General features: G+C 41.3%; 2 protein-coding genes across 2 annotated transcripts; both read left to right on the forward strand.

Moving 5' to 3' along the window:
- The first annotated feature begins 10,361 nt into the window (after positions 1-10,361).
- LOC109427444 (allatostatin-A receptor) lies at positions 10,362-220,859 on the forward strand. Its single transcript, XM_062854364.1, has 6 exons — positions 10,362-11,872; positions 63,310-63,918; positions 172,418-173,236; positions 173,301-173,414; positions 189,727-189,925; positions 220,404-220,859. The coding sequence occupies exons 3-6, from the start codon at positions 172,608-172,610 to the stop codon at positions 220,857-220,859; spliced, it is 1,398 nt and encodes a 465-aa protein (XP_062710348.1). The 5' UTR covers positions 10,362-11,872; positions 63,310-63,918; positions 172,418-172,607.
- LOC134288705 (uncharacterized) lies at positions 144,837-146,400 on the forward strand. Its single transcript, XM_062854353.1, has 2 exons — positions 144,837-145,906; positions 145,965-146,400. The coding sequence occupies exons 1-2, from the start codon at positions 144,837-144,839 to the stop codon at positions 146,398-146,400; spliced, it is 1,506 nt and encodes a 501-aa protein (XP_062710337.1).
- Positions 220,860-288,358: the final 67,499 nt, after the last annotated feature.

Consider the following 288,358-nt stretch of genomic DNA (forward strand, 5'->3'; position numbering starts at 1 on the left):
TCTTCCAGGAATTCCTCCAGAAATAACTACAGGAACTCCTACAGAAATTGCTGTAGGAATTATTATAGTATTTCCCCCAGAAATTCCTCCAGGAATACATGAATTGTTCCAGAAAGTTCTCTAGGAATTCCTCCAAGATTTCCTCCAGAAATTTCTTCAAGAAATTCTTGGAGGTATTGTTGTAGGACTTCTTGGAGAAATTCCTGAAAGGATTCGTCAAGGAATTCCTGAAGAAATTCGTGGAGAGATTCTTGGTAGAATTCTTGGAAGAAGTCTTGGGGGTATTAATGAGGAAATTCTTTGAAGGGAATTCAGGAAGGGATTGTTGAAGGAATTCTTGGCGGATTTTCTGAAGGAATTCTTGGAGAAATTCCCTGGAGGGATTCCTGTTGATATTTCTAGAGGAACTTCTGAAGGATTTCCTGGAAAAATCCTGAATATGTTTACAGAAAAATCCCTGATGGTATTCCTTACGAAGTTTATAAAGGAATCCCTGGCCAAATTCCTGGAGGAATTCTTGGGGGAATTTTTGACAGAAGTATTCGAGCAGGTCATGGAGAAATTCTTATAAGTGTTCATGTAGGAACACTCATAGATAGACCTGGAAAAGTAGTTGCCATAATTGTGTTTTTCGTGCAACGCACAATACATTGCAACCTGTACTTGTTTTCGATATTCTAACCGGTGCTACATATTGACTGCCCTGAACTTCTGGAAATTCAATTTTACGTTCCTTTGTAACAACTTCGATATGCCCCCATGCTCACCATTCTAACTATGGTTATAACAATCCCATTGTTTCGTGTATTCGCGCGTTTAATATTGTTTGTGAAGAACTTGATTTCGATATGTCCAAAAGTGTATTCAAAAACCGAATAAGAAGACCGCAGAACTCCGAGATCTCACAGAAATTTACATTACGGAGATGCTCGACACCCACGTACAGCGGTTGAGTGCTCTTGCGAAACTATTGTGGCGTTATGGAGAATGCTCGAAGCGGAAAGAACAAAACTGGATGTTCAACTTTAACGAAAGGGAGTTCTACAACTGCATCCGAAACAACAAGCCTGATTATGGACAAGGCCTTCCAGAGATTGGTGACGTCACACAGTTCTGGGCCAATCTATGGGAGAACCCTGTCCAGCACAGCGACGATGGGATGTGGTTGGCAGAAGAAGAGCGACAGTAGTGTAATGGAGTTGGAGACACGACCGCGGTAGTAGTAACCGCCCGGCATATACGTGAGGATACCCGGTAAGTGTACCAGAAATTTTTGATAATAATATTCACGACAATTCACGGGCGGATGGTGGAATGCTAGAAGACTCCACGCAGCTACCAGAGCTCATTACCATCTTCTGCCGAAGAACCAAAACACAGCTGATCGAGCAAAGTACAGACCAATAACGTACCTTTCGAATATGTACAAAGTGCTGTCGTCGGTAATAGCGAGGAGGATACAAGACCACTGCGATGCCAACAACGTGATGACCGAGGAACAAAAAGCTAGGTCACCATAGATGCAGTCATTGTGGGTCAAGTTACCGAAAAGCAGAGATAACCTGAGCATGGCGTACATCGACTGCAAGAATTCGTACGACTCAGTATCGCACTCGTACCTTCTTAGGTACAGCAGTTGTAACAGTGCGATGTTCAGGTGGCCGCCACAGCCGTCAGGCTGCGGAAGGGGCCAGCAGGGACACAGATAGCTCTGGTTCAGCTACCTGTGGCGGATGTTAAAAAATCCGTTAAAGTAGGGAGTATTAAGGTGGGCTGGTGTGTTTGTCACCTGACATTCCACGAGCCACCTGAGGTTTGCTTCAGGTGTCTGGAACCAGGACACAAGTCGTGGGACTGCAAAGGCCCCGACAGGCGCAAACTGTGTAGGCGATGCGGCGCTGAAGGTCATAAGGCCCAAAGCTGCACGAGTCCGCCCATATGCATGATCTGTACCGGGAAAACCTCGAAAAACAGACATGCGATGGGTGGTCCAGGGTGCCCGGCCTTTAAGAAAGCCGCAGTGAGCAACAAATCACAGTGCAGGTAACGCAGCTGAACCTGAACCACTGTGATGCGGCTCAGCAACTGCTTTGTCAGGCGGTTTCTGAGTGGGAGACGGATATCGCCATCATTTCGGACCCATACCGAGTACCCGCCGGCAACGGCAACTGGGCCTCGGATGGGACCAGGAAAATGGCGGCGATATGGACGACGGGTAAATACCCCGTGCAGGAGTTGGTGTCTACTACCTATGAGGGCTTCGTGGTCGCCAAAGTAAACGGGGTCTTCTTCTGTAGCTGTTATGCGCCTCCGCGGTGGCCGATCGAGCGGTTCACGCAGATGCTGGACCGCTTAACGACCGTGCTAACAGGGCGAAGGCCGGTGGTAATAGCGGGTGACTTTAATGCCTGGGCTGTGGAATGGGGAAGCCGTTTCACGAACCAGCGGGGTCAGATCCTGCTAGAAACACTGGCCATCTTAGATGTCGACTTGGCTAACGTCGGTACCAAGAGTACCTATAGTCGAAACGGAGCGGAGTCAATTATTGACGTGACCTTTTGTAGTCCTGGCCTAACAAGTAGTTCGAACTGGAGAGTAGATGATGGCTACACTCACAGCGACCACCTGGCGGTTCGCTACAGTATCGACTACAACAACAGCAGACAGCGGATAGAAGAAGAGGCGGCTAGGCCAAGGCCAAGCCCTCGTAGGTGGAAGACATCATACTTCGACGAAGAGGTATTTAGGGAAGCGCTCCGCCGTGAGCGAAACTTACTCGGTTTAGACGGCGATGAGCTGGTAGCGGTGCTCTCACGTGCGTGTGATGCGACCATGCCTAGGAGAGTCCACCCTAGAAATGGGAGGCCACCGGCTTACTGGTGGACCGACGCGATTGCGGACCTGCGCCGCGCCTGCCTACGGGCTAGGCGGCGGATGCAGCGAGCACGATCAGAGGAAGAGCGAAACGAACGGCGGGTGGTGTTCGCCGCTGCAAAAGCCGCGCTCAAGACCGAGATAAGAGCAAGCAAGAAGGCCTGCTTTGAGGGTCTCTGTCAGAGTGCCAATACGACCCCGTGGGGTGATGCCTACAGGATCGTTATGGCCAAGACGAGAGGTGCGATGGCTCCTACAGAGCAATCTCCAGAGATGTTGGAGGGGATCATTGGAGGACTTTTTCCGCGTCATGATCCTAGTCCTTGGCCTCCTTTCGTAGGACAGCCGGGGACTGGGGCTGGCGATGAGGAAAGGGTCACCGATGTGGAACTTGCGGGGATAGCTAAGTCCCTTAGCGTAGGTAAGGCCCCAGGTCCGGACGGAGTACCGAACCTGGCCTTAAAAGTAGCTATTGCAGAAGCTCCCGAGATGTTCAGGTCTGCTATGCAGAAATGCCTGGACGAGGGAGTTTTCCCAGAAGCTTGGAAGAGGCAGAGCCTGGTACTATTGCCAAAGGCGGGGAAACCACCCGGAGACCCGTCGGCATATAGACCAATATGCTTGATTGACACGGCGGGGAAGGTGCTCGAAAAGATCATCCTCAATAGAATGTTAAAGTTCACTGAGGGCGTAAATGGTCTCTCGAGCAACCAGTATGGCTTCCGGAAGGGGAGGTCCACCGTAGACGCTATCTTGTCGGTTACAAAAACCGCCGAGAAAGCACTCGAGCCTAAGAGGAGGGGAATTCGCTTTTGCGGGGTAGTGACTCTGGATGTAAGGAATGCATTTAATAGCGCCAGTTGGGCTGCTATTGCTGATGCGCTCTTGCGTCTGGGGATACCGGAGTACTTGTACAAGATTCTCGGAAGCTACTTCCAGAATCGCGTACTAGTATACGACACGGAGGTGGGTCGGAAGTGCTTTCACATAACCTCAGGAGTCCCGCAAGGTTCCATCCTGGGTCCGGTGTTATGGAATGTCATATACGACGAGGTGTTGAGGTTAGAGTACCCAGTGGGAGTGGTGATTGTCGGATTTGCCGACGATATTACGCTCGAAGTCTACGGTGAAACGATCGAGGAGGTGAAGTTGACTACCGACCACTCGATCAAGGTTGTGGAGGCGTGGATGCGGTCCAGAAAACTGGAGCTGGCTCACCACAAGACAGAGGTGACGGTTGTGAACAACATGCAGTCGGCGCAGCAGACGGAGATCAGTGTAGGAGAGTGCACTATCCTGTCGAAGCGCTCTGTCAAGCACTTGGGCGTGATGATCGACGATAAGCTTACCTTCGGTAGCCACGTCGATTATGCCTGTAAAAGAGCCTCCACAGCTATTGCGGCACTGTCCCGGATGATGTCCAATAGCTCAGCGGTGTACGCCAGTAAGCGCAAGCTTCTGGCTAGTGTTGCTACGTCCATACTTAGGTATGGCGGCCCGGCGTGGGGTACCGCGCTAAGTACTGAATGCTACCGACGGAAGCTGGAAAGTACTTACAGGCTTATGTGTCTGAGGGTTGCAAGCGCGTACCGTACCGTGTCACACGACGCTCTCTGTGTCATTACTGGTATGGTGCCCATCAGCATTCTTATCAGTGAGGATATGGAGTGCTTCGAAATGCGCGGCACAAGAGGCATACGCAAGACTGTCAGGATGGCCTCTATGGTCAAATGGCAGCGCGCGTGGGACAGTTCCACCAAAGGAAGGTGGACCCATAGGTTGATACCGAGGGTAGATAGTTGGATTAATAGGCGCCATGGGGAAGTTTCATTCCACCTGACACAGGTCCTTACAGGTCATGGTTGCTTCCGACAGTATCTACACCGTTTCGGGCATGCGGATTCTCCCGAATGCCCAGTGTGCAATGGTTTAGAGGAAACGGCGGAACACGTTTTGTTCGTGTGCCCGCGTTTTCGCACAATGCGTGACCGCATGCTTGCCACATGCGGGGAGGACACAACTCCGGACAACTTGGTCCAGAGAATGTGTAGGGATGAGATTAGCTGGAATGCCGTTTCAACGGCTATCACCCATATCGTCTGGGAGCTACAAAGGAGGTGGCGCGTGGACTCGGAGAATGGCTAGTCCAGATGCAGTACAAGAGGTGGTCCAGGGGTTCGAAGTCGGCTTCGTAGGTCATACCGGTGCCCTGCGGTCGAGATCGACCCTTACAGCGATTAAGTGGCCGCGGAGAGGAAGTCCCGGTAGCGGTGCTGTCGTGGCGTCAGTCTACTGGGTTGGATCTGAGCCCGCGGTTGGAAAGGGGTCCCCGGCAAGGGTCGGGGTAGGTGAGACCCTGCTGTCTGCAACCTACGGATGCAGCTGATAAGGCCTGAAGGGTAGTGATACCCTTGCCTTCAGCAGGTCAGATCGGGTTGCATGTGGGCATCAGTTCTTGATGTCCGCTCAGCAGTAGGGCGCGGGCGGGGTTGACCCTGCCCGCCTTCCGAGGACAAAGGGAGTGGCGAGGACCGCTCGGGAAACTGGCTAAGCGCCAGCATGCTATCGTGATGGACTCTCCAGTGCGAGTCATCGATGTTCGTTGCTGCTAGGCTACGGCAGCTAACCTTGAGGGTGCGATATGCACTAGCCCCTCTCTGAAGCAATACCTTCTTGGTGGTTCCGGAGAGACGTAGGGTTTGGCGACCATAGGAATGTGTTTTAGTGGGTCGAGGAGAGAGTAGTCCTGGCTTCTACCGGCATTGTAGAAGACGGCCTCATCCCCACACTACCCTAACCTTCCTGTTAGGGTGTCTGATGAGCAGATTTATCCCCCTATGGTTTAGAAGGAAAAAAAAAAAAAAAAAGGTACAGCAGTTGTACAAGGTAGACGGGAACGTCATCAGTAGGGACAATGGGAATTCGCGGCAAAATTTCTTAAATTTCGCGGCTCCCTATTTTTGACCGTATCGTTGAAGAAAACGCCAATTTTGCATGCGAAATGAAGAAGTTGGTTGGTTTTTGTGAGGCGTAAACGTAAATTCACAGAAAAAGTAACAAGTTTGATGAAAAATCGAAAAAAAGATGTAAAATTGTTCAAACTTTTATTATGCCGAGCTTGGAATCGTCAATTGGTCTACACTGTTAAAAATTACCAGCTAATTTATGCTTTAAAACTAATAAGTTGTGGAATTTTCAGTTTATTTTCTAATTATTGTCAAAACTCGCGGCATTTCGCGGAATTTCTTAAATTTCGCGACCGTTGCCCAATTTCGTGGATTTCGCGGCTTCCAAGAAATCGCAATTTTCCATTGTTCCTAGTCATCAGCCTGATGCAACACGCGATGGGGATGGGGATCACGAGTTGCCGTCCAGAACTTTCAGCATAAGGAGAGGGATATTTCAAGGCGATACCCTTAGTCCACTATGGTTCTGCCTTTCGATGAACCCCCTCAGCAGAGCACTCAACCAATGCGACTATGGTCATCCATCGAGAGAGTCAACCTGCCACACGCAGCGAGAGGAAGAAGCGTCACCAATATCCAGGCACTATGGGTCTCCCAGATCCAGCAGTTGCGGACATATTTCGTAGAATGCCAGAACCGTCATGTAATGTACCGAACTGTATGTGAACCTGACCACGGTTACAGCACAGACACACAGACATACTACGGTTTATCAACAACTACCTTCAATACAACGAATATGTATTGCCAATTCTTTATATTTATATAGAGTAATTTTGGTTGCTTCGACAAGTAATAAAAGACTGACCGGGGTTGATCACCGTGAACGATTATTATGCGGTTTTATTAGCAATTATCGGTGAAAAATATATATTTTTCACCGATAATTGCCAATAAAACCGCATAATAAGTAATAAAAGAGATCAATCTATATTTCAACCTAAGCTCGAACGAGCATATATGAAGTCGTTGAAACGAGATTGATAAAAAGCAGTTCAAATTTTACGCAGTTTACTATATGAAACTATCTATGTTACAATAGATCAACAATTGGTCGCAGTGGAAATGTACGACAAAACAGGAAAAAAATGAGACTATCTGACCCCATTTTAAATCGTTAATTCACCTCCGTGTATCTACCGTAGAACGTCTCGTGGTCTATGGAGGGTCCCTGAGAATAGACCAAGTCTTATCAGCCAACATTATGTGTATCTGAATTGATCCATTGAAAGAAAACGTAGGTAATCCAAGAGGTAATCGAATTTTTCAAATGATTTATGTAGTTTTAAAGATTTTGGACCACCCTAACAGCAAGTTATAGGTAATTTCAATGCCAATACATTGATTGTAAGGGCCCATATAGCCGAGGCGGTAAACGCACGGGTATTAAGCATGACCATGCTGAGGGTGACGGGTTCGATTCCCGGTCGGTCCAGGATCTTTTCGTGAAGGAAATTTCCTTGACTTCCTTGGGTATAGAGTATCTTCGTGCCTGCCACACGATATACACATGCAAAATGGTCATTGGCAGCGGAAGCTCTCAGTTAAAAACTGTGGAAGTGCTCATTGAACACTAAGCTGAGAAGCAGGCTTTGTCCCAGTGAGGACGTTACGCCAAGAAGAGGAGAGAGGAGAGGAGGTAAAGGGCTCCAGGGAGGAATCACCGCGCCCGCCACCTCGAATTTATATCAACGGCTCCTTTTTGAGAGATGACTCTTTAAAAAAAGTTATTTTTCGAAGAAAACAAGCTAATATCTTTTTTAACTATGAGAGATAGAACAATGAGCTCTTTCGAAAAAATATGCGTCATTGATAGTTCCAGAAGTGCTCGGATCAAAGTTTTCACGAGAAACGGAATGGAACGGAATCGACGAAACGAATGGTTCGACGAAGAGTGCAGAACGGTTTTGGAGGAGAAGGACGCAGCGCGGGCGGTAATGCTGCAGCATGGAACCCGACAGAATGTGGAGCGATAGAGACAGAAGCGGAAGCAACAGAGCCGTCTCTTCCGGGAGAAAAAGCGCCGCCTGGAAGAAGCGGAGTGCGAAGAAATGGAACTGCTGTGCCGTTCTCAAGAAACACGGAAGCTCTATCGAAGCTCAACGCATCTCGCAACGGCTTCGTGCCGCGAGCCGAAATGTGCAGAGATAAGGGTGATCGAAAGGTGGAAGCAACACTTCGATCAGCACCCGAATGGCGTGGAGAACGTAGGCAAGGGAGACCATGGCAACGAAGGAAACGACGATGCCAGTGCAGCGGAGGACGCAAATCAACCAGCTCCCACGCTGAGGGAAGTTAAGGATGCCATTCATCAGCTCAAAACCAACAAAGCAGCTGGTAAGGACGGTATCGCAGCAGAACTCATCAAGATGGGCCCAGAAAAGTTGGCCACCTGTCTGCACCGGCTGATAATCAGGATCTGGGAAACCGAACAGCTTCCGGAGGAGTGGAAGGAAGGTGTAATCAGCCCCATTCACAAGAAAAGCAACCATTTGGAATGTGAGAATTTCAGAGCGATAACTATTTTGAATGCTGTTTACAAAGTGCTATCCCAGATCATCTTCCATCGTCTGCCACCTAAAACTAATGAGTTCGTGGGAAGTTGACGGCCGGTCAACAATGCAACGGACCAGATCTTTACCGTACGGCAAATCCTCCAGAATATTGCCGTGAATACCAGGTCCCAATGCATCACCTGTTAATCGACTTCAAAGTGGCATACGACAGTATCGACCGCGCAGAGCTATGGCGAATCATGGAACGGCTTTCTTGGAAAGCTGGCTAGACTGATTAAAGCAACGATGGACGGTGTGCAAAACTGCGTAAGGGTTTTGGGTGAACTATCCAGTTCATTCGAATCTCGCCGGGGACTGCGACAAGATGACGGACTCTCATGGCTACTCTTCAACATCGCTCTGGAAGGTGCCATGCGACGAGCCGAACTCAACAGCCGGGAAATGATTTTCTCAAAACCGGCTAATTTGTGTGCTTTGCGGACGACATGGACATTATCGCCAGAACATTTGGAACGGTGGCAGAGCTGTACAGTGTACACCCGCCTGAAACGCGAAGCAGCAAAGGTCGGACTGGTGGTGAATGCCTCAAAAACAAAGTACATGCTGGTAGGCGGAACCGAAAACGACCGGATCCGTCTGGGTAGTAATGTTACGATAGACGGGGATACTTTCAAGGTGGTGGAGGAATTCGTCTGCCTCGGATCCTTACTGACGGCTGACAACAACGTGAGTCGTGAAATTCGGAGGCGCATCATCAGCGGAAGTCGGGCCTACTACGGGCTCCAGAAGAAACTGCGGTCTAAAAAGATTCACCCATGCACCAAATGCACCATGTACAAAACGCTAATTAGATCAGTGCCCAAGTAACAAAACTAGTTGAATAACAGTTTCTTAAGCTAAAGTTTGCTTAAGAGTTGTTTGTTCCACTCTTATACAACAAAAATGTTTGTTGGGTGGTCCTCTGCGGACACGAGACATGGACCATGCTCGAGGAGGACCTGCAAGCACTCGGAGTTTTCGAGCGACGCGTGCTAAGGACGATCTTCGGCGGTTGCAGGAGAACGATGTGTGGCGGAGAAGGATGAACCACGAGCTCGCTGCACTTTACGGCGAACCCAGCATCCAGAAGGTGACCAAAGACGGAACGATACGGTGGGCAGGCCATGTTGCAAGAATGCCTGACAACAACCCTGCAAAGCTGGTGTTTGCAACTTATCCGGTTGGCACAAGAAGGCGTGGAGCGCAGAGAGTACGATGGGTGGGCCAGGTGCAGCGTGATCTGGCAAGCGTTAGGCATGATCGACGTTGGAGAGCTGCAGCTGCAAATCTAGTATTATGGCGTTGTCGCTGAAGGGCGCTACTAACGATCAATTCGGTGGAAGAACTTCTACCGATTGTTACTCCATTGAATGTGCTTCGTAAGGTCGTAAATGGAGCTTGATATGATGCATTGGAAATTGAAACAACGATCGGCAGGTGATCCCTACCATGGGGAATTTGGAGAACCCTCCATGTACACTCCAGCGAAAGTGAGTTCGAAAAGATTGAAAGGTATAATCAGCTGTCTTTAGGACAGCCAATCCGGCAATATTCATGCAACAGGTTGAACGTGGTCTAAATAGCTAACGTGGTCATTGCCGAAACTGAGAAGTTATAGCCGTAAACTGAACAGATTAGGGCGATACTGTTGACGTCTACAAAGTATTTCCGTTACACCTGTCGACCATGAAAACTCAAATCAAACATCATCTGGTGCCCGTAGATGAATGGCATGAAAGCCAATCACCCATAAGCAAACAACTTTCGACGGAGGGCCCATACCAAACCTAGCTCCCGGCCGTCGGATCGATTAGCCGTCTAAATCGGGGTAATTTACAGCAAACAGCGCGACCGAAATCAATCATCGCATTCGCGTGGTCGGCCATAAAATCAAACGCTTCCGAATCCGTTCCGCGGCCGGCTTATAGGTATCCTACTCCGTTTGATTGGTTTATGACCAGCTTTATTTGACTAAGAGTGTAGGTATCGTTTCGCGCCGTTGACTGATACCTGACTGCTGACGATAGGAACATTCCCATTAAAATGCAATTATAATCTAATCGGATGAGCGACGCCCGGCAACCGATTAATGGCTCAGCAGAAGCCAGAAGGTATTTGAGGATGAATGAAATTTTCCGCGGCGATTGTCAGTGTCAGCGAAGTAGCTTCGACGCTTCGACTGCCCACGTGCTCGGCGAGTTCACAATACGCTACCGGCTTCGAAAAACGGCCGATTTTTGGTGTAAACAATGCGGTGCGAAAGGAATGGTCTCACCCGAAGAGCGGTACAACCGGAGGTTCCGTTCGACGCATGCGCTTCCGGTGGCCCGGCTGACAGCAGCACCCGAACTTCGACCGTTGGTCGCCTGTTGGAATGTGGAAATGCTGTCGGTTCGGTTGGCGCCGTTTCTGATGCAGATCCCGGAGCGCGGGATTTTGCCAAACAGCCGTCCACAACGCTCTGCCGGAATGCGGATTCGGAAGACGGTTTCAGTTTATGTTTGAACGTTGACCGGTTCTGTCGCGAATTGTTAGAAAGCCGCCGTGGATTGCCCCGGAAGTATCCCCGTTCGGAAAGGGTAGACAGACACTTCAATCAGTCAGTGTAGTGCAGTGGTGGTGGGCGTTCTCCAGAAATAGCCCTTTTCCTGTCGGGCGCCGTGCCGTTCGTCAAGTGCGTGATCTTCGGGGTCAGTGTCAATCACAAGGATTCATAGCCCATAGCCATAGCCATACAGGAATGCAAATTTCTCACGGTCAGTTGCGAATCGACTCGTGGTGAGAGACCGTCCGTCCATTCGTTTATCCTAGCGCAAGTTACAACAGGTTCTGATGGCCTTCCAAAGGATGACGACGATAGAAATGTAGAGTTTTATCACAAAGGGAAATCTTGCCATTTGTCACGACACGGACGGCTACCGTTGCTTGTCATCGTCATTGTGGCCCCAGCGCAGTTGCCGCTAGGAATATAAATATCCGGTCCGGTGTCCCCGGATTGTGACTTGTGAGGATAGTGACGTGTTGATGTTGATGTGACTTTCTCGTGGGGTGAAATGGATCCAACGGAACATGCAAACACGTTGGATTAAGAAGAAAGGCTAATTAGTTTTGACGTGACCAACTGGTGCGCTATTCAGTCCAGTCCAGTCGGTGGATGGACCGGACATCCATCGGTGGGATCAGGAATCACACTGTACGGAATATTGGGTTTAGGTGTTGGTTGTGACAAGACCGGACGGAAGTGCTTCAGACGTGGGTGGTGTTATAGAATTTTGTACCGTTTTGTAGACGCAAATGAAGGCAAAACAAGTGTGGAAAGAGTGTTTGTGAAGTGAGACATTTTGTCGAAAATATTGTTCTACAAAAATATTAAATGAAAAGGTGCAATCGTTAAGAAGACATCTTTAAAAGTAAGAGAAAATTAGCAACTTTACGGAGATTTCAACGGATGTGATTACAATCTACGTGAAGCTTGAAGTAAGTAGAAAAAGCATATTACTTTGAAAATACACAATTTTACAAAGTACAATAATAACAAGAAAGACTTAAGTAATTCACAAATTAGTTAAGCAAATGTCTGTCGATTCTGTAACTATACAACTGAGACTTCTCACCATTTGTTATGTGACTGTCCAGCACTTTTTGTACGTAGAAGACAATATTTCAACAAGGGTATTCTAAATCCTTTTGAAATTTGGTTGAAAAATCCGAATTTGATGGTTGATTTTATCCTAAAAATCATCCCAGATTGGGGTAGGTACTTCGCATATTCAGCAAACGGCGTCAACCCTAAATGGTGATTCGTCGTCCTGAACAAATGCGAAACTAAACAGGGGTATGCCACAATAGATCAAAGTAATGGTCGCAGTGGATTGAATTCCAAACAAAATAAATCTCAAATTTCTTCTTCGGCTTGTATTTTGAGAAATTATCCTTTGGGAAGTTCTCGAGAATTTCCTAGTAAATTTCTTTTTTGGCAACTTTTCTGACAACTCTTTTAGAATTCCTTCGGAAATTCCTGCGTTTATTTTTCTGGGAGTTCGTCCAGTAATGCTTTTGGAGATTCCTTGGGCAATATTTTATTTATTTCTTTCAGTAAATGATTCAGAATCTCCTTCGGTAATTGTGGTTATTTCCTTCGGGATTTTTTTTCGGAAATTCCTTTGATAAGGCTGATACAAATTACATTATGACTAAATGCTAATTTCGTTTGATCGGCCATTTCATTATAAATTTACGAAAATTTTAATTTTTGCGAGATAATATTTTAGGGGTTATTTTTTATTTTTATTTTTTATTTCTGTTCGGGTTTGTCACTGCGACCAGTTTTTAGATCTATTGTGACATTACCCGTATAATTAGTGTAGTACATGTCCCATTACTCAAGTCCCATTGAAGGGCAATCAAGTATCGATTTTGATACAGTTTTTGTTTTGTTTTCTTAGAAATTTAATCCTTGCTTATAGAAAACAAACAAGTGCACTGGTTACTGGTCATGCATTCGGATTCCTAGCATCACCCTTGTTTTAGTGCTGAATTCTCCCCAGTGGGACCCGAGTTTTAACATTAGCAGCACTATCATTCCAATGATCGAACATGTGTTCAGGGATAAGGATTCTGGAAGGTTCCTTGCATATTCCAATATTTAAAGAGTTAGTGCATACATTGATCTCTCCTATTTGATATTTTAAACCCCTCCAACCATTTATCCATCACCACGGGTCGCCTGACACCTTGGATTGGGATTCCCTGTTTGGTGGACTTTTGCTTCCGAAACAGGGGAAAGGGTTAACATATCTTGCTGGGATAAAAAATAAATCGAACTTTTTTATTGTACAATCTAGTTTTTATTTAATATTCTGCCATGATTCGCATATTTGTCCCATTTGCATAGGAAATCCAGCAAACATGGAACTGATACAGGGGATGGCCAAAATGTTTGGGATAGGCAACTTTTTTTCTCTCACAAAAAAGTTCAACATGCTGTAACTTTTCATAGAGTGCATCGAATATTCTCAAATTTTGACTGTTTGTCCACCTATTATATGTGCATCATTGGTACAAATTTGAGCTCGATTGGTTAATCTTTCGCGAAGTTATAACCTTTCTGGTAAAAACCTATTTTTTAGACTACTAATTTTTGAGCTGTCATATCTCGGAGACCAGTGAACCGAATTGAATAAAATTTTGAACTTTTATCCACAATATATTAATGCTTGAAAAGCATTTGAAACATGGGTACTTTTTAAATGTTGAAAAAAGTTGTGATGGATTGACACTTTTTGGATATCTTTCGAAAAAATGCATATTTTTTACATCAATGTCATAAAATTTTGTTTTTGATAACTAAAGATTTTCTACTTCTGTTCATAAGATATCTATAAAAAGGTATATTAGAGTCTATTTGGATTAAAGGAAGAACACTGTTAAACGCACAGTAACTTTTAACCGACCCCGAATCCACACGGCGGAGATTCGCGGACCGGCCTTCGATGGTCAAGGTGGACTGGAACAACGGCAGCAGACACTGAGGGGGGTTCACACGCGTTCTCTGGGGTTTTCGGATGCGCACTTAGACGTTCGTTGTACTCGGGTGGTAGGTTTAGCAAGACTGTCCTTTATTCATGGATGGGGTATCGTATTTATAGTGGACAACGTGTTAGTATTAGTTCTTATGTGTATATTACGATTATCAAAGCATATAGACCAGTAAATAAAATACAATACAATATTATACAATAGAGACTGGAATTCAAGGCCGAAAGAACTTTCTATTTAGAGGCTCATGAAGCAATTTACAGTTATGTTCAATAATTATGACGTGTTCTTAGGCTAGGGTGATTCAAAAATTCATTTTCATTTATTGGCATTTAACAAACACATTTAGTAATTTTTGTGCAGTATAGTAAATTTGATCCATTTTCCTCTAAATCGATGAAAATGTCAAACCATCATAACTTTTTTCAACGTTTAAAAAGTATCTATGTTCTGATGAATTTTCAAGCTTTATTATATTGTTGATAATCGCTCAAAATTTCATTCAATTCGGTTCACTGGTCTCCGAGATATGACAGCTCAAAAATTGATAGTCTTACAAATAGTGTTTTACCAGATTAGTTATAACTTCGCGAAAGATTAACCAATCGAGCTCAAAATTGTACCACTGATGCACATATAATAGGTTAATAAACAGTCGAAATATGAGAATATTCGATGCACTCTATGAAAAGTTACATCATGTTGAACTTTTTTGTGAGAGAAAAAAAGTTGCCTATCCCAAACATTTTGGCCACCCCCTGTATGTGGTTCAGAACAGTATTGTGATCACCGTAATGGCCTTTTTTGAAAACATCATTTTAAGTTTCGCGTTTTGCCTTGTCCTTATGAAGGGAGCGCGCTACAACGAGCTGTAGCTTTGGTTCTAGTTGTAACAAATAAAGTTATGCTGAACACTACAAATGCATCGTGCCCTATGTTGGACGACACAATAGGGACAACTGTTAGCAGAACCAAACAAATGCACATTTTTCCGTACCGGGCCCTACATTTGTGAACTAATAGGGTACGAAAAGTAAAATGGAACATTACAAATGCATAAAACACAAACATGCAGAACATAACAAAAATTGTGCCCAGTTATCTAAATATTGTTATCTCCAATCCCAGAATGACGAGGTTTCATTTTTGTTCTAGGTCCATCAGTTAATCCTGTGATTGTATTTCTTCTGGCAATCCGCCTTTTTGTTTGCAGCGTTACTTGCTTACATAGCTTGTGTTTGGTCTAGGAATTTCTAATCCTAAGGGAACATTCTGATTCGGGCAGCAACACAAGGCCGTCTGTCGTTTAATGTCCGTGTTAGGGATGGCTGCGTATTTTGTACTTGATCGCTGCCCGGATGGCTGAAGCGCTACAAATGCGCATTAAAGTCAGGGACAGATTACAAACCACTATAAAACATACAAAATAAACTGACGAAATGTTCACAACAACTTACAAACGTAACATAGTGTTCCAATCCTTATAAAATTTTGAATTTGTATTGTCTAGCTAGTATACTTTCAGATTATGCAATAAAAAACACCTGTTGTCACCGAAACTCTTTTAGCGTTCTCAATTAACTCAAACACGGATGTTTTATGGGATGTGCTTTAGCTGTAAGTTTATTTAGTTAATTTAGATTTGCATGTGCATGAACCATTAATACTTACAAATTTTCGGTAATTCTTCCCTTTTGGTCTTCCAATTTAGGTTATCAAATTACTAAAATAACAAATTAGCATGAACTTTATCCATAGGTAACAAACAATTACTATCCTCACTTCCAAATTAACCTTTAGTTACAAAAAGTAGGTTTTTATCAAATTTTAATAACTAGTTTAGGAATTACTATTGAAATAATCAACTTTCAGCAGAGTAAATTCTGGCACGTTTCTATGCGAGCACGAAGTTTGTTGTTTTTCTTTGTGCAATAGTGCAATAATGCCACCTCATCCCGTATCATTCATTCGATCGCAATAGTTGTCAACAATAGACACGATCGAAATAGAACGGCGACTCACGTGTTAGGCCATCTCCATCGCAGGGAGGGTTTCGTCGTAACACCACCGCAAGGTATACAGGTCGGACTCGATTATCCGGAGTCGGGTTCACATGCTTCTCAATCACATATCTGGGTAACGGAACGCTCTATAAAGCTGAAATTTTGACAGTTTGTCAAGCCAACATTGATTAGTGATCAGTCAAAATTTCGGCTTCTTACAGCAGTCCGTTTGTGAGATTCTATTATGGGAAGCGCCAGAACCCGACTCCGGATAATCGAGTCCGACCTGTATAACCCCTTGATGGACTTTTCAAAGTAATAACTAATAACAGATAAAATTCCAATAGAAACTGTCGAAGGAAATTGAGGGAAATTACCGAGAAATTTCCAAAAAACTGCCAGAGAAATTTACGAATTAATTGACAAAGGAATTGAAATGTTCCTGACGAATGAATTTAGAAAGGATTATGATTGCCAACGAAACTTCCAAAATAGTAGCTGAATGAAATAATATGGACAACTCCGTAGAAGTTGCCTGATTATTCTCCAAAGCAATCGCCTAAAAACTGTCCAAGGAAGAAATACCGCTGGTATTTTCAAAAATAATAATCTAAATCAATTCTCAACATAGTTTCCGAAGAAGTTTTTAAGAAAGTTAATTACCGAAACAGTTCTTAGAATAATGCTACATGAACTGTTGGATCAACTCCATTAAAAATAGCTGAAAGAATTTCCAAAGTAACTACCTAAGGTAATTCCTGGTAATCTGGTGAAGACTGCACCCCAAATTAGACTGACACAATAGTGTGCACAGACCTTCAAAGTGTGATTGCAGCGCAGGGCCACGTCGGATCGAGTTGAGGTCTTCAGTGCACTTATTCCTTGTAAATGGAGGAATAAGTGCACCGAAGACGTTGAGACGATCCGAGGCAAATGTGCACTTTTATCACACTTTTTAGGCGTACCAAAAAAAGTGTGATAGTCCAATTTGGGATGTAGTCTGTACACGCAACCTGAGATTGGCAGATTCTAATACAGTTGGGTATGAAACATATACAAATATTGTATTAGGGCCTTGCAAATACAAAAATTGGTAGGTGGCAGTATACCAAAAATTGTATTGGCTTCCTAGAATCTGGAAAAGGAAAATTTCGCATGTGTGCGTGTGCTCTGTCGCACTGGTTTCTCATTATTTGTTCTATTTTTAGACTGATCATGGCAGCAGCGGTGGCATCAAATACCAATACATGTTTAAAAAGAAATACGGGCGGCGGCGGGAATCGAACCAAGGCACTGTAATGGTGATTCACAGTACCCTGCGCTCTAACCCAGGGAGGGTGCAGGCACGTCAAACTCGAACAAACTACGCCTACCTAACATGCATCGAGCGGGCCTTCCCAAACAACACAAGGCGATTTCGCGGGCCATCCCCATCGACAAAACAAACCGATTTCCAAGCAGGATTCGACTAGGCTTCTGGTCGCGTCGCCAGTCACACTAACACACTCGCAAAAGATGAGCAGTAGGCCTACCTCGCCGCATGCGAGTCCCCTGCTCTAACCAGCACGGCTACAACTGCACATGGATAGACACGAGGCTGAAAGCCATCATCATCAACACAAACGTGGCTTGGTGATGGAAGTGATACAGCCGCCACACTGCACAATGGGTCCAGAGCCGTATTTGCGAAGACAAAACTGTTTAAGCTTCAGCTTTAAGTTTTAAGACACATATTGTGTTTTAGAAAGTTTATTTTCAATTGTTGACGCTATTCCCTATTATTGTTATGTTAGGGTGGTTCGTCTGGTTAAACTGATTCAAAAATCTGTTTGCTAATAATTTTATGTGCGATGCCATGATGGATGGTGATGGATCGTTTAATTAGAAATTCCACCAATAAACGGCAAATTTTAAATTTCATATATCTCAGAACTCTCACCACTTAGAAAGTTGGTGTCTTCGACAACGTTGTTAAGTGAGTCAAGGGCTTACAGTTATAATGGTCCACTAGGCGGCGCTAGTTACACATTTGCTAAATCATTCAAATGATTGATATTTTTTCGTGAAGTAATCAACAAGCTGTAAGTTTGTTTTCTTTGAACGTGTCTAAGTCAAGTCAAAGGTTTTTCAAAGAGCTATGTATTAGTCATAATTGTGCAATGTCGCATTTCATTCGGTTCACTTGATCCAGAGATATAGCAATTAAACGAAGAACACTCAAATATGAACTACTTTATTAGAGTTGCTCCAATTTTATGTAAAGTTATCCAATCGAGCCCAAATTTGTACCGTTTATAGCTTACTAGTTGTGCAACTAGCAGGAAAAATTTGAGAATATTTGGTGCATTTTTGAAAAAGTTACAGCTTGTTGAATATATTTGAAATAATAAATAAAAGTTGCATGCTTCAATTAATTCGTAACTAGCGCCGCCTACTGACAGAACCTTGAACCAATCAGCTAATCAACTGAGCGGCCGTAACCAACCTAACAACATCGCCGAAGACATCAAATTTCTAAGTGATCTGAGTCCTGAGATATATGGAATATATTATTTGTTTGCTCACTAGCGCTGCCTTGTGGTGGAATTTTGAATCAAACGGCCCATCATTTGTTAGTTCTTGACCAGCCAAATAATATTGCCGAAGACACCAACTCTCTAAGTAACCAGGATGATGAGATATTTGGTATAAACATTTCATCAGTGTTACGTCTGTTTGTCTCTGGTATGACAGATATCACAGACAGCAAGACGTAGCACTGGCGAAATTTCCGTACCGTACATCTTAGCACCATGATTACTTAAATATTCGGTATACTTGGCAAAGTTGTTAGGCCAGCCAAGGTTTTACTGGTGATGGGCCGTTTGATTCAAAATTCCACCACTAGGTAGCGCTGACGATAAATTAATTATTATATTCCATATATCTCAGAACTCTGATTACTTAGAAAATTGGTTTCTTCGGCAATGTTGTTTGGTTTATTAAGGCGTTTCAGTTGATTAGCTGATTGGTTCAGGATTCTGCCAGTAGACGGCGCTAGTTGCAAATTAGAAGAAGCGTGTATCTTTTACTTATTATCTCGAATATATTCAGCAACCTGTAACTTTCTATAATATGTAGGGAATATTCTCAAATTTTATCTGCTAGTTGCACAACTAATTAGCTATAAATGGTACAAATTTGAGCTCGATTGGATAGTTTTACATGAAGTTGGAGCGACTCTAGTAAAATGTTTCATATTTGAGTGTTCTTCGTTAAAGTGCTATATCTCTGGATTAAGTGAACCGAATGAAATTAAATTTTGCACATTTATGACTAATATATAGCTCTTTGAAAAACCTGTGACTTGACTTAAATATGTTCAAAGAAAACTAAATTACAGCTTTTTGATTGCTTTACAAAAAAAAAAAACATTCATTTCCATAATTTTGCCAATGTGTAACTTGCGCTTCCTTGTGGCAAAATTTCGAAACAAGTGGACCATTAACTGTAAGCCCTTGACCACCAAACAACATTGTAAGTGACCAGAATTCTGAGATATATTATAAATTTAAAATTTGCTTCACCTCTAGCACCGCCTAGTGGTATATACAAAAGCATGCTAAGTTTTAAAAATTGCCTAAAACATTTTGAGCAAGTTGTATCCTTTTATAAAGTCAACCAAAAATATTTTGATTACTTGTTCCTCAACGAGTTTGATTTAATTGGTGCAAATTTGGGCTTGATTAATTATTCAACTTTACACTAAATTAGAGCCCTTCTATCTATATCTAGTTTTTGACTTCCGTTTATCAAATTACTGTACCTTAGGACTAAGCGAACCGAATTAAATTAAATTTTGAAAGTTTATGACTAATGAAGACCAATTCATGTATGACTCGACTAAAATATGACCAAAGGCAAAAAAGTTGCAATTTATTGAAAACTTTTCGAAAAGTTGTAATGATTCGAATGTTTTATCCAAGGGCTGAAAGTCTCTTTAATAAAGACAAATCAATCAAATCAATCGAATGTTTTATTTTTGTAAATTTGCTATAACTTTGTAAAACATTCTGATATTGTATAGAGAATAATTAATCAGCAGATTTTTGGATAAGCCACACTTGATTGATCGTAATCATTTCACAATAATGAAAAAAAAAGAAATGGCAGAACTTGGCAGAAACATTTTTGTCTTCGTAAATACGACTCTAGACCCATTGTGCACTGAAAAGCCCGCATCCAGCAGGTTGCTGTTTGCAAGTGGAAAATTCCATGTAGACAATAGGACGCGAAGCTCAGCAGCGAAGCGAAAGTTATTTTTAGACGCAACCCGGTTCAACTTCTCGGGTTTGAATGGAGGTGTTTGTGTGTAGTGGTATGGAAGCTATGAAACCGTGTAGCGCATCTTAATACAACGAATGGATTATGATTTATCACATTTTCTGTACGTTTTTAATACATAAATTGGTAGAAAAGGCATAACTCAATTTTTGGTAGCTTTTCTTGTTTTGCGTGTAATAATTATATTCATATGAAATTTGTCGAATCAGTTTCCAACGTAAATGCCGCAGAAGTTGCCTTATTTAATTTACGGTAGGTATTGGAGAAAAAGTTTATTTCTTTATTTATTTATTTATTTCGAAGAAATTGCCAAATTTAATGTCGCAGAAATTGCCAAAGTAAATATTTACCAAAGAATTGAGGAGTGGACCTGGTGTGACACGTGACCCTCAAGCCGAGGACCTGGGATCGAATCCCACTCCCGACGAACTCACAAAATGTGAGTTCTTCTTTCGGAAGGGAAGTAAAGCGTTTGTCCCGAGATGTGAACTACACGGTAAAAATTCTGCTCGCTCGATTCAAGGGAAAAATCCCTCAACTATCCAACACCCCAATCAATATGATCAGAAATACATGCTGTCAGTGTTGACTTGAGAACCAAAATAAACCCACCGGAGAAATCAACTGAAAATCACCTCGATTTGCACTAATGTACAACGCAGTACGATCCAAAGAGAAAAGCTGTTGATTTGATATTATGACTGCTTTGGGCATGAAAGTAAATAGGATTAAAGACTAGTCTTCGCCCCCTCCATACAAATTCCATTTTTCATGTATGAAGTGGCGAAGATTAGAGCACAATTGAGGGGGGGGGGGTGGGGGTGGGGGGCGAAGTTTAGTGTTTTTACCGTACAGATGACAGGGTGTAGAAAGTGTTTTGCTTTGATTCGCATCTCCCTAACAGATGTGAAGAAGTGTAGTGGTAGAATAGATGATCATGACTCCCATGGACTTGGTATCGAATCTGGGTGTGGGCGGACTTGTTTTTATTTTAATTCTTGTTTTGAAATCAAAACATTCTCACCAACGAATTGAAGTGAAGTTCCATTAATATTGAACAGGCATTGGATGTTCTTTTCGCACTGATATTCAATTGATATCGAATGTATGGAACAGTAGTGCGAATCCAAGTGCCATTAAGTTTATATAGGCGTGCAGATTTTTCACCGTGTAGCCTAGAATTAAAAAGCTTGTTAATACAGATAAAAAAATTTCCAAAGGAATTGTCAAAAGAAATCCGAAAAAAAGATTGCAAAAGGAATTCCCAAAGAAACTGCAGAAGTTCCCAAAGCCGTTGCCGCAAATTTTTTTTTGTAGAATCAATCAAAGGAACTTCCAAAAGTATTGTGAAATCAATTTACAAAACAATAGCAGAGACAGTTTCCAAAGAAATTGTCAAAAAAGTTTCCAAAAATAATTACTGGAAGTAACGAAATTGCTTACGTAATTCCCAAAGAATTGGGTTGTTTAATGATAAAAAATGTTGATATTTTTGCCAGCTTAATCAAAAGAGCACTTTTTTTGAGTTTAACACAATTGGCACGAAAATTGATAGTCAAATAAACAAAACAGTTTAATTTTCGTGGATAAAATGACAATTCAATTGATAGAATGATTTCTCAGTGCTCAATGTTCGTTTGTGTTGAAAACCCGTACTTACTAGTTATCTCATTAATAAAGGGCACTTCCATAAAAGTTTCGTTTATAAAATTCATCTGTGGGATACAATATTGAGTTTATATAGTGATGTTGAGCCTATAACTGTAACAAGTGTTCATGCCACGCATAAAAGTTGAATAATGTATCTAATTGCGTAGCGAAAGACAATTAAGAAAACATCAATTATTATCAATATTTAAAGGTTAATGAAACTCAATTTGCATAAATTTCATGTAATTAAGTAGCCGAAAAATAACAAATTACGAAATATCATACGCATGAGCATGAGCATAGATGACCGCACAATTCGTAGTTGCTACTCCGTGATTGACCGGAGCAAGCGAAATTGCACAGAGAAGCAATGAATGGGGCTTGGGACTAGCACAGCATTCTCAATGTGTACAGTTCGAAAACTAAGGTTAATAACGGCGCCGGCCACGTCCTCACGTTCATCGTGGATGGGAAGGAATGCTAGTAAGTAGTAATATACTCAAACCACCTTTCACAACCGACCACTTACCCACGCGAAAACAACCCAAAACGAAAGAATTAGGGAGCAGAAACCTTTAGTCTATTTTAGTCCATTTTAGTCTATTTTAGTCTACACTAGAAGCGACGCCTAGACTTACATAGAAATGCTTGAATCGAGTGTAGATAGAGTTGCTTGTTAGGGTAAGTGTACCAATTATGGCTATAGTACCAATTATTCGCCATAGTTAATTTTCACCCTTTAACGATGTAAATCAACAAGAAAAATTTTGTGAACAACAGATCACGTTCACAAAAGATCGTCGCACTCATTTAAACTCCACATTTTTCTCAAATCATGGAAGAAATAAATCATTTTCCTTAAAATTTCGACTTCCTTGCACCCTTTTTCGCCATAGTGTACCAGTTATGGCTAACCCCATAAGGAATGCATGCAAATAGTGCGAAAAGGAACCGAAGTTAGAAAATGTAACCATAACTGGTACAGGGTTCCTATCATTGGCACACGCTGTAATCAATACTAAAAGTAGTTTTGGCTCCGTTTCTATATTTTTGCTGTAAAGTATGGAAACTAAGCTGTCTTTTAACCTATTGATGACATTCGTTGGTCTTCTCGTTATTTTTGTATAAATAGTTTTACTTAGGTAGTGCCATAATTGGTACACGCACCCTATTAGGGATGATATCGTTGGGCCAAGATTTACCCCGGAAAGTGGTCTGATTTAGAAAAACGTCATACACACCGCCACGCCATTATTTACTTAACGTGGAAAGTAAGCAATCATCATGAGAAGGCCTAATATTGAGCATGAGCATGAGCATTGGGGACCGTACACTTTGTAGTTGCTATTCCACAGAGAACCAATAGGCTTGGAACTTGGGATTTGCCACCAACCTCAATGTACACGTTTCGAGAACTCAAACTTTATTGGGTCAATAACGGCGCTGACCACGTCGTTATGGTCTACCGGGGAAGGAAAGGAATGTTAGTTCTTCAACCGTTGCTACTAGAGGTTGTATGTACTACTGGATCCTCCCCAGTTGTCACGGGAAGGAGTTTTGTTAGTAGGGAGGGATTGATAGTTGCATAGATCAAGGATACACTTTGGTAAGCGATGTGACTCATGCAACCGTACGACCGTACAGTATACTCACAGATGTGTCACCTCACAAAGTGGAAGAATGTTGAGTCCATTAAAATTTATGGAATGAACAAGATTTTGCGTCACCTCGCAATTGGGAAGACTGGTGAACCAATATGCTACTTGCCATGAAATCGATATATTAAAATGAAACATTGTGCCGATACTAACAGTGACGGACCGCACAAACTTAGGCGAAATACTGACGCATAATTACGGATCAAATCAGTGTGACCAGCACCGTAAGCTGGCGGACTGTACAAAAATACAGGGGAATTTAATTAATATTAAACAACATTAATGAAAAATTTGGCCGACACTTGAAGTGACGAACTTTGCAGATCTTGTTGAGTAAATATACATAAAAAATAAACATCCATGCGTGTATTGGTTTTGTTTTCGTACGAGACAATAACGAACGCGATCGATTATGCGATACTGAACTGAACGCGACGCCTTGCTTATGTTTACTGAAGAAAGTATCGTAGGATCATGATTCACTTCGGTCATATAATTTTTTGATTTTGAATCATGCCATGAAGACTTTTGCGCTATTGTTTGCTTCTCGCAGAGAGCAAACAATGGATCATCCACGTCAGATGATCGGTCAATTTTCTTCCCAAAACGTAATCTAGACCGCAAAAAAAAGTCAGCGCCGTTACTTGAAGTGACGGACGGACTATACAAAGTGTGCTTTAGAGAATACAAAAAAAAAAGTCTACGACTGTCTTAGTAATGTTATTTTACAGCGAACATTCACAATAAAATAATAGCTTGAAACGAGCTCACCCATTTATGTGTCTCCATTGCTGGTTGTCTGTGTCTCTCGACGTCGAACAAAGCACAAAAACAAGCGCGCACTAATTTGGATCATTAGCTGCAAAGCTACTGCACAACTCCGATCTTTGGCTTCCACACGACCGAACCACCCCAACGGAACGGAACGGAAAAAAGCGCCATTTTTCTGCTGACTGGAATCGCCACCTGGAAAGCACTGATTCCCTTTCGATTTTTTTTTGTGTTAAAGTGCTTCGGTGATTCCTTTAGGGTTGCTTTAGATATTTCTATGCGAGTTAGGAAATTGCTGTGTAAAATTTTTTGATTATTTTTTTAGGCACTTCTCTGGTAAATAGATAAATCTTTTGATAAATGCTTTGAGATTTCCCTTGGGCATTCCACTTTAATTCATGGATGTTTTTATTTTTGCAAGAGAATATATCGGCACTAACATTTCAAAAGGGCGTAACTGCATTTTGAAACAAACCCCTCTTTCACATCTGTGGATCGTATTTCAATGCTGCCATGCAAATCACCGCCAGTATAGGAAAGAAGAGCAATTTCTCTGTCTAGTAATGTTTGTGAATTTCGTGGGAAACTTAAATGACCCACAGATGTGAAAGAGTGGTTTGTTTCAAAATGCAGTTACGCCCTTTTGAAATGTTGGTGCCGATATAGTGGACTTTTCGAAATAATAAAAGATAGGTTTCCAAATTATCGAAGCTGATGATAGAGAAATTAGCGGAGAAATGTAAAAAAAAATGTCCGGAAAAGTTTACGAATGAAATGACAAAGGAATTGAAAAGTTCCTGTCGAATTAAGGCCTTTTCTTGTGTCATCACAAAATGGCTTCTTCAGAATCATCATCCAAATTCAGTTTTTACACTAATACACTTACGTAAAAAAATCGACGCTTACCTTTTCTCTAAAATTCTCCACTTCACGCAAAATATTTGGAAAAGAAATATAGAACACACTATTCCAATTAAAATTCTCTTTCGAACTATCTATGCCACAAAGAAATATTTTCATTCAAACTTGAAAATTACATAAATTTGTCTCAACCGCACCAAGAGTTCGATGGCAATGTTTACCACCCACCACAGTACAACGACGACGGCAGCAGCGCGACGCGACGGTGCCGTCTGGCGCACAATCATCGATCATTGAAAGCAGTGATGTCGATCTTGCGGGCCAATTCATCGATAAAATCAATCAAAATCATTGAAATGGTCAACTCAAATTTATCGATTATACGTCTTAAAATCGAAAGCTATTCTTCGAATAGTTATTGTTGTACTTCGAAGCACATATGATAGTAATAAAAGCAAATAATTTTTATTTGTGAAATCTCCTCCGCACTGTCCGCCAACACTGCTGCTGCTTGCAAACATCAACAGCCGAAGAGCATACTAAGAGAATTCGATCATTTTTAGCTTATTACACATAAAATTCGGTGTTTTTCGTAATATTGAGACATATTTCATTGTTATTTAGCAAAACAGATAAGTCCAGTGCCGGATTTAGGCCTCGGGGGGCCCGGGGCAAACCCTAAAAAGTGGGCCCCCAGAATAAAAATTTCGAAAAAAAATGAACCATACAATTACGTTTTTTTTCTTAATCTTATGTATTATTTTAGACCTAATATTGAAAGCTTCTGATTTCTGAACTTCTCCAAAATTCCGACAAATAGAAAATTATTCGAACATTTAATTTGATATTTGACTCAAATGTCAAAATGTTAGCTGACATCTCGTTCAGATAGTACATATATTTTAAACTTTCATACGAATTGAAAACATTTATACAAGTTTAAGAACTTAGCGTTCAGTTAAAAATCTACTAAAACATGCAGCAACTTTATTTGAAATTGCACGGGATCGACGAGTATTTCAAAATTCAGATTATATAAAGATTAGTCTCTTGGGAGCAACTGTAGCAATAAATCTTAATATCTTCAGTAAAACCAAACATAAAGATATGGAATGTAACAGTTTCCAGGACACTCGGTTTTCAAAACTGGCCTTAACTCCCAAACATCTCCAGAATTCATCATCTTCTCTTTTTCATGATAGCAGCGAGCTGATGCAAATAAGTATAAGGCATTTGTTTTCAAAATATAATCATAATCAACAAACGTATGTATAATTGTATAACCATTGTGAAATAATAGATAAATTTGTGAAACTTTGATGTACAATTACTCAAAAGCTTAATCTTTCTTGCACTCTGCTTAGAGACACTTTTTGTAGCAACTTGAAGTCACGGAAAAGTGTTTCCACTCGATAAGAACCTTCAAAAGTTTTTAGAGAAAATCGCATATTTTCAAATACTGCACCAAAAATTATGAAACTTTTTATTTCGAATTATTATTTGTGGGCCGTGCGGTTAGCGGTTAGCGGCGTCAGTCGTCTAGGCGTTTCGTAAGCCTCGGAGTGCGGGTTCGATTCCCGCTCCAGTCGGGGAAAACTTTTCGTCGAACGGAAATTTCTCCATTGGGCCTCTGGGTGTTATGTGTGTTGTCCGTTGTCTCGTGTTAGTAAATGTTCAGTCTGTGCAGCCTCTGGCTGAAGACGGTGTAGTGTCTTTTTTTTTTGAGAGAAAATCTAGATAAATGGCCAAAAATAGTTTAAATACCTTTAGGAACTCTATTATTAGTTCTTTTTTTAGTGTAACGTCCTCACTGGGACATTGCTTCTTATCTTAGTGTTTCATGAGCACTTCCACAGTAACTGTGGAACTGTTATTAACAAAGAGTTTCCTTTGCCAATGACCATTTCGTATGTGCATACCGTGTGGCAGACACGAAGACACTCTTTTCCTAAGGAAGTCAAGGATTTTCCTTTACGAAAAGTTCTTCACCCTTCACCCTTAGTATGGTCATGCTGAATATCCACACCTTAACAGCTGTGGCTATAGGGGCTTTGTATAAAATATGAACGCTCATTCACGTGAATTTCATATGGTTTCGTTGAAAAATATAAATTGTATTTCGGATTCTTGGGGGCCCCCTTCATCGGGGGGCCCGGGGCACTTGCCCCCTTTGCCCCCCCTTAAATCCGGGCCTGGATAAGTCTACTGCTTGAATTGCTTTTAAATGATAATTAATCTTGAAATGTTCACATTGGCGGAAGCGAGACAAAGAGTTGCTTTTTTTGTTTGTTTGTTTATAGAACAAATGTAGAAAGGCAACACCACTACTGTTGCGCTCGATGATTGTTAGAAATAAGAATCGAAAAAGAAGAGCTGAAATCTGAGTGATGCGAATAGAAACAGTTTTATTTTTCAAGCTAGCCAACACACACATACACACACCCAGCCTCGTTTTCCCAAATTGAAAGACTGCGTAGCCGTTTAAATCGTAGAACAATTTTAATTATATCCGCAGCACCTAGATAACAATACTCTTCAATCAATCACACAGGTTCAACAAGGTTTAACCTAACCTCAATGTTTGGCTCCCGATGTTTGGCTGCCGCTGAGAGAGCATATTGAGTCAGTCCGCGAGACTCAGGTTGAAATAGGAGTGATACAGAGAGTCACCTTAACCTTCATCCAGCCGACGTACATTTTCCACCTTCGGAAAAGCACAAAAATGGCCATAACTTTTTTGTTTTTCTATGGTTTTTGATGAAATTTTCCCAATTTCCCGAAAAACTCTTCTAGTTTATTATGCCGGGGACATGGGTGCCTGGTCCTCATGGTTCCGGAGTCATTCCGGATTGTCTTGGGGTACCAAAATTGGCCACATACTTTGCGCAACATATATCTCAAGATCCCGATGAGATAGAAGTAAAGTGTCTTCGGCGAATTTGTTCAGCAGGTTAAGAACTAACTGGCAACGGCGACTTTGGTTCGCGATTCGGCCGCTAGGCGGCGTTAGTGGCAAAAATGTTCAAACCCTCATATCTCAGAAACCTGATAAGATAGAATGATGCTGTCTTCGGCAAAATACTTCAACAAGCTCCGAACTATCTGATAGTAAAGTATTTGGTTTGGGATTAATCCGCTAGGTGGCGCATTGTGTCTGAAAAATTCAAACACGTTTATCTTGATACCCTAATGAGGTACAAGCATGCCGTTTTCAGCAAAGTTGTTCAGCAAGCTAAGAACTATCTGGCAATGGCGTCTTTGGTTCGAAAATCGTCCGCTAGGTGGCGCCAGGGTAAAAAATCTTCAAACTTCTATATCTCAGAATCCTGATAAGATAGAATGATGCCGTCTTCAACAAAGTTCTTCAGCAAGCTAAAAACTGTCTGATAGTTGAGTATTTGATTCGTGATTTACTTGCTAGGTTATTCACTACACCGTCTTTGACACCCTGCAGACAAATTTTGTCACCCCACAATATTGCTCCGTTTTTTCTTCCGGGAATGTCTCCGGGAACTTCTACAGGAACTCTTCCGGGAGTTTTTAAAGGAATTTCTCCGGGAATTTCTCTAGAAATCCCTCTGGAAATGTCTCCGGGAACTTCTTCGCAATTTTTTCCAGGATTTCCTCTAGGACCCACATCAGGAACTCCTGCGAAGATTCCTTCACAAATTCCTTCGGTTATTTCCCCAGGAATTCTTCTGGGAATTTCTCCAGGCTGAATTTCTCCAAGATTTTTTTCTAGGAGTTCCTCCAGGAATATCTCCGGGAATGTCTCCGGGAATTCCCGCGGGAATGTCTCCGGGAATTCCCGCGGGAATGTCTCCGGGAATTCCCGCGGGAATTCCTTCGGGAATTTCTTCAGGAAATCCGCCAGAAATTGCTTCGGAAATTTCTTCAAGAAATTTTCCGGGAAATCCTCCAGAAATTCTTCCAGGAATTCCTCCGGGAATTCCCCCAGAAATTCCTCCGGGAATTCCCCCAGAAATTCCTCCGGGAATTCCCCTAGAAATTCCTCCGGAAATTTCCTCAGGAAAATTTCCAGATTTTTTATTTTCAAAAAAGTCCACTGGGAATTTCATCAGGAAGTCTTCCGTGACTTCTTTTATTCAGAAAACCCTCTGGGAATTTCTCTAAGTATTCCTCCTTTGTTTTCTCCAGGGGACATTCCGTCGGGAATGTCTCTGGAAATTCTCCCTGGAATTTCTCCAGAAATTCCACTAAAAAATTTCCGGAGAAATTCCTAGAGAAATTCTTGGAGAAATTCCTGTAGAACATCCCGGAAAAGTTCCTGAAGAAATTTCCGGAGGAAATCCCGGAGGCACTCATGGACGAATTCCTGAAAAAATTCCCAGTGAAATTCTCGAAGAAAATCTTGGAAAAAAAGTCCGGAGGAATTTCTGGAAAAAATTCCCTGAAGAATTTCCGCAGAAATTACCGAAGGAATTCCTGAAGGAGTTCCTGATGGGAGTCCTAGAGGAAATCCTGGGGAAATTTCCGGCGGAACTTCTGAAGGATTCTCGGCAGATTTCCTGAAGAAATTCCTGAAGGAAGTTCTTGAGGAATTCCCAGTGGAATTCTTGGATAAATTCCCGGTGAAATTCCCGGAGAAATTCCTGTAAAAAATCCCAGAAGAGTTCCTGTGGAAATTCCCGGAGACATACCCGAAAAAGAAGACGGAGTAAAAGAAGCAATATTGTAGGGCGACAAAATTTGTCTGCAGGGTGTCAAAGACGGTGTTAAAGTATTGCCTCTTGTACCACCGTACTCGACAGTCTACTATCCTGCCAAATGGCTCTTAGCTTGCTGAACAACTATGCTGAAAATGGAATACTTTTTGGTAATTAGGGATTTCATACAAATATGTTCTTAATACTACACGGAACCTATCGAATAATATCAGAACCAAAGACACCAGATACGTCTTACTTCCTTTTAACTTTCGGAAAAGTTTGCTGGACGTTTTCCGATTTTTAAGATAAAGAGTTTTTAGTTTGCTGAAGAACTTTGTTGAAGACGGCATCATTTTATCTTATCAGGATTCTGAGAAATGGAAGTTTGAAGATGTTTGTCCCTGACGCCATCTAGCGGACGATTTTCGAACCGAAGACGCCATTGCCAGATAGTTCTTAGCCTGCTGAACAACTTTGCTGAAAATGGCATGCTTGTACCTCATTAGGGTATCAAGATAAACGTGTTTGAATTTTTCAGACACAATGCGCCACCTAGCGGATAAATCCCAAACCAAATACTTTACTATCAGATAGTTCGGAGCTTGTTGAAGTATTTTGCCGAAGACAGCATCATTCTATCTTATCAGGTTTCTGAGATATGAGGGTTTGAACATTTTTGCCACTGGCGCCGCCTAGCGGCCGAATCGCGAATCAAAGTCGCCGTTGCCAGTTAGTTCTTAATCTGCTGAACAAATTCGCCGAAGACACTATACTTCTATCTCATCGGGATCTTGAGATATATGTTGCGCAAAGTATGTGGCCAATTTTGGTACCCCAAGACAATCCGGAATAACTCCGCAACCATGTGGACCAGGCACCCATGTTCCCAGCATAATAAACTAGAAGAGTTTTTCGGGAAGTTGTGAAAATTTCATCAAAATCCATCGAAAAACAAAAAAGTTATGACCACTTTTGTGCTTTTCCGAAGGTGGAAAATGTACGTCGGCTGGATGAAGGTTAATTTCGACAGAACTATAAAAAAATTACCAAAGTAATTTTCAAAAAATGACTAGAGCGGTTTGGAGCAACTCTTGTACCTACTGCATCTCCGATGTTTTACAAGCATTGATAATGACAAGAAAAATGATGAAACTATGTTCGATTCTATCATTTTTCGAGATTCTTACAATTAGGGTAATTCGCCAATTATTGAACGGTTAGTACAGGCATTTTGTTTTTCGTTTGTTTTTCCGTGCATAATTACACTTTAGTTGAAGAATATCCAGTGAACGTCTAAATCTACTTAGTCCTTATACTGCCCATTGAATTTGTATTCCCTTAAATTCCATTTTCTAAGAGAAAATAGAACATTTGTATGGGAAGTCTGTAACCCAAATGTTGAACGCTTCCTTAACCCTTTCGTGACGGACCATAAAAGAATGATTATCTCAAATTTTCTCTTATAAACTTAACGTCCTCTAGAATAAAACTTTCTTTACTTCGGCTACTTTATCCACCTATGCACTTTTTGGGGTCAAATTAGGACCAGCACAATTGTGCTGGTCCGTCCTCAAGCCGGTCGATGTTCTCTAAGTAATTGCTAAAAATTGCCTACTTTTGGGCGTTTTTTGGTACAGAAGATTTATTGTAATTATTGAATCACTGCAAAGTATTAGTTTGTAGAAATTTAGACGTATAATTTTAAATATAGGAGCACGAGATCAACTTGACAGGGTATTCAAATCATAGAAGTGAATAAAAAGAAGATAATAAGAACAGCAAATCCCTGTTCCAATCTAATTCATGATTTCGATAATATGGAGTAATATTTTTCACCCAAGTATTCAAAGTTCCTTAAATAACTCGTACAAGCTGATATCGTGTTCCTTGAGTTGAAATTATACGTCTAAGTTTTTACAAACTAACACTTTGTCGTGATTTAATAATTAAAACCAATCTTCTATACCATAAAACGCCTAAGAATAGGCAAAAGGGCAATAAAATCATTGTCAATAGGCAATTAACGATGGAACTTGGACCGCCTTGGGGACGGAACAGCACAATTGTGCTGGTCCCACTTTGACCACCCAGAAATCTTGCGCTTTTCAACAAAGCACCACTTTTTCTTCGCCGTTTTGCAGAACTACTCTTTCTCTATCGATTTTTATCTCTGCATACCTGGACTAAACAAATATTTATATAAATACGACGGATAAAATTTTTTCAACTTCTAGGGTGATTGTTTACTTTTTGTTTAACTTATCGTGGCTTTTTTATAAACAGTTCCAATCAAAGCTGAGGCTCAGAAATACAAGTTAGAGTAATAATTCGATCATAAAAATTATTTACATCACATATTTTGAGGAAAAAACAATTGAAAAAAATGTGTAAAACCAATGCCGAAAAACAGCACAATTGTGCTGGTTCGTCACGAAAGGGTTAAGCTAGTTCATCCTTATGTTGGACGGTTGAAGCTTCGTTCGTAATTGATGACGTATAATCCGACATAAACCTATCATCTACCTGTTCTTATGTTGGGCACCAAACCCAACATAGACCCAACAGTTATCCGATGTGGGTCCAACAGTGGTCCAACATTTGATAAAATTTGACCCGAAATCCTATATTTCACTCTGGCGGAATTGTTTCCGGGTTTTTCGTGTTTTGTGTTCAGCTAGTCCCAGCTAGTGACAAATCTTTTAAATGATAAGGGATCGCTCATTTGAAGAGAGCTCTAGTGGACTGAAATCGTTTTAAACATGACTGGATGCAAAAATGGCTGAAAAGATTTGATTAGAAGCGAAAACGACAGAAGAAAAGTACGCCTATAAAAGCCCCTGAAACACTCCTGGAAACCCATAGGACCCACTCAACCCCCAAGAACATTCATGGAACGATCCTGAAATCCCTTGAAAACCCGTGGGTTGCTCCTGAACCTCCTCGAACGCCTTGAAATACTCCTGGACCCCCTTAAGGCGAAACTGGAAGCATTTCCTCACTTTTTTGTTTTTGATTTTTTATTAAATAACGAAGCAATATTTTCAAAATCGGTTTTCGTGCACATGTAGAGTATGGATCAAGGTATCTTCTGATTTTTTTTGTAGTGGAAAATATTTTTCGTTTTTGCAGAAACCATTTCTGAACAAAATTCTACACAAAAATGGTTTCTGCAAAAATGGAAAACATTTTCCACCTCAAAAAAATTCAGAAGATACCTTGATCCATACTCTACATGCGCACGAAAACCGATTTTGAAAATATTGCTTCGTTATTTATTAAAAAATCAAAAACCGAAAAAATGAGAAAATGCTTCCAGTTTCGCCTTAACACTCTGAATCCCTCTTGAACACCTCTGGAACGCTCTTGAAACCGATCGAAATCCACTGGAAACTTTCGGAAGCCCGCTGGAACACCCCTGGAACATCCCTGGAACGCCCTTGAAACCCCAGGAAATGCACGGTTAGGTAAAGTGAAAAATAAATTATGGCAGTGTTCAACAATTGGATCATGGTTGCATAATGATAGTGTGATATAAAAAAAAATCAAATTGAATTACAATGAAAATGTGATTTTAAACAATGTTGAACTGCTAAGGCATCCTTCCAGTTCTTGTAACTATGGTGTGTCTTTGATATTTGTGGTCGATTTGCCCGCAAAGCTCATTTCGGAACAGCAATGTCTTAAAATTAATCTTAAGAATTGTGCAGTTTTCGTGTCATGAGCGGTACAAAATTTTTAATCAATATTTTTTAGGTAAAATATGTATAATTTTGTAACTTAATTGGAGCAATATCGTGACACACAGGTATATGCATCTACATCATACGTTTACGTTGAGCGAAAACAACTTAAATAAGATTTATAATAACATTTTCAGAAACTGTTCAACATTTGGGTAGTGTTCAACAATTACCGAATTACCCTAATGGCTGTGTAGACTAGACTAGACTAGACTAAATGTGAAATGGACCGTCCATAAATGACTCAGGATATCAGGGGGAGGAGGGAACCTCTAATTTTTCTGTGAACCATGTATTTAGTATGAGAATATAGGTTACGAAGGGGAGGCATATCGGTCATTAATGAATGATCCCTAATTCGCATGCTTCAAAGACGCAAATCCAAGCACATATATCATTATAAGCAGTGTCAGTGGAATTAGTGACATTTAGATAGCCTTGCTTTGGTTGCATTCGTCAACAACTCGTTGATAACTATGTGAATCGGTGTACATATTACACGCATTGAAGTAAAGCTAATTTTGCCATTTTCTGCATTGCGCCATACACAAGCTTGATAATTTCACCCTTAAGTGAAAGCCCAACTGCTGAAATCTGTAAGTGGAAGGCCACCCTTCACAGACAGATATGAATGTATGTAATTTTGACAACGTGAGCGTAGGCGAGCTCATCTTGAAAAGCGGTTGAAATTGCTGTAGATCTATGGAATGTCTGAAATGCTCTCCCATGCTTCTACAGTTGAAAGGTGAGGATAAAGGTATCAACATGCCAAAGTTAACCGTCGCTCCATATGAAATCCTGAATTGTTTGGGTTGTGAATGGGAGTTGGTTTGGTCTGAAAAATTAATTTGCACGTTTACATTACACAAGATGGAAGTTTTCCTGGGTGACTTGAATGTTTAAAATGAAGTTACTTCAATATTTTGTGGCTCGACGTCTCAGCTGGATCACAGCTTGCTTTTCAGTGCAGTTACAAAAGATGGTAATGTATCTGCTGGTTCTCTGCTAATATACTACTTCGTTTCTATACCCAAATAACTATTAGCATAACTTCCCCCTCCCCGTTACAGACGCTTCATACCCTAGGAGCTCCTCCGCCTTTTGCCGAAATTGGACAAAACCCCTCCATTGGCGCCACTTCTGTGCACGGGCCTACATTAGCACTGCATTTCGCCTTGTTTGGCTCACATGGCTATTAACCGGCCAATATAGAGCGCGTCAGCTCCTTATTAGCATTATATTAGTTGCTAGATGAATTATACTGCCTCATGGTTACTTGGGTACGTACATCTATTTCCATTATATTACAATTATTATTAGGATTAGGAAGACATTATCAATAATAGTTTAAAGATTTAAATTTGAATTGCGAAAAAAATCCATGTGCTCTGGTGGAAATCGTGCCCACAACTGTGCATTCGCTGGACGGGCACTTCTATTAAAGCCTGTATCCGCAATAATCGGGACACAGAAATATACCTGTAACTCTGCAATAGATACATTAAAATTGCTCAAATTTGGCCTAATAACATCTTGAGATGTGTTCATTTCACCTACAAAATTTCATGTGAATCGTTGCAGTACTTTTTGTTGTAGCAATGAAAGAGTAGAATGTGTGCCATTCAATTTTGTACAGACCCTAGTTTTGCTTGTCAGCGCTGTAACTTAAGAATTTGGCGAAGAAAATGGCTGAAATTTTGAACACAAACCTCTCAATCTACATTTGTTGCATAGGAAAAATTTCAAGAAAATCGATGCCCTATTAACAATTTTATAGTCGAAACATATATTGGGACTGAACGTGATTTTAGCCCCTCGGACAGAATTTAGTCAGCACCCTTTATTGTTTCGAATGTACTGTTGAAAGTACTATATCAATAATGATCAAATTCTGCAGGGCTAATATACTCAATATAGAATAGCTTCTGTGAAAATTTCATGATAATTGACAGAGAAATTAAAAAGTTATGAATAGGCAAACATCTCATATGAAAAACACGAAAAATTTTCACTAACACTCACTCCTATCAACACCAGTAACTTTCAAACCAATCGATCAAAGTTGATGAAATTTTGCAAGAAAGTGCCTCTATAAGTATCACAACTGCTAACGAAATTAGATTAATATCATCACAGAATTTAGAACTGTAGCGTAAAAGAACCATCTATTATGCGAATGAAAATTTGTCATGATTGTACAAAATGCTTAAAACCACGTCTGTTTGTTTTTCATCCACAGTTAAAAGTAATGCATCGATTTTTATGAAATTTGGCACAAATAATAAACATACACCAAAGAGTTCTTGGTTAATTATTTGGCCAATTTTACCGATTCATTACAGAACTACAGCCGCACTTCTGTGTCCCGATTATTGCGGATACAGGCTTTACTTCAACCTATGGAACCACATGACTATCTAAGTCCCCTGAAAGCATAGTTCAAGAATGCTTTAGATGGAAAGTATATCGCAGGTGGCAAAACAGGAATTCAGAAAAAAACATTTTACCAGAATTTATAAAGAAAATTTATTTCAGCCTACTGACCCATTTGGCCTTATTACGCGGGAAATATCTGAATCTTCGGAAGCATTGTCTGTCTAATTTTGAACAACATTCTCAATAGCCACCAGCAACATCGCTGAAATGTGATAACTCAAGAGCCAGCTGATATTCTTGTGCAGATGGGTGTGGTGAGGTATGAAGTTGCGGCTACGAGTTAATTACAAAGTGATAAAGAAGCCACCAAGGCAGCAAGCGACAGCTCTCTCTCTCTCAGCCAAGTGTTTGATGACATTGTCGCATTGTAAATGAAAGGATGTACAATAATTGTATGTGTGTATGTTTTCATTGTGCTACTTGTATGTGGAGACACAGCTCTAGCTTAAATATAGTATACTCCTATAGAAACACATATGCTGGAGAATTCAATTACTCACGCTTCTGCAAACACTAGATTTCTGTACACGTATGGGCGAATGGTGTAAATTGCGTCACTTTTTAAATGGTTAGAAATATTTCAGTTAAACTTCATTTCAACATTTGAGGGCTTTATTACAGACAAACAGACGTAACACTTGCGAAATTTCCATCGACCACGCTTTTAACGATCATTTTAAATTTTCATAGTTGTGGCTTTCACAACCAGAGGCGCGCGCATCGTTTTTCTATGCGTTTGACGTTTCACACTAGCGCCTACTGTTGACGATATTGTATAACACAGTGATTCGTGCAACTTTTCCACCAGGTGATGGTAGTGTGAACTGGGCGATGGATTTCCATGAAAATCGTTCAAGGTGTTACGTCTGTTTGTCTGTGACTTTATCGACTTTATGGAAAAATATAGCTGAAGATAAAGATAGAAGATGTTATACACCTCGTCCTTTTTTTACGTCCATGCTTGGCTAAGCGACAAAAAAATTTACCGCCAAGACAAAGAGCAAACTCAATATTTTTATATTTTTTAAAACATCTCCGTGATTAGGAGAAGTGCACAAAAATATAAAAATTTCTATTTTGATTATAATTTTGGCAGTAGAATTTTATTTCGCCAAGCCAATAGTGGACGTAAAATAAGGTTTGGGTGTAGCACAGTTCGCGGGTTGCTGATTTATAGGCGATATATGATACATTTAACATAAGGCCTCTAACAGACATAACTAAATAAGTTACTTAATATTTATTGAAGTTGTAATGGTCCAAGTCTCAACTTCAAAATCATTGTTGGCTTTTAAGCAACTAATGTGACGAATTTCGCTCAATTTTAAGATTAGAGCTTAGTATTTCTTCAGTGAATGCCATCTACCCCACTCTCACCCACATGTAGCATGAAGGTGATGGCTGAATGAGGACGTGTTGTAACTGTAGCAGAGGATAATTGATGGAAACAGCAGCTGCAGCCTGCTGTTGCTGCTGCTGCTGCTCACAGGCTACGATAACAAACATGGTTCATCAAGAAGTGCTTTGTTGAAGGATAAATAGCTCCTGACACGTTGCTGTTGTGGGAGAAGTGGTTTCCTATCGCTATAGGGTATGCTGTGCTGCACCTCTACCTACTAGGTATAGGATCGTAACACCCCGATGATAGCAAAAGGAAGCAAGTGTTGAACCCGGAACAACGGTACTTGAGGTAATGATGATGTATGTTGCTTGAAAAAAAAAAAAGTGGTACCTTCTATATCCGTATCTCAATCTGGAACATTGTTTGTTCATGATAATTGACCACGCGATGCGCGCATTTGTAGTTCGGGTCGCAGTACAAGTGTCTTATGACTTTATCATCATGTATGGGCAATCAACTGATGGATGGTGTAGGATAAGTGGATAGGTCTCTGTTCCTGTAGCCAGGATTAGCTTTACAAATTATACGCACAGTTGTAATAAAATCCTAGGCAATGAACAGATGAGAGGTCCAGATGCAGATGGACGTAAATAGCATTTTTCTCATATTTATATTATGCATTTCAGTGCCATTATTTTAATTTCAATATATCATATAATTTTTCAGCAAAACTTTCTTTAAGAATTTCCTTTAGAGTCTAGACTAGCGGATCCTTCTAAAAAATTTCCAATAATTTCATTAGAAAAGCTTCCACAGGTTTTCTCGGAAATTCCTCCTTAGGTTCTTTCAGAAATCCGTAGGAAATTTTTTTCAGAAAACCATCCTCGGATTCCTTCAGAAAGATGAACCAGTCACGGGCTGAAAGTCTCTTTAATAAAGATAATAAAAAAAATCCTTCAGAACATCAAAAGTTCCATCCATTTTTCCAGGGATTCCTTTGAGAAATCTTCTATGGATTTCTTCCAAAATTGCTCTATGTACTCCTTCAGAAATTTCTCCAGGAATTTGGCCTTAGAATCAATCAAGGTTTCTTTCAGAAACTCCTTCAATGGTTTCTTCAGAAATAATTCAAGGGGGTTCTTTTACCCTTAAAAAGGTTAAGAAATATCTCAAGGGCTTCTTTCAGTTCCTCCCTCAAGAATTTATCCAGGAAAATCTCCAAGTATTTTAAATTATTAATTCAACTAAAACACCCCCAGGGATGACTATGGAAATTTTTCAAGTGATTTGTTAAAAAAAAATCTCTGGAAATTTCTCTATGGATTCCTTCAGAGTTGTCTACATGAATATTCTTTTAAAGCATCAATCATTCATTATTTAAGTGATTTCTTCAAATATTTCTTCCTGAAGTTTACCAGAGATTTGTTCAGGAATTGCATTAAAAATTCCCACAGTCGTGTGTCCAGGAATTTCTACAGTAGGCCGTCTCTTAATTTGTAAAAATTGGAAATGGTAAAAGTTCGTTGTTGGAAAATGATCGTATCTTAATTTGGAGTCCGTATCTCAAGGGGCCTAAACTTGACATAAATTGTATGGGGCTAAACAAACATGTTTTTTTTTTCGACGAAAGAATAACCGGTAGTAGAATAGCGCATATTTTCATCGAAAAAAAAAAACATGCTTCTTTATAACTTTAGGCCCCTTGAAGGACCACTTAGCCACAGACAAACAGATGTAACACCTTGAACGATTTTCGTGGAAATCCATCACCCAGTTCACACTAGCATCACCTGGTGGAAAAGTTGCACGAATCACTGTGTTGTGCAATATCATCAACAGAAGGTGCTAGTGTGAAACGTCAAACGCATAGAAAAACGTTGCGCGCGTCTCTGGTTGTGAAAGCAACGACTATGAAAATTTAAAATAATCGTTAAAAGCGTGGTCGATGGAAATTTCGCAAGTGTTACGTCTGTTTGTCTGTGACTTAGCCTTGAGATACGGACTTCCAATTTTGACACGATAATTTTTTAGCTAAAACTCTGCAACAAGGCACTTTTAACATTTCCATTTTTTTTTTGCAAAAAAAAAAAAAACGAAAGGGTTTCATTTAGAAAATCTTGCAGGCGTTCTTCGAGTGATTCCTTCATAATTACTTTTAATGATTCAGGCAGATTTTTTTCCAGATAACCTCCAGATATTCCATCACGTATTTCCCTTGAATTCTTATCAGCATTTATTCTAAGGATAACTTTTAAGAATTTCACCATAGATTCTTTAAATTCCTTCCAGAAATATTTCTTTGAAGTTTCTACAGGAATTCTTTTAGCAATAGCTCAAGAGTTTTTCGTAGAGATATTTACATATACTTCTTCTTCTTCTTCTTCTTCTTTATGGTTCGACGTCCCCACTGGGACTTGGCCTGTCTCGTTTCAACTTAGTGTTCTGTGAGCACTTCTACAGTTATTAATTGAAAGGCTTTCTTTGCCTGCCATTGCATAAATTTGTAAATTGTGAGGCAAGTACAATGATACACTATGCCCAGGGAGTCGAGAAAATTTTCCCGACCGGAACGGGAATCGAACCCACCGTCTCCGGATTGGCGACCTATAGCCTTAACCACTAGGCTAACAGGAGACCCCAATACTTATCATGGGCTTTGTTCAAGTATAGGGGTCCTACAGGAATTCCTCTAGAAAATCGTTCACAAATTGCTCCAGGAGAAGTTTCAAAAAACTGTACAAGATTATTACAAATAGATTTCCCCTGGAGTATTCCAAAAAATTTCTCAAGTTTTTTTTTTGGAATTCCAAGGGGTTTCTCTAGGTTTTTCTCCTCAAATAAAAAAAAACATCCTGAGATTCCCTAAAAAATCCTCCAGAGGTTCATTCAAGAGCACTTCGGGTGATTTCAACAAGGATTCTATGAGCGATTTCTTCAAAAGTTCTTCCATAGAGTATTCTGGAATTCTTCTAAAAATTTCTTCGGAAATTCTTCCACAGGTTCCTGCAGAAATTCCTAAAAATATTTTTTTTAGAAATTGCTACTCTAGTTCCGTCAAAATATCTTTTGGAGTTCTTTTAGAGATTTCCGCATAAATTGATTGAGAATTCTTCCAGCAATTTTTTTAGCAGTTCTTCCAGAAATCGCATAAAACATTACTAGAAGTATTTTTAAAAAAATCCTTAATGGAATTTTTAAAGGAATACTTGCAGGATTCCCTAAGGAATCTCTTAAAACTTCTGGAGATACCTTTAGCGATTTTTCGATGTAATTCTTGAAAATTTTCTGAACAAAAAATCCTGAGGTAATTTCTGAAATTATATTTGGAAGAACTCTCGGATAAGTACCTATTCTCCCAAATAAACACATTTTTGAGATACCTGTTTAATTCCTAGAAAAAAAAATTAGAAACTTGTGGAGGAACTCTGTAGCAACTTGGAAGTAATTCCCAGGAATAGTTGCTTGAGATAATTTTTGGAGGAGAAAACTGTAGATGAATTTCTGAAGGAAACTCTTAAACATGGCTGCAGAAATCACTACAGAAATTGCAGACAAAGGTACTGGTGAACTCCTCAAAGAAATCCCTCAGTAAGTTTCAGAAGGATTCCTAGCGGACCTTCTGATGGAATCCGTAGAAGAATTGCTGGAGATGACTCTGGCGAAATTCTTGGCAGAATTTGTTATACAATTTCTAACCCCATCTGTACACAAAAATCGCTTACAAGGAGAAATTTCTGAATAAAGTTCAGCAGGAACACAAAAAAAAATCCTGGAGAAAGTCTTTATAGAGAACCACTGAAATTCCTGAAAAATAAATGATTTTTGAAAGAATCTTTGTAATAACATACAGAACAATTCGAGAACCTTCTGCAGGTATTCATATATTTTTCTATTATTAAAATCTTGAAAAATGCCAAGGAATAGATTTTGGAATATTTCTGTAGAAATTGCTGAGAGAATTTTTGCTGGAAGAATTTCTGAAGAAAGGTTTGTTTGAATCCTAAATAATCTCTGGAGAAGCTTCTAGTCTAGAGAAACCTCTGAAAGAACTTCTCGACGAATCTCTGGAGGAACCCTTCTAGAGGAATTTAAAAAATACCTGAGAGAATGCCTGAATGCATTTATCTGCACAACATGACCATTACGACAACACATATTCAACGATAGTACGCCACTATACTTTAGGTATCAGTAGGTCGGCTCCAGAGGCACTTTCTTGGTTCATGGTTGCCGCTCTTCACCCTCGGCCAAACTTAATGCTCGCCAGATCACGCTCCACCTGTTCTGCCCATCGTGCTTTCTGCTGCCTTAATATATGGAGTAACACCTGAAGAAACCTCTGGAGGAATTTCAACAGTTTCTGAAAAAGTTCCTAGCAAAAAAAAAACCCAAGAAAAAATCTGAAAGAATCGCCTTTGTGGAGATTTCTGGAGAAATCTGGAGGTATTCTTAAAATAATTTCTTGAGAAATTTTTAGAAAAAAATATGGAGTAATTATAAAGAAAAACTTCTGGATATTCCAGGAGGAATTTGAAGAAATACTTGCACGATCTTCTATACCAATCCTTGAAAACATTTCTTTTTCCTGAGGTTCGCCCGATAATTCTTTTAGAAGTGAATTCTTCCAAAAATTTCAAAAAATTGTGACGGGAGTTCTACCGGGAATATGTTCTCCAAAATATCCGAGAAAATTCTTCCGGAAGATCCTTCCTAAAATCTGAAAAAGTTTCCTAAGACATTCACAGAAGTTCTTTCGGGAATATCTTCGGGATTTTCCCAGAAGTTTTCCAGGACCCTGTGAAGTTTTTTTTTTTAACAAACTGCTCCGGGAATTCTTCCAGAAGATTATTTAGGAATTCTTCCGGAAATTCATCCGAAAGTCCTCTGGAAATTCTTCTGGAAGTGTCCAGGCAAATGATATTAGAAATTGTTTTGAGAATTCTTCAGAATGTTTCTCCAGGAATTTAAGAGAACCTACGAGAATTCTACCCAGAACTCCATCTGCATCCGTGAATCCCTCCTGGAAGACCATTGGGAATCCCTCCAAAAGTACCCATAAAAATTCCATCAAGGCTTTTTTTGTGAAGTCAAAAAAGAGGTCTTCCGGTTTAAAGAGTTCTTCCAAGACTCTTTCAGAAATTTCAGAGTATGAGTATCTTTAGCAAACCTTTCTGCAATGTATCCATAAAATTTCTACGAAAGTTTCTTCAGAGAAAATTTAGCTATTACTCACTTCCCAAATCTGTTAATATTTTATTCAGACTTATGCCACCAAATGCAAGATTTTGTAGATGTCCTGTAAAGAAATCTTGTATAGGTATCTGGAAAAATATTGTGATAACCCTTCGGAGATCTATTGTGATTTTTTATAGCAGAGAAAACAATATTTAAAAATGTTTCTTCAGTAATTACTACAGGAATTTAGTAGAAAATTCAGAAATAATGCCAGGTAAAATATCTAAAAAATATCCTCATGGAGTAATTTAATAAAAATATATTCTGATGCAATTCTTGAAAATACCTGTAGAGGATATCCTGGAAAAAGTATTTCCAAAGACACTCCTGGAACATTTAAGCATACTTCTGAAAGATTTACCCGATGAGCTCTTGGAAGATTCCCGAGTAATTTCTGAGAAAGTTCGAGGAGGTCTTGGAACATTTTCCTAGAAAAATTCCCACTGGAATTCTGCAGGAATTCCAGAAGATAACGAATGTATCGCCAACGAGGCTTTGTAAGTAGACGATGTTGTCCTCTAAAATAAAATCGAATTAACGAAGATACCGGTAGTTCCTGAAGATAGCTCATTATTATGGAAACAATCTAGGTATTCCGGAGAAAAATGGGCAGTCCTGGGTGTATGAAAGCGTGGTTAAAAAGTAATGCTTAGAAAATCTCCAGAAGAGAGCAGCTCTTTGAGGGATTCCTGCAGCAGTTTCGCTGGGAATTTCTCAAGAAGCACCTCCGGAAAATCTTCTAAAAGATCCTCTGGGAAGTCCACCACAAGTTCTTCCGGGAATTCCGGGAGATTCCTCTGAACATTCTTGTGGTCGTTATTCCGGGAATTTCCCTAGAAGCTCCTCTGCTTAATCACCCACGTACAATTTTCTCCTTGAATTTTCTTCGGATTCCTCTGGGAATTCCTGTAGGAATTCATCCGGAAATTCCTCTAGGAGTTTATTTGAGAATACTCTAAGAGTTCATCCGAGAATCCCTCTAGGAGTTCATCCAAGATTTCTTGTAGGAGTTCCTCAGAGAATTCCTCTAGGAGCACCTCCTGGAATTCCTCTAGGAGTTTCTCCAGAAATTCTTCTCGAAGTTCATCCTGGAATTTCGGGAGTTTCCTCCTGGGATTCTTCTAGGACCTTTTCCGGGGATTCTTCTAGGAGATTACCGCTAATTCCTCTAAGAGTTCCTCCGGCAAATCTTCTAGCAGATGCTCCGGAAATTACGATAGGAATTCCACTAAAAATGTCTCTAGGCAGTGCTGAAAAATTCATTTCGTCATATCTAAATTCAATCACCTACAGCTCATTTTAGAAGCAGAACCTGAGAATATGGTATATGAAAAACTTGTGCGGCTAGACCAGTTCTGCAAGAAAGTCACGGAAAAACTGCTATTTTTCGAATATTTAAAGTAAATGTCACGGACTGCCTTTGAAAAATACCAAATGATATTCACCGTGAATATCATTGGCATTTTTCGATGGTAGTCCCGTGACATTTACCTTAAATATTCGAAAAATATCGGTTTTTCCGTGACTTTTTTGCAGAACTGGTCTATCCGCAGAAGTTTTTCATATACCATAAACTCAGGCTCAGCTTCTAAAATGAGCTGTAGGTGATTGAATTTAGATATGACGAAATGAATTTTTCACCACTGTCTCTAGGAGTTACCAGTGGGAGTTCGTTTATGAATTCCAATGGGAAATTCTTTTGGCTTTCTACTTGGAATTTCCCTCGGAGTTCCACTGGAAATTCTTCCAGGAGTTGCTTCGGGATTTTCTCTAGGAGATCTTTTGGGAATTTCTCTTGGAGTTTTGGTGGAAATTTCTCTAGTAGTTTATCTGCGAATCTGTTAAGGAGTTTCTCAGAAACTTCAATATGAGTTCTACTGGAAATTCCTCTAATAGTTCCTCCGTGATTTCCTCTAGGAGTTCCACTGAGAATTCCTCTATGAGTCTTCACTGGGAGTTCGTCTATGAACCGCTTCGGGAATTACTGAAGGAGTTGCACTGGGATTTTTTCTAGGAGTTCCACTGGCAATTTTTCTGAGTTCTTCCGGGAATTTCTTCGAAAAGTTCTCTCCGGAAGTTCATCCTGGAATTTCGGGAGTTTTGTCCGAGAATTCCTCTAGAAGATCATCCGAAAATATATCAAAGAGCTTTACTGGGTGTTCCTCTCAGGGAATTCGTCTAGTAGCTCCTGCTAAAGTTTTATTTCCTCGAGGAATTTCAGGTGTTCCAGAAAATCCTCCAGAAATTCGTCCGGAAATTTGTAGAGTTTCCTCCGAAAACTCCTCTAGCAGTTCCTCCGAGAACTACTTTAACAGTGCTTTGCTAGAAGATGGAAGATAGAAGATGGAAGATAGAAGATTGAAGATAAAAGATAGAAGATAGAAGATAGAAGATAGAAGATAGAAGATAGAAGATAGAAGATAGAAGATAGAAGATAGAAGATAGAAGATAGAAGATAGAAGATAGAAGATAGAAGATAGAAGATAGAAGATAGAAGATAGAAGATAGAAGATAGAAGATAGAAGATAGAAGATAGAAGATAGAAGATAGAAGATAGAAGATAGAAGATAGAAGATAGAAGATAGAAGATAGAAGATAGAAGATAGAAGATAGAAGATAGAAGATAGAAGATAGAAGATAGAAGATAGAAGATAGAAGATAGAAGATAGAAGATAGAAGATAGAAGATAGAAGATAGAAGATAGAAGATAGAAGATAGAAGATAGAAGATAGAAGATAGAAGATAGAAGATAGAAGATAGAAGATAGAAGATAGAAGATAGAAGATAGAAGATAGAAGATAGAAGATAGAAGATAGAAGATAGAAGATAGAAGATAGAAGATAGAAGATAGAAGATAGAAGATAGAAGATAGAAGATAGAAGATAGAAGATAGAAGATAGAAGATAGAAGATAGAAGATAGAAGATAGAAGATAGAAGATAGAAGATAGAAGATAGAAGATAGAAGATAGAAGATAGAAGATAGAAGATAGAAGATAGAAGATAGAAGATAGAAGATAGAAGATAGAAGATAGAAGATAGAAGATAGAAGATAGAAGATAGAAGATAGAAGATAGAAGATAGAAGATAGAAGATAGAAGATAGAAGATAGAAGATAGAAGATAGAAGATAGAAGATAGAAGATAGAAGATAGAAGATAGAAGATAGAAGATAGAAGATAGAAGATAGAAGATAGAAGATAGAAGATAGAAGATAGAAGATAGAAGATAGAAGATAGAAGATAGAAGATAGAAGATAGAAGATAGAAGATAGAAGATAGAAGATAGAAGATAGAAGATAGAAGATAGAAGATAGAAGATAGAAGATAGAAGATAGAAGATAGAAGATAGAAGATAGAAGATAGAAGATAGAAGATAGAAGATAGAAGATAGAAGATAGAAGATAGAAGATAGAAGATAGAAGATAGAAGATAGAAGATAGAAGATAGAAGATAGAAGATAGAAGATAGAAGATAGAAGATAGAAGATAGAAGATAGAAGATAGAAGATAGAAGATAGAAGATAGAAGATAGAAGATAGAAGATAGAAGATAGAAGATAGAAGATAGAAGATAGAAGATAGAAGATAGAAGATAGAAGATAGAAGATGGGAGTTAGAAGATAGAAGATAAAAGATAGAAGATAGAAGATAGAAGATAGAAGATAGAAGATAGAAGATAGAAGATAGAAGATAGAAGATAGAAGATAGAAGATAGAAGATAGAAGATAGAAGATAGAAGATAGAAGATAGAAGATAGAAGATAGAAGATAGAAGATAGAAGATAGAAGATAGAAGATAGAAGATAGAAGATAGAAGATAGAAGATAGAAAATAGAAAATAGAAAATAGAAGATAGAAGATAGAAGATAGAAGATAGAAAATAGAAAATAGCAGATAGAAGATAGAAGATAGAATATAGAAGATAGAAGATAGAAGATAGAAGATAGAAGATAGAAGATAGAAGATGGGAGTTAGAAGATGGAAGATAAAAGATAGAAGATAGAAGATAGAAGCTAGAAGATAGAAGATAGAAGCTAGAAGCTAGAAGCTAGAAGCTAGAAGCTAGAAGCTAGAAGCTAGAAGCTAGAAGCTAGAAGCTAGAAGCTAGAAGCTAGAAGCTAGAAGCTAGAAGCTAGAAGCTAGAAGCTAGAAGCTAGAAGCTAGAAGCTAGAAGCTAGAAGCTAGAAGCTAGAAGCTAGAAGCTAGAAGCTAGAAGCTAGAAGCGAGAAGCTAGAAGCTAGAAGCTAGAAGCTAGAAGCTAGAAGCTAGAAGCTAGAAGCTAGAAGCTAGAAGCTAGAAGCTAGAAGCTAGAAGCTAGAAGCTAGAAGCTAGAAGCTAGAAGCTAGAAGCTAGAAGCTAGAAGCTAGAAGCTAGAAGCTAGAAGCTAGAAGCTAGAAGCTAGAAGCTAGAAGCTAGAAGCTAGAAGCTAGAAGCTAGAAGCTAGAAGCTAGAAGCTAGAAGCTAGAAGCTAGAAGCTAGAAGCTAGAAGCTAGAAGCTAGAAGCTAGAAGCTAGAAGCTAGAAGCTAGAAGCTAGAAGCTAGAAGCTAGAAGCTAGAAGCTAGAAGCTAGAAGCTAGAAGCTAGAAGCTAGAAGCTAGAAGCTAGAAGCTAGAAGCTAGAAGCTAGAAGCTAGAAGCTAGAAGCTAGAAGCTAGAAGCTAGAAGCTAGAAGCTAGAAGCTAGAAGCTAGAAGCTAGAAGCTAGAAGCTAGAAGCTAGAAGCTAGAAGCTAGAAGCTAGAAGCTAGAAGCTAGAAGCTAGAAGCTAGAAGCTAGAAGCTAGAAGCTAGAAGCTAGAAGCTAGAAGCTAGAAGCTAGAAGCTAGAAGCTAGAAGCTAGAAGCTAGAAGCTAGAAGCTAGAAGCTAGAAGCTAGAAGCTAGAAGCTAGAAGCTAGAAGCTAGAAGCTAGAAGCTAGAAGCTAGAAGCTAGAAGCTAGAAGCTAGAAGCTAGAAGCTAGAAGCTAGAAGCTAGAAGCTAGAAGCTAGAAGCTAGAAGCTAGAAGCTAGAAGCTAGAAGCTAGAAGCTAGAAGCTAGAAGCTAGAAGCTAGAAGCTAGAAGCTAGAAGCTAGAAGCTAGAAGCTAGAAGCTAGAAGCTAGAAGCTAGAAGCTAGAAGCTAGAAGCTAGAAGCTAGAAGCTAGAAGCTAGAAGCTAGAAGCTAGAAGCTAGAAGCTAGAAGCTAGAAGCTAGAAGCTAGAAGCTAGAAGCTAGAAGCTAGAAGCTAGAAGCTAGAAGCTAGAAGCTAGAAGCTAGAAGCTAGAAGCTAGAAGCTAGAAGCTAGAAGCTAGAAGCTAGAAGCTAGAAGCTAGAAGCTAGAAGCTAGAAGCTAGAAGCTAGAAGCTAGAAGCTAGAAGCTAGAAGCTAGAAGCTAGAAGCTAGAAGCTAGAAGCTAGAAGCTAGAAGCTAGAAGCTAGAAGCTAGAAGCTAGAAGCTAGAAGCTAGAAGCTAGAAGCTAGAAGCTAGAAGCTAGAAGCTAGAAGCTAGAAGCTAGAAGCTAGAAGCTAGAAGCTAGAAGCTAGAAGCTAGAAGCTAGAAGCTAGAAGCTAGAAGCTAGAAGCTAGAAGCTAGAAGCTAGAAGCTAGAAGCTAGAAGCTAGAAGCTAGAAGCTAGAAGCTAGAAGCTAGAAGCTAGAAGCTAGAAGCTAGAAGCTAGAAGCTAGAAGCTAGAAGCTAGAAGCTAGAAGCTAGAAGCTAGAAGCTAGAAGCTAGAAGCTAGAAGCTAGAAGCTAGAAGCTAGAAGCTAGAAGCTAGAAGCTAGAAGCTAGAAGCTAGAAGCTAGAAGCTAGAAGCTAGAAGCTAGAAGCTAGAAGCTAGAAGCTAGAAGCTAGAAGCTAGAAGCTAGAAGCTAGAAGCTAGAAGCTAGAAGCTAGAAGCTAGAAGCTAGAAGCTAGAAGCTAGAAGCTAGAAGCTAGAAGCTAGAAGCTAGAAGCTAGAAGCTAGAAGCTAGAAGCTAGAAGCTAGAAGCTAGAAGCTAGAAGCTAGAAGCTAGAAGCTAGAAGCTAGAAGCTAGAAGCTAGAAGCTAGAAGCTAGAAGCTAGAAGCTAGAAGCTAGAAGCTAGAAGCTAGAAGCTAGAAGCTAGAAGCTAGAAGCTAGAAGCTAGAAGCTAGAAGCTAGAAGCTAGATGCTAGAAACTAGAAGCTAGAAACTAGATGCTAGAAGCTAGAAGCTAGAAGCTAGAAGCTAGAAGCTAGAAGCTAGAAGCTAGAAGCTAGAAGCTAGAAGCTAGAAGCTAGAAGCTAGAAGCTAGAAGCTCGAAGCTAGAAGCTTCAAGCTAGAAGCTAGAAGCTAGGAGCCAGAAGCTAGAAGCTAGAAGCTAGAAGCTAGAAGCTAGAAGCTAGAAGCTCGAAGCTAGAAGCTCGAAGCTAGAAGCTCGAAGCTAGAAGCTCGAAGCTAGAAGCTAGTCGCTCGAAGCTAGAAGCTCAAAGCTAGAAGAAGATAGAAGAAAAAAGAAGATAAGCAATAGAAGATAGGAGATGAAACACAACAGAAAAAGAGATGTAAGGAAGAAGGCAGAAGACAGAATATAGAGAATAGAAGGTAAAACACAAAAGATAGAAAATCGATCAAAGCTGTAAGATAGAAAGTATCGGAAAGAACCCGAGCAGAAGTAAATACATTAAAAATATCGTGTGAGGAGCAGGCTGCGCTCTCATACCAAAGACTGTTTTTGCTGTGTTATTCTACAGAATTTTAATAACAGGACATGTTAACTACTTTGTTATTTGATATCTTTTGGATAACACATATGTACAGCACTGGAAATTTAAGGTATGCATTTGTTATTGAAATAGCAAGTCTTGTTATTTTCTAGGTGTTATTGATACACACATATGGCATTCGTTTTTGTTATTTTATTTCTTATTACCACCTAATAAAGATATCGAGGTAGAATATTACTTATTTTGATATTGTTGCTATTATATAGTCGTAATCCTTTCTGCTCGGGAAGACACGTTAGAAAGTTTTAAATATGATAAATATGATTAGGGTCTCCAAATAGCCTAGTGGTTAAGGCTATGGATCGCCAATCCAGAGACGGCGAGTTCGATTCCCGTTCCGGTCGGGAAAATTTTCTCGACTTCTTGGGCATAGTGTATCATTGTACTTGTCTCACAATATTCAAATTCATGCAATGGCAGGCAAAGGATGCCCTTCAATTAATAACTGTGGAAGTGCTCAAAGAACACTAAGTTGAAGTGAGGCAGGCCAAGTCCCAGTGGGGACGTAGAGCCAAAGAGAAGAAGAAGAAGATTATCCACCTGATTATCAGCGTATATACACTTTGCAATTAATCTGCAAAATTTTCTAATCCCAAATCAACTTTCTAATCAAATTTTCTCCTCTGTTATGAAGTTACTGTTGCGTGCAAAAATATCCCATCCGGAGCAAATGGATCCGCGTGCCTTTTCGATTTTGCAAGGTTGACTGACTAGGTACCACCATTTCGGCTTTCGGTAAAGAGTTAAAATTGAAACGCCAAAGTGCGACCGTTTCGGATCAATAAATAAGACCGATGCTAATCGGATTTTAGCGAAAATCGTGTCATGATGGCTGGCGGGCAAACGACACGATAGACAATAGACGGACTTAGAGCCAATGGGAACAACTGTGCTGCTCGACTTTTCAACTGTTGCTAGTTTCCGGTTCAGTTGAGTGCAGAAACAGTATTGACAGAGTCCAAAACAGCCTTCGTTTGTTTTCAGCGGAGGCGCTCATTCTAATTTTAGCCAAAAGTGCTGGAAAGCAATTTCAGACCGCCCACCAAGCTAACAGCTTATTTTCTAATTGAAGCTTTCAATTTAAGTTTCGAAATGTTTGAATCAATGAAATGGAAACGCATTGAAGCAGAAGATGTTGTGTATTGTAATCCTGAATGCTATAACTGGCCTCTCAGCTATTTATTCTTCGAAACACTCAGAAAAAGAATTGAAATGAAACTGTTAGTATGTTTGGAGTTACTCTGGAAGAATATCTGAAGAATATTTCAGGAAAAAAAAATTGAACTCCCTCAATATGAGAAACCCATAGAAGAATTCACGAAGGAATCCTGGAGGAATTTCCGGAGCATTCCTTGGAAGAATTCTCGAAAGATTTCCGATGGTATCTCTAAAGGAATTTGGAGGAATACCTGAAGGAATTTCTGGAGATATTCCTGCAGAAATTTTCGAAGAATTCCCGAAAGAATCCCTGGAGGAATCCTTGTGAGAATTTCTGAGACAATCCCAGAAGAAATTTACAAAATATTATTCTGTTCTCCTCAGAGAATATTCAATGGAATTCATTGAGGAACTCTTAAGGAAATCCCAGGACGATTCCCAAAGGAATCCTTGCTGCGATTTCAAATGAGATCTTTAGAGATACCTGAAAAAATCCTGTAGGAATTCCCGAAGTATTTCCACAGGTATCCGTTGAAGGTTTACAAAAAGAGTCGAACTCCTAAAGAAATCACTGGAGGTGATCTCTGTAATAGAATTATTTTAGAAAACACAGTATATGTTCGATGAAGCGATAAGCACGATACTGCCACAAACCATCACGCTATATATCTTTCTGGAACTTAAAGAGCAGCAGTCATATAACTCATACGTAAGGAAAGCAGTCAAAAGTATCGAAACAAGGCCACTTACTAGTACCGATTCCTAGGATGCTGCCGTTCCTCACTGGAGCCACCATCGTATCGTTGTTAATGTGAATCCAAAACACGAGCTTGTCGGAAAGTGTATGTAACACGGAAACGCTACACACCACGTAAATCAATATCAAATTCCATCACACCAACGGAATATTTTTGGTGAAGCTCCTGCTCAGCTCTTGTTGCTGCTGGCTGGTAGGCAGGCTGTGTACAACTACAGGATGATGTCGTCGACGACGCGACGTGGTGTACTTGATGGCGACCGTGGCGTTGTTGTTGTTGGAAGCAAGCCACAAAATTCCTAGGCAACTTCGGTTGGTGAATGTAATCTCATGTTTTTGGTGCTTCCTTCAGTGCGCACCACCTACATACGGTTTATCAAACATTTTAGACTTTTAGAGCCTCCACCACCATCACTGAGATAAGCTTGCAACACCGACCGAATTGATGGTGAGGAGTGGGTATAAACACAATATCCTCTCATCAGATACCGGGGTTTCATGTACTCTGCATTTCGAAATGGTATGACTGGTACCATTTTTCGATATCATAGAAATTGGAGTACATTCTGATCTTTAAAGCGACTATGATTATTATACAGAAAACATGTCAATGTAGTGAAATGATAAGGCGCTTGCCCACGGCAGACCGCATGTGCAGCCACGTCTGCGAAAGTCCGCGCGGATTTCAGAGTGTTTGAAAAATGGCTGTTTGCCAAAGGTTCACGTTGTAGCGTGAATTTCCGTAAAGTAGGCGTCAGGTGATAGTTTGTTCATTAATAAGATTACTGTGAAGATGATGCGGCACATTTCGTAGCTTGCCGATTTGTAGGTGTGATAAAGGCCCGTTTAGACTGTCTGATTTGTCGGTCTGATTTGAGTGACTGCTCGAAAAAAAAATTATATGAAATTGTAAACAAAGGTCACTCAAATCGCTCGAATCAGACCGAAAAATCAGATAGTCTAAACGGGTCTTAAGATAGATGGGTTATGATACACTGTGATCCAGTTGCTGGGTATAAACAATACATGAGTTGATAGATTGAAAGAAAGATACAACTCCACGTGTTCCTCCTGAATTTCTCCGGGTTCCTGCAGGTGTTCTCCGGCAATTCCTGCAGGAGTTCCTTGAGAATTTCTTCAGCAGTTTCTCGGGAATTCTTCCAGAAGCTCCTAGGGAAATCATACAAGAGGTCCTTGGAAATTTCTCCAAGCGGATTATCTTCAGAAGTTCCTTTGGAATTTCTCAAGGTGCTCCTCGGGAATTCCGCTACGAGTTATTTGAGACTTCCTTCAGGAGTTTTTCGAGAATTCCTCCAGAAGTTCTTCAGGAAATTCTCCAGATGTTCCCCGGAAATTCTTCCAAAAGTTTTTCGACAATCCTAGAGGAGTTCCTCAGCAATTTTTCAAAAAGTTTCCCGGAAATTCCTCTGGAAGTTTATCGGGAATCCTAGAGGGATTTCCGGGGAACTCCTTCAGGAATTCTCGAGGAACTCCCGGTGGAATTCCAGAGCAACTCCTGGCGAGATTTCCGAGGAACTCCTGGATATATTTTGAACATGAGTTCCCGAAGAACTCTTGGATGAATTCCTGAGGAACTATTGGACAAATTCCTAAGGGTTTCCTGGAGAAATTCCCAAGGGGCTCCTGAAGGACCTCCCGAGTAATTCCTGGAGGGATTTCTTAGAAACTCTTAGAGGAATTGCAGGAGGAATTCTCGTGGATCTCCTAGAGGAATTTCTGAGGAATTGCTGGAGGGATTCCCGGAGGATTTCCCAAGAATTTCTGGAGGATTTCCCAAGAATGACTTGGTGGAATTCCCGAGGTACTGCTGTAGGAATTCCCGAGGAACATCTGAATGAATTGCCGAGGTACTGCCGGAGGAATTCCCGGGGATCTGCTGGAGGAATTCCCGAGGATGTTCTTGAGGAATTCTCGGGGAACTCCTTGAGAAATTCCTAAAGAACTCCCGAGGGAATTTCCGAGGAACTTCTGGAGGAATTCTCGGAGAAATTCTTGAGGGGTTCCCGGGGAAGTTTGTGAGTAATTTCCAAGGAATTTCCGTAAATTCCATGAGAAATTCCCGAGAAATTCTCTAAAGAACTCCTGGACAAATTTCCAAGAAGCTTCTGGAGGATTTTCCGAGGAACTCCTGGCGCATCTCCAAAGCAACTTCTGGAAGAATTCAAGAGAAACTCTTGGAGAAAATCCCGTGGATCTCCTGGAGGAATTCCCGTGGATCTCCTGGAGTAATTTCCCGATTGGACGAATTTCCAGGCTGCTTCTGTAGAAATTCAAGATGAACTCCGGGAGGAATTCCCAAGAAACTCTTGGATGAATTCCTGAGGAAATGTTAGAGGATTTTTCCGGGGAACTTCTGTAGAAATTGCCGGAGATCTCCTGGAGAAATTCCCAGGAAGCTCTTGGAGGAATTTCCGGGAACTAGTCCATGAATTTCCAAGGAACTAATGGAAGAATTTATGTGGAATTCCTGGAAATGTTCCCAGGGAATTCCTGGAAATGAGGGAATTTTTTTGAGAAACTCCTGGAAGAATTTCCAAAGAATTCCTGAAGCAATGCTCGAGAATCTTCTGAAAAATTCCAGAGGAACTGCTATAAGAATTTCCGAGGAACTCATTAGAAATTCCTGAGAAGCTCCTAGAGGAATTTATGAGGCATCCCTGGAAAAGTTCTCTTGAATGAATGTCCTCCTGGAGAAAATCCTGGAGGAATATCCTTAGAATTGCTGGAAAAAATCTAGGGAAACTTCTGAAGAAATTTCTGAAAAAGGGAATTTAAAAAGTTTCCAGTGAGCTAATTGAGGAATTCCCGCGAAACTCCTAGAAGATTCACCGATGAACTCCTGGAGAAATGCCCTCAAACTCCTGGAGTGATTCCCGGGGTACTTGTGGAGCAATTCCCAAAGCTCTTCTGAATGAATTACGGAGTTTCCCGGAACCTCTATAGGAGAAATTCCCAAAGCTCTTCTGGAGGAATTCTCGGAAAACTTCTGAGAAAATTCTATGGAAAGAATTCCCATTAAGACGCTTGATAAATTACCGAGGAATTCCTGGAGAAATTCTCTAGAAATTGATGGAGAACTCCTGAGAAAAATCCCGGAGAACATCGCTGAAGGGACTTCCGGTGAACTCCTGCAAGAATTCTCGAAATTCTTGTGATGGAATTTCCTGGAAGCTTCTAAGAAACACCTGAACTGTTGGGGATCTCCCGTAGAAAGTTCCGGAGAACATCTCAATAGTTTTTGAGGAACTTTTGAAGGAATTCCTGATGGAATTTTTGAGGTATCTCCAGTATCTTAAGAAATTTCCGGGGGTTTTCTGTGGAAGACGTGGAAATATTTCCGATGAACTTCTTTCGGAATTATTGTGAAGTACTGGAAATCTTCCCTGTGGAATCCTGGAGAGAATAATATACACTATTGCTGGCGTGCTCCTTGGTGAACTCTTGCAATTAATTTCATGGAAATCCTGGAGCGATTTTCCAGATACATTATGTGTCTAGAACGTAATTTTGAAAGGAATTATGGAGCAGTTCAGCCACAAATGATACAGGAATTTTAAAGGAATTCCTGTTGTATTCATAGGAAGTAACGAAGGCATTTCCGGCAAATTCCTGGAGAAATTCTCGGCCACTTCTGGAGAAATTGTCTGAGAACTCCTGAAGCTATTCTCGGGGAACTCCAGGGAGACTTCCCGGTGAACTGGAAAACATCTAGCGAAGCTCCTTGAGATATTCTTGATGGTGGAAATCCCACGAATGCAATCAGGTTACGGAATGTTCATAAGAAATTTTTGGAATGCCGCCAGAGTTTCTTCGTTCGTTAAGTTCAACATTCTAATCGTAATGCACTTAAGTTCCGTATCTGCGAACCAGATTATCTCCGCAATCCTTTCGTAAGAAATCAGAATCCTGAAATCATTAACTTCCCCCCAAAATTTCACCGAAACCTTCACCACAGACAAACATACGTAACTCTTAGAGGAAATTCATCAAAAAATTTTGCCTGGTGTCTTCTTCATGAGCACACTGCCACCTGTTGTTGGAGCCGCGCTAGATACAGTCGGCCATGATGAATTCCGATTTGACGTTTGTGTAACACGCACACTACTACACAAAAATGATCTGTGTTTTCTGTATTGAGTCTCGTTACATATGTATATTCAAACTTCTTTCAATTTCGGTGGCAGGTTTCAAGCCATACTATTTTGAAATTCGCTAAAGCTAATCCACCGTGCCTCCGGCAATTCCACCACCAACTAAACAAAAACATCCTGAACATCTCGCGAACCCTGGAGGCACGATTTCATGCGGGGAAAATTTCCAGCCCCCATCAACAACGGTGCGGTTCGCTATCGGCACGTCATCGGCGGCGGCATCGTTCTCTGGGGAGCCATTTTTAATCAATGAAACGAAGCAAATTTCGCTTAGCCTTCTTCTGGCTGGAATCTGCGAAAAGATAACATCAGCGAGTGAAATTTAAGTGTAGTAGGGGTACTGGGGCAATTTGTGACATCGCACGGCACCAGATTGTTTCTTCCATGTTTAGTAAGCGTCGAGCGAGGGGTGATGATTATTGGAGTTTTGATGAGTTTTACTTGTTCCTGTGTTCTGAGTGAAAGTTTGGCTTGTGTGATCAGAATTTATGGCTCTTTATTGTAGTGAATCGAACTTTCGATGGCGTACGCTGCTATAACCGTATTAGGAAAATATTGAAACGCCCATATGGTCCATTACGTTAACAGAATGTTTGGCATTACCAAAGAAAATGAATAAATTTCCTTATTTTCTGGATCACAATAATTGTTGGCCAGTCCATATCATTCTATAGAACAAACTATAGTCACGTCCAATGTTCCTTTACCGACAAAATGATTCTCACAGCAAGTGAGAACGATTGGTCTCCAGTCCGTTTGCTTCACGAGCTAACTGACCGATGAGAAACAGCGGTCGCAGTTGGTTCGGTTTCTCTCTAGACTCCCTGTGCGTGCTCGTTCCTAGATGAGATTGCCACTGGTAACTGATCTTATTTTTCCATATTCACTCGGATTTTAGTGTGGAGTCACTCCACTGGAGTGTTATACATTCTTTGGTAAGCGTTCCACTAGCTACCGCTGTAAGTTGGACTCCTTTCCCAGGAAAATAGAGTCCTAGCTAGTACTATGAACCACTGGACGTTGGACTCACTGCTCTTGGTCGGCCCGCCATTTTCTCTATAGTTCAAGTACGATTTGGAGACCGTGGAAGTAACAGAACCACACCTGTCCGCCGCGTTCACATCGTTTCAATAATGTTGCCAGGAGTCATATCTTTACCGCATATCTCTTGCTTACTTAAACTTTGCACCACGATCTCGTTGTTCATTCATTTCATTTATTTGGTACAACATCAAATTCAAGATAAAACTGAATCAACAATATTTCTCCATAATACTCGGTCGCTGCCGCTCTCCATCCTCGGTCGCGCTCAATGCTCGTCAGGTCACGCTCCATTTGGTCCGCCCATTGTGCTATCTGCGCCCCATGCCTTCTTGTGCCAACCAGGCCAGTAGCAAGCACAAGCTTTGCAGGGTTGTTGTCAGGCATTCTTGCAACATACCCTGCCCACCGCATCCTTCCGGCTTTGGCCACCTTCTGGATGCTGGGTTCGCCGTAAAGTGCAGCGAGCTCGTGGTTCATTCTTCTCCGCCACACACCGTTCTCCTGCACACCACCGAAGATCGTCCTTAGCACGCGCCACTCGAAAACTCCAAGTGCTTGCAGGTCTTCCTCAAAGCATGGTCCTTGTCTCGTGTCCGTAGAGGACCACCTGTCTTATTAGCGTTTTGTACATGGTGCATTTGGTGCGTGGGTGAATCTTTTTAGACGGCAGCTTCTTCTGGAGCCCGTAGTAGGCCCGACTTCCGCTGATGATGCGCCTTCGAATTTCTTGACTCACGTTGTTGTCAGCCGTCAGTATGGATCCGAGGTAGACGAATTCCTTCACCACTTCGATAGTATCCTCGTCTATCGTAACATTACTACCCAGACGGATCCGGTCGTGTTCGGTTCCGTCTACCAGCATGTACTTTGTTCTTGAGGCATTCACCACCAGTCCGACCTTCGCTGCTTCGCGTTTCAGGCGGGTGTACAGCTCTGCCACCGTTCCAAATGTTCTAGCGATAATGTCCATGTCGTCCGCAAAGCACACAAATTGAACGGATTTTGTGAAAATCGTTCCCCGGCTGTTGAGCCCGGCTCGTCGCATCACACCAGAGCGATGTTGAAGAATAGGCATGAGAGTTCGTCACCTTGTCGCAGTTCCCGGCAAGATTCGAATGAACTGGATAGTTCACCCGAAACCCTTACGCAGTTGTGCACACCGTCCATCGTTGCTTTAATCAGTCTAGTCAGCTTCCCAGGAAAGCCATTTGCGTCCATGATTTTACATAGCTCTGCGCGGTCGATACTGTCGTATGCCGCTTTGAAGTCGATGAACAGGTGATGCGTTGGGACCTGGTATTCAAGGCATTTCTGGAGGATTTGCCGTACGGGAAGATCTGGTACGTTGTCGATCGGCCGTCGATGAAGCCAGCTTGTTAATTTTCTACAAACTCATTCGTTTTAGGTGACAGACGACGGAAGCTACACATCCCAGCAATTTGTAGGCAGCATTCAAAATAGCGATCGCCCTGAAGTTCTCACATTCCAAATGGTCGCCTTACTTGTGAATGGAGCCGATTACCCCTTCCTTCCACTCCTCCGGTAGCTGTTCGGTTTCCCAGAACCTGACTATCAGCCGGTGCAGACGGGTGTCCAACTTTTCTGGGCCCACCTTGATGAGCTCAGCTGCGATACCATCCTTACCAGCTGCTTTGTTAGTTTTGTGATGATGATCCTTAAGCATCATTAACTTCTCTCAGCGTGGGAGTTGGTTCATTTCCGTTCTCCGCTGCACTGGTGTCGTCATTTCTTCCGTTGTCGTGGTCTCCCGTGCCTACGTTCTCCACGCCATTCAGGTGCTGGTCGAAGTGCTGCTTCCACCTTTCGGTCACCTCGCGTCCGTCCGTCAAGAAGCCTCCGTCCTTAGCCTGCACATTTCGGCTCGCGGCACGAAGCCGTTGCGAGATGCGATGAGCTTCTGGCAGAACTTACGTGTTTCTTGGGGTCGGCACAGCAGTTCCATTTCTTCGCACTCCGCTTCTTCCAGGCGGCACTTTTTCTCCCGAAAGAGGCGGGTTTGCTGTTTCCGCTTCTGTTTGTAACGTTCCGCGTTCTGTCGGGTCCCTTGCTGCAGCATTACCGCCCTCGCTGCGTACTCTCCTCCAAAACCGTCCTGCACTCTTCGTCGAACCATTCATTCCGTAGATTCCGTTCCACGTACCCGATGGTGCTCTCAGCTGCGTCGTTGATGGCTGCTTTCACTGTACTCCAGCAGTCCTCTAGAGGGGCCTCACCGTGCAAGCCCTCGTCTGGCAACGTGGATTCTGCGCGTATGCTGAGGCGACATACGGTTGTTTTAGTCGCTCTAGGTTGCACCGTGGCATTTTGGGCATGCGGGGAGCCTGCGCGTCGGAATCTGTGCAGATACCACCTAAAGTACCCATGGCCTGACAGAAATTTTGTCGCTTGGTATGAGCCTGTGTGTCCATCTACCCTTGCTGGAGGAATACCATTCCCTCTGCCACTTCAGCATAGACAATGTTCTCGCGATTTGCCTCGCGCCTCTTATACCGCGTCGTGCTGTGGGCATCATGCCCGCTAGCACGCATACCGCGTCCTTTGAGACCGTGCGGTATGCGCTAACCACCCTAAGGTACATCAGGCTGTGGGTGCTCTCGACTTACATCACGTTTCAATTGACCACTAGCATACTCGACCACCCAGTGGCGCCGCACCGTACTATGGAAACCGGTACTGCCGCGAGCAGCTCACGCTTGGCCGAGACTATTGCCGAGCTATTTCACATTATCTTTCACCATGCCATAATCGCCAAGCTTGTCCTTTTGCAGGCATATTCCACGCGGCTACCAAAATTGAGGTTATCGTCGATCATGACCCCCAATTGCTTCAATCAGCGCTTGGTTGATCGAGTTAACCATGCATTCGCCTGTGATGACCACATGTTGTTCAGACTTGCGGTTGTTCACCACCACCTCCTCCGTTTTATGGTGCGCGAGTGCCAACTGTCTCGACCTTGTCCATGTCCAGTCATCCACTATGTCAATTGCGTGCGCCGCTGTCAGTTCCACTTCCTCTATCGACTCGCCGTATACCAAGAGGGTAATATCATTGGCGAAGCCGACCAGCTTTACGCCCGGTGGAAGTTTGAGCCTTAATACGCCATCATACGCCGCGTTCCATAGTACCGGGCCCAAGATGTACCCCTGCGGTGATGTTGTAGCTCTTCTCGCTTCTTCGGTGTCATAGATTAGCACCCTATTCTGGAAGTAGCTCTCCAATATCCGGCATAGGCTAAATGGGACTCCTAGGTGGTGTATTGCGCACTCAATGGCGGCCCAGCTGACGCTGTTGAACGCATTCTTTACGTCCAGCGTGACGACCGCGCAATAGCGGATTCCTGTTCGCTTTTTTTGGAGCGCTATCTCGGCCGTTTTGGTTACAGCCCTAATAGCGTTAACCGTCCAGTCAAGCCACCGTTAAGTCCACCGTAGCTTCAAGCTTCTAGCTTCAAGCTTCTAGCTTCAAGCTTCTAGCTTCAAGCTTCTAGCGTCAAGCTTCTAGCTTCAAGCTTCTAGCTTCAAGCTTCTAGCTTCAAGCTTCTAGCTTCAAGCTTCTAGCTTCAAGCTTCTAGCTTCTAGCTTCTTGCTTCAAGCTTCTAGCTTCTTGCTTCTAGCTTCAAGCTTCTAGCTTATAGCTTCTAGCTTCAAGCTTCTAGCTTCAAGCTACTAGCTTCAAGCTTCTAGCTTCAAGCTATTAGCTTCAAGCTTCTAGCTCAAGCTTCTAGTTTCAAGCTTCTAGCTTCAAGCTTCTAGTTTCAAGCTTCTAGCTTCAAGCTTATATCTTCTATCTTGAATTTACTCTTTTCTGTATTTTATCTTCCATTTCCTATTTGGTTACATCTTCTATCCAATATCTATCTCTCTTCTGCCTTCTATTTTATCTGTGACCTCTTCTTTCTTTAGTCTTGCAACCTTTACTTTCGATCTTTATGCTTTATTTTCTAATCAGTGTTATTGATTTATTTTTTATACTTACTTTCCATATTTTCCATCTTCTATCTCTTTCCTTGTGTCTTCCATCTGCCTGCTTAAATGTTTCATATTTAAATTTTTCATGTTCCTTTTTTATCTTCTGTCTTCTGTCTCAATTCTTCTATCTTGAATCTCCGATTGTCCATCTTCTATCTGCTTTCGTTCATCTTCAATCTTCTGTTTTTCTGTTTTATTTTTAATATTTTTATTATTTTCTTGCTTTTATTGTCTCTCTTCAATTATGTCTTTTTTAGATTCCATTTTCCATCCTGTCCATTCAATTTTTTTTATCTTTTATCTTTCATTGTTGTCTCTTTGTTCTTCAAACTTTGATTTTCTATTTTCATTTCTTTCCTCTGTTTTCGTTCTTTTTCTTGTCTTGCTCTATTTTCCATCTTTCATTTGTTGTCTTCTATTTTAAAATTGCACCCATATTATCTCTTCTTTATGCTACTTTTAGCCATCAATCTTCTCTCTTTTATTTTTCATCTTCTGAATTTCTTTTACCACCTACCGTCTTATCTGAAATCCTTTGGAGAAGCGGCTGTATAAATTTACACATTCAATAAAACAGAATACTTACTGGCTTCGGCAAAGTTGTTGCAAATGAAGTGCTCTATTAAGGAAAAATGGTAATAATTGTATTAGAGACTTCACTGGCAACCAAGAACATCCTGAACACCATGAAGTTTGGAGAAACGAAATAATTGACATATCAGTTGTCCTAAAAGATGAATTTGGATATGGGTTACGTTCATATGTGCTTATTTAACCTTCGTCAAGAATATCAGAAGGTGTTTCATATTCTGGGATGTTCTAGGTGTTCCAAACTGTTTTGCAGTAGAGTCCTTCAAATCTACAAGAATAATTTTAAGTGTTTTCACCATAAATAAAAGCGTTACATAATCTACTAAGATCCGTGAGGCTCTTGAAATCTACAGTGTCATTTATAGATACTATAGGGATATTCCAGGTCTGCCAAACTACCTTGGAGTTCAGAACATCAGGGTTACACTCGTAACAGTAGCCATATCATTTATACTGATTAAAGTTATATAATCAACCGCGGTTATTGGACCAATCTGAAGTATCTGGATATTATTATAAATCTTTGGGACATTCAGGGTCGTCCAAACTGCCCCGTATTGAAGTCCTGCAAATCTACAAGAATAATTTTATGTGTTTTCACCAAAAATAATAGCATTGCATAATCTACTGGGATCCGTGAAGCTCTTGAAATCTCAAATGTGATCTAGAGACACTATAGGACATGGACCACCCCGTGCGGGCGTCAGGGTTCACCGGCTTTCATCCGCGAGTGACCGTCGATTATTTTACTGTAACAGACACCAAATGACGGAATTTCTATGGTGAGTCGTGAAAAATACGTTTGCTGGCAAAAAGGATCGCGCAACTTTACGTTTAGGAACCTACGCTATAGGGATATTCCAGGTCAGCCAAACTACCTTGGAGTTTAGAACTTCAGGTCTACACTCGTAACAGCAGCCATATCTGCTATACTGAGTAACGTTGCATAATCAGCTGTGGTTACTGGATCAATCTGAGGTCTACTTGATATTATTATAAACCTTTGGGACATTCAAGGTCTTCCAAACTATCTCGAAGTTTAGTTCTTTACAGTAACAGTACATTACACATCCAACTGTAACCTGAAATCCCCCTGACATTTCATGGGTCATTCAAAGATAGTTTTGAAATATTACAGATCAACCAAACTACTTCGGAGACCATAGCACAAAGCTGAAGGCAAATGTGGGACGCAGCCGATCTGATGATGTCCATAGAACCCGTAGGCTTAAAGATCTTAACTCAAGAACAGTTTGGAAGGCCAGGATATCCCAAATGATCTGATACTGTCTTGAACTTTCAGAAGACTTTACTGGACATGATAGATTTCAAATCGTTACTTTGTGTAATGAAATAATTTACCGTTACACCTGTAGACTTTAGAATCTGAGCTCAAGAACAGTTTGGATAACCTAGAATATCCAGAAAAATTATTCTGCATCATATTCTTTCCTTTCTAAGTTGTTGAGCATCAAATCCACAAAAATACGTAGAAAATACTCTATAGTAACTCTTTAAAAAAATCCGGCTTCAAAAGGGTACATGATTTCCTAGCTTTTTTAATGCTCCGTTGTTTCTTTAATCTTCTGTCTTCCTCATTATTTAATTTCTCTATTTTGTCTATTTCTATTCTATTATTTCTATCTTGTTTTTCTGTCTTTTATTTGTTTATTTTTCAGTTTTGATATTGTATCTTCTATCCTCTTTCTTCTCTGTTATTCGGTCTCTAATATTTTATATATTTTTTCAAATGCTAACTCTTTACTCTATATTTCATATTTTGTATTCTCACTTCATCTTTTATCTACTGTTTTTTGTTTCTCTTCCTTCTTCTTACTTCGCCTATTTCAAATTCTCTAGTTCTCTAGTTATTATCTTTCATTTTCTGTCTAAACTGTTTCTGACACGTAAATTTCAGTTCAAATCTTTTGTTTGATTCAAAGAAAACTCTTGATGTGCTGCTATAAGCCGTTTGCTTGTCACCAGCGCACACAGAACTCTCCGAGCTTTGAGTCTTGTATCGACATCTAACAGAAAATATGTGAATTCCTATCTGCTATACCAGCCGCACCAGCTGCAATGTAGCAAAAATCCGTCCGTCAGACTTCACGACCATTTTTTCATCTCCACACACCATCATCTCACCATCTACCAGGGAAAGCTTATGCCTCCCTTCCCTCACCCTCAGATTCATCTCTTCTCGCTACAAAATATGTCACTAAACCGTGCATTTTTCCTTTCTCTCTTTGTTCTTTCCACTTCCAGGGCAAATATTTACTTCAGGTCCCGAGCTAGCAGAGCAGGTTCAGATGCATTCCGCCCGGTGGTGAAAGGATATTCCTTTTTTTTACCCGTCTTCTGTACACTACTGTGTGCGCACTGGTAAACAGAAGCCAGCCAGCAGGATATGTGCCAACAACCACTTGGTTCGCATTTTCCCGTAGCCACCTCTACAATATTGGCGGCGCTGTGGTGGTGGTGAGAGGTGAAACTGCACAACAATAGACGCCCACCCGCGCGCGCGTCGCACTTTGTGAAGTTCACTCTTTGTGAGTATCCATCCCATCATCGAGCGGATGACCGACCACGCGTTGTTCGTGCAGATGAGAACGTGTGATCGAGTGGAATAATGAATAAAACAGCGTTATAAGTTCGAAGGTGTCCGTTTACACATTTCAGTCGGTGGTGAAATGAAAAAGCATTTAATGAAAAATATGCAAACATAAGTGATAAGGTGTAAGGTAACATTGTGACAAAAAGTTGACCAAGTGGGGCATCACAGTGAAGAGTAGCAGTGCTGCAGTCGATAAATTATTTGACACAACTCAAACACAAGTGCGCTCGTGCGAGTAAATTGGGTTGATTCAATAATAGGTAAGACAAACAATAGGTTACGAATGTATTTACATAGCCAAATGAATTAATAACATCAATTAGAAATTTATGTCATCAAGTGTTGCCAGCTACAGTTTATTTTCGTTTTCACAAATCGCGATTAAATATCTTCATAATTAGAATAGCTGTTTTCAGTATCACTTAAATTCCAAAACAAAACCTCATTCAAAATTTATCAGTTTTTTTAATCTTCCAAATATACAAATCAGGATTTCCTTCAGTTATTACTTCAGGAATTTCACCCAGGATTTCTTTCGGAATTCCACCAAGGATTCTTTTAATAATTCCTGCAGGCCTTCCTTCAGGATTTATCCCGGGATTCTTTCAGGAACTCATCTTGGTATAACTTTAACATTTTCTTCTGGAGCTTCATTCAGGAACTTCTCGCGAATTTAATTTTTGGAAATTCCTTCTGGGATGCTTTCAGGAATGCCTCCTGGAATTTCTTCGAGAATTTCTCTAAAGATTTTTGGAGTAATTCTCTAGCGACTGCTTCAGGAATTCTCTTAAAGATGTCTGCGGGAATTCCACCAGGGATTTTTTAGGTATTGCTCCAGGCATTCCTCGGAGGAATTTCCTCCATAAATTCTTTTTGGCATCATTCAGAGATTCGTCCAGGGATTCCATCAGGAATTTCTCCAGGCATTCCTTCAGAAATTCCTCCAAAGATTTCCAAGGATTTCACCAGAAAATCCTCCAGGGCTTTCATACGACATTTCTTCAGAGATTCCTTTGGGAATTTATACAGGTATTACTTCGGGAACTCCACCTGAGGTTCCTGCAGAAATTATTCCAAACGCTTCTCCTGGAGTTCTTCTTGGTACCATTGAATGTTGTTTTTCTAGGATTCCTATAGGAATTCTTCCTGGGATTACCTCAGGAACTACTTCTGGATTTTTCCTGAGATTCTTTCGAGAATTTCACCTGGTATTCCATTGAAATATCAACTAAGATTCTTTCGGGAATTCCTCAAGGGATTCATCCAAGAATTCCTTCAGAAATCGCTTTATGAATTCTTTCTGGGATTTCTAAAAATAGATTCCTTCAGATTCTTTTGGGATTCTTTTGGGAATTCTTCTTGTGATTCATTCAGGATTTTCTTTTCGGTCTTGCTTCAGGAATTTCAATGGCGATTCTCCTGAAAATCCACCTGGGATTTTTTCGTTTTCCTCCCGATGGTTCATTCTGGAATTCCTCTCGGGATGCTTTCAGGATTCCATCAAGAACTTTTCCCGCGATTGCTTCAGGAAGGCATTCCTTCAATAATTTCTTTGGCAATTCTACCAGAGATATCTGTGGGAATCCCGGCCGGAATTCATTCCGGGATTCAGTAATTCTTCTTGGAATTACTTTACAAAGTTTTTCTGGGATTCCTTCAGGAATTCTTGAAATTATTTTTGGAAATTCCATCTGGGATTCCTTTCAAAATGGCTGTTAGGATTTCTCCTGATTTTTATTTCCTACATTTTTTCTGGAATTTTTATCGTGAAAAAATTTTTTTTTTCGTTAACGTAAACCATTCAGTACTTCGATATTTTAAATACGAACATCTAAAAACTGTTTTCAAATCGGTCAGCTAGTTTCTGAGATATTTTGCTCACCACAACGGCACCTTTTAAAAAAATACCCTTTTGGGATATTCGCGTTTAAAGTCTCGCGCTTTGCCTTGTCCTTATGGAGGGTCCGCCCTATCAGCCCATTACCCATTACCATTACCATTGGTTCCAGTGCTTCAATCTTTTAAGAAATTTTGAATGTGTATTGTCTAGCTAGTACTGCCAGATTATGAAACGTTGTGAGTTTGTTAGTAGTTTATGCAACAAGGTGCAGAATGAAGATTTTTACAGCACGAGTCGTACATTTATCCAACGAGGTGTCGAGTTGGATAATTACGACGAGTGCTGTAAAAATCGAGTTCTGCACCGAGTTGCGTACAGCGTTTTTTGCAAGTTCATAAATTACCGCTTGAGGATAGTTTTTAACAAAACTTTTGCATCAAACTGCACACTGAAGCTCATAGCCATGTTTAAGAAAATCTGATCATAGCAGGTTATACAGAGTAGTTGTCACAATTTTTCAAAACTGCGTTCAGAAAGCATCAAGAAGTTGATCAAAACTGAAAACAGTGCTGTAATGGTTCATTACGCAACGCAAATCAGTGCTGTAATGAACCATTACAGCACTGTTAATTTGGTTTGGGAAAGTAGGCCTTTTCCTGTCAGATTTGCGTGAGGTAAAACAGCCTATTACGATGAGAAATTGCAGAAAAAAATCTTTTCTCAAGTATGTGGTGGAATATTTTTTTTGATATTATTGGTAAATAATATTTTTTGTAGTAAAATTTTTGATATTTTTTTAGATGTGGTTCTGAACCATTTCAAGGGCACCCGCTACAGAAAATTTGCTCAAAAGAATAATAGTTTTAGAATTTTTATGTGAGGGGTTTTTAAGAAATCTCTTTGGGATTTCCCATAAAAATTTTGTAGATTTTATTGGGAAGCTTTCTAGAAGTTCACTTGGAATTTCCAACAATTTTTTTGAAAACAGCTTCGAAATTTCTTAGCACTTCTTTGAAAAACCACACTGCATTTCATTTGAGAACTTATTCATATTTGATTTGTTATTTCTTCGGCTAGTACCTATTTTGAGAAATTAATGGGAAACTCTTTTGGGAAAGCTTTCGGATTTTTTTTAGTTTGAAAGTCTTTTCGGTTTAAAAACTGCTTCGGCAATTTCTTCGATAATCTTTTCTGCTGCAAATTCTTTGTTTTTGTTCTTTAATATGTTTTCAATACATATTTCTTTTGCGTATTCATTCAGCAATTGTAATGGAAATTCATTCCAAAATTATTCTGGGATTTTTTTAAACAACTTCTTTTAACGATTCTTCCGGCAATTTTCCAATGCTTTCTTTCTCCATTTCCATTGGCAAATTCATGGTGATATTCGCTAGCATTTCTTTTGGTAATTCCTTCGACGATTCCATTGGGATTTACATAGGATATCCCTTGGGAAATGGATCGGGCTATTTCTTTAAGGTTTCTTTAGGCAATTTCGTTTGGAATTCTTACAACAACTCACTCAATATTATTTTCTACTAAGTTTATTCAGCAACTCTTTAGGATATTTTTCCTATAATGACTTCGGGGTTGCCTTAGGTAATTTTTGTAGCATTCCCTTTTGATAGTCCTTCGATTATTCGTTTGAGGTGCCTTAAGCTATTTCTTTTGAAATGTTTTTGGGAATTCCTATGCGAAAATTTTTGGCATTTTTTTGGAAACTGACAAGGTCAGATTTTTAAACAAATCCTTAGGCAATTCCTCTGAGGAACTTTTGGATCAAATCCAGTAAAAAATAAAAGAAATAATAAAAAGAAGTTGTAGACAAAATTTTAAAAGAAATTTCTTTGAATAAATTTTCTAAAAAAGTTCAGATAGCCAATGCCGAAGCATTTGCTACAAGAATGGAAGCTTCCATAGGAATTACTTAAAACTTTATCAAAGCAATTGCCATAGAAACTTTTTTAGAAATATGTAACGAAGTTCTTGAAAACATCTTGAAAATTTTATTCAAAGGAATTGCAAATTCAATTTTCGACACAATAGATGAGACAAAAGAATTTCCAAAAAAATCCTTAAAATAAATGCAGAAAGGATTCAGAAAAAAATGCTTAAGTAAATTTCCAAAGAAATTGCAGAAGGAACTTAAAGAATAATTTTCGAACTGATTTTCAAAGAAATTCCTTACAAAATTGCTGCACGCTTTCGATAAGTCCATGGGTTTCCTCAGAAATACCTTAAGGGATTTCTTTTCAGAAACACGTCTATAGATTTTTTCAGCAAATCTTACTAAGACTGTTTCTTCGTAGATTCCTTTAGGAAATACCATAGGAATTCCTTTACTGTTTCTTTCAAATTCCATTTAGGATTTATTCGGAAATTGTCTTAATGGATTGATTCAGAACTCTGTAGGAAGGATTCTTCTCGCAATTCATCAAAAAAATCTACAAGAAAATCTGGCATTAATTTCATCAGAAATATTTATTTATCCAGGGCTTCTTCTAGAAGTTCTTCTAGAAATCCCACCAGAGAATTACTCTAGAAAATCTTCCTGGAGTTTCTTCAAAAATCTTTCCACGGATTGCTTTAGAAAAACTCCCAGGATTTTTTTTTCAGAATATTTCCCAGAGAGGTTTTAGTGAAGATTCATCCCGGAATTTCTCCAAGTAGTTCATTAAAAATCTTCAATGGGTTCCCTAAGAATTTCCTGTAAGGATTCCATTTGATTCTTTGGAGGATTCGTTTTGGAACTAAATGTGTTTTTCAGAAATATAGCCAAAAGCTTCTTTGGAAATCGCCCAAAAATCCAAGTTTTATTCAATTTCAATTTCCACATCTCAATTCAATTTCCTCAATAATTTCTCAAGCGATTACCTCTTGATGAGAATCTTGTATAGATTGTTTCAGAAATTCCTCCGTGAACATCTTCAGAAACTTCTCCAGGGTTCTCTTCTGAAAATCCTGTAGAGAGACTTTTATTATTTTCTCCTAAAATTGCTGTAGGAAGCATTCCATGGATTTCCACAGACATTGCTCCAAGGCTTCTTTAAGAAGTTTTCCAGTGATTCCTAAAACAAAATCAGAAATTCAGGATTTCTTCAGAAATTTCTCCAAAGTGTTCTTCATATATTCTTCGAACGTATCTTTTAGAAAGCCATGGATAGCATCGCAAATTTCTCAAAAAACTTTTTCAAAAAATAGTTGAGATTTTTATCCATAAATTCCTCCAGTGTTTTTTTTTTATGATGTGCATGCAGGGATTCTTGCATAAAACATAAAGAGATTCCCTCATGAATTCATTCGAATATTCTTCTGTATGTTTTCTCAACATTTCTTTCAACGATTTGATACCTTTAGGAATTCACTCAAAAATTTTTTAGAGATATTTGCTTGGCATTTTAACATGAATTCTTGAAAAAAATGGGATTTTTAAAACAAATGTTGACAGATCCGTTTCTTTCATTTGTTTTTCCAAGGATCTTGTTGGCGCGACAGCCACTGATGGTTACCCTATATAAATGGATAGAAGAAAAAGGGGAAAAAAGTAGTGAAGGAGAAGAATACAATCGAGACTCTTATAAGATCACTGGTCGGGGGGCGCAATAGGAATCCGCTTAATAGGAGACTAAGAGCTTATGGGATTTCGGCATTTTGGGGGTGTGGCCTATTATCTCGGGTGTGTTAAGAGTTAACGCAATACTTTCTTCGGCAAAGTTTTAGGGCTTGATAAGATCTGCCATTTAGAACTTTGGTTCATATGATTAGTTGGCAATTTGGCCGCTAGAGGGACCATCAACAATTTGATGCTTAATTGCACTACTGGAACCATATCAGGTTGTCAAGCAAACGTTACGATATGCGACAGCTCAAGAACCTGATAATTTGGAAGGATAGTGTCTTCGGGAAAGTTGTTGGGTACGCCATAATTTGGAAACAAGCGTTTATTTTTATGTAAGTTTATGTCATACTGATCAACTTTGCCGAAGACACCAACTTTCTAAGTTATCAGGATTCTGAGCTATGAGATTTCTAAAATTTGCATGTTCACTAGCGCCGCCTAGTGGCAGAATTGCGAAGCAAGTATTTATTTTTATGTAAGTTTATGTCATACTGATCAACTTTGCCGAAGACACCAACTTCCTAAGTTATCGGGGGGAGCGACACTAGTTTTGCCAAGCCGCAATACTACCAAAAAAGTCGAAAAAAGACGAAAAAACCCGGTAAACGCCGCCTAGTGTCAGAATTGCGAAACAAGTGTTTATTTTTATGTAAGTTTATGTCATACTGATCAACTTTGCCGAAGACACCAACTTCCTAAGTTATCGGGATTCTGAGATATGAGGTTTTGAAAATTTACTTGCTCACTAGCGCCGCCCAGTGGAGGAATTTCGAACTTCGCAACTCATCGTCATTAAGTTATTGGCGTACCCAACAACTTTCCCGAAGACACTATCCTTCCAAATTATCAGGCTCTTGAGCTGTCGCATATCGTAACGTTTGCTTGACAACCTGATATGGTTCCAGTAGTGCAATTAGGCATCAAATTGTTGATGGTCCCTCTAGCGGCCAAATTGCCAACTAATCATATGAACCAAAGTTCTAAATGGTAGATCTTATCAAGCCCTAAAACTTTGCCGAAGAAAGTATTGCGTTAACTCTTAACACACCCGAGATAACAGGCCACACCCCCAAAATGCCGAAATCCCATAAGCTCTTAGTCTCCTATAACGCTCACCCCTGTCTAGTAGGAGTTCGTTTAATAGGAGTCCGTTTAATAGGAATTCGTTTAATAAGAGACTCGACTGTATTTAGCAATTGAATTGCGCGTCCAAATTAGTTGAATTATAACTAAGTGTAAGAAAGAGGCACTGCAAATTGTGAGTAGGAGTTGTATTACAATTATAGAATGTAACTAAATAAATCGTTTATAGTTTAAGCTTATCACCAGAAACACCGTGTTTTGATCTGCTCTAAAAACCAGTGCAACGATTGCATCGCCATCCACCACAACATATTAAGACTTTTTTTAAATATTCCTATGGGGTAACATTGGTCCATCGATCCCACGGATTCAAAATAAGTCAGAAAGTTCATATTTGAATAGGGATTTCTTAAAAATATCAATGGTTTAGTTTTAGCAATTTCTATAATCATTTGAAATTTCATCAGGTTTAGGGTCTTGAGTTTATATTTTATTATGAGAGATGATTGTTGTTTTGTTTTAAGAACCATATTTTTTCTGTTGTTGAAAAATAAACTTAGACTTACTGTACGCTACACCTGAAAAAATTTCAGTCGACGGTGTTGTGTTATTTCTTTGTAATAGAGCATTTCCAGCTCAAGACACGAAAAAAATGCCATTTTTGACTCGATATTTTTAAATTAGAGTTAGATTTTGTTCATCCGCTGGATTTTGTTAACCATTTACTTTTGCAACAACATATAACCATTTTACCGGATCATTTTACTCTTGGAAGATGTTTGACGATATTTGAAGGACTTTTAGCAAAAACAAATACACTTCCAATAAAATTTTGTAGAGATCATATGATAAATGTAATAAAACTCCCAAGGTGGGCCAAGGTACCTGCCCGGGCCAAAATACGTCCACCACCCTTATATTCATCACGGATCTATGCTATTTCGGTTTGACGAAAAGTTTTCACAGACTGAAACGGGAATCGAACCAACACTCCGACGCTTACGAAACGCCTAGATGACTGACGCCTCTAACCGCACGGCCACGAAGCGCACATTAAGGTGAAACGTCAAGAAATCCCACTGCAAGTTCCATACAAACTTTAGAGGCATAAATCTGACGAATGAAGCATCGAACTGAGCCGCACTTGTTTATCTTCGCTTTGCTCACTTGAAAAAAAGAGGCAGCTTTTCTAAATCGAGAGCATTTGTTGACGATTTTTCAAGATTAGTGCTCTTGAAAACGTGAGTAGGGGACGAAGTCAGCCATTGTGGCAGCCATGTTTGTATTCTCTGAAGTTTCTCCTTAAGCCAAGCTTAAACAACAGCGATTTGAAAATGGGATTTGGGTAATGTTGTTTGAGATTTTTTTTACTTTTTTTCACATTTTTTTTTTGTCAAAAATAATGTGAATTTTCATACCGTCTGAAATAACATTTGGCGACAAACATATCTAAAGGTCCAATCTCAAAAGAGAGGCTCTCTTTGTTCCGATTCTCTTTAAACTATTAGGATGTCACAGGGGACATTTTGACAATTTGTGATGTGTAGGTCGGAAAAGGATTGTTTAATCTACCTTCCGACGAAAGAAGTTAATTAAAATTTATAAATACAAGCACATTATAATCGAAAGAGAGGAGATTCAAAGAGAGCCTTTCATCTGCACTTAGGACCTATAGAAATGTTCGGCCTGATTTAACAAGGTAAAATTTTTTACTTACTTTTTTATTTTTCGGATTCGTTGATACTTAATTATGGTTTGATGTAGGAAAAAATGTTTCCTTTTGATTGTTTGAAAAATCGGTAAAAGCTAAAAATTCAAGAAAAAAAAGTTAGAAGCATTCGACCATCCTGAGCTACTTGGCAAATTTTGAAAGTAGAATTCAGCTTCTCACAGAAAAAAAATAAAAAAAAATATTAGAGTAAGATCTTAGATAGAATTTATATGATATCTGACGTAGATCCGCGATGAACTTTACTTTCAGTGTATTGTTTTTAGAAGTCCATCAAATATTTTAGTTCTAATTTCTTTACCCTTCAGGACGCGCGCCGTTGTAAAAAGTACATCACTACAATAAAACCCTGTTTGCTATACATAGCGCGAGCGCGGTGCAGTTGCAGCTGCTTGATGGCGCGCGTCCTGAAAGTTTAAAGAAGAAAATTGGGATTTTTCATGCGTCGTTTTTAAAAGTTAGGTGAAGAATATTGCAAAACAAATAACAAGAAAAACGCTTTCAGATAGAACATACATGAGCAAAATTTCATTTGAATTGAAAAAGCTCACGTCTACGCGATTCGTGAGTTGAGCTGGAAATGCTTTCCAGAGACTTCCAGGTACTCCCTGGGACCCTGAAACGCCCCTGAAACCTTTTAGCTCTGCAACATTCTAAAATCCGCTGAGATCTCCTGTAACGCCACCGTGACGTCATGAAAAGCTGCAGTTACTTCCAGGTACTCCCCTAGAACCCCATGGGACCCCCTAAAATGCCCTTGAAGTTTCCTGGAACGCCCCTGAGGTACCCTCGGGTTCCCCTTAGATCCTTTGGGATTCCCTTGAAACGCTCTTGAGGCCTTCTGGAGCTCCGCTGGAACTCCCTGAAACCCCTTGAAGCACCGTTTCGTTTACAAATATTAAAAGAAGAACTCTCCAAGCAAGTCCGTGTCATTTGAATGAATTGCCACAAAACACAAAACATCCTGAAAAATCTCAATGTCGGATCAACCATTACCGAATGTTAGACCATTGTTTCAGTTACTGTTAGGTTTGGTGGCGAAAATAAAAAAAAAAGTTTGTATCGGATTATATCTCATCAATGAAGAACAAAGCTTTGAACCTACGACACCACAATTTATGTTTGCTTGCTGCAGCTCAGTTGAATGATTTCTGTCGGTAATAAGTCACGAAATGCCCTGAAACGTCCCTGAGACCTCATGGTGCCCCTTTCAAACCCCTTGGGACCCTCTGAAACGCCCCTACACCCCTCTCTTTGTTCTCCTTCAAAAGGGGACCCTGGCCGCCGTTGCGTCATCATTACATTTTCTTGTACACAATATTGGTTCTGAATTGTTATCCCTTTTTAATACAGGGCATAAAATGGTGCTTAAACTAAAAGTGCATTAAAATAACGTGCATAAACGAGATTTTAGTGCAGTCCCATAAATTGTCTGAAATATCACCGAAGACGGCTCATCAATTGGACAAATCGTTTCCATGGTACATTTTTTTTTTTGAAAGTTTTCATTGATTTTTTGATTTTTCCTTTCTCAAAAATGAGAAAGTCTATTTTTTCTAGAAATTCATTAATATCTTTTGAACGGAATGACGCGCATAAAAATGCGCGTTTTTGGAAGCTCTAAAAGTGGTTCGAAACGACGCGTCTTCAAATGCTCTACAAGTGTTTAAAATTGAAAAAGTTAATGCCAGAAAACCGGTTTTTCTTGAACCAACCTAAGCTTTTTCAGAAAAATATCTCTAGATCGGTAAAATCTTTCTTCAGCAAACACGCTCAAAATTAATAAATTTACAACTTTCCCGAAGAATGTATATGGTTATTCTTGCAAATAAAGAAGTTTGATTTCCAATTTCTTTGAAAATATGGACCACCCAAATTTCCAAGTTCATTGGAAATAGGGCCTTATTATTAGGAACAACTTTGTAGAAGACAATATTTGTCTAAAATATCATTTGACGGCGCTGAATGCATCTTTCCTCGTAAATCTGTTTCGTGAACCATTGTGCAATGTCGTGACTGTTTGTGTGACTAACATCTAGTTTGCCACGCCCTTACAGTATCAGTAGCGTCTTAGAAATGTAAGAAAAGATCCTCTACAAGATGGACATTTATAAACAATCAATTATTACTATTAACGTCATTAAAATAACACAAGTTTACAAAATAAAACGAAAGTCGTGAACTTCTGTCAATGACCAAAATTTTTGAAGCACAATTTAGTGCTGATTTCGAAACCGACCTTCAAAAATTTTTAAGTAGAACAGTTTTTGAGTTTTAGCTCAATATCGAGTTTTGCAACTTTTCAAAATATATAATTTACTAAAATTCAAATATATTGCGTTTTGTTCAACCAATTTTAAATCTTTTTCCATGAATTAAAAGCTGAACACAATACCATTCGATCATCCGAATACAGTTTTTGCGTCAGATTGATGAAATCCAAGATATTGGCGAGTTTTAGGGACGATCTCCTTTAATTTTAGCAAAATTCCCAATTTTTTTTTGAAGAAATGTATTTTTTCAATAAGAAAAAACCAACTTAAAAATTCTCTCTCGACGTTTATTTGACATATCATATGTAGGCGAGTTACAGTAAAAATTTCAGCTCAATCGGAGCATTGATTACGGAGAATGAGATGTTTGAAGTGAGCGACTTTTCTTAAAAATAGAACAAAAATCGATTTCAAATCATCAACCTTGTATGGAAAGTCGAAAAAATTTCCGCTCTACTGTAATGTTTTGCTTTCGCGTTTTCGAACTCAGGGCATGATTCTACACCACAAATGATCATCAGCTTACCGAGTTCAAAAATGCTGTAAACTAGTGTAATCATTAAGGATAAGTGACTACAGCACGCAGAAAAATCAGTTTAGTTTGAAACAACAAATACGTTTGTTGATTCGAAAATTTGAAATTAGTTGCAAACAAACTTGATTTTTGTTGATTCAAACCCCTTTTACTGGTTTAAAATAACTGTTCGGATTAGTTGTTTCTACTAATAATTGGTTTTCCAAAGTAAACACAAGCAAAGTGATTTCAAACCAGAATATTAGTTGTATCAGCTTTGTTTGTTTTAACCGGATTTTAGGTTGTTTATTATCAGTAAGGAATCGATGATCCAAACGAAAATATTTGATCAGATCTACTGACATTGCCGGTTGAAATAAACTAATGTTTTATTTGGAGCAAAAACAACCGGAAGTTTGGTTTAAAAGAAACTAATATTTTGGTTTGTTGCATTTGTTGTCATGCCGTTGCGACTACCGGCAGCTTCGTAGTCTGCTATTGTCGTTGTCACCAATCAAACTGACTAGTCGAAGAAATTCTCAAAATTTTTCATCCGCGTTGCCCATTTTTGGTGGAAGCATTTGGAATATCTGGAAAGTTTTGTTATTGAACGACACGAATGGCATAAATGTCCCAAATGGAGGAGAATGTGCCTTTGGAGCCGACCTACTGATACCTGATACCTGATACACGAATAAGCAGCAGCCTTGGCAACAGGGCAGCAAGTAGGTTTGATAAGTTTAGAATAATATTATCTCATACCGTCTACCCCCGTTGGTTTGACCTCATCTAATTTAAACACTTTTTAATTTGACCTCCTCTAATCTACACATCGTTCAAATTAAAAATGGCTCAAACGTCATGCTGCTCATGGAACGAGGTGAAACGGAACGCAGAATCAAAACAAAACAGCAAAAAGGGTTATCAGCTGTGTGTTTTTCGCTGCCCACAGGGTTACTAGAAGCTCAAATTAAAAAATGAACCCAGTTGGTTTGCATGAGGTGTCATTCAAACCAACGGGGGTAGACGGTATTGAAAATAATTTTCATTCCACTAGCAAACATTTCAAATGACAATGTCCGACTCTACACCGCGCGAATTCCAAATATCAACCTAGGAGAAAACCTATTCCACGATCGAGATTCTGGACAAACAAAGGTGGAAAGAGGAATAGCATCTTAATCAGTTTACCTATCGCCGAAGTGGGACGGAGTTGGGTCGGAATCTTGCTATACATCACCGTGACCAGCAGGAGGATCTTGTTCTGCTCTGCCAACAATGTGACACCTGCATGGTATCACAGCAGCAGTCGCAAAATATGGATAAAATGAAAGCAGTGACGACAATTGTCAAAATACGGTCGTCTGCACCGACGCCCAGCGGCGCCAGCGTCGTTGATTTGTTTTTGTTTTGATAGTCGTCTTGACAACCCGAGCGGCATTCTCAGAAATGTATGCTTTCGAAATTCTTTTGACCGCTGTCTGCTGAACTTCAATCACCTACTGATACTCAAAGTCAGTATTTTCAATTTCAACTGATTATTTTTAATTAAGCACGATGCAGAAGCAAAAAATGCAATTGTTTTGCATCACTCACCAAAAGTAACTATAATGCATTGAATTAAGGTAACATATCGGTATTTGTATGCCTAAACCATAATAAATCAATTTCAATTCATATTCGAATTCATCGAGCTGAAGTTCAGCTGAACTGAACTTCAATTACGGTGGATGACACCACAAGACGCCGCTTTCATTGTCTCGTCTCTCTTTGTCATGTTCATTCTCGGCCTCGTGTCTATGGGTAACTGTGTTTGTTTATTTGTGCTCGTTTTCACACAAATTGAACATCATTGTGCTGAATTTTTTCGACACTGAATGAAAGTATTAATATAATTTATGCTAATACAGTATTATTTAGCCATGTTAATTGTTATAACATTTTCAGAATCAAAAAACAAATATTTTTTGAACGATTTTTATTGGCTTTAGTAACTGGAAGGTGAAATGAAATCTCAACGTAATTTCAGCAAAATGTCGTTCAGTTTGAACGGCATTTTCCGCTTGTTTCAAACTAAATCACGGTGACCCGAACGACACTATCCGGTTGATTCTACAAACATTCCAGTTTGTTTGAAGAGCTCTCAAAACGGAACAACTAGCATGATGGTAGTATCAAACTGATGATAGTTGTATTTAACTAATGCACATCACTACAAATTTTAGTTAATTTGAACTAACGTTGGCATTTCATTTGTGCCAAATTCAATACAAAATACCGGTTGATTCAAACCAAAATTTGTTTGTATTTACCAATTATTTTTCTCCGTGAGCGCCATTGGACTTCTAGTGTATTTTTATTGTTTTTTCCCGTGACTACAAGCGAAAAAACTCAACAGCTATTAGGAGTCCCAGACGAGTTTTCCAAATTTTGTCGAAATAGTTTCTTCAACACAAAAAAAATGCTTTCAGGTCGGCTATCGTGTCAGTATTTATTTTTCTTCTTCGAAATGAAAATACGCAATATCATCAATCATTGCTCTCATATTTTGAAGATGCAAATCTCGAGTTCTACTGCATCAAATGGGCTGATAATTTGATCGTTTGTATGCTTACATGTGGTGAACAATCGACTAGATTTTCAGTTAGATCAGTTCACTGGAACTGGAGATTTGCGTCGTAATGATGATGAAAGAGATGGAAGATAGCAAAATTAACACGGTGTCCCGTATCACCTTAAATTGAACACATTCCCTCACATCTGGCATCCCTGATCCTGATAGTGGCACACTGAACGCAGCCGGGGGATGCTCGGAAGCTAAAACGGATCAAACGGAAGCTGTTGTTTGTAAATAGCTAACATGCCCAAGCATAGCACACATCTAACAAAAATACCTACTGATCTTCCTTCGCGTATAGGATAATTATCGTCACATTCCGGTAGTATCAACTTGCCGTTTTCCAGACCGCATCCGGTATCGGTGATGATGGTAGAGTGAGGTGTAGCTTCAAGTGTGTCGATACGGTTGAAAACCAATTTTCCACCACCCACATTTGAACGGTGAACAAAAGCGAATGAACAGGAAAAACAAGACAGTAGTGCTCGGAAGCCACATTGAGAGAGAGGATCAGCTTCAATGAGATTACGGCGACGGCAATGAGGAGGCCGATTCCATGGAATTGTGAGGTATGAAATTCTTCAGCTGTTGTGGTTTTAATGGGAACATTCTGAGGGGATTATCGGTTTAAGGGGTCATGAGCCGGGTCATGCATCGTTCTCCCACCCACTGACTGTAGAGAATGAAGATCTTTCTTGATATAAAGTGGAATTTATTTTCACGATAGTGGGCCTTTTCTTGCTATGGGCGTAAGCATGTTCAACACTGACTGTGACTGGGGCAGGTGGGAAATGAATGGCAGTGTAATAAATAGTGGGCTTCTTTATCTGGGAGAATAAATATTATTGCGAAAAGAATTGTTCTTGTGGAATTCTTTCGCCCGCGTTTTTTTAAATAAATACACAGAAGTGAAAGCTTTATCTGTTATCGTCCTTTTATTGTTCGTCTTGGGATAGTGTCCATACTACCGGGACAGAGACTGCTTCTCAGCTTAGCGTTTTATGAGGTTTTTTTTCATGAGAATTTTCCTTTCGAAAGCCCATTTTTGCTTTTGTATGTATGTCGGTTTTAACGCACGAAGATAGCACAGGCAAACAGACAAATCACTTTGAGGTGGCGTCAAACTGGATCAAAAGCGAAGCTAGTGCAGTAAGTGATCCATTTGGCGAACTACTAAGCATTTCAATTAACCGAAGATGAACGATGGACAGCGGTTAGAGTAAGACGTAGATTTGTCGGTGAAGACAGTCTATGTCTAAGAAAGCAACCAGGTACCTATCGAACCCGAACGTGCTAAACATGGTCTTTCTAAGTATTACGTGTTTTCCCACTGAAATTAATGGGCCCCATTGAAAGAGGTTATGGCATTTCGTTGACTTACATTTCGCATGTAACGTCTCTGTTTTCGTTCTGTCACACTCTAGCTCTAATCTGTACAAATCGTTCAAATCAGCATGACGGATTACGTGTGACTATTCATACCCCGAGCATTTGCCTCTACTCAATTTGCGACATCAAGTTAACTAGGTACTCACTTCATCATCAGGAGAAGACTGTTGGTGTTGTTGTTGCAATGCAGAGACGTGTCGTCGTCCGTCGTTCGTAAGCTCCCTTCGCACTTCGCAGTGCGCTAATGAGACCCTAAATTAGAGCTCAGGGTGGAGCTGCTCTCGATTCGACGAATAAGCAAGTGCACATCATTTTGAGGGGATTAGTGCTCACTTTGTGTGTGGCACACATTTGACAAATTTAGCAAATTACATAGGAGGTACATCGTTTGTATGGTACTTGTCGGCGGCAGCCCTTTGTCAATGATGGCATCGCAACGCACATCGTCAACTTTAACGTGATTGTTTGGCGCCGGGCGACAACATCTACAATACTCACTAATCGGCTTTAAGTGGTACCGCGTGTGATATAATCGATTCAAACGAGAGCATACCAAAATGATACTTTAGGTTGTTCACTTGAACAGCATAAATTGGGTATTTACGAGAAGATTGAAGACTTCGAAGGTAACGAAGAGAGGGAAGTATAACTCTGATAATGTGCTGGATTTGATTTTAGACGTTTGAGCGAGCATACCCTTTGGCTTAGATAGGTATCATAACTTCATAGCTTTTGTAAAATGGTGTTGTAAATACGTGTATACTAACTCTTTGAGCACAACATCGTTACAACCAAGGTTACAATCATAAGACTGCGTCAAAAATTCTACGCCACACAAATTTATGCGTCGCATGCGTGGGTATGGTTCACTTTTATATTTGGCCACTTCCGGCGGGACACCTGGAACCGGTAACTGAACACTATCGGTTCAGATATGGTCTGAGACTATTTTCCTGCTTACGTTTCATCAAGTTATCAAAAATACCGCGGTTTTATAAGTCACATGTATAGGTTTGTAGCATTTTCATATCTGGCCCTTTCCTGGGGTACCGGTCAGGAATACCTAACTGGTCATAACTTCGGAACGGCTGGACCGATCCGAACCATTTTCAATAGGAAACAATGGGGCCAGATTCCACGTCGAATGAACTGTCGGTCATTAAAATCGGTTGAGGTTTGCTGCCAAAAAGTGATGTGAGTTGTTTGTCCACATACATACACACGCACACACATACACACATACACACACAGACATCACCTCAATTCGTCGAGCTGAGCTGATAGGTATATGTGACTCGACCCTCCGGAACTTCTAACAAAAAATCATTTTTGGAGCGAACATATAGCCTTTCCAGTACGCTTGGTGTACGAGAAAGGCAAAAATACATAATACATTAAATGCGTCGAAAATTTTAAGCATGGGATATACCACGATACTCGACACGTTCAACAGAAGTAAAATGCTCGAGCCGAGCGCAGCGAATTTCGTCACTTCGTGTCCAGCCAACGAGAGACGGTTTGGGTGAGACCCGAGGTTGTCATCGGCGAACGAACGCACTGCGAAAGCAGACGATGTGAGCAGTTCCCGACAGTGATGTTGTATGTCGCATGAATTTTTTTCTGTGGGCTGTCATGAACCATGCATTCACAAGGCTGTCATGGGAATAAGAGTGTGACAGTCATCAAAATGCTATCATGATGCGGTACTTTTGGGAAGCCTGTCTGAAACATCCTGAAATGCCTCCAAAATCCCCATGTAACGCACCTGAGACGCTTCGAAACCCCCGAAACCACCTCAGTAACGGTTCCGTAACACCTCTGAATCCTGCCAAAAATTATCTGAAACTTCCTGAAATGGCACCAAAATCTCCCTAAAACCCCCTCGGGCCCCATGTAACGCACTTGAGACGCTCCAACACCTCCGAAAACTCCTCCGTAACGCTTCTGAATCCCGCCAGAAATGCTCTGAAACTGAATTGCCACCAAAATCCCTCTAAAATCCTCTCGGACCCAATGTAACGCATCTGAACACCCAAAAACGCGCGCTCAACCCCTCCGAATCCCTCTAAGACCCACTTGCATTTCATGTACAGCACATGAAACCCTCGGAAACCCCCGAAAACGTACCTGTAACGCCTCCAAAACCCGTCGAAAATCCTCTAAAACTCTCTGTAATGGTTTCGAAAACCCCCTCAGACCCCGAAATCTCCCGGTATCCCGCGGAAAACCCTTGGGACCACCTGAGATTCCCCCGTGACTTCCATTTGCTCATCCCTTTGAACACTCCCTGGCCGCCGTTGCAATAGTTACCGTCATTATTAAATACTAGCTGACCCGACGTGGCTAGCCACGTTAGCTCGAAAAAAATGTTTTTAAAATTCCAGTTACACTTCTTCAAGAACATTCCAGAATCTCTCTCCAGAATGCTTCTCTCTTGAACGTTTAGTGAACTCCAGAAAGTTCTCATAATTTAATGAATTCTGATTTTCCAGAACTTTTCAGAAGGTTTGACATTTTTTTTCTTGAACGTTGACAAACTCCCCGAACATAATCGGCATAAAAAAATTGTTCCAGAAAATTCCAGAAGGTTAGTTTTCTTATTCTTTCTGAAACATTCAGTAACTTCTGGAAAGTACCTGGGAAGTTTATTGTTCTAGAATATTCTAGAGATTTTTTCTGTTTTCATTTGGAATGCTCAGCAGCTTCCAGAAATTTCTCAAACATTTTATGAATTTGGTTGTTCCCGAACCTTCTTAAAGGGTATTTTTCATTCTTTCTGGAACGTTCACATACTCTCAGACACTTTTCGTAAATTTAAAAAAGTTTACAGAAGGTCTTTGTCTTGTTTTTGTCCAGTAGCTTCTCGAAAGTTCTAAGAATTTTGATTATCAAGAACATTTTCGTAGATTATTATTCTTGTTTCTGAAACATTCAGTAATCTCTAGAAAGGTCTCGAAATTTAATGAATATTGGTGTTCCAGAACATTTTAGAAGGCCCTTTGCTTCTTTCTTGGATTTTCATTAACTTCCAGAAGGTTCTTGAAATTAAGAATGAAAAGTGTACAGAACGTTCCAGAAGGTTCTTCTCCTTTCTCTGATTGAAACGTTCAGTAACGCACAGAAAGTTTTCGATATTTGAGGAAGTGTGCACAGATAAAAATAATGAGATTTACATGTCATGTAAACTTCAGTTTAGTCATGTAAACTTAGTGTTATAATGATTTACATGATATATCATATAAATTTGTGTTATATGTCATGTAAACACACAGAGTCATGCTGAATTACATGACATATAATGGAAGTTTACATGATATTTTATGACTTTTACATGATATGCCATGTAAACTTATGTCATATCCCACGCTCCAATTATGTGCATCATATGTCACAGAATTTTACACTCTTCTTTCGATCTGTGTGATCTCTAGAATATCTAAGATGATTGTTTTACTTTTGTAACGTTCAGTATCTTTCAGGAGGTTTCTGGAAATTTTATGAATTTTTATGTTCCAGAACATTCTAGAAGGTTCGTTTTTGGTTCCTTGCTCGTTCCCTAACGTACATAACCTTTTCCCAATATAGTAAAGTTTCATGCTCTAGAACATTCTAGAAGGTTATTTTCTAAAACGTTTAACAACTATAGAAGTGGTTATTAGAAGCCGAAATTCTCAGTTAATAACTGAGCTCAAAGACACTAAGCTGAGAAGCAGGGTCTGTCCCAGTTGGGACGTTACGCCACAGAGAACAGACATTTAAGCACGAACAAAAATACGTAAAAATCGTGTGTAAAGGATTTAAGTGTACCTCAACGCCACCAACGGAGACTGCCCCACTTATAAAGTCGATTTGACCCCACGATGGCAGTGTTCATCGTTAAAATACACTAGCCCACAAAGCGACACGAGCGCCAAACGGCCAAAAACGGCGAGCACTGGAAACAAATTTGACAACACAACAATGTAAGTGATGGGACGCTAGCGCCGCGCAACGGGAACATAACCACATACTCTGATATGACCGTTACAAAGTTTTACACAAGGCAGAAAGCAAAGATAGACGTCTGTTCTCTGTGGTTTTAGTGTACAAAGAAACTTCATTCAAGCTTGAAATCGATGAAAATGTGTTGTCTTGGGACCTGGTATTTCTGGAGGATTAGCCGTAATTGTGAAGATTAGTCATTAAATTCAGGTGACGTATGGCACTCTATCTTATTGCCTTGTGGCAGGTGCAAATGCTTCATTTTTTACCACTTCTTGGGAGGCTTTCCACTGTTTCACTTCTTCGGTAGCTTTAGTAGGCCAGTTTTTGTGGGCTTATCTTGATGAGTTCTGCTGCGACACCTGCTTTGTTTGTTTTGAACAGGTAAACGGCATCAACGTGGGAATTGGATCATTTCCGTCCTCTGCTGTAATGACGCAGTCGTTTCGTCCCTTGCCTTGGTATCCCGAGCCTACATTCTCCACGCCATTCAGGTGTCCACCTTTCGATCACCTCACGTCCGTCCGTCAAGAGGCCTTCGTCTTTATTTCTGCATATTTTGGCTCGCGGCACGAAGCCGTTGCGGGATGCGTTGAGCTTCTGATAGATCTTCCGTGTTTCTTGGGAATGCCACAGCAGTTCCATTTCTTCGCACTCCGCTTCTTCCAGGCGACGCTTTTTCTCCCGAATGAAGCGAGTCTGCCGTTTTCCGCTTCTGTTTGTAACGTTCCACGTTCTGTCGGGTTCCTTGCTGCAGCATTACCGCCCTCGCTGCGTTCTTCTCCAAAACCGTTCTGCAATCTTCGTCGAACCATTCGTACCGTCCATTCCGTTCCACATACCCGATGGTGCTCTCGGCTGCGTCCTTGATGGCTGCGTTTACTGTACTCCAGCAGCCTTCTAGAGGGGCCTCATCGAGCTCGCCCTCGCCTAGCAACGCGGCCTCGAGATTCTGCACGTATGCTGAGGCGACATCCGGTTACTTCAGTCGCTCTAGGTTGTACCGTGGCAGTCGCCAGTACCGTACATTGTTGACGACGGAGAGTTTTGGGCGCAGTTTGACGATCACCAGTTAGTGGTCGGAGTCGATGTTGACACCACGATAGGTCCTGACGTCGATAATGTCGGAGAAGTGCCGTCCGTCAATCAGAACGTGGTCGATTTGAGATTCCGTCTGCTGTGGTGATCTCCAGGTATAACGATAAAGGAGGCTGTGTTTGAAAAAGGTGCTACGTAAGGCCATATTTTTTGAGGCGGCGAAATCAATGAGTCGTAGGCCGTTCTCGTTCGTTTGCTGGTGGGCGCTGAACTTTCCAATTGTCGGTCTGAATTCCTCCTCCTGGCCTACCTGAGCGTTCAAATCTCCTATGATGATCTTGTCGTCGTGGCTTGGGCAGCGATCGTACTCGCGTTCGAGCTGCGCGTAAAATGCGTCCGTATCATCATCAGTACTTCCGGAGTGTGGGCTGTGCACGTTTATTATGCTGAAGTTGAAGAATCGGCCCTTGATCCTCAACCTGCATATTCTTTCGTCGATCGGCCACCAACCGATCATGCGCCTCTGCATATCACCCATCACGATGAAAGCTGTTCCCCGCTCGCGTGTGTTGCCGCAGCTCTGGTAGATGGTATGATTAGCTCTAAACGTTCGCACCATGGATCCTGTCCAACAAACCTCCTGCAGCGTTACGATGCCGAACCCGCGGTCTTTCAGAAGATCGGCGAGTATGCGGGTGCTCCCAATGAAGTTGAGAGATCGGCAGTTCCACGTACCGAGTTTCCAATCGCAAGTCCTTTTTGTTCGCTGGGGTCGTTGCCGTTGATCTCGGTTCGTCTTATTCTGTTGCTGATTTTCCGTTACAATGGTTTTTACGGCTGGCTCGTAGGGCCTGACACCCAACCCCTACTTTCCGGAGGACCATAGTGCACAGTTGAGCTTAGAGGTCTTCCCTGGCACTCGGACGTTGATCAGCTACCCCTAACATGGGGATCAGACGCTGTTGTGAGCCGCTCCTCCTGGAGACGCTCAGGTTTGCCGAAGCAAACCCCCCCCCTTTCCTTGTCAGCCCCGCTAGCACACATCCCGCGTCCTTTGAGGCTGTGCGGTATATGCTGTTCATAATGACCAACATACCTATAGCAAACGAGCGTAGCTGGCCTGGTGATACTGAAGTAACATCTCTACGGGCCGTCAATCAAGCAAACTGAAATCAAAAATAAATCGATGTTTAGATTTTAACCTTCCTTTTGCATCACGTTGGCAGCAGCTCGCTGACGTAGTGTACGGTTTGGGTCAAAAATGACCCTAATGCCAAAGGAGGGTTAAAGACAAACTCTTCAAAATCAACGAAACAATAACTGTCTGGCCTAGGGAGCCACAGAGGTGTTTCTCAAGATTTGGCATTACTTGAAACAATTTCGGGTGCTCCAAAATGCCACAATCAAGCGTGTTTGTTTGTTTTGTTCTCGAACCGAAGTTATGCAAATCGAAATCATATAAATAAAATTCACACATTATGCCGCCCCCAATGAAGCGTGCTCAACTCGCGTCTGGTTTTGCCGCGGCGGCTAGATAGCCAGCATCTGAATCCAACAGCAAAACCATACTCTCAATTAGAATCGAAGAATAAAAAGCAGAAAACATCTTCGAGTTTTGTTTATCAAAAACACGCATACACACTTCTGGTGTCTAAAATTACCCGCCCGCAAAGCACCAAACAACCAACTGTTAATGTCGAGCATGGCATTCAGGGCATTCAAGGCATCTGCCCGGCGGGGGACCGAAAGCTGCCTCAATTTCGATAACAATAATAAACTCCTCAAATCCAAACACAGACGGGCAGGCGCGCATGACGATTACCGAGATCGAGGACCGAGTAAGCTGACTAGATAAATTTCGGTTCACTTCACATGCTACTGCCAGCAAACCGACCGCAGGCAGCCGCCGCCAGGATAGATTTGCTTTCAATGGCAATAAAACCAAATCAGCTTAGTCAGTCAGTGTGTGTTGTCTTTAGATCAGCAGCAGCGCAAGTGTGGTGGCGAAAGCACTTCATCTTCAACCGACCACTCAACGGCTTGCGCTCTAATCCAGACTTTGTGCGGTAGCAGCGTGTTGATTTTCGCCACAGGTGTTTTCATGGGGTGGAGGCGACGACGCGTTTATTTGCCATTTATAGCATTTTGTAGAGCGATGAGCAGTCCGAGAGTTTTACATGATTGGAATTGATTGAAAACGAACTACCCCTTTAAGGCGAAACTGGATTCATTTCCTCACTTTTTGGTTTTTGATTTTTTATAAAATAACGAAGCAATATTTTCCAAATCGGTTTTCGTACACATGTAGAGCATGGATCAAGGTATCTCCTGATTTTTTTTTCGTGGTAGAAAATGTGTTTCGTTTTTGCAAAAACCATTTTTGAATAAAATTTCACAAAAAATGGTTTCTGCAAAAATGGAAAACGTTTTCCACCACAAAAAATTCAGTAGATACCTTCATCCATGCTCTACATGTGTACGAAAACCGATTTGGAAAATATTGCTTCGTTATTTAATAAAAAATCAAAAATCAAAAAAAATGAGGAAATGCTTCCAGTTTCGCCTTAAGGCCCAAATCTTTAAATACCTAAATATGCTAAGAATAGTAAAATTACAAGAAATTAAACATGATTTATAAATGAAAACACTCTAAGCGAGTGCAATATATTATGACTATTCCAACGGAATATAAAAAGTATCGTCAGATTACACAACGACTTTGTACTACAGAAATTACTACCAATCTCAAACAGTTTTCTTATTTATCCCCCAACCACTCACAACCACTGTTATTTGATCTAAATTTAACTTTAATTCAGTAAGACCATACTGAGAGTGTCTTGATTCGGTTTACAGTCCGTAAATAACGATGTATTTTTTTAATCAATCATTTATACTCTCCTACCCTTGTTTGTATATTACACTATTGAGGAATATTCTTACTCCTCACATGAAGTGATCTCTGGAGGAATCCATTCTCAGGAAATATCATAGGAGGAATATCGGATGATATCCAGGGGTCAATCGATAGGATAATCCTGAGAAGAGGCCCTGAGAATATCCTTGAGGAATCTGTATCCTAGGAGAAATCCCTAATGAAAATGGAGGAATCGCTTGAATAAAAGTACTGAAAGAATCCGGATAAAATATTTGAAGGAATCCTGAAATAAATCCCCTGAAGCTGCAATTGATCCCGGGATAAATTAAATATGGGATCCTGGAAGTAATCTGTAAAGGAAACCCGGAGAGAATTCTTTAAAATACCTTTGAAAGAATTTAGGGTTAAATCTTCAAAGGAAACTCGGGAAGAATCATTTCACTACCGCCTCGATCATTCCGCTTGCATCTATTTACCCTCCTTTGGTTCTATAACATTTACCCGAAAACCATTTACCCGAAAGACATTTACCCGAAAACCATTTACCCGAATGTAACATATACCCGAATGCCAAATACCCGAATGCGACATTTACCCGAACGAGACATTTAAACGAATGCGACACTTATCCGAATGCGACATTTACCCGAATAGTTTATTACTATGCACAAATTATGATTTTGTGAATAAAGTTCACTTTTTTTGTTCAATTTAAAAAGTGCATGTATTATTTTGTATTGTGGATCAGAAAAGCATTTTGAATATCAAGTTCCTCAAGAACCCATTTTATCAAATTTTTCCTGAAATGATCCGCGATAGGAATTCACAGGGCATATGCTTGAATAAAACTCATAACTGCAGCTTACATTTGTTATGTTAACGCTGTTAGCGTTCACTCTAGATATTTACCCTTCTTTGATTCATATGCTGTTCTTTTGATAAGCAAAGAACAGTTTATCATTTAAAGAAGGGGAAATCTCTGTTTGTAGGCCAAATGGTCATTAGTTCGAAACGATTAGAAAACAGCCCTCGGAAAATCAACATATCATTAGAAAATAATATTTGATAGAAAAGTTTGCATATTGTTCACCAAACAAAACATCCCATTATTAAAAGAAGGAAAACATTTTAGATATAGACTTGGAATCCATCACTCAATCATGTAAGAGCGTAATTTAAAAGAACATCATATAATCGAAACAAGGACAAAACTTATATGCATCCCAACTAACAATGCACATTGGTCGGGCTCCATACAAAGGGGCGGCCAAAACTCTCAAAAAACGAAATTGATATTTTTAAACTTAATTTCATCTTATAACAAAGTTAATGTCTTGTATTTTTATGATTCTTAATTAAAAGCATACCAGCTTTTGTATTTCAATGTCATTTTCCCTGCCAAAGTGGCCTAAGTCATAAAATTGAAAAATGAATTATTCGAAAAAAGTAAATTATTAATATTTTGAGAATAGAATATATGTTTTAAGTTATCCAGCATATGAAAGCTTGTTATTGGACTGTTTGAATACACGTATGGTGCAAAATTAATATGTCACAAAACTATTCAAGTTTTCATATATTGTACCTTAGAAATTTTGGTAATTTTTAAGTTAAAAAACGGTTCGTGTCGTCACGTGTCGCCGCAATTTCGAATAGTACATCTTAAACATCATGCTTAGAGCTGTCTAAAAACGTTTAAATATTTTGCAGAAATTTGCAGTTTTTCAAATTAGAGCTATTTTAAAAAGTCATGGTTTTTCATATATTTTACGTTATTTTTCCATTTTTTACTAAAATAAAATTTATCTTTCCACATTTTTCACACGTTTTGAACAAACTTGATTGGATTTGATCGAAAGATGATCATTTATTAAAATTCGAATTGATTTTCTAACAAAAAACGCAAACAATATGGGGTTTACTGATTTTCACCTTTTTTGAAATTATTGAAATTACGTAATTTTTGAATACCCCTTTTTAAACACTTAGAATACTATATAACATATCTAGGCAACCTATAACTTCGATTAAACACATAAAAAGAGTTTTGGCCGAACTTTATCTTTTTCCGACCATTGTGCAATGGTAGCTGAATAACAGCTTATTCAATCAAAATTTCAAAAATTAAGCTTATGAATGGCTTATTCTTCTATTGTACAGCAACAATGTTTGTTGTGCAGTTAGTAGTTCGAACGCCAACAAAATATGCAGCAGTGCAACTCGAAAGAACAGCCTTTGAAGAGAAGAAGGAAAAATCTCCGAAGGAAAGGTAATAGTTTGGCCACCAAACAACACAGTGATACTATGTCTGTTAAAGAAACTCTACCTCCTTACCCCGAATGCCATCATAACCTCGAATAGGACATTATTCCAAAAGCCGTTTCCCCGAATGGGTCATCACCCCGATAGATAAGTATAATAGTTCCCCAAAGAATATAGGTAGAAAGATGGGTCTCCTATGGAGTTAGTAGTTCGTCCGCAACAAACTAAATAACATTTCAACTCCAAATCGAAAAAGTAGCCTCTTATGAAAAGAATGAATACATTCTATGGAGAAATTACCAGTTTAGTCAGTACCCGCCGACCAACTCATCAACAGTTCATGGGTGGACAATGTAAATTCGAAAGAACAGCCTATTTTAAAAAGAAGGCAAATCTTAGAAGAAGTGGATAATACTTTCGGTATGGCTGCCAGTTTGTGACCGTGTATATAAGTGGCTAATTTTGCATTTTTTGGGCGACCTCCTGATTAATTCGGATTGGCGTTCGGGCTAATTAGATGGAGCCGTAAAACAACAGAATATCAACAAAAATCCTTTGATTAAAATAGCATTGAGACAGCCAGTTAGTCCTGTACCAGAGTGCTTGATGATCACTCAGTCTGATGATTATTAGGTCTAACCAAAGCCTGCTATATGATACCGGTTCATAACATATTTATTATTGACAAATCATATGGGGATCAAGTACACATTTTTTTTTATTTTTCGGGTAAGTGTCGTATTCGGGTAAATGTCGCATTCGGGTAAATGTCGCATTCGGGTATTTGTCGCATTCGGGTTTTTGTCGCATTCGGGTAAATGACGTTCGGGTAAATGTCATTCGGGTAAATGACTTTCGGGTAAATGGTTTTCGGGTAAATGTTATAGAACCCCTCCTTTATTCCTGTTATGTATTCCGTTGAGTTTTATGTTGCGAGCTCTCGACACGGCCACGGCACAAACGTGTTCACACTTGTAACCAGTGGTGTGTCTGTCTGTCAGAGATTTATGACATTTTCGCGGTTTAGTGATTCGTTTAAGGTTTAAATAAATTATACCAAGAAGATCTTTGATCAACCGCTGAGCATCACACAATACAGGTCGGACTCGATTATCCGGAGTCGGGTTTGGATGCTTCTCAAACATATATCTGGGGAACGGAATGATCTATAAAGCTGAAGTTTTGAAATTTTGTAAAATCAACTTTGTTTAGTAATCAGTCAAAATTTCAGCTTCTTACAGCATTCCGTTCGCGAGATATTACTTAGAGAAGCGCCAGAACCCGACTCCGGATAATCCGGATAATCCGGACAGCCAGAAGCCACACCACATAGTTCCGCTACTCACCACCAGACATCGTAGGCGCAAGGACAAGGCGGCCATTAGGGGTGGCGTTTAAGGAGCCATGATGGGGCGAATTGCAGGATAGCGGGAATTCGTGGTCGAAGGGGGTTCTGAATAGACGTTACGCCATTGCTCCCCGATGATTGGCATGGCAAGCCAAAACTCGATAGAGATAGACGTGATACAAAAACTAAGCGCAAGCTAAAAAGTGAAGATCGTAGTATGTTCAAAAAAACTAGCCGAAGTCAGAAGGAGCTTTAAAGTAGCATGTTTTGAGTGATAGATTGTGGAAGAAGCAGACCAATTGAAATATCCAGGACCCCTTGTGTTTTACCTTGGTGAAGTCCGTAGAGTGCGCGTAGTAGAGCGAGACCTTTGCGAGGTCCTACCGCCTCTCAGTGAACCGCAGATCTCGTCCATTAAACCCGAGACTGCAAAAGTAGGCCAAAAATCCGCCCGTCGTAGTTTCGTTACTAGTTCGTGAGTGAGCGCCGCCATTTTGCCTGGAGCTTCGCGGCATCGTCAAGTTAAGACCGCGAACAATAGAGTTAATAAACTATAGAGGACGAATGTCGCTGCTGTTCCCTTTGTTCTCGTTCGCAAACATGTCGGGTATTTATCTGTCAAACTGCATACTTTTTCGCTTTGACACTTATAGCCCGGCCTATCTCCACCAGCAAGAGATGTTTCGGCAGCGACGCCAGCGACATTCGTCCTCTATAGTTTATTAACTCTATTCCGCGAACGCTCGGCAGTTGAAGCCAACAGAAGGAAAGCAAACGAGAAAGAGGAAGTGAAGCCAACGTAGCGTTGCTGATCGAGAGGAGCGAGCCAGCGTCGACGAAGGAAGGTGGAAAGGAGTGGTTGCGGAACGAAGAAGGGGCCTCGCCGACCGTAAAGGGAGGAAGAAAGTGATAGATAAGGTAGGAGATAGGCTGTAAGGAAGTGGGGAGGAGAATAAAGGTACCTGTGTGCACAAAAGTTTGAATAAAGTGAGAAAAGTGTGTTTGCAATTCGGTACACAAGTGTTTTCTTGGTCGCGACTGGTCACGCGCATATGCCGACCCTGAGGCAGTGAAGAAGGGTGGTCTCATTGATGCCGGATAGGGGGAGGCCCCATTAGTTACACACTCAAGCGCCGACAAAGGAAGTCTAGTTTACGACCTACCACCGACGAAAACAATCAAGATTCGACCCGCTATACATACGAAACGAACCGAAGAAATACACAGAAGTTGTGTTTAGTATTACTTGCAAGGATCGACTGAAATTCTTAACTTTGAACTATTAGTGGCTACGCAGTCTTTATACTTAAAACGGGTTAATTATCTACCCAACGTTTCGGCACTTAGGGATGAAACGAGAACATTATTTTCCCCCTGATGAAGGCACCATCCCTAAGTGCCGAAACGTTGGGTAGATAATAAACCCGTTTTAAGTATAAATACTGCGTAGCCACTAAAAGTTCAAAGTTTTGTTTAGTGATCAAACCGTGTTTTTCTGGTACCAGTGCAAACCAGTCCACTATCAATCGAGCTACCGAATCCTTTATGAATCCCTGGTTCCAGGGGGAATACCAAACGGAAGTCATAAAGGGATCTCTGGAGAGAAATCGATGAAAGAATCTCAGATGGAATCCTGGGAGAAATGTCTGAATAATTTCAGGAGCAATCTCTACAGAAAATCTAGCCAAAATAAATCAAGAAAAAATTGCTTACAGCCCACGAGAAATATCGAATCATGGTATCTCAGAAATAATCCTGGAGGAGTCCCTGAAGCAAATATCCGGAAATAATTCCCGAAAGGCTACCAGTAGTAAACTCATGAGGAATCATTGAAGGAATGACGGGAGCAGTCCTTGATGGAATTCGGAAAATATCCATGAATCCTGGGGGAATTCCCTGCAATCAAAAAAGGCATTCCGGAAGAAATTCCTAACGAATTTCTAGAAAATAATCTTGGAGGAATCCTTAACAGAATTTTGGAAAAATAACATAAGAAAACCCGGAAAGGATACATGAAGGAGTCCCGGAGTAAAATGCCGGAAGAAATTCCGAGAGAAATCTCGGGAGAAGGATTCCAAGGAAGATTCCCTGATGAATGCCCTGAAGGAACCCTTGAAAGAAAACGAGGAAAAATTGCTGAAGGAATCTTGTGAGAAATTTATGAAGGAATTCCGGAAAAAATCCAGGAAGCATCCCAAAAAGTATCATTCAATGAATCTCTGCAGAAATATCTGAATGAATGCAGGAATGAATCCCAGGAGAAATGTCTAAAGGAATCAACGGAAGAAATCCGCGAAGGAGTCCCGCGATGGAAACCGAGGAAGAGTTCTGGAGGAATTTCTGAAGGAATCTCAGGATTAATCCTTGAAAGAACCCACAAGAAATCACTGAAGAAAACAATGAAGGAATCCCATGAAGAATTCCAAATAGAATAAATTCTGGAAGGATCCTCCCTAAAGGAATCCCAGGAGGAATCAATAAAAGAATTTCAACGAATTTACAAAAAGAAAACCTGATAAAGAAATCAGGAAAAACGATGATCCGAATAAATCCAGCAAAGAAATCCATGACGAATCCAGGGAAGATTCCCTGATGGAATTTTAAAGATTTCTCGAAGAATCTTGAAAGGAATATTGGGGGGAATTCCAGAAGAAATTCAATCAAATTTCTTGGGACGAATTCCTACTGGAATCTCGGGAAGAATTACGAGATGTAACCCGAGAGGAACGCTAGGGAGTAATTGCTGAACAATTTTATAGATAAATTCTTGCGGGAGGCCCTGTATTTTTACCAGGATATCGGTGACATAAATTATATCAGCGCCATCTAGTGGGATAATTTGTCACTGGAAATATTTTCGACACATGGTTCTTAGGCGCTGTCCATAAACTACGTAGACTCATTTTTGGCCATCTCAGACCCTTCCTCCCCCACCGTAGACTTTTGTTTATACAAAAATTTGAAAATTTGAATGAAGCGTAGATTTTGGCCTGAACCCTACCTCCCCCTCTCAGAGTCTACGTAGTTTATGGACAGGCCCTTATATGAACGGGGTTTGCTAAAGAAGCAATCTTTTTATCTCTTCGCAGAGTCGAACAATTGTAATTTTTATCACCCCTGCTTGACGAACATCATTGTTTGTTCGGCTGAGATATTTTGATTTTAATTTTAGTGCAGCACCACCTAGTGAGAAATTTCTAAATAAAGATCATTTATATAGAAGATTTACATCCGTGTGATCAATTCCACCGAAGACACCAACTTCAAATCTAAAACCAAGATGAAAACATCAGGAAAAAAATAACTTTCGATTTCAAATTGTACTCATAAGCCACGGTCATATGCAATCTTTGCAGCAACGTTTGCGCCTAATGAGTCTATTCTGAAGTTATTTGTTCGTCATGTATGAAGTAAAACTTCGCCAAAGACAGTGTGCTGAAACATTTGTGCAATTCTCAAGATTTTCACTTTAAAAGTACTGCCCTATAAATAGGATGCCTGACGGAAATGTAATAGGTAAGGGAATTCGTAATCAAATGTTTTACGGAACTCCTAAAGGAATGCAATGTTAGGTGAAAATGTGCGTTTTGGAATAGTTCCAATGTTATTCCTAAGCCATTTTCTAATGAAAACATTTTAGGCGAAATTCTTTGAGACTTCCAATTCACTTTCTTGGAATCCTTGAGTGCAGAATGCCAGAAGAATATTTTGGTGAAACTTCGAGAGAAATTCATAGTTCATTATGTGTGTTATGAGGGCCCATATATCCGAGGCGGTAAACGCACGGGTATTCAGCATGACCATGCTGAGGGTGACGGGTTCGATTCCCGGTCGGTCCAGGATCTTTTCGTGAAGGAAATTTCCTTGACTTCCTTGGGCATAGAGTATCTTCGTGCCTGCCACACGATATACGCATGCAAAATGGTCATTGGCAGAGGAAGCTCTCAGTTAATAACTGTGGAAATGCTCATAGAACACTAAGCTGAGAAGCAGGCTTTGTCCCAATGAGGACGCTACGCCAAGAAGAAGAAGAAAAAGATGTGTCGACATATCGGGTTAACGGAGTTAACAGAAGGGACGATTAATATATTTTGGACGACTTAGGATAGCGATGAAAATAAAACGTAGACAAGATAAAGTTTGCCGATGTTGTTCTACTTTCTCATCGATTTCTATTTCAAAATTCTTCCATAATATCATTTATAGATTGCCCCAGAATTTTGCTAGAAAGTTGTCTCGTGATTTCTCCAAAATCTACTGCAATAGTTCAAGCTTCAAGAACAAAGCTTCAAAATATTACATTTCCTTCTAAAATCTCTATTATGATTCTGGGAAATCTGCAAATTTTCTGATATTATCTAACCGAAGTCTTAAGCAATCAGAATTTACTGGTATACATGATCGTTATTACTTCCAGGAGTTACTTCAGGATCTCCTCCAAAAATTCGTTGGGAAAATCCTCCAGAAGCTACTTCAAATGTTTCCAAGAAGTTTTCATGGCGATTTATTCATGATTTCCTTTGGGAAATCTTGAAGATCTTTGGATCTTTGGTAAATACTTTAAGATTTCTTTCCGGGATTCGTCAAGGAGTGCATTTCAGGCGGGTTCAACGTTTCACGTGGATGTATAGCTCTGTCCTTATTGTGCGCAAAGCACACACTTTAACCGGATTCCGTGAAAATCGTACCCCGGCTGTCCCATTACTCCTTCCAGAGCGCTGTTGAAGAGTAGGCATGATTTGAAACAACTGGATAAGTAGTTCATCCAAAATCCTTACACAGTTTTTCTTCCTGTCCATCGTTGCTTTTATCAGTTATTTGGTTACTAAGTGGTTAGCTTCCCAGGAAAATCATTTTCATCCATCATTTTCGACGGCTCTGTGCAGTCGACACTGTGGTATGTCGTCTTGAAGTCGATCAATAGTACATATGCGATGCGGTGGGACCTGGTATTCACGGCATTTCTAGAGGATTTGCCGTTCAATGAATTCTGGCTTCGTTGTCGATTGGCCATCGATGAAACCGGCTCGATAACTTCCCACGGACTTTTTCATTTTAGATGACAGACGACGGAAGACGATTTGGGATAGCGCTTTTTAGGTGGCACTCAAAATGATGATCGCTCGGAAGTTCTCACATTCCAAATGGTTGCCGTCCTTGTGCATGGGGCAGATTACTCCTTTTTTCCATTCCTCCGGTAGCTTCTCGGTTTGCCAGATCCTGACTATCAACTGGTACATGCCGGTGGCTCACTTCTTTGGGTCCATCTTGATGAGTTCTGCTGTGCTATCATCCTTCCTTACCGGATGCTTTGTTGTTTTTGAGCTAGTGAATGGCATCCTTAATATCCCTCAGTGTGGGAGTTGGCCAATTTCCGTCCTCTGTTGCATTGGCGTAGTCGTTCCCTCCGTTGTCGTGGTCTCCCGTTCTTGCGTTCTCCACGCCATGAAGGTTCCCGTCAAAGTGCTGCTTCTACCTTTCGATCACTTCACGTCCGTTCGTCAAAAGGTCTTCGTCCTTAGCCCTGCATATTTCGACTCGGGGCACGAAGCCGTTGCGGGATGCGTTGAGCTTCTCGTAGAACTTCCGTGTTTCATGGGAACAGCACAGCAGTTCCATTTCCTCGCTCTCCGCTTCTTCCAGGCGGTGCTTTTTCATCCGAAAGAGGCGGGTCTTCTGCTTTCGCTTCTGTTTGTAACGTTCCACGTTCTGCCGGGTGCCTTGCTGCAGCCTTACCACCCCTGCTGCGTTCTTCTCCTCAAAAAATGTGTGGCCGAAAATCGAGGTGGCCGTCGTTACCGTACATTGTTGACTTCCGAGAGCTTTGGGCGCAGTTTGACCATCACAAGGTAGCGATTAGAGTCGATGTTAGCGCCATGATAGATGCTGACACCGACAATGTCGAAGAGTGCCGTCCATCAGTCACAACGTGTTGATTTAAAATTTCATTTGTTGTGGTGATCTCCAAGACTAACGATACAGGAGAATATGTTGCAAGAAGGTGCTATGAATGACCAAGTTCGTGGAGGTGCTGAAATCGATGAGTCGTATGCCGTTTCCGTACGTCAGCTGGCGGGAAATGAACTTTCCAATCGTTTGTCAGAAATCCACCTCCTGGCCTACCTGAGCATTTGGATCTTCTATGATGATCTTGGCGTCGTGGTTTGGGCAGCGGTCGTTCTTGCGTTCGAGCGTTTAACGTGTAAAGAGTTTCTAGATTCAGTAAACAGTTAATGAAGATTCTAATTGAAATGTTCATAAAACCTAATCTCCATATTTTATTCACATGTTCAATAAGCTATAGGGGTTGCACGCGGTAATTTAGGAAGTGCTTCAAGCACTATGTTGTGTTGCGGTTATCCATTACGTGGAACCCAAAACACCGCAAAGCAGCGTGCACTGTTTTAGCGCAAAATTTTAATACAAAAAATATCGCTTCCACTCGGTTGTTAATGTACAGGACCCGCACTGGAGTGCTACCTTAGATACAAGTGGATTCCGGTTCAAAGGTTTTTGTTCATATTTTTTTTTGCTCCGTCAGTTGTAAATAGTTTCATTTCAGGTGGAATTTCGTCATCAGCCTCGAGTGCCATCGTGACGAGGGTCCGGAAATGAAAAAAAGCGGTGCGACAATATGCTTGTCCCGCGCTTTTTTTTGCTCCGTTTAGATTCCGAAATTTACAGCGCTATCTGAAATTGAAACTGTATCCTTGGCAAGGATTCCTTGCTTACCGAGGTAGTAAAAACATGCAGATAAATAATAATACAAATGTTTTTTTGAGCTCCACGAATTTTTAGGTGCTATGGGGCCGTCCATAAACCACGTGGTCATGGGGGGGGGGGTATTTCGGCCAATAACCATTTTGTATGGACAAAATAAAAATTTTGTATTGACAAATGACCACGCAGGGGGGTTTGAAAAGTCCCAAAAAAATGACCATGTGGTTTATGGACAGCCCCTATAGTAGCTCAGTTTTGAATATCATTTTTTTAAGTTTGTTGTGAGAGTTGCAGATATGAAATGATTGCACTGTAATTCAGAGTTACGCTTAGGCGCCATCCACAAATTACGTAACGCTCTAGGGAGAGGGGGGGAGTATGGCCGAGCGTTACGGCCCATACAAAAATTTAAGGATTTTCATACAAAAAAGCGTTACGGTGGGGGGAGGGGGAGTCTGAAAATGTCGATTTTAGCGTTACGTAATAAATGGATGCTGCCTTACCAAAATCGGGGAATCCCGCTTAAAACTTCGATGCTTCAGCTTACTATAGGGGAAATATTTGGAATTTAACACTCAGCTAGCAACTAAACTGCAGCTCTGGTTGTTGTACATGGCGACCTCAACACTCATATGATGTTATTAATTAAAATAGCTGCTAACATGGTACATTCCCTCGAAGGAGTAATCCCGTTGATAGTGTAGAGCTATCTCACACTTGCCAAGCATGTATTTACCTAAACGTATAAAACAACGCAAACGCAAGTTGTGCCTTTTAGAGGTACCGTTAGTTTGGGTAAAATTGATCAGTTATTAAAATCAGGCTCTTAATTACAGTTTTGATAATAGTTACTAATTATTTGGCTGTGTTCTACAACTATTGAGCTCTTGTAAAGTGGTTCGACATTTCTTCACTTAGAAGTACCTAATACAAGTTTCGTTATATGCTTCTAATCTATTACTTCGAAACCAATCAAGAACAATTCATTCTACGGTGCTTCGTTTAATCTGACCTACCTTCTCTAATCTTGTTCCTCTAAATACATTGTTTAAATAATGGAAAGCTTATGCTATCATGTGCATAGAGAGAAAGGCAACGGCTCTCTAGTCTCTCTAGAGATAGCTTAGCATCTGAAAGTCGCACCAAACTATTGCGAGTATCCCAGCAACAATAAACACTACTCGTCGGTACAGTGTGAATAAGGAGCACTGTTTGTTTTCCTCACATGGAGATTACATCCTTTTCGGGGAAGAGTGAATTTATGCTGCCACGAGCGATACACCACCGGCACACCGTGGGTACGATTAAATTTATTTCTACCGCATTCTGAATTATGTACTTAGATGTAAGCAGTGGGGTACATACGACACGCATAAGCTGCTCGAAAGCTAACACCGTCATCTAAAGCTGTTTAGCTTGGTTTCTAGTGATCCGGAATAATTTCCGGCAAAGCTGCATGTCGTTCACGTGCAACAGTAGTGACTTTATCTACACCGTCGCGTCGGTTTAACGTTTCCGTTGGAACATTAGGGTAATACGCCAATTGTTGAACACTACCCAAATGTTGAACAGTTCTATTATAAATCTTACTTAAGTAATTTTTGCTCAACGTAAACGTATGATGTAGATGCGTATACATGCGTGTCACGATATTGCTCTAATTAAATTACAATATTATACATATTTTACGTTGAAAATCATTATTCAAATTTTTGTACTGCTGAAGACACGAAAACTGCACAATTCTTAAGATTAATTTTAAGAAATTGCTGTTACGAAATAAGCTTTGCTGGCCAATAGACCACAAATATCAAAGTCACACCATAGTTACAAGAACTGGAAGGATGTCCTTAACAGTTCAACATTGTTTAAAATCACATTTTAATTGTAATTTCATTTGAAAACAATATTTTTCTTATTACACTATCATTATGCATCTAGGATCCAATTGTTGAACACTGGCATAATCTACGATATCAGCATGACTGTCAGATTTTACCTAACTGTTCATTTTATGGGATTTTAAAGGCGTTCCAGGGGTGTTGCCAGGAGTGTTCCAGAGGGCTTCAGGAAGGTTCCAGTGTGTTTAGGGGGGGGGGGGGGGGGGGGGTGAGGATTTGGGGGTGGGGTTCCCAATGGGTTTCAAGGGCGTTCCAGAGGTGTTCCAGAGTGTTTTGCGGGAAGGGGGAGGGGGGGGGGGTCCCAGGAGTATTTCAGGGCGTCAGGGGTGTTCTAGGGGGTTGAGTAAATCCCATAGATTTCCAGGAATGTTTCAGGGGCTTTCAAAGGTGTTCTTCTCTTTAGTTGTTTTTTCTTCCAGTGAAATCTTTGCAGCCATTTTTGCATCTAGTCGTGTTTAAAACGATTTCAGTCCACTAGAGCTCTCTCACTCTTCAAATAAGAAGCGATTCCTTGTCATTAGAATGAATTGTCACTCAATTGACTAACTGAGCACAAAACACGAAAAACCCGGAAAAAATCCGCCAGAGTGAAAAATTATCGGATGTCGGGTTAAAGTCGGGACAAATTTTATCAAATGTTGGATCACTGTTGACCTACATCGGATAACTGTTGGAGCTACGTTGGGTTTGGGGGCCAAAATAAAAACAGGTCAATGATAGGTTTATGTCGGGTTATACGTCATCAATTACGAACAAAGCTTGAACCGTTCAACAATTAGCGAGAACCAACCAACATTAGGATGAGCTGGCTTAAGGAAGCGTTCAACATTTGGGTTACAGACTTCCCATACAAATGTTCTATTTTCTCTTAGAAAATGGAATTTAAGGGAATACAAATTTAATGGGAAGTATAAGGAATGAGTAGATCTACACGTTCACTGGATATACTTCAACTTAAGTGGAATTATGCACGGAAAAACAAACGAAAACCAAAATGCCGGTACTAACCGTTTAACAATTGGCGAATTACCCTAGTTGCCTTTTATGCATGATCTTGGTGTTTTCGCCTTGATGATTCAATTTCAATAATAGGGTAGGCGATACAATTTTCCAAACGCAAATATCTTCAACCAGAACTGGATTTCATCCCTGCACTTTAAAATGGTGATCTTATAGAGAAACGGAAGCTAATAAGCGCTATTTGTTTTGTTTTTTTTCCTCCTCTTCTTGGCGTAACGTCCTCACTGGGACAAAGCCTGCTTCTCAGCTTAGTATTCTATGAGCACTTCCACAGTTTTTAACTGAGAGCTTCCTCTGCCAATGACCATTTTGCATGCGTATATCGTGTGGCAGGCACGAAGATACTCTATGCCCAAGGAAGTCAAGGAAATTTCCTTTACGAAAAGATCCTGGACCGACCGGGAATCGAACCCGTCACCCTCAGCATGGTCATGCTGAATACCCGTGCGTTTACCGTCTCGGCTATATGGGCTATTTTTTATCAAGAGTGAGCATGTATGATAACAAATGAACAAAAACAATCAGTGCTTAAAAAAAGATTAAAAACATGGGGACATACGCTGAAGAAGGGCACTCATACCCTACATAATACATCCACGAAGCTAACGAAAGATCTTTTTAGCGAAATACTGACGGATGTAGTTTTTGTTTTGGTTTTATCAATGTGTATTTAACAATTGCTTATTCAACACTCGACGACTGAAGATTGTGCCCGACGTTCTATTATATTTTTCTGCATGAGATTCTCGAAACAGTAAAAAATCATCTTGAAACTAGTTCATAGGATTCTTAAGAAATTACTCCTGAGAATTCTATAAAAAATCCTCCAAGGATTGCTGTAAAAGTTAGGGCATGTAAGCCTTAGTGTATTTTCTCCAACATTTCTGAAAGAATACCTCCAAAAATGTTAAAAGAATTTCCTCCAGGAGATTTCTCCGTGAGTTCTTGGAGAAATTTCTTAAGATTTTTTTGCAATTCCTCCAGGGGGGAATTCCATTTATTATCTCCAGGGAATTCTTCAAAAGATGTTATTCCAAGATTGTTTTTTTCATAGGCATTTATTCGAAAATTCTTTCAGCAATTTCTCTAGAGTTTTACATTAAAAATTCGGAAGTTTTTTCAGGACCTCTTTCCAAAATTATTGTTGGATTTTCTTCACAGCTTTTTTTAAATCAGGAATTGTATTCAGGGATTCTCTCAGGCATTTAATTTTCAAGAGATTTATCTGAAAATTCCTCCAAAGGTTTCTCCAGAAGTTGCTTCTGATGTTCCTCAAGGGATCGCTTAAGATTTCTTCAGATCTTTCATCAGAGATTCTTTCAGAAATTTTTCAGTTGATGCTTCAGGAAATTCTCCAGAGATTGTTTTAGCATTTCCTGCAGGAAATACTTCAGAATTTATTCCTTGGTATTTTTCCAGAAAATGTTCATGAAATTCTTCTATGACTACGAATTAAATGTTCTCCAGCTCTTCTAGATATTCTTTCAAAGAGTCCTCCCATTACTTTTTTTTATCTGAGAATTTTTTTCAGAAGATTCTTAAAGAATGTCTCCAGAATTCATTTTGTTGCTAATTCCTACAGAATTACAGGGGGTGGCCAAAATGTTTGGGATAGTTAACTTTTTTTCTCTCAGAAAAAAATTCAACATGCTGTAACTTTTCATAGAGCGCATCAAAAATTCTCAAATTTTGACTGTTTATCAACCTGTTATATGTGCATAATTGGTACAAATTTGGGCTCGATTGAATAATTTTTCGCGAAGTTTGAACCGTTCAGGTAAAAACTATTTTTTAGACAACTCATTTTTGAGCTGTCATATCTCGGAAATCAGTGAACCGAATTGAATGAATTTTTTAACGTTCATCAACAATATATTGATACCTATAATTGATACAACGTTATAAAACGTAATATTTTCTCACGGCAAATTAAGTTATACCGGGTTGAAATTTTTACCCATATAGAGGAAAATAAGTCAAATTTACAATACCACACAAAAATTACTAAATGTGTTCTTCCTTTATTCTGAATAGGCTCTAATATATCTGATTAAACATAACTTGAGAACAGAAGTGGAAAATCTTTGGACATCAACACTAAAATTTATTAACATTGACGTAAAAAAATTACATTTTTTCGACAAAAATGCAAAAAGTGTCAATCCATGATAACTTTTTCCTTCGCTCAAAAAGTATCTATGTTTTAATAGTTTGTGAAGTATTTGTATATTGTTAGTGTACGTTCAAAATTTCATTCAATTCGGTTCACTGGTTTCCGAGATATTACAGCTCAAAAATGAGTTGTCTTAAAATTAGTGTTTTACCCGAACGGTTCTTACTTCGCGAAAAATTATTCAATCGTGCCCAAATTTGTACCAATGATGCACAAATAATAGGTTGACAAACAGTCAAAATTTGAGATTTTTGATGCACTCTATGAAAAGTTATAGCATGTTGAACTTTTTTGCGAGAGAAAAAAAGTTGCCTATCCCAGACATTTTGGCCATCCCCTGTATGTGCTAATTCCTTCAGAAATTGTATAAAAAATTTCTTCCAGATTATCTTCAGAAGTTCATCCATGCATTTCTTCAGAACGTCCTACAGAACTCTTACAGAAATTTATTGAAATTTGTTTTAAGAATTTCATCAGTACCGTAAAACGGAGTATCTTTGATAATGCGGGTAACTTTGATAGTACGGCAGGCATTGTGTAATTTATCTTATAACTATGATTCCTTCAACCAGTTAAGAAAAAGGTAAACGTATATCAATTCTATACATATGAAAGTTCATCTTAGACGAATTTTCATTGAAATCTAGTTTATATACAACTTTTTGGACAAAAAATAAAAATTGTTGATATTTTTGTCATTTATCAACCCCTTCAAACAATCTGCTATAGGACTTCGTTAAAACTATTTTTGCAATAAAAGGACTCTTATTCTCGATAGATTCATCATAGTAGATTCCAAATCTGGCCTTGAATCTCTTAACAAAGTGTGTTTTTATGAAATGGAAGCAATTTTGTAAATTGGGATATTATTCTCCATACATTGATAAACGCCTAAAAGTATGCAATGCCCTTGTAATTTCATGTAGATAAATATGTGTTGTTCAAAATTTGTCAATAAAACATTAAAAAACTACTCAAAAAAAGAAAACTAACCATGAATAGCATGTAATCATATGTTGATGTACCGTTAAGCACTTATTATAACAACGATAATGATTTTTGATAGCTTAATTTATTGTGTTTTGCACTTAATACTCCACAAACTCATTTTTATATGTAGAATTTAATAAAAAATCAATGTTTTGATATAAAAATTCTATCTAATATATTCCACAAGCCTTCTCTCATCATGTTCATACTCCTAAGATTTCAATCTGTGATTATTTTTTAAGATTTGATGTGTTTTAGGGCACTATCAAAGTTACCCCATAATGAAAATCTGATTTTCGGTTATATGAAAAACCCAAAGTTATCCAAAATATTTCAGATTATCGAATCTTTTAATTGCAATTGATAACTGATACCCCAGTACTTGTTTTAAAAATATAAAACTCGGGGAAATATTGTTACATGTAAAAATATTAAGAAAATTCGCTGAAAAACTATCAAAGTTACCCCATTTTACGGTACTCTTGTTTGCATTTTTTTCAGGGATTTCTGCGGAAATTTTTAAGAGATTCCATCAGATATTCCATTACTGATTACCCCAGGAGTTCTTCAAGGAATTTCTCAAGCTATTTTTTATTCTGTAATTAATACTTGCAAAGCTCCTCCAGTAGTTTCTTATGATTCTTTTTGAAGGAATTAAGGAGATATCTTAACCCAGTAGGATGTTGGGGTTAAAAATAAAAGATGAAAAATAAGAAAACAACGGCATCGTGGTGTGTGGTATATGTCTGACAATAAGCATCTCTCAGTGTGTTTAGAGTCTTATCCCCCAATATGTCAACAGGCAACTGATAACGCACGCACACTCCCCACCCAGGGTAACGCCCACGCTATCGAGTGATAGCTGCTGACGACATCACAGCAGGCCACGACTCTTCCTCTTTCTTTGGTCAGCATTCGACCACGTCGGACGTGCAGTGTATCGTGTTGCTGCGCTGGGCGATTCTCATCGAGAACCATCAGCTAAATTCCCACAATGGCAATCCTGCCAGGCTTTATTGTGCTTTTTTTTGCAATAAACTGAAACATATGTGAGAATAGCTCAGCCAGTGAGTGTGAAATTAAAAGTGAAAATGATTGAAAAAAAAATGCAGTATCGTGGTGAAGCGGCAAGTATGAGTTTGTTTTTTTTTTCGTTCAAGATGTGCAAAGGAGTGTCACGTTGTTCACCGAATAGAAGTTTTGGATGGAAAAATAAAAAAAAAAACGCGTCTCGAGGACCGTCCGAATGGCCTGATTTTCCAGTATCCCATGCTAAGAGACGTGTCTCGAAGACCGTTGGATAGGTTATGTTCGATTTTTGGAAAAGAAAGACGCGCCTCGAAGGCCGTCGAGGAAAAGAAAACAAAGTGACGCGCCTCGAAGGCCGTCGAGAAATGCAAAAAAAGGGCGCGCCTCGAAGGCCGTCGGAAATGCAAAAAAAGGGCGCGCCTCGAAGGCCGTCGTGAAATGCGCAAAAAAGAGCGCGCCTCGAAGGCCGTCGAGAAATGCAAAAAAGGGCGCGCCTCCAAGGCCGTCGTGAAATGCGCAAAAAAGGGCGCGCCTCGAAAGCCGTCGTGAAATGCGCAAAAAAGGGCGCGCCTCGAAGGCCGTCGGGAAATGCAAAAAGGGACGTGCCTGGAAGGCCGTCGAAAAATGGAAAAGAAAGATGCGCCTCGGAGGCTATCGAGAAAAGGAAAAGAGTGGCGCGCCTTGAAGGCCGTCGAGAAATTCAAAAGAGGATCAAGGAAAAAGGGACATGCCTTGAAGGCCGTCGAATTGATTTTGAACTTCAAAATAGCGAATGAGGAACGTGTCTCGAAGAACGTCGTGTTTTAATGAAATGGTTTTGAAGAACCGGAAGTTTCACCGCGAAGATCGTTACAATCACATGTGTTGTATTCGAGATTATATTTGCCTCAAAAGCCGCAGGTTGGGTTGACTTTGTTTTGGAATAATAAAAAAGGAATCGACGGACGCGCCGTCGAAATGTTTAGTGTTCTTTTTGCGAAATAGGACGATGCCTCTAGGAAACTCGTGAGAAATCTTTGGTTTCGGACATAAAGGGGCAAAAGGACAAATGTAATCGACTAGTAGATACATTCCATGACATTTGGATCATCGTCCGTGTTCGAATCCCAAAACCGTTACAAGCACTCCGAACATGCGCAAGCTGGAGTATTCATTTGCCAATAATAAACTTCCTGAAGTACTTGTGTACGAATGATAATGGGCAAAGTAGTCGTTTTGTGAAACAGGATTTGGACTAAACGCTACAGCAGTGGTATCATTCGTCATCGCTTTGCTAGTAAGATGCGAATAGTTTAGTTGTATTATGAATTTGTAACTTAGTCAAATGTTTGATCACTTACATTGCGTAGTGGACTATTCTTCACTATCAACTAAATATATAGTTTCCTGCACTTATAATGTGAGAAAATGCATTGATGCATGAAGAAATAAATACGTAAATTAATTGCAAATCGTATAAAATTGATTATCAAACACGGAAAAAGGTATTTCAGTATGACGGCGCTTTTAATTGATGACTTTATATTGTTCGCCAACTTTAAAGCTTTAAGCCTACTTTTGGGTTTCTACGCCAAAGATCCGACGCAAGATCCGTTGACAATGAAATAACTATGACAGCAGTTACCGGACAGTTGGTTATTCTGATATTTGACGGCGGTTACCCGTTAGTTGCGTGAGTGCATCAATGTCATGCAAATAGAGCATTTGCTTTGTGCTATAAGTAAATGTTGACAAATTTCTTGGTGTGTTATTGAGGAATTTAATGATGTGCTGTACCGCACCTTCGTTAAAACGCTCATGTAATTCAGCGAAGCAAAGAAAATTTTCAGTGAAAAAGGCAGTAATGCTTTGCATTTGTGAAATCCAAGGTGAAATCCCTTGGCAGGCGCATTTTTTTCTCGTTTTTCTTGAGGGAAGAAGGGGAATGTGTGGTATATGTCTGACAATAAGCATCTCTCAGTGTGTTTAAAGTCTTATCCCCCAATATGTCAACAGGCAACTGATAACGCACGCACACTCCCCACCCAGGGTAACGCCCACGCTATCGAGTGATAGCTGCTGACGACATCACAGCAGGCCACGACTCTTCCTCTTTCTTTGGTCAGCATTCGACCACGTCGGACGTGCAGTGTATCGTGTTGCTGCGCTGGGCGATTCTCATCGAGACAGTGGCGTAGCAAGGGGGGGGGGGGCGGGGGGTGCGGTCCGCACCGGGCCCCGAATTCAGGGGGCCTCCAAATCAGGGCAGGTCTAGTGTTATAAACCATCCCTGATTTGGGGGCCCTCTGAATTCGGGGGCCCAGTTTGAATAAAGTTCTGTGATTAGAGAAAGATTCCTATAAGTATAAGTTCAACACTTGCCGATCAGCTGATAGTTATGCAGGGGCCTCTTCGTGATGATCAAGAGATTTTGGAATGGGGAACACAGATGGCTATTTTGAAGTTCTATTATTAACCCACGAGCGATCGCGCTGTTGTATTTTGTACAACACGTTGAAAAAATCTCGCTTTTTGTACTCAGCATTAGCGTGGTGCTGGCGCAGGTAGTCAACCGCGCGAGTTACGGAAGGTTAACAATTTAAAATGTATACACTTTATTCGTGTAGTTTTGTTCATATTAGTTTGATGACTACTCTTTGCACCTGCAGGAGCCCCAAAATACAATAAAAAATGTGTTCAAAATCAAAATTGAATTTTACGATATTCAATACCGATATGGAAGTAAAATTCATGAGCATAATGAAAATATCCATGATATCCTAACCACAGAACCAAACAAAGCTCTTGATTTAGCTTAAGATAGCAGCTGAAATTCAGGGGCCACATTCATCAAAATTAAGAACTGAACGCATTCAACGTCCTTGAAGGCTTTCTGTGGGAATTCCTTCGGGCAAGAATATCTTTTTACGATTTATCAGGCAGTTACTTCAAAGACTTCTACAAAAATTCCTCTAAGATTTACTTCAGAACATTTTTTAGGGATTGCTTAAAAAAATTTCTAAGCATTGGTTTACGAATACTTACAATGATTCTTTACAATGACTCCTCCTAACATTTCTTCAGGAATTTCTTCAAAAAATTATCGAAAAATCCTTCAGGAATCCCTTTGAGAATTTTTTTGTACGAATTTCTTGAAGCAGTCGTTCAGAAATACCTCTTCGGAAACGATCATAAAGCCATTGAAGGATTATGCCATAATGCCCTTCAAGAAATCCTTTGAGATGGACCATAAGAAATTTGTCCAAGTATGATTTTAGAGATTTCTTCAAGAAGGAATCTTGCAGGAGTTCCTCACTGAAAATATCATTTATGATTTTTTGAGATCATGATTGGAGCCATACCATACCTGAATGGATCCTTGGGAGATTTTCTAAAGAAATTTGAATGAATTCCCGAAGGAATCCTTGTAGAAATGTCTGTAGCATTTTTTGTAGAAATTTCTAAAAAAAATCCTTGAAAAATCGCCTGGATGAATTCTAAGATGTGTTAGGAAAGAATCATAGGGTTGATTTTGGAGGTATATTTGATGATGTTCTGGAAGTATTTTTACAGAATTAGTAAAGAATTCCAAATTCTTTGGTGCAAATAAAAAAACAGTCTTCAAAATAATTCCTACATATTTCCTTGGAGAAATCTCTGCAGGGGGAGGAAATGAGGAAATTTGTGCAGCAATACTTTGGGGATGAATGTGTTCATCTTTGTAGGGTTATCTGAAGAAAAACTGAAAAATCCATGAACGAATCTTTATTCGTAACTTGAAAAAAATCCTTGGAGAAAATATTTAATCTTTACTGGAATTTCTTGAAAGATTATTGAACGAATTTTGAAAGAGGACTTGAAAACATTGCCTAAGGAATCTTTGGATGATTTCCTACAGCAATTATTAGAGAAATTTCTGAGGAAATCCCTCCAGGTATGACTAAAGAAATGCTTGAAAAAATTCTTAAGAAATCCTCGAAAGGACTTCAAAATCATATGAGGCAGTGCAAAATGAACCCTTGAAGAAGTTTATAAAAAAATACTTGAAGGAATTCCTAAAGTATTCCTCTGAAAAAATGCTGAAGAAAACATGTGGGGTAGCTTCAAAAGAATCGTTAGTGGATATATTTAAGAAACTCTTTATGGAGTTCTTGGGATTACATAATACTGAAGAAATTTCTTCAGAAATGAAGGAGGAATTTCCTAAGGAATCGCTGTAGCAACTTTCGCAGGAAATCTTGGAGGAATTTGTAAAGAAGTCCTTGAAGTATTTCCCAGAAGAATCGTAAAAGATGTCCCAGAAAGAGTTCTTGGAGCTCCGCACTTGGAAAAAAATGCTTGATGAAATCGTTAGAAACTTTCCTTAGAAGTTTCGTGAAGGAAATCCGGACGAAACTGGTGTTATCGCTAAAGAAACCCTTTAAGGACAAGGTATTTGGAGTACATTGCTCAAAATTTCTAGAGCACCGTTTTTAAGAACCGTTGAACGGATTTGGACAAAAATGCATCACGCTGTTGACAACCACTGAACAATTAGCGTGATGCATTTTCATCCAAATCCGTTCAACGGTTCTAAAAAACGGTGCTCTAGAAATTTTGAGCTATGTACTCCAAATACCTTGTCCTTAAGGCATCAATAGAAAAAAAATCTCATAAAAACCTTGGAAGAATTTCTAAATGATTCATTGAGGAATTCCAGTAGAATTTCTTGGAGGAATTCCTGTGAGAATTTTTACATTATTTATTAGAATTTCTGAAGTATTTTTATTTTTTTTTCAGTAACTAATTCGGAAACCCGTGTACAAATTCATTAAGGATCTTTAAACATTAATTTGGAAATTCATTCGGCAATTGCTCTGAAAATTTCCTTTGGCGATACTTTTGATTTTTTGTTAGGCAATTCCTTTGGAAACTTTTTCAACTAATTCTCGGCAATGCTACAAAAATGGCTAATGATTTTTATTTCTACGAACTTCTTCAGATTTTTATTTCAACGGAAATTTCGTTGGGAATTCCGTCTGCAACTTTTCACTGATTTTTTTTTTAACAATGCGTTTGAGAAAACCTCTGGTAATTACTTTCGGAATAAATTCAACTTTTTTCTGGAAACTTGTATGCCAATCCCTACGAGAATTGATTGGGTAACTCGCCTGGCATTTTTTTGGTATTTTTTTTTTGGCAAGTTTTCTGTGAGTTACCTGAAAAAAAAATTCGAATATCTTTTGGCGGAGTTTTGTTTGGCTAATTATTGGGAAATGCTTTGATTGGATTTAATCCGAAAATTCCTATAAAATTATTCTTGGGGTTTTCTTTGCAAATGTTTTTGAAAACTATTTCGGCACTTCCATCGAAATCTTCGATAACTCTTTTGGAAATTTCTCGGCGATGATATTCGAAGTTGAATTAGATTATTATTTGTGAAAATATCTTTAACATCACTTTTTTAAACTCTTTGGCCAGCTGCTTTGGAAATTTATCACGGGATTTTAGCAATTTCTTTGAAAGTTCCACCGGCAGTCCCTTTGCAAATATCCCTCACAATTACATTTGTAATACTTTCAATAGTTCAATGTTGAAATTCATTCGATAGGCACTTTGAAATTTAATTAGTCGATTCGTTTGTAAATTTAAGTGACAACTTTTAAAAGCTTGTTTGTTATTATTTTTCTACGAGATACATTTTTGCAAATTAAAAAAAAATCAAAGAATTTACAACGGAACGACCGAGAAAAATCTCAAGAGAATTACTAATAAAATTTCCAAAAAAATAAGATGATTACCAGAAGAGATCACACACAATTTCCTAAAAATGTATGAAGAAATTCCATTAGAATTTCTTGGGGGAATTTCTGTGAGAATTGAAAGAATTCTTATATTTTTTTATTTGAGTTTCTTAAGTATTCATTGGAGGAATTTATGAATCCTTGAATAGGCTTATTAGAGGAATTTCTAAAAATAAACTAGCAAAACACTCAATGCCTCCTCTGGAGGTTTTCCAACAGAATTTCTTGGAGGAATTTGTGAAAGAATCTCCGGAAAACTCTTGCAGGAGTAATTGAATTAATACAAGAAGAAATCCTTGCATGAAAGGATCCCAAAAGATTTCTTGTACAAAATTATTTGTTAAATACCTGGGAAAATCAGTTTAAGAATGAATGAATGAAATCAATTAAAGACATTTTAACCCTCGAGCGATCGCGCTGTTGTATTTTGTACAACACGTTGAAAAAATCTCGCTTTTTGTACTCAGCATTAGCGTGGTGCTGACGCAGATAGTCAACCGCGCGAGTTACGGAAGGTTAAGAGAATACTAACTTGAATAAAATCTGAAGTAATCTTCGGAGAAATTGCAAGAAAACTTATTGGATGAGCTACTAAAGAAATCTCTGGAAAAATTCCTGAAGGAAATTTGGGAGCAATTTCTACACGCTTCTTTGAAGGAATTCCTTTAGAATGTTGAATAACCTTAGAAAATCGATTCCTGGAAAAATCCCAAAAGTAATGGTAGAAGCTTTGGAGATGTTATTAAAAAATTAAGCAGAATGCTTTAAAATATTGATGAAACCTTCGCAGGAGTTTCTAACAAGATCCTTGTAGAAATTCTGACAGAATCTTGTGATAATTTCCAGGAGACTTTTTTTGAAGAAATATTTTAGAAATCCTTGGAAAAATAACCGTATGAATTCTTGAAGTGATTCCTGAAAAAATCCCGATGGATATCCTCTTTGAAATCTTAGCCTTGCATTAATTACTTAAATTATGCTTCTAGGTATTCTTAAAGAACTCCTGCAGAAAGTGGCAAAATAGTCTTAGGAGGAATCCTTGGAGAGACTACTGGAGAAGTTATTTGTTTTGATAAGATAGGGCATTCCTACAGAAGTCCTTCTAAAAGTTAATTTAATTAATATAATTTATTTAATTCAATTTCTTCTGTAGGAATCCTTGGAGATTTTGTTTTATTATTATCCAATTGATTCTTTGGAAATTTCTAGGAGGAATTCTAGGATGAATCTCTTAGTAAAACCTTAGAGAAACTTCTTGAAGAATACTTTTGGAAAAGAATGCTTTTGGTGGGATCTCTGAAGTAATCCTAGGAAATAATTCTTAAGAAATCTTAAAAAGGACGCCAAGATAAGTTATGAATGCTTGAGGAAATTCCAAGTTTAATTATTGTAGAAATATCTGATAATGTTATTTGAGGGAATAACTGAGAAATGCTTGAAGAATACAGGGGATAGACAAAATGATCGGAACAGGCAAAATTATCACTTTTCAAAAAAAAAAATTGCAAATAGCTGTAAATTTTCGAAAAGTGCATCAAATATTCTCAAATTTTCTCTGTAAGATGATGATAGTTGTGTTTTAGTGGTCCATTTTTGGAAAAGATCAGGCTATTCTGCACGAAGTTATAAAGATTCTTGAAAAAGGTATAATTATCCGATATCCAACTTTGAGCTGTTATATCTCTGGATTCAATGAACAAAATGCAAAGAAACTTTGACCATTTATGACTTATATAATGAGCTCTGAAAAACGTTTGACTCAATTTGGAATTTTCAACAAGCAAAACAGTTACAGCGATTTAATTTATATTATGATTTTTTAGTAAATTGGTCTATTTTTAATATGCACCCCATTACTTTTTTAATTTATTGCCGGCTATGTTGTTACTTTTCTTCATTACATATTTATATTCAACTCAATTTGCGGGAGTTTAAATGAACTATAATTAGTATCCTGAATTTTGAAACGATGTTGAAATTTTGGATAATTTGGTGTTTTATTAGAAAAATAATCTAATCGTTATAATTCTCTTCCGCGTTGAGAATTCTATGTTGTGTCAAAGGTTTTCCAAAGCTCATTATATAAGTCATAATTGGTCGAAATTTCTTTGCATTCGGTTATTTGAATTCGGAGATATAACAGCTCAAAGTTGGCTATCAGATAATTACACCTTTTTCTAGAATCTTCATAACTTCGTGCAGAATAGCCCGATCTTTTCCAAAATTAGACCACTAATACACAATTAGTTGATCATCTCACATTAAAATTTGAGAATGTTTGATTCACCTTTCGAAAAGTTACAGCTATTTGAAAAAAATTTGAGAAGTGAAAATTTTGCCTGTCCCGATCATTTCGCCTATCCCCTGTATATGGAGAAATATTTGACTTTCGTCGAAAATCACCAAAGTAATATTTAGAGGATTCCCTGGAAGAAACGGAAGAAGGTTTAAAGAAATTCTAGAAGGGCTTCTCTTCCTCTGAGGGGATCCAGATGAAATTTCTTGGAAGAATATCTGGTTCTGAATGAATCATTGGTGGTTTTTATAGTATTTTTCCTGGAATTTTTCAAGAATTCTTTAGATGATCTTCTAGATAAATCCTCAGAGACATAATTGATAGATTCCTGAACTAATATTTCGAGACTTACTCGATGAAGCCTTTGCAAGAATCTTTTGAATTACTTTGTAGTACTTTTGAAAACATTCCTGAATATCTCAGGTGCACCAGCCAAGGGGCTGAAACCCTCATTAATAAAGCTAATAATAATATTATTATTAATAACAGAGGAGCAACCGTGGGCGGTCAATCATGCTCATGCTCATGCTCAATACTGAATGACATCCTTGCATTAATAACTTGAAAGATTCTTGAAGACAAATTATTCTTCAAGAAAGATTTCCCAAAGAAAAAGGTAACCCGAGTAGGTGGAAAAATCTGATGAATAGCATATTCAGTAATGATTGAATTGAATACTGAAGAGCAAAAACTGATTTTGGTTTGATTGATATAAGAGATAAAAGAACAGAAAAGAGGGGGTTAGAAGCAAAGGGGTGTAAGTGACAAAAACCCACTTTCGAGTAAATGAGGTTTAAAGTTTTTCACCAATTTTTCATCCCATATAAAATGTATGGAGTTGCAAAATCGACACAATTTTTTCCGATTTATTGTAATTTTTCCAAACATCGTAAAAACAAACTTAAAAAAGTTCCTGAAAGCTTGAAATCTGAAGAATTTTTTGATATGCCCAGCTCAAAATCGACACAATGGTCACTTATACCCCTTTGCATTTGGGCCCCTCAAATAATAGCAGAATCTTATATGGTGAACTACTCAATAATAGCTCGTTAAGATATTACAAGATCAAAAAAATAGCAGACAAGATTTGTCAATTTTTTCTAGAAAAAAAATATCAGCATCCAGCATCGAACTTACGACCTTAGGTTTCACAGGCGGCGATGCTTACCACTCAACTGTGGCTCGCTGTTGTAAATAACATGGGAATAAGAGCATGCGGTTCTTCGTTTCAACAGCTCAGAAAGGGACACATGGCATTTCACTAACATTGAGCCATCTCTTTGGGTGTATGTGTTCCATTTCGTGTAGAAGAGCTGAACTTGTTCTTAGAAATTTTCAGCTATTTCGGCAAGAACAAATACTGATATCATATCACTTTGAGCTATTCGTGCGATATTCATTAGATTTTTGAATAACACATCAAAATCACATCGAGCTATAACAGCAAAAAGGGTTCGATTTGAGATATGATTTAGATATTCTCGTCTACCCGGGAGAGCAATCTTTGAAAGCCTTTTATAAGGACTATTTTGTGCAATTTCTAAATAATTTGTTAAAAACTTTTTTGGCATAATTCTTATAAAAAAAATCTTTCGCTACCGAAAAAAATCATGAAGGAATACAGTAAATAATATAAGATAGATAATGTTTAACCTTCCGTTGACCATCACTGCAGTGCACTGCCAGCATCACTAGAATGCTTAGTACAAAATGCGAGATTTTTTCAATGTTTTGTACAAAATGCAACAGTGCGATCATTGCGACAGTTAAATGTATAGATTTATCATTGTAAAATATGTACATATTATGAAATTTTCTGGGGGGCCTACCAATTTGCTTCCGCACCGGGCCCCCAAATTCCTAGCTACGCCACTGCATCGAGAACCATCAGCTAAATTCCCACACGTGGCGCACCTAGCCTAACAACTTAGGAGGGAGAAGGAGTTTTTTCGGGTATTTTTTCATGAATTTATCCAGGAATTTCTTCAATGATGTCTTGGGAAATCTCTTCAGGGTTTTTTGTCCAGCTATTTGTTCAGAAAATAGCTAAGACTTTCCTCCAAGGATTTCTTAACATATTTTTTCGAAGATTATTTCATGTATTCTTGCAGTACTTTTAGTGCAATTTTTGAAAAAAAATAAAATCTTTGAAAGAAACCCCGGAGGAATATCTGAGATTCCTCCGGCAAAAAATTCTAAACGTGATTTTTATTAATGAACCGCAGGAACAATGTTACAAATTCCTTAGGAATTTCTGCAAGAATTAATGAAAGCATTTCTGAAGGAATTCTTGGAGGAATTCTTGGAAGATTTTCCGAAGGGATTTCTGTGTGTGTGTTTTAAGAAGTATTTGGAGGAATTTTTGAAAACCTCCATGGAAGAAATGACTTGGTGAAATTCTTGAAGAAAACCCCTCAAATTCTATATAAGGTTCTGGAGATATTTTTGAAGGAATTTCAATAGGATTCCTAGTAGAAATTTTCGTGCTAATCCGTGCTAGAATCTCTATAGAAGTTCAGGTAGTGCTCTTAAATGAATCTTTAGAGGAATATCAAGAAATTCTATGGAAATTCTTCAAGGAACCCGAGCAGAAATTTCTAAAGATCTTCCAGATGAAATACCTGGAAAAACCCCTTTGTGCAGCCCTTGGTGGAATAGTTAGATTTTTGTAGATATTGCTTACAAATATTTCTGTATAAATTCCTTAATGAATCCGTTCAGAAATTCTTATTGTTATCCTTAGAGGAATATCTGAAGGAAATAATCAGTGAATGTCTGCACGAACTCCTGCAGGAAACTGTGGAGGAATTCCCGCCTGAATACTGAAAAAATAATGGAAGAATCTTTGAAATAATTCCTGCTGGATTTTCTGGATGTATCCATGACGAAATTGCTGGATAGATTCCTGCGAGACTTTCCAATGTAATCCTGATACTTTGAGGGCGATAAAAATTAAACTTGTTTTATTGCAACCTAAAAGAATTCCAGCACCACCATTCCAAATTTTATAATACTTGGAGCACTAAAACGAAATTTAGAGCCCATTATATCGCGCATCCTCTATAAGGACAAGGCAAAACGCGAAACTTTAAGCGCGATTATCTCGAAATTGTGTTTGCAAAATATACCGTTACGGTGATCACGATTTCTTAAAAACTTAAAATCTTAAAATCGATCGACTAGATTTGAAAACTTTTTTTATTGTTCGCATTTCAAATCTCGGGGTTTTGATGGGCCATCCATAAACCACGTGATCATTTGAGGAGGGAGAGGGTGGATTCCTTCAGAATTCTTAACGGAATTCCTTAGCAAGTCTCTTCTGGGAATTGCTCATAAATTCTCCGAGGGATCGCTTCCTGGATTCCTCCCGGGTGTTTTTCAGGAATTCCATCAGGGATTCTCTCCAGAACTTCTGCCATTTTTTCAAGAACAGCTGCAGGTATTATTTCGTGAATTTCTCCAATGATCCCCTCCACGAACTTTTATTGGGATTCTTTCAGGAACTACTTCTAGGTCTCCCCTAGAAATTAATCCAGTAATTCTTTCTTGAATCCCCTCAAGAATCTCTTCAGGAGAGGTGAGCCAGCATATAGCTGAAATTAAGACAATGGCTTAAATAGAGACAATACAAATCTCTCTAGGGATTTCCTTCAGAATTCCTCTAGGGATTCCCTCGAGAATTCCTCCAGAGATTCCTTCAAGAATTCCTTGGATTCCAGAGATTCCTTCTGAAGATTGCTCCAGACATTTCTCCGGGAATCCTTCCAAGGATTCCTCCAGAGATTCCTGCAGGAATTTCTCCAGGGGTTCCTCTGGGCATTTATTTTAAGGCTCTGCTTCAGGGATTCCTCCAGGAACTCCTTCAGATATTACTCCAGGAACGCCTCCAAAAGTTCCTCCAGGGATTCCTACAAGAGTACCTCCAGAAATTCCTCTTGTGATTCCTTCAAAAAAAAAAAAATAAAAATATTTAGGAGTTCCTTCAGAAATTTTTTAAATCCTTTCATCATCTTTCAAAAGGATGCACTTAAGAGTTTCTCCAGGACTAATTTCAGAAATACCTGCAGATTTTTTAAAATTTCTTCAAGGATTTCTAGATGTTCCTTGCAGCGATTTATTTTGGATTTTTTAGATAATTTCACAGCCATTCCATAGAAAAACGATATAGTGCATCTCCGATTGTCGTGAAACTTGGTGGGCTTGTAGTTCTTCGGAAATAATTAGACCCGTATTTTTTTTTATTTCGTCATTAGGGTGACCAATTTTCATATAGGGTGGTCCAAAAAATCAAGGTTTTTCAAAACTAAAAATAATTAAAAAAATCGTAACTTTTGAACCATTTGACCGATTTTAAACTTCTTTTTTTTTGTTTGAAAGCTATTGAATTGTATTTTTTAGGAAAAATGCGTTAAAGGGGCAAAAATGTAAAGAGTACTATAAAATATGCAAATATATTATTTTTTTCACATTTTCATGGTCCTGGGACCAAAGAGGTACCCTGGTTTTATATTTTTATCAGAAAATTCAGGAAATTTGGCGTAACATATAAAAAAATCGGAAATGTATGTTGTTTTGTTTTTGAGATATGATTTTTTGAATATAGAGAGTCATATATTTTAGTACTAGCTACTCTAAAATTGCTTGAAATTGCAAATTCTCATAAAACTATGCATAGTATTGCTTTTTTAAGTGATTCCTGGTGGTTTTGGTATCCATAATATTATAAGGAATTAAAATATAATCAAATTTAAAAATGTGTCTTGTATGGGAAAATTTGACCTTTTATTTACAAAAAATCATATCTCAAAAACTAAAAAACATTTAAGTGTAGAATTAGCTATAAGTTAAAATACACATTAATAAAAACAAAAAAAAAAACTAAAAAACATACATCTCCGATTTTTTGATATGTTACGCCAAGTTTCCTGAATTTTCTGATAAAAATATAAAACCAGGGTACCTCTTTGGTCCCGAGACCATGAAAACGTGAAAAAAAAAACTTATATATTTGCATATTTCATAGTACTCTTTACATTTTAGCCCCTTTAACGTATTTTCCTGAAAACTACAATTCAATAGCTTTCAAACAAAAAAAAACAAGAAGTTTAAAATCGGTCAACTGGTTCAAAAGTTACGATGGAAAATTTTAAGTTTTGAAAAACCCAAATTTTTTGGACCACCCTATATGAAAATTGGTCACCCTAATGACGAAATAAAAAAATATGGGTCCAATTATTTGCGAAGAACTACAAGCCCACCAAGTTTCACGACAATCGGAGATGTACTATATCGTTTTTCTATGGAATAGCTGTTTACAGAGATGCACTCAGGCGCCTGGAAATTCTTTAATAATTCATCTAGGAATTGTTTCACAATTCTCTCCAAGAAAATCTTCAAAAATGCAACGTTAGCCTGGACGCGAAAAATGTTTGTGAAGTTTTCAATGTTAATCAATCTAGCTTTTAGTCTCATTTCTGACTTAGTTTATTCGAGGTCAATTACTTTTGGAGTTAGGACGGAATGCCACTTAGGTGGAGAAGGCGATTCTTGATACTCATTGTTTGCTTTTAGCGTGAAACTAGTCAAAAATTCTGAATGGGAATTGTGTTTTAAAGTTCCACCGTCTTCAAAGTAACCTAATTACACTTCTCGTTGACTATCAGGCTATCCACCGTAATATTAACAACTTTTACCCCAGGGAAATCAACAGCTTTCTCAAAGTGCAAATTTCTTCTGAATTCCAATCCGTGTTGGCCACAATTTTCATACACCACACAGTAGACCACAACAAATGGGTCCTTTATGCCATTATTCAGGTCATGCGGCAGGCGTGGCGTGGCGGAGAGGCGGGACCCTGTTGCTCGTTACCGATAAACACATTTAATTAAACTTTGTTGCGAAAACTAACAGTTTACCGAGCTGGAGGATCTCGTTGGCATATACCTACGCGGGAAGGTAGCTGACATGACAATGAAGGGGAGCTTATAGATAGTTTGCTGGTGTGACAGCTTCAGCCATTAGTTGGGGAAAAAGTTCAAAGTGATTGGTGAACTGTCTTTTTGGAGTACAGAAGCCGTCAATGAAAGACTGATAAATACATCAGAATCAAACTTCGTTTTACGTAGCCGGCGGTGCTCTCTCGGCTGCATCGTTGATGACATATATTGAGCTCATATAGCCGAGGCGGTAAACGCACGGGTATTCAGCATGACCATGCTGAGGGTGACGGGTTCGATTCCCGGTCGGTCCAGGATCTTTTCGTAAAGGAAATTTCCTTGACTTCCTTGGGCATAGAGTATCTTCGTGCCTGCCACACGATATACACATGCAAAATGGTCATTGGCAGAGGAAGCTCTCAGTTAAAAACTGTGGAAGTGCTCATTGAACACTAAGCTGAGAAGCAGGCTTTGTCCCAGTGAGGACGTTACGCCAAGAAGAGAGAGAGATATATTGAGCTCGATATCGTGTGGCAACACTGCCTCGAGATGTTGGGCTTAGAAATAATATATCTGTTTGCATAAGACACTCTAAGTCGTACCGAGGCAACCGTCGGTACCGTACATTGTTTTAGGCACAGGTTGATCATCATCATTGATCAGAGTCGATGTAAACACCATGTCAGCTCAGACGTTATTAAGGATAAATAATGGTCCTGCTTCTATATCAATCAGATGGAGAAATTTCAATCTTCTAGTGTAATAATATACTTACTTATACCTACGGTGTAAGAGAGCCTAAGAAGACATCCTACAGATGTCTTATAGCTACAGAACTACATATAGCTTAAGAAAAGAGCAAGCAATCTGACAATGCTAGGAGCGCCATTTATTTGACATGAGAATAGTAACTGCTCGGATTGTTTCAAGTCATCACCTAAAGAACAACAAACATTGTGAGAAAATGTAGCTAGCAATTCAGCTCAAACTTTCTGAGCAACATACTTTTTAGACCGCCACCGCTTATCAGTCAACAAATCAGCAACTCACATTTAATGAACTGCGTCGGACGGAACTGTAATCAATTTTCGAGCAAACCCCAAACCATGGAAGAGCTGTCTCTTTTCTCTTCTCGCCGACTGACCCCATGATAGAGCAACTCTTTTACCCCATCCAGTTCCGTAATAGTGTTGAACATATTTTGATACTCAGTTGCAGTTCGTTTAGCTTTAGTCAAATGTTTCTGGCAAAATGGTTCTCCCAATTAGTGCAAAATAATGTGGTGCCTAAAGTTAGGTTTTTCTGCCGGCAACACTACTCGAGTGAAAGATAATAACAGAATGTGTGTATAATCTGTTCCATACATAAAAATGAGTTTGAATTCTCTTTGAAGCAATACAACTCATAAACATGTGAACCGATCAGATACAGATTTTGATCTGTACAGAAAAAGTTCTCGAGCAAAACCAGACTGTCTTTTGTGGATTGGACCTAGGTTCAAATTTATATTTATTTCAAACAATATTTACCACTGCTTTACTACCACCTTCTGTTCGGGTTGGGTGCCTTCCCAGTATCGAAGTTGTCCATCTCGTAATTCAATTTGCACAGACCCCAAGCCCAAACCTCACCTACATGTATACGAGGAAATGCTGCTGCCAATTTTCCATCTTTTTATTTTATTTTCCAGGCGGCACATTTCACTGAGTAAGCAAGAATGGGGCAAACCACAAACATACCAAATTGGGTAAAAATCTTATTCCGACCTAGGTTACAACACGTACCTCTACACACTTTCTCATGTATGAGGCGAGCAACCTAGCCCGAGCTTCTTCTTGGGGTTTTTCTAATTTGTTTGCTGTGTGCCCTTCCGTGCGGAAACTGTATGTTTTCCTCCTTGCATTGGGACTAGGGGCGGCGGACGTGGACATGGTTGACAGCCCGCTTACACCGCCCGATTGGAAACATTGTGACTGTGAGCGAGCTGTTGTTCGATTGTCAATCGTCATCATCCGCCAGCGGTGCTTACCGGTATGACGACGTGATGACCCTTTTTTTCGCTGAACACTATTTCTTCGGGGTGTGCCGCTTAATGAATGGTACTTAGAAACGTAAGAAATTCTACTTAGAAATGTGAAAAACCCTACGATTCTCTACTTCTCTTCTGTTTGTCTTCTCGTTTTTTCATCTTCTCTGGTTCTCGTCTCCTTGTCTCCTGTAATCTCGTTGACTCACCTTCTCGTCTCTTCATCCTCTATCAATCTTCTCGTCATCCCCATGTCGTCTTCTCAGCTCCTCGTCTTTTCGTTTTCTCAAATACTCGCTTCTTCTCGTCTTTTCGTCTTCACGATTACTCATCTTCTCGTCTCTTCATCCTCTCATCTGCTTATCTTCTCGTTCTTGTTATCGTTCTCGTCTTCTCATTTTCCCGTCTGAATTTCTTCTCGAACTATCCTTTTCTCGTTTTTAGTTTTCTCGTCATTTCATCTCTTAGTCTTCTTTGCTTCTCTTGTTTTAGTTTTTTTTGTCTTTCCTTTTTTATCATTTTCGCGTCATTTCTATCGTCTTCTTATCTTCGTTTCTTCTCGTAGTATCTTACTTTTGGTGTTTGAAGAGATAGAATACTCTTTCCCTCTTCTCGTCTTCTTGTATTCTCGATCAATCATTTTGTCGTCTCTTCATCCTCTCATCTACTCGTCCACTCGTCTTCTATTTTTTTCATATCCTAATCTTATCTTCTCATCATCTCATATTCTCTCTCTCTCTCGTATTCATTGCCTCTTGTACTGCCTTTTTCTCGTTTTCTGGTTTTATCGTTTTCTGGAATTATCGTTTCATCGCCTTATCGTCCTCTGATCTCCTCATCTCTTAGTCCCTTCGCTTTCTAGTTCCCTAGTGTCCCAGTCTTATAGTGTTTTAGCCCAGACGTTCAATGTTCTATACTTCTTCTAGTCTTCTAGTCCTCTTCTCTACTAGTCTTCTAGAGTCCTCGGTCCCTAGTCTAATAATTTTCTTAGTTTCTAGTTTTATAGTTTTCTAGTCGTTTAGTCTTCTGATATTTTGGTTTTCAACCTGTAATGCTCTAGTTTTCTATTGTTCCAGTCTACTGATATTTATATGTTCTAATCTTCTTGGCTATTCTTTTTCCAGTCCTCTAGTTCTCAAGTCTTCTAGCACTCTAGTGTTCTTTGCTTCTTAACATACAGTCTTCTAGTTGTTCCGATTACTCGTTTTATACCTGTAGTCTACTAGTATATGTCGGAATTTAGATGATTATTCTCGATGAGAATAGCCCAGCTTAGCCACCTGATACATATAGCCCATATAGCCGAGGCGGTAAACGCACGGGTATTCAGCATGACCATGCTGAGGGTGACGGGTTTGATTCCTGGTCGGTCCAGGATCTTTTCGTAAAGGAAATTTCCTTGACTTCCTTGGGCATAGAGTATCTTCGTGCCTGCCACACGATATACGCATGCAAAATGGTCATTGGCAGAGGAAGCTCTCAGTTAATAACTGTGGAAGTGCTCATAGAACACTAAGCTGAGAAGCAGGCTTTGTCCCAATGAGGACGTTACGCCAATAAGAGAGAGAGAGAGAGAGAGAGAGCCACCTGATACATTGCACGTCTGACGGCTTCGAACGCTGACTAAAGGAATGTACGTGCGGTATCAGTTGTCTGTTGGCATCATGAGAGACAAGATTCTAAACACTCTGAGAGATGCGCATCGTCAGGCACCAGGGTTGACAATCGTCCTTCTCGTCACCACAGCGTGAAGATAACAATAAAACAATCTTCGTCCGAAAGAACAACGGTGACGACTAGCCGACTAGCCTTTTCGCCGCCGACTGCGGGCTTCACGACGAAGCTCAATCATAAATAGTCGCCCACCAACATTTTCGTCGTCCTCTTTGTTCCTTGGAAACGAGCGACGACGAGCCATGCGAACGCCAACAGGGAAGAGCTTTTATTGGCGTTTCAGCGCTTACGTAGGTATGGAACCTAACTAGCTCAGTTGGTAGGAGTGCTGGATAGGCAATCTACAGGTTCGTTGTTTGATTCCAGATGCAATAATTTTTTTTAATATTTTTTTTTTGTGTGTTGCTGGTGGTAACATTGACTTCGTCGACTAGGCACACTTGGACGAAGAGTGAAACAAAACGAGTGAAGATTGTGTCATCCGATGTGGAACGAACAACGATGACGGTCTAGTTTTCGATCTCGTCGTCGATTTTTCTGCCCGTACGGCGACGATTTTCAGCCCTTTTTTTCCTTCTAAACCATAGGGGGATAATCTGCTCAACAGACACCCTAACAGAAGGTTAGGGTAGTGTAGGTCTGACAGGCCGTCTTCTACAACAAAAGTAAAATCCAGGACTACTCTCTCCTCGTACCCACTAAACCATTCCTATGGTCGCCAAACCCTACGTCTCTGCGGAACCACCAAGAAGGTATTGCTTCAGAGAGGGGCTAGTGCACATCGCACCCACAAGGTTAGCTGCGTAGCCTGCAGCAACGAACATCAATGACTCGCTTTGGAGAGTCCATCACGGTAGCATGCTGGCGCTTAGCCAGTTTCCCGAGTGGTCCTCGCCACTCCCTTTGTCCTCGGAAGGCGGGCAGGGTCAACCCCGCCCGCGCCCTACTGCTGAGTGGACATCAAGAACTGATGCCCACGTGCAACCCGATCTGACCTGTCCGTAAGGAAGGGTATTACTACCCTTCAGGCTCTATCAGATGCACACGTAGGTTGCAGACAGCAGGATCTCACCTACCCCGACCCTTGCCGGAGACCCCTTTCCAACCGCGGGCTCGGATCCAACCCAGTAGACCGACGCCACGACAGCACCGCTACCGGGACTTCCTCTCCGCGGCCACTTAATCGCTGTAAGGGTCGATCTCGACCGCAGGGCACCGGTATAATCTACGAAGCCGACTCCGAATTCCTGGACCACCTCTTGTACTGCATCTGGACTAACCACTCTCCGAGTCCACGCGCCACCTCCTCTGTAGTTCCCAGACGATATGGGTGATAGCCGTTGAAACGGCGTTCCAGCCAAACTCATCCCTACACATCCTCTGGCCAAGTTGTCCGGGTTTGTGTCCTCCCCGCATGTGGCAAGCATGCGGTCACGCATTGTGCGAAAACGCGGGCACACGAACAAAACGTGTTTCGCCGTTTCCTCTAAACCATTGCACGCTGGGCATTCAGGAGAATCCGCATGCCCTAAACGGTGTAGATACTGCCGGAAGCAACCATGACCTGTAAGGACCTGTGTCAGGTGGAATGAAACTTCCCCATGGCGCCTATTAATCCAACTATCTACCCTCGGTATCAACCTATGGGTCCACCTTCCTTTGGTGGAACTGTCCCACGCGCGCTGCCATTTGATCATAGAGGCCATCCTGACAGTCTTGCGTATGCCTCTTGTGCCGCGCATTTCGAAGCACTCCATGTCCTCACTGATAAGAATGCTGATAGGCACCATACCAGTAATGACGCAGAGAGCGTCGTGTGACACGGTACGGTACGCGCTCGCAACCCTCAGGCACATAAGCCTGTAAGTACTTTCCAGCTTCCGTCGGTAGCATTTAGTACTTAGCACGGTGCCCCACACCGGGACGCCATACCTAAGTATGGACGTAGCAACACTAGCCAGAAGCTTGCGCTTACTGGCGTACACCGCAGAGCTATTGGACATCATCCGGAACAGTGCCGCAATAGCTGTGGAGGCTCTTTTACAGGCATAATCGACGTGGCTACCGAAGGTAAGCTTATCGTCGATCATAACGCCCAAGTGTTTGATGGAGCGCTTTGACAGGATAGTACACTCTCCTACACTGACCTCCGTCTGCTGCTCCGACTTCAGGTTGTTAACAACCGTCACCTCTGTCTTGTGGTGAGCCAGCTCCAGTTTCCTGGACCGCATCCACGCCTCCACAACCTTGATCGAGTGGTTGGTAGTCAACTTTACCTCCTCGATCGTTTCACCGTAGACTTCGAGCGTAATGTCGTCGGAAAATCCGACAATCACCACTCCCACTGGATACGATTTTCAGCCCTGGTCAGGCACATTCCACACAGTATACTAGATGTGTAGTTCTCTAGTGTTCTTGTACTTAAGGCGAAACTGGATCCATTTCCTCACTTTTTGGTTTTTGATTTTTTATTAAATAACGAAGCGATATTTTCAAAATCGGTTTTCGTGCACATGTAGAGTATGGATCAGGGTATCTTCTGAATTTTTTACGCGAGAGAAAATGTTTTTCGTTTTTGCAGAAACCATTTTTGAACAAAGTTTCACTAAAAAATGGTTTCTGCAAAAACGAAAAACATTTTCTACAACGTAAAAAAATCAGAAGATACTCTGATCCATACTCTACATGTGCACGAAAACTGATTTTGAAAATATCGCTTCGTTATTTAATAAAAAATCAAAAACCAAAAAAATGAGAAAATGCTTCCAGTTTCGCCTTAAGCTTTTAGTATTTTAATCCTCTTGCACACTTAGTTGAGCTCGGCTAATTTTCATTCTTATGCCGAGATCCGCACAGCCGAGTGCTCAGTAACCAAAATTTAATTGAAATATCGGCAAAAAATCAATTTTGTTCATAGCAGCACCCAAGGGTGCCGCTGGCATCAATTATCAAACGTCAAATGTTTAGCCGAGATTCAGCAAATAAACTTTAACCGAGATTTGCACAGCCGATCTTGGCATTCTGTTTTAAGTGTGTGTCTTCTAGCATTTTAGTCCATGGTCTTCTTGTCTCCTATACCTCTAGTCTCTATTCTTCTTGCACTCTGGTATGTTTGTCTCTTTGGATTTTAGTCTTCCAGTTGCCCCAATTTCTCGTTTTTTGGGTTTCTAGTCCTATAGTCTTGAAGCTTTTTAGTTTTATAGTCAACTTGTGTTCAAGACTCCAAGTCTTCTCATGTCCAAGTCTTCTAGTCTGCTAGTCTCTTTGATTTCTAGTCTTCTAGTTTCCAGTTTTCTAGACATCTATTCTGCTTGGTGTTTCTAGCTTTACAATTTTCTTGTTGTATAGTCTTAACGACCTCTATATTTCTTGGTTTCATTTCTTATAAACTTATAGTTTCTTCGGATTGTGCTCCTTGAGTTTTGGAGTCTATGTATTTTTCTTCTAGTCTCCTCGATTTCTAGTTTCCTAGTTTCACGATTTCTAGCTCTGCTTTATTATTTACTTTTCTACGTTAAGTCTCCTTGGTTTCTAGCGTTTTTGTTTCATTGGTTTCCAATTCCTGATTCTTATAGACTTCAACCCTACTGGTCGTGTTTTCAGTATGATTGGCTTTTCTAGCCCTTTGGCCCCAAATTTTCTAGTTTCCTCGTTTTCTAGTATTCCATTTTTTAGTATTCTTGTTTTTAGTCTCCTAGTTCTCAACCCTCTTGTCTGCTTATCTTTTGATATCCTGGTTCTTCAATTCTAATTATATTATAGTTTTCTTTTCTTCTTGGATTATGGTCTTCTATTTATCGATTCATCTTGGTTTCTCACTATTTTTACGATTTACTTTAAGTGACTTTCTGTACACAGTAGGTTCCAGGTTGAATTGCTCTAGGAGTTCAACTGGTAATTCCTTCCTTGTTTGAACTTCTGGAAGAATTCTCGGCGAAACTCCTGGAAAAGTCCAAAGCAAAATGGACTTTTCCAGGAGTTTCGCCAAGAATTCTTCCAGAAGTTCAAATAGAAATTTATCTATCAGTTACAAAAATTTCGCTATTCGAGTTCCACTGGTGGTTTCTTTAAAACGATCAGGTGGAGTACATCTTGGAGTTCCAGGATTCATTTCTATAGACGATGCACTGATATTTCCCCTTGAATTTCCAGCAGAAGTTTCTTAAGGAGATCTACTGAGAATTCCTGTAAATGTTTATCCAGAAATATCTTCAGAAGTTTTGTCAGGAATTCTTACCGAGCCAGAATTCCGAAAACAGGAACTTCAGGAGTTTCGCTGATGTTTTTCTAGAGATTTTTCCGTGCATTCTCTGGGAGTTTCACTGGGATTGCATTCCGGAGTTCCACTCGGTATTTCTGTACGAGTTTCGCTAGGACTCAAAAAACAGAAGTAACTGAACAACAGTTTCTTTAACTAAAGTTTGCTTAAAAGTGGTTTGTTTCACTCGTATACAGCAAAAATGTTTGTTAGGAAATACTACGGGTGTTTCTGGGGGAATTTCTCTAGGAATTCCAGTAGAAATTCCTCTAAGGGATCCTGAACGAATTCCTCTAGGAGTTCCACCGGAAAGTTTTTTTTTGAAGTTTCACCCAAAATTGCTTCAAAAGTTCAGTCTAGAGTCCTTGGAAAAGTTCGCCGGAAACTCTTCCATGACTTCTAATGGGAGCTCCAGGATTTTCACTTGATATTTCTTCAGAAGCTCCGCTGGAAATTCTTTCAAGAGTGCCGCTAAAGCTTTCTCCAAAAATTTTATGGAGTTCTACTTCATGAATTTTGATAGGAGAGTTTCCAGGATTTCCACCGGGAATTTTTCCAGGAGCTCTTCTGGAGCTCCTCTGGTACTTACTGGAAATTCTTCTATGAGCTCCATCTGTAATTTTTCTAGGAGTTTTACCTGGAATTCCTTCAAGAGTTCCATTGAATTTCCATTTTCGTAGGGGATTCCCCGGGAACTACTTCTAGAGTTATTCGTAAATTCCGTCGGGAGTTTTCCCTGGAATACATTTATGGTTTGAAGTTCGTCCGAGAGTTTCTTTACTGGTTATTTGGAGAGTTTCCCTGCAAACTGTTCATGGATTTTGGCTGTTGCGGCATGAATGGTTGGAAATTTCTCAGGAAATTCCTTCAGGAGTTACTCTGGAATTCATTCCAGGAATTACTTTAGGTAGAAGAGAATTCTCCTAAGAGTGGGTGAAGAGATTTCCGAGAGAACTACTGTAAATATCTCAGGAAAAATTCCTGTTGGAATTACCGGAGTAGCTCCAAGTGGAAGTATTTCTGAAGTGACTTTTGGAGGAACATTTGGGGAACGACTTACAGAGTTCTTAGAGAAACTTCCGGTGAAATTTCTGACAAAATTCCTAGCGAAACTTCAAGGGTAACCAGCAGAGGAAATCCGGGAGAAATTTTTGAAGAGACGTCAGAAGGAATTCTGAGAGAAAAAAGAATCTCTTCTGAATGATCTCTCGACGGAATATTGGGAGGGACTCCAACTTAATCCTGTTTAAATGGTCTGGAGGATTTCTCGGAAATAGCTACCGTAGGTACAAGGGATAGACAAAATGATCTGAACAGGCAAAATCTACACTTATCAAAACATGGTTTTTTGATGCACTTTTCCAAAAGTTACATCTAGTTGATTATTTCTTGAAAAGTGAAAATTTTGTCTATCCCCTGTATCTCCTAAGGAACTTCTGGAGGAATGCTCAGAAAATTTCTTAACGAGATTTCTGATGGAACTACATGCAGAATTCCTGGATGAAACACTTCTAGCAAAATTCCCGGAGGAACTACGAACTCATGAGGAAATTCTTGATTAATTTTCAAATGATTTCCCAAAGAAACTTCTGAAGGAATTCACGTTTACAATTCTGAGGATACTCCCAGAGATAATCCCGAATGAATTCCCAGAGTAACTGTTGAAGAAAGACCAGGAGGTAATCCCGCAGAAATTCACTTAGGATCTACTGAAGGAAACCGCGAGGAAATTTCTGAAGGAATTTCGGTAAAATTCTTGAAGAAATTTCGGAAAAAATCCAGAAGGAATCTAAATAACCGTGTTAGGGGAACAAGACAAGGACTCCTAGATCAAGCACTTCTTTCCAGGAAAGCCCTCGATTCCGAGGTGGGTAAATTTTCAATTCAGAAATTCATCCAAGATTTCTTTTTGAAACTTTTTTAGCGATATCTTTTTCACAAGGTTCTTTTTTTATTTTTTCATGTTTTTTAAAGTATTTCTCCTTGAATGTCTTCCATAGTTTCTTCTGATTTCCATACAGCATTTTTCAGAACTCAAACAGTACTTTCCGGGATTCCTCCTTGAGAATCTGTCGGGATACCTTTACTCCGGTCGAGTTTTTTGTATGGACATCTTGTAATATTTCTTCCACAGTGTTTCCTGGAATTGCTACCAGAGTCCCTCGTGGAAATTTCGTCAGAGTTCTTCCTGCGTTATCTCCAATCAAACTTTCGTGTGATCCCTTCCGAGATTTGGGCCAGGGTCTCTATGGGGGTTTGTCTCGGGATATTTTTCAGATGCTTTCGCGGAACTTCTCTTGCAGTTTCCAGTGCTCCTCACGGGACTTCCCTAGGAGATTTACCAGGAATTTCTTGCAGAGTTTCTACAGGAGTTATTCCTGGGATTTCTTTTAGAATCCTTCAAGGATATCTACAATATTTTTTTACGAATTTTCTTTGTATTTTTGGCTTTGTGTTGTGTTCTTCTAGAGCTTCTTTTGTAATTTCTTCAAGAATTTTCCATTAGCTTTCTTCTAGAGTTTCTTCCGGGGTTTCGACTGAAGTTTTTTTTTCGGTGTATTCGTTAAAGGTCACCACGGAAGTTTCACCTAAGTGTTTTCTTCTCGTTTCTCCACTTAGAAGAGTCCTATCGGTGCTTCTCACGGGATGCCTCGCAGAATTTTGAGGAATTACCCAGGGCTATCTGTATTCCAATGGGCTTCTTCCTGTAATTTCTTTCTGAGGATTTTCAGGCTTTTCTTCTAAGTTGTTTTCAGGATTTCTCGTAGGATGTTCCCGAAATATCATTTCTTTTCAGAGTTGTTTCCAGATTATGTACCGGGAATTGTCCCGAAATTCTAATGGTAGTATTTAGCAGGATTTTTACTTGGAGCTTGTCTCGGAACATCTTTTGAGTCTAATTACGAAATTCCTTGTAAGAAATTTCTAGAGAAATATCAGAAGAAATACTAGTGGAATCTCCAGGAACACAGATTGGAGAAGTTTTTTTTAGAATTTCAGAGGAAATCTTAAAAAAAAGTTTGAATGTCTTGGATAAAAAAGGTGGGAGTGATTCCCGGGAAAAATTTTAGGATTACACCAGATGGAACTCTGAAAACCTCCAACAAAAATCTCGGGAGGAACTGCGGGTTAAATGTCACGAGAAACTTCAAGAGATATCTTAGATATTTCGCTGTATAAATTATTACCTATTGCTGATATTACTCATGAAGTTATTCCTGTGATTTCTTTCAGAGGGCTTTCCAGGCTTTTACTCCTAGTTGTATATAGGATTTCTTGCAGACATTCTCTTGCGATTTTTAGTTGAGATTTCCTCTGGATAACTTCTAGAGTTCGTGTGGAAGTTGTCCAAGGATTCTGGATGTACCTTTTAGGATTTCTCTACGATATGCTCCAGGAGTTTTACATGGATTCTTTTCTATGAGCTTTTCTCAGAACATCTTTTACGAAATTCCTTGAAAAAAAATCCGAGAGGTATATCGGAAGGAATGCAGGTGGAATTTTGTGAGAAACTTGGGGAAACATATTATGGAAACCCTGAAGCAATGTGGGAGTGATTTCGTGAGGAAAAATAGTTGAGAAATTTCAGGAGGAGTTCTGAAAACCTCTAAGAGGAACTGTCGGAGGAACTTTCTTTGGAAAATACCCCTGGAAGAACTTCTGCATAAATCTCACAAAAATACCGGGAGAAATAGTTGGAAAGTCATCACAAAAAATCACCAACAGAAATTTTTGAAGGTTCTTTTGAAGCATTTTGGGAGGATCTCCGGAAGGAGTCCAACGCCAACGAAAAATTCTGGGAGCATACCGGGAATCCTCTGCGAGAAATCCCGGAAGGTATTTCAGTAGAAAAACTCCGACAGGAAATTGGGAGGAAATCTGATGGCATTCCCAGGCTCAGCTCTCATAAGTCCCATAACGAACTTTGGGAGCAATTTTGGGAAAACATCGGAACAGAATCTAGCGGAATGGTGAAAAAATCAAGAAAAAACTCAGGCAAACCTCTAGAAAAAAATCTTTGATAAATTTGAGGAAGAACTCCGAGACAAATCACGAGATGAATTCTGTGAGAAACATCGAAAGATTCAATGAAGGAGTTGCATTAGAAATCCGAATGAAATTCAAGGAAAAGCACTGAAAAGAACTTTGGGAGGATTCCTCAGAGGAACTTCGGAAAGAATTCGGAATAATGTTTACTAGCATCCATTGAGTATAGAAGGTCATTGTTTCATGGTACAGTACACCCTACAGTGGATGGCCAAAATGTTTGGGATAGGCAACTTTTTTTCTCTCACAAAAAAGTTCAACATGCTGTAACTTTTCATAGAGTGCATCAAATATTCTCAAATTTTGACTGTTTGTCAACCTGTTATATGTGCATCATTGGTACAAATTTGAGCTCGATTGGTTAATCTTTCGCGAAGTTATAACCGTTCTGGTAAAACACTATTTTTTAGGCTACTAATCTTTGAGCTGTCATATCTCGGAGACCAATGAACCGAACTGAATGAAATTTTGAACTTTTATCCACAATATATTAATGCTTGAAAATCATTTAAAATATGGGTACTTTTTAAACGTTGAAAAAAGTTATGATGGATTGACACTTTTAGGATCTTTTTCGAAAAAATGCATTTTTTACATCAATGTCATTTAATTTTGTTTTTTATATTCGAAGATTTTCTACTTCTCTTCATAAGATATCTATAAAAAGATATATTAGAGCCTATTTGGATTATAGGAAGAACACATTTATTAATTTTTGTGCAGTATAGTAAATTTGACTCATTTTCCTCTAAATGGGTGAGAATGTCAAACCATCATAACTTTTTCAACGTTTGAAAAGTATCTATGTTTTGATGAATTTTCAATCGTTATTATATTGTTATAATCGCAGTTTCGGTTGCTTGATGGCGCGCGTCCTGGAAGGTTAAACAAACATCATTTTTCTGCGTGTATAAAACCTGTCAAAAATCCTCTGAAACTTCCTGAAAAGCCTCCGAAATCCCCACTAAACACACTTGGACCTAGATACTCTCCAATACCACCAAAATGCACCTATAACACCTCTAAAACCTGTCGAAAATGCTCTGAAACTCTGCTATTCCTTTGAACCCCCTTCAGACCCCCGGAAACGCCTCTGAAACCAGCTTCGAAAATCAATGTTCCAACATTTTCACGCTTCCGGTTCTCGAGTTACCCGCATGGCTCTTTCGCAGTTTTCGAAACCACTGGAAGTCCAGATCTACGGTCATGTCACATTCTTATCATCTTGATTTGTGTTACAATCATGGTGCCATATGCTATTTTCAACGCAACCTACAATTATGCGTCGAATATGAAAGTATAGTGTGTATAGTGTAGTATAGTGTATAGTGTAGTGTAGTGTATAGTGTGTAATATGCAATATGAGCCATGGCGGTAAATACATTGAAAAAAAAAAACAGCCAAGGGCTGAAAGTCTCTCTAATAAAGACAAATCAATCAATCACATTAAAAAAAGTGCAGCACGGCTCACTACCTGAAATCCTTAGGATTCACTCAGAGCCCCTTGGGATCCCTGAAAAATTCTGGAAACCCCATGAGACACCATTGAGACCTTCTTAATCGCCCCTGCGATCTCTTGGTACCCCCTGAAATCCCCTGAAATGCTCCTGAAACCCACAGGAACTTCCCTGGAACCCCTTGAGACCGCTTGAAGCGCCCTGAGTCCCCCCTGGAAGCCCCCTGAAAAACCCTGAAACACTCCTGAGAGCTACTGATACCCCGTGGAATCCCCAGAAGCCCCCTGAGTGAACCCTCTTAAACGCCCCTGAGATCTCCTGGTACCCCACTGAAATTCCTTGGAACCCCCAAAACATCCCTGTTACCTGCTGTGCTCTCCTCTCCTCCTCAGCTCTCACTTAATAACTGTGGAAGTGCTCAAGCTGAGAAAGAAACAGAATATGTCTAAGTTGCGGCCTGATGCCAAGAAGATGAAGTGTGCACTTTAGTCTTCTCGGTTTCTGGCATTCTACTTTTCTAGCCCTCCTGCCTTCTAGTCTTCTTCAGCAGCGGGCGATGTATAATGGCCTTGTATAATCGCGCTGTTGTATTTTGTACAACACGCTGAAAAAATCTCGCTGAGCGTGTAACCGCGTGAGTAAAGAAGCACATGCCTTTCAATCCTAGGACCTAAATGACATCGAAGTCCACTCCCAAAAAACGCACAAAATGTGAGTTCAATTTACGAAAAAACATGAATCCGGGAATAAACTAGCCTACTACAATCTTCTAATTTATTCGGTATCTTCAAGTCTTCCAGTTGTCTAGTCTTCTTGTTTACTAGTTTCCAGTCTTCCACTTTTCTAATCGTTTAGTCTGCTAGTCTTTTAGTTTTCAACCATATGTTTATCTTCCATGGTTTCTTATCTTCTAGTTTTCTAGATTGCTAGGTTTCTAGTATATCCGGTAGTAATCTAGTCATATTCTATGTATTTTTAGTCTTCTACAGTTTGGTTTGGCTGTTAGCTTCTAATAGTTGAATCTCCCATGTTTCAGTCCATTTGACTTCTCCTTTCCTTCTTGGTTTCCTTTTTTGTCAATCTTCTCGGTCTTTTAATCTTTCAGTCTTCTCGTCTTCTAACATTTGACTTCATGGCTTTTATTCTTTTCAATTTCATGTCTGCTTTGTCTTCTCTTCAGTTTCTTCCATGGTTTCTTTTCTTTTATTTTTTGCCCTCTAGATTTCTATTCTTGTAGTCTGCTTATCAACTTGTTGACTAGTTTTATGATATTACAATTTTCATAAATCCCAGTCTTCTGTCTTTTGGATTTTTTGTATATGCTGTCTTCCTGCTATTATTCAATTTTCATTAATGTACCATTGTACCATTTACATTTCTCTCATCCCTCCCGGCCGTTCAGAACGGGACGCGTACCCGCACAAAATGAAATTGCTTCGGATTTATTTATCCGGAAAGAAAGTTATTAGCTACCGCACTCAAACAGTAGTACCCCCTACCGACCGGAACGTGGCGTAGCATTTCTCGGGAGAAATCCCGTGTTCTTCTCGGGACACTTGGCGGGTACTTCAGTAGTGTGCGTCACTCGACTACGACCACGACGGGTGGTGGGTGAACCATTGTCAACAAATGGCTTTATGGCTGACGTTTGCTCAAATTGGTTCCTGTTGTTGCTGTTCCGGCGCTTTTTTTCTGCTACTGATTTCGCTCGCCCCAGGACAAAATTCAATAAGCCTACCTACCTGTAACCTTTTCCGCATTAGGTGAAATTGGCTTGAAAATCCGGCAAACAATTTCCGTCCGCGCGGGGTTCTGACAGTGCCTGTCGCGTCGCCGTTTGGTTCGATGGATGGGGTTCATCCTTAGATCCCTACCACCTGTGGTCCGACAAAATTTATCTAGCTTCTGCGATGACGGGAGAATGGAATGGGTCGACGGAAGGGAAATTTACAATTCCAAATTCTTTCCCATCTCTTCATCATTCGGGGTGCTTCCGATGCGCAATGGAAAAGCGATTGGAATACTTGCAATACCGTAATCAGGAAGTAAAAGTGGAAATTTAATTATCTACCCAACTGGTCCAAGGAGAGGGTGCAAGTGCTAACTGAGCAGCAATTTTCTTCCAGAGTTGATTTTTCCCACGGCGTCTTTTCGGAGATCTTGAGTTGCATGAAGAGAAATCGGGAGGAGGAAGAAAACTGTTAGGAATGCATCTGCGTTTCGAACCAGACTTCTTTGAAATTGGAAATTGGATTGTTGCGTAAAAGGAATGCTTTAAGATGATGAACCAATCGTTTACTGTTCAGGAACTGAACAGAAAGAAACAATGTGTTTGAGAAAGTCCGAAAAGCTGTTGAATTCAAAATTGGCCTAAAAACTTTTCCTACCAAGTTCAGTAGTTTTAGTCACTATATTCAAATTACTTTCCCAAGCTACAATAGTAGTTTTGACTGAGACAGCTTTGACAACCGCCATAAAACCTAAATTTTATTTTATTGGTTTAATGGTGGTTCTAAGATCATCCTGAAGTCTATTTTCTGATTTTTTTTATTTTTTTCCTTTTTTTTTTATTTTTTTATTTTTTTTTATTTTTTTTTATTTTTCGGTAAAAATTGACAATCTAATATTGCAAATAAAAAAAATTACAAATGCCATAGAATCCCAATCTACACAAACTAGGACAAGTGCATCAGTTAGTTGTGCACGGTGCAGTTTTCCGTCGGAAAGTCGGGCTACCAATCACTTTGAAGTTTCTCCTCCAGCAAAGATTAAAACCAATCAAACTGGCAATCTGAGCTCTCTCCGTCACTATCAGGTAGGTAACTTGTACGCTCCACTCGGTAAACTAATAGTTTACCGAACAAAGTTTAATTAAATGTTTATCGTTGCCGAGCGCTCAGTAAACGCTGCCACCAAGACAGCTGACTAATGGGAGTCTAAAAGAGGTTACTGAAACCACTGTTGTTGTGGGCTAGCTGTGTGGTGAACGAAAATTGAGGGTAAGTTAAACTTCTTGGGGAAACGGATGTAGGGTGTCATGCCAGGATGTAGGTAATTTAGGCAAAATTCTACCAACAATGTGTTCGAATAAACGATATCTGGTCAAATTCCTTTTATGCCAAAGGGGATAGAATTTCGGAAATAAAATAGACTGAGTTTCGTTTCTTCGTTCAGATTAATTTAGCATCATATCATAAACGTTTAGTTATCAAAGTTTCTAAGGAAATGTTCCTTTCTGAAGTTTTAAAAGATAATTTTGAAGGTTCTGTTGAAGAAATCTTTCAATTGATTTCCGAATAAACTTTTAAAATAATTGCTGATGGAGTTTCTGAAGAATTTTTCTAGTAAGGTTTTCTGAAAAAAAAAATCCTTACGAATTCCTCAAAAACTGCTTGGAAAAGCTCTGTTGGAATTCCTAAAAGAATCTCTTTAGATATTTTCAAAATAATTCCTGAAGATTTCCCTGGGCAATTTTGTGAATAAATTCCTGGAGAAATAGTTGGAAACACATGTGAAAACCTCTATAAATGTTCCAGGGAAATTTCTTGAGAAGTTTCGTAAGAAAATCCTGTCAAAATTTCAAGAATATTATTCTGGCGAAATTAATGAATAGATTCCCAAAAAAAAAAAACTTTTGGAGGTTTCCTTGGAGTAATTCCCGAAGAAATCACTGTATGAATTTAGGTAGAAATTTCCGTAAGAGTTCCTGTTCGAACCGCTGAAAATAATATGCAAGAATCTCTAATGGAATCAATTGAGAAATTCCTCCGGTAATTTATTATGAACTAGCTGTACCCGGCAATCTTTGTCTTGCCTACTGCGATTTTTGACGTTTCCAGTTTCTTGCCAAGCCCAAGTTCCCGATCAAAATGTATGGAAAATCAATTTTCAAAAACTTCCCATTTTTCCATGTTTTTTGCCTCTTAAACCTTCCTTGGGTAAAAACTAACAGAACAAAACTAAGACGACCAAAATCGGACCTTCCGTTCGCAAGTTATGCGCGGTCCCACGTATGCCACTGCATTTTTATATATAGATAGATTAAATAGAGAAATTTCAGAAGATTGATTGATTGGTTGCTCTGTGTTTATTAACACCTATGTGCCTGTGCCTCATTTTGCATCCTATTTCAAAACTTTTAAAATCTGATTCTCAGCCGTTTCTCAACGAAAATTTGTGAAATTTTGACAGTTGATCACAAAATCCTTCTAGTTTATGGAACCGGTATCATGGTTCCGATTTTTTCCGTTGTTCCGGATTTATGGCCGTGGGTACTGGGGTAACCTCCTTATCAGATAGAGGTGCAACCTATAATTCGCCTTCGAAAACTAGGTTGCGGCATTCCAAACTTCATGATTTTGAAAAACAAGAGTATTGGAGCATATTTCTAGAGATGCTGAATACACTGGCCGCTTCTCCGAATGTTCCGGAAACATGGTGCCCTCAAGGAAGTGGCCACTTTCTGACCGGTTCTGAAACCTAGCTTGCGACATATCAAACTTCATGATTTTGCAAAACAATACAATTGGTACATGTTTTGGGAGATTTCGGATACACTGGTCACATCTCCGGATGTTCCGGAAACCTGGTGCCCCCAGGGAAGTGGCCACTTTCTGACCGGTTCTGAAACCTAGCTTGCGACATATCAAACTTCATGATTTTGCAAAACAAGACTATTGGTACATGTTTTGAGAGATTTCGGATACACTGGCCACATCTCCGAATGTTCCGGAAACCTGGTGTCCCCAGGGAAGTGGCCACTTTCTGACCGGTTTTGAAACCTAGCTTGCGACATATCAAACTTCATGATTTTGCAAAACAAGACTATTGGTACATGTTTTGAGAGATTTCGGATACACTGGCCACATCTCCGAATGTTCCGGAAACCTGGTATCCCCAGGGGTGGCCACTTTCTGACCGGTTTTGAAACCAAGCTTGCGACATATCAAACTTTATGATTTTGCGAAACAAGAGTATTGGACCATGTTTCTAGAGATTTCACATACACTGGCCACGTCTTCGGATGTTCCGGAATCCTGGTGCCCCCAGGGAAGTGGCCACTTTCTGACCAGTTCTGAACCCTAGCTTGCGACATATCAAACTTCATCATTTTGCAAAACAAGACTATTGGTACATGTTTTGAGAGATTTTGGATACACTGGCCACATCTCCGGATGTTCCGGAAACCTGGTGTCCCCAGGAAAGTGGCCACTTTCTGACCGGTTCTGAACCTTAGCTTGCGACATATCAGCTTTCCGGAACAACCCGAGAAGTGGCCAGTGCATCAGAAATCTCTAGAAACATGGTCTCTCTTGTTTCGCAAAATCATGAAGCTTGATATGTCGCAAGCTAGGTTTCAGAACCGGTCAGAAAGTGGCCACTTCCCTGGGGGCACCAGGTTTCTGGAACATTCGGAGATGTGGCCAGTGTATCCGAAATCTCTCAAAACATGTACCAATAGTCTTGTTTTGCAAAATCATGAAGTTTGATATGTCGCAAGCTAGGGTTCAGAACTGATCAGAAAGTGACCACTTCCCTGGGGGCACCAGGTCTCCGGAACATCCGGAGAAGTGACCAGTGTATCCGAAATCTCTCAAAACATGTATCAATTGTCTTTTTTTGTAAAATCATGAAGTTTGATATGTCGTAAGCTAGGTTTCAGAACCGGTCAGAAAGTGGCCACTTCCCTGGGGGCACCAGGTTTCCGGAACATCCGGAGACGAGGCCAGTGTATCCGAAATCTCTCAAAACATGTACCAATAATCTTGTTTTGAAAAATCAGGAAGTTTGATATGTCGCAAGCTAGGTTTCAGAACCGGTCAGAAAGTGGCCACTTCCCTGAGGGCACCAGGTTTCCGGAACATCCGGAGAAGTGGCCAGTGTATTCAGCATCTCTAGAAATATGCTCCAATACTCTTGTTTTGCAAAATCATGAAGTTTGGAATGCCGCAACCTAGTTTTCGAAGGCGAATTATAGGTTGCACCTCTATCTGATAAGGAGGTTACCCCAGTACCCACGGCCATAAATCCGGAACAACGGAAAAAATCGGAACCATGATACCGGTTCCATAAACTAGAAGGATTTTGTGATCAACTGTCAAAATTTCACAAATTTTCGTTGAGAAACGGCTGAGAATCAGATTTTAAAAATTTTGACATAGGGTGCAAAATGAGGCACAGGCACATAGGTGTTAAAGAGACTTTCAGCCCTTGGCTGGTTCGTCTCTAAATTTCAGAAGGAATTTCCTTTGGGCGTTCATGAAGGAGTTCCTGTATAAGTTCTTGAAGAAATCTCAGGAAGAGTTACAGAAGGAATTTCTCAAAAAAGTGAATGATTCCTTCAAGCATTTTTGCTTTCAAGATTAGAAGAAGCACTTGGAAGAATTTCTTGAAGAATCCTTGAAAAAAATTTCGAAAACTGGTACCAACACTATAATGCGACGAAAACGCTAAGCCAAAGATACCACCCGGATGAGCTTCAGAGAACCCTTAACCCCAGTCCTTTCCAAGCACATCCTTAAAACATTGTGACTTGCTAACCTCGAGCTGCCACGAGTACCTTGGCTCCAACCCATACTAACTATGGTATATAAGATTGCATTTGTACATATCATACAAAAATTTAACTTTGGCTCCGCAAAGCGTTAAACGCGATTGAGCCCCGAATAAATGAACTAAATTAAAAAAAAAAAATCTCGAAAGAATCTTTGGAATTTTTTTTTGGCCCCGGGATATTTCTTGAAGGAATCCCTTGATAAACTCCGGTATAAATTATTTTTGAAGGAATTACTGGAAGAATCCTTAAACGAATATCTGAAGTAATTCCTAAAGAAATTACTGAAAAAAGAATCCAAAGTAGAAATTCAGAAGAATCTCTGGAAAAATTTCTGATCTAATATAAACAGTATTGCATAATTTCCTGGAGGAATCCCTGGAAGAATTTCTGAATAAACCACTACAAGAGTTTACGAAGGAATCCATGAAACAACCTTTGAAACAGTCTCAAAAGGAATCCTTGGGAAAATTAAAAAAAAATGAAAGTATCCCTGGAGACATTTCAAAAGGGAATGCTTGAAAGATTTTCTGAAGAAATCAATGGAAGACTTTCTAAAGAAATCCTTGGAGAAAATTCTATTGAAACTATTAAAGTAATATCTGGAGGAATCCCTACAGAAATTTCTGAAAAGAATACCCGAAAAATTTTATGAAGGAATTTTTGGAGTTATTTTTGAAGGAATCCGTGGAAGACATTTTGATAGAATTCCTGCAGTAATTTCGCAAGAAGTAGCAAAGTAAATTTGAAAGATATTTAAGAATGTTTTTTTTTCAAAAGCACCCCTGGGAGCAACTTTTGGAGGAATTCCAGGATTCATTTATGAAGCAATCTTTTGTGCAATTTCCCAATAAATGTCAGCAAAAATCTGTGTTAAAACTTTATAGGAATATCTTGAATTCAGATTCTTGATGAATCCCTTGAAACTTTTACGGATTCCAGAAAGAGTTTTCGAAGCAAGTATTGAAGGAATTTTAAATTTCTGGGTTCCTGAAGAAAGGACATTTTTAGACGAGGAATTTCTGAAGAAATATGTGGAGAAATTTCTAGAGGAATCTGTACAGAAATTTTCCGAAAAAAACTCTGGAGAAATTTCCGAAGTAACCCTGTGAAGATTTTCTAAAATAATCTGTCGGAAAATTTCTGAATCCGTACGGGATTTTCTAATACAATCCCTTGTCGAACATCTAAAGTAATCCCTGGAAGAATTTCTAAAAAGAAATATAGAGAAATTTCCGAAGAAATCCAATCATGATTTTCTAAAAGAATTCACAGAGAAATTTTTGAAGAATCTCTAGTGAAATTTCAGAAGAATCCCTGGAGGAATTTCTGACTTTATATCAACAATACCTGTATAAATTCCTAAAGAAATTCCAGGAAGAAATTTTGAAAAAAAAACCGCGATAAGAGTTTTCGAAAGAATCCATAAAACAATTATTGGAACAGACGCAAAAAGAACCGCTGTATAAACCTGCCTGAAAGCAATCCTGCATCAATTTTTAAAGCAACCCTTAGAAGATTTTCTGAAGAAATTCATGGAATACTTTCCTAAGGTCTCCTTGGAGAAAATTTTCATGAAACGAATATTTGAAAGAATCTTCAGAGAAATTTCTAAAAAGAATACCGGAAGCTTTTATTGAGAAATTCTTGGAATAATTTTTGTGGAAAACTTTTTGCAGTAATTTCGGAAGAAAGTTGCAAAGCAAACTTTTAAGAAAATTAAGAAAGTTAATTTCAAAGGAGTGCTTTGTAACTCAACTTTTGGAGGAATGCCAAGATGCATTATTGAAGCAATCTTTGGAGGAATTTTCCAATAAATGTCAGCAAAAATCTGCGACTAAACTTTGCAGTACTGTTTGAATGAATCTCTGAAGTTTTTAAGGGATTTTTGGGAAAGTATTTGAAGGAAACATTGAAGAAAATTTCTTGTTTTCTAGAGAAAGAACATTTCTGCAGGAGGAACTTCTGAAGACGCTTTGGACATCCCAGGTTGGATTTGCCGAATGATCATTATTGTATTAGGACGAGCAGTGTGGATCTGAGCCGTAGATAGTCCGGACACCTTTTGTGTTTGTATTCTGAATATTATCTAAAGCGGAATCGATACAATTATTGGATAATAAAAACATTTAGTTGAATCCGTTCATCACATTGCAGGAATTTTTGAAAGGAACTATTAAGAAATATCTGGAGAAATTTCTGAAGTAGCCTTTTGAAAGTTTTCTAAAATAATCTCTCGAGAAATATCGTACAAATGCTTAAAATTGTCTTAATTAAAAAAAAAATCGACAAAGAAATTTGTGGAACGATTTTTGCAGAAATTTTCGTATGAAACCATAAAAAAAATCCATTGGAAATAAGTTAAATTTTGTTGGAAAATCCACATAAGAATTATTGAATTCTGAGTTTCTTAGAGAATCTCTGGATAAATTTCTGGGAGAATCCTTGGGGTAATGTCTGAAAGAATTTAAGGAGGAATTCCGAAGGCATTCTCTGATTTTTTTTTAATTTTTTTTATTTTTTTTTCCTGCCCTATTGGGGAAATTCAGCCATGCGTCCAATAAGCTGATCTGTTGTGGCAGTATCTCTGAAGTTAATTTCAAAATTTTGGAATTTTCTGTTTGACATAATTTATGATGGAATTTCTGGGAGATCTCTGAAGCAATCTTTAGAGAAATTTCGGAAGATATTCCTGGCGGAATTTCTAAAGGAATGTTTGAGGAAATTTCTCAAGAAATTCCTGTTTAAATTTCTTATTTAATAGGTATCTATAGGAATTTATCGAAGAATTTTTGAAGAATCCCATGGGAAAGTTTAAGAAGAAATCATATCAATGCAACATTTACAAGCACTTAAAAGAATTCCTTATGGAATACTGGGTGAATTCGTTGTTAAACTTCAGGAATCCTAGAAAGAATTGTTTAAACATTCCCTGAAAAAAACATCCGAACGAATTCTCCTAGAATATTTTTTAATAAATTCTTGAAGCAATACTTAGGAGAATTTTCAAGAAGAACCGTTGGAGAAATATACAATTAAGTTTTTGAAATTTTTCTGAAAAATCCTGCAAAATTCAAAGCATTTTCTGACAGATTTTTTTAGATGAATTCCGGATATATACCCTGGAAGAATTTCTAAAAGAATTTATGGAGAAATTTCCGAAGCAATCCATGCATGATTTTTTAAAAGAATTTTTCGAGAAATGTCTTTTAAAATTCCTAGTGAAATTTCAGAAGCTTCCCTGGTAAAATTTTTGACTAAGTATCAGTAGAAATTTCCGGTAGAATCTATGGACGAATTTCAAATAAAATTTCTAGAGGGATTTTTGAAAAATATCACGGATAATTTTTTGGGATGATCCTTGCAACAATCTCAAAAGGAATCCATGAAACATTGGAAAAAGTGTGAAATAATCCCTGGAGGAAAATTTAAAAGGGATTCTTATAATATTTTCTTAAAGAATGCTTCGAAAAATTCCGATAAAACACATAAAGGATATTTGCTGAAATCGCTGGCGAAATTTATCAAAAGAATCCTTGAAAGGTTTTATGAAGCACTTTGTGTAGTAATTTCTGAAGGAATCCGTGGAAGACTTTCTGAAAGATTCCTTGGAATAATTTCTGATGGAAGCTATAAAGCTAATTTGATATGAATTCATGGATTTTTTTTTCAAGTATCCGTGAATAAATCTTTTGGAACTTTCTCAATTTTAAGCAATCTCAGGAGGAGTTTCTTAATAAATCTCAGGAAAAATCTGTGAAAATATTGAAGGAATATCTTAATGGATCACTAAAATATTCAAAGCAAACACTGGAGAAATTTTCGATTTTTGGTTTTTTGCAGAAACGACATTTCTGGGGAAGGGAACTACTGAAAGAATCTGTGGAGGGTTTTCTTAGGGAATCTTAGGCGAAATTCTCAAAGGAAACTACAGGAATTTCCGGGGAAATCTGAACAAATTCTTGAAGTTATTTTCCAAAACTATCTTTTGTAAATTTTCTAAAACAGTTTTCCGTGAGGTTTTTGAATCCTTACGAGATTTTTTTAAAACAATTCCAGCATGAATTTCTGAAGCAACCCCTGGACGAATTTCTGAAAAATTCCCAGAAAGATTTCGCTGTCTCTTTCCCTGGAAGACATTTTTAATTCCATGTAAGATAGTCTAGTGAGATTTCATTTTCAACAGGAGTCAATGGAGATATTTGTGAAGAAATTCACGCAGGAAAGTCTTATATTAAATATAAAAAGCAGCATTAAAAATAAATCCTGCAGTACTTCATAAGCAATATACGAAGAAAATTGCCAAATGCGTTCATGTAGTAATTTTTTGAAAAAATCCATGGAGAATTTTCTGGAATCTTCGGAGAAATTTTCGGATGAATTTCAGTAGGATTTTTGGGAAGGTTTTTTTTTTTGAAAATCCTCCGAAGAATTCCTGAAGCATTATCTACAGAAATTCCTGGAAAATCCTCATTAAAAGTTTAGATGAATTTCTTAGAGAATCTCGTGATGAATTTCTGAACGAAATTTGGGGAGAAATTTCTGAAGATAGGAGTAAATTCTGATGAAATTTCTAAAGGATATACTGGATATGTTTCTGAATAAATATCTAAAAAAATCTACTGAAATCTCTGAACGATTTTCTGGAGGAACCAATGGAATTTATATGAATTTATGAAATATCTGGAAATAATTATTTATGAAATACTGCATCCCTGGTGGAATTCCATAAGGAACTCATGGAAGAATCTCTGGAACATGAATACATCGGGCATTTTTTTAAGGAAATCCGTGAAACAACACTTGGGAAACTTACAAGAAGAATTCTTGGAGAAATTTTTAAGGAAAGTTTGGAAAAAGAATTCTGAAAATCCCTGGAAGATTTGTTTAAGGAATCACTTCATAAATTTATGTTGATATATTTAAATGATTTTCTGAAAGAATTCCTAAACAAATTTCTGAAGTAAACTCTGGAGGAGTTTCGAAATGAATGTAGGGAGAAATTTCCGAAGCAATTTATGCAAGATTATCTCAAAGAGTTCTTCGAGAAATTTTTGAAAAATCGCTAGGGGAATATTGGTTTCAATTTCTGAAGGAATCCATGCACGATTTTTTTAAAGAATTTCTAGAGGTATTCCTGAAAGAATTCAAGCAAAATTTTCTATATAACTCTGTGTGATATTTTGCATAATAAAAATAGAAAACTAACAAATGTCACTTGTTTTGCATGAAGTGACACAAGAATCGAAAAAAAAAAATCGATTACATTATATTCGCGAAAAAGGAATTTACAACGTCATACTTTTCTAGCTTGTTTGCAGGCTCAAAATTTGTGAGTGCGCAAAAAAACATCCAAAATCACAAAAGCGATTGTCGTATGTTTAGCGAAGTGTAAGAAAAATTTCTATTTTTTTTGTAACGCACATTGGTGAGTCAACACCATTAAGAGGAATATTTTCCATATATATGGGGACACGAAAACATCCCGAACCACCATAAAATCAAGTAAAAGCCCTTAAGATTTTATGATAGTTCTCACAATCTTGTTAACACTTGTTTGAATTTATATTGTTGCTTGGGAAAAAATATTTTCAAGCAAGACAGATTATAACAGCTCTAAACCCGTAAAAAACATTATAAGTTTACATATTGGTTTTATAACGGTTCCAAAAACCTCTTCGAACCTAACTGGATTTTTAATTGCTGCTTTGGATTGCACGTGACTGAGAATCGGAAGATCACAAATACTCACACTAATCAGTGACATGAAGCCACTGAATTCCCATCAAAATTGGTATAAATTCTTAGCTGGGGTGCTGGTTTGTTAAAGCTAAATCCCACACGTCTGCTTGTTGACTAAATCAAAACCAATCAACGACGGTAACCGGCGACGATGATCCCCTATGTATAACATTCAACCCCTAACGAGGGGAAGCCTCATCCTCACACAACGTCTCCCTCCACCAACAAAGTTAGGAAACCACCTTCACCTTACAGACACACTTCGAGAAACTTTCTGCAAGAAGTGCCACCACATCATGGCTTTGATTGAAAGCGAAACTACTTAGGGGTTAGAGGAGGAAACTCACTAACTTTCTATATAGAAGCAGGTGACACTAGGTATTAAGAAGAAAACTTTCTAGAACGTTCTCCAGTGTTGATTTATCGTACACTAACACTGGGCTGAATTAGTTGACTGTTTTGTCCCCGTTCGGTTGAACGTGTGTCGAAATTGAATTTGGAGTTTTCTTTTCCATACAGATGGGTTATCGTTTTTGCGACAATACATCTTGGGATTCTCAAACTGTTTATTAATGATTTTCCAAGGTTAACTAATTGGGTATTTGGCGATTGTAGTTCATCGAAAATAATTAGACCCGTATTTGTTAATTTCGTCATTAGGGTGACCAGTTTTCAGTAGGGTAGTCCCAAAAATCAAGCTTTTCACAAACTTAAAATTTAAAAAAAAATCATAACTATTGAACCTATTATCCGGTTTTAAACTTTTTTTGTTTGGAAGCTATTGAATTGTATCCTTATAAAACTACATTACATTACATACATTTACGATTTAAACGGCTACGCAGTCTTGCAATTTGGGAAAACGAGGTTTATTATTTGCCCGACGTTTCGACACTGGGGTTTTGTGTCATCTTCAGGGGTACTAAAATTTAATACATGTACTAATTTGATACAATGTACCTACAGTCCCACCCCGAGATATGCGTCTTGTCTGCCGACAAGGGGAACAGAACCGTGATTATGATGAGGGAAGACTACGACCGGAAAATGCGAGCGCTGGTGAGTGACACAACCACGTACGAAAACGTCAAAACGGATCCCACGGCAAGGTACCAGAACGGAAACAACAGCATCGTCAGAAGGCTCAAAGATTTAAAACTAATCGACCACAGAACAGCGAAAGAACTATCCTCGACCAATGCAACATGCCCCAGGATCTACGGCCAACCGAAAGCGCACAAACCGGACCTCCCGCTCCGCCCCGTCATCCCCAACATCACAGCCCCTACGTACAAGCTGGCCAAATACATCGCTGATATTCTACAAAACTCATTCCATAGCCAGTACAGCACGACCAGCTCGTTCGAATTTTGTGGAGATGTCAACCAAGTTGTACTTCCGGAGGGATACATTATGATCTCCCTCGACGTCACCTCACTATTCACCAATGTACCGCGACATCTGGTCATCAGGAGCATCATCAATCGGTGGAACGAGGTCAAAACACAAATCAATCTTGACTTGTTCCTCGAGATTGTGGAATACTGTATGGAAGCTAGCTACTTCTGCTTCGAAGGACGGTATTTCAAGCAAACATACGGGACGGCCATGGGCAGCCCACTGTCGCCCATTGTGGCAGACATCGTGTTGGACTCGGTTATCAAAACAGCTATGAACTCTCTACCCTTTGAGATAACCATCTTTAGAAAATACGTGGATAATATCTTCATGGCTATCCCACGGGAATGCGTACAACAGGTCCTGGATGCCTTCAACAGGATTGAACCGAGGCTACAGTTCACCACCGAAGAAGAAAAAGAGAACCGCCTCCCATTCCTCGACATGACGGTCATTCGCAATGCAGACCAAACATTGACGACGGAATGGTACGCAAAACCAATAGCCTCAGGTAGAATGTTGAACTACAATTCATTCCACCAGCCTAAGTACAAGATCAATGTAGCAAATAACTTCATCCACCGAGTATGCTCGCTCACCCGCAACAAGCCGTTAGATGAAATAGCCAAAACGATTCACCAACATCTCCGCCAAAACAATTACCCGAAGTCGCTCATCAATAGACTGCTACACTTGTACATGAGCAAGCATCCGACACCCAACGAGAACCACCCACAACCCAACCGCCAACAGCAACATCAGCCGATTGAAACCATCCCTCATACCCCTCCGCAACTACCGCCAACCTTACCAACCATCAGCGAGATCAACAACCAACTTCTGCATACAACACCCGGCCGACCATCCTGCCAGCCATCTCCCGTACCACCCACAGCAGCATCAAACACAAACAACCCTACCGATTTCGTCCAAAGCCAACCATCATGTCAGCCACCCACCCTCCCAGTCATCACAACACCAAATGACCTGCAACATCAGCAACCACTCTATGATCCCACGAGCGATAGAAGCGACCATCTCCAAATACACGCAATCACCGACGATCACCGAACAGCCAACAGCATCGAGCATCAAAAAACCGTATGTCCATCCAACGAACCTGAAACAACAAGGAATGAAAAAGTGTACAGGTCGATTCCGTACATACCTGCACTCTCGCAACGCATAACCAAAATCCTGACCAAAGACTACCCAAACATCAACATCACGACTAGACAACACCGGACCATCAATCAACTGCATACCAAAGTTAAATACCCTGTAAGAAAAACCGAAATTAATAATGTAATCTATAAAATTCCATGTAACGACTGCGAGAGCTGTTACATAGGAATGACCAAAAACAACCTAGGCAAAAGACTCACTGGACACAAAAGCAATGTAAACAAACTTGATAAGTTGATGAACGATAGTCAGACAAACACTGAAGCAGCTAAAACTACACTAATAGAGACAACGACAGCCCTAATCCAACATTGTATTGAACACAACCACAGATTCAACCTTGACCAAACACAAATTATTGACCATAGTTATAAACAGACAACACTACCATTCCTCGAAATGTGTCACATCACAAACACAGACAAAACAGTGAATAAGCGAACAGACGTAGATAGACTTAGCACCACATACGCAGCTGTGTTGCACAGCATTAAAACTATACAGGAACGCAACAAACCGAATGTAGAACGACAAACCGACGATGAAACGTAGATTATTAGGATAGGGCACTTTTGCTACCAATGACCGTTCAATTATATGTGGGGGGTTGTTAGAAGTAGATTTGCGCCAAACGCGTACAGTCCGTTGCAAAACTAGATAAACCAAATAAGTGTAAGACAAAATTTATCATTAGACAAGGAACCCGACAATTTCAACTTTTAATAATGACTTTACAGCATGTACCAACAACAACTCGACAAGACAGTTACAGTTAGACGAAACATAAGACCAAAAACGAAAAATTAATGTAAGTAATCCAGACGAATTGTGTATCCGTAGATTGTATCAAATTAGTACATGTATTAAATTTTAGTACCCCTGAAGATGACACAAAACCCCAGTGTCGAAACGTCGGGCAAATAATAAACCTCGTTTTCCCAAATTGCAAGACTGCGTAGCCGTTTAAATCGTAGATTAAAACCCTCAGTCGATCCTCCAGAAGAATTACATACATTTATTTGTTCAATATCATTAAGACAAGACATAATCAACAATAGTACGCCACAATACTCGGTTTGTGGCTGCCGCTCTCAATCCTCGGTCGCGCCCAATGCTCGCCAAGTCACGCTCCACCTGGTCCGCCCATCGTGCTCTCTGCGCTCCACGCCTTCTTGTACCAACCGGATCAGTTGCTTTGCAGGGTTGTTATTCGGCATTCTTGCAACATGCACTGCCCACCATAACCTTCCGGCTTTGGCCACCTTCTGGAAGCTGGGTTCGCCGTAAAGTGCAGCGAGCTCGTGGTTCATTCTTCTCCGCCACACACCGTTCTCCTGTACACCGCTGAAGATTGTCCTTAGCACGCGTCGCTCGAAAACTCCGAGTCCTTGTAGGTCCTCCTCGAGCATGGTCAATGTATCGTGCCCGTAGAGGATCACCGGTCTTATTAGCGTTTTGTACATGGTGCATTTGGTGCGTGGGTGAATCTTTTTCGACCGCAGTTTCTTCTGGAGCCCGTAGTAGGCCCGACTTCCGCTGATGATGCGCCTCCGAATTTCACGGCTCACGTTGTTGTCAGCCGGCAGTAAGGATCCGAGGTAGACGAATTCCTCCACCACCTCGAAAGTATCCCCGTCTATCGTAACATTACTACCCAGACGGATCCGGTCGTGTTCGGTTCCGCCTACCAGCATGTACTTTGTTTTTGAGGCATTCATCACCAGTCCGAGCTTTGCTGCTTCGCGTTTCAGGCGAGTGTACAGCTCTGTTACCGTTCCAAATGTTCTGGCGATAATGTTCATGTTGTCCGCAAAGCACACAAATTGACCGGATTTTGTGAAAATCGTTCCCCGGCTGTTGAGCCCGGCTCGTCGGCGAGTCGTCGCATCACACCTTCCAGAGCGATGTTCAAGAGTAGGCATGAGAGTCCATCACTTCGTCGTAGTCCCCGGCGGGATTCCAATGAACTGGAAAATTCACCCGAAACCCTTACTCAGTTTTGCACACCGTCCATCTGTGCTTTAATCAGTCTAGTCAGCTTCCCAGGAAAGCCGTTTTCGTCCATGATTCTCCATAGCTCTGTGCGGTCGATACTGTCGTATGCCGCTTTGAAGTCGATGAGCAGGTGATGCGTTGGGACCTGATATTCACGGCATTTCTGGAGGATTTGCCGTTGGGTGAAGATCTGATCCGTTGTCGACCGGCCGTCGATGAAGCCGGCTTGATAACTTCCCACGAACTCATTCGTTTTAGGTTACATACGACGATAGATGATCTGGGATAGCACTTTGTTGGCAGCATTTAAAATAGCGATGGCCCTGAGGTTCTCACATTCCGAATGGTTGCCTTTCTTGTGAAAGGGGCAGATTACCACTTCCTACTACTCCTCCGGTAGCTGTTCGGTTTCCCAGATCCTGACTATCAGCCGATGCAGACAGATGGTCAACTTTTCTAGGCCCATCTTGATGAGTTCAGCTGCGATACCATCCTTACCAGCTGCTTTGTTTGTTTTGAGCTGGTGAATGGCATCCTTAACTTCCCTCAGCGTGGGGGTTTAGGTACAAAAGGCTGAATCACATAAGGCTGAATGATTAAAAGGCTGAAACACATAAGGCTGAATGATGAAAAGGCTGAAAGCATCAAAAGGCTGAAAGGTATCAAAAGGCTGAAAAGTTTTGAAAGCTGTAGAGAATCGAATGAAATGACATTTTGAACATTAATGGCTAATCTATTGATTTTTGAAAAACATTCGACTCGACTTGAAATGATCATAGGAAATAAAAGAATCTTTGGAAATTTGGTCGAACGGACATTTGGTCAAATGAACATTCGGTCAAAACCCATTTTACGGAAGAGGAAGTATATGACATTTAGTCGATTGGACTATTCATCGAATGGACATCTGGTCACGTGAGCTAAGGCTCTAACTGATGAAAAGACATTCGAGTGGATCATAATATTATGGATTTCGTTATCATAATGTCTATGTTAATGTACTTTATTCAGTATCATATCGGCTAATACTCCACAAATACTAACCTCAAATTGACAAAAAAAATTCACCAACATTTCATTTCCACTTGTTTGAAGTATTTTGTATAACACGGAAACTAGGTTGAATGAGTCTTAGATGCAAACAATTGTAACTATTGCCCAAAAATGTTTGAACTTAGTTCAGTTCAAAATTTCTAATGCATACGAGCTCCAAATTGAACTCCAGCAAGGTACCGTGGGATCCGCGAAACTGAAATGGCTATACCTCCACCATGTTTCCACAGATTTCAAACATTTGAAGCTCATTAGATTTAGAAACTCTTCTGCTATTGGAATCATATCTGAGCGTACCAGTCCGGTCAACATGGGTTTTGAAAAATCCAGATTTCCAATCATATAATTTAATACAATACAGTAACGGAGTTAGCGGCATGAACCATCGAAAATCATAAAATTGCCTAAACGAATAGAGTCTGGTCGTCAGTAAATCAGTTGGCCATTCCTGATTAAGTTTCTCATTTTCTCGTTTTCGGGTTTTCCAGAACTCCGGGGACTATACCGCTTTATTCGCATCGACAGAAACTATTTCCCATATATGTCAAGCAATGTTGTGCGCATAGGAGTTCAGAACCGAATTGCAGCACCACAGTGTGAACGCGATCAATTTGCGTTGAAGTTCATACTCGGCACACTGCGATCAAATATATTTGAACATGCAAATTGAACGCGGCATAAACTAATGGAAAGAACTGCACCCGTAGCATGCTGACTAACATGTTACCCTGGTATCTGTGAAACTACAATGGTCATATATGTGCCATTTTTGTCGTCAATTTTAGCAATCTTTCGGACCTAGGATAGGATACGACAACTAGTCAGACTCGATTAAGAATCTCTTTCTATTGAGAGAGTGAACAAGCCCGACTATCGTGTGTTTCGAAAAATCCGAATGCCTAGAGCTGTATTTCAATATCCCAGACCACAATGTCGTACCAATGTGACGCATTTTCCCGTGACATAACATAATAACGTCTAAACATGGAGATGCGGCACAAGGTCCTAGTCCTAAGAAAGAAGGCACATAGGATAATGATAATGATGAAGATAAGTGCATGTGAACTCAGAGCCAAATGATGTTCTTAAGCAGCAAAAGCTCTGACCGGCAAGTTCAATTCTTTGTCGTCCAAAAAATTTAAAGTGTTCAGTTTATTTTTGGCTTGCGTTCAATTCGAATACATTACTATTTGAAAGAATAGCCTATGTTTAAAAGAAGGAAAAACATCTGGTAAAAAGTAAGCAGCTTCAACACCTGAACTTAAATTATTGTTCTTTTAACATTTTACAAGAAGCAACGTCTTTGAGGAGAAAAAAAATGCTGCATCTATAACATCCAAACACAGTAAGAACAGCCTATGTTCAAAGAAGGAGAAATCTCTGATAAATCGTTTTTAAGGAATATGCGCACGCTAAAGCTCGCTGCATTTTACACATTGGTACGAATGCCAGCACTGAATATATGCATATACTACAAAAGAACAGCCTATTAAAAAAAAAGAAAAAAAAATCTATCATGGGAGAGTTATTAGTATGGAGATATTATCATCAAACCTTTCCACTTTGTCGTTACACTGTACTATTTGCGGCCACAATACTTATTCTCCCATCAGAGATTTTTCCCGCTTCTTTAGATAGGCTGTTCTTCCGAGGTATATGCATAGATCAGAATTTAACCGTTCAACTAGGCTGTACATGGGACAACTAGTAATATTGTAATATTATTGTAACTAGTAATATTGTACAACTGGTAATCCTCCATTCGGCTAAGTGACATTTCAGGCCTGAAATCCATGTTTTCAGCCTTTTGTTCTTTCAGCCTTTTGTAATTTCAGCCTTTTGTTACATATTCATAGTTTCAGCCTTTTGTATTCAGCCTTATGTTCATTCAGCCTTTTGAAATTCAGCCTTATGTTACCATCCCGCGTGGGAGTTGGTTCATTTCCGCCCTCCGCTGCACTGGCGTCGTCGTTTCCTCCGTTGCCGTGGTTTCCCGTGCCTACGTTCTCCACGCCATTCAGGTGCTGATTGAAGTGCTGCTTCCACCTTTCGATCACCTCACGTCCGTCCGTCAAGAGGCCTCCGTCTTTATCCCTGCATATTTCGGCTCGCGGCACGAAGCCGTTGCGGGATGCGTTGAGCTTCTGATAGAACTTCCGTGTTTCTTGGGGAACGGCACAGCAGTTCCATTTCTTCACACTCCGCTTCTTCCAGACGGCGCTTTTCCTCCCGAAAGAGACGGGTCTGCTGTTTCCGCTTCTGTTTGTAATGTTCCACGTTCTGTCGGGTCCCTTACTGCAGCATTACCGCCCTCTCGCTGCGTTCTTCTCCTCCAAAACCGTTCTGCACTCTTCGTCGAACCATTCGTTCCGTCGATTCCGTTCCAGATACCCAAAGTACTCCAGCAGTTCTCTAGAGAGGCGTCATCGAGCTCACCCTCGTCTGGCAACGCGGCCTTGAGATTCCGCGCGTATGCTGAGGCGACATCCGGTTGTTTCAGTCGCTCTAGGTTGTACCGTGGCGTTCGCCGGTACCGTACATTGTTGATGACGGAGAGTTTTGGGCGCAGTTTGACCATCACCAGATAGTGGTCGGAGTCGATGTTGGCACCACGATAGGTCCTGACGTCGATAATGTCGGAGAAGTGCCATCCGTCAATCAGAACGTGGTCGACTTGAGATTCCGTTTGCTGTAGTGATCTCCGAGTGGTACGATAAGCAGTGTTGGTAAAAACTCAAATTCTCAAATCTCATGCTTGAGTTGTTTCACGCGCGATTCTTGACTCGCCAAACTCACTGCCGAAAAAATCATGCATGAGTTGACTCACGATTTCACTCATTGCGTTATTTCTTGGTGTTCTTATTATTTACATCGAAGTTCTTAGGATTGTATGATAGAACAAAAGCAAACCTATCGTACAACAACATTGAATTTCGTTAAAATTGATTTGGGTTCGTTTTACAAGCGAACGAGATTTCGGCGCTTGACTCGCGAAAGCGAGATTTAGCATGAAAATCTCGCGCGTGAGAAAATGATTCAGAATCGCGCGTGAGTTTACTCACGCAGGAGCGGTTCATGAGTGAGCTTTGAGTGTGATTTTACCAACACTGACGATAAGGGAGGCTGTGTTGGAAAAAGGTGCTACGTATGGCCATATTTTTGGAGGCGGTGAAATCAATGGGTCGTAGGCTGTTTTCGTTCGTCTGCTTCTGAACTTACCAATCGTCGGTCTGAATTCCTCCTCCTAGCCTACCTGAGCGTTTAAATCTCCTATGATGATCTTGACGTCGTGGCTTGGGCAGCAATCGTACTCGCGGTCGAGCTGCGCGTAGAATGCGTCCTTGTCATCATCAGTGCTTCCGGAGTGAGGGCTGTGCACGTTTATTATGCTGAAGTTGAAGAATCGGCCCTTGATCCTCAACCTGCACATTCTTTCGTCGATCGGCCACCAACCCATCACGCGCCTCTGCATATCATCCATCACGATGAAAGCTGTTCCCAGCTCGCGTGTGTTGCCGCAGCTCTGGTAGATGGTATGATTACCTCTAAACGTTCGCATAATGGATCCTGTCCAACACACCTCCTGCAGCGCTACGATGCCGAACCCGCGGTCCCTTAGTAGATCGACGAGTATGCGGGTGCTCCCAATGAAGTTGAGAGATCGGCAGTTCCACGTACCGAGTTTCTAATCGCAAGTCCTTTTTGTTCGCTGGGGTCGTTGCCGTTAGTCTCGGTTAGTATTATTCTGTTGCTGATTTTCCGTTACAATGGTTATTTACGGCTGGCTCGTAGGCCCTGACACCAACCCCTTACTTTCCAGATGACCATAGTGCATAATTGAGCTTAGAGTCCTTCCCTGGCACTCGGACGTTGATCAGCCGTCCCTAACATGGGGATCGGAGCGTCTGATCCCTATGTTTGGGGCGGCTGATCAACGTCCTGGAGAACAGACGCTCAGGTTTGCCGAAGAAATCCCTCCCTTCCCTGTCAGCCTACGACCAAAGTTCCCACCGGGGTTGGTTACCCGATCTTCCCATAGGTTGCACGTAGTTTCCGGCCGGTACCATGAGGAGCTAGGGATAGGAGTTGCTGGGCAGAGGCTAGTGGATCACAATGGGATCTGAATTGCGCAGCATACCCAGCCTTCACCGCAAACCAATTAGAGTTTATTTGTGTATTTTGCTAGATACTGTGTGGATCTCACCGTATCCGAAAAATCAAGTCAATTGGTTCAAAACTAATCGAGTTGTAGCAGCAAGTGCCCAAAATGGTCTCAGACCCTATGTTTGCATGTTTGTATCAGATCGTGGTCGAACACAGTTTCCACTTGCCCATATTCCAGTGGATCACTTTCATAATACCATAAAATGTGGCAATAAGAGAAGGATGGATTACATCCACCCGGGCTGTCAAGAGCAGAACCGATTTATTTATGTTTCCAAGCTAAACATCAACAATCCGGGTGATTCCGGAGCCCCTGGGCGTCTGCCCCTTTCGAATGGGTTAACAGTTTTTTCTTCCCTTCTGCTTTCCCTCTCAGAAAAAATACCAACTTAGAATCATCCGAAACATTATTCCGTTTTGGATTAGAGGTTTAGCAACGCCCACTGCTGGCTGGTACGTTTGTACACATGACCTCGCCATGGCCCGGTTGTTCGTCGTGTGGCGGCGACGCGTGGTAAGGCTCGATTTCGTGGGCAGTTTTTTTCCCAGTATGTAGCGACCTCTTCAATAAATAAATAATCCGACGCGTTTGAGCTTCGGCAGCAAGCGGCACAGAAAAAGTCAGTAGTCCGGGTTACGGGAGGATCACTCGTCGTCGGCGGGAAATTACTCTTTTTTCCTTCGAGAAAATCCCGCATTCCATGCCAAGTGCAGTCGCGCGAGATTTACTTTGGTGGTGTGAGATAAAAAAATCGTTTATTGACCGGAAAATGAGAAATATATTCTGAGTGTTCCTCCATCCATTTCACTGAATTAGGGCGGGCCGACTTCTGCGTAGGACGTGGCGGGTGCGGCGGTAGACGACGCACGGGAGCATGGATGTCTGCTGAACTTTCCCAGAATGTTTATACATCGACGAAAAGCAAATAATATAATCGTAAAGCAAGATAATATTTACATCGTAAAAAAATGCGAAGCGTATGCGCTCTTTTTTTTGGAAAAAAAAAAGCAAACGTGTACTTGCCGTGACTGGTTGAGAAGCGTGGATAATCTCCACCACCATTCGCATTTTTTTGGGTTCGTGCCGGAAGCAGCCGTTAGATGCAGCAAAATTTGCGCTTTTATGTCGAAGATGATTGTTGAGTTATAACAACAACAAGTTTATGGCACATTACGGCTTGCTGTTCTGCTTGCAGTCAATGCAGCCTTTTGGCCTTGTATGCGAATCGTCATCTGCTTTGGGAATGTCTGACAGCCATATTTTTCAAGTACACCCAATTGACATAAAGCAGGGTTTTGTGCACATAAGTGCTCATTCTATTTAAATTGCTGACGTTTACTGTAGTGTCATTACCTGAAAAAAACAATATTAAAAAGCATGATCCCCATGGTATCACTACGCTATGAGAGCTCAATATTTCGAATTGATGAGTAAGCTAACTCATTCACTCACTTATTAAATCCTAATTTTTCCACATCTGAAGGCTAACCTTAGTTCTACATTAACATGTCAAAAAGGTCTAACTTGTTTTGGTACACAAACATGTTTCTGCCGCTGTACGGTCTATTTTGCTCCACCCACGTATTTGAACAGTTTTATGGAAAATGAAAGGCTTTCAAACTTACACTACCCGCCATAAATATGGAATCGCATTTTCTAGTATTGCAACACCCCAGTTGAATATTGCAGCACCCCCAGAAAGTTTGGCATCACCTGAAGACTTCATCACTTTCTGAACTGTATCTCAAAAACCGCATCCCCTGCATAGTTTAGACCTTCAGCAAAGTTGATCAGAAGACCTATGGCTATCAAATGGTAGTAAGTTTAGTGCGTAATTCCGCCGCTATGTGGCGCCAGTGTGCATTTAAAACGAAGTATTTTGACATGGTTTATCTCATGATTCTGACCACCTAGAAAGTTCGTGTCTTCAGCAATGTTGATCAGACGGTCTATGGCTATCAAATGGTGGTAAGTTTAGTGCGTAATTCCGCCGCTATGTGGCGCTAGTGTGCATTTAAAACGAAGTACTTTGACATGGTTTATCTCATGATTTTGACCACCTAGAAAGTTCGTGTCTTCAGCAATGTTGATCAGACGGTCTATGGCTATGAAATGGTGGTAAGTTTAGTACGTAATTCCGCCGCTATGTGGCGCTAGTGTGCATTTAATACGAAGTACTTTGACATGGTTTATCTCATGATTCTGACCACCTACAAAGTTCGTGTCTTCAGCAATGTTGATCAGACGGTCTATGGCTATCAAATGGTGGTAAGTTTAGTGCGTAATTCCGCCGCTATGTGGCGCCAGTGTGCATTTAAAACGAAGTACTTTGACATGGTTTATCTCATGATTCTGACCACCTAGAAAGTTCGTGTCTTCAGCAATGTTGATCAGACGGTCTATGGCTATCAAATGGTGGTAAGTTTAGTGCGTAATTCCGCCGCTATGTGACGCTAGTGTGCATTTAAAACGAAGTGCTTTGGCATGGTTTATCTCATGATTCTGACCACCTACAAAGTTCGTGTCTTCAGCAATGTTGATCAGACGGTCTATGGCTATCAAATGGTGGTAAGTTTAGTGCGTAATTTCGTCGCTATGTGGCGCTAGTGTGCATTTAAAACGAAGTACTTTGACATGGTTTATCTCATGATTCTGACCACCTAGAAAGTTCGTGTCTTCAGCAATGTTGATCAGACGGTCTATGGCTATCAAATGGTGGTAAGTTTAGTGCGTAATTCCGCCGCTATGTGGCGCCAGTGTGCATTTAAAACGAAGTACTTTGACATGGTTTATCTCATGATTCTGACCACCTACAAAGTTCGTGTCTTCAGCAATGTTGATCAGACGGTCTATGGCTATCAAATGGTGGTAAGTTTAGTGCGTAATTCCGCCGCTATGTGGCGCTAGTGTGCATTTAAAACGAAGTACTTTGACATGGTTTATCTCATGATTCTGACCACCTAGAAAGTTCGTGTCTTCAGCAATGTTGATCAGACGGTCTATGGCTATCAAATGGTGGTAAGTTTAGTGCGTAATTCCGCCGCTATGTGACGCTAGTGTGCATTTAAAACGAAGTGCTTTGGCATGGTTTATCTCATGATTCTGATCACCCAGAATGTTCGTGTCTTCAGCAATGTTGATCACAAGGTCTATGGCTATCAAATGGTGATAAGTTTAGTGCGTAATTCCGCCGCTATGTGGCGCCAGTGTGCATTTAAAACGAAGTACTTTGACATGGTTTATCTCATGATTCTGACCACCTAGAAAGTTCGTGTCTTCAGCAAAGTTAATCAGACGGTCTATGACTATCAAATGGTGATAAGTTTGGTGCGTAATTTCACCGCTATGTGGCACCAGTGTACATTTACAACGAAGTACTTTGGCATGGTTTATCTCATAATTTTGACCACTTAGAAAGTTCTTGCCTTCAGCAAAGTTGGTCAGCCGGTCTATGGCTATCAAATGGTGGTAAGTTTAGTGCGTAATTTCGTCGCTATGTGGCGCCAGTGTGCATTTAAAACGAAGTACTTTAACATGGATTATCTCAAGATTCTGATCACCTAGGCCATACGCCGCAGTTTGTCACGCCGCCGGTTTTTATTTTTCGCGCCGGCGATCAGTTCACAAACAAAATTAATGTTGCATTCCTTCAAGGATTCTTCTTGAAATTCTTTCGGGGATTTCTCCTGATACGCTGTCGTGGATTTCTCTTAAAATTCCTTCGGGGTGTCCTCCTGGAATTTCTTCGATGGTTTCTTTTAGAATTCTTACGAAGGTTCCTCCTTGATTTCCTCTAGGAATTCCTCATAGAATTCCTCCAGGAGTCCTCCTGGAATTCTTCGGGGATATCTTCTAGTTTCTTCGGAGATTTCTTCTGAACTTCCTATGGGGTTTCCTCTTACCTCTGGGATTCCTACAGGGATTTCTCCTGTAATTTCTTCATAGATTTCTCTTGAAATTTCTTCAGGATATCCTCCTGGAATTCCGTCGAAGTATTCATTCTGGGCTTCCTTCAGGGATTCCTTCGGAGATTTCTCCTTGAATTCTTTCGGAGATTTCTTTTGGAATTCCTTCGGGGTCTCCTCCTAGAGTTCTTTTGGGGATTTCTCCTGGAATTATTTCGGGGATTGATCCGCGAGTTCTTTCGGAAATTTCTGCTGAACTTCCTTCAATGATTCCTCTTGAAATTTCTTCGGGGATTCCTCCTGACATTCCGTCGGGGATTCCTCCTGGAATTTCTACGGGAACTCCTCCAGCAATTACTTCGGAGGTTCTTCCTGGATTTGCTTTGGAGTTTCTTCATGGAATTTCTGTTGTGATTCCTCTTCGAATTTCTTCGGAGATTGCTCCAGAAATTTCTCATTGAATTCCTCCGGGGATTCCACCTGGAATTCCTTCGGGGTTTCCTACTGGAATTTCTTGGGGAATTTCTTCTAGAATTCCCTCACGAATTTCTCCTGGAACTCTTTCAGAGGATATTTTTCGTTGATCCGTTATTGAAATCCTTTGGAGATTCTTACCCAAATTTCGGGAAGTTCCCACTGGAGTCCTGCTGGAAATTTTTTGTGGATAATTGCTGGAATTCCTTTGGGATTCACGCAGGATTATTTTCGGAATTTGCTGTTGAAATTCCTGCGGGGATTCCTCCTGAAATGCCTTTGGGGATTCCCCCTAAAATTCCTTCGAAGATTCCTTTCCAATTTTATCCACGGGTTCCTCATGAAATTTCTTCGAGGATTCATCTATTTTTTTATTCGATGGTTCCTCCTAGACGTCTTTTGAGGATTCCTTCACGAATTACTTTGAAAAATTCTTTCTTTGGGGATTCCTCCTGGACTTCCTTCTGGATTCCTCCTGAAATTCTTTCGGGTATTCCTCTTGTTATTCCGTCGTGGATTCCACCGGGAGTTCCTTCGGGGTATCCTCTTAGAGTTTCTTCGGGGATTTGTCTTGGAATTCCTTCGTGGATTCCTGCTGGACTTCCTTCAAAGTTTCCTCCTGATATTCCGTCGGGGATTCCTCCTAAAATTAACACGGGAACTCCTCCTGGAATAACTTTGAAGTTTCCTCTTCGAATTCCTGTGGTGATTCCTCTTTTATTTTTTTCGGAAATTCCTCCTGGAATTCCTTCAATTCTCCATGGAATTCCTCCTGGAATTCCTTCTTGAATTTATTCGGTGATTTCTCCAAGAATTCCTTCGGAAATTCTTTCTAGAATTCGTGGATTCTTCCTATAGTTCCTTCGGGGATTCCTTCTGACTTCCTATGGAAATTCCTCTTGGGGGTTTCCTCTTAAAAACCTTTGAGGATTCCGCTCGAAATTCCTTCGAAGATTTCTTCCGAAGTTCTTTCGGTGGCTCCTCCTGGGATTTCTCCATAAATTTCTCCTGTAATTTCTTTGGAGATTCCTTCGAAGATTCTTTCTGGAATTCCTGCGGGGATTCCTCTTAGAATTCCTTCGGGGATTCCTCCTAGAATTCTCTCAGGGATTTCTCCTGGAATTCCTCCAGAAATACCTCTAAGGTAATTTTCGTTGATTCCTCTTAGAATTCCTTTGGGGACTCTTTTTCTAATTTTCTTCTAAACTCCCACTTGAATTCTTTGAGGTTTCTTGCTGGAAAATCATTCGGAATTTCTTCTGGCTATTTTTCGTAGATTCCTCCTAGAAATCCTTGCTTAAAGGATTCCTTCTCGAATTCCCTTAGAAATTCCCGCTGGAATTCCTTCGAGGATTTCTGCTGTAAAACCCTTAGGATTTCTTCTTGAATTCATTTATGGAATCCTGAAATTCCTCAAAAATTTCAATCAGGGATCTCTCCAAGACAGACTCTTGAACCACCAGAGATTTCTGCAGTAGTTCCTTCAGGATTTCATACAGCAGTTCCTGCAGAGATAAGCCCACGGATTTCTCCAGTTTCTATCAAGGTTCCTCCTGGAATTCCTTCTGAGATTCCTCCCAGAAGAAACGAGATTCCTTCCCTCTAAATAAATGAATCAAAAATTGTAGCAAAATCTCTATTGTATTGCCTTTAATTGCAATGTAGTATTGCAACATGAACTACACTAAGGATGCGGGTATTGTCACAATAGGTCTAATCACTGGTCGCAGCAACGGATCTGAACAGGACTTACAAAAGGTATTCATTCAATCAATAGTTTATGTCATCATTGGTCATGAAATAGTTCAGACTACAAATTCTAGAGCGTAATGATAACTTGTTTGCTTTGTCAATGTAACATTATGGTCAAATTTTGGTCACGCCGATTCACGCCGCCAGCCAAAAATGGCCATCACGCTGCCGCCGAGCAAAATATAGTCGGCGCACAGGTAGGTCTAGGTGGTCAGAATCATGAGATAAACCATTTCGAAGTACTTTGTTGTAAATGCACACTGGCGCCACATAGTGGCGGAATTACGCACTAAACGTATCACCATTTGATAGCCACAGACCGCCTGACAAACTTGTCAGAAGACACGAACTTTCTACGTGGTCAGAATCATGAGATAAACCATGTTAAAGTACTTCATTGTAAGTGCGCACTGGCGCCACCTAGCGGCGAAATTACGCACCAAACTTATCACCATTTGATAGCTATAGACCTTCTGATCAACATTGCTGAAGACACGAACTTTCTAGGTGGTCAGAATCTTGAAATAAACCACCCAAGTAACCACGGTGCTGAAGCCTTATTGCATGCAGATATACGGTGTATTTAGAGCAATCATTACTTTACATGCAAAATTAAAGTTGATTTAAAGTGGAAATGGGCAATTATGCGACTGCTTCAAGATTATACCAGTATAATCTTAATATGATTCTACAATTGCCCACTTCCACTTTAAATCAACCTTAAGTTTGCATGTAAAGTAATGATTGCACTAAATACACCGTATATCTGCATGCAATAAGGCTTCAGCACTGTGGTTACTTGGGCATGTCAAAGTACTTCGTTTTAAATGAACACTGGCATTACCAACTTTGCTGAAGACAAAAACTTTCTAGGTGGTCAGAATCATGAGATAAACCATGTCAAAGTACTTCGTTTTAAATGCACACTGACGCCACATAGCGGCGGAAATACGCACTAAACTAACCACCATTTGATAGCCATAGACCTTCTGATAAACATTGCTGAAGACGCGAACTTTCTAGGTGGTCAGAATCTTGAGATAAACCATGTCAAAGTACCTGTTGTAAATGCACACTAGCGCCACATAGCGGTGGAATTACGCACTAAAATTACCACCATTTAATAGCCATAGACCTTCTGATCGACATTGCTTAAGGCACGAACATTCTAGGTGGTCAGAATTATTAGATAAACCATGTCAAAATACTTTGTTTTAAATGCACACTAGCGCCACATAGCGGCGGAATTACGCACTAAACTTACTACCATTTAATGGCCATAGACCTTCTGATCAACATTGCTGAAAGCACGAACATTCTAGATGGTCAGAATTATGAGATAAACCATGCCAAAGTACTTCATTGTAAATGCACACTAGCGCCACATAGCGGCGGAATTACGCACTAAACTTACCACCATTTGATAGCCATAACCCTTCTGACCAACATTGCTGAAGACACGAACATTCTAGGTGGTCAGAATCATGAGATAAACCATGTCAAAGTTCTTCATTGTAAATGCACACTAGCGCCACATAGCGGCGGAATTACGTACCAAACATTTCACCATTTGAAGGTCATAAACCTGCTGAACAACTTTGCCGAAGGTCTAAACTTTGCAGAGGATACGGTTTTTGAGATATAGTTTAGTAAATCATAAGGTTTTCAGGTGATGCCAAACTTTTTGGGGTGCTGCAATATTCAATTGGGGTGTTGCAATACTAGAAGATGCGATTCCATATTTATGGCGGGTAGTGTATGTATTCAAAGTAAAAACAAAATGTTTTCGCATAAACTTCAGTTCGAGTAATACGCATACGAGAACAAAAGTAATACCTACCTTACCTTGTTGGCTACAAAGTAACTTTACTCCAATGCCGAGCGTATAGTAGAGCACCATCTTCGTCGGTCTTGGGCGATGTTCCTCCAGTTTTCCCGAACGTGTAGGGATCGTAGATCTTCTTCAACCGCGTGCAGCCAGCGAGTTCGCGGCCGCCCACGAAGTCGCCTACCTCTACCGGGTTCTCTGCTGAATATTGTTTTCGCTATTCTTTCTTCCGACATTCGCACTACGTGTCCAGCCCACTGAAGTCTGCCGTATTTTATACGTTTCACAATATTCGCATCTTCGTACACTTGGTACAACTCGTGATTCATGCGTCTGCGCCACACTCCATTTTCTTGTTTCCCACCGAGAATTGTCCGCAGCACTTTGCGCTCAAAAACTCCAAAAGCTTTTCGGTCTACCTCCTTTAACGTCCACGCTTCGTGACCGTAGAGGGCAACCGGAAGAATCAGAGTCTTATACAGAGCGAATTTTGTTTGCGTTTGCAAGTTACGGGACCTAAGCTGGCTACGCAATCCGTAAAAGGCCCTATTCGCAGCTGCAATACGCCTTTTCACTTCACGGGAAACGTCATTGTCACATGTCACAAGTGTTCCAAGATAAACAAATTCTTCAACAACTTCAAACCCTTCCCCATCAATCACTACCTCAGCACTAACACCACTAGGCCTGCTTCTGTCTCTACCCGCTATCATGTACTTCGTCTTGGTAGAGTTAATCGCCAAGCCTATCCTCGCTGTCTCTCTCTTCAGAGGAGCATAAGCTTCCTCCACTGCCCTACGATCGATGCCGATGAGATCAATATCGTCCGCAAAACCGAGGAGCATGTGCGACCGTGTGATGATAGAGCCATTCCTCTGCACGCCTGACCTCCTAATCGCTCCTTCGAGTGCAATGTTGAACAATAAATTTGAAAGAGCATCCCCCTGCTTCAATCCATCCAAGGTCACAAACGACGTAGACACTTCGTCCGCGATCCGAATACTTGATTTTGATCCATCCAGCGTTGCGCGTATCAGCCTAATTAGTTTCGCCGGAAAACCACGTTCTGACATTATCTGCCAAAGCTCATTTCTATTCACTGATTCGTACGCTGCTTTAAAATCAATGAACAGATGGTGAGTCTGCAAGTTATATTCCCGAAATTTATCTAGGATCATCCGCAGGGTAAACATTTGATCCGTCGTTGATCGGCCCTCACGAAAACCAGCCTGGTATTCACCGACGAAGGACTCCTCAAGAGGTCGCAGTCTGTTGAACAGGACACGCGACAGTATCTTATACGCCGAATTTAAAAGGGTAATCCCTCTGTAATTGACACACTCCAGTCTGTGCCCTTTCTTGTAGATTGGGCATATGAGGCCATCCAACCAACTGGGCTGCAAAACGGTGAGTCGATAAGGAGAGCGTCTAACATAGCTCTGATCCTCACAAGTTCCTACCTCATGCTTCCACGGGTCAAACGATGACAAAGACCGCCAGCTAAGAGTTGTGTGCTTAGCTGGTAGTGCAGCCTGGGCACTGTTGTCCTTCTGACTTCAGCTAGATTGAGGAGGTACGATCCAAGCGTCTGTTCACCAAGGAGGTGCGGCTCAAACAGCGTCTGTTCTGGCATCCAGCGGCTGAGTATGAAATGCTGTATTGCGTCAGCTATACCTAAGAAGGCAGCCCCTTCAACGCAATGTAGGCAGCGCGGCCCCGGTAAGGTAGCCTGCTGAAAACCTTCAAACACCCAGAAAAGCAATAGTAGAGTAAACGGATTGAACAAAAGTAATACATAATAACAAATAAATAAATTTAAATTTTTAAATTTTGCATACATAATAACAAATATTGCATCATTTCAAGAGTTTCAATGACAAGATTCATTTAAATTCTTGCTACTAAAACTTTCATAGTATTTCCACTATGGTCAAATAGGGAACCATTGTGGCGATACCTAATGACAAAAAATAACCAAAACCGACAAAGAAATCTATATCTTTTGTTCCAAGGGGCTTCGAACATCGAACTAAACCATTTCCGAATGGAAAAAAGCCTGGGGAATCGATTGAGACTGGTTTCATCCATCGCACGCGACGGAAAATTGCTCTACGGGGCTCATTTAGCCCCAAATCCCTTATATTTCAAAGAAATCTTATTGTTTTCGCATCGAAAATCGGACTTTTTGTGTCTATCATGACAAAATGTCTTGAGGGCTTACACAAAGAGATTTGAGCATAATAAATTATCGTAAGTTTGTTCATACACCCCAATTCCCTTCCTTAGTATATTATTAGTAGTTTTTTAATTGTTTGCCTAGCTTCTTAGATTAATTTAATGCGATACTGATTTCAAAATGTTCAGATATAATATTCAAATTGGTGTAAGCTCCCTGGACCGCATGTTGTAAAGTTACCTGAGCCATTAAACCCCAATTCCCATATACTGTAAAATTCCTATAAAAAACGATTTTTTCAATACTTTTTCTATTTATTTCGCATAATATAAGATGCTCATGAGACTAAATTCTTCTTTTCGTGAATGTATTTTATAAAGGAATCGATTTGGGTATTTTTAGTAGCACTACAATAACTTATATGACTCATTGGGCCCCATTTCCCTTTAATTTCAAAGGAAATTAATATGTGGCTCATCGTTAATCAAACTTTATGAATTTTTTAAAGGTTTTCTCCATGGCAAATTGTTTGCAGCGCATACATGAATAGGTCTTAGCAACGTACGTTTCCATAGGTTTGCATAAGTAACCCATGTAGCCCCAATTCCCTTATATTTCAAATGAAATTAATATAAAGCTCATCGATAATCCGACTTTTGGGATTTTTTTGATGTTTTCGTCATGAGAAACTGTGTGCAGAGCATACATAAATAGATTTTAGCAACATAGGTTACCATAGGATTGCATAAGTAACCCATTTAGCCCCAATTCTCTTATATTGATATAAAATTAGTAGTTTACTGATAAATATCAGAACTTTTCAAAATAACATGAAATGATTTTGATTGAAAAATGTTTGAATATAGAATAAACATCGAAATGAGTCACCTTGGGCAACATGTTGTCAAATTATCGGTCCCATTCAACCCCGATTCCCGTATATGATGAAATTTGAATGTTACGAAAAGTTTCTCTATAAATATGACTTGCTTCGTATAATATTATTTGCTCATGGGCACTCAATTATTCTTCTCGTATATGTACTCTCTGTATAAATCAATGTATGCTTTGCAATGTGTAACTACTTAACACATATAGCTCATTTAACCCCAATTCCATTAAGTTTCGTAGATAACTTATAATTTCCACATAACTGCCCATATTCGCATGGTTGACGTAAGTGCCACTGTAGCTTTCAACACACTTCTGCAATTTTCACAATGAATAATTTGAAATTCAAGATTTTTTTTCATGTTGACATCTAAGGGGGCGTCCATAAATGACGTAGCTTTTTTAAGCGATTTTTAATACCCCCCTCCCCCCTCGAAGCATTTCGTCACAAATTTGGATACCCCCCCTATAAATGACGTAGCTTGTTAAACAATCCCCCCCCCCCCCTCCCTCAACAAATCAAAATTTTCATGTCAAACAGCAAAAATAACTCGAAACTTTGTTGTGATTTCAATTTTAACTTGTATGTTTAACGAATATTCAAATATATCAAGGGCCCATATAGCCGAGGCGGTAAACGCACGGGTATTCAGCATGACCATGCTGAGGGTGACGGGTTCGATTCCCGGTCGGTCCAGGATCTTTTCGTAAAGGAAATTTCCTTGACTTCCTTGAGCATAGAGTATCTTCGTGCCTGCCACACGATATACGCATGCAAAATGGTCATTGGCAGAGGAAGCTCTCAGTTAATAACTGTGGAAGTGCTCATAGAACACTAAGCTGAGAAGCAGGCTTTGTCCCAATGAGGACGTTACGCCAAGAAGAAGAAGAAGAAGAAGAAGTTTAACGAATATTATGATAAAAAAAACAACAATAGCAAGAAAACATTGCTTTATTAAGACTGCAACCCAGACCAAAGTAAATCCAAAGAAAACATTGCCGACTGCCAGGTTCAGATCGCCAACATCAAGACCATAGGTGCAACCAGAGAAGATTCTCACCAATGCAAATGACTCAATAAACCACCCATCGTTCTGCTTAATGCCTAAGAACAGGAAGTTGATGCTCCCAATACAGTTCAGTTCCATATTAGCCTAGGAGCTCTTTCGAAGATATTAGTTGGCTCACTAATAAATTAATTAAGAATATCAATTTGGTTTCATTTGAATAAAATTCACCACGACATTTAAAGGACGCTGTAGGAGTTTCTTCTAAAATTCTTTCAGCAGTTCGTTCTGGAATTTCTCAAGGAGTTTCTTTTGGGATTCCCAATTTTGAGAATTCCTCTCTTTTTAATTCCTCTGGCACTTCCTTCTGGGATTCCATTTGAGATTCTCTCTTTTTTTATTCCCTCAAGGGTTCCTTCAGTGATCCCTCCAAAAACTTCTTTCGGAGTTCCTTCTTAGATTCCACCAAAAGTTCCTTCTGAGATTTCTCCAGGAGTTTTTTTTCTAAGGTTTTTCTAAAAGTTTATTCATGGTTTTCTTCTCAGTTCCACCAGCATTTTCTTCTAACATCTCTTCAGGGATTTGACCGGATTTTTTTTTTGAGATTCCATTAGAACTTCTTTCGGGGTTTCAGGAATTCACTCAGATGTTCATTCCGAGAACTCTGCAAGAGACCCTTCCGGCATTCTAAAAAACCTTCCAGGAGTTGCTTCTGGGATTCCTCCAAGAGTTCTTTTTCGTATTCCTTCAGGAATTTCATCCTGGATTCTTCTGAGAGTTTCTTCTGGGATTCCTTTAGGTCTTCCTTCTCGGATTTATCCAGGATTTTTTTCCCAGAATTCCTACAGGAACTTTTTCAGGCATCCCTCCATTCACTCCTTTTGGAATTCCTCCAGGATTTTCTTTATTAGATTTCACCAGGATTTTTATCTGGATATCTTCCGGGAGTCGTCAAAAGTTATTTTCGGGATTCATTCAATAATTTCTTCCGTGTTTTTTTCAGGAATTGAACCAGAAGTTCCTTCTGAGACTCGACAAATAGCTCCTTCTGAGATTCTTCCAGGAGTTTATTCAAGATTTCTCCAAAAGTTCCATCTTGAATTGCTCCAGGAACTCCTCATTGGATTTCTATTAGAATTTGTCTATGATTTCCTTTCAAGTTTCCTCCAGCAGTGTCTTCGGAAATTCTTCTGGAAGTTCCTTGAGGAATACCATTTGAGATTCCTCCAAATCCTTTTGGGATGTTTTCAGATGTTTTTTCTGGGATTTCCAGTCGGAATTCCTGTTAACATGTTATCCTTCTCCTGTTGGGGAAACATTTAAAGAACATCATGAGAAGTTCATATTCAACATCATATGTGATCGTATGTTGACTGGGTAGTTTTAAATGCGGTTTGAGTCAATTTTCTTGCTAACCGTTTATCGGGTTATCGAAAAAGTCACGATTTGATGTATAGCATGCATGGGTTAGAATCACTTTTACATTTGACCACTTCCGACGGGATACTCGGAACCGATTCCGGGACAGTACCGATTATCCCTAATATGGTTTGAGACTAGTTTCTTGCTAAATGTTCATCAGGTTTCCTAAAAAGCCATGAACCGATGCGTCTAGTGGATGGGTTTGGTTTATTTTTGCAATTGACCAGTTCCGGCGGAACAACCGGAAACGGTTCTGGAACACTACCGATATTGTCTAATGTGGCCTGAGCCTATTTCTGTACGAGCCTATGTCTGGAGTTCTGTAGAGAAGTGCCCCGCATAATGAAAGTTCAAATACTCCCATTTTTGCTGTTTAATTAGTTTTTCGTACCAACGTGTCGGGGCCCTGTACAAATGCAATAGTGAAAGAATTTTGTGGATCCATCGACCCGTTCCCGAGCCTATTCATGACCACCATTCCATTTTTATTTATACAGATTATCGAACTTTTTTTTTCTCGAAAACCACAAGAAATTTCGCCAAGAAGAATTTTACCAAATAACAAACTTAGTTGAACGGTTAAATTTTGAGATTTTTATTTATGGAATTCGAAATCATCATGCCAAATTTTCCGGATATGTCAGAATCCGTTCCGGTAGGGCTTTCACCATAGAAGAACCATATGCTGCTATTGAGTGTAGAAGCTCAAAATTCACGAATTGTCATTAGTATTAAGTTGAATCAAACGTCATGCTAAGAACCAAAAACCTGGTATTTCTTTGTGAATTCTATCAGGGACTTCTTCGAAAATCCCTCCAGGTATTTCTTGAGCAAGTTTGCCAGGAATTTACCAGACATTCATCCGGGAATTTCTCCTGTGATACCTTTAGAGTTTCCTCCAGTGGTTGTTCCAATTCTTTTATTAAGGATTCCTTCAGACATTTCTCCAAAGATTTCCTAAGAAATTTCTCCAGAGAGCATTTCGAGTATTTCTGCAGATATTCCTTCAGAGATTTTTTCAAGGTTTTATCCATACATGTATTTCTTCAAGAAGTCTGCTAGAGATTGCTCAAATGATTACATCTGGTTTTTTTTCCTGTTTGGTACATTTTCAACTGCGACCAGTTTTTTGATCTATTGTGGACGTTCCATCTGGATATATTCGAAGTATTTCTCTAGGAATTTCTTCCAGGTAGTATTTCAGCAAAGTTAACCTTTATTTCTTAAAAATCTAAGGACTCCTTCAATAATTCGTCCAGTAATTACTGCAAACATGGATTTAATCAGATTTTTTTTTCGAGCCAGTATACCCGAGCAGAAAAGAAAAGCAACTGAATAACATATTTAGTTATCAATCTTAAATTCAATTATACCTCTATATGCCCTTCGCTTGGTGGACATAAGAGGCAAAGTAACAAAAACCAATACCATAATTTTGTATGAATAACACCTAAAAATATCAAGTACAGTCAGGTCTTTTTTACGCGGTTTTCATTTACGCGGCCGTGTAAATGAAAACTCCATACAAAAAAAAAAAAAATCATCGTCTTATTTTTTGCATGATTCGTCGAGAAATGGTGAGACTTTTTTTACGCGGTTTTTCGAAATTCGAACTGTAATGTTATTTGAATAACGAAAGCATACCTAAAATTTTATGTGTATGGACGTTGAGGAGAACGTGCCTCTGGGGCCGACCTACTGATACAGATTGTTCTTTACGTGGAATTTGTAAGGTATTCTCTTCCTCCCGGGTACAAAGTCTTCCACGAATTTATAAACGAAGATCTCTTGGAATTTCTGGTGTTCCTCCAATAATTTCTCCAGGGATTTATTCGGGAATTCCTTCTGTTATTTTTGAGAAACAACTCCAAGGATTATTATACAAATTTATCCAAGGATTTCTCTTGCAGCTCTTCCTGGAATTTCTTCGGGAATCCCTCCTGAAATTCTATTAGAAACCCCTCCAGGAACTAATCCTTCAATCATGAACTGCTTCGGGTTTATTTAAGGATTTCCTCTTGGAATTGTTTCCGGGATCCCTCCTAGAGTTTCTACAGAAGTTCCTCCAGGAATTCTTTCAGGATATGCTAAAGGGATTCATCCAGGAGCTACTTCTCTAACACTTCTTAGGATTCCTTCAGGATTTCTTCAAGAATTCTTTCTGTGATTTCTTCAGAACTTCCTCCTAAGCTTTCTTCAGAAACTCCTCCTGGGATTCACTCACGAATTCCTCCTGTGATTTCTTCGGATATTCTTCCTGGAATTCCACCAGGGGTTCCTCCAGGAATTCCTTGAGGAGTTCCTCTAGAAATTTTTCCAGGGATTTCTCCGAGGATTATTGCAGAGATTCCTCCAAATATGTTTGTTTTAGATTCATTTAGGAAATCGCCCAGAGATTTCTCCAATAATTCGGCTGACATTCCTTCAGATTTTTTTCTAGGAGTTCCAGGAGTTCCTCTCCAGGATTCTTCCAGGAGTTTCTACAGGCATTCCTCTACGGATTTATCCAGGAAAAACCCCAGGAATTCCTTGAGAAATTCTTCCAGGGATTTTTTCAGATAAAGCAGGCAAAGCAATTTCCTCTGGTAATCATCCAAGGTATTCTTCAGGAATTCCTTCTGAAATTCTCCCAAGAATTCCTCCCGGAATCCAACAAGCGATTCTACCAGCAATTCCTTCAGGGAATCTCCCAAAAATACATGTATATGAGAATATAAAACTGTTTCTAGGGGAATTCGGGCAAGGATGTACTCGAAACAATACAGCTGAAGGTTTATTCTTAGAGGAGTAGAGATCCAGAACATTCCAAGATTGCTTATAAGCATATTAACCCGTAGGCTACGGGGCTTACAACAAAATTTCAAACCGCTGGCAAACACGCAAACATCAATAGTTTTCAATGAAATTTTGAGGTTCACTTCCTTATTAGTTGTAGTTTCAATTATGCTAGGAGCCTCAAAAATTGGAGCCACGAGAACAGTTTTATTCCGGTGGACGTCTGGGTCAGGAGGGGTAAAAATTGCATAACCTTCCTTTTAGCGAGGCCCCATTAGTTGGAATTCAAATGACATAATCTGAAAAGTGGTTAGTTCTATGTATTATGGTATATTACGTCAGGCCAGGGGGTTAAAAAGTACAAAAGTGGTGTAGAACTTATACAAGACCTCTAAAACATTTTCAAATTTGAGTCTTATTTCTATGTGCTTGTAAAACAAAATTAAGGTACGCAATGAGTAGATTTTTGTGTCCTAAACTAGGTCTTAAGCATATTGAATTTAACCATAAGTTAAACTTGATAGTAACATACTGCTTTTGTTTAAAAAATCATGTTTTTCACAAAAGTCAGACGATTTTGAAAGAAATTGCCTACATTTAGGCGTTTAATGCGGGTCCTTCTGTAAAACATTAAACGCCTAAAAGTGGGCAATTTCTTTAAATATTTTTTTTTACTCTAGTGAAAAACACGATTTTTCATACATAAACAGTATGTTACCATCAAGTTTCACTTATGGTTAAATTCAATATGCATAAGACCTAGCTTAGGACAAAAAAACCTACTCCTTGCGTGTCTTATTTTTTTTACAAGCACATAGAAATAGGACTCAAATTTCAAAATGTTTTTGAGGCCTTGTATAAGTTCTACACCCCTTATATACTTCTTAACCACCTTGCTTGACATAATATACCATAATACATAGAACTAACCACTTTTCAGATGAAGTCATTTGAATTCCAACTAATGGGGCCACGCTAAAAGGAAGGTTATGCAATTTTTACCCCTCCTGACCCAGACGTCCATCGGAATAAAACTGGCCTCGTGGCTCCAATTTTTGAGGGTCCCAGCATAATTGGAACTACAACTAATAAGGAAGTGAACCTCATCATTTTATTGAAAAATATTGATGTTTGCGTCTTTGCCTGCGGTTTAAAATTTTGTTGTAAGCCCCGTAGCCTACGGGTTAAAACTGTAAAATTAATTCTTAAAAAAACCCAACCAAGTCATTGAAGAAATTCTTATGGTATATGAAAAAAAAAAATCTTCGAACGGGTTTCCAATATGTTCCAAATGTCGATGGAAATCATTAAGAAAATTCCGAGTTAAGGTACACCGGCGCAAGTTGCAAACGGGTGAGGCAAGATGAAATACGCAGTTTAGAGCAGAATGTCAATACAATTAGTAAAAATTTCCCCTATCAAAAGATTATTCGGTTCAAAAACTATGTGTTATGTCGTTCGAATTATTCATCATTTTTAATCCTTCAGGACGCGCGCTGTTGTAAAAAGTACAACACTATCATAAATCCTCGTATACAGCGCGAGTGCTGTCAAATTTAAGTAAAAATTAATTTTAATTCGCTAATTAGAACAGACCCTAAATGGTAATATATTTAGGCGAAACTTATTCAAACCCCAACACAAACGAGTTTGCTATAGGACAGTCCAAATCGTCCCCGCTCCGGCAACATACTGATTGGGACTCTGAACCTTGCCGTTGTTAAAATTGGAAACTACTCCTATTACATTACCGAAGTAATTGAAAAGCCAAATAAAGCCTCAACTTCCTGGAATTTTTATTGCTTAGAAACAACCTACTGAAACAACAATTCGCCAACAAATCGCCCATTTTCTCGTAGGCATTTACACTCAGCAAACAAAATCCACCAAAGAATACATTTCGCCATTATCGCTTTGCCATTCCAATCATCATTCCGGGATTTAAACTCCTCGTAGAATCAAGAGGCATTAATTTCCAATGTGCTTCTGAAGAAGCCACATCAAATTAACATCAGAAGCTTCCAGCTTCAAATCGAGAGAGCAGCAGCAGAGAAAGAGCAGTGCTAATTTAATTATTAATTCATTCTTGATTCCTTCGTTTACCCATTGCTATTGTTGTCGTCATCGTCGTCGTCGAACGGAACGACGTGCGCGCGGTTTTAGACCGGAATACCGGAATTAGTGGGAAAATTGAATTCCAAGGAAGCAAACAATTTGCTAGTGATTATAGGTGGGAATTTTCCGTCTATTTTCCAGTTCTATGATGTTGACGACAAATCGCTGTGGATATAGTGGGGCGAAAAAATGCCCGTCCGTGAATGTTTTTGCAAATCTAATTTTGGGTACGTCGTTTTTAATTACGCCGGTTCTAACGTTCTACTTATCTTTTTCATCATCTTGATCAATGATCATGTTCAATATTATAAAAACAGTTTTTTTTTAAGTTCCTGTGTAGACTTATTTATGACACACTTACCTTATACTCTCGTTTGATGCTGTTAAATCTGGTTCTGCATTCTGGTCTCATTCTGTCTGTATACACCACCTAACTTTTCCCCTTTTCTCGCTTCCATTTCAGGTGCACTTCCACCCCATTAGCAGCAGTGATGTGCAGCCACCATCAATAATCAGCTCGATGGCAACCGATATCTAACGTATCTCCTCTTGTCGGTTGTGAAACAAACGTGTAGCACGACAAGCTATTTCCGGGAAATCAAAGATTTCATCCCAACGCCAACGACAAGGACCTCCTGCCCCCCATCACCACCATGAGTGCCCTGCACTACACGGTCCAGTATTCGGACTATTTCAACAAATCCTGGCGGAACGAGTCGATGGCTGTGGCGAATGGAAGTTCTCCGCTACCGTCGTCGTTTGCCCCCGGCTACTTGTTCAACGAGACGTACGAAATCTACGCGCCCAGCTATCCGTACGTGTCCTCGACGGAGGAGCAAACCTACATCGACCAGCTCACCGAGTGGATGAAGAATGGCTCGAACCACACCTACTACGGCGAGTGCTCCAACACCGGCTATCTGCCGAGTTTGTACTTTGAAATTACCAGCTACTTCCTGTACGTGTTGATTTTCGTGACGGCCGTAATCGGAAACTCGATAGTGCTGTTCATCGTGCAGTCCAATCCGCGGATGCGCACCGTCACGAACTACTTCATCACCAATCTGGCCGTCGGGGACCTGATGATGACGCTGTTCTGCGTACCGTTTACGTTCATATCGATGTTCGTGCTGCAGTACTGGCCCTTTGGGCTGGGGATGTGCCGGCTGGTGAACTACACTCAAGCCGTGTCGGTGCTGGTCAGTGCCTACACTCTGGTGGCGATCAGTGGCGATCGGTACATAGCGATTATGTGGCCCCTGAAGCCGAGGATTACGAAGACGTGAGTGGATGTCGCCAGATTAGGGACTGATTAAGATATGTTGCATCTTTTCATCTTTTCACAGGTGTTCCAAGGTGCTGATAGGAGTGGTGTGGGTCATAGCACTCATTACGGCAGCTCCCATAGCTATCTTCTCAACGTTGGACATGCCGTCGAAGTGGCATGCGGTGTGTGATCTGTAAGTACAGCCTTGTAGTTTTGCATGTAACACGACCCTACCTCTTTCTATAGAGGAACTTGGTGGTCTAATGGCCAGCGCTTCCGAAGTCCTGGGCTGCAGGAGGTCCTGTGTTCAATACTTGGCCCCACCCCCCTTTATCTTACTATGTGCTTTTGTATCAATAGTTGATGTCTTTTGGCGTCATATATAAATAATGTAACGAACAAATCTCGTGTAACATTTGAAAACGATTAAATATTTTTGCAATTTTTGCAATCTTACATACGTATCCCTGGTATTTAAGCACGTAACGTGGCCTAACTTTGTCGAACCCTTTAAACCTATCCTTTAGAATGATTGACAGACTCTTTTTTTGTAGTTAACTTTGGACAAACACCAAACGTGGCCTGTTGGTGTGACTATAAGACATAAATCGTCATGAACATCCCTATACGTGTGGCGCTGGAGTAGAAATCACTGCTTTTACTGATCTCTTCCATATGTAAAAAAGCTAAACTTGCTTCTTTTTTCCAGAGATATCTCCAGGTACAGCATTTTTTTCCTCCCTTGTTGGGGAAATTAAGTCACTGCGTCCAATAAGCTAAACATTTGTGGCAGCAATACTAGGGGACCGTTAATAAACGAAACCAGCGAAAGTCTACGAGGGGCAAGGATGGGTCTTAGACAGGCCCGTGCACAGAAGCGGCGCTAAGGGAGGGGTTTTCCCCAATTTTGGCAAAAGGCGGAGGGGCGCCTAGTATATGAAGCGTCGGTAATGGGGGGGGGGGGGGGGGTTTAACACCCAAACCCACCTCCCCCCACCCCTTGTGCACGGGCTTGGTCTTAGATGACCATCATTTGGTTCATGTATTTTATGAATGTTACAGAAAAGAATGCTTCTGCCGGAATTCTTCCAAGGAATTCTCAAAATTTCCTCCAGAGATTTCTCACAGGAATTTTTCAAAGATTTCATCATAACTTTTTTAGGGATTTTTTCCCAGGATTTTTATTGAAAATTCTTCAAAGATTCGTGGTGGGATTGCTCCAGAAATTCTTGCTGCGATTCCTTCACGAATTCTTCCGGAGATTTTTATAAGAATTCCTTCAGATATGTCCTAAAGAATTTTTCCAGACATTCTTTCTGTGATGCCTCAAAATGTTTTTCTTGGGATTTTGTCAGAAACTCCTGCAGGGATTCCTCCAGAAATTTTGTTGTTATTCCCACAGGACTTGTCCCAGGAATATCTTCAGTAACTTCTTTAGGGGTGTATCCTGAAATTTCTGTAGAGATTTGTACAACAATTCTTCTTACAACCACTCCGTTAATTTATCAAGGTATTTATCTAACAATTTTCGTGGCCATTCTTTAAGTATATCTTCTTCGGATTCCTTCAGGAATTCCTGCTGAGATACCTCAAAAAAATCTACTGGGAATTAATCCAGGGATTTTTCCAGGGATCTTCACGGATTTCCCAAAACTTGTATGGATGCCTTCAGTAATTGGTCCAGAAACTGCCAATACAATTCAGCCAAGAATGCCTCAGCTAATTGCTCCAGAGTACTATTATAGTTTTTTTTTTCTATGGGGCACCTTCTATGGATTTCCGGATGGTTCCTTCTGGAATTTCTCCAGATGTTCCTTCAGGAATGTTATCTGGAATCTGTTTTGTTTTTCAAAGCTCTCAATAGGAATTTGTTTAATGATTCTTCTACGAATTACTCCAGGATTTTTCCAGGTATTCCTCAAGGGATTGTTTCAGAGATTTTCATAGGGATTCATTCAGAAATAACTCATCTAGACGGCTTCTACAGCAATTACTTAAGGGATTGTTTCAGGAATTCCTGTAGGGTTTCGTAATTTCTTCTTCTAGTGATCCCTCCAGAAATTTAACATGGAATTATACTCTAGTTATTACTATTGGGATTTTTTGAGGTTTCTCTATAGATTCTTCCACAAAGTGCTCCAATAGGGATGTCATGACAAGAAGAAAAAGCAAAAAATTAAAAGTTTTTCTAAAAAAATGCAAACAAAATGTGTCTTATAGTAAAACACAATATAAAAATCCAATTTACGCAATTCAGTATTATAATTTCAATTTAATATAACTCATTTTGGTATCATATTGACTAACTTTTCCGCCTTGGTTCATTATGCTACTGAAATAAGTTGCATAATAAAAAATGGTTGCATAACGTTTATAATGCAACTCATTTGAGTTTTCTTGAATTGAATTATGAACATATCAGAAGGAATGCAGGTAAAATCTTGTGAAACCGCTCAAAATTCGAGAGGTAGATTGGAAGAAATCCTGAGAAAAACTGAGACATCCTAAAAAAATGTGAGCGTAATCTCGGCAAGAAATATTAAGGAAATGCAAAGAGGAACCCTAAAACATCTGAAAAATCCTGGGAGGCACTATCAGCAAAATTCCTTGAGAATATCCAAGGAAAACATCGGAAAACTCTCTAGAAGAAATCCCTGAAAGAACTTCTGCAAGAACCTCGCAAAAATCCTAAGAGAAGCTGTTGGAAAGCTATTTCGAAAAACCAATTAGAGAAACTCATGAAGGAACTTTGGATAAGTTTTGGAACGATCTCTGGGAGTAGTCCAGTGAGAAACTTTGGAAACCCTCTGAAAAGCCCAGGAGGTACTCCAGCAGAGACGCCGTGAAAAACTCCTGCAGAATATCTGGGAGAAACTCTGGTAGCAATCCCAAGAACAACTCTCAGAAATCCCGAAAAAACACCGAAAAATCTCTTCAGAAGTCTTCATGAGAATAGCCAAAAAAGTCAATTGGTATCACAGGGTATCGCCTGTTTATGTTTAAAATGTTGGATATGCTCTGGTGATTTTCAGTTTTCCATTGGATTTTCATCGAAATCTCAACATTACTACACTACAAGTACAGGTATCAGACATGCAAGTCCAGTTTCAAAACTGTGTTAGCAATTTACCGGTCAGGGGGTCTGTGAAATTGAGGATTTAACTTCCTGAATGTTTTCTAATGATTTTTCGAGTGTTTGGATGTACCTAATTTCTTATTCAAAGAAATTTTCGGTGGAAATGTCAAATCAATTTCTTGCAATCAACCAAAAAGAATTTTGGAAAAAATAGATATATGTCATTAACGATCTTTGTTTTATTTTCGAAGGAGGCAAAAAAGGAGCAGAAAAGGTACTTGGAAGAATTCAGCTATTTGGTTGGATTCCTTGGATAGAAACTTGCGCATTTTACCTAAAAACTTGATTTTTGGGGATAGATCAGTATTGTTTTTAATATTTCTATTATTTGGGGTTATATTTTAATTTTAAATCAAAATTCTTTGCTGAAAAAACCTGGAAAATTTAGGGAATTTAACTTTGTTTTATGAGTAAATATCCTGTAATAAGAAGTCAATTGCATTTAATTTGTTCCGTGGAATTGAGTGCAAGAGGCTGGCGACATATTTTTCTGAAAAAACTCTACGTTCCTCAGAAGTGCTCTTATAGGGCGATTCCTCCAGCGGTGGTCATAACAGAGCCCATGTTGGAACTAATCATTTTATCAGAAAAGATCTGGGTATGTTGCGGCCACGAAATCTGTTGCTGGTTTTAAGCAATGCCTTACAGATTTGTACATTTGCTTTCAAAAAAAAAAAAATCTCTGACTATAGCCGCAAATGCCTCCGAACTGCTGATACCAGTGATTTTTACATGACCTTGCCATGTGGCAGTTTGATTAAAACATCGTAAACAGTCAGCTATTTGGCTTTTTTTGATGCAAATGGAAGATAATTTTCAATGAGATCATTACAGCACAACCTTAAAATTCTATCCAATTTTGATTAAAGGTTACCGAATACGCTTTAGTCTTAAGTGGGTTTAAAGACAGCTTCTGTTTTGCTTGAAGCATACTATTAAACTGTCATAAAATTTTAGTAATAGCAGAGTTATCCCTCTATGGTTGGCTTTTCGGTCCGGATAAATTATATGCGGAAAGGGCCCATATAGCCGAGGCGGTAAACGCCCGGGTATTCAGCATGACCATGCTGAGGGTGACGGGTTCGATTCCCGGTCGGTCCAGGATCTTTTCGTAAAGGAAATTTCCTTGACTTCCTTGGGCATAGAGTATCTTTGTGCCTGCCACACGATATACACATGCAAAATGGTCATTGGCAGAGGAAGCTCTCAGTTAATAACTGTGGAAGTGCTCATAGAACACTGAGCTGAGAAGCAGGCTTTGTCCCAGTGAGGACGTTACGCCAAGAAGAAGAAGAAGAAGAAATTATATGCGGAGTGATACTATTTCATCCGACGTTTCGACCCTTGGTTTGGGTCTTCTTCAGGGAGGTTATAGGGATACCGGTACGTTTGTATAGCCGGTTGCTTGGCATAGGGCTGTCGGGTTTGGTGAATTTAAGCTTGTGTTATCCATTTGTTGGAAGATGGTGAGGGTGTACCCACAAATATCCAACACAAGCTTAAATTCACCAAACCCGACAGCCCTACGCCAAGCAATCGGCGATACAAACGTAGCGGTATCCCTATAACCTCCCTGAAGAAGACCCAAACCAAGGGTCGAAACGTCGGATGAAATAGTATCACCCCGCTCATAATCTATCCGGACCGAAAAGCCAACCATAGAGGGATAACTCTGCCAATCCGTCGGTCGTTTCTACATTTAGTAATAGCTTCACTTTGTTTTATTTGAAAGCTATATAGCGAGAGGAAAAACTAATTTGCAAACCTTTAGCTTATGATGATTATAATAGAAGCTATATGATAGAAGCTATGATAGAATTCATAGAATGCCAGAGACGCAAAAAAACTACTCAAAAACTCATAAAACCAATATAGAACACAAGCTCTTTCACATACTCGAATAAAACCAAGATAAAACATGAATAAATGCATGCTTTTTGCTTATTGATACTTGGGATTTGTGATGCCAGAAGCACTCAACATGCCTCGAGAGTGTACTGTTGAGTAACTACTACCTACGGAGGATAATATACTCTTGGAAAACTTCGTTTTGTAGAGCGTTCTTTCGTCGGCGAACATTGCGCCGTAGAAAATACAACCTATCGTCGAGTGAGAGTCTCGTCATGTGGGAATAGAAAGTGAGAACCTGTGAGGCCATCTAATGGGCCAACAGAGTGAGGAGGCAGTGGTGTGTGATGAGTGAGACTGAAAGTGAGCTATCATTAAAAAAAAAACATAACGCCATTTTCCTACACTTGAGTGTCGCTGGCAATACATACCCAATAGATAGAAAGGCCCATGTAGCCAATGCAATAAGCGCACTGGTTTTCAGCAAGACCATGCTGAAGGTAGTGGGTACGATCCCCGGTCGCCCCAGGAATGTTTCGTAATGCAAATTTTTATGGGCATAGAAAACACTGTATACGAATGCAAAATAATCATCGGCAGAGAAAGTTCTCAGTTAATAACTGTGGAAGTGCTCATGGAACATTTAACAGAAAAGCAGGCTCTATCGCAGTTGTGCCGTTACGCCAAAGAAAAAAGGGTAAAAGAAGGAAGAAAAGTAATGAAGAACCGAGATAGAAGCTTTAAAAGAGTCAATTGCCAGCTAAAATTGGATTTCAAAAAATGTTAGTTATCACTTTGCCAGTTACGAGTTGGTTAGTTGTGGTGGCGAACGTTGATCGATTCCGGCAATATCTTGTCAGGCGTTTTTTTTGTGATTCATATGGAATCTTCGGCTGGTTGTGGTTAGAAATGCCTTCGCGAAGATTAAAATGAACAAGAGTGGTTTGGTACTTTTTAACCCTTTGGAGACGGATGGGTCACATTAGCTCAGCTGAGAAAACCGACCTTTACACACGTGTTCTAGACCAGCGAGATTGTATCCGAAAAGACGAAAATGCCGTCTCCAAAGGGTTTAAGCTTTCGGAGTATGATTTCCGTACTGAGCATCGCGAAGACGATGCTCTGAGTAGGGTAAACAGGTATAATATGCCCCCCTAAGCAGAAATGGCAATATATCTAAAATTGGCGCCTTATTCCATCTATTGTCCACTGCAAATCGTTGTTTCTAAAATCAGTGAAGTGTTACATGAGAACTTTACCTCTGGAGGGGCGGCTATGGAAGCTTTGAAACGTTTTCCGAAAACGTTCCAAAATTTACCTTATCAAAACAAACGGAACAATACGCCCCATCAAAAGAAAAACGTGCAGCCCCGTGATAAACCTGTACCAGGGGAAAATTCTACCACATGCTTATCCTAGCAAGGCCTTTTAACAAGCGTTTAACTGCATAAATGTTGCAAAATAACATAAGCGAACAGAACTAGCTTCGTTTACAATGAAGTCAGCTTGCAAGAGGTAAAATATTACGCCAAAAGCCTCGATTTCAGTCTTTTTGATATTTTTATTGCTTTTCTGTGCCAATCAACTAACGGACCAGCTTGATGGCAATTAATCATCAATATTTAAGATTTCCAATCAATCACGCATGCAAAAAGAACTTGAATCGCTAGAAAATGAAGGGGGGCGTTTTGCTCCGGTGGGCGTATTATACCCTTTTACCCTAGATCACCAGCTGAAGAATCCCGAGAGACTCAGAGTGCAGCAGACCATCTTCGTGCATTGGCTTACGCTCACCCCGCTGACGTAGTGCACGTTTAGGGGTCATAATGACCCTAATTCACGAAGGAGCGCTTAACAAATTCTTTTGTGTTCAACTGTCACCCTGATCATCGGGTTGCCGCAAACGGGTGTCTACTTTAACCGCTTGTCATATTTTGCGCGTTCTCAAAACGAATTTTATTCGATGATTTCGCTGGTGTTTTTTTTTTCTTTGAACTTGTCTTGACGACTGGCTAAGACCACTGGTTGGTCCATCTTGCATTCGCTGGTGGTTTGGCCAGTATTACGCCACCCATTGCTGCACCGCTGGAGAAATAAGAAAACAACTACATCACGGCAGACTATGAAGAACTTGGTGAGATCTATCTAACTAAAAAACGTCATTTTATTCATACAAGGGTTATTTACCATACCAAATACGCGCCAGAAACAAAAATGCAAATTTATGATTCAGGAAGTGTTAATGCATTTCAGATATCCAATTGATATCCAGATGCATCAATGCGGGGCTTACTGTTTCAGAAAACGACCTCAAGATGTACGTGGAGAAGCCCTGTCATACTTGAAATGGGTCGTTGAACGTGCAGTAGAGCTATCACCTTCCATCTCCAGGACTAAAAGTGTTTGCGTCTATGGATAAAAGTTAAAAATAGACGCAGACATTTTTCTTCCATAAAAGCACTGCCGGTCAGTGGGAGATGGATTGTACATACATACATACATACATAATGACCCTAATTCACGAAGAAGCTTAAGGGCGGACGGACGGTCGAGGAAATATCCGCCATTGCTCTGTTTCTACTAAGATGGTAATCTCAGATTCTACTTCATATAATGGAACAAAAATCTATCATTGTGTATGCTCACTTGCAGTGCATATGCTGATTATTTTTCAGCCTCATCTGTGCGATAGAAATCGAGATTACCATCTTCAAAATCGCGAGGCAAATTGTTAGAAAGAGAGGGAAGATAGGAAAAATAACACAGCGTCCCGATTCACCTTAAGCGATTAAGCAAATGTAGTTCACCAATCAAATTCACCTATCAGGTATGATTTTGCATTATCGAGGCAAGTTTACCTGGAAAGTACGATTCCACTTAGTTTTTAATTGAAACAAAAGGACACGGTAAATGAGTACACTTTTCGCGTGTGTGTTCCAAGAGGGTATGCGGTCGATGAAATAGCTAGTAGAAGAGTGAATTTTTATTAAAACTGAGGGATCGTTCCACGGGAATTTTCAGATAGAATCGAGCTTTCAATGTCGTTGGAGTGATCGCGAGTGGAGGAGTTTTAGTTCTTATATGAGTTCTTGGGCCCATATAGCCGAGGCGGTAAACGCACGGGTATTCAGCATGACCATGCTGAGGGTGACGGGTTCGATTCCCGGTCGGTCCAGGATCTTTTCGTAAAGGAAATTTCCTTGACTTCCTTGGGCATAGAGTATCTTCGTGCCTGCCACACGATATACACATGCAAAATGGTCATTGGCAGAGGAAGCTCTCAGTTAATAACTGTGGAAGTGCTCATAGAGCACTAAGCTGAGAAGCAGGCTTAGTCCCAGTAAGGACGTTACGCCAAGAAGAGGAGAGAGGATGAGTTCTTGAAAGTTTTTTTTTTCGAGGTCGTTTTTTTCGTGATTCGGCTGGTGCTGGTTGAAGTTGGTTAGAGAATTGTAGTACACTGAAGTTTTTTTACGCGGTTTTTTTTAACGCGGTACCGCGTAAAAAACAACCGCGTTATTTCAAAACCCGTCGTGAAAAACCGAGTTTTTTTTTCAAAAACACGCGCAAAATAGTCAGGATCACATCTAACGTGACATGACTTTTTTACGACGTTTTTAAAATAACACGGTTTTTTCACGCGGTTTTTTTTTTACGCGGTACCATTACCGTCGTAAAAACAACTTCAGTGTATCTGTGTCCCCGGAACAAAATTTGGCGTTTTAGGTGGAACAATAATGAAGCCGTTAGTGTCAGAAGAATCTTCCTTTCAAATGTGCTTTCCGGACAGTAGTAGTAAAGCCATCAGCTGCGTAAGCGTCTCGCCGAGGCGTGTTGTATTTCCCCCTTTTTTGAATTGCCAGTGTTAAGTTTTGATGCGATTCGGGACAACTCGTCATTAAAAGAAGGATCATGCGTCGGTATGTTTGTTAGTAATTTTGGAAAACATGGAAAGTTTCAAAGGAAATGCATCGTTTACAAAGGGCGCTGCCATAGTGTCGCGGCAAGCAAAGTGTGCGCGTGTGCGATACCCGCAAAGCAGAATATCAGGAATTGGAATTCCGTTGATCACAACGCGTCCGCAAACGTGCTATTTTGTTATCGGCGAGAGGATACCGGATATTCAATTTGGATATTTGGTGAGATCTTTCTAATTTATCTTTGATTTAGTGCTATTTTTCAAAACAAACACACTTATATGAAATGTGGCCGGTAAAAAGCATACGGCTTATTTTTATTCTTATGCTATAGGTTATTTAATTGAGCCGGGGAAGGGATCGTTATATTTTCTTTTCGTTTTAGAGAGCGAGCAATGGCGCTTAAGTCTAGGCTTTCGAGCCAGGACATGAGGAACAAATACAAAAGGGCACGGTAAATGGATACCCTAAAAATCAATGGTCTCCATTCACCGTGCCCCATGTTGTCCCATATAAATAAAAAAAATATGAAAATTTGAACATTTGTTTTTCTGCATAAATCTTGCAAGTTCCTACATAAAATGAATATAAACAAAATAGAAGAAAACTTCTGATATACGGTGAATGGTGACCTACCACGGAATCAGGCGACCTTGCCATCCTCTACTAAATGTACTATATCACCAATTTTTGTGAAATATTTTCTACTTTGTTATTACTTTATTTTTACTTTATAATGAAGGAAATTAACAGTGGTACCAACAATGTTTATAAGATTGATAACGACAGCCCTTATTCGTCCAAAAATAAGACCCACGGTGAATGGCGACTTGACGGTACTTCGCCTACCATCGTCGCCGTGAAGCAGAACGACGAAAGATCAGTATGTTCTTGGAGGAAGCCGCAATCTGAAGGCTTGATGCAAGGGTCGTTTCATCGTATCGTAACGAATGTTTTGGAAAACGATAGATTTTTACACATGTATGTTATTTTCTTTAAATCAAACGCACATATTTTCACGATGAAACAAAATCATGAAACGAGCTCACCAATGTATACTCTTCCAATTTATCTGAGTTGTCGACACAGTTGCTGCTAGTACCCAGAACTGACGTGTGAATCTATCAGAAAAGCCGTTACACTGGTGAACGCGGGAGAGAAAGAAACCGACTTCGTTACCTTAATATAATTCACTACACTGCACTAAGGGCCAGAATCGCAATCTAGCGGAACTAAATTAATTACGACAAAACGAAGCATTTCCGACACATGGTGTCTTCGATAAAGTTGTTTGACATCAGCAGAGGCATCTTTTGCTAAGAACGTAGTAGTTCGCCACTCGTCCGCATAGGTGGCGCCACCATCTAACTTCTTTGTTTTACGTCCAAGAGACTTGGCGTCTTCGGCAAAAATGTTTATTTTGACAAAATAAACATCTCTTTCTCAGACGTCAAAATTCCACAGCCTACTGTTTTCGAGTTATTTAAAAAATAAAAACCAATAAATGAAAAAACAGTTTTTTAAGCTAATTTTAACATTTTTACCAGAAACCATGTGAGTTTAATTTTTTCCCAATGCATATGTGTCAAACCAAACACATTGTATGGGAATATGTTGAATATTATCATTAAAAATTAAAAATAAAAATACAAATTCGAAAAAGCAGTGTGAATTTCATGCCTTAATATCTCGCAAAGCGCAAAAATCGCAACTTCAAATTTACAGCAAATACGAAGCAATACTAGGTGAACATACTGCCAAAAATTTGGAGAGGTATTTTTTGGTGTTTTTGAGATAATAGCTTTTTAGTAACAGTATAAATATAAGTAGTGCCAGCATGTAACTTTTTACTGTTACACATTAGATAGTTTATGTCTTTGAAAAAGTTGTTCATTTTGACTAAATAAACAACTCTTTCTTAGACGTCAAAATTCCGCGGCCTACTGTTTTCGAATTATTGCATATAAACTAGATTATATTGACAAAAAATGACTATAAAACACATTTTGATGCAATAGTATGAACTATTTCTATTGTTTTTACTTTTACGATACATAGTAGGTCATGAACATGTCAGTTTCGTGGAGCTTGAGCTTCACAATCTTCTATCAACGTCCTTTTCATCCAGGAACAGATTCACGAGCTTTCGACAAGATATTTCGCGCACTAGAATTTAAAATGATTGACAAAATAGGTTAAGCTTAAAACATTTTGAAAATGACATGCAAAAAATTAAAAGATATCTTGACCCATGCTGACAATAGTTAACATTTGCTAGACCATCTATGTATCGTAAAAGTAAAAACAATAGAAATAGTTCATACTATTGCATCAAAATGTGTTTTATAGTCATTTTTTATCAATATAATCTAGTTTATATGCAATAATTCGAAAACAGGAGGCCGCGGAATTTTGACGTCTAAGAAAGAGTTGTTTATTTAGTCAAAATTAACAACTTTTTCAAAGACATAAACTATCTAATGTCTAACAGTAAAAAGTTACATGCTAGCATTACTTATATTTATACTGTTACTAAAAAGCTATTATCTCAAAAACACCAAAAAATACCTCTCCTAATTTTTGGCAGTATGTTCACCTAGTATTGCTTCGTATTTGCTTAAAATTTGAAGTTGCGATTTTTTGCGCTTTGCGAGATATTAAGGTATGAAATTCACACTGTTTTTTCGAATTTGTATTTTTATTTTTAATTTTTAAGGACAGACTTGTTAGAATCCCAAAATGGCCGCCACAATGGCCGACTTCGGCACCTACTCACGATTTTGAGGGCACAAATCTCGTCGTAAACAAAATCAGCGCACCTGAGCTTCTCATTTTAAGCTTATTACAAGTGAGCAAGAACAGAATAATAAAATGCATTGTTGTTTGAGCTTGCTTCTTGAGATTTGTGCGTCTGAAGTTCTAATGCACTATTTAAGCGGGATGTCAAGACGTTTGTCCTTAATGATAATATTCAACATATTCCCATACAATGTGTTTGGTTTGACACATATGCATTAGGAAAAATATTAAACTCACATGGTTTCTGGTAAAAATGTCAAAATTAGCTTAAAAAACTGTTTTTCCATTGATTGGTTTTTATTTTTTAAATAACTCGAAAACAGTAGGCTGTGGAATTTTTACGTCTGAGAAAGAGTTGTTTATTTTGCCTAAATAAACATTTTTGCCGAAGACGCCAAGTCTCTAGGACGTAAAACAAAGAAGTTAGATGGTGGCGCCACCTATGCGGACGAGTTGCGAACTACTATGTTCTAAGCAATAGATGCCTCTGCTGATGTCAAACAACTTTGTCGAAGACACCATGTGTCGGAAATGCATCGTTTTGGAATAATTAATTTAGTTCCGCTAGATTGCGATTCTGGCCCTTAGTGCACTGGATTGTACCAAATCATAAATAGGGTATATGTACCATTCCTTGGCCTAATTTGCAAGCCGCCTTGACAATTTTGACCATAACTCATGAATTAATAGCACTAGAAATAATATGTCGACCCTATTACACACTCTAGGCAATGCATGTTTCACCAATTGGAAGTAAACTTAGGTAAATATTCAAGATTTTACTTAATTAAGTTGAAAAGATTCGATGCGATGGTATGCAACGTTGGTCTATGGTACAAAAATTGGCCTATTAGTGGATACAACGTTGGCCTATTGCTTTCCATGCACTAGAACCACTAATTATCTCATTTTTTCAATATTTCTGCTGAAGTATTATCTCTGTTTGTTCACTAATCTTACTTTTAAATTATATTTTCGGAGCCAAATTTTCAAAAAACTATAAATAAATCACTTTAACTAAAGTTCTTTCTTAATTTAGTAACGAAAACAACGCAACCTTATTATTGTGTTATATTTTGACAGTAACCGCACACAAAATCTTTCTTCCTGTTCGTTCTTTCTGGTTCTTACGCAAGAAATGCTGTTGACGTCTTTTTATTGCTGTTTTTGACGTCACTTTACTGATGAGCCAAGATTTGGGTACATAGTGAAAAAAAATGTCCTCAATATTCGGCCCACATTCAATTTGTAAAATAGTTATTATTCGTTGGAAACAAATACACCAGTTCAAAATAGCGTCTTTAACCGTCGCATCAAATGTTCAGTTATTGAAAGGTCAATTCGAAATGCTTCAGAATCATGCCATTTATGATCATGTGTATAGACTACCCCCTAAGCCGAAGAATCATGGCGTCTACAAAAGCTAAACAAAGTGACATTTTCATTTAATTTTAATGTTCCAAAGTGCTAAAATTGAAACGAAATGTTACAGTTATTGGGCGCATAGCTTTTCCGATATCCAGTTATGCATGTTTGTTTGAGATTTTGGTTTACATTGAGATAGGCCGAACGAAGGGACTATGCCAACGAAGCATCCCGATACCCTAGCTTCAATAGGAAGCAATCAGCAAAGTACTAAATTGAAAGTAGTGAGCTGGATTTTTGTATGGTGAGATGATCAATTCTCCATTTCTGCAATGAAATAGTGCAAACAGCGTAGGTTATATGATTTCTTGACTAATTTGATGATGTTTGAGCAAAAGTTTGGATAACTGCGTTGTTGTATTATTTTTTCTGGCAACATAAACAACACAGTTACCCAAACTTTTGCTCAAGCAGCATCAAATTAGGCAACAAACTATATAACCCACGCTGTTGGCACCATTTCATTGCAGAAATGGAGAATTGATCATCACACCATACAAAAATCCTGCTCACTACTTTCAATCTAGTACTTCACTGATTGCGTCCTATTGCATTGTCGGATCGATATTGTCATAAAACTCAAAGGTCAGCCCACACACAAAGGTGGCCCACACTTATATGAAAAACAAAAGTTTCGAAAAATGCCAAGTCTTACTTCCTAAATCAGTTGTTTTGGACTCTCAGAAGCTACATTCAAAATTTGAGCAAAATAGGTTGAGCTTAAGGGGGCGCTCAAAACGCTTGAAGTTTGTATGGGAAAACTTGGCCGAGTGTATGCAGAAATTTTAAGTTTTCGAATTTTGCCGTTAGGTGGCGCTGTAAGCGTTCAATAAATAAACCCTTTTGTACTATTGTAGGTGACTATGTGCCAAAGAACTTTGTCAAAGACCGCGAAGTGATCTGACGGCTAGGAAAAAAGTTATACCCTAGGCAAAGTGAGGCAAAGTATTGAGATTTCATTATTGATATTCCTTTACATGTATTGGAAAAATAACAATAAAGTTTTTTTTTTTTTTTTTTTTTAAATTTTGGAGAAGTACCGTCCATCAATCAGAACGTGTACCCACTTTTTTTTTTATTTGTTTTTACTATCAACAGGCTAACTTATGCCCTAATGATATTGGATCTACATAAAATCAATTTAAAATTATTCCTAAGTACTGCCCTTGACAGGTGAAAGTCGAAACCGTCAGCAACCCTATTGAAAAGTCTAAGAAGGCCACCAAGGGATCCGTAAGCGGCATAGTTCGTGCGACGGACAGGAATTTCCAAAAACCGGTGATTTCGTAGAGCTCTACTTTGCACATGCAGTTGGATATTGGTCAGCAAAACCGGGTAAGTTTATCCTCACTTTACCTAGGGTATAACTTTTTTCACAGACGTTGGATCACTTTGCGGTCTTCGACAAAATTGTTTGGCATATAGTCCCCTACAATAATACCAAAGGGTTTGATTATCGAACGCTTACAGCGCCACCTAGCGGCAAAATTCGAAAACTTAAAATTTATGCATACATTTGGCCAAGTTTTCCCATACAAACTTTAAGCGTTTTGAGCGCCCCCTTAGGCTCAACCGATTTTGCTCAAATTTTGAACGTAGTTTCTGGCAGTCCAAACTGATTTTGGAGGTAAGACTTGACATTTTTCGAAATTTTTGTTTTTCATATAACTGTGGGCCACCTTAGTCAGCAGACAATGAGAGAATTAAGCTGGCAGCTCAATTATTACGGAAAAAGTTTAAGCTGCACAGTTGTAATAAAACTTTATAGAAATTTGATTTTTCAAGGGTCGCCAGAATCAGACGATATTTTATGAACCGTCGGAGAAGGTCACACAGTTCTGGTAATGTCAAATTAAATTAATTTTTAATGCTAACCGTCCCAGAAATAATTGGACTTGTTAGTTGACAACTTTATGAAAATTTTGTACATGTATTTGGTGAAATTGGGTTCCTAGTTGACAACATGTTACTTTTAGAGGGAATGATACCCCCTTCTTATTCTGGCAGTTTCATACAAGCATTTTTGATACTAAAATTTATAATTTATAATGAATTATAAAATGAAGAACTAAATTGAAAATAATTCATACAAAGCGACCTAACCTACCACGGATACTGCATTTGCATAAACGAATCGATATCAACGATATCAACATAAAACTTAAAGGTCAGCAGACGATGCTAAAATTCAGCTGGAAGCATGGATTTCCCTGGTTGACAGAACACTGCCAAAGATAACCCATAATAAAGTCATCAAATTTTATGTATCTGCGTTTAACTTTCCGCGTAGCTTGCGAAGGTCATACGATGCATTTTATGGGCCATTGGGGTATCGCTTCATTTATTTTTCCCAGTCAATGGGGAGAAGTTGCACAATTATGATGAAGGATAATAATTTTCTTTAATTTTCAAAGTCTAAAAGCATTTTTGTGAAGCGTGGGCTTTGCCCAGAATGTTCTCCCTCTCTCTTGGATATTGTCTGAGAAGCAGAACTTTTTTTCTTGCTAATTTTTGTGAATATGTTCCTCATTAGCAGTTAATATTCTGGAGGAAAGGTTACTTCAACATCACTTTTTGCATCGATTTTTACCGTTGTTTTGGTTGTATTTTTAAGCTCTTGTGTGTTCTTAGCTCCGTCATGCTAACTAATTGCGATAGCAGCTTAATTATCATGGCATGATACGGCGGCAGTCAGTGGTTCAAGGTACCCATACATCGTTGGGTCGTTGTTAGTCAAACAAAGACGCCTTCAGGGGTTCCTGATTTGACTGATTGGAGGAACATCTTGATAAACAAGGAGTCAATTAAGCGTAGTCAAAGAATAGACAGCAATGCAGCAATACCATCCAGAGTTAGGCAAAAGTATGCCCAAGTAACACTTTTATTTTTCAAGGAGGTTTCTAGAACCATCACAAAACCATCGTTAAAAATTTATGGTTATATGATAATTTCTAGAACCTTTCCAAAGCAAATTGAGCTTTATTATGTTTTTCGCAAATTTACAAAATGTTTTAAAGTACTTTAAGGTATACAATTTTCTGGATTTATCTTCAAATATTAAGCATATCTTCAATAGGTACATCCTCTTTAATCTCATAATTCATCTCCAATACCATTAGCATATCGATGGGCCGTACCTAATTGAGAATCACTGCCATTAATAATAAAATATTGAATTCATTATCCTACACGCCTGTTTGCCTTTCCCCTTCGCTGACTTCGCCTTTCTTCCTTTTAAGCACCACTCGTCGTAAAATGAGACTCTCGGTCTCTCTCTCCTCGTGCGTCGACCAATTTGCCTTCATTTTCATAGTCATTTTCATATTTTTTTTCTATCTTTTCTTTTTCCTCTGTCCAAAACCAATCCCCTCTCGCCACAGCCCAATCTGCAAGGAAATTTGGCCCTCGAAGGAACAGGAGAGCTACTACACGACGACGCTGCTGATGACGCAGTTCGTGATACCGCTGCTGGTGCTGATTTACACGTACACCCGCATCGCGATAGTGGTCTGGGGCAAGCGGCCCCCCGGCGAGGCGGAAAACTCCCGGGACCAGCGGATGGCCAAGTCGAAACGAAAGGTAGGTGTCTGTCGGTTTTCTCTGTTGATTCTGGTGAACTTCAACTTTACGCGCCTATGGGTTGAGGGGGGACTCCGGAGAAGGGAAACTTACACTGTTACGCTATTTTGGATTTTGATTGCTAGTGCCTTTGAAAGCTGCTTCCGATATGTAGTTTAGTTTCAAGCTGCTGAACCCCTTCTTCGAAGGGGTGGGAAGGCACAGTCCTCCTGAATGTGCTTCTAATTGGGACCAAATTTCATCGTCACTAATGATGAAAACGGCTTCGGCACGAAAACGTCGATGATGGGTTTGCAGTTTTCCTACACATGAGGAAGCCCAACGCTACACTATGGGCCGCAAATTTAAATCTCATGACACAAGAAAAACAAAAAAAAAAACACTTGAAATAAATGTATCAATTGATTCTTATTTATAACTTTAAGGACCAGGACAGCTAATTGATAAAAATTTCTTCGCGTTCGTTTTACAAGAATAAGAAATCGTAACTTCTTTCACATTCTTACAAGAATTTCTCCAAAAAATTCTCCAAGAATTCTTCAAGGTATAAGTTAAAATTCTTCTAGGGATAGGTTAAGAATCTTCTTCAGATTTTCTTCATGGATTACTTCAGTTTTTTTCTCAAAAGTTATACCAATTTTTTTCCAAAAAAATAAAAGAGAATTCCAATAATTGCTTTAGAAGTCCGAATTTCTTCCGAAGGTACTACTTTAAGAAGTACACCAAAGTCTTATTCAGGAATTGCTCTAAGGATTCCACATAAAAACTTTACATGAATGTTTCCAGAAACTTCCTCAGGGATTCTGAAAATCCAGCAGGAATTGCTTTATAAGTGCTTTAAGTGATTCAGACAGGAATTCCACCAGAGATTACTTCAGGAATTCGTACAGTAACTCCTTCAGGATTTTTTTTTTCAGATACTTCTCCATGAATTTCGCCATAAATTAATCCGGCACTTTTTTAAGGATAACTCTCAGAATTTATCCCCGGATTCTTGAGGGAATTTATTCAAACATATTTCCTGCAAACTTTTTTTTAAGAAATATCTTCACTATTTATCGGTCAAAAGACCTTGAAGCTTATCTATGCGGTCCTAAAGGAATCCCTTCAGAAATATGTTCACAGGTTGCTCCAGGAATACTTTTAAAATTCCGGAAAAAAAAAATCTCCAGGAAAGTTTTAGGAAATTCGTTTTAATAGGATTTTTTCAATAATATCTCAAATATTTCTGCAGATATTCCTTCAAAGATTCATTCGAGTGTACCACTTGAGATTTATACAGGGATTCTACTGAAGATTTTTTTCTGAAATTGAATAAGGGATTCATTCGGAAATGCCTGCTTGGATTCCGTCAAAAATATCTCCAGAGGCTTCCTTAGAATGTTAGGCATTGTTCTCCAGGAGTTTTAGCTAGGGATTTCTTCAAAAACTCTCCCAAGGAGTTTTTCAGATATTCCCCTTATTAATTCTTTAAAAATCGTACAAAGATTTCTTCGGATTTTCTCCAAAAGTTCCACTCTGCTTCAGGAATTTCTGGGATTTTTTTTAGTAATCACTCCTGGGATTTGTTTTAGAAATCACTCCTGCGGTTTCGCCAGAAATATCTCCTGGTTTTTTTTCAGAGATTCCCGCAGAAATTGTTCCACATATTCCTCCAGGGATTTATATTCAGAAGTAGTTCCAGAAATGATTCAAAAATTACTGGAATAATTCTTGACAGAATCCCTAGAATTGGCAATTCCAAGAAAAAAATCTTGAAAATTGTTTGAAAAGGTTGCTGTATGAAAATTTCTGAAGCAAAATAAGTCTCTCTGTTAATTATATCTGGAGGAGTTCCTGCATGAATGCCTGGGATAATGCAACTTCAAATACCTCCTTAACAAATCTTGGGAAACTTTTGAAAGAACTCTGGATTCGTATAGGAATTTCTTTAAATAAAATGTATAAACTGCAGACAAAGGTGATAAAAATCCTGGAGATAGTAACTAAAAAAATCTCCTGAAATTTCTGAGTGGATTAATACATAAAAAATCATAAAGTGCCTCCTTGAGGAAATTTTTGAAAAATAGTTTTCGTGAAGAAATTTTTGAAATACCCCAGAATAAACTGGAGAACCGTCTTAAGGTATTCATTTTAAAACTTTCTTGAAAAATGGAATAGGAATAGATTCTGGATCAATTTCTGCAGGAGTTGATGATAGAATTTTTGGAGAAATTCCTGAAGCATCGCCATAATTGATTGATTGATTTGTCTTTATTTAAGAGACTTTCAGCCCAAGCATCGCCATATGATTATCTTAAATTATATCTTTTCAATAAATATTTGGATAAATTTTTGAAGAAACCCTTGGAGAAATCCCTAGAAGATTATCATAATAAATTTTTAGAATAATTCCTGAAAAAAAAAACAAATAAAATAAAATAAATGTTTGGAACCCATCAAACATTTTTCCAAGTATTTCTTTAGCAAATCTTTCTGACTCCTTCAGAAAGTCGTCAAAGTTTCCTCCACAAACTCTTCCAGGAACTTTTTGAAGTTTTTCCTGGAGATTTCAGCCATTCATTTAAGAAATCTTCTCTGGATTCCTTCCAAAATTGCCGCAAGTGTTCCTTTAGAAGCTACAACAGGAATTCGGTCTGAGAATCTACGAAGGTTTTATTCAGAAACTCTCCCAGTGTTTTCGCTCCCTTTAAATATTTCCCCAAGAATTTTTACGAAAAAAAATCTCCACGTATCATTTTAGGTAGATTTCCAAGGGCTTCTTGGCAAACTCCGCCGGGAATTGCTCTAAAAATTTGGTTTGAGATTCGTTTACGGAATTTGAAACAAGGATTCTTTCAAAAATTCTTCCAAATATTCTTTCAAATACTTCCATAAGTATTTTTTTTTTCAGGAAATCTTCGAGAGATTTCCTCAGCAATTTGTACACATAAATCTTCAATAAGTCCATTAGAGAGTAGTTTTACGGATTTCATTGGAAATTTCCACAGGGTACTTCAATCATTCATGCAGAGAATCCTCCAAGTGTCCCTCCAGAGATTCTTGCATAATTACTTCCAGTGATTCGAGCAAGAATTCCCCCAGAGAAATCCACAGGAGTTAATACAGCGTTTCCTTCAGGATTTTCTTAGCTAGAAATTTATTCGCCATTTTATTTAAGAATAACGCTAATAATTTTTCCACGGATTTTGGAATTTACTCAGAAATGTTTCCTAGGAATACAGGAAGAAGGAGTATAACAGTTTATTTAAAAATATCTCAAGAGTTTTTTCCTAAGAATTTTTACTAAGCTTATTGTTCATTCGCTCCAGGAATACTCCCTCCTTCTAAAATTGTATCAAAGTATTTCTTTAGGATTTTTCCTCAAAATTTCTCGATTTTTTTTCTTGGATTTCCACAAAGGGTTTCCCGAGGAGTTTTTCCAATTATTATTTTTTGTTTCTATTTAGAAGTCCTGACAATTTTTTTCTGAGATTTCTTAAAGAATTTCAAGATTTCTCGTAGTCTTCCTATAAAATTATATGCAAGTGTACTTCATGAAATTCCACAGGGATGCTACAGAATATTTCTGTCAGAAATTCCTGGATCTCTTCTGAAATTCCCTGAGGAATTTCTTCAAACATATCTCCAGAGGCTTCTTCAGAATTTTATGGATTTCTTAAAGAATTTCAGCAAAGAATTTCTTAACAAAATATTCATGGAGTTTTATAGAAATTCCCTTTAACATTTCTTTAAAAATCATAAAGAGATTTCTTCAGAAATACTTTCAATGGTACCTCAAAGAACTCCTTGAGAAATTCTTCCAGAGATTCCTGCACAAGTTCTTACAAGGATTTTTTTAGGAATTGCCTCTGTGGTGCCATTAGAGACCTGGAATTTCTTCATAAATTCCTGCTGTATTTTTTCAGATATCCCTGCAGGATTTTTGTTACAATTTTTTTTTTCCAGAAATGGCATACAAATAATAGGATGAATTCTTGAAAGAGTTTCGGCAGGAATTTCTAAAGAAATCTTGTCTGAAGGAATGCCTTAAAAAGCTTCTGATGAATGATACCTTTCAAAATTTCCAGGAGAGATTCTTCTTCCTTTACTGGGGGGAGGGGTGTGGGGTGGTGTTGGTATTTCCGGAAGACATTTCTAAAGTTATTCGTGGAGAAAGTCCTGGATGAATGCCTGAGAAAATATATAAAAAAAACTTCTTAAGATACCTCCTCAATTCCCCATGCGAATATTTTGGAAATTTCTCCCAAAAATGTCTGTAGAAGCTTCACACAAAGGTATTGCTAATTTATGAAATCCCTCTTAACATTTGTGAGGGAACCCAGGAGTAATTTCCGGCACACTTTGGAAGAACTCCTGTAGTTATCTCTGGAGGAATTTTTAGAAGAACTTCTTATACAATTTTTAGAGAAAATCCCGTTATAACAAAAAAAAATCTCAGAGGATATCTTTAGAGCACCGCCAGAAAATAAAACTTTTAAAGTAAGCATCGAAAGAATACTTTGGAGAACAGGATAATCCTTACCAGGTATTACTGGAAGAATTTCTTGAAAAAAAAAACTTTTTTGCAAGAGTTACTGAGAGAATCTTTGGAAAAGTTCCTGATGGATTACCAGAAAAAAAAATTGAAAGAAACCCTGTAGAAAGGTTTTTTTTAATAAACCCAGAGCAATCCCTGGAAGAACCTCGACAAACTTCGGGTGAAACTCCTGAAGAAAGTTCCTGAAGAATCTTTTAGGAACTTTCTAGAGGCGTTTATAAATAAATACCTGAGAGAATCCTTTATTTTATGGAGGAAGCTGAAGGAAATTCAAAAATAATTTCTGAAAGAGCCCCTAGGAAATGTATGAATTTCAAAAGGAAAGTCCTAGAGGTTTTTCTGAAAGAATATACTAACGAGTTTCTTTAGATATTTCCAGAAGAACTGCTGAAGATAAACTCCTGGAGCAATTCCTTTGTCTATACATATTTAAAGAAACATATGACGGAATAGATGCTTGAACTTCTGGAGCAATCCTTGAATAAATTTCCTTAAGAATATCTGAAGGAATCCCAGGAGGAGTTTCTGTAGAAATTTCTGAAGAAATTCCTCATGGAAAATTTCAAGATAATTGTTTTGAATAATTTCTTCAAAAAATCTGAAGAAGACCCTTAGAAAATTTGTTGAGAATACCCTTTAAGAATCTCTGGAGGAATCGCTGAAGTAATTTCCTAAGAAATATATGGACAAAAATACATTTCAAAGGAATACTTGGAGGAATCTTTGGAGGAATTCGTGCTGAAGTCATTCTTGAAAATTCCGCAAAAATGTACAAAACAAAATCGGAAAAAATTGATAAATTCTCAAAGAATTTGGGAAATAATTATAAAAAGAAGGAATACATTCTGAAAAAAATCCTGAATGAATCTTAGGAATAATTCTTGATGAACTCATCAAAGTGAAAGACTGCCCTTTCCGTGATAATTACAGAATAAAAAAATCGTGAGAAAATTTATGGAACGGTTTCCCGGCGCCATATTAAAGTCATTCCTATGGAGCGTACCACTAAAGAAGGTGCTTGACAGAACTGTGCATAGAAAAAAGCAACAATTTAAATGTATTCACCCGAAACTATCCCATGTATAGTTTCTCCAAGAATTCATCCAGATATTTCGGAGGTTCCTCCGGAAATTGTTTTAAATTTACCAGAAGTTCCTCAAAAAGTTCTTCATTAATTCCACTGACTGTACATACAGAGGTTCTGCCGGGAATTTCTAAAAAAGTTCCTTCAAAACATGTTTCTATAGGTTCGTTCAAAAACTTACTTACAGAAGTTACTCCAAAAGTTCTTCCAAGAATTCTTCAGGCATTTGTTCAGAGACTTGTTCCGGAGTCTCCTTTATTTTTTTCATTTTCCTCCTGGAATGTGCGTCCGGGAGCTCTTCCAGTTTGTCCAGCCTTTTGCAGTTCTTGAAAATTCTCCCAGAAACCATTCAGAAATTTCTCAACCATTTTTGAGGTTTCTTCCAGAAGTTCCTTGCGAATTCTTTCAGTGATTTTTTCCCATCAGTTCCAAAAAAAAAGAAAAAAGTTTTTCGAAAATTCCTCCAAATGCTCCTCCAAGTGGACACAAGTTCTTAATGTGGAAACAACCCCGTAATTCATCTACGCCTTCTTGAAATCTTCCAGAAGTTGCTCCAAGGTTCCTCTGGAAATTATTCTTCTGAAAGGTCTTCCAGAACTTTTCCAGCAAATCTTTCGAGGAACCCAGGAACTGTTTCAAGAGATCGCTGAAATTCTTTCAACTGTATCAGTTATCATTTCTAATGGAGTTCCTCCGGAAATTTTTTCTCTAAACTTTTCGGGCTATTCAACCAGGAGAACTCCAAGTCATCCTCCAGGCAATCTTTCAAAAACATTTGTTAAGTTTCCCGAGAATTCCTTTTGGAGTTACTTCAAAGATTTCTCCTGGAATCCCATCCAACAGTACAGTGAGGAATTCCTTTGTAGCGTTCCTTTAAAATATTCTCGAAAGGAAAGCTCTAAGAATTATTTCAATTTTTTCCAGCGATTCTTTCAGGAATACTTTCAAGAGTTCCTTCAGGCATTCTTTCAGATATTCCTGCAGGAATTAATCCAAAAATTCCTGCAAGGATGTCTACAGCAGCTCCACCAGAAATCCTTCCACAAGGAAGTCTTCCAGGAGGTCCTCCAAAAAAGATCTCAAGATGATTTTTCAAGATTTTTTTAGGATTTCCACCAATAAGCGTTGTGAGAGTTCCTCCATGGACTTCCTACAAATTTCTCCAAGAAGTACTCTAGGGATTCTTCCTAGTGTTCCTCTAAAATATTCTCTAAGGATTCCCTCTGGGAATTCTTCTAATATATCTTTGAGAAAATCGTTCTGATGTTTTCCCAAGAACTTTGCCGGTGATTTTCGATAAAAATTCTTCAAGAATTGCTCGAAGCATTCCTTCACCAATTCTCTTGAAAATTATTTCAAGAACTATCTCAAGGATTTCACCGAGATTTGTTTCTTATATTCCCGGATTTTCAAGGAAGTGCTGTTTTTTTAATTCTTCAAGGGTTGCAACATGACTTTTTCCAAAGACAGCCATTTTCTCATGAATTCTTCCAGGTATTCATGAATCTTCATGAATTCGTTCAAAGATTTTACCAGAACCACCTTTCTTCAACAGTTTTTTTTTAGAATTCCTTAACCTTTTTTTTAAATATGTATTTATATACTAATCCTTTATTCAGTGCCATCAATTATTCTCAGGATACTCTTCAAAGATTCCTTCAGGATACTTTTCAAAGATTCCTCAAGAAGCTCCCCCAGAAGAAAACGAATTCTTCTAAACTTCTTTCAAGAGATTCTTCCGAAATGCATCTAACAAATCCTTCACGGATTTTCACAAGAATGCCTTGAAAAAGTTCTTCAGGATTTCTTTAAAAAATCTTCAATTCATTTTTAAGAATGCGTAAAAAAATACTCTGTGGATTCCTCCAATACTTCTTCTAAGATTTACTCAATAAATTTTTTAACAGATTTCTTCATACAATTCTTCAAGTGTTTCTCCGCGGATTTCTTCATAAATATATAAACAATCCTACAGGAATTCCTCCAAGGATTCTTAGAGGAAATTAAAAAAAATACATTTTTTTAACAAGAACAGGAATCAGTCCGGAATTGGTTTTAGAGATACCTCCAACAATTTCATTTAGAATATTTATAATTCTTTTGGTCATTGGAAATGCATTTTTCTGTGAATTCATTGAGCAACTTCCCTAGATATTCCTTGTAGAATGACACGAGAAATTTTTGATTTTTTTATGGAATTTATTTGAAAACCGTCTTAACCCTCTAATACCCAAATTTTTGATTTTGATCCAAATATCATTTTTCGTCATCTAAAATCGTTTGGAACATGTTTTGGAAGATGATTCTTTTTAATTCTCGATTTCGTGAATTTCAGTTTTTGATTTTTCTAATTTTTATTTTTGAACATCCCCACACTTTTATATTTTTTGAGATGAAAACATTTTGAGATTTTATGATAATTGTTGAAATATTTTTATTTTAAATTTTTTTCATATAAAATTTTATTTTCCGTGTTATTTTGAGGAAAATAATTTTAGAGTGTATTCAATCCCCTTAAACTATTAAACAAGGATAGAATGGTTTGAGAAAAATTTAAAATATGTTAATTGTAGCGATTCAATACAAATTAAACAATGACTTCTAAAAGGTGACCAAAACATCAATTTTTCAATGATTTTTGAAAAATGTAAATACGCTTTAAAATACACCGAAAACCATTTTGAGATATACAAAACAGTCCTAAATATCAGCCAAAAATATAAAAATTTTGATTTTCCTTGAAACAAAAATTACAAAAATGCTCAAACTATACCCCGTCTAAAGGCGGGGTTGGGTATTAGAGGGTTAAGGAATTTCTCTGGCTCAATTTTCTGGAATTTTTCTTCCGCGGTCTCTCTGAAAATTGTTCAAAAAATTTATTGAATAGTTCTTCCGGTAATTGAATTCAGGATTTGTTTTGCGGAAAAGCCTCTAGGCTTTTTTTAGAAGTTCTCCGAGGATTCCTTTAGGAATCCTACGACAGTTCCTTCCGGAAATTCTTCAACAATTTCTTGGAAATTCATTAGGCAGTGTTTTTTTTCGAAAATATCTTAATGAATTTCTGAAGATTTCGTTTTGGGAAATTGCGTTGTTAAGCTAATAAAATGTTGCACCCGATCCTTATTGCAATTTGTTATGAATATCCCTCGGCAATTCCTTCAGGAATGTATCCGACACTTTCTTCACGAATAATTTTAGAAATTTATTCTGTTATCCTTTGGAATTTTCAAAATCATTTCTGCAACACTTTCAGAAGTTTTTGAAACAATTCTTTCAGGAACTTATCGTGCAAATTCTCAAAGACTCCTCGGCAACTTTTTCTCAAAACTTTTCTTGACAATTCCATGGTTAGATTTTTATAAAGATTGATTTAGATATTTGTCTGTCAATTTGTTCAGCCACTACAACAACATTTTTTAAGAAATTCTTCAGACAACTATCTAAGATATTACTCCGACAATTTCTTTAGGTATTCATTAGGAAATTCCCTATGCAAATCCTACGGCCATTCCTGCTATAAACATCCTGTTTTTAATACATAATTAGTATTTTTTTTAAGATATCCCTTAGTAATTCTTGAGAAATTACTTATCGTATAGCTTCTTTAGGAATCCCCATAGACATTCCTCAGATTTCAGAAAGTCTTTCGTTTATTTCTTTTATAGTTTCTCCACCATTTTACTGTAAAACTGTTTTGAAATTAATTAATAAAGTCACCTTCAGTTTATTTTCCTGAGTTCTCTCTGTGTTTTGCAGTAATTTTTGCCAGTAATTCTTCGAGAATTTCTTCAACGAATTTACAGAAACGTCGGAGCAATTCTTAAAGAAATGGCCAGAACAATTCCTATAAAAAATGTCTCATTCCCAATTTCGTCATGATGGACATCATTGGAAGCTGCCAAGCAGTTTTTTAAATTTTTCAGATCATACTTTTATACTTAATTATACTTTTCTGAAATATTCTCAGGGAATTCCTAAGACAAGTTTCAGTATGCAATTACGAACTTCCTCTAGCAATTTTACTTAAAGAATTTTTCAGACATGTTTCCTTCTGGAGTTTTTCAGGATTTTTTTTCATTTCTTTTATTTTTATTTATATTTTTCGAAATTGCCAGAAGAATTCCTATAGGAGTTGTCTCTTTAGCAATTTCTAAAAATCTTTTTTTCCGTTTAAGAAAAACCTTTTTAATTTCTAGGAGAAACATAGAACTAATTGCCGTGTAAGAAATGTAAAGAATTATCTGTTGTTGTTAAAATTCATGTTCATAAAAAAAATACTGAGAAACTCCAAAAGGAAAAATGTCGGTAGCCTAGTTGATAAAGTACCACAGCATCACAGCGTATAAGGGTGGTGAGTTCGAACCTCGCCAGAGCTGTAGATGTTTTTCCCTGATTTTACTTCTTCATTTTTCTGTTTATTCATCTACAAATATGAACGTTGAGTTTTTTGAAAATCATAATTTAGTTCCCTCATTTATATGGATGTTGTGACATTTGTCGCAAAATTTTGATCTCTGGCCTACAGTGCGCTCGGGGTAGGGGATGACCTTTTCGTTTTCAACTCCGTCAATTAATCCTGCTGAAAGTGAGAAGCTTTTTGCCGTGTTCATTATCAAAACGATAGAAATTAATAAATTAGTCTTTGGGCGTGTGCGGGCCCACACCACGATTGATCTCCCTCCCTGCCTCCCCGCTTGGTATTGTTGTTGTTCATCAGTAATCAAAATCCAATGAAGAAGGATAAGACGTATCATCATCACCCTTCTCTTGGATCGAGGCTGTGAAAGGGTTAGCTCGCAGAAAAGGGTTTCCTTTGTCCGGGATGAGAAACGATTTTCGGTGGTCTTATGCCAGGCTAAGCCAGAGGAAAAAAGGACAATCTGTCGTGTCATCGACAACTCGCCCGATGGGATTATCCTTTCTTTGACGGGGGACTCCTTATCGCTTAATCCGTCCCAGGTTAAGAAGTGCTATTTCCAAAAGCATATGTTACACATCAAAGGGCCAACTCTGGCATCGATTATAAAATTTGTTGCCTGTCCTTTTCCAAGGACACTTTACCTCCTTCGACCCCGAACTCAGAAAAGGTAGGAGCCAATCTGCATACTACGACATCTTGGCTTGGCACTTTCCCGCATCTCCTATGCTCCACTTTTCCCCCTTTTCCCTCGAAAGACGACACGCGCGTGGGATGTTCTGCACAAGATGTAAGCCGTCGCGTCGGTCTAGTCTAAGGCTGACGAGGCTGAGGTAGGATTAAATTTAGCAGAAGCTAGCACAGACTTTCCCCTTTAGACCTTGAATCTTGCTTTGCATGTAATGTTCGGTTCGTTGCGTTTGACAGTTAATTTATGGTGATTAAAGTTGAACTCTGCAGCAGCATCAGCAGCAGCGCAAGCAGCGAAGGAAAATAAAATGCATGATGCGTACCCAGGTGGTTGTTTGGAAGGAGGTCGATTTTATGACATGATCGGAAGCTCCTTTTTGGCACTATAAGACGGCGTTGGTTGGGAAGTAATCGATTTTGTGTTACTTTGGAGAATGGCGATGTTGAGCTTGAAAATATGGAAAAATTGACTGTGTTCATTCTTAGTTTTTTCTCTTTTAAATATTGGGGAGATAATCTACTTAACAGACACCTGGATTGGAGGCTCAAGAAATTTTGGATTCGAGACCGGTTTCTACAAGCGCAAGTGGTGGTGGGACTACACCCCTGACCCACTGAACAACATACCCATGGTTACCAAACCCTTCGTCTCTCCGGAACCACCAAGAAGGGATTGCTTCAGAGAGGGGCTAGTGCACAACCCACCCTCAAGGCTAACTGCGTAGCTTGCAGCAACGAATATCGATGACTCGCTTTGAAGAGTCCACCAAGGTAACATGCTGGCCCTTAGCTAGTTTCCTGAGTGGTCCTCACAACTCTCTTTGTACTAGGAAGAACTGATGCCCACTTGCAACCTGACCTGCCCGCAAAGGGCAGACAATTAAACGTTCCATAATAAATACAAAATTTCCCATAAATAATTCGAAAAGTCCCAGTGAAGAAACAGGGGTGTAAGCAGTAATAAATAACAAAAGTTCCATAAACAAATAAGGAAATGCATAAATAAATCAAAAGTTTCCATAAATAATTGATTTTTGAGCAATTAAAAACATCAAAAATGCAATGAATAAATCAACTTTTGCAATAAAAAAACCCATTTTTCCCACCAAATAACTTCGAATATTCCATAAATAAATCCGATTTTTCCATAATAAATTAGAAAATTCACAATAAAAAAATATCGAAATAGCAATAAAAAATTCAAAAAATGCAATAAAAAATGACGAAATTACCCATGAAAAACAAATGCAGGAAAGTATAAGACAGTGAAATGCTGAATCGCACTTATATGACTGAAACGACTGAAAAGCTTGCGTAACTATGATTGCAATTTACCAAGCAATTGCTTGCTGTCCGAACTCGCTATCGCTCGTCGGACCAAAAAAAGGGATAACATATATGTTTGCATTATACCGGGCAAGTTCTTGGATCTGTGGTTTGTCTAGAACCGAATCGATGCAGTTGCGGTGCATCGGATATCGGAAACTTCGGCGGCCTTCTGCCGCCTCAGTTCCTCAATCCTCTATGCGGCTTCGCCGCATGGTCTACATATTTTTTTGGCTCAAAATGCATTTACGTTTATTGCTTGTTTTTTGACATTTATTGATAATTTATTTTCTTGTTTATTGCACTTTTTGAATTATTTATTGCTTTTTCGATATTTTTTTATTGTGAATTTTCTAATTTATTATGGAAAAATCGAATTTATTTATGGAAAATTCGAAGTTTTTTGGTGGGAAAAATGGGGTTTTTTTTATTGCAACAATTGAATTATTCATTGCATTTTTGACGTTTTTTATTGCTCAAAAATCAATTATTTATGGAAACTTTTGATTTATTTATGCATTTTTGCATTTGTTTATGGAAATTTTGTTATTTATGACTGCTTACACCCCTGTTTCTTCACTGGGACTTTTGGAATTATTTATGAAGAATGATCACTTTCTTATGAGTCGTTTATATTTTAGCCCCCGCAAAGGAAGGTTAACACTACCCTTCAGGTTCTGCACTCGAAGGTTGCAGACAGCAGGGTCTCACCTGCCCCGACCCTTGCCGGGGACCCCTTACCAACCGTGGGCTCGGATCCAACCCAGTAGACCGACGCCACGACAGCAACGCTACGGCGACTTCCTCTCCGCGGCCATTTAATCGCTTTAAGGGTCGATCTCGACCGCAGGGCACCGGTATGACCTACGAAACCGACTCCGAACTCCTGAACAACCTCTTGTACTGCATCTGAACTAGCCATTCTCCGAGTCCACGCGCCACCTCCTCTGTAGCTCTCAGACGATGTGGGTAATAACCGTTGAAACGGCGATCCTGCCAAACTCATCCCTACACATCCTCTGGATCAAATTGTCCGGAGTTGTGTCCTCCCTGCATGTGGCAAGCATACGGTCACGCATTGTGTGGAAACGCGGACATACGAACAAAACGTGTTCCACCGTTTCCTCTAAACCATTGCACGCTGGGCATTTGGGAGAAGGCGCATGCCCGAAACGGTGTAGATACTGTCGGAAACAACCATGGCCTGTAAGGACCTGTGTCAGGTGGGATGTAACTTCCGCATGGCGCCTAATAATCCAACTATCTACCCTCGGTATCAACCTATGGGTCCGCCTTCCTTTGGTGGAACTGTCTCACGCGCGCTGCCATTTGGCCATGGAGGCCATCCTGGTAGTCCTGCGTATGCCTCTTGTGCCGCGCATTTCGAAGCACTCCATGTCCTCCCTAATAAGGATGCCGATAGGCACCATATTAGTAATGACGCAGAGAGCGTCGTGTAACACGGTACGGTACGCGCTCGCAACCCTCAGGCACATAAGCCTGTAAGTACTTTCCAGCTTCCGTCGGTAGCATCGGTAGGTACTTAGTGCAGTGCCCCACGCCGGGCCACCATACCTAAGTATGGACGTAGCAACACTAGCCAGAAGCTTGCGCTTACACCGCAGAGCTGTTGGACATCATCCGGGACAGTGCCGCAATAGCTGTGGAGGCTCTTTTACAGCCATAATTGACGTGGCTACCGAAGGTACGCTTATCGTCGATCATCACGCCCAAGTGTTTGTTAACAACCGTCACCTCAGTCTTGTGGTGAGCCAGCTCCAGTTTCCTGGACCGCATCCACGCCTCCACAACCTTGATCGAGTGGTCGGTAGTCAACTTCACTTCCTCGATCGTTTCACCGTAGACTTCGAGCGCAATGTCGTCGGCAAATCAGACAATCTCCACTCCCACTGGGTACTCTAAGCTCAACACCTCGTCGTGCATGACATTCCATAACACCGGGCCCAGGATTAAACCTTGCGGGACTCCTGAGGGTATGTGAAAGCATTTTCGACCCACCTCCGTGTCGTAAACTAGTACACGATTCCGAAAGTAACTTCCGATAATCTTCTACAGGTACCCCGGTATCCCCAGACGCAAGAGCGCATCGGCAATAGCAGACCAGCTAGCGCTATTAAACGCATTCCTTACATCCAGAGTCACTACCGCGCAGAAACGAATTCCCCTCCTCGTTGTCTCGAGTGCTTTCTCGGCGGTTTTTGTAACTGACAAGATAGCGTCTACGGTAGACCTCCCCTTTCCGGAAGCCGTACTGGTTACTCGAAAGACCCTTTTCGACCTCGGTGAACCTCAACATTCTATTAAAGATGATATTTTTGAACTCCTTCCCCGCCGTGTCTATCAAGCATATTGGTCTTTATGCCGACGGGTCTCCGGGTGGTTTCCCCGCCTCTGGCAATAGCACCAGGCTCTGCCTCTCCCAAACCTCTGGGAAAACTCCCTCGTCCAGGCATTTCTACATAGCAGACCTAAACATCTCGGAAGCCACTGCAATAACTACTTTTAAGGCCAGGTTCGGAACTCCGGTCGGACCTGGGGCCTTACCTACGCTAAGGGACTTCGCTATCCCTGCAAGTTCCACATCGGTTCCACATCCTTATCGCCAGCCCCAGTCCCCGGCTGTCCTACGAAAGGAGGCCAAGGATTAGGATCATGACGCGGAAAAAGCCCCTCGATGATCCTCTCCAACATCTCTGAAGATTGCTCTGTAGGAGCCATTGCACCTCTCGTCTTGACCATCACGATCCTGTAGACACCCACGGATACGCATTGGTACTTTGACAGAGACCCTCAAAGCAGGCCTGTGTGCTTGCTCTTATCTCAGTCTACAGCGCGACTTTGGCAGCGGCGAACACCACTTGCCTTTCGTTTCGCTCTTCCTCAAATCGTGCTCGCTGTATCCGCCGCCTAACCCGGAGGCAGGCGCAGCGCAGGTCCGCTATTGCTTGAGTCCTCCAGTAGTCCGGTAGTATCTCATTTCTAGGGTGGACTCGCCTAGGCATGGTCGCATCGCACGCACGTGAGAGCAAAGCTACCAGCTCGTCGCCGTCTAAACCAATTAGGTTTCTCTCACGGCGGAGCGCATCCCTAAATACCTTTTCGTCGAAGTATATTGTCTTTCACCTGAGAGGGCTTGGCCTCAGCCTAGCCGCCTCTTCCACTACCCGCTGCATGCTGTTTTTATAGTCGATCAGGGTTATTGCCCGGCATTCTTGCAACATGCCCTGCCCACCGTATCCTTCCGGCTTTCGCCACCTTCTGGATGCTGGATTCGCCGTAAAGTGCAGCGAGCTCGTGGTTCATCCTTCTCCGCCACACACCATTCTCCTGCACACCGCCGAAGATCGTCCTCAGCACGCGTCGCTCGAAAACTCCGAGTGCTTGCAGGTCCTTCTCGAACATGGTCCATGTCTCGTGCCCGTAGAGAACCAACGGTCTTATTAGCGTTTTGTAGGTACATGGTGCATTTGGTGCGTGGGTGAATCTTTTTAGACCGCAGTTCTGGAGCCCGTAGTAGGCCCGACTTCCGCTGATGATGCGCCTCCGAATTTCACGGCTCACGTTGTTGTCAGCCGTCAGTAAGGATCCGAGGTAGACGAATTCCTCCACCACCTCGAAAGTATCCCCGTCTATCGTAACATTACTACCCAGACGGATCCGGTCGTGTTCGGTTCCGCCTACCAGCATGTACTTTGTTTTTGAGGCATTCACCACCAGTCCGACCATTGTTGCTTCGCGTTTCAGCCGGGTGTACAGCTCTCCCAGGTCGATACTGTCGTATGCCGCTTTGAAGTCGATGAACAGGTGATGCGTTTGGACCTGGTATTTACGGCATTTCTGGAGGATTTGCCGTACGGTGAAGATCTGGTCCGTTGTCGACCGGCCTTCGATGAAACCGGCTTGATAACTTCCCACGAACTCATTCGTTTTAGGTAATAGACGACGGAAGATGATCTGGGATAGCACTTTGTAGGCCGCGTTCAAAATAGTGATCGGTCTGAAGTTCTCACATTCCAAATCGTCGCCTTTCTTGTGTATGGGGCAGATTACCCCTTCCTTCCACTCCTCCGGTAGCTGTTCGGTTTCCCAGATCCTGACTATCAGCCGATGCAGACAGGTGGCCAACTTTTCTGGGTCCATCTTTATGAGCTCAGCTGCGATACCATCCCTACCAGCTGCTTTGTTGGTTTTGAGCTGGCGAATGGCATCCTTAACTTCCCTCAGCGTGGGAGTTGGTTCATTTCCGTCCTCCGCTGCACTGGGGTCGTCGTTTTCTCCTACGTGCCTACGTTCTCCACGCCGGTTCTGATCGAAGTGCTGCTTACACCTTTCGATCACCTCACGTCCGTCCGTCAAGAGGCCTCCGTCTTTGTTCCTGCATATTTCGGCTCGCGGGACGAAGCCGTTGCGGGATGCGTTATTGAGCTTCTGATAGAACTTCCGTGTTTCTTGGGGAACGACACAGCAGTTCCATTTCTTCACACTCCGCTTCTTCCAGGCGGCGCTTTTTCTCCCGAAAGGGGCGGGTCTGCTGTTTCCGCTTCTGTTTGTAACGTTCCACGTTCTGTCGAGTCCCTTGCTGCAGCATTACCGCCCTCGCTGCGTTCTTCTCCTCCTTCTGCACTATTCGTCGAACCATTCGTTCCGTCGATTCCGTTCCACGTACCCGATGGTGCTCTCGGCTGCGTCGTTGATGGCTGCTTTCACTGTACTCCAGCAGTCGTCTAGAGAAGCCTCATCGAGCTCACCCTCGTCTGGCAACGCGGCCTCGAGATTATGCGCGTTTGCTGAGGCGACATCCGATTGCTTCAGTCGCTCTAGGTTATACCGTGGCGATCGCCGGTACCGTATATTGTTGATGACGGAGAGTTTTTGGGCGCAGTTTGACCATCACCAGATAGTGGTCGGAGTCGATGTTGGTGCCACGATAGGTCCTGACGTCGATAATGCCGGAGAAGTGCCGTCCGTCAATCAGAACGTGGTCGATTTGAGATTCCGTCAGCTGTGGTGATCTCCAGGTGTAACGATAAGGGAGGCTGTTGGAAGGTGCTACGTATGCCCATATTTTTGGAGGCGACGAAATCAACGAGTCGTAGGCCGTTTTCGTTCGTCTGCTGGTGGGCGCTGAATTTACCAATCGTCGGTCCGAATTCCTCCTCCTGGTCTACTTGGGCGTTTAAATCTCCTATGATGATCTTGACGTCGTGGCTTGGGCAGCGATCGTACTCGCGTTCGAGCTGCGCGTTAAATGCGTCCTTGTCATCATCAGTGCTTCCGGAGTGTGGGCTGTGCACGTTTATTATGCTGAAGTTGAAGAATCGGCCCTTGATCCTCAACCTGCACATTCTTTCGTCGATGGGCCACTAACCGATCATGCGCCTCTGCATATCACCAATCACGATGAAAGTTGTTTCCAGCTCGCGTGTGTTGCCGCAGGTCTGGTAGATGGTATGATTATCTCTAAATGTTTGCACCTTGGATCCTGTCCAACACACCTCCTGCAGTGCTACGATGCCGAAACCGCGGTCCTTTAGTAGATCGGCGAGTATGCGGGTGCTCCCAATGAAGTTTAGAGATTGGCAGTTCCACGTACAGAGTTTCCAATCGCATGTCCTTTTTGTTCACTGGGGTCGTTGCCGTTGGTCTCGGTTCGTATTATTCTGTTGCTGATTTTCCGTTACAATTGTTTTTTACAGCTGACTCGTAGGGCCTGATACCAACCCCCTACTTTCCGGAGGACCATAGTGTACAGTTGAGCTTAGAGTCCTTCCCTGGCACTCGGACGTAGATCAGCCGCCCCTAACATGAGGATCAGACGCTGTTGTGAGTCGCTCCTCCTGGAGAACAGACGCTCAGGTTTGCCGATGCAAACCCCCCCCCTTCCCTGTCAGCCTACGACTAAAGTTCCCACCGGGGTTGGTTACCCGATCTTCCCTAAGGTTGCTCATAGTTTCCGGCCGGTACCACGTGGAGGTAGGGATAGGAGATGCTGGGCAGAGGCTAGTGGATCACAATGGGATCTGAATTGCGCAGCATACCCAGCCTTTACCGTGCGTTTTGTCGACATTTAGCATGGCCAGTGTATCTAGCAGGATCTGACTCCGCTGGTTCATGAAACGGCTTTCCCATTCCATAGCCCTGGCATTGAAATTACCCGCTATTACCACCGGCCTTTGCCTTGTCAATACGGTCGTCAAACAGTCCAGCATCTGCCAAAATTGCTCTATCGGCCACCGCGGAGGCGCATAACAGCTACATAAGAAGACCCTGTCTACTTTGGCGACCACGAAGCCCTCATTGGTAGTACCTAGACACCAACTCCTGTCGTCCATATAGCCGCCATTTTTCTGGACCTATCCGCGACCCGTTGTCGATGGGTATTTGATATGGATCCGCTATGAAAGCAATTGCTGAGCTGCGTCACAGTGATCCAGGTTCAGCTGCTTTACCTGCCCTGTTATTTGTTCATTACGGCTTTCTTGGAAGCCAGGCACCTTGGGTTGCCTGAAACACATCAAACACGTGGGTGAACTCGTGCAGTCTTGTCCATGTGGTACTCGGCGCCGCATCGCCTGCACTGCACAGCTTACTATTGTAAGGGCCTTTGCAGTCCCATGGCTTGGGTCCTGGTTCCAGACATCTGAAGCAAACTTCCGATGGCTCTTGCAAGCTCGGTTGGCATACTGACCAGCCCACCTTCAGCTTCCCTACATTAACGGACTTATTTGCGTCTTCCACAGGTAGTTGTACCAAGAATATCTGTGTCCTTGCCAGGCTCTTCCGTATCCGAACGGCTGCGGTGGCCAGTTGCACCTCGCCCTCTTGCCGTAGTGCCGTGACGAGCTCTTTCGCTTAGGTGATCTCGCATATGTTCTTCATCTTCAGAGTCGCCGCCGCTGTAAGGGCCCTCACTTCAACACGCTCACCAAGAACCTCTTCCGCCAGACTTTTGTAGGCGGCGCCCTTGCACTGATTCCGCGCTTGAGCTCGTGGGTAATTTAACCCGTACGAGTACGTCTAATACTACGCACGTCGGTTTCCAGATCCACGACCCAAGCAACCACAGTGTTGAAGCCTTATTGCATGCAGATATACGGTGTACTTAGAGCAATCATTACTTTAAATGCAAATTTAAAGTTGATTTAAAGTGGAAATGGGCAATTATGCGACTGTTTCAAGATTATACCAGTATAATCCTAATTTGATTCTATAATTGCCCACTTCCACTTTAAATCAACCTTAAGTTTGCATGTAAAGTAACGATTGCACTAAATACACCGTATATCTGCATGCAATAAGGCTTCAGCGCCGTGGTTACTTAGGGAGCTTGGCGTCGCTTCGCATCGCCTTCAAGACGTTCGAATACGCGTCGCCTTTCACGTGCTTGGCAACTCTCCTTTCTTCTTGGTTCGGTGTCCCTGTACTCCTGCTCATTTAGCGGTTTTTTCTTCTTCGCATCTGCTACACATTTTGGGCTTCCTGAGAAAGCAAAGGCCTCCGTCCGGGTAGACTTTGTATCCTTTGCTTTCGCTGGTTCTGCCGCTGCTACAGTCGTCACGAGTCTCTCGTAGTCTTGCTTGGCATCATCCATTGCCAATGCATCCATTGTCAATGCATTGACTTTCGAAGTCGCAACAGGACCGTTGTAAGGTCCTTACTTATGTTGACCTTCGTGGACGCAAAGTTGAGAAAACCCGTCACGATTTTGGTTGATGACCCGCATCAATGGCCCACGCTCCGTTCACTCCGTTCCTGGCAGGTTAGCCGGGGAATGAATCGAAGCTATTGCAAATCAGTATTTAATGTATTTCATGATGCCGCTTGAAATAATTAACAATTTCTGCTTTATTATTGTTATTCAAAATTTATGATCCAAACGTTGTCTCTCCACTCAAGCAGTACATCATAAACATTTTAGTGGATAATGGATCTTAATTAAACTCCCATTGTCGCCATCCGGCCCGAAACCAGTTTCCGGAAAATTAAGTAATTAATCACCTAACAACAACTGCCGCCTTATCTCGGTTGGTCGGTATCTAAAACTAAGCGCCTCCCGCTTCCAAGAGATTGGTTTTCACCGTCGTCGTCGTCGTCGTCGTCGTTGCGTTGGGCTACGTTCGCACCAATCAATCAATCATCCAGAAGCAATCACGTGATTAAAACAGTCATAATGATCAAACAACGCGTTGTGTTGTCGCTGCCGTGTTGTTCCGTGAACCAACCTCCCCCGCGGTGATAGCAGCGGACCAACGACGCCTACCGTCAGCCGTGGCTGTTTTCGTTTCAACGATGCTTTTTTGGCGATAATAGAGTGTGCTCTCTGATGTCATTCGATTCGCTACCGACGTTGCGTTGCGTTGACGAAAGTAGAGAGCCCGGAGTTAATTAGTCGCGAAACGATTTCCTTCAGCTGACTCGCCTGCGGCACTTAGCAGTGGGGACTATTCTGGGTTGAAGTGTCGTACTTTGGTGTGAACTTGGTCGCTTTCTACTTATACTTAACGAAAAACCATTCAATTATAGTTTGAAATGTAGGTATTCATGTTGTATATTTGAACTAAAAATATTTATTTTTCAGTAACTGTTCTGAATTTACGGTCGCCATATCGGTTTAGCAAGCCTTTAAGGACAAGGTATTTGCAGTACATAGCTCAAAATTTCTAGAGCACCGTTTTTTAGAACCGTTGAACGGATTTGGATGAAAATGCATCACTCTAATTGTTCAGTGGTTGTCAACAGCGTGATGCATTTTAATCCAAATCCGTTCAACGGTTTTAAAAAACGGTGCTCTAGAAATTTTGAGCAATGTACTCCAAATACCTTGTCCTTAATGTTGGTCTCTGATATAACCTCCAGACATTATTTCACCATTTTGAATTCAACAATGGTTTTGAATTCAGATTTTACAGCTCCACTCGTCGGAACCGTTCAAACTTGCAGTCTATGACCTTGTTAAATAGTTCCAAACTGTTTGCCGTTCAACGACAGAGATCATCATGTCACGGTCGCCATCTTATTAAATGGCTAACCATCATGTTTACCAAAAAAAAAGAGAACAGCTTTGGCTGAGATTGCAGTCAGATTTGGAAAAAAATATGTCAAAATGAGACCAGAAGTATAACTATCAGAAAGGCACGCCGAGCTGCACATTATCATAAGGTAACTGAAAACATTTTTATCGTAAGTCTATGTCGATGTAGGCAGTTCTGAGTTATCCATAAATCAAAGCCACTAAAACTGACGGCGCACGAAATCGAACGAGAGTCCATTCTTCCTCGTCGGCCTTGACTTCAAGTCACAAGCTGACACTTAAACTTCGGCAACATCACTGTCTTGAGCAATCCGTACCGGAGCAAAAACCGTAGCACAGTCCGTGTCTGCAGGGTGTGACTATATCCCCATTAATGGGCAGGTACTACCTACTAGGTAGTGTGCCGGAAGTGTGAGTAAATTTGCTTTTATGAGGCGACTTCTTTATTGGTGGTGCAACCCCGGGTGAACTCTCCAAGGATGAGCCAAACCAGATGTATGTAAAGGTAGACGAACCAGTAGACGGCGCAGTTGTCGCTGACGACAGGTGACCTCCAAGGTCAGTAGCTGAAGCAGGGAATAGAGTGCGGGTAGAAATGGATAGATATATAAAGAAGAACTACATTTTTTAACTGTTGTATATTTTTGGGTTTTTATGTGGTAAGACAACTAGAATGAAGCTTTGCGTTAACAATTTCAAAACAATTCATAGTTAGTTATGAAGGTTCCGAGAAAAACTACTAAATCATAATCCCATATAAGTTCTGATTTTAGTTCACTTTGAACTGAAACTCAATCATTTGAATTTCAGAGGCAAATATAAGTCAGTTGGTTTTTAAACTGAAACTGAAATGCGTCAAAAAAGTTGTTGAATCATGTGTCAGGCAGATGAATGAAAACATCTATCGTAATGTCATGCAATCTGCTATCAATTGTAGAACTCGAACACGTGAGAATAATTGGTAAAGTTGCTAAGGTGAAAATTTGTTAAAAGTGAATTCTTATGCAAATTGTTTAATTAACCCGGGAGCGGTCGCGTCGTGTACTGAGTACACGCGCCATGAAAAATGCACGCTTGTGGTATACAACGTGAGCGTGGCGTCGCTGCAGGTAGTCGAAGACGCGACTGCTCGAGGGTTAAATTATTGAATTCTAATCTCTTATAGCTAAACTACACGCTAAATTGTTAGTTACCTAAAAATAGTTGTTCCTAATCTAAAAGTGTTAGTGGTTCATGCAGAGCAGTAAGTTTCTTATTTCTATTGTTAAAACTTAACCTAATTTAAAATGAATCATGCAGGAACAATACAAGACACGAAGAATACGGGAAAATTGTCCTTAAATCTACACATGCAAACCGATTTATGTAAGTACAAAACTTATAACTATCGAATCACTCTAAAACTAAAACGAATAATAAAATTGCAGCAAAAGCTACGTTACAACTAACATCTGAAGTTGTGATTTGCTTCGACGAAAATAGACCTTGTGAAGGGCAATTATAACCTCCCGAAAATTTAGGAACAGTATTCGTTACTCTGTGTAAACACTTCAGCTGATATCCCGCAGGGAAATGGACGAGGACAATGGCGGTTATTGTAATTTACAACTCGTCAATCACTCGGCACGGCAATGTGTTTCGCCCAACAGATACGACTTACCTCTCCGATTGTCTGCTGCTCAATGAGTGACGATGATCCGACGATCGTGTGCAGTGCTACCAACCTAGTGAGCAAGTGGCATTGTGTAACGGCGTTACACACTGTCAGTCGAGAGGGGTAGGAATATATCCATATTAAGGCTCGTGTATACGACACCTTAAACTCTGAAGGTGGAATTTTCGAAAACATACATTCATACATACATACATTTCCCATCAATTAACAGTTGATTATTCCTCAGGTAATTGACAATCATACCTACCTAACGGAGAACTAGTACGCAAGAGAGATCGGATAGCTGTTTCCTGAGTTTGACCAAACTAGAAAAGCTCCACCAATAGGTTGCCCTTGTGGTCTTCACAGACCACAGAAGGCAAGCTTCTTCAAAAGTTTTCATGAAGAAGGACGTTGTATTATCAGCTATGGTCAGCTAAAAGTTCTTCATCTGACACATGCCAATTAGGCAACTTGTAACTTATTCTGCTAGAGCAAGCCGTTATGACTAACACTTCCTCTCCAGTACGTACCATGAAGGATGGACGGCTTCCTTAGTTTTCAATATCCAAGACATGTACTACAAACTGGGCCCTCTCAAGGTTATGTCTGAGCTACCCTAGATGATGTTGTGAGCGTTGTCATTACTGCGAAAAATAAGCGGAAATCCTTTTGAAGTGCCTTGTTTGAAGCAGAAGCATCGGTAGGGGATGTTTCGTCATGCGGCAAATAAACCGAACGATACACGTATTTTTTGTTGAGGTTTCCAACAAATACATCAATTGTGACAGACAGCACATACATCTCTGGCGGTTAGTTCAGAATCGAATGCGGCAACGATTGCGTTGTTTTCAAGCAGACATTCTCGAGGCATGACACGCGAGTCTAACATCTCATTTATACTGAAGGTAGCAAACATCGGGATCACAAGGTCACTCTAGATAGAAATTCCTCCTACGAAAGTAAGGTTTCAGGACTAATGCCACTTGGGCTGTACCAATTTATTTTAAGCTGGAAATTGATCTTAGCTATCTTCACCGCAGCCTCATGATATTGGTTTTGCAGTCTTTTGGGGGAATCGAAAACACTAGTTTATGATTTTCTCGACGTTTCGGTCCGTATGGGAACTTTTTCGAGGGCTCAATCGGTCAAGGTTTCCTAGTCATCGATTTAACTCTTGAAAATGGTACCATACCAATATTCTGAAGCAAAAAGTTCCTAGTCGTATTCCTACCAAGTATATACTAACCGTACTCACTAATCAGATTAGGCATGGTTAAATTCTTCGCGGAAAGCGAACACATTTTAAGCATAACCAAGCTGAAGGTGGCGAGTTCAATTCATGGTCGGTCTAACAATTAAAGCTATATGAAAACAATTAAAAAACAATAGGTTCTTATGTTAACAAAGTATTCTGTTGTGCATGTATTATACATACAGTGTATTTTAAAATTTGATTCTTTAAAATGATGGCACTAGGATTACTTTAAATTTCACCATTATATAGACAACTAGGACATTAACGGTTGAATTCGTTATTACTTTTGGATTCAGCGTTCAAACCATTATTAGTTTACAATAGAATGTATCAGTAACATCGAAATGTAACGTTTCTCAATGGTCTGGAAAAAAACAGTTTTTGAGTAATTCCGAAACAGTGTGTATCGATGACAGCCACGTTTTGTTGTAATCAGCTCGGTCGTCAGCGGTAAAACAATTCGAAGAGCAGTTTCGTTTGCTCGTTGCTCAGCTGCATGAATTTTACACAATTTCGAACGGGAGTAAATTTAGTGTGTGATGCAGTGCTAAATCATTCAACAGGTTTGTATGTGTTTTGTTTGCATTTTTGTGATAAGTTGAATGGGCCATTTTACGAAGTGACAACAATGTTCTCCTGCACACCGCCGAAGATAGCCTTAGCACGCGTCGCTCGAAAACTCCGAGTGCTTGCAGGTCCTTCTCGAGCAACATAGTGCATTTGTTGCGTGAGTGAATCGTTTTGGACCACAGCTTCTTTTGGGGCCCGTAGTAGGCCCGACTTCCGCTGATAATGCGCCTTCGAACCCGAGGTAGACGAATTCCGGCACCACCTCGAAGGTATCCCCGTCTATCGTAACATTTCTGCGCAGACGGATCCGGTCGTGTTCGGTTCCTCTTACCAGCATGTACTTTGTTTTTGAGGCATTCTCCACCAATCCAACAAATGTTCTGGCGATAATGTCCATGTCGTCCGCAAAGCACACACATTGATCGGATTTTGTGAAAATCGTTCCTCGGCTGTTGAACCCGGCTCGTCGCATCACACCTTCCAGAGCGATGTTGAAGAGTAGGCATGAGAGGGCATCACCTTATCGCAGTCCCCGGCGAGATTCGAATGAACTGGATAGTTCACTCGAAACCCTTACGCAGTTTTGCATACCGTCCATCGTTGGGTTGCTTTAATCAGTTCCATCATGCCGCTTAAAGTGTTGCCACATATAACGCTTAGTTTGCTAAACTCAGTTATCTACCAACACGCAACACGCATGTCTTATAAGAGTTCCGACAGCGCAAGTTCTGGTTGTATAGAAGTAGATTTGACGTAGTTCCAAAACAATGCTAGAATTATGTCAAATTAACTCCTGTACAACCAAAACTTACGCTGCCTAAACTTTTATATGACATGTGTGTTGGACTGAGCGAGAATCGAACCCGCTCAAATGTGTAAATGTCTTTTAAATTTCCGTCAAGGATTCCTTCAGGCATTTCATCAGGGATTAAATTTATCGAACGATACCTCCAGGACTCCCATCATAAATTTTACCACGATTTTTTTTCCGGATTTCGTTATGTATTCCATCTAATTTTCCTTCATGAATTTCTCCAGGAGTTGTTTCCAGAACTCCGTTAGCAATACTCTTTATGGAACCGTCCATAATAGACTGCATGAAGCCTTTTCAGGGGAGGGACGGGGGTAAAATTGTTGTCCCAGAAATTGATACGGGCCATGTATTGGGCTTGGAAAAAATAGGCTACAAAGGGACAGGGGATGTTGATAATTGAACTAAAACTGCTTCGTCATTTGTGCATGGTCCCTTTCAGGATTCCTTTGATAATTTCTCTCTAGGGATTTCTCCTGAGATTTCTTCCGGGATGTATTTATGTACTGATTATTCCCGAAACTGCATTAGGGATTTCTCCAGAATTCTTCCTGTTTTTCCGGGATTTCTTTTGGTATTTCTTCAAGAACTCCTTCCTGGATTCCTTCATTGGTTTCTCCCAGATTTCCTCTAGAGATTCATTTAGAGATTCTTTAAAGGATTCTCCCCGAGATTCCTAAATGAAGATTTCTATAACAAATCTTCCTGGATCCTCCTACAGAAATTTCTCTCGGAATTCCTTCATTGATTCTTCCAGGGTTTGTTTAGGATTTTATTCCAGCATTTCTTCGGGGTTCTTCCCCAGGATTCTTTAACTATTTCATCATGGATCCTTTCAGGGATTCTTCCCAGGCTTTCTTCACAGGTTTCTAATTGGATTCCTTCAGAGATTTTTTTCTCCTTCAAGGATTGTTTGCGGGATTCCTACAGGCGTGGGTTTCGGTGGCATTTCAGAGCGATTCAAAGGATTTTCAGCGAGCTTTAAGAGGCGTTCCAGGGATATTTTCAGGAACTTTAGAGGGTCTCAGGTGCCTTACAGGTTGTGCGGGGCAGTTTCAGGAGGTTTACAGAGGATTTTCAGCAGGCTTCAGAGGCATTTTGGAGGATTTCGGAGAGTTCCCGGAAGCTAAATTCGGGCTTTGAGGGCTTCAGGGGCCTATAATTTTTGGAGTTCACAAGTGTTACTGAAAGTTTGAAGGGTTAGGAAGCATCTCGGAAAGATTGGAAGGATTTACAGTTTTGATTTTACATTTTGAATCACTGCTCTCAGACTCAGATGCTTTTTAAAACGTTTCATAAGCGTTTCAGAAGGGCTGGGAGACGTTTCAAAATGATAACGCTTATATATCCGATGACCTATACTCAAGGGAGTTCTCGAAGACTCTCAAACTAACATTGAACTCATTACCTGCGAAAATTGTGTGAGTGTGATATATTCCAGTAATTTCATCAGAAATTCCACCAGGGGTTCTTTCAGATATTCTCTACAGATTCCACCAGAAATTTGTTATTTATCCAAAAAAATTAACAGGAATACCTTCGGAAATTTCTCCTTACTTTTGATGATGATGATGATTTTGTTCTACCATTTATTGCAGCAAGGCATCTGCCTATGGCACTGGAATAATCTGAAAAGCGATTTGATTTAGATTGTGCTGTTGTTAGTGACCAGGCATTCTCCTGTATGACGGGCCAAAATGGGTTTGCGGACCCGCAAGCAGAGACAATTGCACGAAACCCGCGTCAGTGGAAAACAATCACCTTCAAAAAGAAAGTTCTCACGAACAACTGCAAAATCAGGCCCTTGATTGACAGAATACTCCCTATAGATGGGGTCGAAGAGCCCGCCCTCAATCCACGAAATTATAACAAGGAGGAGGCAGTTCCAGGTTCCTGTCCAAACCGTTTCAATCGGGTGCTCTGATGGTTTCTCCCTTTCCCAATATATAATATGATATGTGTATGTGTGATTGTTTATTTTTATTATATGATAGAACATTCTTACCTTTTTGTTATCTAAAAACTTAAAGGTTGACTATATTTGGTTGGCATTTATTCATACAAAAAATTTACCTGAATCTTTCTGAAATAAGATGTTAATTCGCAGTAAAAGTTCAAATATAACACATAGTACACCAATCTTAGATCTTAAATAGTACATAACTGCCTGATTACTTTAGACAGGAAACTGTAGCAAGATCTAAATTTGGTGTGGTGGATCTTACACTGCAACACACCATTGCGTGTGGTTATCTACCCAAGGATTTACTTGGAAATATTCTTCAGTGATTCTTAAAAAAATCGTCCAGCTATTTTTTGAGAAATTTCTCCAGGGAAGATTCCCCCAGAAATACCGTCCCTACACAGTTATGGATCACACACAGTTACGGATCACTTTGATGTTTAAAGTCGAATATCTTGCTCAAAACATATATTTCGGCACGAAATTCATTTTTGTAGCATGATCTTATTTGTTTTCTGAGATAAAAAGTCATTTACAAGAGTTCAATCTAAAAATAAAATGTATTTCAATGCAACGATAGTGTTGTCCTCTCACATTTGCCAGTAAACAGCCGAATTCCATAAGATGGTACTCCTGCTGCGGTAAGCTCTAAAAGTGTCGAAATCCATCAATTTTGTTATAAAAATCGCTCGTACACGTTGAATAAGATACGTATGTATCTATTAAAAGAAGTTTTTTTTTCATTCTGGGATTCAAATACTAGAATAATGTGATTTTCAACAGCGATCCATAATGTGACCCAAAAACTTTTCGTTTGGCGCTATTATGGATCATTTTAAACAAATATAGATTTTTGCTCCACTCAACGTTCCGGATACAATAATCTTACCTTAAAGTATCAAAAGTATCATTAAAAAACCCGAATTAACCCACCTATGGTGAACAGAACCCTTCTTACACTTATTTAAATTATTGTTTTATTATTTGTATTTAACATATTTGTTTTGTGGAATTGACCAAAAGTTCTAGAAAATATTGTGGATTTGGCATCTAGTGGATTGGTTTCCAAAATAGCATCATGGACCATGGACTAAGCTACCAGAAATGCCAGACACTTCCTAGAGTCTTGTATGGAATGTTTAAAAAATAGCTTACATATTCTGGAATTTTGTATCTTTTATTAACTGCTAAAAGATCTTGAATCGATTAACAAATGGGTAAGAAAATCAGCGAGATACACTTTGTCTAAATCAGTCAATTAAATTAGCTCCGAAGTACTTGGTATTCATGGTTATGGTGTAAAAACGACAAAAATGATATATCTACTAAGTTAATCAGTTTTGGCAGCTTTCATTTAACATTTTGTTAGTTTCCATAAAATTCCTGTGTATTTGTAATTTGTTATTTATAATTTTATTAAAAACAATAACCTGGTAGTATACACTTTGTATGAGGTCAGCATCATTTATTGAAAAATAATTTCCCATAGACTGGTCAAAAACAAATGCAAGATAACAAGTGAATATAATAAAAAAAAAGAATTTATTGAAATACTCTTTGTAAGATATCTCAGTAATCAAATGTCGAATCGAAATAAAATTTCAGGGCCTTATACAAGCATATTGTAGCTTTCATTTGGAGCTTAGAGAACCCAAATCGGTTGACAGACGGCTGAGATATTTATTATGGTACCCTTGGTCAAAAATCTCTCAAAAAGTTAACCTGTATTACTCCCAAGTACTCTTTGAAAGATATCTTGGTAACCAAATGTCCAATCCTAATGAAATTGTATAGGGTTCTACTAGAATGTTGTAGCTTTTATTTGGTGTCAGGAAACCGAAATCGGTTGACAGACGGCTAAGATATTTATTATGATACTTTTGGTCAAAAATCTCAAAAGGTTTAGTTGTATAAACCCGAAGTACTATTCGATAGATATCTCTGTAACCAAATGTCCAATCGAAATAAAATTTCTGGGCGATCTACTAGGATGCTGTAGCTTTCATTTGGTGCCAAGAGAACCCAAATCGATTGACAAACGGTCGAAATATTTAAAATCTTAAAAAGTTTAGGAGTATGACTCATAAGTACTCTTCGAGAGATATCTCGGTAACCAAACGTCCAATCGAAAAAAAAAACCAATAGCGTTCTACTAGGATGTAGTAGCTTTCATTTGCTTCCAAGAGAACTCAAATCGCTTGACAGACGGCTGAGAAACGTGCGTGACTTTTTTTGTAACGCACATACACACACACACACACATACACACATACACACACACACACATACAGACATTTGCACAGTTCATATAATAAACTTGAGTAATCACCGTGCAATATATAATAATTGGGTTGCATTGGCTTTTCTCGGTGACAGGTAATATCAAAACAGCGTTTTATACGTTACGCGTTTCGGCCTACTATTCTTCAGCCTTCCTCAGACGCAACATGCTGAATGCGACCTTACAGCTTGGTCTGTCACTATTAACTCTTAATAGTGACAGACCAAGCTGTAAGGTCGCATTCAGCATGTTGCGTCTGAGGAAGGCTGAAGAATAGTAGGCCGAAACGCGTAACGTATAAAACGCTGTTTTGATATTACCTGTCACCGAGAAAAGCCAATGCAACCCAATTATTATTTGCTCAGTTCGTCGAGCTGAGTTTATTGGTATATGAGACTCGGCCCTCCGGGCCTCGGATCGAAAGTCGGTTTTTCGAGCGATATTTATACCCTTCTTATGGGTGTAAGAAGGGTAAAACATGTAACCTTGAAAACCAGGTGTCTTGAAACACAGAGTTGTAATAATAACACTTAAAATGGAGAGCATCACTGAAACCTAGTGGCGCACCTCTATCGAAGTAAACAGATTCGGGACTTTTTAATGTTTTCTCTTTATTCCTGTTATAAAATCGGGTACTCCATCAGTAAAATAATCAATACACTGCGTAGTTTAGCCTTACAAACGCAAATTTATTATGAGAGTTAGAATTTTGAGTAATTTTGCACTGTTTCGTCCAGCGGTGAATTAGGCCCCACGTTGTGTCTTTTATCTCCCGGGGGACTCGAGGAAGAACGAATTACTTCAACTGCTTCACGGTTTATTTGCACCACAGAGAGGCAGTACTCCTGCTCTGTGGTGTTACGGTGCTTACAACGACAGCACCCAATTGTATGACATGCTCGCTGAAGAAACATTCCAAGCGGAAATCGTATCGACATGTGCCGCCGAAGGAACTACTTGGCACTTCACACCTCCAAAAGCTCCTCACTTCGGCGGGCTATGGAAGTCGGCCATCAAGGTAGCGAAGAAGCATCTGTATCGACAGATAGGCACGACGCGGCTCTCTTATGAGGACATGAGCACTGTTCTAGCACAGGTAGAAGCGATAATGAATTCGCGGCCACTGCTTCCAATGAACGAGGATCCTGACGACTTGGCCGCATTAACTCCAGGCCACTTCCTCGTCGGTACATCGCTTCTCGCCCTGCCCGACCCAGACTTTCGCACCATTCCGACAAGCCAGCTGAACCACTACTGGAAACTTCAGTCTCACATCGGACGATTTTGACACCATTGGCAGAAGGAATACATCCAGGAGCTGCAAAAGGACACCAAGGGTCATTCGAGGAACGAGAAATTTCTGCTGGGACAACTTGTCATCATCGTCGACGAGCACCAGCCAACACTGCGCTGGCCTTTGGCTCGTAGAGTCGCCGTTCATCCCGGGAACGACAACATCACTCGGGTCGTTTCATTGTTGACTGCGAAAGGCGTTATCAAACGACCGCGAAAATTTGCCTGCTTCCTTTCGTCGCATCGGTTCCTGATGACAGCGATTCAACATCCAACGATGAACTTCAACTGGAGCCTGCTTTAGATTAAGTAATTACGAAAAAAAGTAGCGCAACACGAACCGGTTAACCCGGGAGCTGTGGCGCAACTCTGCTATGATATAACATTGCACTGATCCATAATATGGTAAAAATTGATCCATAATATGTGGGACTCTGTAGAGCTGATCCATAATAAGGCATTTTGTAAACAGTGAAATTTTCCTTTTTTACGCGGAAATGACTTGCGATTATACTTCAAATGGATCGGTAATGAAAAGTTCGAATCAAAACATAGCCAACGGTGCTTTCAAAGTCGTAGTTTTTGTTTTCTTTTATTTTTAATTGAATTTTGAAGGTCAAAAATACTACGAAGTGATCCATGACTGTGTACCCACGGTATTATAATTATTCTTTTAGGAAACCTTGCAAGGATTGCCACCTTCAGAAATACCTTCATGAATTTTCTCGGATACTCTTCCAGAGATTTTTATTTTTGGAAATTGTTTAAGGATTACTTTAGAAACTCTTCTAATTTTTCCTCTAGAAAATCATCTAGAAACCATTCAGAAAACGTTTGAAGGCATCCCTCCCAAGATTCCTTCAGAGTTTTTCCGAAGAATTGATTCAGAAAATCCCAAGGGAATTCTTCCACGGATTCATTTAAAAGCCCCTTCCGGATGACTTCTTTGGTGGATAACTGGCACTGAGGAAGATTACAAGTGGTAGGTGAAATACACGTATCTGTTTGCTTAGAGGGTTTGAAAAGTCCGTATAAGACCCTTCTGGAATTCATTTGAGTTTTTTGAGGGTTGTTTTGATTTTTTTTTCAAGGGAAAGCTCTCGAAGCTTGAGCTCCTACCTATATATTTTTAAAAGACAGTACACCGTCTTCAGCCAGAGGCTGCACAGACTGAACATTACACTAACACGAGACAACGGACAACACACATAACACCCAGTGACCCGATGGAGAATTTTCCGTTTGACGAAAAGTTTTCCCCGACTGGAGCGGGAATCGAACCCGCACTCCAAGGCTTACGAAACGCCTAGACGACTGACGCCGCTAACCGCACGGCCACGAAGCCCACAATTAGAGAATTATTTTAGAAACTCCTCCAGAATGTTCTCGAAGAACTCCTATAGAAAACATTCTGTAAATTCCTTCAGAAAATCCTATAGAATCATTTTAAGAAATTCTTCCAGTAAGGCATTTAGGAAGTTGTTCAGGATTTTTTTCTGAAATTAGTTTCAAAGGTTTCTAGAAAATTTTCTACAGCGATTCTCATAGCAAGTCTTCCATGGATTCCATCAGATATTCTTGCAGACATTCTTTCAAAAAGTCTTTCAGAGATGCATTCCCTCCAGGGATGCCTTCAGAAATTTTCTAGAAAAAAAAAATCCCACGAGAATTTTTCTCGAAAAATCTTCCTTGGGTTTCTCCAGAAATTCCTGTAAGAATAACTTCTAATTTCTCAAAGAATTTCTTCAAAGGTTTCTTCAAGAGTTTTTTTTTCCAGAAATATCTATACGGATTCCAAAATAAACCTTTCATCGATTTCCCTATTAATTCTTCAAAGGATTCCTTCAAAAAAAAAATCATTCTCCGGTAAATACAAAGAAAATCGGGTTAAGTACGGTTCCTTTGAATTCCACTAAGAATTTGCATCCTTTGACAGATACGTATTTCAACCTCAACTGTAAGGTCGTCTTCAGTGTCTTGTACTTGACTCGACTCAAGTACAAAACACTGAAGACGACCTTACAGTTGAGGTCGAAATACGTATCTGTCAAAGGATGCAAATTCTTAGTGGAATTCAAAGGAACCGTACTTAACCCGATTTTTTTTTTATTTACAGATATTCCCCTAACAAGCCCAGGTTAATCATAATCATTCTCCGGTTCCTTCTGAAAATCTCCATCTCATTCCTTCAGTCATTTTTATAGTGATTCCATAAAAGATCTTCCAGAGATTCTTCAGAAAATTCTTCAAAGATGGCTATAAAAATTATTTTTGACATTACTTTGAAAATTCTTTCAGGGATTACTTTGCATATTCTTCCATGGGTATCTTTGAAATTTCTCAAAATATTCTTTTCTCTCCCAGATCATGCTTAGGAAAACTCTCTAAGGAATCTTCCATACATTTTTCTAAGGTTTCTATGAGAAATTCCTTCAGGGGATTCTTAAAAAAATCTAATTAATTCACCAGATTTTTTTGCAGAAAATCTTCCATGGAATGCTTTTAAAATAGACGCATGGATGGTATTCTTTATGAAATTCTTCCAATGGTCTCTTAAGCAATTCCTCGTGGCGTTTGTTCGTCGCAAATATCTTTAAGGATTCTATAAGGAATCCATTGGGATCCCTTCAGAAGTTCCTTCATGAATTTCATCAGATTTTTTTTCGAAGAATTAAAAAAAAAATCCTCTAGTGGCTTCTCCAGAAGTTCTTCCACAAGCTTGTTCAATAATTTCTTCAGGAACTTCTCCAAGCATTTCATCTTGGATCACTGGAAATCCCTGAATTCCTTGTCCAGGAATTTCTTTAGAGATTCTTGCATTTTTTCTTTCTGTAGTTGCTACGGAAATTCATTGGAAACTTCGTCATGAATTTCCTCAGAAATTTGTTCAGGACTTCCTTCAAGATTTAAGAAATTTCTCCACTCTTTTCTTTGTTTTTAAGGGATTTCTTCAGTGATGCTTCTAAACATATTTTAAGAGGATCTTTCTGGGATTCCACCGGTGGTATTCTGTAGGGTTTCTTCAGGTATTGCTCCATGAATATCTTCAAGTCCTCCTTTGAATTCTCAGGGACTGTTTCCTTGAATTACTTCAGATATTCCTCAATCAAACCTGGAATTCCTCTACTGCTTAATGCGGGGCCGAGCAGCATAAAGCTTAATTTTGCGGTAAACCATCGATTATCAAGCTTGAATGCGTGACAACAATCCACTTCTTCCGAACTCTTGAGTATGTCTAATTCATATGTGATAAGCTTCCTCCACTTATTCGTGTCGTTACACACCCAATATTGAACCAATCACCGGCAGATAGCCAGCAGATAAAACATCTTCCGCTTCGTCGATGGACTCGATCGATGTGAAGCACTCCACCCGACGGAATGTGATTGATATATTGAGGACACTCAATTAGGCATGCTGTTACATATTTTCCATGTGTGTTCCATGTTCTACTTCGACGACAAGGCTGCAGGAGCCCGCTCCCTCATGCAGTCAGTGTTACCCCGTCGCCCCATGCTTTAATGAAGTCGTACCGAGCAACTGATCTTATAAATTTCCCGGTCATCCTCTTACCTGTCCACCAGGTAAACGTTAATCTTTTCCAGCTTAAGGAACTTCGCTCTCGGGGCTTTGGTTCGAGGAATTTCGTGACACACGTACGTACATCGTCACAATAAAGATTAGTTTTTTACCCGCCGTCGTCGTCGTTGTCCTCGTTGTCGTTGGTACCCATACGTGAACACGTAGCCGAGCGAAAGGATAGAATGTTTCCATCATTTGATATTGTACATTTCTTTGATGGAGAACGCGCAGGAGGAAAAAGCATCCCCCTGTAAAGCATCTGTCGGCCGGCGGTGGTATTTCCCAATTCTCCACTTGGACGGGTTTTCCCCCGGTTTTGTGTGTTGTGTACTTCCTCTCCAGTCGAAGTTTCATCTGGCCTGGCAGGATGTTTGCGGTGAAAATGGGAAAGCGTTGTAAGCTGCTCCAAGCGTCATCTCTTTGTCGTCGTCCTAGTTGTCAGTAGCTACCCGAGCAGCAAGGTGTAACCGGTGTAACTAAATCATATCACTGTAACCCGTTTTCCGAAGGAAAAAAAAAACAATCTTTGGAACAAAATTTAACAGTACACACTCCTGGAGGAAGTCCCGGAAGAATCCCCTGGGGAATTCCAGGAGGAATCTTCGGAGAAATTCCTGGAGCAATCCTAGGAGGAATTCCAGGAGTAATCCAAGGAGGAATTCCTATAGGAATCCCAGGAGGAATTCCTTTATGAATCCCACGATGAATGCCTTTGGGAATCCCAGGAGGAATTGCTGGAGGAATCTCCGGAGGAATTCCTGGAGGAATCCCCGGAGGAATTCCTGGAGGAATCCCAGGAGGAATTCCTGGAGGAATCCCAGGAGGAATTCCTGGAGGAATCCCTGGAGGAAGTCCCGGAGGAATTCTTGGAAGAATCCCCGAAGGAAAATCCTGGATGCATTCCTGAAGGAATTCCAGGAGGAATTCATGAAGGAATTCCAGGAGGAATTCCTGAAGGAATTCCAGGAGGAATTCCCGAAGGAATTCCAGGCGGAATTCCTGTAGGAATTCCAAGAGGGAATCCTGGAGGAATTCCTGGAGGAATTCCAGTAGAAATTCCTGGAGGAATTCCTGGAGGAATTCCAGGAGGAATTCCTGGAGGAATTAAAGGAGGAATTCCAGGAGAAATTCCTGGAGGAGTTCCAGGAGGAATTCCTGGAGGAATGCCTGGAGGAATTCCAGGAGAAATTCCTGGAGGAATTCCAGGAAGAATTCCTGGAGGAGTTCCAGGAGGAATTCCTAAAGGAATTCCTGGAGGAATTCCTAAAGGAATTCCAGGAGGAATTCCTGGAGGAATTCCAGGAGGAATTCCTGGAGGAATTCCAGGAGGAATTTCTGGAGGAATTCCAGGAGGAATTGCTGGAGGAATTCCTGGAGGAATTCCAGGAGGAATCCCCGGATTAATTCTTGGAGGAATCTCCGGAGGAATTCCTGGAGGAATCCCAGGAGGAATTCCTGGAGGAATCCCTGGAGGAAGTCCCGGAGGAATTCTTGGAAGAATCCCCGAAGGAAAATCCTGGATGCATTCCTGAAGGAATTCCAGGAGGAATTCCTGAAGGAATTCCAGGAGGAATTCCTGAAGGAATTCCAGGAGGAATTCCCGAAGGATTTCCAGGCGGAATTCCTGTAGGAATTCCAAGAGGGAATCCTGGAGGAATTCCTGGAGGAATTCCAGTAGAAATTCCTGGAGGAATTCCTGGAGGAATTCCAGGAGGAATTCCTGGAGGAATTAAAGGAGGAATTCCAGGAGAAATTCCTGGAGGAGTTCCAGGAGGAATTCCTGGAGGAATGCCTGGAGGAGTTCCAGGAGAAATTCCTGGAGGAATTCCAGGAGGAATTCCTGGAGGAGTTCCAGGAGGAATTCCTAAAGGAATTCCAGGAGGAATTCCTAAAGGAATTCCAGGAGGAATTCCTAAAGGAATTCCAGGAGAAATTCCTGGAGGAATTCCAGGAGAAATTCCTGGAGGAATTCCAGGAGGAATTCCTGGAGGAATTCCAGGAGGAATTCCTGGAGGAATTCCAGGAGGAATTCCTGGAGGAATTCCAGGAGGAATTTCTGGAGGAATTCCAAGAGGAATTGCTGGAGGAATTCCAGGAGGAATTCCTGGAGGAATTCCAGGAGGAATTCCTGGAGGAATTCCTGGAGGAATTCCAGGAGGAATTCCTGGAGGAATTCCAGGAGGAATTCCTGGAGGAATTGCAGGAGGAATTCCAGGAGGAATCCCAGGAGGAATTCTTTGAGGAATTCCAGGAGGAATTCCTGGAGGAATTCCAGGAGGAATTCCTGGAGGAATTCCTGGAGGAATTCCAGGAGGAATTCCAGGAGAAATTCCTGGAGGAATTCCAGGAGGAATTCCTGGAGGAATTCCAGGAGGAATTCCTGGAGGAATTCCAGGAGGAATTCCTGGAGGAGTTCCAGGAGGAATTCCAGGAGGAATTCCTGGAGGAATTCCAGGAGAAATTCCTGGAGGAATTCCTGGAGGAATTCCTGGAGGAATTCCTGGAGGAATTCCTGGAGGAATTCCTGGAGGAATTCCAGGAGGAATTCCTGGAGGAATTCCAGGAGGAATTCCTGGAGGAATTCCAGGAGGAATTCCTGGAGGAATTCCAGGAGGAATTCCTGGAGGAATTCCAGGAGGAATTCCTGGAGGAATTCCAGGAGGAATTCCTGGAGGAATTCCAGGAGGAATTCCTGGAGGAATTCCAGGAGGAATTCCTGGAGGAATTCCAGGAGGAATTCCTGGAGGAATTCCTGGAGGAATCCCTGGAGGAAGTCCCGGAGGAATTCTTGGAAGAATCCCCGAAGGAAAATCCTGGATGCATTCCTGAAGGAATTCCAGGAGGAATTCCTGAAGGAATTCCAGGAGGAATTCCTGAAGGAATTCCAGGAGGAATTCCCGAAGGAATTCCAGGCGGAATTCCTGTAGGAATTCCAAGAGGGAATCCTGGAGGAATTCCTGGAGGAATTCCAGTAGAAATTCCTGGAGGAATTCCTGGAGGAATTCCTGGAGGAATTCCTGGAGGAATTCCAGGAGGAATTCCTGGAGGAATTAAAGGAGGAATTCCAGGAGAAATTCCTGGAGGAGTTCCAGGAGGAATTCCTAGAGGAATGCCTGGAGGAATTCCAGGAGAAATTCCTGGAGGAATTCCAGGAGGAATTCCTGGAGGAGTTCCAGGAGGAATTCCTAAAGGAATTCCTGGAGGAATTCCTAAAGGAATTCCAGGAGGAATTCCTGGAGGAATTCCAGGAGGAATTCCTGGAGGAATTCCAGGAGGAATTTCTGGAGGAATTCCAAGAGGAATTGCTGGAGGAATTCCAGGAGGAATTGCTGGAGGAATTCCTGGAGGAATTCCAGGGGGAATCCCCGGATTAATTCTTGGAGGAATCTCCGGAGGAATTCCTGGAGGAATCCCAGGAGGAATTCCTGGAGGAATCCCTGGAGGAAGTCCCGGAGGAATTCTTGGAAGAATCCCCGAAGGAAAATCCTGGATGCATTCCTGAAGGAATTCCAGGAGGAATTCCTGAAGGAATTCCAGGAGGAATTCCCGAAGGATTTCCAGGCGGAATTCCTGTAGGAATTCCAAGAGGGAATCCTGAAGGAATTCCTGGAGGAATTCCAGTAGAAATTCCTGGAGGAATTCCTGGAGGAATTCCAGGAGGAATTCCTGGAGGAATTAAAGGAGGAATTCCAGGAGAAATTCCTGGAGGAGTTCCAGGAGGAATTCCTGGAGGAATGCCTGGAGGAGTTCCAGGAGAAATTCCTGGAGGAATTCCAGGAGGAATTCCTGGAGGAGTTCCAGGAGGAATTCCTAAAGGAATTCCAGGAGGAATTCCTAAAGGAATTCCAGGAAAAATTCCTGGAGGAATTCCAGGAGAAATTCCTGGAGGAATTCCAGGAGAAATTCCTGGAGGAATTCCAGGAGGAATTCCTGGAGGAATTCCAGGAGGAATTCCTGGAGGAATTCCAGGAGGAATTCCTGGAGGAATTCCAGGAGGAATTCCTGGAGGAATTCCAGGAGGAATTTCTGGAGGAATTCCAAGAGGAATTGCTGGAGGAATTCCAGGAGGAATTCCTGGAGGAATTACAGGAGGAATTCCAGGAGGAATTCCTGGAGGAATTCCAGGAGGAATTCCTGGAGGAATTGCAGGAGGAATTCCAGGAGGAATCCCAGGAGGAATTCCTCGAGGAATTCCAGGAGGAATTCCTGGAGGAATTCCTGGAGGAATTCCAGGAGGAATTCCTGGAGGAATTCCAGGAGGAATTCCTCCAGGAATTCCTGGAGGAATCCCTGGAGGAAGTCCCGGAGGAATTCTTGGAAGAATCCCCGAAGGAAAATCCTGGATGCATTCCTGAAGGAATTCCAGGAGGAATTCCTGAAGGAATTCCAGGAGGAATTCCTGAAGGAATTCCAGGAGGAATTCCTGAAGGAATTCCAGGAGGAATTCCCGAAGGAATTCCAGGCGGAATTCCTGTAGGAATTCCAAGAGGGAATCCTGGAGGAATTCCTGGAGGAATTCCAGTAGAAATTCCTGGAGGAATTCCTGGAGGAATTCCTGGAGGAATTCCTGGAGGAATTCCAGGAGGAATTCCTGGAGGAATTAAAGGAGGAATTCCAGGAGAAATTCCTGGAGGAGTTCCAGGAGGAATTCCTGGAGGAATGCCTGGAGGAATTCCAGGAGAAATTCCTGGAGGAATTCCAGGAGGAATTCCTGGAGGAGTTCCAGGAGGAATTCCTAAAGGAATTCCTGGAGGAATTCCTAAAGGAATTCCAGGAGGAATTCCTGGAGGAATTCCAGGAGGAATTCCTGGAGGAATTCCAGGAGGAATTCCTGGAGGAATTCCAGGAGGAATTTCTGGAGGAATTCCAAGAGGAATTGCTGGAGGAATTCCAGGAGGAATTGCTGGAGGAATTCCTGGAGGAATTCCAGGGGGAATCCCCGGATTAATTCTTGGAGGAATCTCCGGAGGAATTCCTGGAGGAATCCCAGGAGGAATTCCTGGAGGAATCCCTGGAGGAAGTCCCGGAGGAATTCTTGGAAGAATCCCCGAAGGAAAATCCTGGATGCATTCCTGAAGGAATTCCAGGAGGAATTCCTGAAGGAATTCCAGGAGGAATTCCTGAAGGAATTCCAGGAGGAATTCCCGAAGGATTTCCAGGCGGAATTCCTGTAGGAATTCCAAGAGGGAATCCTGGAGGAATTCCTGGAGGAATTCCAGTAGAAATTCCTGGAGGAATTCCTGGAGGAATTCCAGGAGGAATTCCTGGAGGAATTAAAGGAGGAATTCCAGGAGAAATTCCTGGAGGAGTTCCAGGAGGAATTCCTGGAGGAATGCCTGGAGGAGTTCCAGGAGAAATTCCTGGAGGAATTCCAGGAGGAATTCCTGGAGGAGTTCCAGGAGGAATTCCTAAAGGAATTCCAGGAGGAATTCCTAAAGGAATTCCAGGAGAAATTCCTGGAGGAATTCCAGGAGAAATTCCTGGAGGAATTCCAGGAGGAATTCCTGGAGGAATTCCAGGAGGAATTCCTGGAGGAATTCCAGGAGGAATTCCTGGAGGAATTCCAGGAGGAATTCCTGGAGGAATTCCAGGAGGAATTCCTGGAGGAATTCCAGGAGGAATTCCTGGAGGAATTCCAGGAGGAATTTCTGGAGGAATTCCAAGAGGAATTGCTGGAGGAATTCCAGGAGGAATTCCTGGAGGAATTACAGGAGGAATTCCTGGAGGAATTACAGGAGGAATTCCTGGAGGAATTCCTGGAGGAATTCCTGGAGGAATTCCTGGAGGAATTCCTGGAGGAATTGCTGGAGGAATTCCTGGAGGAATTCCTGGAGGAATTCCTGGAGGAATTCCTGGAGGAATTCCAGGAGGAATTCCTGGAGGAATTGCAGGAGGAATTCCAGGAGGAATCCCAGGAGGAATTCCAGGAGGAATTCCTGGAGGAATTCCAGGAGGAATTCCTGGAGGAATTCCAGGAGGAATTCCTGGAGGAATTCCAGGAGGAATTCCTGGAGGAATTCCAGGAGGAATTCCTGGAGGAATTCCAGGAGGAATTCCTGGAGGAATTCCAGGAGGAATTCCAGGAGGAATTCCAGGAGGAATTCCAGGAGGAATTCCAGGAGGAATTCCTGGAGGAATTCCTGGAGGAATTCCTGGAGGAATTCCTGGAGGAATTCCTGGAGGGATTCCAGGAGGAATTCCTGGAGGAATTCCAGGAGGAATTCCTGGAGGAATTCCAGGAGGAATTCCTGGAGGAATTCCAGGAGGAATTCCTGGAGGAATTCCTGGAGGAATTCCAGGAGGAATTCCTGGAGGAATTCCAGGAGGAATTCCTGGAGGAATTCCAGGAGGAATTCCTGGAGGAATTCCAGGAGGAATTGCTGGAGGCATTCCTGGAGGAATTCCAGGAGGAACTCCTGGAGGAATTCCAGGAGGAACTCCTGGAGGAATTCCAGGAGGAATTGCTGGAGGAATTCCTGGAGGAATTCCAGGAGGAATTCCTGGAGGAATTCCTGGAGGAATTCCAGGAGGAATCCCAGGAGGAATTCCAGGAGGAATTTCAGAAGGAATTCCAGGAAGAATTCCAGCAGAAATTCCTGCAGGAGTTCCAGGAGGAATTCCTGCAGGAATTGCAGGAGGAATTCCTGGAGGAATTCCAGGAGGAATTGCAGGAGAAATTCCAGGAAAAATTCCAGGAGGAATTCTTGAAGGAGTCCCCGGAGGAATGCCTTGAAGAATCCCCGGAGGAATTCCTGAAGGAGTCCCGGGAGGAATTCCAGGAGGAATCCCCAGAGGACCAACTCACTCCCGGCAAGAAATCTTCCGAATCTAGCTAGCTCGGAGTTATTTAGTTAATGCTGTCTGATCGGACTCCAAAATGTAAGGATCGAAACTTACCAACTGCTGAGGAGCATGAATGTAATCGCATTGTCCTGCATTGTCGCACTGGAGGTCTTCTCTCGCTCTATACCTAACCATTGTGCATTGGTTTCAATTGGTTTCCCTTTTGGTTCGGGCGGGGTGATTAATGGGTTCGGTCGTTAGAGAGCGATAGTTCCTCTTTCTTCAAGGGATCCCTCCGCTGTTCTGCTATGGCAGATTTCACGGCGAACACGCGCACACATTTTCACACGAGTTACGGAGGGGACAATTCGGTCATCTTCGGTACCAGTTTTGGGCGTTTTCTTTTTTTTTTCTTGTCTGCCATCGACCACTGCACTGCTCTGACTGGAAACAATTGCAGGACAGGAAAAGTTGCAACCCGGACGGACGGTGTGGTCTTGAGAAAGTCGATTTATTATTCGAGAGGGAAGTGCTGCTGCAGCTTGGAGTGATTTGTGGGATTGCGGAGGTTGGCGTTCTTCTGATACGAAATACATCGTATATCTAAATTTTGGATGAATAAATAAAGGTGGACTGTAGTGGACAAGCGCTTCGATTGAATATTTCGTATAACAATATTTTTTGTTTTGTTCATAGCGTCCAATCCATGGCAACTTCTGATAGTCTTACGCCGTTCATTCGACGGTCATGCTTGGTCCAACGAAGGCCTAACTCACCGCTCGGCAGTTTTTGTCGAAGAAGCTTCTGACATTCATGGGACGACTCGAGGCATGGCCGGTGTTCATCAGCGCCTACGAGACGTCCATAACGGCGTGCGGGTTTTCAAACATCGAGAATCTGGCGCGACATCAAGTGTGTTTGGAGGGTCAAGCACTGGAAGCGATAAGAAGCAGGCTCCTAATTCCGAGTGCAGTACCGTAAATCATCAAAACCTTGCGGATGCTGTACGGTAGGCCTAAACAGTTGCTGACGTACGGACGGAAGGCACCGTCTCCTAGAGCGGACAAGTTGGCATCGTTGATCCAGCTCGGTTTCGTCGTTCAGCAGCTAATCGATAATTTCCAGATATTGCCAGACCTGTCGCATCTCATCAACCCGATGCTCATCCAGGAGTTGACGGAGAAGTGGCCGGCGAGAACGCAGTTGGAATGGGTGCGGTATCGTAGAAAGCCTCAGCTCGTGAGGCTCCAGACATTGTCAAAATTTCTTTCGAGGATTGTCAAGAATGCTAGCGTGTTGCGAGTCGGCATCCGTCGCGTCGAATCAAGCATTCCGGAAGAAGAAGGAAAGAAAGGAGCAAGAAGAATTTCTGCACACGCATAGTGAAGAAGCCAGCGGGGTCGCTAACCAGGTTCCGAATCAGGAGAAGAAGCCCTGCAGGATCTGCGGCAGCTGCGGTCATCTTATCGGAAACTGCGAGAGCTTAAAAAGGATGCGGTTGCCGAAAAGATGGGAGGTGGTTTGGAAGTGGAAGCTCTGGTATCTGTGCCTCATCGAACACGAAAGTGCAGCGATCGCCACAATCCGCTGCTGCATATAGAGCAAGGTGTTAGCATTAGCTGCAATATGCATCTACATCGGCAGTCGATGATTTCCGGATGATACCGATCACCTTGTACATCGAGAAGCGCAGCGTGGACACGATTGCGTTCCTGGATGAGGGGTCATAATGTCGCTGGAGAAGTCGCTGGCAATCGCGTTGCAAGTCCAAGGCGTAATGCAACCGCTCCGAGTGACTTGGACAGCGGGTGTATCCAAAGAGGGAGAAGGTGGAGCTATTCGTATCGGCAAGAGGATCTACGCAGCGCTTCCTAATAAAAGCCGCCCATACGGTGATCAGTTTGGAGTTGTCGTAGCAAACGGTCTCCATGGCAGAGGTCATTGGAAGACATTCTCACCTGCGAGGACTTCCTGTAACTGAACTCTCGCCTGGAGCACCGCAAATCCTCATCTCTACGCTCATTTGGGATCCAGGATCGGCAAACCAGACGAGCCGATCGCCGTCCGGCCGATGCTAGGCAGGACCTATCTAAGGGCCGACGTGTCTTGGCCGAGTCGAACCAGGTATAGTAGGTCATCGCAATTGCGAAACGTTTTCAAACCAGGAGTTGCACGATATGCTGCGAAACCATTACACCTTGAAGGAGTCGGTGATTTCTGTGGCGTCATTGCCGGAGTCCGAAGAAGACAAGCGAGCGAAGGCGATCCGCAACGGCGCGACCGTACGAGTGGAGGACCGTTTCGAGATGGGGCTATTGTGGAAGGAGGACAATTGACCATTTCCCGAAAGCTATCTCATGTACATAAACTGATTCCGTTTCCTCGAGAGGAAATTTGCGAAAGATGACCAGCTGTGCAAGAAGGTAAGCGAACTGATAGAGGATTATGCGACGAAAGGCTACATTCATGTAGCTACAGAAGTGGAGCTACAGATGTTCACGCCAAACCAAGTTTGGTGCCTGCCAATCAGCATACTGGTACATCCGAAAAAGCCGGGAAAAGTGCGTCTGGTTTGGGACGCAGCTGCAGCGGTCAACGGAGTGTCGCTGAATTCCGAATTGTTAAAGGGACCGGACATGTTGACTCCGCGACTCTAGCGAAGTTCTGTGAGCGAGTGGTAGGTTTCGGCGGTGATATCAAGGAGATGTATCTCCAGGTCAGAGTGCGTGAAGAGGACAAGATTCATTTTCCGTGGAAGTACTGCGGAGCATATGAAAATCTATGTCATCAACGTAACGATATTCGGCGCGACGAGTTCCCCTTGTACGGCACAGTTTGTCAAGAACCGCAACGTAGAGGAGTACGTAGGACAGTTTCCGGAGGCAGCCAAGGCAATAGTGGAAAACCGTTACCGTTTGAGATCCGGAGCTGGGTATCCAACTCTGCCGCATCTCCAGAAGGCATCGGTGAGCGCGCACCCGACCGGAGTGTGCAGGTTCTGCAGGACAAAGAATCTAATCTGGAACAAGTTTTGGGGATAGTGTGGAGTTCGATTGGCGGGGAGTTCACGTTGTGATGATCTGGTGCCGTATTTCTCTGGCGATCGTCGACCAACCAAAAGGGTAGTGATGAGCAGCGTCATAAGCCTGCTGAAAATGGTAATCCAGGACCTGTGGCGCATGGCGCAGCGTTAGCGACTTGGATGAACCGATCGATAACGTCAGCTGCGAGAAGTGGGATGGCTGGATTTCTCGGCTGCAGGGTATCGAAAAGGTGAGTATTCCTCGCTATTTCTTCCAAGGTTCGACGTCCATTAACTACGACACGCTACAGCTACAACACAACTACACGCTACAACTTTTCAGCTTGAGCTTGAGCCTGATTGACCGCCCGTAGATGCTATTCCAGTATCGCCAGACCAGCTACACTCACATAAGGAACCAATGAGATTATCTGCCGGGGACTAGCAGGTATCTTCAGTGTGTGAGCGTTGGTGATCTTGTATTTTTAGGCGACAATGGCACCTGCCACGTCAGGTTGCAGGTCAATGTGGGGAAGGGGAGGGAAGTGATGATTGCAATCGTTTGTATCCACAGCAGACCGAATATACCTCCGCGTCTGTACAAACTCATGCGGATGTCGAAGATATGTTCGGCAGAGGGTTTTACACATTGGTGTGTGGATGCCAGGCGTAAGAATTATGTGTTTATTATTCTGAAGATATGCGGCTTAGTTCGTTTGATTACATAACTCGTAAGCGTCCCAGACAACCTGGAATCGCATAAAGATGCACGCTGTACATCGTATAAACTACTATTTTAAGTCACTATGGCATATATGTACGGCTGAGGGACAATTTGCATCACATATGATGTTATTTTTTGCAGTAAGATAGATCTGGTGAAATCATATAAGAGTATATATGATATACATATAACTTTTAAAATATATGACTACATCGTAGTAGACGATATTCCGATGTTTTGTTGCGACGAACTTTGCTTATTCTCATAAGCGTTCGAGTGAACTCGCAAAGTGTCAATTGAATTCGCAAAATTTCGTACTGCGATGATTATACGACTTCGCTTGGGGGCTGTCCATAAACCACGTGGTCATAAGGGGGGGGAGGGGGTTCGGTCAATGACAATTTTGTATGGACAAATTAAAAAAATTGTATGGACAAATGACCACGGGGGGGTGGTGTTGAAAATTCCCAAAAAAATGACCACGTGGTTTATGGACAGCCCCTTGGTACTTTTCTAATTATGTCAGTTTAACTCGCATTGGTGTACAAACTAAATCGCATAAAAATGAAAATAAACTCGTTCAAATGTACATATAAACTCGCATAAGCTAGAATCGTTAACGTTGGCATATTGCGATGTGATATGTGATAACAATTGAACAATGCTGTTGAAGTGGTTGGAGAAAGTGAAAAGTCATCATTATGGTTACAAAATAAGTTACAAAGTCATCATTTTTGTTTTGTTGACCTTATAATTTACAATGGGTGGTGCTAGTATGGGAGGAGTTGTGGTAACTGTGCGAGAAATCATGCTTCATCATTTTGATCTCCGAATACGTACAGCGCACGGAAACCAAGTGCATTCCAACAAGCACTGAGGTGAGTTAGAATGTCATGACATTTAATCAGTGTGTTTCATAAGTAGTGTTTGGTGTTGAATGTGAAGTGCGGCTCGATAATCCAAAGGTTATTAGTTCGATACTTAGGTGACAAGATTTTTTATTTCGAATATTTTTAAGTCGCAAAAGATGCTATATTACGTCGCAATAGTGCATACCGTACATCGCATAAGATATTGCTTCAAGTCATATACCGTCTACCCCCGTTGGTTTGAACGACACCTCATGCAAACCAACGGGGCTCATTTTTTAATTTGAACTTCTAGTAACCCTGTGAGCATCGAAAAATACACTGATGGTAACCCTTTTTGCTGTTTTGTTTTGATTCTGCGTTCCGTTTCACCCCGTTCCATGAGCAGAATGACGTTTGAACCATTTTTAGTTTGAACGATGTGCAGATTAGAGGGGGTCAAATTAAAAAGTGTTCAGATTAGATGAGGTCAAACCAACGGGGGTAGACGGTAGCGTCATTATTTTTCCGTCAATGCAAGTATAGCGCCTCCACTTTTGTACGCATAAGGAACTTTTACTGCATCTTATGCGATGTAACTTTACCCCATAAAAGTACGTATAACATGAACATAAACTTCATTATACGTGCAAATTGGTTGTCTAGGGTTATCTGATAGATTGCCACTGTGCTGTGAAAGTTGGAAGGAAGGGAAATTATTTTTCAACCGTTTCTGGTTCTAGCGATGGATATGAACATATGAATCTACATGAGTTTTATACTTAGAGAGGAGACTATAGGGAAAGTGGATAGAAAGATACAAAGTGGTAGGAAAGGGACGGGCCAGTGATTGAACCCAGGACCTTCTGCATATGAATCAGAAGCGGTAGCCACTTCACCACCAAGCACGCTACAACTTTTGAAAATCCTATAATTTCGTACCAAACCCGATAGTACAATGTGACTTTGTAAAGTTTTACCAATGCTCTACTTTTCTAAGAAGATTTGTCTAGCACTAAGTGATACATACCTAAGAGGTAAAAACTATCTTCTGCGTCAGCACCGTTTTATTATGAAAATGTAATCGGTTGATAAAATCAGCGCAAAAATTATACAATCCATACATTATTTAATTTAGCCAAATAGCAATCATTGTTAACACAATAAAATTTATCCAGTTCAGTAGATCTCTTGGCCGCCGGCGGCAGCGGTGGCCAACACTCTAGCGAAGCCGGTTTCGCACCTCCCCGCCTGATGATGACTATTACCGCCGAGAGTTCATAAAACTTAGCTCTCCGCTAAACGAACCGGCATCAACTGCGATGTGAGTATTTGGCTGCCTACATCTTGAGCTCACATTGCCGGAGTCTAACCCTAACCGTATTGCTACGGGATGAGTAGGGTAATAACAAGTCAACCCGCCTCGTGGTCTTCTTCAACGGGGACCATTGTTCGATGTTTATCTAAAGAGGAAGCCACAGCAGTCAGTACTAACGCTCGCTAAGAAGGTACGACTCTGACAAAGTCTCGACCGACTTAGGAGATGATGGCATGGTATACCTAGGTACATTCAATTTCACACCACGCGGCGGTGTCGGCCGTTGGCTTTTGCCGCTATAGCTGATGAGAGATGCTGTTCCATCTTCTTTCTGTTTCGAATTATGGCATCAAGTGCACCACTAGTGCCAGTGACTGTGAGCTAAACTAGCGAGAGCACCGCCGCCGAGTAAGATCGGGAAAAATCCGGAGAAGCACCTCGCAGCTCGGTTCGCGGGTAACGTCATAGACAAAAGTCTCTTAAGTAATTACAAGTTCGCGTTTGCCAGCAGCCGGCCCGAGGGGGCTGGACGGTGAGTATTTATTTTTATTATTTCGAATCGGCGGCTTGTGGTGTTATTTCAAGCTGCTGCGGCTGTAGGGTTACCAACTGAAATCGTTATTGGAGAAAATAAAATTCGAAAATTCAATTCTGGAAGACCGTGTTGAAGATGTGTAGTTCGATTCCCGGTTCATTCAGCGACTATATAGCATCTTAGTGCTTGCAGGCGATATAATGAAAAAAGGGCCAATTGAAGTGCCATAGAATAGCTGAGATAGGGCCCATATAGCCGAGGCGGTAAACGCACGGGTATTCAGCATGACCATGCTGAGGGTGACGGGTTCGATTCCCGGTCGGTCCAGGATCTTTTCGTAAAGGAAATTTCCTTGACTTCCTTGGGCATAGAGTATCTTCGTGCCTGCCACACGATATACACATGCAAAATGGTCATTGGCAGAGGAAGCTCTCAGTTAATAACTGTGGAAGTGCTCATAGAACACTAAGCTGAGAAGCAGGCTTTGTCCCAGTGAGGACGTTACGCCAAGAAGAAGAAGAAGAATAGCTGAGATGCAAGCTCTGTCTTGGGACGTTAAGCCAAGAAGCAGATTTTTAAATATTTAAAACTATGAAGAAATGCTGACAGAGGGGCCTGAGAGATTCTCAGCCGAAAATGGTGCATATCTGTAGAATAATATCATGGAATGAGCTCACCCATATACCTTATTTCCTTGAATTTTTCAATTTTTTTTCACTTAATGAAATTGATGGAACCAAAATCTGTTTATCATCCAAACATTTACATTTTCAGCACAAGAACCATCTCTGTTTTACTATTGTAGGTACAATAAGTAACTGATGTTCTCTATTTTTGAAGAATTCCAATTATGGTAACCCTAACCAGCTGACGCCATTTGTTGGTGGTAGCTCCCCGAAAAAAAAAACGCATCTCAATCTAAAATCAACTGCAGCATCAGCGCAACTGAACCTGTTTCGTTTGTCGTTCGGTTCGTTCGTTTTCTTCGAGTACCTGCCACTAAAAGATGCAATTTACATCATCGAACCACCTACTTCTAGTCTCGTTCCCACCTCGTCATCACTACTGTGCACTGAACTGGTATTGTTGTTACCAACCGATTCGATACCGTTGTTAACATACTTCTCGAACTTGGACGAGCGCAGCAGATCTCCAGGTTCGTCATCGTCACTTTTCGCCATACCGCGCTCGCCGCCAGCTTGAAACTAGTTAATTGCTTCCGATATAAACAAATCAGATCACACCACGGCATGGCGGAGCGGTTGGCTGACGAAGACAGTAGCGCAGAAAGGCAGAAAGCAAGTGTCGTTGAAATTCGCGCTACCTTGCGGCACTTTTACATAAAAGGTTCAATTTCGTTGCCGCCGGGTTGGCTAGCTACTCTACGGAGAATGTGTTAACAATCGCCTGTCACACGCTTGTCGGGCAGTTAAAATTTAAATTTGATAACCGTGTGGAACCAACTGGTCCCAAAGGGGGATGACTTTTGCAGTTATGTAATGTGACTTTTTTTTTTCTTGACAATGGTGTTTTGACTTCACCAATCATCGGCGGAATATTCCATCATCTTATGCCGTGGTCGACTTTATTCAACTAAGAAGTCAATATGTTTGGAAACGATTCATATCTTTCAATAAAACCAAAGTGGAAATTAGCAAACGTTTTATTTTTATTTTTTAAAGGATCAATTTGGGTAAAAATTCCTCTAAAGGTTCCTCTGGGTATCCCTTTTGAACGTATATTATCAATATATTTCTTTGAAAATTACTTCAGAGATTTTTCCAAGAATTTCCCTTGGGACTTTAGAAGTTTCTCAAAAAAAAAATTTACAATAGATTCATATTGAAAATAGTGCGTGAGTTCCTCAGAAATTCTTTCAAAAATCCTCCTGAGATTCTTTGAAGGAATCTTTGGGAAGTTTCTTCGAGGATTATTACATACTGTCATGCTTGTATCCCTTCATGTATTTCTTCAAACATTTCTGAAGAAATTCCTTCAGAAATATTGTCAGATTTTTCTCCAGGAGTTTTCCTCCTGCGATTACTCAAAAAGAACGTTTAACGTTTCTTCAAAAGATGCAATTCCCGGAGGTTTTTTTTTTCTTAAATATTCGGACATTCTTTTAGTGATTCTTACAGAAACTTCTCCAGGGGTTTCCTGTAGAAGTACATTTTTTTCCCAAAAGATTTTTAGGAAATTATTGTTAAAATTTCTCCAGGGGCACCATCATTCATTAAAGGATTAATACAGACCTGGGGCAGATGGGATTTATCCTATTTTGCTTCAGAAGGGATTTGATCATTTCAAACATGTTTTGAAAAAGCTACTTGTTTGCAGTTTTGCTACAGGGTATATTCCCAAATCCTGGAGGGATATTACTGTAAAGTTTATTCCGAAAGTGGGTCGTGCGTTGTATGAAGAAGCAAAGAGTTTCAGACCTATCAGTTTGACCTCTTTTCTTCTGAAATGCTTAGAACGCATTGTGGATCATCACATCCGTGATGTTCATCTGGCCAATGTGCCTCTTCATGTGAACCAACATGCCTACCAATCTGGTAAGTCCACTGTGACTCTTTTACACAAAGTTGTTTACGATATCGAGAGAGCATTTGCTCAAAAGCAATCCTGCTTGGGTGTTTTCTTAGATATCGAGGGTGCCTTTCGATGCCATATTGGTAGTCATGGTATATCTCCAATGATTTTCAATTGGATTCATCAAATACTCAAACCCGATATCTCTTCTCGACATTGCGTCTAGCAGGGATTAGGAAATTGAGTGTTTGTGGATGCCCCCAAGGGGGAGTCTTGTCACCGCTTATGTGGAATCTCGTAGCAGATACGCTATTGAGGCAACTCAATAATAGCGGTTTTCCTTCTTATGGTTCTGCCGACGACTATCTAACATTGTTAGTTGGTAGGTGCATCAGCACCCTTTTCGATCTGATGTAAAGTGCCCTTCAGGTAGTTGACGGTTGGTGTCGCCAATATGACCTTTCGGTTAATCCGAGTAAAACATCTATTGTTCTTTTTTACGGAAAGGCGAAACCGTAATGGTGTTAGACCTTTGCGTCTCTTTGATTCTGAAATCAATGTGACTGAACAGGTAAAGTACGTTGGAGTCATTCTTGATTCCAAGCTTTCCTGGACACCTCACATTGAGTTCAGAATCAAGAAAGCTTGTATGGCCTTCGGGCAATGCCGGCGTACTTTTGGTACAACTTGGGGTCTAAAACCCAAGTATATCAAATGGATTTACACAACTGTGGTTTGGCCAATGTTGGCTTATGGATGTCTTGTGTGGTGGCAAAAAGGTGAAGTAAGAACGGTCCAATCAAAATTAGGCCATCTCCAAAGGATGTGCTTAATGGCGATGTCTGGAGCGTTCTCTTCAACTCCTACGGCAGCGCTAGAAGTTCTCTTTGACGTTGCCCCACTACACATTCATCTCAAACAAGAAGCCCTTTCTTGCACTTACCGGTTACGGGTACTCGGTCTACTAGAGGAAACTCCTGTGAACCGCAGTTCAACACACACCTCGTTGTTTCCACTTTTGGTGAATTGGGACAAAATTGTCCTTGCTCCAAGTGATCTTACAATTGCTTGTAATTTTCCATATAGGACATTTTCCACGAAATTCCCTTCCCGGGAAGAGTGGACATCTGGTTATCTGGAAAGAAGTATTTCAGACGGCATCGTATGTTACACTGATGGCTCCCTTCTCGAAGGTCGAGCAGGTGCTGGTGTTTATTCTCGTGAGCTAAGGCTGTATCAGTCTTATTCACTTGGTAGACACTGTACCGTTTTTCAGGCCGAAATCTTTGCTCTTATGTGCGAGGTGCAATCAGCACTTCAGCAGCACGTAATGGGCAAAGTAATATACTTCTGTTCAGATAGCCAGGCTGCTATTAAAGCACTTGCTTCGGCCAACTCCAGGTCGAAGATAGTTATCGCTTGTCGAACTCAAATCGAGGAGCTGAATTCAGCAAACGCTGTTCACCTTCTATGGGTACCTGGTCATTCTTCCATCGCTGGAAATGAATTGGCTGATGAGTTAGCTCGCTCTGGAGCATCACATGACTTCATTGGCCCTGAGCCAGCTATTTCGATATCGAAGTGTTGGATTAAGCTTCAGATTCACACCTGGGCTGCCACTCAACACAGACAATACTGGAATAGTTTGGAGTCATGTCGTCAAACCAAATTGTATTGTACTGAGCCATCTCCAAGGGTGGCGAAGTATCTTACAAATCTGTCAAAGCAGAATTGCAGCATTCTGGTCAAAGCATTGACTGGCCACTGCCGACTCAGTTATCACATGGCGAATATTCAGCAAGCTGATTCATTTGCCTGTGATAGCTGTAAATCCGATTATGGAATTTCATATCATCTGATATGTAACTGTCCAGTTTTTGCGCAATTGCGTTTCCGAGTACTTATTAAGTGAAACTGACTTCAGAAATCTGAATCTTCAGGACGTTCTGTTGTTCTTGACCCGCTGTGGTAAAGGGCTATAGGCTCTCTTTACGCTTTATGCGTTATCACAGTGCTCTTCTCAGGGCGCTGTTTCATGCTTTTGTGGTACGTTTATGCGTTAGTACCCTCTTCCAGGGTATTTTTCCTATTTTCCTACCTGTCATTATTCCCATCCTTATTCTTATTTCCTTCCTTTTCCATCAGGTAGATGATCAAATAGGCTATTATTTTGGCGATGGCGAAAATGTCCCAAATGGAGGATAACGTGCCTCTGGAGCCGACCTTCTGATACCTGATACCTTTTCAGTATGTTTCTGTCATATCAGCAAATGTGTGCCAGTAAATGCCAGTAAAAGGCAACATGTATCACTTGTATAGAATCACTTGTATAGAAATTAAATAAATTAATTCCTGAGATATGTTCATGCAAAGTTAATAGTTTCACTTTTTTTTGGTTCTGTCAGTACTTAACGTTACAAAAACCCTGTTGGTATAAACAGTGTGAATATTAACGTCGCAACCCATCCTCCATGAGTTCCAATTATGCTTCTTCCATGGAACAATAAAGCTTGAGCAAGTCTCTAAATACCCAAGAAATTTTGTCTAGCTGTTAGTGATACATACCTAAAAGGAAAACAAATATCTTCTGCGTCAGCACCGTTTCATTATGAAAATGTAATCGGTTGATAAAATCAGCGCAAAAATTATACAATCCATACATTATTTAATTTAGCCAAATAGCAATCATTGTTAACACAATAAAATTTATCCAGTTCAGTAGATCTCTTGGCCGGCGGCGGCTACGGCCAACACTCTAGCGAAGCCGGTTTCGCACCTCCCCACCTGATGATGACTATTACCGCCGAGAGTTCATAAAACTTAGCTCTCCGCTAAACGAACCGGCATCAACTGCGATGTGAGTATTCGGGTACCTGCATCTCGAACTCACATTGCCGGAGTCTAACCCTAACCGTATTGCTACGGGATGAGTAGGGTAATAACAAGTCAACCCGCCTCGTGGTCTTCTTCAATGGGGACCATTGTTCGATGTTTATCTAAAGAGGAAGCCACAGCAGTCAGTACTAACGCTCGCTAAGAAGGTACGACTCTGACAGAGTCTCGACCGACTTAGAAGATGATGGCATGGTATACCTCTAGGTACATTCAATTTCACACCACGCGGCGGTGTCGGCCGTTGGATTTTGCCACTATAGCTGATGAGAGATGCTGTTCCATCTTCTTTCGTTTCGAATTATGGCATCAAGTGCACCACCACCAGTGACTGTGAACTAAACTAGCGAGAGCACCGCCGCCGAGTAAAATCGGGAAAAAACCCGGAGAAGCACCTCGCAGCTCGGTTCGCGGGTAACGTCATAGACAAAAGTCTCTTAAGTAATTACAAATTCGCGTTTGCCAGCAGCCGGCCCGAGGGGGCTGGACGGTGAGTATTTATTTTTATTATTTCGAATCGGCGGCTTGCGGTGTTATTTCAAGCTGCTGCAGCTGTAGGGTTACCAACTGAAATCGTTATTGGAGAAAATAAAATTCGAAAATTCAAATCTGGAAGACCGTGTTGAAGATGTGTAGTGCTTGCCAGATGATACAATGCAAAAACGTCCAATTGAAGTGTCATAGAATAGCTGAAATGCAAGCTCTGTCTCAATTGGGACGTTAAGCCAAGAAGAAGATTTTTTTTACATTTAAAACTATGAAGAAATACTGACTGAGGGGCCTGATTCTCAGCCGAAAATGGTGCATATCTGTAGTTAAACAGAATAATAGCATGGAATGAGCTCACCCATATACCTTATTTCCTTGAATTTTTCAAAAACAATTTCACTTAACCCTCTAATACCCAATCCCGCCTTTAGACGGGGTATAGTTTGAGCATTTTTGTAATTTTTGTTTTGTGGAAAATCAATTTTTTTATATTTTTGGCTGATATTTAGGACTGTTCTGTATATCTCAAAATGGTTTTTGGTGTATTTTAAAGCTTATTTACATTTTTTAAAAATCATTGAAAAATTGATGTTTAGTCACCTTTTAGAAGTCATTGTTTATTTTGTATTGAATCGCTACAATTACCATATTTTAATTTTTTTCCCAAATCATTCTATTCTTGTTTAACAGTTTAAGGGAATCGAATACACTCTAAAATTATTTTCCTTAAAATTACACGGAAAATAAAATTTCCTGTGAAAAAAATTTAAAATAATAATATTTCAACAATAGTCATAAAATCTCAAAATGTTTTCATCTCAAAAAATCCGTTCCCCAAATTGGCTTCCAGGACAAATATAAAAGTGTGGGGATGTTCAAAATTAAAAATTAGAAAAATCAAAAACTGAAATTCACGAAATCGAGAATTGAAAAGAATCATCTTCCAAAATATGTTTAAATCGATTTTAGATGACGAAAAATGATATTTAGATCAAAATCAAAAATTTGGGTATTAGAGGGTTAATGAAATTGATGGAACCAAAATCGGTTTATTATCCAAACATTTCCATTTTCAGCACAAGAACCATCTCTGTTTTACTCTTGTAAGTACAATATGTAACTGACGTTCTCTATTTTAAAGTATTCCAATTATGGTAACCCTAACCAACTGACGCCATTTGTTGGTGGTAGCTCCCCGAAAAAAATACATCTCAATCTAAAACCAACTGCAGCATCAGCGCAACTGAACCTGTTTCGTTTGTCGTTCGGTTCGTTCGTTTTCTTCGAGTATCTGCCACTAAAAGATGCAATTTACATCATCGAACCACCTACTTTTAGTCTCGTTCCCACCTCGTCACCACTTCTGTGCACTGAACTGGTATTGTTGTTACCAACCGATTCGATACCGTTGTTAACATACTTCTCGAACTTGGACGAGCGCAGCAGATCTCCAGGTTCGTCATCGTCACTTTTCGCCATGCCGCACTCACCGCGCTCAGCTTGAAACTAGTTAATTGCTTCCGATATAAACAAATCAGATCACACCACGGCATGGCGGAGCGGTTGGCTGACGAAGACAGTAGCGCAGAAAGGCAGAAAGCAAGTGTCGTTGAAATTCGCGCTACCTTGCGGCGCTTTTACATAAAAGGTTCAATTTCGTTGCCGCCGGTTTGGCTAGCTACTCTACGGAGAATGTGTTAACAATCGCCTATCACACGCTTGTCGGGCAGTTAAAATTTAAATTTGATAACCGTGTGGAACCAACTGGTCCCAAAAAGGGATGACTTTTGCAGTTATGCAACGTGTTTTTTTTCTTGACAATGGTGTTTTGACTTCACCAATCATCGGTGGAATATTCCATCATCTTTATTTAACTAAGTATAGTCAATTTGTATGAAAACGATTGACATTCTTCTATAAAAAGAAGTGGACGTTAGACAACGTCACGGTAAAAGCTGAATATGCTGCGCAATTCAGATCCCATTGTGATCCACTAGCCTCTGCCCAGCAACTCCTATCCCTACCTCCACGCGGTACCGGCCGGAAACTAAGAGCAACCTTAGGGAAGATCGGGTAACCAATCCCGGTGGGAACTCGTCTGTTCTCCAGGAGGAGCGGCTCACAACAGCGTCTGATCCCCATGTTAGGGGCGGCTGATCTACGTCCGAGTGCCAGGGAAGGACTCTAAGCTCAACTGTGCACTACGGTCCTCCGGAAAGAAGGGGGTTGGTGTCAGGCCCTACGAGCCAGCCGTAAAAAACCATTGTAACAGAAAATCAGTAACAGAATAATACGAACCGAGACCAACGGCAACGACCCCAGCGAACAAAAAGGACTTGCGATTGGAAACTCGGTACGTGGAACTGCCGATCTCTCAACTTCATTGGGAGCACCCGCAAACTCGCTGATGTACTGAAGGACCGCGGGTTCGGTATCGTAGCGCTGCAGGAGGTGTGTTGGACAGGATCCATGGTGCGAACGTTTAGAGGTAATCATACCATCTACCAGAGCTGCGGCAACACACGCGAGCTGGGAACAGCTTTCATCGTGATGAGTGATATGCAGAGGCGCGTGATCGGTTGGTGGCCGATCGACGAAAGAATGTGCAGGTTGAGGATCAAAGGCCGATTCTTCAGCATAATAAACGTGCAAGCCCACACTCCGGAAGTACTGATGATGACAAGGACGCATTTTACGCGCAACTCGAACGCGAGTACGATCGCTGCCCAAGCCACGACGTCAAGATCATCATAGGTGATTCGAAGGCTCAGGTAGGCCAGGAGGAGGAATTCAGACCGACGATTGGTAAGTTCAGCGCCCACCAGCAGACGAACGAAAACGGCCTACGACTCATTGATTTCGCCGCCTCCAAAAATATGGCCATACGTAGCACCTTTTTCCAAAACAGCCTCCCTTATCGTTACACCTGGAGATCACCACAGCAGACGGAATCTCAAATCGACCACGTTCTGATTGACGGATGGCACTTCTCCGACATTATCGACGTCAGGACCTATCGTGGCGCCAACATCGACTCCAACCACTATCTGGTGATGGTCAAACTGCGCCCAAAACTCTCCGTCATCAACAATGTACGAAACCGGCGACCACCACGGTACAACCTAGAACGACTGAAGCGATCGGATGTCGCCTCAGCATACGCGCAGAATCTCGAGGCCGCGTTGCCAGACGAGGGCGAGCTCGATGAGGCCCCTCTAGAGGACTGCTGGAGTACAGTGAAAGCAGCCATCAACGACGCAGCCGAGAGCACCATCGGGTACGTGGAACGGAATCGACGGAACGAATGGTTCGACGAAGAGTTCAGAACGGTTTTGGAGGAGAAGAATGCAGCGAGGGCGGTAATGCTGCAGCAAGAGAACTCGACAGAACGTGGAACGTTAAAAACAGAAGCGGAAACAGCAAATCCGTCTCTTTCGGGAGAAAAAGCGCCGTCTGGAAGAAGCGGAGTGCGAAGAAATGGAACTGCTGTGCCGTTTCCAAGAAACACGGAAGTTCTATCAGAAGCTCAACGCATCCCGCAACTGCTTCGTGCCGCGAGCCGAATTATGCAGGGATAAAGACGGAGGCCTCTTGACGGACGGACGTGAGGTGATCGAAAGGTGGAAGCAGCACTTCGATCAGCACCTGAACGGCGTGGAGAACGTAGGCACGGGAGCCCACGGCAAAGAAAGAAACGACGACGCGGAGGACGGAAATGAACCAACTCCCACGCTGAGGGAAGTTAAGGATGCCATTCACCAGCTCAAAACCAACAAAGCAGCTGGTAAGGATGGTATCGCAGCTGAACTCATCAAGATGGGCCCAGAAATGTTGGCCACCTGTCTGCATCGGCTGATAGTCAGGATCTGGGAAACCGAACAGCTACCGGAGGAGTGGAAGGAAGGGGTAATCTGCCCCATACACAAGAAAGGCGACCATTTGGAATGTGAGAACTTCAGGGCGATCACTATTTTGAATGCTGCCTACAAAGTGCTATCCCAGATCATCTTCCGCCGTCTGTCACCTAGAACAAATGAGTTCGTGGGAAGTTATCAAGCCGATTTCATCGACGGCCGGTCGACAACGGATCAGATCTTTACCGTACGGCAAATCCTCCAGAAATGCCGTGAATACCAGGTCCCAACGCATCACCTGTTCATCGACTTCAAAGCGGCATACGACAGTATCGACCGCGCAGAGCTATGGAGAATCATGGACGAAAACGGCTTTCCTGGGAAGCTGACTAGACTGATTAAAGCAACGATGGATGGTGTGCAAAACTGCGTAAGGATTTCGGGTGAACTATCTAGTTCATTCGAATCTCGCCGGGGACTGCGACAAGGTGATGGACTCTCATGCCTACTCTTCAACATCGCTCTGGAAGGTGTGATGCGACGAGCCGGGCTCAACAGCCGGGGAACGATTTTCACAAAATCCGGACAATTTGTGTGCTTTGCGGACGACATGGACATTATTGCCAGAACATTTGGAACGGTGGCAGAGCTGTACACCCGCCTGAAACGCGAAGCAGCAAAGGTCGGACTGGTGGTGAATGCCTCAAAAACAAAGTACATGCTGGTAGGCGGAACCGAACACGACCGGATCCGTCTGGGTAGTAATGTTACGATAGACGGGGATACTTTCGAGGTGGTGGAGGAATTCGTCTACCTCGGATCCTTACTGACGGCTGACAACAACGTGAGCCGTGAAATTCGGAGGCGCATCATCAGCGGAAGTCGGGCCTACTACGGGCTCCAGAAGAAACTGCGGTCGAAAAAAATTCACCCACGCACCAAATGCACCATGTACAAAACGTTAATAAGACCGGTGATCCTCTACGGGCACAAGACCTGGACCATGCTCGAGGAGGACCTACAAGCACTCAGAGTTTTCGAGCGACGCGTGCTAAGAACGATCTTCGGCGGTGTGCAGGAGAACGGTGTGTGGCGGAGAAGGATGAACCACGAGCTCGCTGCACTTTACGGCGAACCCAGCATCCAGAAGGTGGCCAAAGCCGGAAGGATACGTTGGGCAGGGCATGTTGCAAGAATGCCGGACAACAACCCTGCAAAGCTGGTGTTTGCAACTGATCCGGTTGGCACAAGAAGGCGTGGAGCGCAGAGAGCACGATGGGCGGACCAGGTGGAGCGTGACTTGGCGAGCATCGGGCGCGACCGAGGATGGAGAGCGGCAGCCACGAACCGTGTATTATGGAGAAATATTGTTGATTCAGTTTTATCTTGAATTTGATGTAATACTAAATAAATGAATGAATGAACTATTCAAGATCAGAGTTCTTAGGACATCGTAAGTTATCCCATTTTGTAGATTTCAACCTACAATTTTCTACGCGAAGTATTCCAATTTCAATCCCGGCACCAGCTACGCCAATGCAATGACAGAACCCATGAAGTTCCGAATAAGGATTCTTCCCGTTTTGCATCGAGAAATAAATCAACCGAAATGGAGGGGGTCCTTGACGCAGTAGTGCCTTACATCAAGTCACTCCGAAGGGGCCACTCGTCACCGTAATATAGTCTCAAATTCACTGTGGAAGCTTAAACAAACAATTGTCGACTGCAGTACTGAGCCACATAGCTCAGCAGCTACTACAGTTGGATCGTTGCATAGATGGAAATGGAAGCTCTTCAACGCCACTCTTTCAGTCAGCACGCGGTTGCCTGCGGGTAATTGATGTAGTGTTGTCTCTTCTAGCTCCAACCGCAGCCGCCGCACAAGAAATGTTAGTTCGCTCGAGATGTCAGTCAGTCAGTCAGTTGGCCAAAACCTCGTCGTCACTCGTCGTCGTCGTCGTCGTTGTTGTTTGCACAAGCTGTTGAGCTTTTTGAAGTTGTTCTCCGCGCGGTATTGGGATGGCACTCTCGGCGATGGTGCGGGGACAGTCTTTCCTTGACTCGTGCCCTGAGGGATCATAGAAGAGCATCAGAGTACTCCTTAGGTCGAGATACATATTTCGTGTTGGTTTTTTTTTATGGACTGTAAGTGACACTTGTTGGCCTAATCGGTTTGCGCTGTTTGCGCGATGGGCCGTGACATTCAACACGCGCCACATCAAGTTGATGGGGAACGATCCGTCAGGACCGATTTCCATCTCTGCCATTTTTCATTTTCTATTGTAATACGTTAGGATTATTTTAAACCAAGGGAATTTTGGGTGTTTCGGTTCACTGATCAACCATTTTTTTTTGTGAAATCTTAAACATTAAGAATACTAGCAAAGAATTTCCACCCACAATTAATGGAAATTGAACCCATTTAAGACGGAACAGGCATTAAATAAGCACTGTAAATCTAAAGGCCACTTTATCCGACAATTATTCCGACATTCCAAAACCCCAATCACCGACGAACACATTCCACGGATGACACTTGCGTTCCGTTCAATCATTCGCTCAACTTGTGCCCCGCTAAAAATCACATTTTCCAGCTCGATTAACAATGTACGACGGGTTCGACCCGGGGCCGGAAGATGCTGCCCGCCCGATCCATTACGTAAAACGCACCCACTACTAATCTTCGGCCGACGGCCGTTTATCGCACAGACTTCAAACAAAGAGCACAAGCTGAATAGAGAACGATAGGCGGCGACGACGGTGGTAACCGTCCGACCGACCGACCGTCCACCCGCCAGCCATCAGTCAATCCGCCCCATCATTAATGGGTTATAACCAGCAAACCGGGGACGACCCCGCCGGTTGGGTACGAGAAGAAAAGAAAACTGCCAATAAACAAACAATCTTGAGTGACAGCCCGTTTTTCCTCATTCCAAAACAGGCGTGCGTACAACAATCTTCGGATCGTTTCGTTCCGACCGCATCTCAGGCAGAGACACCCACCGTCACCCATCATCACCCCCTCCTAGATGGCTTAAAATCCAGTTAGCACCGACATAATCACAGTTCGCTCCTTTCAAACGAATAGGGGAACAAAGCCCAAAAAGGCCAAGATGGGGTAAAATGGGGTAAATGGGGTACAGGCCTGAAATCTACGTAAAAGAAGTCTGTAAATCTACGAGCGTAATCAATAAATTGTTGCCATATTACTGATGCGGTGTAACATCCTACAGATCCATGGAGCATGGTTCTGTAGAAAACTATTTTCCAAATATGATCTAGATCATCCAAGAACTTCCGCGAATAAAGAATTTAAGATTTACAAGCGTAACTAGGCCCATATAGTCGAGGCGGTAAACGCATGGGTATTCAGCATGACCATGCTGAGGGTGACGGGTTCGATTCCCGGTCGGTCCAGGATCTTTTCGTAAAGTAAATTTCCTTGACTTCCTTGGGCATAGAGTATCTTCGTGCCTGCCACACGATATACACATGCAAAATGGTCATTGGCAGAGGAAGCTCTCAGTTCAAAACTGTGGAAGTGCTCATAGAACAATAGAAGCTGAGAAGCAGGCTTTGTCCAAGTGAGGACGTTACGCCAAGAAGAGGAGAGAAGAGGAGGAGCGTAACTAATGGCTTTTTGTTACATTTGATTGATTGATTGATTGATTTGTCTTTATTAAAGAGACTTTCAGCCCTTGGCTGGTTCGTCTCTCTTTTGTTACATAACTGATACGGTGTAACATCCTACAGGTCCATGGAGCATAGTTCTGAAGAGAAGTTATTTTCAAGGATATTCTAGGGCATCCAAGAGCTTCTGCGGGTAGAGGCCTTAAGGTATATAAGCGAAATCAATGGGGTATTGCTACATTACTGATAAAGTGTATGATCCTTTAGGTCCTTTTAGCATGGTTCTGTAAAGAACTCGGCGCACGGTTCTGTAAACGTGTTCTAGGTCATCCAAGAGCTTCCGCAAGTATGGGTCTGAAGATCTACTAGCGTATTCAATCAATTGTCGTTGCATTACTGATACGGTGTTAAATCATGTGAAATTAATTTTTTTATTTACAGAACAATGCTCCATAGACCTGTAGGATTCTTGAGTGTCCTGGAACACCTTTCTCGACACCACCTTGCTCCATGGACCTGTGGGTTGTTGACAGTCTCCTTGATACTTCGCGTCGTACGTCTAAACAGTCCTTAACACTCCAACATATCCTCTGCAGTCTTCCTTGGAAACAGTATGCAATCTGCTCCCCATAACCCATCTCTCGTCCTCATCCCCACTAACCCTTTATTAACTCTCTAAACAATCCTCGGATATCTGAATGTGAGGACATTTCAAATATTTTCTGATTTCCTTCAGTTTTTTTTTTACATGGGTTCCCGAATTAACACGTTTTTTTACACGGTTTTTCTACGCGGCACGTATCTCCCGTGTAAAAAAAGACCTTAGTGTAATGAACTTGCATCCATTTATGATCGATTGAGGGGAACTTCAAAAACATCGGATGAAAATTGACAAAATGCCAGCATATTGAAAATGAGTTGTCGGGAGTCGGGTACGTGAAGGTGAACCAGGACTCTACCGGGAATTCCTCCAGAAATTCCTATAGCAATGTCACTAGAAATTACTACAGAAATTGCATCAGAAAATACCACAGGAATTACACCAGAAACCATTACAGGAACCTCATCAGAAATTCCTACGGGAATTCAAGTACGCATTCCACCAGGAATTCCAACTGGAGCTCCATCAGAAAATCCAGCAGGAATGTCAGCAGGAGTTCTATCAGGAATTACTCCAGGAATATCTCAAGAAATTTCTTCAGAGATTAAACCAAGAATTCCTCCAGGAATTCCACTAGGAATTCTTTCAGAGATTCCACTGGGAAGTCTTCCAAAAACTCCTACGGGAATTTCATCAGGAATTTCTACAGAAATTTGATCAGAAATTCCTACAGGAATTTGATCAGAAATTATTATAGGAATTGAATCAGAAATTTCGACATGAATTTCATCAGAAAATCCTACAGGAATTTAATCATAAATTCTTATATGAATTCAATCAAAAATATCGACAGGAATTTCATCAGGAAATTTAAAGGAATTTCATCTGAAAATCTTACAGGAATTTCAGCAGGAACTCCACCAGAAATTTCACCAGGAATTTCATCGGAAATTCCAATTTAAATTCCATCAGAATTCCAACAGAAAAAAAAACAGAAATTTGGCAGTAATCCATCTAGCTAGTCTAACAGGAATTATTTTAAGAATACTGCCAGGAATTCTTACAGAATTTCCACAAGGAATTCCTCCTGGAATTCCACCTGGAATTCCTCAAGGAATTCCACCAACAATTCCTCCAGTTTTTTTTTTCAGGAATTCCATCAGGATTTTCTCCAGCAATTCCTCCGTAAATTTCTCCTGGAATTCCTCCAGGTATTTCTTCAGGAATGTCCAAAGAATTTCCTACATGAATTCCACGAGAAATTCCTCCAGGAATTCCACCAGGATATTCTTAAGGAATTCCACCCGGAATTTCTTCTGGAATTCCTCCAGGATTTTTCCAGGAATTCCGCCAGAATTTCCTCCAGAAGTTTCACCAGTTATTCTTCAAGGAATTTTCACCAGGAATTCCTTCGGGGATTTTAGCAATAGCACCAGGAATTCCACTAAGAATTACACTAGTGATTTTAATAGAAATTCTACCAGAAATTCAACAAGGAATTTCTTCCAGGTTTTCAACGAGGAATTTCTCCAGGAATTCCACCAGGAATTCTTCCAAGATGTTCACCAGGAATTCCTCCATTAATTTCTCCAGGAATTTCTCTCGGAACTTCTCCTGGAATCCCTCCGGAAGTTTCTCCCGGAATTCCTCCAGGAACTCCTCCATTAATTCTTTCGGGAATTTCAGCAGAAATTCCTCCAGGAATTCCTCCAGGAATTCCTCCGGAAATTATTCCAGGAATTCCTCCGGAAATTTCACCAGGAATTTCTTCAAGAATTCCACCAAGAATCGTTCGGGAATTCCACTAGGATTACTTTCGGGAATTCTACTAGGAATTCCTTCGGGAGTTCCACCTGGAATTCCTTGGGGAATTCCATCTGGAATTCCTTCGGGAATTCCACCTGGAATTCCTTCAGGAATTCCACTAGGAATTCCTTCGGGAATTCCTTCGGGAATTCCACTAGGAATTTATTCGGGAATTCCACTAGAAATTTATTCGGGAAATCCTCCAGAAATTTATTCGGAAATTCCACTTGGAATTTATTCGGGAATTCCACTTGGAATTTTTTCGGGAATTCCAGGGTTCTACCAGGAATTACTCCAGGAATTTCTCAAGTAATTTCTTCAGGAATTGAACCAAGAATTCCTCCAGGAGTTCCACTATTAATTCTTTCAGAGCCTCCAAAAACTCCTACGGGAATTTCATCAGGAATTTCTACAGAAATTGGACCATAAATTCCTACGGGAAATTCATCAGAAATTCCTACAGGAATTTGATCAGAAATTATTATAGGAATTGAATCAGAAATTTCGACATGAATTTCATCAGAAAATCCTACAGGAATTTAATCATAAATTCTTATATGAATTCAATCAGAAATATCGACAGGAATTTCATCAGGAAATTTACAGGAATTTCATCTGAAACTCTTACAGGAATTTCATCAAAAAATCTTACAAGAATTTCAGCAGGAATTCCACCAGAAATTTCACCAGGAATTCCATCGGAAATTCCAATTTGAATTCCAGCAGAAATTCCAACAGAAAAAAAACAGAAATTTGGCAGTAATCCATCTAGCTAGTCTAACAGGAATTATTTTAAGAATACTGCCAGGAATTCTTACAGAATTTCCACAAGGAATTCCTCCTGGAATTCCACCTGGAATTCCTCAAGGAATTCCACCAACAATTCCTCCAGATTTTTTTTTTCAGGAATTCCACCAGGAATTTCTCCAGCAATTCCTCCGGAAATTTCTCCTGGAATTCCTCCAGGTATTTCTTCAGGAATGTCCAAAGAATTTCCTACATGAATTCCACGAGAAATTCCTCCAGGAATTCCACCAGGATATTCTCAAGGAATTCCACCCGGAATTTCTACTGGAATTCCTCCAGGATTTATCCAGGAATTCCGCCAGGATTTCCTCCAGAAGTTTCACCAGTTATTCTCAAGGAATTTCCACCAGGAATTCCTTCGGGGATTTTAGCAATAGCACCAGGAATTCCACTAGGAATTACACTAGTGATTTCAATAGAAATTCTAGCAGAAATTTGACAAGGAAATTCTTCCAGGTTTTTAACGAGGAATTTCTCCAGGAATTACACCAGGATTTCTTCCAAGATTTTCACCAGGAATTCCTCCATGAATTTCTCCAGGAATTTCTCTCGGAACTTCTCCTGGAATCCCTCCGGAAGTTTCTTCCGGAACTCCTCTTGGAACTCCTCCATGAATTCTTTCGGCAATTGCAGCAGAAATTCCTCCAGGAATTCCTCCGGAAATTATTCCAGGAATTCCTCCGGAAATTTCACCAGGAATTTCTCCGAGAATTTCACTAAGAATCGTTCGGTAATTCCACTAGGATTTCTTTCGGGAATTCCACTAGGAATTCCTTGGGGAATTCCACTAGGAATTCCTTGGGGAATTCCACTAGGAATTCCTTTGGGAATTCCTCAGGAATTCCTTGGGAAATTCCACTAGGAATTCCTTGGGAAATTCCACTAGGAATTCCTTGGGGAATTCCACTAGGAATTCCTTGGGGAATTCCACTAGGAATTCCTTGGGGAATTCCACTAGGAATTCCTTGGGGAATACCACTAGGTTTTTCTTCGAGAATTTCACTAGGAATTCCTTCGGGAATTCCACCTGGAATTCCTTCGGGAATTCCACCTGGAATTCCTTCGGGAATTCCACCTGGAATTCCTTCGGGAATTCCACCTGGAATTCCTTCGGGAATTCCACCTGGAATTCCTTCGGGAATTCCACCTGGAATTCCTTCGGGAATTCCACCTGGAATTCCTTCGGGAATTCCACCTGGAATTCCTTCGGGAATTCCACCTAGAATTCCTTCGGGAATTCCACCTGGAATTCCTTCGGGAATTCCACCAGAAATTCCTTCGGGAATTCCACAAGGAATTCCTTCGGGAAGTCCACAAGGAATTCCTTTGGGAATTCCACAAGGAATTCCTTCGGGAATTCCACAAGGAATTCCTTCGGGAATTCCACAAGGAATTCCTTCGGGAATTCCACAAGGAATTTCTTCAGGAATTCCACAAGGAATTCCTTCGGGAATTCCACAAGGAATTCCTTCGGAAATTCCACAAGGAATTCCTTCGGGAATTCCACAAGGAATTCCTTCGAGAATTCCACTTGGAATTCCTTCGGGAATTCCACTAGGAATTCCTTCGGGAATTCCACAAGAAATTCCATCGGGAATTCCTTCGGGAATTCCACAAGGAATTCCTTCGGGAATTCCACAAGGAATTCCTTCGGGAATTCCACAAGGAATTCCTTCGGGAATTCCACAAGGAATTCCTTCGGGAATTCCACAAGGAATTCCTTCGGGAATTCCACAAGGAATTCCTTCGGGAATTCCACAAGGAATTCCTTCGGAAATTCCACAAGGAATTCTTTCGGGAATTCCACAAGGAATTCCTTCGGGAATTCCTCCAGGTTGCCGGGGCCCGTGGCGTAGTTGGTCACACGTTCGCTTCATATGCGGATGGTCATGAGTTTGATTCCCAGCCCCGGCACATGCAATTTTTCGTCAGTTGCTCTTCACCGAGAGTGGCTGACATTGACCCTCTTCTGAGCCCCATGGCTCAAACGGACCTGGATACCTGGACATCGGCGAACTGCTACTCATAATGGACCCCCAATCGGACTGGAAAGGAACAACGGCCACCTATCATCCTTGTGCTCATCATTCTACCATGTAGAGTAGAAAAGTGAAAGCAGCAGAAAGGCAACCAGTTCGATAAAGTATAATAGAATACATCTAGGCTCTGTACAATACTGTAGGTACCGCTGTCAATTGAAATCGCTCACGTAGTGCCCTAGTGGACAATAGAGCTGTAAATTAGGTTAAGTGATTAAGAATTATTTCCTCCAGGAATTCCACCGGGAATTCCTCCAGGAATTCCACCGGGAATTCATCCAGGAATTCCTCCAGAAATTCCACCGGGAATTCCTCCAGAAATTCCACCGGGAATTCCTCCAGGAATTCCACCGGGAATTCCTCCAAGAATTCCACCGGCAAATCCTCCAGGAATTCCTCCGGGAATTCCTCCAGGAATAGCTCTGGGAATTCCTCCAGGAATTCCTCCGGGAATTCCTCCGGGAATTCCTCCAGGAATTCCTCCGGGAATTCCTCCAGGAATTCCTCCGGGAATTCCTCCAGGAATTCCTCCGGGAATTCCTCCAGGAATTCCTCCGGGAATTCCTCCAGGAATTCCTCCGGGAATTCCTCCAGGAATTCCTCCGGGAATTCCTCCAGGAATTCCTCCGGGAATTCCTCCAGGAATTCCTCCGGGAATTCCTCCAGGAATTCCTCCGGGAATTCCTCCAGGAATTCCTCCGGGAATTCCTCCAGGAATTCCTCCGGGAATTCCTCCAGGAATTCCTCCGGGAATTCCTCCAGGAATTCCTCCGGGAATTCCTCCAGGAATTCCTTCGGGAATCCCTCCAGGAATTCCTTCGGGAATTCCTCCAGGAATTCCTTCGGGAATTCCTCCAGGAATTCCTTCGGGAATTCCTCCAAGAATTCCACCGGCAATTCCTCCAGGAATTCCTTCGGCAATTCCTCCAGGAATTCCTTCGGCAATTCCTCCAGGAATTCCTTCGGCAATTCCTCCATTAATTCCTTCGGCAATTCCTCTAGGAATTCCTTCGGCAATTCCTCCAGGAATTCCTTCGGCAATTCCTCCAGGAATTCCTTCGGGAATTCCTCCAGGAATTCCTCCGGGAATTCTTCCAGAAATTCCTCCAGGAATTCCTCCAGAAATTCCTCCAGGAATTCCTCCAGAAATTCCTCCAGGAATTCCTCCAGAAATTCCTCCAGGAATTCCTCCAGCAATTCCTCCAGGAATTCCTCCAGAAATTCCTCCAGGAATTCCTCCAGTAATTCCTCCGGGAATTCCTCCAGGAATTCCTGCGGGAATTCCTCCAGGAGTTCCTCCGGGTATTCCTCCAGGAATTCCTCCGGGAATTCCACCAGGAATTTCTACGTGAATTCCTCCAGGAATTTCTACGTGAATTCCTCCAGGAATTCCTCCAGGATTTCTTCCTGGAATTCCTTCTCGAATTCCTCCAGGTATTCCTCTAGAAATTCCTCCAGGTATTCCTCTAGGAATTCCTCCAAGTATTCCTCTAGGAATTCCTCCAGGTATTCCTCTAGGAATTCCTCCAGGTATTCCTCTAGGAATTCCTCCAGGTATTCCTCTAGGAATTCCTCCAGGTATTCCTTTAGGAATTCCTCCAGGTATGCCTCTAGGAATTCCTCCAGGTATTCCTCTAGGAATTCCTCCAGGTATTCCTCTAGGAATTCCTCCAGGTATTCCTCTAGGAATTCCTCCAGGTATTCCTCTAGGAATTCCTCCAGGTATTCCTCTAGGAATTCCTCCAGGAATTCCTCCAGGAATTTCTCTGGAAATTCCTTCAGGAATTTCTCCGAGAATTCCTCCACTATTTCCTCCGGGAATTCCTCCAGGTATTCCTCTAGAAATTCCTCCAGGTATTCCTCTAGGAATTCCTCCAGGTATTCCTCTAGGAATTCCTCCAGGTATTCCTCTAGGAATTCCTCCAGGTATTCCTTTAGGAATTCCTCCAGGTATTCCTCTAGGAATTCCTCCAGGTATTCCTCTAGGAATTCCTCCAGGAATTCCTTCAGGAATTTCTCCGAGAATTCCTCCACTATTTCCTCCGGGAATTCCTCCAGGAATTTCACCAGTTATTCATCCAGGAAGTTCCAACAGAAATGTCTCCAGGAAATTTTCCATGAATTCCATAAGAAATTCTACCTGGGATTCCTCCAGGAATTCTACCAGGAATTCCACCAAGAAATACCCCAGGAATAAAACCAGGAATTCCTGCAGGAATTTCTTCAGGAGTGGCTTCAGAAATTTCACCAGCAATTCATCCCGAAATTCACCTGGAATTTTACCAGAAAGCCCCACCAGGGACTTTAAAAAGTCATCCAGAAATTCTTCCAAGATTTTTCACTTGAATCCTTCTAAGATTTTTTTCAGTATTTTTGCCAAGAGTTTCACTAGAAATTTTCCCAGGCATTACACTTAAAATTCTTCTAGGTGTTCTTCAACAAAATTGTTTTTTATTTTTATTTTTCAGGGAATATATTTGAAGATTCCTTCTGGGATTCCCCCTGAAACACACTATTGTGGAACCTGTCCTCTTACAATTTATTCAGAAATTCGTCTAGAATTCTGTTGGGGATTTTTCTGGGAATCTATTTAGGGATTACTTTTGTTTATTTTTTAGAACTAAGAAATTCTTCAATGGATTACTCTAGCGCCTTCTTCTACAATTATTCTAGGAATTTCTCTCGGAGTCTTTTGAGGACTCTTGTGACTTTTGAGATTGCTCTATAAACACTTCAGGAATGACCTGTTAGGTTCGAAATCAAACCATGCCATGAAGAATATGTTTCGTAAACATGTCCTTATTCTGTTGTTGATGAATATGTAAACATCTTCAAGAGAATGTTTCTCCTGTGGCAGCGTAAACTAATGCCACACGTGGTGCCATTAAAGTCATATTGCATTTCATGTCTGCTGCCAAGGTATTAGTTGCAGTCGGCTTTATTGTTACCATCAAAGAGATGTTACTGACATACTGAGCTTGTCACAATGTATCTGCGTCCCTTGTTACGAAACGCTATCCGATTGATATTTCCATGAAATCGGTGATGCTATAAGCCCTCCGATCGATCACATGGCTTGAAACATTAAACCGATTGTCTAAGCAACTCCCACCACCAAGCACTTAAATACATCGCGGTCCCCCTTGTCAGTCACCACCATTTGGCGCTCAAAATTTGATCCAATAATTATCTCATCAAACATCCAGTTCCCGTTTTTTGGACTGCAACCAGCAGCGCCAGCGCCACCATGACTCGTTATCCCATCTAGCGGTGCGGTGGTGGTGTGTATTATGCAATTATAGACAAACAACGATCCATCACCGTCGCGTCGCCCTCTTCGCCGCCCCCTCCGCCCGCCACTGCATTTCCCACATTCCACGTGCATTTAAGAAATGAAGCCATTATCTTTGGGCACCATCTCGTGTGCGGCGCGACGGCAGTTCGATATCATAGTTCGGGTAGGATTGCTGCACGGCGCGATACTTGGGTATCTTGGTATCTTGTAAAAGGTCGTCACGAAACCCACGCGGTAGCGAGCTTTAACATCACTTCCTCCCCCGGCCGGTGGCAGCCGGCGCCCCCCTGGGTGGTGACTTTTCACAATTTCCATCGAAAAACTAAACACGAACCATTTCCCCCTTGGGGACCCCCGGACCGGTATAAGGTCAACTGGGTAAAATAGTTGTCGTTGCACTGCTGATGCTGAGTGCTGACTGCTGCTGCCCTTACCGGCTGTGAATGTGAATGACGACGCTGACGACGACGACGAAGACGAAGCGCGTTCGTTATGAAACTTTCGTGAAGATGACTGCGGCACGACACAACAAGATGGGCATGTTCCTTCCACAATGTACCCTCTGGCGGTGCGGCGGTGGTAGAGTTCATTCCTGCTCTGCGCTGCTAGTTGGCGCTTTTCTATTACTCACTCTGCTAACTTCCTCTCTTTGGAAGTGGAAGTCTCGTTTCTTGAACCGCGTGGGGTGTCGTCTTTTGTGCATGCAAAGCTCTTGGCGCTGAAAGTCCCTACCGTACCGAAGAAAACGACGATGACGATGGGCACGACATCGAGGAGTTATCAAACTGTGGAGTAGTTTTTTTTTCCTCATTTTTATCTTTCGGTCAAACTAAAACTTGGAATAATTTTCACTTCGTACGGTAGCCATTGGCAAAGAACTTTTTTTTTTGTGGATGGCAGCAGCAGCAAACTGTTTGTTTTTTGATAGTGGAAAACTTCAAGATGATGTGCTTTTATTTAGACAAATTAAAATTCATGGGGAGATAAATTGACTGCAAAATTCATTGAGGACATTGAGGTATATCTGCAGAAGCTTGAACACAAATCCATTCATTGAACATTAACACTAGAACTTCGCATGCAGCATGTCAATAACTCATAATTTTGCAAAACAAGAACTCTAAAAGGCATTTCGAGAAGTTTTAGACATATTGGCCACTATCACAGGACTCCAGGGCCTGGCCTGGAATTTTATCTTGGGATTTTTCTGGGAGCGCATGTAGATTTCCAGAAGAACCTCCTGGTGAATTGCCGGAATGGACTCGTGCAGGATTCTCGGAAGACAATTTTGTAGAAATTTCAAAGACAATTCTGGAGGGAATCCAGCAGAAGAAGCAGAACGTCGTGGATGGGAATCCGAGAAGAAACTTTGGTATAAAAAAAAACCTAGTACGAGGTCCTGGAGGAACTCCAAAAGGAACTCCCGGAGAAATTCCTGGATGAATTCCAGAAGGATGTGTTGGAGTAATACCACAAGGAAATCTTCGAAGAATGGCATAAGGAACTCCTGTTTGAATTCCTAAATATTTTTGAAGGAATCCCGCGAAGAACTCCTGGAGGCGCCCAAACAAAACTCTTGGAAAAATTTCAGAAGGAATGTTTGAATTTAAAAAAGAAATCCAGTAACAATTATCGATGGAGCTTCTGAAAAAAAAAAACTCCGGAGGAATTCTTGTAGACATACCTAAAGAAGCATCTGGGTCTCAGAAGGCACTCCTGGAAGAATTGCAGGAAGTAAAAGCCAGAACTAACTATTTACCCAAGCAACACGACTTGTTTCAAAGACAGTAACATTAACCTTAGTTGCAATTTATTCGCTGTTTGTATTATAGACGATAGAACACAATTGCTTCTGCTTTGAAACCCAGAAAGTACAGATTCTGAATCATTATGCAACTTGAATTAGAGGGAATGATAAAAACAAAATGAAAAAAGGTTTTGACCAGACTCGAACCATGGACACCAGGAGTATTAACTACTCACCTTACCCAAGTAACACAGTTGTCACCGAAGAGTCATGGCGGCGCAGGTTTTGTTTTGCGCAGAAGTCACTGCGCAAGTAAGTATTTATTTGTTAGAAGTAAGTCACTGTGACTTCTACGCAACATAAACTTGCGCCGCCGTGACTTTTCGATGACAAGTGTGTTACTTGGGTACATATTACACCAAACGTTATGTGGGAGAATTGCTGCTCAACACACCATAAAAGCTACTGAAGTTACTTGTTACTTCATTGCACCTTCTCTGTCACAAGTTGAAGAACTGTCAAAATGAAAAGACGTACAAGATTTTTGCAACACATTTGGAACATAATCTGAACAAACAAACCAGAGTTAGATGTTGCATGACTGTAACATAGTACATTTAATGCAAGCTGACTGTTTTATCACTTGTGAGGAATATGTAAGCTCCGCCTCCACGAATCGATGTCAAACACGAGGTTTTTGGTGATTTCTAAGAAACAAAGCCAAAACTTAAAGAAATTCGGAGTTTAAATGCATCTCAATTGACAAGATGGAAGTTGCGTGTGCTTTCCGTATAACTCATTTAGACCAAAGCAAAGATAGCCACATTTTGGATGATGTTGCAAGTGCTGCTTGAATAGCCCTTTGAAGCCGGGATTTTCCCAAGCGTTATTATAGAGTTTGATTTTATTTTTGCCTTTCTCGTACACCAAGGTGTACCGAAAGGCTATATGTTCACTCCAAAAACGAAAATTTGATAGAGCCTCCGGAGGGGTCAAGTGTTATATACCAATCGACTCAGCTCGACGAGCTGAGATGATGTCTGTGTGTGTGTGTGTATGTGTGTGTGTGTATGTATGTGTGTGCGTATGTGTGTGTGTGTACAAAAAAGGTCACCTAACTTTTAGATAGTAAACATCAACCGATTTTAACGACCGACAGTTCATTCGACGCGGAATCTGGTCCCATTGTTTCCTATTGAAAATGGTTCGGATCGGTCTAACCGTTCCGGAGTTATGGCCATTTAGACGTTCCGGACCAGTACCCCAGGAAGGGGCCGGATATGAAAATGCAACAAACCCATGCATACGACCCATCAAACCACGGTATTTTCGATTATCTGATGAACGGGAAGTAGGGAAATAGTCTTAGACTATATCTGAACCGGTAATGTTCCGGAACCGGTTCCGGGTGTCCTGCCGGAAGTGGCCAAATATAAAAGTGAACATAACCCATGCATGCGACTCATCAAACCACGGCATTTTCGATTATCTGATGAACGGGAAGTAGGGAAATAGTCTCAGACTATATCTGAACCGGTAGTGTTCCGGCACCGGTTCCGGGTGTCCTGCCGGAAGTGGCCAAATATAAAAGTGAACATAACCCATGCATGCGACGCATCAAATAGCGGCTTTTTCGATAACCAGTTGAATGGTAAGCAGGAAAGTAGTTTCAGACCATATTTGAACCGGTAGTGTTCCGGAACCGGTTCCGGGTGTCCTGCCGAAAGTGGTCAATTAAAAAAGTGAATCAAACCCATGCATGCGACACATCAAAGAGCGGCTTTTTCGATAACCAGATGAACGGTAAGCAGGAAAATAGTTTCAGACCATATCTGAACCGCTTATATGAATATTAAACTGAAGAAGTTGAAGGGGTGAATCCAACTGAATGCGTCTGACGATGACCGAAGAATAGTAGGTCGAAACGCGTAACGCTTAACAAGCTGTTTCCGATATTTGTCACCGATAATTACCAATCAATCCACAAATAACATATCTGAACCGGTTGTGTTCCGGAACCGGTTCCAGGTGTCCCGCCGGAAGTGGCCAGTTAAAAAAGTGAACCAAACCCTCATATGCACATCAAATCATCAAAAATGTTGGATTACCAGATAAACCGGCAGCCACAAAAGTTCAGCCTATTGGACGCAGTGGCTTAATTTCCCCAACAGGGGAGGAAAAAAAACCGGCGGCAAGGAAATAGTCTCTGACCACACCTAAGATGGCCAGCAATGTTGCAGAATCAGGATTGAATGCATCGCTGAAATTACGAAAGTGAACAAAATCAATGCAAGCGATAAATATGCGTAAAAGAACAAAATCTTAATAAAAATTAAAGCGATCTTGTCCAATCACACCATTTTAGATTCCTGAGAAGTAATTATACAGTAAGAAGAATCAACGTTGTATGGGGAAATTTTAATTTTATAGCATCAATCTCCTTTTGCGGTTGAAATTACTAGGTACAATTTAGATGCAGCTGGTTGAGCCCTCGCGCTCTGTAACACGGTTGACATTTAAATGGGTTTTATTATGAGAAATTTCACTAGCTTGCCGAAATATCTTGATAATGATCGGCATCCAGTGCTAGTGAAGGTGGTCAAGCAGTCAACTGAGAGGTTTGATATTTTTCAGCTCTGCTTATACGTTTAACATAGTACATAACTTCGGAATATGAGCCATCAATAAGTTTTCAAATTCGATTATGGCTTTGTTTGTTGCTTTTCTGAATAAGGCTGACACAAATTTCAATTTTCTCTTAAGTCAAGAGGGGTCCCCCTTGGAAATTTTATTCGGAATTCATCATTTTGAGGAAGGGCACAAATAAATAGGTTAACCAATAAATTTTTAAATTTTAAAGTGAATTTGACTCCAGAAAATTTATAACTAAATCCGATGAGTTAAGCGGATTTGCTCATTGTTTGGGTAGTTTTTCATCAAATGCATTAATTATTTATTAACTCTACTCCCCCATTGTTAAGGTGCCATGATGCATCACTAAGCTTTCGAACGAATCATTGACTTTTTGCTTTTCAATGATTGTTTGCCTCGCATTTTTGAATTGATAAAAAAACTGTCAATTCTGCAGCAACGTATAAGAAAAATTATCATCGCAATCACTGTGAGTGAGCATATGGGATGATACTTTTTCATACGAATATTCACTTTGGTGGCAAAGAATTATCACTTTGAAATTTCGAGCCACAAATCCAACATGGCTGCCGATGCTGATGATGCCGTAAAAAGTCAACGAGAACTGTGATAAAAGAAGAAGATGAGATTTGTTACGTTCTAGAGTATTCTCAGAATTCAGGAACACTTCGGCTCATGGCTCTTGAGTACATATTCGACGAGAAAGGCACTATCACCACTAGGTGGATTAATCTAGGTTTTTTTTATTAGCATCGTAGGGTCTACACCGGAGCAGGTGTACTCTGGGCCAAACGTGCAAAACGAACAGGAATTTGGCGATAATACATCACCCGAGAATGTTGCTACAGAAAGACAGCAGTCACCACCGTCATGTGATCTTCAACATAATAGTCTGGGTCAGACCCCCTCCCGCTTGCGAGTCAGCCGCGTAGTCGCCGGCTAAGAATAGGACTACTAACCCCAATTCAAGGTGTCAAGCGTCCCGTGCTGAGGAATGACTGATCGAGGGGGTGAAAAAGGTGCTCGATCTTTAACGGAGCCTGTGGAGTACCTGGGCATGGGCACCCCCCACAGTAAGTTGTCCCTTACCGCGTTAATGCAGGGACTCGTGGGATTTAATCATGAAATCAACTAAAAACGTAATCAAAATTCAGGTGGAAGTAGTGGTGGGATCAACCCCTTCGCAAGAAGCGGGTTGATGAGATCTCCGACAAGGAGAAGTGAGGAGATAGGCGCTGGGAGTTGCGTACGCAGCTCAAGCGTGGGTGCTCCAGTCCACTTCCCGGCAAGCCAACCGGTGTAGGTTATGGACGGAGCGTGGTTGTTGAGGGCCGTCAACCAAGAACCAAAAGACGGTCCGCAATAGAGATGGCTGAGCAGCAGCTTGGCAAAATCATCGACTTTGCGTCCACTAAGTCGAACATAAGCAAGGACCTGAAAACGGCCTTGCTTCGACTTAGGGTGTCGATCGACGATGCCAAGCAGCAGCACGCGGCACTCGCGTTGCTGACTGCTAAAGCAGCGGAGCCTGCAATTGAGAAAGTGCCGAAGTTTACCCAAACGGAGGCCTTCTCCTTCGCAGGAAGTCCGAATAAGGTGGAAGCGACTGCTCGCGACAAACGGGGCAAGCAATCGCAGAAGCGGGTGAGGCAGAGGTCAGGCGAGGAGCTGTCTGGCGGTGCCCGCAAGGCCAGGCGAATCATTACCCCGAAAGTCGGTAATAATGCCGGAAGGTAGGGTGGGCCTGAAAAGGCTGGCCCGTCCCGGAACGATGGGAATAAGGGGTTGCGACCGCTGCTGGTGGGCCCTCAACAGCCACAGAGCAGGGCGATCCAAGGGAAGGACGAAGGTAGAGCGGAAGAGGAAGAAGAAGGCAAATCCGCAGGTAGTAGTGCAGGACGCCAAGCCAAGGCGTAGGAGGGCAGGTGCCAAGCGCGAGAAAAGCGACGCGATCGCCCTCAAGACGGAACAGTCCAAGTACTCGGACGTCTTGAAGACGATGCGAAGCGACGCCAAGCTTGAAGGTCTTGGAGCCGACGTACGCAGTATTAGCCGTACTCGTACGTGCGAGATGATCCTGGAGCTGAAGCGCCAGAAGGAGCACAAGGGCGCCGCCTATATGAGGCTGGCAGAAGAGGTCCTTGGTGAAGGTTTGCAGGTGAGGGCTCTGACACATGAGGCGACTCCGAAGGTCAAGGACATTGATGAGATCACCGAAGTGGAAGAGCTCGTCAAGGCACTGCGGCAACAGTGCGATGTGCAGGTAGCCGCCGCAGCCGTCAAGCTACGGAAAGGGCCAGCAGGGACACAGATAGCTTTGGTTCAGCTACCTGTGGCGGACGTCAAAAAGTCCGTTAAAGTAGGGAGCATAAAAGTGGGTTGGTGTGTATGTCACCTGACATTCCACGAGCCACCAGAGGTTTGCTTCAGGTGTCTGGAACCAGGACACAAGTCGTGGGATTGCAAAGGCCCCGACAGGCGCAAACTGTGCAGGCGATACGGCGCTGAAGGTCAAAAGGCCCAAAGCTGCACGAGTCCGCCCATCTGCATGATCTGTACCGGGAAATCCTCGAAAACAGACATCCTATGGGTGGTCCAAGGTGCCCGGCCTTCAAGAAAGCCGCAGTGAACAACAAATCACAGTGCAGGTAACGCAGCTGAACCTGAATCACTGTGATGCGGCTTAGCAACTGCTTTGTCAGGCGGTTTCTGAGTGGGAGACGGATATCGCCATCATTTCGGACCCATACCGAGTACCCGCCGGCAACGGCAACTGGGTCTCGGATGGGACCAGGAAAATGGCGGCGATATGGACGATGGGTAAATACCCCGTCCATGAGTTGGTGTCTACTACCTATGAGGGCTTCGTGGTCGCCAAAGTAAACGGGGTCTTCTTCTGTAGCTGTTATGCGCCTCCGCGGTGGCCGATCGAGCGGTTCACGCAAATGCTGGACCGCCTAACGACCGTGCTAACAGGGCGAAGGCCGGTGGTAATAGCGGGTGACTTTAATGCCTAGGCTGTGGAATGGGAAAGCCGTTTCACGAACCAGCGGGGTCAGATCCTGCTAGAAACACTGGCCATCTTAGATGTCGACTTGGCTAATGTCGAAACGGAGTGGAGTCAATTATTGACGTGACCTTTTGTAGTCCTGGCCTAACAAGTAGTTCGAACTGGAGAGTAGATGATGGCTACACTCACAGCGACCACCTGGCGGTTCGCTACAGTATCGACTACAACAACAGCGGATAGAAGAAGAGGCGGCTAGGCCAAGGCCAAGCCCTTGCAGGTGGAAGACATCATACTTCGACGAAGAGGTATTTAAGGAGGCGCTCCGCCGTGAGCGAAACCTAATTGGTTTAGACGGCGACGAGCTGGTAGCGGTGCTCTCACGTGCGTGTGATGCGACCATGCCTAGGCGAGTCCACCCTAGAAATGGGAGGCCACCGGCTTACTGGTGGACTGACGCGATTGCGGACCTGCGCCGCGCCTGCCTACGGGCTAGGCGGCGGATGCAGCGAGCACGATCAGAGGTAGAGCAAAACGAACGGTGGGTGGTGTACGCCTCTGCAAAAGCCACGCTGAAGACTGAGATAAGAGCAAGCAAAAAGTCCTGCTTTGAGGGTCTCTGTCAGAGTGCCAAAACGAACCCGTGGGGTGACGCCTACAGGATCGTTATGGCCAAGACGAGAGGTGTGATGGCTCCTACAGAGCAATCTCCAGAGATGTTGGAGGGAATCATTGGAGGACTTTTTCCGCGTCATGATCCTAGTCCTTGGCCTCCTTTCGTAGGACAGCCGGGGACTGGGGATGAGGAGAGGGTCACCGATGTGAAAATTGCGGGGATAGCTAAGTCCCTTAGCGTAGGTAAGGCCCCAGGTCCGGACGGAGTTCTGAACCTGGCCTCAAAAGTAGCTATTTCAGAGGCTCCCGAGATGTTCAGGTCTGTTTACATGCAGAAATGCCTGGACGAGGGAGTTTTGCCTGGAAGAGGCAGAGCCTGGTACTATTGTCAAAGGCGGGGAAACCACCTGGAGACCCGTCGAGGTGTAGACCAATATGCTTGATTGACACGGCGGGGAAGGTGTTCGAAAAGATCATCCTCAATAGAATGTTGAGGTTCACTGAGGGCGAAAATGTAGGCGAAAATGGTCTTTCGAGCAACTAGTACGGCTTCCGGAGGGGGAGGTCCACCATAGACGCTATCTTGTCGGTTACAAAAACCGCCGAGAAAGCACTCGAGGCTAAGAGGAGGGGAATTCGTTTCTGTGCGGTAATGACTCTGGATGTCAGGAATGCGTATAAGAGCGCCAGCTGGTCTGCTATTGCCGATGCGCTCTTGCGTCTGGGGATACCGGAGTACTTGTACAAGATTCTCGAAAGCTACCTTCAGAATCGCGTACTAGTTTACGACTCGAAGTCTACGGTGAAACGATCGAGGAGGTAAAGTTGACTACCAACCACTCGATCAAGGTTGTGGAGACGTGGATGCGGTCCAGGAAAATGAAACTGGCTCACCACAAGACAGAGGTTACGGTTGTTAACAACCTGAAGTCGGAGCAGCAGACGGAGATCAGTGTAGGAGAGTGCACTATCCTGTCAAAGCGCTCCGTCAAACACTTGGCCGTGATGATCGTCGATAAGCTTACTTTCGGTAGCCACGTCGATTATGTCTGTAAAAGAGCCTCCACCGCTATTGCGGCACTGTCCCGGATGATGTCCAATAACTCTGCGGTGTACGCCAGTAAGCGCAAGCTTCTGGCTAGTGTAGCTACGTCCATACTTAGGTATGGCGGCCCGGCGTGGGGCACCGCGCTAAGTACTAAATGCTACCGACGGAAGCTGGAAAGTACTTACAGGCTTATGTGCCTGAGGGTTGCGAGCGCATACCGTACCGTGTCACACGACGCTCTCTGCGTCATTACTGGTATGGTGCCTATCAGCATTCTTATCAGTGAGGACATGGAGTGCTTCGAAATGCGCGGCACAAGAGGCATACGCAGGACTGCCAGGATGGCCTCTATGGTCAAATGGCAGCGCGCGTGGGACAGTTCCACCAAAGGAAGGTGGATCCATAGGTTGATACCGAAGGTAGATAGTTGGATTAATAGGCCATGGGGAAGTTACATTCCACCTGACACAGGTCCTTACAGGTCATGGTTGCTTCCGACAGTATCTACACCGTTTCGGGCATGCGGATTCTCCCGAATGCCCAGTGTGCAATGGTTTAGAGGAAACGGCGGAACACGTTTTGTTCGTGTGCCCGCGTTTTCGCACAATGCGTGACCGCATGCTTGCCACATGCGGGGAGGACACAAACCCGGACAACTTGGTCCAGAGGATGTGTAGGGATGAGTTTGGCTGGAACGCCGTTTCAACGGCTATCACCCATATCGTCTGGGAGCTACAGAGGAGGTGGCTTGTGGACTCAGAGAATGGCTAGTTCAGATGCGGTACAAGAGGTGGTCTAGGAGTTCGGAGTCGGCTTCGTAGGTCATACCGGTGCCCTGCGGTCGAGATCGTCCCTTACAGCGATTAAGTGGGCTTCTTGGCCGTGCGGTTAGCGGCGACAGTCGTCTAGGCGTATCGTAAGCCTCGGAGTGTGGGTTCGATTCCTGCTCCAGTCGGTGGAAACTTTTCGTCAAACGAAAAATTCATCACTGGGCCACTGGGTGTTCTGTGTGTTGCCCGTTGTCTAGTGTAAGTAATGTGTTCAGTCTGTGCAGCCTGTGGCTGAAGACGGTGTGAATTGTCTTTTAAGTCCCGCTAGCGGTGCTGTCGTGGCGTCGGTCTACTGGATTGGATCCGAGCCCGCGGTTGGAAAGGGGTCCCCGGCAAGGGTCGGGGTAGGTGGAGACCCTGCTGTCAGCAACCTTCTGGGGCAGCTGATAGGGCCTGAAGGGTAGTGATACCTTTGCCTTCAGCAGGTCAGGTCGGGTTGCACGTGGGCATCAGTTCTTGATGTCTGCAAAGCAGTTGGGCGCGGGCGGAGTTGACCCTGCCCGCCTTCCGAGGACAATGGGAGTGGCGAGGACCACTCAAGAAACTGGCTAAGCGCCAGCATGCTACCGTGATGAACTCTTCAAAGCGAGTCATCGATGTTCGTTGCTGCTAGGCTACGGCAGCTAACCTTGAGGGTGCGATATGCACTAGCCCCTCTCTGAAGCAATACCTTCTTGGTGGTTCCGGAGAGACGAGGGGTTTGGCGACCATAGGAATGTGTTTTAGTGGGTCTAAGATAGAGTTGTCCTGACTTTTACTTTTGTTGTAGAAGACGGCCTAAACCCCACACTACCCTAACCTTCCTGTTAGAGTGTTTGTTGAGCAGATTTATCCCTCTATGGTTTAGAAGAAAAAAAAAGAGGTGAATATTTGGAGAGGTGCCTATCTGTCTATTGGACACTACCAGGAAACCGTTGGAGCGGATCATTATCTTGGCTGATCGCGGCTGATGGTCTATACCTAGGCTGACCAGATTTGTCCCATTTAAATACGGGACACATTTCGGAAACTCAACAAAAAGAAAATCAATGTCCAAAAACAGAACTGCATGTTATAAATGATGCTATTTCAGCTAGAAAGAACGAATAATTGAGTCAAAAACGTTAACTATGCTCCAATGACGAGTGTTTGAAAATTTGGTTGTCCCGTTAAATACGGGACGGATGGTCAGCCTATCTATACCGAGAAACCAGATACTCTAGGCTCTCGGATAACCAGTTGGACTTCCGGAAGAGTCGATCGACGGTGGACGCTATTGGGGCTGTAAACAGTGAATCAAAATTAAACGATCGCGCAACAATAATGGCCATTGGCGGAGCCAGCATTTTCTTTTTTTACTCACTCTCCTAAACATACACGAGAAAGAGAAAGATAGAAGAGGAGGCAGCTTGCCCCCTCTTTCATCCCGCTCTTTATCGTGTATGTTTAGAAGAGTAAGAAAAAAAAATAAAGCTGGCTCCGCTAATGATAATGACAATGTCGCAACATGTATTTGTTGCGACAATCCACCCAATGCGACATAAGTTTGTTCCAACTAGAAAATAATAGGATAAACATCGTACACCACGAGTTTAGAGATTTTTAAGCCTTGCATTGCGATTTTCGGACGGTAACTTCGAGTCGGTAAACACTGCAACTCTGCTGAACATTTATCATCAAACATTTTCGATTTTGGGTTAGAAATAATTGATTATTCACGAATTGAAAAGTACGCAACAAATTCAGCTTCCGTTTTTGTCTGCAACAAAAATTTTCGAGATCATGTCATTATCTGTTACCAATAGGGATAAAGAGTAATCGTCTCGCCTTGTTTGTTGCTTGTTTTGTGCCTCTTTTGTCTGACAATTCTCTTCACTGGCTGTAATCAAAAAGGCCGAGATAGCGCTCCAAAGGAAGCGAAGGGGAATCCGTCGTTATTGCGTGGTCGTCACGTTGGACGTGATGAATGCGTTCAACAGCGTTGGCTGGGTCGCCATCGAGTGTGCCACCTAGGATTCCCGGACAGGCTATACCGGATACTGGAGAGCTACTTCCAGAACAGGGTGCTAATCTATGACGTCGAGGAAAGAGAGAAGATCTAAAACATCACCGCGGGGGTACCTCAGAGTTCCATCCTGGGTTCATACTTCCACCGTCCGTATTACTCTGAAGGTCAGCTTGAGAATCTGTTCACTTCATCCATATCCGCATGTGTCACTCTTATGTTCCATAGAAGGTGATTACTGATGCGTGTTTCTGACCATTCTCCTTTCTGCTCGGGCGGTTTTAGACACAACAACCCCTACACAACAGTTTCGAACGTAAAAGCGACAGCAAATCATCGCGGGATGCCTGGCCTGGCCAGTCACCGTCAAACACACTTGGTACAAGTTCATCACCATCATCGGTGGCTTTCTTTCAACAATCCGGTATGGATCGGGTAGGGTCAGTCAATTTTTGATTTATGATCGCGCGCGCGTGAATTCCACTGCTGCTGCTGCTGCTGCTGCTGTGTATCAGTTCGGAACAGTCAAAGAGCTCTTGCTGCCGTCGGAGATGTGCTGGTCGAAATCTTCCAGACTGTGGCAGTTGAGATGAATCTTGAACAAGGGGAGGGGAGGGAGAAAAAATGTTTTTGTCGAAGATAGGTCACTTCAGAGAAGGAACTCGTCCACCGGAGATGTTTATGTTTGTGAGAATAAATTATCCTCGGTCTGGTGCAAGTCGGTTGCTGATTGGCGGTCTGGATGGATATGCAGAGGTCATAAAATGCTAGTAGGAACTTAAAACTTCTGGGCCTACAATATTTTTCCTAGTTTTATTTTTTCTCATCACTTTGCACTGTCATTCCAGTGCCATTTTATTTTTTTTGTGCATTTCCATTGTCATTTCATCGCTATTTTAGCGCAATTCCAGTGCAATCACAGCATAATTACAGTGCCATTGAAGTGTCATTCAAGTGCAAACGCAATGAAATTTAAGTTTCGTCCAAGTGCCACTCTAGTATCATTCCGGTCCCATTTGAGTGCCAATTCTAGACGCACTTCCACTTCAGTACAATTCTAGTGCACTTCCAGTGTCATTTCAGTGCAATTTCAAAGTTATTCAAGTATCCTTCAAGTTCTATAACAGTTCATTTCAGTTTCCCTTTAATGCCATTGTAGTGTAATTTTAGTTCCACTTCAGTGCTATCACAGTGCACTCCAGCGTCATTCAAGTTTCTTTACTGCATCATCTCAGTGTCATTCTAAAGCAATTGCTATGTCATAATTTAAAATTCCTTCACATCACATCCCATATCAGTGCACTTCCAGTTCAAATTCTACGTCTTCTTACATATTCCCTTGACTTATTTGCTTTTGATCTACCATTTCGGTTTTGATCTTTCAACCAACTTCGATAATTAATCTTGAAAATCAACGAACCATTCATCTGATCATCCTTCTGCATAATTCCTCACTGCTTATTGAGCAAACACCACTCAACCCGAGATGACGATACCCGTCGCCACATCAATCAACACATCATACCTTTTGCAATAACGACACCTGCTAATTCGATTAAACATTCAAAAGACAACCAACAGACACGAGGAGATCGATTGCAATCAAAGTACATCTCCTCCTGTCCCGCAGCGTCTGAGTCTGATCGATTAAGGCTGAAAAAGCAACTGCTGAAAAACGGTTTTCATTAACGGCATTACCTTGCAATCGTACATCATAAAAGCGGCGTCATGTGGTGGTCCTCCTCAGCTCTGTGCTCCTCCGCTTCCAATCAATTCACATATCATGCAGCGCAGCGCTTCAGCTCCAGCGCTCTGATGAAAGGGGTGTCATTTGTGGTTTTTGGCCAAATGAATCCCCTGCTGAAGAGAAAAACGCTCGAGTCGGCTCTTTGGTGATGAGCTCCTTTTTTCCCCCTTTTTTGTGTGACGGGTGATGTGGATCACTGAACGAGTGAGCAGCAGCAGTGATGCAACACGAATACCGTTAGTGATTGATGACGATAGGCGCCTGTCAGCTAGGCAGACATTCAGTCTTTTAGTCAGTCAGTCAGTCAGTCAGTCGGTCGGTCGGTCGGTTAACTCAAGTTCAAAAACTTTCAGCATGGTTTGGTTGCGGTGAGAAAGTGTGTCAGCGGGAATTCCGGCTGGGTGATTTTCTCAAGCGTGTGAAGTTTGAAATATAATCAATCACAGTGAGATGAAATTTGGAACGATTGAAGGTTTAATTTGTACAACATAAAAGGGGTTTTCTTGGAAGCCGGAAAGCTTCCTCCTGGAAGCCTGGAAAGCTACCTCCTGGAAGCCTAGAAAGCTTCCTCCGGGAAGCCTGGAAAGCTTCCTCCGGAAAGCCTGGAAAGCTTCCTCCGGGAAGCCTGGAAAGCTTCCTCCGGGAAGCCTGGAAAGCTTCCTCCGGGAAGCCTGGAAAGCTTCCTCCGGGAAGCCTGGAAAGCTTCCTCCGGGAAGCCTGGAAAGCTTCCTCCGGGAAGCCTGGAAAGCTTCCTCCGGGAAGCCTGGAAAGCTTCCTCCGGGAAGCCTGGAAAGCTTCCTCCGGGAAGCCTGGAAAGCTTCCTCCGGGAAGCCTGGAAAGCTTCCTCCGGGAAGCCTGGAAAGCTTCCTCCGGGAAGCCTGGAAAGCTTCCTCCGGGAAGCCTGGAAAGCTTCCTCCGGGAAGCCTGGAAAGCTTCCTCCGGGAAGCCTGGAAAGCTTCCTCCGGGAAGCCTGGAAAGCTTCCTCCGGGAAGCCTGGAAAGCTTCCTCCGGGAAGCCTGGAAAGCTTCCTCCGGGAAGCCTGGAAAGCTTCCTCCGGGAAGCCTGGAAAGCTTCCTCCGGGAAGCCTGGAAAGCTTCCTCCGGGAAGCCTGGAAAGCTTCCTCCGGGAAGCCTGGAAAGCTTCCTCCGGGAAGCCTGGAAAGCTTCCTCCGGGAAGCCTGGAAAGCTTCCTCCGGGAAGCCTGGAAAGCTTCCTCCGGGAAGCCTGGAAAGCTTCCTCCGGGAAGCCTGGAAAGCTTCCTCCGGGAAGCCTGGAAAGCTTCCTCCGGGAAGCCTGGAAAGCTTCCTCCGGGAAGCCTGGAAAGCTTCCTCCGGGAAGCCTGGAAAGCTTCCTCCGGGAAGCCTGGAAAGCTTCCTCCGGGAAGCCTGGAAAGCTTCCTCCGGGAAGCCTGGAAAGCTTCCTCCGGGAAGCCTGGAAAGCTTCCTCCGGGAAGCCTGGAAAGCTTCCTCCGGGAAGCCAGGAAAGCTTCCTCCGGGAAGCCTGGAAAGCTTCCTCCGGGAAGCCTGGAAAGCTTCCTCCGGGAAGCCTGGAAAGCTTCCTCCGGGAAGCCTGGAATGCTTCCTCCGGGAAGCCTGGAATGCTTCCTCCGGGAAGCCTGGAAAGCTTCCTCCGGGAAGCCTGGAAAGCTTCCTCCGGGAAGCCTGGAAAGCTTCCTCCGGGAAGCCTGGAAAGCTTCCTCCGGGAAACCTGGAAAGCTTCCTCCGGGAAACCTGGAAAGCTTCCTCCGGGAAGCCTGGAAAGCTTCCTCCGGGAAGCCTGGAAAGCTTCCTCCGGGAAGCCTGGAAAGCTTCCTCCGGGAAGCCTGGAAAGCTTCCTCCGGGAAGCCTGGAAAGCTTCCTCCGGGAAGCCTGGAAAGCTTCCTCCGGGAAGCCTGGAAAGCTTCCTCCGGGAAGCCTGGAAAGCTTCCTCCGGGAAGCCTGGAAAGCTTCCTCCGGGAAGCCTGGAAAGCTTCCTCCGGGAAGCCTGGAAAGCTTCCTCCGGGAAGCCTGGAAAGCTTCCTCCGGGAAGCCTGGAAAGCTTCCTCCGGGAAGCCTGGAAAGCTTCCTCCGGGAAGCCTGGAAAGCTTCCTCCGGGAAGCCTGGAAAGCTTCCTCCGGGAAGCCTGGAAAGCTTCCTCCGGGAAGCCTGGAAAGCTTCCTCCGGGAAGCCTGGAAAGCTTCCTCCGGGAAGCCTGGAAAGCTTCCTCCGGGAAGCCTGGAAAGCTTCCTCCGGGAAGCCTGGAAAGCTTCCTCCGGGAAGCCTGGAAAGCTTCCTCCGGGAAGCCTGGAAAGCTTCCTCCGGGAAGCCTGGAAAGCTTCCTCCGGGAAGCCTGGAAAGCTTCCTCCGGGAAGCCTGGAAAGCTTCCTCCGGGAAGCCTGGAAAGCTTCCTCCGGGAAGCCTGGAAAGCTTCCTCCGGGAAGCCTGGAAAGCTTCCTCCGGGAAGCCTGGAAAGCTTCCTCCGGGAAGCCTGGAAAGCTTCCTCCGGGAAGCCTGGAAAGCTTCCTCCGGGAAACCTGGAAAGCTTCCTCCGGGAAGCCTGGAAAGCTTCCTCCGGGAAGCCTGGAAAGCTTCCTCCGGGAAGCCTGGAAAGCTTCCTCCGGGAAGCCTGGAAAGCTTCCTCCGGGAAGCCTGGAAAGCTTCCTCCGGGAAGCCTGGAAAGCTTCCTCCGGGAAGCCTGGAAAGCTTCCTCCGGGAAGCCTGGAAAGCTTCCTCCGGGAAGCCTGGAAAGCTTCCTCCGGGAAGCCTGGAAAGCTTCCTCCGGGAAGCCTGGAAAGCTTCCTCCGGGAAGCCTGGAAAGCTTCCTCCGGGAAGCCTGGAAAGCTTCCTCCGGGAAGCCTGGAAAGCTTCCTCCGGGAAGCCTGGAAAGCTTCCTCCGGGAAGCCTGGAAAGCTTCCTCCGGGAAGCCTGGAAAGCTTCCTCCGGGAAGCCTGGAAAGCTTCCTCCGGGAAGCCTGGAAAGCTTCCTCCGGGGCGCCTGGAAAGCTTCCTCCGGGAAGCCTGGAAAGCTTCCTCCGGGAAGCCTGGAAAGCTTCCTCCGGGAAGCCTGGAAAGCTTCCTCCGGGAAGCCTGGAAAGCTTCCTCCGGGAAGCCTGGAAAGCTTCCTCCGGGAAGCCTGGAAAGCTTCCTCCGGGAAGCCTGGAAAGCTTCCTCCGGGAAGCCTGGAAAGCTTCCTCCGGGAAGCCTGGAATGCTTCCTCCGGGAAGCCTGGAATGCTTCCTCCGGGAAGCCTGGAATGCTTCCTCCGGGAAGCCTGGAATGCTTCCTCCGGGAAGCCTGGAAAGCTTCCTCCGGGAAGCCTGGAAAGCTTCCTCCGGGAAGCCTGGAAAGCTTCCTCCGGGAAGCCTGGAAAGCTTCCTCCGGGAAACCTGGAAAGCTTCCTCCGGGAAGCCTGGAAAGCTTCCTCCGGGAAGCCTGGAAAGCTTCCTCCGGGAAGCCTGGAAAGCTTCCTCCGGGAAGCCTGGAAAGCTTCCTCCGGGAAGCCTGGAAAGCTTCCTCCGGGAAGCCTGGAAAGCTTCCTCCGGGAAGCCTGGAAAGCTTCCTCCGGGAAGCCTGGAAAGCTTCCTCCGGGAAGCCTGGAAAGCTTCCTCCGGGAAGCCTGGAAAGCTTCCTCCGGGAAGCCTGGAAAGCTTCCTCCGGGAAGCCTGGAAAGCTTCCTCCGGGAAGCCTGGAAAGCTTCCTCCGGGAAGCCTGGAAAGCTTCCTCCGGGAAGCCTGGAAAGCTTCCTCCGGGAAGCCTGGAAAGCTTCCTCCGGGAAGCCTGGAAAGCTTCCTCCGGGAAGCCTGGAAAGCTTCCTCCGGGAAGCCTGGAAAGCTTCCTCCGGGAAGCCTGGAAAGCTTCCTCCGGGAAGCCTGGAAAGCTTCCTCCGGGAAGCCTGGAAAGCTTCCTCCGGGAAGCCTGGAAAGCTTCCTCCGGGAAGCCTGGAAAGCTTCCTCCGGGAAGCCTGGAAAGCTTCCTCCGGGAAGCCTGGAAAGCTTCCTCCGGGAAGCCTGGAAAGCTTCCTCCGGGAAGCCTGGAAAGCTTCCTCCGGGAAGCCTGGAAAGCTTCCTCCGGGAAGCCTGGAAAGCTTCCTCCGGGAAGCCTGGAAAGCTTCCTCCGGGAAGCCTGGAAAGCTTCCTCCGGGAAGCCTGGAAAGCTTCCTCCGGGAAGCCTGGAAAGCTTCCTCCGGGAAGCCTGGAAAGCTTCCTCCGGGAAGCCTGGAAAGCTTCCTCCGGGAAGCCTGGAAAGCTTCCTCCGGGAAGCCTGGAAAGCTTCCTCCGGGAAGCCTGGAAAGCTTCCTCCGGGAAGCCTGGAAAGCTTCCTCCGGGAAGCCTGGAAAGCTTCCTCCGGGAAGCCTGGAAAGCTTCCTCCGGGAAGCCTGGAAAGCTTCCTCCGGGAAGCCTGGAAAGCTTCCTCCGGGAAGCCTGGAAAGCTTCCTCCGGGAAGCCTGGAAAGCTTCCTCCGGGAAGCCTGGAAAGCTTCCTCCGGGAAGCCTGGAAAGCTTCCTCCGGGAAGCCTGGAAAGCTTCCTCCGGGAAGCCTGGAAAGCTTCCTCCGGGAAGCCTGGAAAGCTTCCTCCGGGAAGCCTGGAAAGCTTCCTCCGGGAAGCCTGGAAAGCTTCCTCCGGGAAGCCTGGAAAGCTTCCTCCGGGAAGCCTGGAAAGCTTCCTCCGGGAAGCCTGGAAAGCTTCCTCCGGGAAGCCTGGAAAGCTTCCTCCGGGAAGCCTGGAAAGCTTCCTCCGGGAAGCCTGGAAAGCTTCCTCCGGGAAGCCTGGAAAGCTTCCTCCGGGAAGCCTGGAAAGCTTCCTCCGGGAAGCCTGGAAAGCTTCCTCCGGGAAGCCTGGAAAGCTTCCTCCGGGAAGCCTGGAAAGCTTCCTCCGGGAAGCCTGGAAAGCTTCCTCCGGGAAGCCTGGAAAGCTTCCTCCGGGAAGCCTGGAAAGCTTCCTCCGGGAAGCCTGGAAAGCTTCCTCCGGGAAGCCTGGAAAGCTTCCTCCGGGAAGCCTGGAAAGCTTCCTCCGGGAAGCCTGGAAAGCTTCCTCCGGGAAGCCTGGAAAGCTTCCTCCGGGAAGCCTGGAAGGCTTCCTCCGGGAAGTCTGGAAGGCTTCCTCCGGGAAGTCTGGAAGGCTTCCTCCGGGAAGTCTGGAAGGCTTCCTCCGGGAAGTCTGGAAGGCTTCCTCCGGGAAGTCTGGAAGGCTTCCTCCGGGAAGTCTGGAAGGCTTCCTCCGGGAAGTCTGGAAGGCTTCCTCCGGGAAGTCTGGAAGGCTTCCTCCGGGAAGTCTGGAAGGCTTCCTCCGGGAAGTCTGGAAGGCTTCCTCCGGGAAGTCTGGAAGGCTTCCTCCGGGAAGTCTGGAAGGCTTCCTCCGGGAAGTCTGGAAGGCTTCCTCCGGGAAGTCTGGAAGGCTTCCTCCGGGAAGTCTGGAAGGCTTCCTCCGGGAAGTCTGGAAGGCTTCCTCCGGGAAGTCTGGAAGGCTTCCTCCGGGAAGTCTGGAAGGCTTCCTCCGGGAAGTCTGGAAGGCTTCCTCCGGGAAGTCTGGAAGGCTTCCTCCGGGAAGTCTGGAAGGCTTCCTCCGGGAAGTCTGGAAGGCTTCCTCCGGGAAGTCTGGAAGGCTTCCTCCGGGAAGTCTGGAAGGCTTCCTCCGGGAAGTCTGGAAGGCTTCCTCCGGGAAGTCTGGAAGGCTTCCTCCGGGAAGTCTGGAAGGCTTCCTCCGGGAAGTCTGGAAGGCTTCCTCCGGGAAGTCTGGAAGGCTTCCTCCGGGAAGTCTGGAAGGCTTCCTCCGGGAAGTCTGGAAGGCTTCCTCCGGGAAGTCTGGAAGGCTTCCTCCGGGAAGTCTGGAAGGCTTTCTCCGGGAAGTCTGGAAGGCTTCCTCCGGGAAGTCTGGAAGGCTTCCTCCGGGAAGTCTGGAAGGCTTCCTTCTGGAAGCTTTTTTTTTGGAAGCCGGAAAGCTGGAAGGGCAACTTAGAAGGTATTCAGTGGAAGAGCTTCATTGAGGTTTAAGAGATTTTCAAGACATTTCAAGGTGGTTTCCAGAGACTTTTTAGTTGCGTTGCACTGCTCAGGTGATTTCAGAAGGATTACTAGGCGCTTCAAGGAAGATTAAGAAGGTTTCGTTCTCGGGGCTTTATTGATTTTCATAGATGTTTTAGAGGGGTTTCAATACGCTTTACATGACGTTTCAGGGTGTTTCAAAAGGGTTTCCAACGGCTCCAGAGGGTTTCAAAGCATTCTATGAGGTTTTAGAGTTTCTGTTGTTTCCATCAAGTAGCTTTAGAAAGGTATGGTGGAGTTCCAGCGACGTACAGGGAGTTTCAGAAGGGTTCCAGGTGGATTTCAGAGAGTTTCAGATCATTGAATGGTTTAAGAGGAAGGGGGAGGTGGTTCCGAGAGTTTAAAAGGCTTCAAAGCGCTCCAAGAAGGATTCTGGTTGTTTTATAAACGTTTGGCGGGCTTAGCGGTTCTGGAGCATTTCGAAGAGCTTCAGGCAGATTTCAGGGGTTTGAGGCTATTCAGGGACTTTCCGGAGGGCTTAAAGGCGCTTAGTTGCGAAGGACTTTAGGTGTTTTGAGAATGGAGAGATTTCCTGAGAGTCCTCTAAGGTATGTCAGGAAGTCCCATACAAGTTTTATAAGGGGCCCATATAGCCGAGGTGGTAAACGCACGGGTATTCAGCATGACCATGCTGAGGGTGACGGGTTCGATTCCCGGTCGGTCCAGGATCTTTTCGTAAAGGAAATTTCCTTGACTTCCTTGGGCATAGAGTATCTTCGTGCCTGCCACACGATATACACATGCAAAATGGTCATTGGCAGAGGAAGCTCTCAGTTAATAACTGTAGAAGTGCTCATAGAACACTAAGCTGAGAAGCAGGCTTTGTCCCAGTGAGGACGTTACGCCAAGAAGAAGAAGAAGAAGAAGAAGAATAAGGGTTTCAGGGGATTGAAGGATTTTTTGTTGATATCAGAGGATTAAGGATGAGTTTAAGAGGATCTTATGGGGTTTTAGGAGATCATCCATAAAAGTGTGATAGATCAATAAATACCCTTGTAGACCCAATGACCAATTCTCAATGGAGTTTTGTAAGACTCCTGAGAAGCTCCATAAGATTCCTATGTGTACCCTTGTCCCGTAACGAATTGTCACTAAGACATTTCTACTGATCTTCCACGCTTTAACTCCATCAGGAGTACATTCACTTTGCCTAATTGAAGTATAAAATGTTTCAAGGAATTCCACAATACTAGGAATTGAATTGAAACTGTTGTAACATCACCATACCTGGTCCAGACCGCGACCATCATCGGTTTACAATGTTCTCCATCCCGTAAACACCCGTAGGCAATCTGATGCAAGCACTCTACCAATGCAAACGACGACGGCAGCACGCAATATCATCATCTTAATTCAGGAAGTGAATCGCATATCGAATGCCGGAATTCCATAAGCGCATTGCATACATTCACCGAAACCATTCGCTCGTACATCGCATAAATTTGAAGCATCCTCTCCAGCACTCAAACACACGTTTTGGCTTAAAACGGCTCCTCCGCGCGCAAACACGAAATGGCACTCGATACATCGCTGGAGCAACGCTATCGGCATCATCATCATCGCCGTCGTCGTCGCCGTAGTCGTTGTTGGAGCGAGCATCAGCTGGCAGCCCGTCGTGTTTGCAATTTTGTCTGGCTGTGAGCTTATGCAAGCTGCATCCTCCTCACTTTTGGGGGCTAGAATTCACGTGCTCGGGAATTGAATGTACCGAAATGGACAGCGATGTCCAGCGGCGGCAATGGCGGACCTTCCGGATATCGTCCATTCCTGTTGGGCCCATTTGTATGCAAGTAAAAATCGATCAGAATTCAGTTACTGCTGGTGCAATATGTACTGCTTTTTCGGGGAAAGAAAAAAAAAACCCAATGGTAATCCACCTGTTACTCCATTCCGGGCATCTGGCACTTTCGGGAGGGAGATGGCATTCCGTGGTTTGATTGAAGATTGAAGTTTGACTTCGTACCCCAAATGTACGTTCTGATGGTCAGTGCGCACTCACACCTAGCAGAAGTACGAATCGTACGGGTGTTACTATTGAAAGCAAGCAGACCGGACGGAATCGTCCTTCGAATACCCGGCATCGAAAACATTGGAAACAGTTTGGGTGATTTGGGAGATGGACACCAGTTGGTGCAGATAACACCCTTTGATTGCGCTACTCGTGGGCGGGAAGTGTATACGACAAAAAGTGGTGAACGTTATTTGATACGAAGCACGTTGGAGTAATAATTGATTGCAAGCTTTCCAGGACACCTCACATTGAGTTTAGAATCGAGAAAACTTTTTGGACTTCGGGTCATGTCGGTAAACATTTGGTAAAACTAGGGATATATAGCTCAGTACCTATATCAAATGAATTTATTGTTTGCCGAAGGAGCTGCAAAATGGTGAGGAGCGTCCAACATAGCTCAGGCTCTCATAAGTTCCTACTTCATGCTTCCACGGGTCAATCTAAGGCGTGTTGTGTATTTATCTGGTAGTACAGCCTGGTCACTGTTGTCCCTTTTACTTTAGCTAGATTGTGGAGGTTAGCCGGTTGAAAAATAACAAAGCCGCTGGAGCAGATCAACTACCAAGCGAGCTTCTAAAATACGGTGGAGAAGCACTACACTGGGTCATTACCAAGATTTGGGAGGAGAAAGTATTACCGGAGGAATGGATGGAAGGTATCGTGTATCCCATCTACAAGAAGGGCGACAAGTTGGATTGCGGGAACTGCCGCGCGATCACACTAGAGCGCTGCCTACAAGATACTCTCTCAAATTTTATGCCGCCGTCTATCACCGATTGCAAGGAAGTCGTGGGGCAATATCAGGCTGGATTTATGGGTGAACGCGCTACAACGGACCAGATGTTCGCCATCCGCCAGGTGTTGCAGAAATGCCGCGAATACAACGTGCCCACACATCACTTGTTCATAGATTCCAAATCGGCGTATGATACAATCGATCGAGACCAGCTATGGCAGATTATGCACGAATACGGATTCCCGGATAAACTGACACGGTTGATCAACGCGACGATGGATCGAGTGATGTGCGTAGTTCGAGTATCAGGGACACTCTCGAGTCCCTTCGAATCTTGCAGAGGGGTACGGCAAGGTGATGGGCTTTCGTGCTTGCTGTTCAACATTGCTAGGGTGTAATTAGGAGAGCGGGAAAAAACACGATTGGGACGATTTTCACGAAGTCCGTTCAGCTTCTTGGTTTCGCTGATGATATTGATATTATAGCTCGTAAATTTGAGACGATGGCGGAAACGTACATCCGACTAAAGAGTGAAGCCAGGCGAATCGGATTAGTCATTCATGTGTCGAAGACAAAGTACATGATGGCAGAGGGCTTTAGGGAGGAATCACCGCGCCCGCCACCCCGAATTTATATCGACGGTGATGAAACCGAAGCGGTTGAAGAATTCGTGTACTTATGCTCACTGATGACCGCCGACATCGACACCAGCAGAGAAATTCAGAGGCGCATTGTGGCAGGAAAACGTGCTTACTTTGGACTCCGCAGAACTCTACGATGGAATAAAGTTTGCCGTAACACGAAGTTAACTATCTACAAAACGCTGATTAGACCGGTCGTCCTCTATGGGCACGAAACATGGACCCTACGTGCAGAGGACCAACGCGCCCTTGGAGTTTTCGAACGGAAGGAGTTGCGTACCATCTACGGCGGAGTGCAGATAGAAGACGGGACTTGGAGAAGGCGAATGAACCACGAGCTGCATCAGCTGCTGAGAGAACCAACCATCGTCCATACCGCGAAAATCGGGAGGCTACGGTGGGCGGGTCACGTCACCAGGATGTCGGATAGCAACCCGACTAAAATGGTTCTCGAGAGTCATCCGACCGGTACAAGAAGACGTGGAACGCAGCGAGCTAGGTGGGTCGACCAAGTGGAGGACGATCTGCGGACCCTACGCAGAGTGCGGAACTGGAGACAAACAGCCATGGACCGACTGGAATGGAGGCGGCTACTATGTACAGCAGAGGCCATCCCGGACTTAGCCTGATCGGTAAGGTAAGTACATGATGTGATGGATAGAGAGAGTAAAAGTTGTGAAAAAGTGTTCCCTGCAATGCAATGCGGGAGGTTTTTGTTGGTTTTTGAGTATATTGAAGATACGACACTCAAGTGACTACCACCAATCTGATCGCAAACGGTCGCAGCTAAATTTTATGGAAGATCGTCCAAAGGAATCGGAAGGGAAACATTTTTTCGACTTGTTGAAAAATTTCAGTTTTTTATGCATTGTGGAAAAAGCATCTAATTCAGTCACTCTTATTCAAATAAAATGATAAAGAATGACATCGAAATTTGTGATAAACATCGAATACAACTATGTAAGAATCGAACACAATCAACCAAATACATGTCGAATGGATGAACCTATTTAATAGAGTGTTGAATTCATAGAATTTGAAATTAGAAAAATTGAAATAAAATGTCTACTCAAGAACATCTACTTTCATGAGCTCTGCGGAAAAGTTCCGACATACATTTGATAAAAGTAATGATTGATCTTAGTTATTAAAGCATTGAACTTTATGTTACCGCATTGATATCACAGTTTTATTGAGATAAAATTTTTGGATTAATGACCTATGACGGAACCACTGTGCGACGGTTTTCTGATCTGTTCTGTCATTTTTCACCAGTGTCGAAAAAATTCAGCACAATGATGTTCAATTTGTGTGAAAACGAGCACAAATAAACAAACACAGTTACCTATAGACACGAGGCCGAGAATGAACATGACAAAGAGAGACGAGACAATGAAAGCGGCGTCTTGTGGTGTCATCCACTGTAATTGAAGTTCAGTTCAGCTGAACTTCAGCTCGATGAATTCGAATATGAATTTAAATTGATTTATTATGGTTTAGGCATACAAATACCGATATGTTACCATAATTCAATGCATTATAGTTACTTTTGGTGAGTGATGCAAAACAACTGCATTTTTTGCGTCTGCATCGTGCTTAATTAAAAATAATCAGTTGAAATTGAAAATACTGACTTTGAGTATCAGTAGGTGATTGAAGTTCAACAGACAGCGGTCAAAAGAATTTCGAAAGCATACATTTCCGAGAATGCCGCTCGGGTTGTCAAGACGACTATCAAAACAAAAACAAATCAACGACGCTGGCGCCGTTGGGCGTCGGTGGAGACGACCGTATTTTGACAATTGTCGTCACTGTTTTTCACCTTTAGTCCGACCACCATTTGGTCCCGAATAAAGTTTTTGTAATTACGTTGTAAAAAGTTGAACATTTCAGTTGGCTGAAGTATGCTGAATTGGCCTGCTTTTCACCCCTAATGCAAGTGTGCCGAAAAGTACCACTTTTCGGCACTCTTAAGAGTGCTGAAAAGTAGCACTTTTCGGCACTTTTGCTCGTACGTACTTTTTTCTTACCACCATGCCTCCCATAGATTCAGCCTCTGCCTTTACATCTACTGAGCAGCTTGAATCCGAATCAGGACAATTTCAATTCGGATTCGAACTACAAATCAAGTGTAGAGGCTGTAGAGGCAGCTGCTGAATCTGCTTTTGCTTTTGCCCGCGCACATCTGTTTGACAACGGGAGCTCGATCATTGGTGACGCCTACTACACCAGAGCCTACCCACGCTATGTCTGAACCAGCAGATTATAAAAATTGAATGTACATCGGATATTTTTCCGCAGAACATCAGTATTCAACCCATATTTTCATTTGCAGAAGGTTTAAAAATATTCTATCGGTGAAAATTTTTCCATATATTTTGTATGGGAGCGAAATTGGCCGAAAACGAGAATTACATGCAAATTTGTATGAAAAACAGCTAAAAAGATGAAAAAATCAAAATTTCCCCGATGAAATATTTTAAAAGTTTCTGCATATGATAATATAGCATGAATTCTGATATTCTGTGGAAAGAAACCCGATGTACATTCAATTTTAATAATCTTCTGGTTCAGACATAGCGTGACCTGATCAAACGAAAAACTACGCCGACAAGCATGAGCGCGCGCACGTGGTTCCTACTGATACATGTTTGTGTAGCTAGAAAAGATCGCACTAAATGGGTGTTTTTCGTAATTACAAAAAAAAAAACTTTGTATGCACCTCGTTGCAAAACTCGATTTTTTCAGCACTCGTCGTATTTATCCAACTCGGCAAGCCTCGTTGGATAAATGTACGACTGGTGCTGAAAAAATCATCATTTTGCAACTTGTTGCATAAATAATTATTTCAACACTTTTTGCTTTTAAATGGCCAAATCGACGGTGCCACAGTTCGAGATTCTTCGAACTACGCCCACAAGATAACAGTGCATCACTCGCGCCATGCCTGTCCGTATAGAAATCCAGACGATACAGTTTTCCATACCCAACCATAGTCTTCCGCTCTGATACGTCACGTTTACCGAGAAAAGATTGCACTTTAATACAGACACATGACGAAACAATCAGTATATTTACCTTTTACAAGCACTTTTAGTCTTACCGTGCCGGTATGCTACGCCAGAATCGCCTCTCCGTTTTCCAGCTGGAATCGATGAACCACTGCATTGGCGCCGACTTATTTTGCCTGGTGCATCCACGTCACTGCTCACGCCAACGAAACACACGCCGCCGTCCTCAGCGAGATGTTCGATTTTTGTTTCCGATTCTGATTTCCCTTTTTTTTCGTCGGACAATCGGCGAGCTTGTGGCCCTCTTTGGAGTTGCCAGTATCAGTACAGACTCCTGACCCTAATCCGCTCGAGAATCTCTTGCCAATCTTGAAAATCAAGGTTTAGCAGTGATCCTCAGGCCCATTTGTTTAACTGAATGTATCGCAATATTTATATTGATTTTCCAAACACTCTAGCAGTTATTCTTCATTATTCGGGCTGTAGAACAACCTCCAGATGAAACAATACAGAGATTTCCACCATAACATATATATTTAGACCGCGGGCCGCACTTTCGTGACCACAGGTCCAGGAGCACACACTAAAAAGCATCCACCAAAATAATAGTAGTAAACTGTGTTCCTTGTGGAATGCCTTAGGGATTTGTTTAAAAATTGTTCTAGGTATTACTTGTACATCCATTTCAGGAAATTGATTATAGGATTCTTCGAGAGATTCCATCAAGGATTTTTCAAGGAATCTTAACAAATTCCTCCAACGATTCCACAAGAAATTCATTCAACGATTCTCTCAAGAGTTCCTTCGACCCAGACAACCAGGAATCGCATAAGAGTGCACGCTGTACATCGTATAAAGTACTATTTTAAATCACTATCGCATATATATACAGCGGACGGACAATATTCGTGGTTGTATGACATTTGCCAGAAAGCCATTTGCTAGAATGCCGCTTGCCAGAATCAGTTTGCCAGAATATACCTTTTCCCAGAAAACCATTCCCCAGAAAGGACATTCCCCAGAAAAAGTTGTATTTATCCGAATAAATGTTAATTTTATGTTTGGCCAGATTAATAGCATTGACATTGGCTCAACAAAATTCTGTTTGAACAGTATTTGATGCTCGTTGATACCAGGCATAGTAATAGCAATGACTGAATTCTGGTTTAAAATCAGTAGCGACCTCACCTTATTGCGTATTGGTAAACGTTTGATTTTTTTTCTTTTTTATTTGATCACTGACAGTAGTGTAGAAGCTACAAAAGTAAATAAAACATCTTAGTTTGGGGTGTTCTTAAAAGATTTGCTTAAAAACACTATTGGAGTTAAACTGCTAAAAAACTAATCACGACATTTCTTTTCTTTTAAACGGGGGCTGTTCTTGAATAGAGTGCTAAGCGTAAGGACCAGTAGTTATCCTTTAGTTACTGATATTTTAGTGTCACTTATAAGAGTTGAACCAGCCTCGCACTGAAAAACTCTCTAATACAGACACCCTGGACACCTTAACCGTTTTGGTATGAGGTTTAAAGCCAGAAGGTCATCAGGCTCAGTGGACATATGACAAAACGATCGTCAAACAGGTTGTATTTTGAAGCTGCTTAGGCTGTCACAAATTTTGATTTTCTCTTATACCACCCCCTTCCTCGGAAAATTTTGGTCAGAATTCAACATTTTAAAGGAGGACACGAATATTTTTTTTTTCAAAAAATTTTATAATTTTAAGGTGAAACTAGAGACGCTCAGAAAGTTTCTCAACAAATACGATAAGTTTAATGATTTTACCTGATTTTTCGGGTATTTTTTCATCAAATACATTTATTATTTATGACTCCCCTCCCCTTGACGAATCAACGAGCACTGAGACAAAAAAAGAGATTTGTTTCGGCCTTATATTGTTAACTCCATTTGCGAATTTTACTTCTTATGAAAAAGAACATTGTTGTTTGGCGGTCGAACGGCTAAGTTTTCATTAGACAATTTTCCTTTATTTCACACAGGTTGTTCTTTCTGGAATTGTTATTTTGTGGAAATCAAACTGCTAACTCTGTAGGAGATTTACCCTTCTTTTGATAATTGGCTGTTCTTTAAAATTACGCTGTTAAAGATTTGGCAAGCAACACAACTGTTAACTTCATCCGAGATTCCCCTTCTTTAAAAAATGGGCTATTCTTACGAGTGACACTGTCATTGAATTTTCAAGTGGTCAATCTCATAAGAGATGTTTTCTTCTTTTAATCAAAAGTTGTTCTTTCGAGTTGCTTTGGCGCAGTATCATCGTCCGCGGCCATGAAGTCTCAGGTCTTTTTGACGAAGCATTCCGTGGTATAACGCCCAAACATTCAAATACGTCACGTAAGCCTATTATCTGATCGGTGTAGCAAGGTCTAATATCTATTCAGCCTAATAATAATTCGGCCTTATTTCCTTCTGCCTAATGACCCAGCATAGATAGAGCTATATCAGAGTGGATATGTTAGAGGGACTTAGTTACAACATTTCCATCACAAATTTTACCTTCTTTGGCTTTTCTTTATGTTTGGTTCAATCAGAAACTTAATTGAAAGATGTTCTTTTTATTACAGTGTCTAAATGACAATTGGCGATATTGGGCCATTCTTTTGAAACTGTTAGAAAATTAGGTGTTTTCCTCCATATTTTCATAAAATACCCATAGGATCATATAATGAG

This window comes from Aedes albopictus, chromosome 1 (assembly GCF_035046485.1).
Source record: "Aedes albopictus strain Foshan chromosome 1, AalbF5, whole genome shotgun sequence".
Taxonomy (NCBI): domain Eukaryota; kingdom Metazoa; phylum Arthropoda; class Insecta; order Diptera; family Culicidae; genus Aedes; species Aedes albopictus.

Bases quoted from the DNA above. Each gene is read 5' to 3' on its own strand.
- LOC134288705 (XM_062854353.1), top strand. From the start codon at position 144,837: ATGAGGGAAGACTACGACCGGAAAATGCGAGCGCTGGTGAGTGACACA. The intron at 145,907-145,964 runs GTACATGAGCAA...AACCGCCAACAG, and splicing joins ATCAATAGACTGCTACACTT to CAACATCAGCCGATTGAAAC.
- LOC109427444 (XM_062854364.1), top strand. From the start codon at position 172,608: ATGAGTGCCCTGCACTACACGGTCCAGTATTCGGACTATTTCAACAAA. The intron at 173,415-189,726 runs GTAAGTACAGCC...CTCTCGCCACAG, and splicing joins TGGCATGCGGTGTGTGATCT to CCCAATCTGCAAGGAAATTT. The intron at 189,926-220,403 runs GTAGGTGTCTGT...TTTGCACCACAG, and splicing joins TGGCCAAGTCGAAACGAAAG to AGAGGCAGTACTCCTGCTCT.